The sequence below is a fragment of the Pectinophora gossypiella genome, chromosome 22 (genome assembly GCF_024362695.1).
Source record: "Pectinophora gossypiella chromosome 22, ilPecGoss1.1, whole genome shotgun sequence".
Lineage (NCBI taxonomy): Eukaryota > Metazoa > Arthropoda > Insecta > Lepidoptera > Gelechiidae > Pectinophora > Pectinophora gossypiella.
Window position 1 is genome coordinate 6,160,206 of NC_065425.1, and position 243,793 is coordinate 6,403,998.

Below are 243,793 nucleotides of genomic sequence, written 5' to 3' on the forward strand. Positions count from 1 at the left end.
GGCATTGGCGTCACAATAATAACCCTGACACCAGAGTTGATGAGGTTGGTCATCCACCTCACAACCCGATAGAAGATAGCAAGATAGGAAAGGATGATAGCAAGTGGAAACCTCTGGTATTTCATAAACGGGTATACTGTGCAACTCCTTAAAGTCATAGTCAAGATGTAGACATTGTTATTTTTTTAATTAAAAAATATCAGTAGTATTTTCCATTAAAAAATACAGTTCAATAACATACGCAGCCTGAATATTTATTACTAACATTTATAACTCTACAACACTATTTTTGTGCAATAATGCATTTATTATTTATTTCTACATATTATACGCGTATATAAAATATTAACAACTAAAAAAATAAGACTTATATATATGCCAATTACAGTATAGGTAGGTACATAGCAGCCACAAATTAATAATTTAAGTAATTTTATATATAAATAACAAAGCAGTCTCTATTTACCCTTAACAAACAAATATGAATATCAAATGAAATTAAAATAGAATATTGTCTTTCATGTTTATGTCATTTGTAACCGACTTTTTTACTCGCGGACTTAAGTCAACGAAGACTTTATAAAAGACGGTTTTAAAAGAAATGTTTCTTTAATTTTGTTGCCGCGATAGTGGAAATGTCTTTAAGTGCTCTCAAAGGGAAAACTTAAAAACAAGTTGCACTTTTCAGAAGGCGTCGGTAAACATTTTATGAGTTGGAAAGCTTACGAACTACGAAGGCAAGAAGATCTTCTAAATTAATGTTAGTAAAATATTTATTAACATACGTGTAACACAAAAAACAAAAGAAATATACTTGCTATGTCATTGGCCAGCATGAATAATTTTAATTTCTGCTAATTTAATTTTGATTGTATGTTTTCAGACAATAAACAGAGTTCACATTCCCCTAAGCAATTTTGGGTAAACATACTTAGTTTGTGTAAAGACACAATCAAAATAAATTTAAAAGAAATATCAAATAAATTTAGAAGAAAAGCCCAAGCCCTCGCGGCACGGTAATCACACCGCTCGGCGGTAAGATTTATATCGCGGGATTTAACCAATAGGAGGACGTCTATCCACCTAAAAAAAGATAGCATTTAGATAGCATTCGGATTCTGCTTGTCATCGTGCTCTAGAAATCACGTTGCAGCCGAGTTGTTTTGAATCTTTGGTTTATTCCTCTGATTGTTACAAAATTATTCAGTTATAGTATTTATATAGGTGGTGGTATATATTTGTGTTTACGTGGTAAGTGTTTTGTGTATGTAATTTCGCATTTGCCCTTAAAATGGGGGACGATCCTCCTCCGGGAGGAGGTGGTATTCCACCTGACTTAGAGATGACTCCTCAGACTTTCGTACAAAGTCAAGGGGAGCTTTCTGGTTCTCAGAGATCCATGAAACGCCATGCGGAATCGGAAATCGGTAATCCTACGCCCAAGAAAAATATTTCTCCGTCTGCCTCTGTTCAGGACGTTTATACTGTTCCGGAATTTGCTGGCGAGAAACTTAAATACACGGATGCTGACCAGGGGCCCTTCTCTGTGCATGTCACCAGGATGGAAAGCGATCCTTCAGCGGGACTTACTATTAGGGTTCTTAAATTTGCCCAACTTATTCACAGAAATAACATACCAGGTATAGTCAATGGAGGAGTAAACTCTGTGGGACGCAACCGCGTCTCGGTTGAATTTGCTTCTTCCTCAGCTGCTAACAACTTCGTAACCAACCCTTTGCTTGCGGAGAACAAGTTATGTGCCACCATTCCACAATTCCAAGTCTCCAGAATGGGAGTTGTCAGGAACATACCGATAGACTGGACTCTGGAGGAGCTTGTTTCAGGTCTTCAGTACCCCTCCAATTGTGGCCAAGTTATTAAAGCTAGGCGTCTAAACTCCAAGAAAATTATTGATGGATCCGCTACTTGGATTCCTTCTAACACGGTCGTCCTGACGTTTTTAGGACAGTCATTGCCCCAAAAAGTTTATTGCTACCACACGTCCCTTCCCGTTGATGTTTACCATCTGCCCACAATTCAATGCAGAGGTTGCTGCCGATTTGGCCATATCAAAGCTCAATGCCGATCAAAAGCCCGCTGCTTCAAATGCTCACAGCCCCATCTTGGTGAGAGCTGTAATATCCCAGATGAACATGTGACCTGTTTACTCTGCTCTGGTAATCACAAAGCCACAGACCCAAGGTGCCCTGAACACTCCAGGCAAAAGGCGATCAAGATGGTCATGTCTGAGGAAAACATCTCCTACCTAGAAGCCTCCGCCCGGTTTTCCACTGTGAGGAGACCTTTTGCCGAAGTTGCCTCTCAGCAACCTCCTAAACTTTCACAACCAGCTTTCTTCCCTCCCTCTCCGTCTTCTCCATCCTCGAGTCAAAATCCCACCACCTCCTATCGTAAAACCGTATACCGGGAACGCCGACCTCCTCCAGAATTAGGTAGGTCTTATGATGTTCAGGCTCACTCTGACATAACCCGTTCTCCCATATCCTCACAACCTAATGGTTGTGCCTTCCCTCCTCCTCCCGAGTCTACTCCTCTCCTTACTCCCAATGACAACCTCATAGAGCTGTTGGTTTGTTCCTTAATTAATATTATTTCTAAGTTCTCGGACTCCTTACCGAACAATGTCGTATCTCTATTGAAGCAATTCATGTCAATGTTAATAAATAAAAATGGCGGGTCATTGTCTCCTTCAATGGAATTGTAAAAGTATTCGATCCAAAAAACCTGAATTAATATTATTAATTAACAAATTCAAGCCTGTTGTCTGTGCCATCTCTGAGACATGGTTGAGGCCTGGCTCCATTTTTAGGATGCCTGGCTACTCCTGTATTCGGGATGACAGAGATGATGGTTATGCTGGTTCGGCCCTTCTTGTTAATAAAAATATTACCTTCTCTCAAATTCCCATCCCACCGCATGATCGTGACCTACACGTAGTAGCAATTAAAGCTTTAAATTGTACTATTGTTTCAGTTTACTTCCCACACCCCAACCCCTCTCTTATTTCGGAACTGAATAATATCCTCTTTTCTCTCCCTGGACCATTTATAATTCTTGGCGATTTCAATGTCCACCACACTTTTTGGGGCTCCTATAAGTGTGACTCCCTGGCTCCTCATTTATTTGATCTCCTGGACAATATCAACCTGTGCGTGCTGAATGATGGCTCCCCGACGCGTAGGGTTTCACCTCTTGGTGGCTCTAGCGTGGTGGATTTGTCTTTGGTATCGCCTAGCATGGTTTTGACCCTTTCATGGAAGGTGTTACCTAATTGCTACGGTAGCGATCATTTCCCTATTATTATTTCCTTTCTTATCCCTAGCCCTCCGACTAAGAACCCTCCTCCTCTCTTGAAATACCGTCTGGACAGGGCCGATTGGCAAAAGTATGCGGAGCTGGTTAATGGTAAGATCCCGTCCCGTCTCTTTCCCCGATCTCTTCATCTAACTATCTTACTTGCTACGAAGAATTTACATCGTGTATCACTTCATCCGCCGATAGCTCTATCCCTTTGAAAAACTCAGCACGAGGCAAAATATCATCGCCTCCTTGGTGGGACGCGGAATGTACGGAAAGCGTGCGTCAACGGGATGAGGCTGAGAATAGCTTTGCTGGTGATCTATCTTCCATGCAAAAATATCTGTCTTTCCAGAAGGCGTCTGCTCGCTCCAAGAGATTCCTCGCCAAGAAAAAAGTTAATGGATGGCGTAACTTTTGCGAGTCTCTTGCTCCCCGGTCTCCTGCTTCTTTGGTGTGGAAACGTATTAAATCATTCAGAAGGTATCTGTTAGACGACAGTAACTCTATAGCTAACGACACGTCCACTTGGCTGCCGGACTTCTTTGACAAGCTAGCTCCCCCATCTGTTCCTTTCCAGGATTGCTTCCCTTCCTCGTCCTCCTCCTTGTCTTCTTATAATAGTTTTAACGAGCCTTTCTCATATCCTGAACTTTCCTGTGCCCTAGATAACCTTAGAGACACATCTCCTGGCATGGATGGGATCCCTTATTCTCTAATTTATAAATCTCCAATGTCGGCGAAAATGTACTTTCTTTGCATTATCAATGAAGTGTTTATAACAGGGATTGTTCCCGACTCCTGGAAGACTCAAATCATTGTCCCAATTTTAAAACCTGGCAAAGATCCTAGTAAGTCTTCTTCGTACAGACCTATTGCCCTCTCATCCGCTCTGGCTAAGATTCTGGAGCATCTCTTAAAGAACCGCTTGGAGTGGTTATTGGAGAATAAGGGATTATTATCGAAGTTTCAGTTTGGGTTTCGTAGAGGTATGGGCACTTTGGATAGTCTTAGCATCTTGACTACTGACATTAGGAGCGCTTTCAGCTGTGACGAACATGTCATTGGTGTATTCCTTGACATCTCCTCTGCTTATGATAACGTCCTCCTCCCAATACTCAGGCAAAAAATGCAACAGCTGAATATCCCGGAGAGGATGGTACACATCATATGCAACCTTTACATGGCTCGCAGTATCACGGTGAGAGTGCAAGGCTCTCTTTCTCCTCCCAGAACCTTGTGGAAAGGTCTCCCTCAGGGTTCCGTTCTTAGTCCGCTACTTTTCAATGTTTACACCTATGACCTTGATAGAACTGTCCTATGCTTTAGTAGTATCCTGCAATACGCAGATGACATTGCCCTTTACGCCCGCTCCTCCTCGTTTGCGGATGCATGTTCTCGCCTTAATTCTGCACTGTACTATTTAAGCACCTGGCTAAGCGATCACGGCCTCTCACTCTCTGTCCCTAAGTGCAGCGCTGTGGTATTCTCCCGCAAGCGTGTGATCCCAGCTATAGAGCTAGTTATTGATGAACAGCCAGTGTTCGTCTATGACAAAGTGAAATTTTTAGGAGTAATCCTTGACAGCAAAATGTGTGGATTACCTCATCTTGAACACATAGCTAATAAGTGCGAAAAAAATATCAACGTGCTTAGGTCTTTATCAGGGGTTCGTTGGGGCTCCCATCCGTATAGCCAAAAGCTTTTGTACAACGCCATTATACGCAGTCATTTTGATTACGCCAGTTTCATCCTCGAGCCCTGCAACAAAACTGCTCTTAATAAACTTGACAGGATTCAGGCTAAATGTTTACGTATTATTGCAGGTGCGATGAAGTGGTCCCCTACAAATGCGCTCCAAGTGGAATGTGTGGAACCTCCACTCCAATTACGTAGACAGTATCTCTCGGATAGGTATTATTTCAACACCTTACAAACATCATCTCATCCCCTTCATAAGAAACTAAATTCTCTTTGTTTGGTAGCTAATTCTAATTATTGGAGACATAAAGACTTGCCGCCTCTCGTCAAGTCTTCTAATAAAATCAACCCTTCTACAATACATCAGACCCCTAAGGCCACTATTTTTGAATTTCCTTTTGAAAGTTTAATCTTTTGTCCTAAGGTAATACTTAATCTAGGGATAGTCAAGAACTCGCAGGGTGCTGATAAGGAGCTTAATAGCTTAGTGGAAAAAAACTGGAAGGATTGGCTTCAACTCTATACCGATGCCTCTAAATTATCAGATACAAGTCACGTAGGAGCTGCTGTTTGGATTCCTAAATTTAATATCATCCTAAACTATAAATGCCCTGCTAGCTGCTCCATTTTCACAGGTGAGTCCATTGCCCTTCTAGAAGCTGTCTCCTATGTGGAATCTCACAAATTGAATAGATCAATAATTTTCTCGGATTCCCGTAGCTGTTTGCAAGACCTTTTAAAATTGCCTTTTCACTCTAGAGATAATTTTTATCTCACCCTTAAAACTAAGGAAGTTCTTTATAGATGCCAAAAGAGTGGTCTTGAAATTGTCCTGGCTTGGATTCCCAGTCACAGCGGTATTCGTGGCAACGAGAACGCCGACCTATGTGCTAAAGAAGCTGTCCGCTTGGGTACTGAGATCTACAACAAGACTTTCTCCAGAGATATCCGGGCTCTCGCTAAATCACATCTATTCAAAACTTGGGATGAGCTTTGGCAAACATCTAAGCAAGCAAAAGGTAAACTTTACGGACTTATCCAGCCTTCTATACCTATAAGACCTTGGTTTTTTAAATTTAGAAACTTTGATAAGTGGGTTACCTCTGTGATTATCCGTCTCCGTCTGGGTCACGTGTGCTCCCCTGTTTTTCTGGCTAAGTTACGGATCCGAGATCATTCCGTTTGCGAATGTGGTGATGAGGATGGCACTGTTGATCATCTATTTTTCTCCTGTCCTAATTTATGTGTCTCCATGTATGATGTTCTCCCACCTTGTATTCCCCGGCCTGTGAATGTCAACTTTCTCTTAACTTTAGTTTCTACCCCCTTCATCAATATCCTTTGTACGTTTATTAAACGGAATAATCTAAAATTGTAAATATTGTATGCTAATATATGTGCAAGTCCATGTGTAATATAAGTATAAGTATGTATATATAATTTGGTCCAAAACTAAAAAAATAAATAATAATTTGCGAACGAAAAATGGTGGCGGGCTTATACTACGTGTGTTTCTAACCTATATGTCTGTGAAGTTAAATAACAATCGTGTTGTCTTTATTTTTAGGGAACTTCTGGACTACATCATTGGACTTCCCACCGAACAGTCTTCAGTATAATTTAAATTAACCTACCGACTATTTTTTTTATGATTTTTTTTTTCTTCGGTACCTTGACGTTGGCAGAATCATCGTTTCTAAACGATGCAGCCATAAACTTTAAAAAAAAAGTGAAAAGATAGCATTCGCTGCGTCTATTGGTCGAAACCCTCGATAATAGGTCGAGCCGCGTGCGACGCGGTAGCCATGCAGAGCCTGCAGCATGGATATTGAAAACGATATAGACCCCCACAAAGATGGAGCCACGATCATGATGCCAGCAACTCAGCAAGTGGTAGTAATGATTACTAAGTTATCACGGGGACACCTTTTGGAATGGGGTGTTTCACCTGAATATACCTATAATTAAATCAGAACATACCTTTGTAAGCAAACCGGAAATTAAAGATAATAATATAAAGATAATGTAAAGGTGATGAGTACATTATGAGATCACGCCTATTTCCCGGGGCAGGCAGAAGTATTACGTTTTCGAATGCAGAATCCTGTAGAATTTTTGAACTTTTAAAGCATCAATATCGATAAAAACTCCACCAATACCAATCACCATTAAATGAAGTGAGTTCGTTTACCCGGAAACTGTTTCCATTTTACTTTACCCGATACGATATCTTAATCTGACGCCGATCTGATCCGCGTTTGAGATAAAATAACTTCCGTGCCGCGTTTGCTTAGGGTCATTTTTTTTAAATCGAAATAAGATTTCTGTCGGAGAATTTGTGTGATATTAGCGTTAACACATAGCAGAAGTGGTAGGCAGAGTTGTATAGTAAATATACACCTTCTGCTCGCCATTTTTTTTTAACAAAACCTGGAATTCTTTCAATTAATTTCAATCCACTCACCACCACCTATTCCGTTGCTCTGACAGAAAGCTCGGCGAGGAGTGTGTACTTAGTAAATCTTGCAATGGATGTACGTAGTCACGAGCTTATGAATTTGAAATTTCCACCACCATTTAAGAGCCACGGTCTTCTCGGTGTAGCATTCTCCATGCTACTTTTATATGGAAAAATAGTATTTATTTGTAATTTCAATACGGGTAAAATTGAGACCACTCATTTTTGCCCGGATTTTAATTACATAGTTTGTCTACTTCGAAATTCTGTTTACAAAACTCACGTCCGAATAAGATTTTTCAATCAGCGCTTACCTACGTGGTTTAATTATAAGCTCTTAACGCTAAGATTTCTAGACAAATACAATGTACTTATTATATATTGAGACAATGCATAAAAAAAAAAACAGAATGCGTTCAGCTACTATTCATCCCGAGCATGATGTAAAATTATAACCCTAGAGTTCCACGCTAGCAAACATACATATACAGCCTATATACGTCCCACTGCTGGGCACAGGCCTCCCCTCAATTAACCGGAGGGGGTTTGGAGCATACTCCACCACGCTGCTCAACTGCGGGTTGGTGGAGGAATTTTTACGGCTAATAGCCGAGACCAACTGCTAAAGTGATTTAAGTCTGCAATGTCCTTGCCATATAAAGGACAGTCTTAAAAATGATTTCGATGGTCGGGACTCGAACCCGGACCTCCAGATCGTCAGCCTAACGCTCCAACCACTAGACCACGGAGGCTGTTACTACGCTAGCAAGCTAACTTTTATTTTAAGTTTGTAAAGTATTGCGATAGGACACCAGTGTGCTTAACGTAATGGGGAAGGTAAGTGGTGCGGTAATGGTAGCAACTAGGAAGCTCTCCACACTTTACAAACGACCCAAGTGGAGCTAAATGTCGCTTTATTGTTGATGGTACAATACAGTTTTTTTTTTTTGCATTCTCTATTTGTTTTTCAAACGACTTTTGCCGTTTACGTCGAGTTCACACTAATCCGCTAGGTTGAAACACAACTTATCAGAAAGTAGTTGTATTTCTAGAATCATCATCACCACCCATTATCCCATGTAACGACTACTAACTTGCATCACTAGGTAGTAACCGGGACCAACGGCTTAACGTGCCTTCCGTAGCACGGATCATCTTACTTTCGGACAATCTGGTGAGCCATGTCAGGGGCGGCTTTATAGTACCCTGACACCAGGGTTGATGAGGTTGGTAATCCACCTCACAAACCAAACGATAGAAGAAGAAACATTATCCCATTTTTTTCATAGGGTCCGCTTACCTAACCTGAAGATTTGACAGGTGCGGTTCTTTACTATTATTATAAGTATTATTATTTATCTTGCAGTTGGTAACTTCGCAATTACTAAGTTGCAAAGTTTGCAACAAGAATCTCAGTAAGGTCAGAAATAATTTCAATACCAAATATTATATTCTTAGCAAGTCTCTGCTCACCCCAACCTAGCTGCAGCCGTGATGCATAAATAGCAGCGCAAACGAACGCTCGGGCTCACTTTTTTGTCGGCGCTCGTGGAGTACGGACGGTTATAGGATCAATTTATATTGTTCTTGATTGTCATGGGCTATTTTTGTCGGTATTAGTGTTAACTTGATAATTAGGTTGTAAAATCAGTTAAGGAGTATAAAATAATTTGTTTACTGAAATCTTATTTGTTAAATAAAATTATTAGGTCAATTCGTGCGTTATTTTTTTAAAACTTAACCTCACTTCTGGTTCGTAAAAATATAATTATAATTTGTGTTGTATTGTTTATGTGTAATAGTTTATGTAATATGTTTCTTTTGTGTACAATAAAGACCTATTTTATTGTATTGTAATACTTGAAAGCTTTTACTATTATCATATTCAATATATTGATTGTCTTCACAATACACGTATTTGAGTATCTCCCGTATTTATCAGCTCTCAACTCGGCTCTATACTGGATGATTGGCAAACATTTCACGTTCATTGTTCCTTAATCGTATCCTGTGTTATTTCATCTTGATTGACGCTTTGTATAACTTGATAGTCCAGGGTGTAGTAGGGTGTGCGATGTGTTTGCCTTTGCTACCCGGCCAAATAGGAAAGAAGGAAAAGAATCAATGATGTAGAAATAACCTTTACATTGAAAGTCTTTTTCAGTTGCTCTGTGAAGTCACGTAGGTTTTCAAGGCTTAAGCCTTGAAAAAGTTGCAGAAGTATGCTATTTTAAGCGGGTCGTGTTTTTTTTTTCTGTCATTTCGGCCGCTATCTGCAGTGCGGTAGTTTACTACTATGTTTATAGGAGATCCTCTTCAGACTCTTTACCGGGTGAGAGCCCTCAGCGCTCCCCATTTGTCCGGCCAAGTAGTTAATGCCATCTGCGGCAAATCTACAATAGGTCACGTCAAAAAATAAATAAAAAATCTTCCAGCGATATCTACATCCTTCAGTTCATAATTTATAATTGACCTTCAACAAGTTTATCCATGCATTTCGCAAAATCTCGTTTTAGCGACCAAAAATTTAAATTAAATGAAGCCCTATGCAAAATATGAGACCCTAGCACTTGCAGTTCCTGACATTTCGTGATGAGTGAGTCAGTCAGTGACCTTTTGCTTTTATATACAGGATGTTAGTGACATCGTAACGAATACTGTGGGGGATGAGTCAGACCATGATTCTCATATTGGAAAATTCATGAACATTTTAGTGTATTTTAAATTAACATCCATTCCAAACTTTTGCGACGGAAAATCCCACTTGATATCAACTCAGACTCATGGTCTGAGTCATCCCTCAAAGTTTTCGTTACGTTGTCACTAATACCTTATATATAGATTCGTACGAATACACCCCCCTTTTTCCACTGCGACCTAGTTGGTCGGGGTGAAAAAAGGGGATCACACTATTCTACCTATACTCATCACTAATTTAAGAGCCACACTCTTGTCCGTGTAGCATTCTCCATGCTACTTTTTAGGGAAAAATAGGGCAGTAGTTTACACTATACTTTTTTTTTCTTTTATTTGACGTGTCTTATTGTAGATTTGCCGCAGATGGCATTAACTACTTGGCCGGACAAATGGGGAGCGCTGAAGGCTCTCACCCGGTACAAGGTTTAAGACAACAGGCCTGAGGGTGCCCAGTTGGGCGCGAACCTCGGCTCAGGGCGTCGTCTGAGAGGAAAAATATTTGAAAGAATTAATCGACCCTAGTGGGTCGCTGATTGAGGGAAATCGTCGACCACGCCGGCGCGGCGGGGTCGGTATCGGGGCCCTGAAGTGTTTGGTGTCGCGAGCTGTTTGGCTGTTTCTATGGCTAGAGCTCTCGGGTTTACACTATACTAACTTGTTAACTTACCATTCGGCGTTATAATTCATCCACGACACAAACGCAGTCGTCACAAGTCCCTACAAAGCACCATTTTAAATACATTATGCAAATAAAAATACGTCGTCTCTTGTCATGTGCCGAGGTACAAAGGTTTTATGCAAACAGACTCTCATCAACGAAGAGAATCGCGTTTCATATTCCAGATCTTTCAGCATGACAATTTTTTTAGCGTTCTGTAGCTCGAATGGGTAATATTTCGGTTGTTAGAGGAAAAACAGAAAATAATGAGGCAGATTATCCTGGGAACGCAGACATGTCTAGTATACATCCTGTCCTATTCTTATCCTATACCATCCTTATGATAATTTCAACAAACATTCGTCTTGATTTTTTTGTAATTGTTTAGTGGAAATGTGATATGATGTTATTGTCTTTTTTTGTGTGTGGTGCCCTTTTATTATCAACTATTTCTATTCTATTCTACATACTCACTCCTCGCCAGCTATTTCTAAGTCCCATATAATAGAGGGCGAGCCTATTGACAGTATATCATATCATATTTTTTGTGACGAGTCTATATATATGTCTATATATCTATAACCTAAATTGAATACCAGTGTCGTGGCTCGCGCCGCGGCCTATGCTGAGTGAGGCCCTTTATAAAGGACACCACCACCATCGTTTCGACCAGTCCATACACTCGATTGTTTATGTTTCTCGTGTATGTTGTTGTTTTTTTTTATTATTATTTTTTATTATGTGTTTGATTGTAAGTTATGTGTTACTACGTGTTTTTTATTGTATATTTGTTGTTTCTTTTATATTTGTTGCTGTGGTATCCCTTTATAATAAACGTTTCTTTCTTTCTTTCTTAAATTAATTATGTGTATATTCAGAAAAATAAAAGCCGTGGTATCTTGTTTGAAAAACGCTTGACTCTTGTGAGGTCGCAGGTTCCAATCCCATCACGGGCCTAAACCAATGTTCGAATTTGTTTTCGAATTCATGTTTGGATCATCAATGCACGTGTGCTCAGCGGTGAAGGAAAACCCACAAGAAATGCGTTTCGGAGGTATGTGACTTAACCTGTAGCTGATTTTCCTTTCGCGGGTTGGAAGGTCAGACAGGCAGTCACTTCTGTAAAAAACCAGACCAGTGAAAACTTCAGGTTCGGTAAGCAGACCCCGTGCAAAAATGAGAAAACGGTAGGGAGAAAAAATAAACGAAACGCTTTCTGTTTCCATCTTTATTGATTTGTTTTACCATATACTTATTTGGTAGCTAATATAACCAGCGGATATTGTGTTGAAGATCGTGTTATTATAAATAAAACCCACACTAACATCGAGCTCGGTCTAATATCCGGATTACGGCAGATTATTCCGGAATAATCCGGATTATCGACGTGGATACGAAATGTGGAAGCGATCACATCCGTTGCTGGACGCCTTTTCCGTTTAGAGAGAAAAATGAGGATTATTCTTTACTGGGGTTATAGGTAAGGTCTGATGGTGTTTGACAGGTATACCCTAGGAATTATCTAGCCATGGAGGCGGCCAATCAGCTCGTGACAACAAACATGAATGCCGTAAGTAGTATGCTGCCTTAAAGCAGCGGAAGTCGAGTTGCTCTATGCCTTAAAGTGAACACCTGGTAAACGACTTTTTGACTTGGTACTTGAAAACTTCGATTTCTTTCTTTCAATCCGAGTAAAAAATGAGACCACAATTTTTTATCTGTATCGAAACTGGCTTGTCTATTCATTCATATTCTGTCATTTTTAAAAACACGCTATAAGTCGACGACACAAGAAGAGCTCACGACTACATCCCAATTGGGGTAGTCAGAGAAGAATCCATCGCAAGATGAACGAAGTACCCACACATCACCGAACTTTCCAACAAACAAGCAGTTTACAAGCAAGTGGTAAACTGCTACTACAGTTTATACGATTTTTACTTTCAATGCCATAAAAGAAACCGTTATCCGTAACGTTGGAAAATGAAATATAATATGACCGTTTTGGGAGTAGTCCGTTTGGTGTCGTAATATATTCAAGTGAACATTCGTAAAGTCGTTATTTGAATAACAATATGGAGGCAGCCGGTGATAGTGATGGACTGTGTAGATTCTATTCTCTCGAGTATCTCGAATGCAACAGGTTGACAACTCGAGTCAAAATAAGTTTTTTTTCTTAAAAAAAAGCTCTTGAAAAAAAATACTATATTTTCTGTTCAATGAGGTTAACCAAAGTAACAAATATATTTCTCCCAATCTCATGTGGCTTTGTTAAAATAATTTTTTGAATATAATACTAGAGGTATTTATTTTTATTGCCAATGTCACTTCTATCATAAAAGCACCCAAAAATCATTGAATATTACTTTTATTTATTGGAAGACTTTTAATTCCTTTTGTTATTCCGTTTTTGTCCTTTAACTACCTATTTCAAAATTCTACATGCATGTTAATTACACAAGTTGTGCACGTCTGTAATTGGTGCAAGCACTAAGCGTCACTAGCGTATAAGAAAGTTATATTAACTGTTGTGTGTTTGTACTGTTGATGTGCCTATATAATAAATAAATAAAATAAATCATCATCATCATCATCAGCCATAGGACGCCCACTGCTGGGCATAGGCCTCCCCCGCCAAAACTGTTATGTTTTTGAGTAATAAAACACTAAAATTAATTAATTTAGGTTTATTTAGCACGAGCGTATATGCACACAGTAAATGCCAAAGTTCAAGAGATCGGATACACGACATCTCTTCACCCCCTTAATGAGTAATTAAAAATAAATATTGAACCTGAAAATTGGAACACGAATAAATTAGCCCATAGTTTTATATTATCAGTGATATTATCACTGACCAGAGAATACGTTTTACTCACTGACTTTGAATAACACTTTAATGTATTCTCATCTTCATGGAACAAGGCTTGCAATCACAAAATACTTTCCCAGATAAACCGACGGTAAAAATCAGTAAGAATCGAGTACACAGACTAATAACTACGTATCAGACACAGAACAGAAAATAAAGGTACCAGACGACCGACTTCCATAGATATTTTTGTAGGGATATAGACGGGGAATAGTTGAATTTGGCATTTAACAGTTTTTGGTTAAATTTTGAGCCTTTGACCAAATGCCACAAGTTAATACAGCTAATTTCACGCTGTGGATCCGCTTTATAAGGGAAAATAACTTTCCGTAACTGTAAAGTGCTTCGATTTACGTATTTGGATTGTTAAAGAAAAAAAAAGTATTTAATTTTAACATTTACATATTTTTGAATTTTATAATGGTGCACCTATTATTTATAGCAAATCTTATACGTAAATCAAAATCGTGAGTCTATAGACTACAAAACATATTAAAGCTTCTGGATAATGTCTTTGTATAATCTCGACGCAAAGGCGGAGGAGCAAGGCTTGACTTAACGCAATTATAACGAAGTAGCACAGGAAAATATAACGAAAACTTCACCAACAATGAATCCACGTGTGCGCACTAAAGTCAGCGTCAATGTCACTGAGCTGTCATTGACAAAATGGCGGATCGTGGTTGAAGTTGGGTGCGCGACGGATGCGGTTGATATATTCCCCGTCGCCTATAGGCTAAAATCTTTTTGTATAAGAGTAAACCAGCCGTGATCGAGCAGCCGAATATTCAACAAGTTATCCGAGTTATTTTCGACCAAACACCACTATGAACTAAGGGTAAAAGGTGTAAAAGTTAAGCCTTTTGTACCACTGACGTGATATTTGCTGATAAGGGCACTTACGAATGTTTTGTCCTCAGATGAAAAGGGATTTTTGCTCGGAACTTGCTAAGGCCGACATTGTGAGCTAGTCACTTGAGTTTTCTTTGAGATTTTCGGGTTTTTTCCTGTGATTTACTCATTTGACCCGAGTGTTTGCCATTTGAAGGAATGATTTTGAAAAATGCTCTGTTGGAATTGGCTGCGATTCTTAAGTACAATCTCATGTCGACCATCTTGAAATAAAGCATGGGATTATACTTACGGGGCACATTCTGTCACCACACAGGATTTGAGACTGAAAAGGGATTTTGTCATTGTTTTTAAAATTTCACTGTTTAAACCAGTAAGCTAATAGCCTAATATTTTTTATTTAATTCGGGAACGTACAAATATATCTAAAAAATAAAATGATTTGTTTCGTTTTTTGTGGATTTTCTTAATGTTTACCATACTTCTGTTCCAAACTGTGCCTTTAAATAAACACACCAGAAATATTAAAACTAGTTTTCCATTGAGTGCTTGGTGGCAACACTATTGGTAACTCCAGTTACTTAGGCACCTAAAGGAATGTTATCAGACTCCAAAATAAAAAGGCAAAAATATAACAAAACAATTTATCGTAATACACAATATAAAAATCTCACTTACATTGCCATTAATTGTATATATTTTTGTATTTAATTATATTTTGCCGAGTTTAGACCGGACTTCATAATTTAATTGTCATATCAATGACACTCAGGTGCAATATTAGTTACATTGACGTAGAATATGGTAGTATATTACCAACAATTAATTACTCGTATACTTATTAGGTAAGCAATTCGACGCGTGAATTACGCATTACTTAGCTTGTTGTTTTCATACAAATGTATGAAATTTGACGGAAGAATCATTGTTTTTAGACATACACTAACGTCCATATAGTTGTAACACGTAACTATTCGACACTGATATGAAGTACACCCATACTGAAACAAAAAATAATTGTTTAAAAGTTCCATCTCAAATGTGGTAATGGATTGGTGACCGTATAGTAGCTTTCTTTTCAGACTTCCCCTTAATTCGAAACGCACGTAAAAGTCAGTTCTCAGAACTTGTGACTAGGGGACTCGTGTGTTCTTTTTTGGGAACTGAGTTCTGATACAGATTGTAAAATGATATACAGTCTCAGCTCTTGAACACGTGTTTATTCTCCAACGGTTGTCACAAGAATGTGGTTGCACCAATAATACATTATTTTAAAATCAATTCGTTAACCGACCAATCAGTGTGCTGCCATTTTAAAACTCCACTTTACCAAATAACAACTTGTCTGACGTTCAACCGTCAATCACACAACCGACCATGCAACTGACAGCAGAGCAGTCGACATGTAACCTACACGTTTACAAAATTGGCAACACTAATCATAAATGTCAGAGTAAAAGTTTAAGTCAGTTTTAGAACACAAATAACAAATGTCATTACATTAACAAATTGTAAGTATGCGACAATCTATCTAATAAGATAAATCAAATTGATAATTTTTTGGGCGGTCTAAATATCTAGCAACTCGCACGAGAGACGAGGTAAAAAGTATTTAGAATGTTCAGTACCCTTCAAGTTGATTCAGGGAAAGTTTATAGACAGGGATCAACATAACATAACCTGTATTCGCCGAATGAGTAGGTGTATAGTATATACAATACACTCACTCTTCGCAAGCAATGTTTAAGGGTGGTATTAATAAACTAATCTCAGCTGGGACTGCCCTCAAGACCATGCTCGAGTCCCTGTTTTTATATAAGAACTGTCACATTGACATGATTTTGAGAACAGTCTTAAAGCTAAGATTAGTTTATTAATACCACCCTAAGTAGAGGGACGAAAAAAGTTTATGATTTTTTTATAGCACTCAAGCTGCTTATCTTGATGGCTGTTATTCTGTCACTGTGGTGGATAGTGCTGGAAAGAGTTAAAGAAAAGAGAACCATATTGAAGACTATAGAGAACCGGAGAGGAAATATGATTGGCCACCTGATACGACACGATTCATTTATAACAAACATTATAGAAGGAAAAATTGAAGGGAAGAGAGGAAGGGATAGACCTAGGATAACATTTATGAAACAAATAAAACAGAAGGTGCAGGTCGTGTCGTATCGGGAGGTGAAGGTTTTGGCGGGAAGAAGAGAGGAATGGCGATTACTCCACCGACAAGAGCGCAGCTCTTAAATAGAGAGAGAAAGCTGCTTAGGGAAACTCACAATGAGAAAATTAAATCGAAAAAACAAGACAAGACAACAACTGCTGGCAAGACAAGAGCTGCGGGTTCAAGTCCCGTCCGCGACAGATATTTTTTCAAATTAATTTTCTCTTTGGGAAAATAGATTGTTTCATGACCCACATTACTTTTACTATATATACATACATATTTCTCTAGAATCTACACTTCTCATAGAAGATCCTAACAAAAATTACTCCCAAACACTCCTGGATTCCACACATTTATTTACCAGATAATTTATTTTGATATGAAACAGGAGGAGAATGCACAAGTTTAAAGTTTCCCAGACGAAGGGTCGTTCGGAATTCAGCAGATTTAATGGCAAAGTTTGCACTGAGCTAGGACGACTTTGAACCAGTAGCGTAGCTAGGGGGACAGATGGTGTGGATTTCAGGGTGTCACCCCGAGAATGAAGATCCAGTTACTTATTGTGTACAATAATAAAATCGAGCAGTCTATTGACATTAGACAGTGAAAAGTAAATATTTTGTTTCATTTTTATTCAGTAGCAGATTGTTTATAGTAAACCAATATACTACCTCTGTAATGGCGCCAGTTACATCGTGAAAGGAATTTTGTCGAGTCTTTACTTTCAAAAGTAAGGAGGTATCATCTGCAAATAGCATCACTTCATGTTTTACAAGACTGGGTAGGTCATTTATGTAAACTAGGAATAGGAATCTATCTTTCCTTCTATGATGTTTTTAATAAATTCGTCCACTACATAATACAAAATAGCCTATGACTGATCACAGGTCTCCCTCGGGTTCTGAAGCACGCAATCATCTTACTTTTTCGGACCATCAGGTGATTCAGCCTGCAATGTGCTAGCCGAAGGGTAATTTCACAAAATTTTTCGACAATATTCCCACCAGGAACCCGAACACTGACATGAATCTCTCTCTCTCTCTCTCTCTCTATTTAAGAGCTGCGCTTTTGTCAATCAATCAATCAATAATATGTTATTTCACAACAACATATACAAAGGACATAAACATACGAATAAAACATAAGCACAATAGGCGGCCTTATTGTTAAACAGCAATTTCTGCCAGGCAACCTCGCTTGTCGGTGGAGTAATCGCCATTTCTCTCTTCTTATCGCCAAAACCTTTACCTCCCGATACGACACGACCTGCACCTTCAATTCTATTTGTTTCATAAATGTTATCCTAGGTCTATTCCTTTCTTCCCTTCATTTTTTCCTTCTATAATGTTTGTTATAAATGAATCGTGTCGTATCAGGTGACTGTCATGAATAAAGAAGAGTATTTTAATACTCACAGAACATGTACCCACTGAACATCGTGAGTGACCCGGCAGCGGAGAGCCAGTCCATTCCCTTGAGGAAGCACTTATCACTGCTGGCCATACATTCCACGCCTATAACTATCACCAGCGTCAGACCCAGCACTATGTTAAGGAAGATCGTCCACACGAACACTTGGACGAAACCTTCTTGATCCTGGAAGGGTACGAATTTAATATTAACACACGCCGCGCTGATATCGTACCCACCGCTAGTGCTCATGCCTTTCATGGATTCATGCTCGTACATTGCAAGAACTTGGATATATTTGTTTGGACTGATGTGTAATGAGTGTATCATGTTTTGTCGGTTCTTGATAATAGGACAGTTCCCAACTAGTCAAATCAGTTACTTTGTACTAAACGTCAAAATACCAAATAACTATGGAATTTGTATGAAAAAGTAACCTGTGACGTCATAGAAAAACGTGACGAAATGTCGCGATTTCTTGATTAAAATTCATAAATAAGTTAAATAGAAAACATAAAATGTTTTTTGTCACCTTTAGATCAGTCTTTATTTATTTAGATAATCAGAATTTCATAATTTATCTTTGACTTAGGAAACTACCCAATTGATTTTATTGTCTATAATGGTCGAGACAACTGTGTTAGTGAAAACTGCACTTAAGATGAATTAATAACTCATTTGGTGCAATTCCGTAATCGAGGTTTGAACTGACGCTCGCCGTTTGAGAAACAAGCCACCACAGGACTACAGTGACTATTAAAGTAACCATTATCATCATCAGCCCATTAACGTCCCCACTGCTGGGGCACGGGCCTTCCCTATGGATGGATAGGGAGATCGGACCTTAAACCTTCACGCGGGCCCAGTGCAGATTGATGGTTATTAACGACTGCTAATGCAGCCGGGACCAACAGCTTAACGTGCCTTCCGAAGCACGGAGGAGCTCGAGATGAAAACTTTTTTGTGGTCACCCATCCTATGACCGGCCTTTGCAAAAGTTGCTTAACTTCAACAATCGCAGACCGAGCGCGTTTACCGCTGCGCCACCGAGCTACTCAAAAATTACAAAAATTTAAATTAAAATAACCATAAATGACTTAAACTGACCACTTGTAACATATAACTCACCGTAAGGTTAGCGAAGAGGAGCAATCCCCCGCTGATGATGAAGATGATCGCCATGCCGGTGAGCACCAGCGGGATCATCGTGGGCACTGTGGCCACGGTCAGAGTTATCGCGTCCTTCACGCCCTTGCCGGTCTTCGGGTCAACTGGTTACAACACAACGGGTTGATGAGAACGGTCATCTCTGGCCAAGTAATGCCATTTCAGGCAAATTTCCAATAAGTCACGTCAAAAGAAATGGGCGGTCATTGGTCTCATAACCACAAGGAGAAGGCAGGGATGGCACTAGGAGCCGTTATGTTTAAACTTGTGCAATAATATTCTTTGATTTATAGTCTGTATGCACATAGAAATATGACGGCGGCGTGGCGACCTCGCGGCAATGTTTCTGTAGCAGCGCTTCTCAACGGCCTCCGTGGTCCAGTGGTTGAGCATTGGGCTCACGATCCGGAGGCCACGGTTCGAATCCCGGTGGGGACATATCACAAAAATAACTTTGTGATCCCTAGTTTGTTATCCGAAAGAAAGATGGTCCCAGTTACTACTTACTGATGTAAGTATGTAGTCGTTACATGAGCCATGTCAGAGGCCTTTGGCGGCTCAGTAATAACCCAGACACCAGGGTTGACGAGGTTGGTCCCCCTCACAACCCACACGATAAGAAGAAGAAGCGCTTCTTAAGTCCAATTTACACCTTGAGAAGCGCTGCCCTTAATGTAGATAATGATAGTATTAATTAGGATAATATTTATTTGCTTTAAAGTGGTAATCTATAAGTATGCATTCAACAGTCACCAGCATGCTCTACCTATAACAAAGGAGTGTAAATGTTACAATTTATAGTCATATTTAATCTATTACATAAAATAACACGCTCATGACTATATTTCAATTGAGATTTTCAGAGGTACATCCATCGCATGATGACCTAAGTACCCACGCCTCACTGAGCTTTCTGTTAGACGAACTATAGGTGGTGAGCCGTATCGCCGTCTATAATAGTCGAGCCAACTGAAAACTGTGTTAGTGAAAACTGAAATTAAGATTGAATAACTCATTGGTGCAAGTCCGGTCGCGCTACAATTGAGAAGCAAGCCGGTGAACCACATTCTCAGACGACGCCCTGAGCCGAGGTTCGCGCTCAACTGGGCACCCTCAGGCCTGTCTAGTCAGCGCTCCCCATTTGTCTGGTAGTTAAGGCCATCTGCGGCAAATCTACAATAAGTCATGTCAAAAAAAAAGAAAAAAAATGGTGAACCACAGAACCGCAGGGACAGTCACGTCAATACATATAGGTATAACAACATACTTGTGATGTTCTGATATTTATCAGGAATTGAAGAAGCGTTGATTGCAGAATCTACGGAGACGTTCGTTCTTCTTGAAACTGCAGCCATCATCATCACTCCAGTGCTCTATAAAATATAAGTTCCAAAACTAACACAAAGTCACACCCTAAAAAGTATCAAAGCAGAAAATATTTCTCTGAAATTCTCCCAAATAGTGTTGTTTAGGCACGGAATAAAAGAAAGAGGATGGAAAGACCGCCTGTTCAACCCCGCTCTCTTCTACTACTACTCCTGCAAACAGGTAAACTACGATAGCTTCCATTGCTTCTCAAATTCCATAGCCACTTTGCTGGCAACGAATATCTTATGTGATTGGCAATTTTATCATTAAGTACTTTTCGTAATCTGCATACAAAAGTATTCAATAGTATTTTTTTGATAAATAGCTACCTACCTATACCTACTAAGATTTTTAGCTTTCCTGTGTTACGGAGGGATCTCTTTGCATGATAGTCGATATGAGATTTTCTGCACTGCAGGTTATAATGCAAGACAAACTTTTAATATACTATCGCGGAGCTCCGTGTGTCGTATTTTGCGGACGAGTGGAGTGCAAAGCTGAAGTATGAACTATTTGCTTGTATTGCGCGCGTTTCGCACTCACTTGGCCCTTCCAAAGTCTTTCTTCTATTTCGTGTGTTTAGGAGCCGTGGTCTTAAGCCGTGGTAAGTAAACTCTGGTATTCAAGCACGGCTATCATATATACATAACATTCATTAGCGGTCAAACACAACCCTTCTTTTTGCTTCGTCGCAGTCGGGTAAATAGAATATATCATCACTGCAAAGGCAAAATTACTCGTACCGCGCATTCAAGCTATTGTAATACTTTATCTATATTGGAAAGTAATCACTAATTATACTGAACTAGACGTATCTGTTCAATAGTTAAAATATAAATATAAAGCCTATGTACAGTCACGAGCAATATCATGTACCCACTTTAGTACCCTGTCGCACTATCATATTTGACATTTTGTGAGACTTACAGTTCAATTTGTCAAAAAAGTTAATGTGACATGGTACCAAAGTGTATAGGTACATATTAATGCTCGTGACCGTACGTCCCAATGCTGGGCACAGGCCTCCCTTCAAGCAAGCTTACTCTACAACCAGTGGGGGTTGATATAGGCACTTGGGCTAGTAATCCGGGCCCAACAATTTAACGTGCCTTCTGAAGCACGGAATCACTTTACTTTTGCGAACAATGTGGTGATCCGGGCAAACAAAGGACAGTCTCACAAAGAGATTTTCGACAGTGTTCCTATCAAAAACGAACCTGAACCTTCAGACCGTGAGCCTAATGCTCTAGCGACTTTACTGCTGTTAAATAGTTAGTATGTTACAATCACGTAGGATAAGATTAATGAAACCAGCCGAGGATTCTGATGCAACTTCTAATTTATGTGGGACCCTTACTTAACCTTGTCTAGTGTAATCGGGCCCTAACACTGCTGCTATTATTTATTATATAAGTTAAGCCTTGATGTCATTATTAAGTTGTTTACCTACATACACACTTAAACTCGCGCTTGTAATCCCTAATGGGTTGGGTAGAACCATAAAATGGATATGGTAGTTTACATTCACACATAAAATCACGCCTATAACCACAAAAGGGGTGGGCAGGGCCACCAAGTAATTAGAATACAACTTGTAGCTATCCTATAAGTCCAATATTTAATGTGTTCCTCTAGTTAAATAACTTGTAATGTATAAACTCATTGGTTTTTAAAAGATGTGTTGCTGTTGCAGTTTCTTGTCATTTCTTCTCCTCAGCCATAACATCTTGCGAAATGACGTAAATTCAAAAATGTTACATTGACCTTCAAAAAGTTTATCCATGATAATTTACGTTGAATAAATGATTCTGAGTTTATCCATGATAATTACGTTAAATAAATGATTCTGATTTCTTATTTCTGATGATAATGATCAGTGATGTGCGGTTCCCGGGAATATTTGCAAAATGGGAATGGTCCACTTTTAAAAACCCGCTGCTTTCTTTTTCAAATTGTTCTTTTTTGTACTCTAATCCTACTTGCCTAAATACTGAGAGGCGTGATTCAGCTCATTATTCTGAGTTAATATCAAGTGGGATTTTCCGTCGCAAAAGTGTAAAATTGAAATTTGGAATGATTCAGACCATGATTCTGAGTTATGTCATATCAACTCAGAATCATGGTCTGAATCATTGCTCAAAGTTTTCGTTACGATGTCACTAACACCCTGTAAAATAATACTGTTAATGGGCTCCCTGTCTAGCATCTAAATGATTTAGGTAAACTGACGTAAAATCCGACAGAGGACACAGACCTAACAAGATAAACAAACTTCTTCTATCGTGTGAATTGTGAGGTGAATTACCAACCTCATCAACCCTGGTGTCAGGGTTATTATTAAGCCGCCAAAGGCCCCTGACATGGCTCATGTAACGACTACTTACTTACATCAGTAAGTAGTAACCAGGACCAACGGCTTAACGTGCCTTCCGAAGCACGGATCATCTTAATTTTTGGTCAATCAGGTGATCAGCCTGTCATGTCCTAAGCAAACTAGGAATCACAAAGTGAATTTTGTGATATGTCCCCACCGGGATTCGAACCCGGGCCCTCCGGATCGTGAGCCCAACCACGGAGGCCGTTAACCGTTAATATAAGCAATTGTTAGGGGCAACAGGCTGCTTGTCATCAGCAGGTTCATATCCATCTTAAGATTTCGTATCAAGAGCAGCTGCAAGTGTTTTGACTACTTGTGGTTCTGCCCACCCCATTAGGCATTATGGGCGTGGGTTTGTGTATGTAGGTAATTTAAAACGTAATTTTTTACCAGAAACTTCTCCGACGCGTATTAAACAACAATTGCAGCAAAAAATTGTAGATAAGTCGATAACATTGAACTATTAAATAAACAATCATTATTTAAATTTAGAAACGAATTTACATTTTGAAAATGTGTTTTGCGGCCCGAAATCACGACTTCATAATATTTTAAATGTAAAAGAATTAACGACACAAGTTCACAATATGTCTAAAATGTCTTACAATGGACAGAATGCATATAAAGAGCATGCCGACTCTAATAGAACAGCACAAACAGCAGTTATCGACCTCTGGAAATATTTCGCACATTTTAAGAAATATTTATATAACGATAAAAATGAAAAATAGCTCTACAAAAAATAATATGACATATATATCGCAAACAAAACATTAAAAAAGTTATAGAAAAATGACAGCGCAACTTTGACACACTTTTATCTCATATTTAAAAAGGTTTTATTGATTTTATATTATGAAGATAACGAAAGTGAAATGATGATCGGATTATTGAAGTCCTAACTATTTTACGGTCCTAATTACAAACTTAAAATTATTTGGCGCGTCCTAAGTCCTAACACGTATTTCAGTCGGCCGCGTCCATAGACTTAGAACAACACGGAAGCGGCCATAGATTTAAGTATAAGCGAGAAACATTTCTATGACCTTTCGGTCATGGGTGGAAGATGTGTTGTGCCTGGGTGTAATAACGGGTTATCATTAAAATTTATATCAAAAATCAAAGATATAACAAAGTATATGTCCATGAAATTAGAAGATTAAACGAAGCTAACTCTGTACAGTACCATCTATAAATATGTTTTTTACGGAACATGCTCTGGAAAGTAGCTCATTGAAAACACGTAAAATGACACTAATAGTTGTTGTTGTTTAAATTCGCCTTATATAAGACAGGCAAAGATCTGAGGACCATACAGCCTTGACTTTAGTAATTTAATATTCGAAAATCACGATCAAAATAGGCCTAAGCCTTGTCTTCAGTTTTCAATATCCACTAATAGTAGAGTGACATCTGTGAGGTGTCTGGCAGCAGTTGGAGGAACAAAGGCCAGGACGGAGCTCAGTGTCATACTCAAGAGAGGCTTATGTCCTGTAGATGAGGGTGGTATGTTGATTTGTTTCTTGCCAACAATGATGATGATGAAAAAGTCATTAGTATTAAACATGACATCTTCTTCAGTAAAATTAGTGATTATATTTCAATATACCTACAGTAAGGCCAGCCAGACGAGATAAAAAACGTAAACAAGCGGACCATTACTGAGTTACATTGCGATAGCCAGATTCAAAAGATAGCAATAGCAATAGATAATGTTTTACAATAGCTTGTCAAATATGTCGAAATAAAGAAGCAAGTGTTGTGACGTTCATTGGCATAGTGATGTATCAGTCGAGATTAGGTCGATAACAATAGTATGATAAAATATAAAACAGAAAGGTTACTTACTCTAAAACCCCATGTCTTTTCCAGCAATGCTTCATCTATTTTTGCAATACATAACTACGTCACATCCACAATGACATTCTATAACTGTTAACTAGAAGCATACAGTAGACAATAACTGAAATGAAGGATTTGAAAATGGAAAAGTCTTCAACGTTTCATAACTGGATACAGAACGTAACATAAACAGCCAGTATATGTATGTCCCATTGCTGGGCACAAGTCTCCCCTCACTCAATTAACCGGAATACAACCATCTATGGAATAGTGCAAAAAAACTTTTTTTTGTTAACAATTATGAAACTCCAGTTACGAATGTGGCTCAAGGGATTTTAATGACTTTTTAAAATTATGAAATAAAGAAAACATAATTATATTGTAATTTGTTTTGATTCTGTAAAAAAAAACATTGTTTTTAGATGAAACGTATTAACAGCAAAAAAGAAAAAATATATAAATACTTATACAAATACTTACAGTCTCCAATCAATGCAAATGCTGCAAAGTGAATAATCGCAGCCCATAAGCACTTAGCGTAACAAAATATCATCAAAACCACGCAGAAAAAGAAATGTATGACCATTGCGGCTACAAAAAACCAAAAATAGACTTGCAAGATGATGTCACGTGCGTCTTCATGCTGAAAATAAACATACATACATAAAAGCACACTGGGGTGGATAGAGAAAAAGAAGCCATTTATTTGTAGCCTATGGTAGGTACCAACATATTTGAATACTCACAAATGTTACAGGCTATTTAATTGGTCCAGGAAGCCCAGAAGTAATCAGAAGAAAACTTGGAGGTGTTGATACGAAGTCATAAGATGGATATGTCTGGTGTAACGATTAACGGAGCGTTGCCCATAAATAATGCTCCAACATGTTAAAAAAGACATGTCTTCAATCTGATATGATTTTCCGGAACAAAACGGCACGCAATTTTTACTTAAATTGAAACTATTCATGCACTGTCGTGTTTATTGCAAAGTTTCGATGACGAAAATCACACGAGAATGTGATTTTTCATAAAGGTACTTACGAGGTTTTTGATAACACGACGGTACTCCTTACGATATGCCCGGGAAGATAAGCAGTTGAACGTATCTAAGTTTTTGTTCATAAAAACACATTTCCTACAGAATATTTTTCATAATAAACACTCTATTGTACAACAATACACTATTCACCTTTATAGTTTCGGTCCAGACCAGAATCGCCATGATATTGGCGACTATTGTGATGCAGGGGCCGACCATAAACCACGCGAGGAAGCAAATTCTCGAAGAGTCAGAAATGTCTTTGAGGCCAAATGGGTATGCTGCGAATGTTATTATGACAAGAAGTAGTACTAAAATCTGTGGAACAAAATAGTCTCAGTCAAGACTAAAAATAGTCACATATACAAACTCACGTATGTCTTTGTTGGGGTAGAAAGATCAGAACACTAATAAATTGAATATGATGAACCATTCGAGGGAGATAGGTGATCTCTCATCATCATCAGCTCATCGCCCATACATAGATTCTTAAACAATTCCTCTATGGGATTCTGTTCTCATTGACCATTTGAGGGATGGATCTTTGCATCAAGTTGAAAAGGACGCAAGTTGGTTTTCCGACGTACCCAGAAAGATAAGCAGCTGACTCCCACTCCAGCATAAAATAAAATTCAATAAAAGAAATAAGAAATACTTACTATTTGACTTATTGTTATGATCATAGTTGTTACATGAAGACTTATACCACATCCACATTCTCTATAATACGGAAGACAATTTAGACACATTTTTGTAAAAAAATCCACAAGAGACGTTCACATAGTTTAAATTTTGGGTGTTTTGTTTAATGAACCCAAAAAATGTACAATTTGCGTATTATTCGATGCATGGTCAACAATATTTACAAACATACTTTGAAATTTTCAAGACGGAGGATAGTGTCATTCAGGTGTCACTGTTATCATAATACTATCTTAACTATTATGATCGTTGTCTGTGGAATTACATTAACTTAGTTATGGTCACAGAGCTCAGAACAATAACTAAAGAGTCACAGAGGGTCACAGGGTTGTCACAGAGAAGTTCTTTTTTGTTGAATGAGAGCATTTTTATAGCCTTTCATCTTATCCATCAGACAAAATTGACGCGCAAATCGCGGAATATGTCAGTTGGTTCAGAGTTTTTCGAATTTAGATTGTAACTGTGGACGCTAAGGTGGTCCATTATGTATTGTGTCCTGCCATTAAAAATCCACCAATAAAAACGAAAATTTTATTCATAAAAATAAATAGCACAGAAAACACAAAATAGTACAAATTCTAAATATCGATATGGCTGGAGGCTGCCAGATAATTCATCGTCATACGCAAGCTGTTCACTACAATGATGAAATATGCCGTCACTGAAACAAAAAACATCAGGTAGTTATAATATACTGGTAAATAGGGGAATGTTTCAGCCTTTATTCAGAGAGCAAAAATGAAATAACGAAACAGAATTCGTGCAGTGAATAATAATAGTCAAGAAGAATAACGTATTTAATGTCATTGGTGAATGGTTGATGATACGACATAATGTTGCTTATGGCAAGCACTTATTTAATAAAGGTCAAAAGTGAAAAGGCAATGATTAAACAGTACGTGTAGAAACTCTAGTATATACCGCCAGGGTTTTTGTCTGACTGAATGGCAGCAAAATGATGCACATGAAAATTACCGCGGTAAGCATGTAACATTTTTTATTTGAATATATTTGTAGTTATTCTTCTTGACTTACCATAATTCACTGGTAAGTTAAGTCAGACACCGACCAAGTTGCTAGCTGCAAAATAGATCATCGAAATTCGTAGACTGTTGACTACGACTATGAAATACGCCGACACTGCAAAACCAAACAGTTTATACTTCAGAAAGCGTGGTCGCAAATGTCGTTTCTATAATTAACTATATATTTATGCGACGGGATTCTTTATCTTGAGATAAATATTAGGAGCATAGGGTTGTGCACGTAAATGTCTATACAAGGTGTTAGTGACATCGTACCGAATACCAAGGGGGGATGATTCAGATTCAGCTCGTTATTCTGAGTTAAATCAAGTAGAATTTTCCGTCGAAAAATTCATGACTTTTTTAAATTATTTCCAGTTATTTTCAGAATCATGGTCTGAATCATCCCTCAAAGTTTTCGTTACGATGTCTCTGTATGATGCTATATCACTTGGAGGAGTTATTATCGGAGGGATTGGCCGGGGATCGTGCATTGGCGTGAGGAGTGGAAAAATCAAGGAGAGGCTCTTCCCAGCAGATTGATTAGGTAAGATAAGATAACATATAATTCTTCCAAAGCACATCCGTTACTTGGCATATTGCCAATACAAAATTTTGTGCTATCTCTCGATCAACGAGCAAGTAAGTTGTATGGATACGTATTTATCTACTTGTCAAATCTTCTGATTAATACCCTTCGAGGTTTCAGTCAGAATACTTCACAATAAACTTGTTGGAAGCCATTTAGTGCGTTATCGCGATTTCTCCTTTCCTTTATTGTCAGTTCTTGTAGAGGTTTTGTACGTCAAAAAGTTCTTGATTCAGAGAATTGCAATGATACAAAGCAGCCAAAACAAAGCCACTTGTTTAACTTTAAGAATGATTAGAAATGTTCAAAACATTTTCGTTATTGACGTATCGAATGTAGTTGACTATGATCATGAAGTGACTATTCTGGATAATTGTGAATTGGATTTTCAATTCAGAATTAGGGTTTCCACACATATCGGATACGGATCCAGCAGCATTACAGCCAGAAAGTCGGACTTGACTAAAACTGTGTCGAATCGCATTAAATTTTGATAAGGATGTGAACTTTACAAAAGAAACCCGGCCCAAGATAGTTCCTAGCACTGCCTCTACGTTGAATTTAACTGTTGCTATTACTAAATAAAGAAGATGACTTACAAAGAACATTGACAATCATCATGACAAGGAGAGTGCTTCCAGCTACAAGGCAGTTGCCATGGACAGCGAAGCAGTAGGTCGATAGGATAAAGAATATGACGACCGTGGTGGCACTGTAGCCTAGAGCTCCCCATTGGTAAATCTCGAGCATCTTCGGTAAATTCTGTGGATGTACAATATAACAAGCAATTTTTTGTAATGAGTTCAGAATATAACATAGAATGAAGATAGAAGGCATAAAATCAATGAAAATAATCAATATCACGTATTTGATATTTAACTTGTAAGCTCTTACCATAAATGTACAAGTATGAATATGCAAAATTTCGAAATATAATAATCAATAGAATTAACAGGACTAAAATATTTGGATACTGGAGATCCTTACTTTGAAAGTTTATTTTGATGAAATATCATTGGAATGCCATTTAACATATTGGTAAATGAATTAATAAGCTACAAACAAAATATAATTATAAATAAAATAATATGACCGAAAGTTTAGAAAGTTAATTTTTTGGCCATCATTAACAAAGGTTTTTTTTAAACAGAATTTGTTTTTAAACAGATACTTACGCACAAAGAACCAACGAGGAGGAAGATGCTAACAACGCAGAGGAATATAGAAGCGAAGCCCAGGATGACCTGAGCAGCAGTCTCCACTGGTGTCGCTGATGACGTCACGAAACCGTGCAGGTCCCAGAAGCCGTGAGTGTGGCTCACGTTTGGAGCCAGCATCAAACCTGCAAACTATGAAGAAGATAAAGAATTTAACAGTTGTTGACTTTTGTACCGTATGTTAGGTATTTCTTCGTACAATCGCTTTACTATAATTGATAATTATGACCCAAAGTCGCTATACGTATACATACACATTGTATACGTACGTACGGTAACGAGCACTAATACGTATACACTTTGAAACCATGTTACATTAACTTTTTTTGACAAATTAAACCGTAAGTCTCATGAAATGTCAAATATGATAGTGCGACAGGGTTCTAAAGTGTGTATATGATATTGCTCATGACTGTACACACGTTGTTTACACGCTGGAAATATTAATGTGAATTCTAATTTAAAATTTTGAAGAGAAGATCTACATAAGGTATAGTTTTGTCCCCTTTTGGCTTGATACTCCCGTTCCGTTACAACCTGTATGTATATAAGCATACGTAGATATATTATTGATTACATGGTTTATTATTAGTAAAGTATTTATAAATAACTAACAAAAACACATTTCTCTCAAATTTTAGTAGGGAATTATGGTGTTTTTGTGTTTTGTGTCTAAATTAATATGTATTACCTTTATCCTGTTCTGATATTTTGTACTTACGAATGATACGATAGCGATCAATACAGAGCCAGCTCTGAGGAAACAGCAAAAACAGCAACTGATTACAGTTGGCAACTTGTCGAAGTGTTTCGCCATGTCTTATGTTATTGATTTCACTCTACTCACAATTTTTATTTACTTAATATACATACATGAACCTTTAATTTTTCATTGTTAACATACAAAACTTTAAAAGATAGTTATGTATATTCTCGTTATACGAAACGAAATATTTTGGTGTTTTTACGTTTAATTTTGACGTTTTGAACGTGTTTAACAGCGTCTTATTTTTCTTCTTTAAAGAAGACGGTATACAAATGCGGCGTAGTTTCAAATCTATATGACAAGATAACTCATATAGATACTCAAACTACACCTACTTTGTACTTTTATTTGCACTTATTTTGACAGTTTTCTTATAATTCATTAGAGGACATAAGCTCGTGATCATATTCCAGTTGGGGTAGTCACAGATTCGTCCATCCCAAGATGAACTAAGTATTCACACCTCACCGAGCTCCCTGTTAGACCAACGTGATAGGTAACCGTATCATCGTCTATGCATCTATCAAAAAAATGCCAATACATACATTAAAAGTTGGCTCATTAGTACGCAGAGTGCGAGGGAGCACGAACAGCGTCCTTAGGATGGTGGGAGACCGGCTGGACTCCGCGCTGCTGGGCCGGTTCACCCATCTGCTTATTATCTGCATTACTTGTTACTAACATAGCATGTAAGTTAGTCATACTAACATATCTATGGACTGTAGTCTGAAAATAAATGTTTTTTTTTATAATCATCCTCCTGTCATTTTCCCACTATAGGTGGGGTTGGCACAACATGTATTCTTCTTGCATTCATTTCTATCAGTCATCATCTCGGTACTCACACCTTTCACACACATATCCATTTTTACACAGTCCATCCACACTTTCTTGGGTCGTCCCCTACCCCTATATGCATTTTTTTTTAAATATAATAGTCTCGCGTTTGACCACAGTCTCACCAGGGGCCTGTTTAATAAAACTTACAATTGTAAATTACAACGACAATTTGATGTTCATTACGTAGCTAATATGAATCTGCAAAATATTCGTGATCACACACTTCGCAATGCACATCAAATTGTCATTGTAATTTACAATTGTAAGTTTTTTTAAACAGGCCCCTGATGTTAAGTGACGATGTGGTCTAGGGTGGATCACGCTTACCTAGCAAATGCCTTTTCACACTAGCCTTGAAGACTCCCAGATTATAACGAGTCGGAAAAACAGACAACGGCATGATCTACATTCATACTCATAATTTTCCTCGTTTTATGCCTTTCATACCTTCTTATTACATGCCCATACCATGCTAACCTGTTGCACCTCAATTTCTCAGTGACCGGCGCTACTTTCAGACTCTTGTATATTCATTCCTAATCTTGTCTATTACATAATACATAAAGCCTATATACGTCACACTGCTGGGCACAGGCCTCCCCCCTATCACTCGGAGGGGGTATAGAACATACTCGACCACGCTGCTCCACTGCGGGTTGGTGGAGGTATTTTACGGCTAATAGCCGAGACCAACGGCTTAACGTGCCCTCCAAAGCGCGGAATCATCTTAATTTTTCAGACAATCAGGTGATTCAAGCCTGTAAAGTTCTTACCAAACAAAGGACAGTCTCTCAAAGTGATATCGACAATGTCCCCATCGGGAATCGAACCCGGACTTCCAGATCGTAAGCTCAACGCTCTAACCACTAGACCATATTGTTACATAATATAATATAATAAATCAGTAAAACATACAACAAATGGGTTTCCTTATCCATTTAATACCCCACATGCTGCAAACGACTAGACCTTATAAACTTCACATTCACCCGTGAGAAAGTAAATTTCCCTTGAAAAAGTTTCCGCCTTAGGTTCTCAAATAAAATTTTCACATTACGGCTTCAAAGCAAATGCTGACTTTTTACCTTGGCCCACGGTTAAATTTCCGCCGCAATAAGTAGTGCTACTTTGCAAAGGTGCGGTTTCCTGAAATAAATTACAAGGCAACATAGATGTAGTGACCATATGTCTCACTTGGAGAAATTAAGTGCTTGACTTTTGTATACCTCTCTACGAGAAGGAAGAGAATTTATATAATACACAGGGTGTTAGTGACATCATAACGAAAACTTTGAGGGATGAAACAGGCCATGATTCAGAGTTGATGATATCAAGGGGAATTTTCGGTCGCAAAATTCATGATTATTTTTTAGTTTTTTTAAATTATTTTCAATTCTATACTTTTGCGATGGAAAATTCCACTTAATATTAATTCAGAATAATGAGCTGAATCATCCCTCTCAGTTTTCGTTACGATGTCACTTACACCCTGTACAGGTAGCCATACAAGTAGGTATGACTGTTAGTGACACCGTAACGAACACTGGTGGGGATGATTCAGACCATGATTCTGAGTTGATATCAAGTGGATTTTCATGTCGGAAAATTCATGAAAATTTTAGGGATTTTATAATAACTTTCGGTTCCATACTTTTGCGACGGAAAATTTCACTTGATATTAATTCAGAATAATCAGCTGAATCATCCCCCCAGTATTCGTTACGATGTCACTTTTTTTTTTGTCGTGACTTATTGTAGATTTGCCGCAGATGGCATTAACTTCTTGGTCGGACAAATGGGGAGCGCTGAAGGCTCTCACCCGAGCGATGTCTCGCGGCTGGGCACAGGAAGGGAGTACTTATAGTACTTATTGTACTATACGATTAGTACTTACGACCATCGGCTTAATGTGCCTTCCGAAGCGCAGAGTCATCTCATATCATAATAATAAAATACTATTTAAAATGATTTATTTCGAGGACAGGAGAGTTTAGTATCAAAAGTCTTAAATCTAGTCTTAGTATATACGTAGATGAATTGCATAAACGTGGCATTTTAGACTCCCAGTTATATATTAAAAAATATATATTATCTGTTATGAAAAACTTAGTTACACTTCATAATTATTGGTCACCCTACATAGTTATTGCTTCTTACGGCATCAGAAAGGATTTATCGTGGAAATAACGGTGCATGCAATATAAATAGAACGTTTGATGTTCCAGTGTCATTGAAGAGAAGTCTTCTGAGTGAAAATATAAAATATTTCTACAAGTCTCTGGTGTAAATTAATCCGTTTGCGGAGAAAACCTTTCTTTCTATAAACGTCACAAGGTGAGGCAAAAATAACGTTTCTGCTAACTTTTCCTGACTGAAATCCTTGGAAAATGGCAGAGTGTAATGTGGAGGAAAATGGATAGATAATGTGATAAATGAGAAAACAAAAATGAATTGAGTACTTTCTAAAGTGATACACAGAAAAAACAATACAAATACAATAAGTTCACGACATCACGATATTTTAAATTAGTAGAGGTTAGAGTGTAGAGGTTCATTCATCGCATAATGAACTATGTACCCATGCGTCATCGGTGTACTCAACACTTGAATCATCATCATCAGCCCATTAACGTCCCCACTGCTGGGGCACGGGCCTTCCCTATGGATGGATAGGGAGATCGGGCCTTAAACCATCACGCGGGCCCAGTGCGGATTGATGGTTATTAACGACTGCTAATGCAGCCGGGACCAACGGCTTAACGTGCCTTCCGAAGCACGGAGGAGCTCGAGATGAAAACTTTTTTTTTTTTTTGTGGTCACCCATCCTATATGCCTTTGCGAAAGTTGCTTTACGTCAACAATCGCAGACCGAGCGCGTTAACCGCTGCGCCACCGAGCTCCTCAATACTTGAATACTAAATTATAAATATTATTACGATGATAACACAAGGGGCGGCAGAAAGAGACCTGGCCAACCTTGGTTAACCGAGACCTTAAAACTCTCGGCTTGTCATGGGAGTGAGCTATAGAGGTTGCAAAATATCGCGAGGAGTGGAAATCTGTTATTCGTATCAAATCTGGCTTACCTCGACTAACTGAGGCCTTAAAATTCTCGACACCACAGCAGGGATTAAAAAATAGAGACGGAATTTAAACCTGACATTCTGGGTTGGTCAAGAATCTATGCTTTACATATCCCTATCTGGCTTATTGAAAAGGTTTACTCAGAGGATTTTAAGGAGAACTCAGAGAGGAAAACACATCACAAGTAATTAAAATATCAGGATCAAGATACATACAAAATAATTACCTCCGCAAGTGATACCAAAGTTACTTAATACCGAGTTGATTTTGAAGCTTTGATCACGAATTATGTTTACATTTTGCGGAATCATAGATATTAGATACTCGTTACATGTACATTGGTATTCATCATGTTATTCGCCGTTTTACGTTATAGGGCGGTTCATGTACTACGCAGACTTGCGACTTGCGTCCCATTTGATAAGGCTTGTTTTAGACCAAATTTCAACACACGTTAAGGGCTTATTACGCGATCCAATCTGTCTGGACGCGTCGAGATCGGGTAGTGTAATGGCTTAACGATGAGCGGGCCACGATTTCGCCAAACATTTATACTTACACCCGATGCATCAGGCCTGATGGATTGGCCCTTTAGTTAGGGATCACCAATTATTATCAGGGTTCGTTTTAGTAAATAATTTAGCTGTCGTGGTCCGTTTAGTACAGCGATTTTGGGCTACAATTACGAGCATACAATGAGTAGCATGCATATACGTCTCACTGCTGGGCTTATTCCTAGTTGTACGTGTCGGTGGGTGTTTTGTGCTAGTAACCAGCAACAATTATAATATGCGTAGGTATAGGTTTTTGTACAAGCATTCGGCCGACCCTTCTAATCAAACCACACATAAGTAATCATTACCCTGAACAGTCTCAATTTTAACAGCACTAAGTTTATAGTTTACGCTGTTGCCAAGACATATATCACAGGAGAAATAATTAATTTCTATGTTGACATTTCAACTCTAATTAGTAATATTGGAAATGCTTTGGGATGGAAATGATGTCCAATAACATTTCACCATTATGACCACGCTTCCTTCTCTATATATTTTAGTTTGTAAATGTGTTCGTAAATACCAAGATTTTTTTAAACGCCGCGAAGATATCTCTGTAAAATACAGATTGCGTCATGGAAAAAGATTAAATTTACCTATATCTAGACTGGTCCTAAATTCTTCTAGCCCATATGTGATGTCCATCAAAACTCATAATGAACTGGCTAACATATTAAAAGAAGAAAAATGTGACCAAATCTTTATTGAAAAATAGAAAGTTGCCTAATCTGTAGATACTTATGTTTCTTAAGTCTACGTACTTATTATATGAATCATTCACGGCGCATTGGCACTGCACTGTAATGTTGTGAAAGGGATTCTCTTAAAATGCATAAATGGTTTTGTCATAATTTTAATTATCATAATCCTTTTTGCATAACGTTTTTCAGCATAATAGCACTTTCCCATAATCACATCTAAGAATACTGGTTTGTTAGGTATAACTTATTTTTGGACTAATATTTGTTGGCATAAATTTGATTCGCATATAAATAGGTATCCATAATTATTATTCTTTTTTAGAATAATAGTGTTTTGTTATAATTTTTACAAGGCATAACAGTAGGTTAGGGTGCGGCGGGGGTGGCCCTTGGGCCACCCCTACGCCACCAGCATGTTTATCTTACACACGAAAAGTATACTGAATGATGACCAACAGCATGAAATAGAGTCAAAAAATATAAAAAGTGACAATCATGAACCAAATGCAGCCAAGGAAAAAGTAAGTTTCGGAAATGTTCAAAGTTGTGCCAAAACTTTTCTTATTCGGAGTATAGTTTTTATGCTTATAATAATTATGCTTATATATCATTATTGTCATTAATTATTATGCTTATCGTAGTTATGAGTTTCAAAATTATGCTTAAAAAGTTATGACAAATTAATACTATGCGTAACTAATAATAGGACAAGTAACATTATGCTATGGTAAATATTATTACATAAAATTTTATGAGTAAAAATAGATAACCGTTGTGAAATGTAAATAAATAAATAAATCTTTGGAGAATACCTAATGTCTCGAAAGGCGCTCAAACATCACACCCTTAAGCAAATACTACACAATATCGAAAGGGTAGGGCTTAAAGTGGATCACAATAGATCTTACAGGACATGAAATATTATAATACAGTATATGAAATAAGGTTTACATAACCCCCATCTTCAAAGAAAAATCAGATCAAGTGAGACATAGACGTCGGCAGGCATTTCATCCTTATGTTGTTGATATACCACCAATCCTCACTAAACGTTTTGCCTTTTCCTTTTTGATGCGAACAGCAAAGGACTGGAACTGTCTGCCGTCGTCTGATTTTCCCACTCGTTATAATCTGGGAGTCTTCAAGGCTGGAGTGAATAAGCATTTGCTAGATAAGCGTAGTCCAACCTGTAATGCCGTATTTTTTTCAGGATACAAATTACTCGAAGAGCTCTGTATTGCTTTTATATTTTGCGACTTATCAAGCAATTATCGATAGATGACGTGTATCTGATCTAGTGGCTACTGAAGGATGGATATTCAAATATATTGTGAATTTTCGAACAGGGGATCTTGTTTGTAAATGGTATTTTCAGTGTGTGAATGCAGCGCCTTAGACCACATCGTCACTTACCATAAGGTGAGATAACGGCATCCGTGGTCCAGTGGTTTGAGCGTTGGGCTCACGATCCGGAGGTCCCGGGTTCGAACCCCGGTGGGGACCTATCACAAAAAATTTGGTTAGGACAATACAGACTGATCACCTGATTGTCCGAAAGTAAGATGATTCGTGCTTAGGAAGGCACGTTAAGCTGTCGGTCCCGATTACTACTTACTGATGTAAGTACGTAGTCGTTACATGAGCCATGTCAGGGGCCTTTGGCGGCTCAATAGTAACCCTGACACCAGGGTTGATGAGGTTGGTAATTCACCTCACAACCCACACGATAGAAGAAATACACGATAGTGAGATTGTGGTCAAACGCGAACCTATATTATTTAAAAAATACATTTTACACAGAATACAAGGCAAACCCACTACCAAGTTCTACAGTATCAAATACCGCGTCAGTATTTATAAACCGCGGTGTAAAGATTCGTGAGTCTACACTCTCCTTTAAATCCCGTTTCCGTCAATTTGCATCCAAATAGGCCGTAACTAACGCTCGGGCATTTAATAATAATCTAAGAGGAAACCTGCGCATTCCCTTCTGTGGTTATTATAACAGGTGAAACGGAAACCTCGTAACCTCACGCAGATACGTGAGAAAGGTGTAGGCGGAAGTTTGTGTTTAATTGATTATACACAACTACATGAATAAACACACACTCTGATTCCTAATGAGTTGGACAGAGCTACAAGTAATTAATAGACGCAGAGTCGCAAGTTCTTCTTCTAACGTGTGGGTTGTGAGGTAGATTACCAACCTCATCAACACTGGTGTCAAGGTTACAATTAAGCCGCCAAAGGCCCCTGACATGACTCATGTAACGACTACGTACTTACAAAAAAAATAGCCGTTGCTCCCGGTTACTTAAATAGTAACCGGGAGCAACGGCTTAACGTGCCTTAGCACGAGTCAGCTTACTTTCAGACAATCAGGTGATCAGCCTGTGATGTCCTTACCAAACTAGGGATCACAAAGTGATTTTTGTGATATGTCCCCACCGAGATTCGAACCCAGGACCTCCGGATCGTGAGCCCAACGCTCAACCACTGGACCACGAAGGCCGGACCACAGAGGTGCAAGTAATTATACATCTAGACTACATGATTGAAAAGATGTTTGTCTTCCCTGGCGTGTCGTATAATAATTATCCGATAGATGCATTGTGTTCTTTCTAAGTTGGACAATTGTCATGAGCTATATTTGCAACTTCTAATCCCTAATGACAGTTTCCTACGTCAAAGATAAATTATGAAATTCTGATTAAGTACTTACTAAATAAAGACGAGTCTAGAGGTGATAAAAATAGTTTCCTTCTTTGCCATTTAACGTATTTATGAATTATAAATAAATATGTAATAATAAGTGCTACATTTTGTCACGCTTTTCTGTTAAGTACGTAACTGGTTACTTTTTCATACAAATTCGATACTTTCTTCCTCTCTTTTTCTTTTTTTCTTCTTTTCTTTCTTTCTTTACTTTTTTTTTTGTTTCTTCGGGTTTTGACGTTTAGTAAAAGTAACTGTTTTGACCAGTTGGAAACTACCCTATACGCAGCTAGCTTTGACTTTTTTGACGTAACTTATTGCAGATTTGCCGCAAGTGAATAACTTGGAGCCTGTGCGAGATTAGGATGGCCCTCAAACAACTCAAAAACAACAAAGCGGCAGGAGATGACGGAATCACAGCAGAACTGCTGAGAGCGGGCGGAACGCCAATACTTAAAGTCCTCCAGAGGCTCTTCAATTCCGTCATATTTCAGGGCAAAACGCCGAGGGCATGGAGCGGAAGCGAGGTGATCTTGTTCTTCAAGAAGGGTGATAAAGCCCTACTGAAGAACTACAGACCTATCTCGCTTTTGAGCCATGTCTACAAGTTGTTTTCGAGGGTCATTACGAATCGTCTCGCTTGCAGGTTTGACGACTTCCAGCCTCCCGAACAAGCCGGTTTCCGAAAAGGCTTTAGCACCATAGACCACATCCATACGCTGCGGCAGGTTATACAGAAGACCGAAGAGTATAATCTGCCACTTTGCTTGGCGTTTGTGGACTATGAGAAAGCCTTTGATTCGATCGAGACCTGGGCGGTGTTACAGTCTCTTCAGAGGTGCCAAGTGGACCATAGGTACATCGAAGTGCTAAGGGACCTCTACCAAAATGCCACTATGTCAGTTCGAGTACAGAACCAGAGCTCTAATCCGATCCAACTGCAGCGAGGAGTGAGACAGGGAGATGTCATCTCTCCGAAACTGTTCACTGCTGCATTGGAGGATATTTTTAAGCTTCTGGACTGGAAAGGATTTGGCATCAACATCAACGGCGAGTACCTGACGCACCTTCGATTTGCCGATGATATAGTCCTAATGGCTGAGACCCTGGAAGACCTGAACACCATGCTCGAGCATCTCAGTAACGCATCCCAACGAGTGGGTCTTAGCATGAACATGGCAAAGACAAAAATTATGTCCAACGACCATGTCGCACCCACTCCAGTTCAGGTTGGGAACGTTACACTCGAAGTTGTAGACCAGTACATTTACCTAGGACAAATAATCCAGTTAGGTAAGTCCAACTTCGAGAAAGAGATCTCTCGTCGGATCCAACTCGGATGGGCAGCGTTCGGGAGGCTGCGGAATATCTTCTCGTCCAAAATACCTCAGTGTCTCAAGACGAAAGTCTTTGACCAGTGCGTGTTGCCAGTGATGACCTACGGCAGTGAGACGTGGCCGCTTACTATGGGTCTCGTGAGGAGGCTCGGTGTCGCTCAGCGGGCAATGGAGAGAGCTATGCTCGGTATTTCCCTGCTCGATCGAATCAGAAATGAGGAGATCCGCAGGAAAACTAAAGTCACCGACATAGCTCGGAGAATTGCAAAGCTGAAGTGGCAGTGGGCAGGACACATAGCGAGGAGAACCGATGGCCGATGGGGCGGAAAGGTTCTGGAATGGCGACCACGCGTAGGACAACGCTCAGTGGGTAGGCCCGCTACAAGGTGGACCGACGATCTGGTGAAGGTCGCGGGAAGCCGCTGGATGCGGGCAGCGCAGGACCGATCGTCGTGGAGATCCTTGGGGGAGGCCTATGCCCAGCAGTGGGCGTCGTACGGCTGATGATGATGAATAACTTGGCCGGGCAAATGGGGAGCGTTGAAGGCCCTCACCCGATAGAAAATTTAACACAACAGGCCTAGGTGCCCAGTGGTGAATGATGAATTCATCCCGCCTGTGTGACGTTTATTCAAATTTTAATTTGAATGCATCTAGGTTAAAATTTTACATTATTAAACAACTCCGCTTCACAAATTATTACTGTTTTACGTAACATAACATAGATGTATAAACAATCTATAGTATACTTCCGCCCGTAGTGGAGCAGCGTGGTGGAGTATACTCCATACCCTCTCCCGATAGATTGAGGGGCGGCCCAGCAGTGGGACGTATATAGGCACATTTCTATTTAAATATATCTACTTCTTTTCAATAGCAGATTGTAGTTAAAGAGTATTTATGTATTTGGCATCGAGTCCCCAAATTCGATTCTCGTTACGTCGAGTGGCTCGTCTGTCATTTGTTTGTAAAGTTTAAATCAGAATTATAATCACGCTATGCATACAGTAAATATATTACTGTGACGAAATAGCGAGTAATAACCGATTTATTTTAGTCTAGAAGATATGAATACATGTTTGGGAACTAATATTAGGCAGCCAAATTACTAAATTGTATAACAGTATTTTATGTTTTTGGTTTTTTGGGTTAAAAAAAGAATCTCCCTTTGCCGAGGTTTTTCTTGCAGCTCCTTTTCCCCGGCTATACAGGTTGTGAGAAGCTGCAGTAGTTTTAGGCGGATGAGACGTTCATTATGTAAAAAATGACGATTCCAAGTGTTATGTATGTAACTATTTAACCCACTGAATAAAGCTATTTTTAAATTTACTTACCTAATATCGTCTTCAAAATCTACCAGCAAAAGCGACAGGGCGTGAAGATAAGATGTAAAGGGCGGAGAAGTTTCATGGAGCATAGAATATTAACGTGTCACGCTCTGAACCACGGGCGCAACGAAACGCAAACGCTCGTTATAATCTGTATTCGAACTACATACGGTTCAGGGGAAAATCAACATTCACACAAATTCATGCCTTATATATTATGTATCTCATTCTTGTATTTTAATTATGTATCTATGGTACATATGTACTTATACATACATAAACAGCCTATATACGTCCCACTGCTGGGCACAGGCCTCCCCTCAATCAGTCGGAGGGGGTATGGAGCATACTCCACCACGCAGCTCCAATGCGGGTTGGTGGAGGTGTTTTTACGGCTAATAGTCGGGACCAACGGCTTAACGTGCCCTCCGAAGCACGGTATCATCATACTTTTTAGACAATCAGGTAGTGTAGTTATATATAGACAAATTGAGAAAATCCTTTTCTTAATGTCGGTTAAAAGTAGATTTAACTAGCAAAGAGAAAATTAAATCGAAAAATATCTGACTCGGACGGAATTTGAATTCTGAACCCGCAGCTCTTGTCGACCCGGGTCGAGCGTATTAACCATTACACCACCGGGTCCTCCTCCTGTCCATGCGAAATTATTCGATCTATCCCGTCCGAGTCAGAATATTTTCGTTTTAATTCTCTCTTTGTGAGTTTCGCTTATCACTGGTGAATGCTATAAAAACAAAAAAGGCTTTACTAGGTTTGCATTTGACGTAAATTTAATGTTACTACTCTATCACTCTCATTATAAAGAAGTCTATACCTGAGTAGTTATGCTTTTTTAATAGTTGACTTTTTGATAAAGCCAGCGTCTGACGAAGCCAACATATTAGGCGTTTTTTTGAATTTATAGAGTTTTTTGTAGTAGAAGGAAGGAAGGAAGAAGAGGGACTTTTGTATGGAAGATCAGACGTGTGACTTAGTAATGTATTACATTCTATCATATTGCTTGAGCATATAATATTATGTATCTTAATAAACTATACTAACATAAAAATAACACAAACAGTCTATATACGTCCCATTGCTAGGCTCAGGCCTCCCCTCAATCAACCGGAAGGGGTATGGAGCATACTCCACCACGCTGCTTCACTGCGGGTTGGTTGAGGTGATTTGGGGACTAACGGCTTAACGTACACTCCGAAGCACGGAATCATCTTACTTTTTCAGACAATCTGGTGATTTAAGCCTGCAAAGTCTTTACGAAACAAAGGACAGTCTTACAAAGTGATTTTGACAATGTCCTCATCGGGAATCGAACCCGGACCTCCAGATCGGGAGCCTAACACTTTAACCACTAGACCACGGAGGCTGTTACTATATCTTAAGGTAAGTGAAGTTTATTTGTTTTTTTTTTTTGCTTGAGGTATTGTCTATCTGTATATATGGCGAACTACAAAAGTTATACCCTCAATTTCACAGACTACCGCTCTCCTAAATCTCTTTTAAGGTGTTTCGGACTTTTTTCCTCAACTATCTTATATAGATTTTTCAAGAAAAGTGGTCGAATTTCTTTGCTCTGACCACGACCCACTTTAGAACCTTGTCTCAATGATGAAATGCTCTTACGAGTCTTCGTATAACTTTAACCCATTCGATTGTTATCAAGTTTATTAGTCTTTTAATATGACAGGGTTTTAAAGTTTTGGGTTTGAATGTGTTGGTTTAGATTTAGGACATAGAGGAATATGTAAAACATTGTAAGAATAAAAAATGTATACCATTGGTGCTTGTAGTTGGATAAAAACTTGTTGGGTTTTTTATCCGGTTGTTAGTCCTATACAGGGTGTTAGCGACATCATAATGAAAACTTTGAGGATTGATTTAGACCATGATTCTTCTTCTTCTATCGTGTGGGTTGTGAGGTGGATTACCAACCTCAGCAACTCTGGTGTCAGGGTTATTATTGAGCCGCCTAAAGCCCCTGACATGGCTCATGTAACGATTGCTCACTTACATCAGTAAGTAGTAAAGTACCATGATTCTGAGTTCATATCAAGTGCAATTTTCCCTCGCAAAAGTATGGAACTGGAAATAATATTAAAAAAAAACTACATTATTTATGAATTTTCCGACAGTTAATTCCAATTCAAATTCAAAAATATATATATTTTTTAAATTCCATTTGATATCAACATAAAATTAATCATGAATTTAGCGACGAAAAGTTTCACTTGATATTAACTCAGAATCATTTTCTGAATCATTCCCCTCAGTATTCATTACGATGTTACTATATGTTGACAGCCGTACGACGCCCACTGCTGGGCATAGGCCTCCCCCAAGGATCTCCACTACGATCGGTCCTCCGCTGCCCGCATCCAGCGGCTTCCCGCGACCTTCACCAGATCGTCGGTCCACCTTGTAGCGGGCCTACCCACTGAGCGTCGTCCGACACGTGGTCGCCATTCTAGAACCTTTCCGCCCCAGCGGCCATCGGTTCTCCTCGCTATGTGTCCTGCCCACTGCCACTTCAGCTTTGACACCTTGCAATAAAAAAGTGTAAATTGAAGCTTCCAATATGGAAGCAAATTATGGGGGTGTTAATCGCTTCCCATTAAAATATTCTATGAATTATATTATTCTTCGTTAAGTTTTACTAACCTTAATATTTAAGTGTTTTTGTTTTACTAACAATTGGGCCGAGTTGCCATAATAAATACATTAAATATTATTATTATTTTTTTTTTTATTCGTTGATAAAATCACACAGCGCATTGGGTTACACTGTAATGTTGTATTTACCTTTATAAATAAAAAAATAAATACTTAAATAAAAAAAATGTTCATTGTTGTAATAAGTAAATCAGTACGTTATATATAAGTTTATCCATCTTCTCGCGGGTTTATGCGCAATAACATAACTTTCTTTAAATATATTTTCAGGTCACCCGGTCACTCAAGGTGGAACTGTGACATTTATACGAACACTATTATTTATTTAAGTATGCTACATTACTTTATATAAACTTTCATGAATAATTTATGTTTAAATGCTTGGAGGACAAAATCTAAAATAAATAACATTGTATTTTTACTAGCAACACTGGCTTCTAAAGTCAAGTCTCGTTCGTCTTAAATTCACTTAAACGGCGATACGGCTCACGTTCGTCTAACAGAAATCTCGGTGAGGCGTGGATACTTATTTAGTTCATCATGCGATGGTTGTACTTCTGGTAGGCTTGCGACGAGCTTGCGACAACAAACACTTTAAAATCCCGATACCGACCCCGCCGGCGTGGTTGATGATTTCCCTCATTCAGCGCTTATCGCTATCGATCCACTAGAGTCGATTTAATTCAAATATTTTCCTCTCAGACGACGCCCTGAGCCGAGGTTCGCATCCAACTGGGCACCCTCAGGCCTGTTCTCTTAAATTTTGAACCGGTGAGAGCCCTCATTTGACCGGCCAAGTAGTTAATGATAAACCTACAATAAGTCACGTAAAAAAAGTATAATAGTCATTAGTTTATATTAGGTATATATTTAGGTAAGTATATTGTTTGCTGTTATTTCATCTGTCATAATAATAAATGATAAAAAAATATCATAATAAATGTTTAAAAATACACATACATTTGATATAAAGTTGATTCGAAAACCCTCTTCAAACTCCGGCTCTTAAATTGAAGGTAGGTACTCATAAAAACCGAAAGTCCATAAACAAATTGTTTTATTTACTTGTACAGGAATTTCAGAATTCATGTTGGAATTTGATATATTTACAAATTTCCATTTCACAGTCATTTTCGCCGATTTTCCACAAATTGATTCCACAAGTTTGTTGTATGCTACGAAAATACGATGTTAAATATTTTCCGATTTATTATTCACGTTTACTTTTGTGAAACGAAAGTCTCTGGAACTTAATATTTACCTAATTTTCTTCTTCATTCCATTCATAAGCCAAAATAAAACAAAAAGTTGAATGAAGTACCTATTCTTCACGCACTTGAGTTACACTTACATCTGAGCGATTACTTATTAAAGAAGATGCAATGTTGTGTCTAATTATGAGTATAGTGATGCCTATAATAACAGTTTTGAGGTTTTGGGAATAATACTCGTGAGTTTATTTTATGTTTGGTTTTCAGTATTCTCCTATTTCCAAAAATCAGTATTATGAAATGTTACGAAAACACTCCGCAAAAAATTCCAGTCAATATCCACTTTTTAAAATAGCAACATATTGGTGCTAATTCCTGCAGATGCCATCTAATTTTATTTTAAGTTATACCTGTCATTTTCTTATCCACCGAAAAGGAAAGGGACGGATGATTGACAGCTCTTCATTTTAGAAAGAATGAGTAAATGAATGGATAACCCGGGCGAATCAAAAAGGTATCTCGCTGGTATGCAAACCGTTTGACGTGTGCTGTCAACATAATTCTGTCGGGTTATTGGCCAGTGTCAAATTTATAGACGGTTGTTTTAGATTTGTGCTTAAAATTGACGTGTGTTCTATAAAGTTTATGCTTGTTTAACCCATCCCTTTCATTTTCGGCGGATAAGAAAATGACATATATAACTTAAAATAAAATTAGATGGTGTTTACAGGAATTTCCACCATTAAATATTCGTTGTATATATATCTCTCGTCTTTTTAAGAAATCTCTTTGTTAGAGATAAGCTTACCTGGGGGGTTAAAATGGCCACATCGAAGCAATTCACCTAAAAACCCCCTGTACTGTTTGTTTTCTTTGCATGTTCCTTTTGTCTGTTTCATAGTGTATAAAAAATAAATAATAAATAAAACAAAGGCTTGTGTTATCCAACAAACAAAACGCATTCGACTTTTTTTATCATTGTAGACTTTGCTTCTATATCAAGATAAACATCAGTCTGTATTTTATGTTCAACCTAGTCGTCTACTGAGCGAGGTGGTTGGGAGCATCGTCCCAACCACTTCGCTCAGGAGCTCCTGCAAATAAACCAAATCCGTCGTCTAAAAAGACGGCCTATCATGGAGACGGAAATGGATTAAAGTTTCTGAATCACCTCATTATTGAAGCAGGTCCCCGCTAATTCTCTGATATATGTCTCTCATAAAGTCAAGTTCCCCTTCAGCTCATCTGCTCATAGTAACACAAACGGACGCTTACTGATTGCAGATATATCTCAAAGAAAAAAAAAGTCGTCTGCCCGATTCTTCAACAAATCTAAAATCGGCGGTGGTTTAGACTTAGCGAGTAAGTGAACTTCCCCACGGGGAGACGCAGTTCGTGCGATATCGAAACAAGTGACGAGTGAAGTGATTTGAATATAGGGAAAACAACCTCAGTATAAACCGACAAGGATGTTTTGGCGTCTGGCCAAAATCAGAACTAACTCTGCACCCATCATCATCAATTTAAGAGCCACGCTCTTGTCGGTGTAGCATTTTCCATTCCAGTCTATCAAAGGCCAATTCCTTGACTTCCCTATAAGACACGACGTTAACCTTTTCTTTAATCTGTTCCATGTAAGCTCTTCTTGGTCTTCCCCTTCCTCTCTTTCCTTCTAGCTTTCCTTCTATGATGTTTTTAATGAATTCGTCGTGTCTTATTAGGTGTCCAATCATCTTGCCTCTTCTGTCCTCAATAATTCTCAGTATTTGTCTCTTTTCCCTTACTCTTACTAGCACTTCCTCATTTGTAACCCTTTCTGTCCAACTTATTCTTTCCATCCTCCTCCAACACCACATTTCAAAGGCTTCGAGTCTCTCTCTGTCCTTCTGTGTCAGTGTCCAAGTTTCACATCCATAGAGGGCTATACTCCATACGAAGGTTTTGACACATCTTTTTCTGATAGATTTGGCAATCTTAGCCTTGAATATGCACCCTTTGTTATGGAAAGCTTGTTTTGCCATTGCTATTCTGGTTTTAACGTCTAAAGTACATCTTGAGTCATTCGTTATTATGCTGCCTAGATACTTAAAGTTCTTTACATTTTCAATCGGGATATTATTTAACTTAATTATTTGGCTGTCTATTTTTGGAGTTTTGGAAATTGTTAGAATTTTGGTTTTACATATATTAATTTTAAGGTCGTATTTTTCAAAAACTGTGTTCATTGTGTTAAGTAGGATTTCTAGGTCTTCTTTATTACTGGCCAGTGCCGCAATATCGTCTGCAAATCTGATACTAATTATATTCTGTCCATTTATTGTTATTCCGTTACTGATTTTAGCTATTTCCTTCATGGCACCCTCTATGAAAATGTTAAATATTAGTGGAGATAAGGAACAGCCCTGTCTTACACCTTGCCGTACTCTAGCTTTTCTCTTCACTTCTCCTATTTCTACGACAGTTTCCTGGTGTTTATATAGTTCGTATATTATCCTTCGGTCTCTATAATCCATTCCTACTTCCTTCAACCCCCTCATCATTTTCCTCCAGTTTACCTTGTCAAAAGCCTTTTCAAGGTCTATAAAAGCCACGCTGGTATCCATGCTTAAATCCAATCTCCTGTCAATTATCAGTCTTAAAGCTAATATTGCTTCTCTTGTACCTTTCTTTTCCCTGAACCCATACTGGTCATCTCCCAGACATCCCTCAGCTTTAGGTCTCAGTCGGTTTTGAATGATTTTAAGTAAAATTTTTGAAGCCTGTGATATTATGCTCAGTGTCCGGTGTTCTTCGCATTTCAAAGTATTTGGTTTTTTTGGTAATGCCAAAGTTTTACTAACTTGAAAGTCTGTTGGTATCTTGCCAGTTGTATACATTAGATTGATTAATTCGTAAATTTCGTTCAAAACTAAGGGGTTTGCAGATTTTAGCAATTCTATAAACAACTTGTCGTCTCCGGCAGCTTTTTTATTTTTTAAACTGTTTAAAGCTTTATCAAATTCCTCTCTCAAGATGTCCGGGCCACGATCATCCTCTTCCACCTCTTGTTCATCCTCTATATCGTCCTCGGTTAGTCCATCTCCCTGATATAATCCTTCTATGTATCTCTTCCATCTGTTAGCTATATCCTCATTATCAATCAAAATCTTTCCATCTTCATCTAGTATTGCTGTACTTCTTGTCTTTTTCTTCCTATTTAAACTTTTTATTATGTTATATGCTAGATCCATTTTACCTGCTTTCATATAATGCTCAACGAGATCACAATCCTTTTCTAAGTCTTTTTCTTTACGGTTCCTACATTGTGTTGTTATTCTGTTAGTAAGTTTTCTATATTCAACAATACTGGCGTCATCCGACTTATTTCTTAACGTTCTCCTTTTTATCATAATATCAATAATATCTTGGCTTAGCCATTTCTTCCTTGGGACTAACTCTGCACCGACAGTTGTTATAAATCTATGTGTCTATGAAAGTATTAAATTATACCGGTCATCAAAAATGTTATAAATGGTCTAAACCACTGACTTCCACTTTATGGATTTGAGAATTGATATCATGTGGTTTTTAAGATGCATGTCCGGTTAATGGCAATAGGCTCGCCCCCTATTGTATGGGACTTAGACGTAGTTGGCGAGAAGTGGTTGCATTACAGGGTGTTAGTGACATCGTAACAAATACTGGGGGATACCATGTTTTAAGCTAATAAATGATTATGATTATGATGATGTAGTCCATGATTCTGAGTTGATATCAAGTGGAATTTCCTGTTTCTGTGATCTAAATAATAATAAAATTATTATTTTCATGGTCTGAATCATTCCTCAAAGTTTTCGTTAAGATGTTACTAACACCTTGTATATACGCCTCTGCTTACCCCTTCGGGGATACAAAAATTATTCATCATCGAAGTTTTTGTTACATGTGGTCTAATACTGGCAAACTTAACCTATAATCTGACATGCATGCTGGGCTCTCTAAAAGCTAAAAGTTTCCGTCATTTTACACTGCCTACAACTGAAACTCATATTTCAAGGTTTCTGTACCTGTAGATATTTTGGTAGAACCATTTCCAAACGTCAAAGCTATATTTACGCGATGTTCAGTCGAACATACACTTGATATCGGATCCACTACGTCGGAGTGAAATCTTTATTGGACGAACGGGATACTCTACGATTAAGTATATTAGATCAGTTTTTGCAGGTACAAATGATGCCTATAATGTGTAGAATCTCAAGTGTAAAGCATTAAAGACAAAAAAGTACCTAGTAACCTCTCATATACTAGTTACGATACGATGAAGTGACAGGTACCACTAAAATGGAAGTGGAAGTACAGAAGAAGCCAGAGTAGAATGGTGTAAGGCCGCCATTTGCCATTTTATGTGTTTTTATTTTGGTGCAATAAAGTATATTTGTTTTATAGAAGATATAGTCCTCCTTGTCGTTTCCGACAACGGCGACCTCAGTCTCTTCTCTCGTGCGCTCGAATGTGACTGGCAAAGCCAAACTTTGTTCTGAAAACCCGGTCACATTGGAGGCAGAATAGCTGTCCATCCGAGTTGAAGGTGTAGCTATAGGTGGGTTTGGGACGATCCTTGCGTGTTTGGCGTTTTTCGTCGAGCTCTTTCAGACGATACACCGAGAGTTGACTTCAGATGGTGGCTCATGTATTCCAGTGAGATTAAGATATAGTTACGATACGATGAAGTGTCAGATACCTCTAAAATGGAAGTAGAAGTACACCACAAGATATTGTTAGGACGCCAATATCGAGAGTTGACTTCAGATAGTGGCTCATGTATTCCAGTAAGATTGAGGTATAATTACTATACGATGAAGTGTCAGATACCTCTACAATGGAAGTGGAAATACAGTTAAGTAGAAGATACTGTTAGGATTAGGACGCCAATATCGAGAGTTGACTTCAGACGGTGGCTCATTTATCCCACTGAGATTAACATGTTCACTGTGTATGAATCACATATGTGGTAATAAATTTAAAAGTCATAAGGGCATGACCCATATGTGGAGCACATTTTTTCTTGCCACAGTGTGTCTATATACATAAATTCCAATGTGTTCATCGAAAAAATAACATAGCACGTGATTGTCAGTAGTTAAGATACGATGAAGTGACACAGAACCAACCGCTCGCCTTTATAAATTTATTCTATCACTTGACTTCACGTTTTTATCATGTCTTTTAATTAACTTATTTTAAACTATAAGTAGCGTAAGGTTCGAATCTATTGAATTATAACGAAATTTTATACGTTCAGCATCATTCATACAGTAAACAAACACACAACACATTTATTTCAATATTTTAATTTACTACCAGCTCTCGGTGACTCGTAGAAAGATCATAATGTTGAGAAAATTGAGATAAAATGATGGCTATTATTTTTCATTATTTATTGTTAAATATGGATTCTAGCTGTCTCACTTCTTCCTGACTCATTTCCATTTAATTAGGACGACCCTACAGTCCCTGTGGTTCTGTGGTTCACCAGTTTGCTTCTCAAACAGGGGAGCACCGGTTCAAACCCCGGTGCATTATTCCTTCCTTATTGTATGCCCCGGTGCCAGACTTGCACCATGGAGTTATTAATTTATCTTAAGATCTAAAGTAACACAGTTGGCTTGACCATTATAGATGGCGATACTGATCACTACATAATTTACACTTTGCCGTTGGTCAAAAAGAAAGTCAGTGAGGTGTGGGTGCTTAGTTCTCCTTACGATGGATGTACGTCTGATTACCACAGTTGGGATATAGTCGAAAGCTTATGTGTGGGACAATCCTAAGTATTAAGTGTAGCCAGATAGTTAAAATATTCTCTTGCATTAACACTACTGAATAGAATGAAAAATTAAATTAAAAATTTAAAAACGCCCGACCAAAAAAAGAGTACTCAATTATTATGACAAAAGGTTAAGAATGCAAATAATACCTTATCCCACATATGCTTGCGAGCAAACTGAGCGTGTACCATTCCTATCACACTTAACAAACGACCTGATGACCTTCAAGACCTGAACCGATTTCCACCAAACATAGCTAAGAACACTTTCGACTTAGCTTGTGTCAATATACCTTTTAAACAAAAAAAAACGCGTTAAAATCGGATCATCCGTTTGGGAGCTACGATGCCACAGACAGATACATACACATTTACACAGACACGTCAAACTTATAACGCCCCGTCGTTTTTGCGTCGGAGGTGAAAAATAGTTGTGATTGACATAAGTGGATTACGTGACATTTCGTTAGCTTGTGTCAATTCTATACATTTTCGCTTTGTTAGCGTTAGAGCACATACCTACCTTTCCATCCACGCCTACAATCAGCCATGGTATAAAAAAACCAGGTATACTCAATCCTATGTCAAGCCGCCATTGCTAGCCCTTTGATGACGTAAGTTCCATTAAATTGGTATCTCCAAAATTCCAAGGAAGTAAATTTTATTATTGAAAATTATGTGAATTTAAATTTTATTAAGAAAAGCAGCCTTCCTTACTATTCAAGAATTTTTGGGAACATCAAGGGAGCGGCACATAACCGCTATAATAATATACTTTTGTTGTTGTAATTGTAAATGTTGTTTAAACCTGTAATTAGCAGCCTCAGTGGTCTAGTGGTTATAGTGTAGGCTCACGATCTGGAGGTCCGGGTTCATTCCCGATGGGGACATTGTCGAAATCACTTTGTGAGTCTGTCCTTTGTTTGGTAAGGACTTTACAGGCTTGAATCACCTGATTATCTGAAAAAAAAAACAATGATTCCACTGGCACTTTAAGCCGTTGCTCCCGGCTGTTAGCCGTAAATACACCTCCACCAACCCACAGTGGAGCAGCGTGGTGGAGTATGCTCCATACTCCCTCCGGTTGATAGAGAGGAGGCCTGTGCCCAGCAGTGGGATGTATATAGGCTGTTTATATTGTGCCCATAACTTGGAATGTGACAGAACTCCCGCCCCGCGAACGTTCTGGTTCTGGGTACCACATCTGTGTGTGAATACCTTAAAGGTATTATGCCTGTCTGCCACGTTAAGAATATTTCACGTTGCAATTCTCCAAGGGAAATATTACAAACAATTTAAGATTTACAGTAATGAAAAATAAAATATTCAAGTCCAGACAGATTTATTTTTAATTTATGTCTTCTTGTCCTTGGGATTACTTTTATTCGTACAAATAGAGGGAAGTCGCAATGCAAATATATTTTTGTATTATTCGCTTTTGTTAGGATAAATTCAAGGAAAATGTTTGCACATTGACGATTCGGTACTTGTATGGCTACCTACACGTTGTAAGTGACATCGTAACGAATAATTAGTGAGGGGGATCTTCTTCTATCGTGTGGGTTGTGAGGTGAATAACCAACTCATTAACCCTGGCGTCAGGGTTATTATTGAGCCGCCAAAGGATCCTGACATGGCTTATGTAACGACTACTTTCTTACATCGGTAAGTAGTAACCGGGACCAACGGCATAACGTGCCTTCCGAAGCACGGATCATCTTATTTTTTGGACAATTAGGTGATCAGCCTGTAATGTCCTAAGCAAACTAGGGATCACAAAGTGATCTTTAGATGTCCTTACCGGGATTCGAACCCAGGACCTACGGATCGTGAGCCCAACGCTCAACCACTGGACCACGGACGATTATAGCTCGTTATTCTGAGTTAATGTTAAGTGAAAGCAAAAGTGTTGAATTTTGCGATGGAAAATTCAAAAGTCATAGTCTGAATCATCCCCCTCAGTATTCAGATTACTGTGATATCGGGGGATGTGAAAACAATTGCGAACAGGGAAACGTGGAAGCCTTCTCATTTAAAGATCTACCACGTTGGTCTAACAGAAAGCTCGGTGAGGTGTGGATACTTAGTTCATCTTTCGACGGATGTACAGTCATGAGTCATGAGCAATATAATGTACCCACTTTAGGACTCTGTCGCACTAACATATTTGACATTTAGTGAGACTTACAGTTCAATTTGTCAAAAAAGTTAATGTGACATGGTACCAAAATGTATACATTAATGCTCGTGACCGTACGATAAGCTGCAAAAGTCCAATCAGTTTCTTGAAAAGTAATAAATTAACTGATTGCACTTAAGACCTCCTGGTTACATGTCGTTTCTGTAATAGACCAAAAACACCTACAAAAAATATTTTATAATTATGACAACTAATGGTTCATAATTTCACCACAAATAATTCGCTGGGCTCAGTGACTGAACTTTTGCTCTTTGATTGTACCTCTGACTACACCAATTGGGATATTATATTAAAAATAACAATTATTTTCCGTCTATTCTGCTAGGAATACCGCACGCTCCTAATAGGTCTGTAAAATACCTAACCTTCGAGGTATCTCGGGTCAGGCATCCTAATGTAATTTCCCCCATACTTGATCGGGCGGGAATGCTGAAACTTTTGACCTTATCTTCTAAGTGTTCGACAAAAATGTGGACGATATTTATTTCGGTTTTTTTTCTATCAATTTAAAAAAGAGTTACTTTATTGTCATTTTATAACCATCACAGTAAGTATATTTGCAGCTTCTTTTTCAGAACCCTGATACCGACCTCGCCGGCGTGGCCGACGATTTCCCTCATTCAGCGCTTATCGCTATCGACCCACTAGGGTCGATTAATCCTTTCAAATATTCTTCCTCTCAGACGACGCCCTGACCCGAGGTTCGCGCCCAACAGGGCACCCTCAGGCCTGTTGTCTTAAACGTACCGGGTGAGAGCCTTCAGCGCTCCCCATTTGTCCGGCCAAGTAGTTAATGCCATCTGCGGCAAATCTACAATAAGTCACGTCAAAAAAAAGCAGCTTCTTTTGATTCAAGTTCTACATTAAAAATAAACTATTTTAGTTTTTTTTTGTGTCCATACTCTAGACATGTCGCTACTCACTAATTAAAGACTTTTGACCAGGAGTGGGATCATAAACAATACACACACATAAGTTCACGCCTGCTATCCCTAATGGAGTCGGCAGAGCCACAAGCAATCAAATGCAACTTGCAGTCACTGTTGATACGAAGTTCTAAGACGGATATGACGTAGCTTATGGTGACATCATCATTGGGCACTACATCTTGACATGTGACGGTAACATTGGCTGTGTTGCTGTCACGTTTTGCTGCAGGATCTCTTGTGACTTATCAAGCCAATAGCAGTACGGCACCTTTTGCCGCATTTCACACAAATAAAACGTGAGTCGGGGAGAGTAACAGTGGTGTGAAGGCAAAGTCTTGACACTCCAGCAGACAAATCGTGGCGCCACTCTGGTCTCATATCAGCGCGAGTCTCCCAACTGCTAATGTCTATGCCAAAACTCTCCATATCTCGCTTCCACGAGTTTGAATCTCAACATATCGATATCCTTGGTCATAACGAGGTCGTTATGACCGGAGGTCCGTGGTCCAGTGGTTGAGCGTTGGGCTCACGATCCGGATGTCCTGGGTTCGATTCCCGTTGGGGACATATCACAAAAATCACTTTGTGATCCCTAGTTTGGTTAGGACATTACAGGCTGATCACCTGACTGTCCGAAAGTAAGATGATCCAGGAAGGCACGGTAAACCGTTGGTCCCGGTTACTACTTACTGATGTAAGTAAATAGTCGTTACATGAGCCATATCAGGGGTCTTTGGCGGCTCAATAGTAACCCTGACAGGGTTAATGAGGTTGGTACTCCACCTCACAACCCACACTATTGAAGAAGATCTCAACATGAGGCGAGCGGCATATCGCCCATAACTTCTTGTCGGTTAATAACCGGAGCGTGGTGATAATTCTATTTCGATTACACGTAGTATTCAGTAATCCGATAAAAAAACAATTTACAATATTGGATGTTGAGATAATCTCACCCGTTCCGATCCTATAAACCTACAGCCTCCCAGATATCGGGCTGTGTAGGTATAATAAAATTAATCTACTTAATGAAATATTCAACATTGTTCTTCTTTGACGTGTGCAGTAACAATCAGACATTTTGAAATTACTTCCATGTATAGAATAAGTGCATACTAAGTAGTTTAGTATTTTTTTCCAGTAGTACTGAGTGATTGTGTCTTTTGTAACATGATGTTGATGACGGACCAAAAGTATTGAGCGATAAATTTAATTTTACTAACACTGTTAAATTTTTTAGAAATATATTTTTACTTTATATATAAATATATTATTATATTCATTATTTTATTATTATATATATTTATATATTCTTTATTTGTGGAGGAAGTAAAAGCAGAGTTTATGTATGTATATAGTTTTAAATATCTATTAACAATATAACAATTGTATTATATTACTAAATATGAACAAATTATGGTCTGGAAGTAAAGTCACTTGAATTTTAACTTTATCTCTTTCCATCATACGTCATATTATCTAACTTATGTCTTCCTATCGAAATTAGCTGCAAGTTGTCTCCTCCTAAATATTTGTAGCTCTTGAGTTTTAATTGAAGCATGTACGATCTCATGGATTTAGCCACAACAACGTTTGTAACACAATGTGACAAGTACTTTATTCCACACACAGAGAATACAAGATAGAAAAACAAAAGAAATGTAAAGAGTAAGTACAGACATGAGTAATATCATGTACTCACTTTAGAACCCTGTCGCACTATCATGTTTGACATTTAATGAGACTTACGGTTTAATCTGTCAAAAAAGTTACTGTCCGTACAATATTACTAAGAAGCAATCTCTTCAAATAGTTCATTATATTCGTTTCTTTTTAAATTGCCGCTCTTATTGCTTTTTTGCTTATAGGTATATTACATATTTCCTCCATAGCAACAAACATGGAAGGAGGAAAATAGTAACGGGAACCGATAAGCCTCTGTTACAGAGATTGGCATTTCACATGTAAAGATTATAATATATGAATGAAGGGAATTTCAAACGAATACTACTGGGCTGGGAGTAGACAGATAAAAGTTATTTCGATAAATACACCACATATATGTACCTCATTTCTGATGAATAAAAAAATATTAATTATATATTAAAAAAGAGAAAACTACTCAGATAGACACGTAGGGTAGTTTCCAACTAGTTAAATCGTCAAAGTTACTTTTTACTTAACGTAAAAACACGGTTGCTTTTTCATACAAGTTCCTATGGAGTTTGCATAAAAAAGCAACCTGTGACGTCATAGAAAAAAAGTGACAAAATGACGCACTTTTTATTACATTTATCTTCATTCAAATTCATAAATACTTATGTTAAATAGAAAAAAGAAAACGTTTTTTGCCTCCTTTAGATCTGTCTTTATTTAGTAATCAGAATTTCATAATTTATCTGTGACCTAGAAAACTCACCAATTCTGTAAGTAAATCTGTATTTTAAAGGTCACATCGCATCACAAAAACAGTTTCATATAGCTACCAAGGCATGTAGACAGAAGCATTGACAAAAATGTATACAAAAACGTTCTGTTTGCTTGTACCGATGTCGAATGAACGCCCGTGCAAGCATTGTTCAACGTTTCACGCGGCGCTACGCTTGCTAGCGAACGAAATATTAAATGAGCGTTTTGTTACCCAAAAACAAACACGACTCCATTTCAATTTTTGGTTGTATCGACTGAAAAGTGTGTATGGACTGAATAATTTTAAATTTTTGTTTTATTTCGTCTTGTTTATCAATCGAGAAGATACGGAGTCATACAGTGCGAGATATTGCGAAGCGAAATTCTGTTTTGGGTTATAATATAGGTACTTTACCTTTTATACCTCTATGTAAGTATCTCAAATGGGTTCTGAGGACGAAATCATCAATCAGTCCAGCCCATAGACTAAGAATTTATTTGTGTATAAGCCCAATACAGATTTAAGTGTAAGTTTTGTATAATATATTATAGTGACGTTTTTCACCAGTGCGTACGTTTTACACCTATAGAAACATATTCGCATAACTATAACAATTGGATCTTGTACTAGATTCAAGATAAATTATTAAATTCTGATTACTAAATAAAGACACATCTAACACTAACGGATAATATTTTATTTTTTCTATTTAACTCATCAATTAATTTTAATCAAGAAAAATATAACAATAAGACGTGACTTATTGTAGATTTGCCGCACTTGGCCGGAGATTAACTACTTGGCCGGATTTTCTATGACGGCACGGTATATTTATTATACAATTTCCATAGTAAATTCGTGTTTTGATGGTTAGTAAAAAGTAACTGACTTGACTAACCTATTATACTTATACAGTGCCAAACACAAGTATACAAAGTTATTAGGACACTAGTATTAAACAATTAGTTCCGCGCATATCACATAGATGGCGTTCATCGATGCCTGAAACGCGCTAACGACGTTATCACAGTGCGACACACGCGAAGGCGAAATGGTATGAATCGGTACAATTTATGCTAGTACAGTAGTTATTACAAATCATGCATTTTGGCTAACAAACAACTGTTATTAATGATACTGTGTCAAACTCGGGGGGATTTATGGTAGTACAGTCATGAGCAATATAATGTACCCACTTTAGGACTCTGTCGCACTAACATATTTGACATTTAGTGAGACTTACAGTTCAATTTGTCTTAAAAGTTAATGTGACATGGTACCAAAGTGTATACATATTAATGCTCGTGACCGTACAGTACCTAGTTATTACAAATCATGCATTTTTGCTCATTAACAGCCGTAGTTATGACGCCGCGCAATGTAAAACTCGGGTGGATGCACAGATGGACAAATAAACTAGACGATTATTGTTTTAACTGTCGTGATTTATACTCATTCCACCAGAGAACAGGTAAATTCGATTTCAGCAGCAGTCAGCCATTATTTCAAAACGAACTTACTTTTCCCTTAGTTGTCTGACTACGGATCCCTGATAATGTACAAAGTAAACAACAGGCAAAATGTATTTTTATTCAAATACTTTGTGTTTTCGAAGTATTTTTTATTTTTATTTCGTAGAAAGGTATGTGTATTAATTCAACCAACGTTCAATATCGCACGGTTCAATCCATTTTCCAATACATTAGCTCTAAAAACATTTTTATGTTCACTCAGATATTCCTGTAAATTCAATGAAAGTCCATTATGAAGTCGAGACTTGTATTGTATGTGCATGACATTGACACTGAACATATTATTATAATAATATGTATATATCATTTGATGGTGGAAGTGGGTTAGTTGATTAAAAGGAAACACACACAGTCTAAAAGATAATGGGATTTTATTCAAAACACTCGCGATACAGTTTTCGCGGTGCCAGCTATAACGTCAATTCGTAACGGGATAAAAACACTTGTAAGTTTTTATCCCCATGCATAAACTTAACGCCCGTGATGCTTAAGGAGTTGACAGAGCTACAACTTTTTACCCTCTGTTGATACGAAGTCTATTCATTAGTACTAACGTATATTGTACGTATAAAGCTATTTAAAGTGTACATGAAAAGGTCGCCACAACAAAGCTAAAGTAGTTAAGCTTGAATGTATGTTACGAAATTAATACCGAAATGTGATGACTTGTGGTTTTGTTTAACCTAACAGGGATTGCGTCCGTGTTGATACAATATTATGTATGTATTATGTACGGTTAAGTCTCAGTTTACCTTATAGTAAGGGCTGAGGTATAAGCATATACACGGTATTAATGAGATTGTTCACAGGGACTGTAACCTGGAACCTGACAGAGGGCAGCAGTAGCTTTCATGCATTCAAAGGCGGAGGACAGGAGTCTTAGTAAGGCTCTGAAATAAACTAATCTGGGCATCATCCCACTCGCGTCAGACTGAGTACTGCGGGGCGAAAGGCAAGAGAGAAACCACTGCTCTATGTTTCCCTAGAAAAGTAGCATGGAGAATGCTACACCGACAAGAGCGTGGCTCTTAAATTAGTGATGATGATCAGATTTTTATATGTGAAATCCTATCAAATGTTCAGGTTAGGTAAACGGACCCTGTGAAAAACGGGATAATGCTAGTGATAAGATTTTTATATGGAGTGTCTGGGGTGTGGGGTGTGGTCTACAAACGTCAGATAAACAACTCATCCCCGTAAGTACTTCTATTTTCGTTGTATCGATGTGGCACTTTTTCGCTCGCTGGTAGCACTAAGTCACCAGACGATAGTTTTTTTTTTTCATTATAACCTTAATCTAAATACATGGATTGAATGATGCCGTTAAACGACAGAGGTTTGTCTCTTTAACACACTTAAAGAAAGAAAGAAGAAATAAATAGACTATTTATTATTATAGGACGCACAGTAACAATATAAAAACATAAGGAAAAAAAATACTCACACAAAATTACATACTTACCCAATAGAAACGTATGTACAAAAGAAAAATAAATAGTAAATGTTGACTTGACATTGAACGCATGGAATTGTAATGGGAGACAATGCAATGGGGGATGTTTTTATTCGTATGTTTATGTCCTTTGTATATGTCGTTGTGCAATAAAGTATTATTGATTGATTGATTGAGGGACTTTACAAACTACGTTCCCTAAAAACAATACAGATGGCGTTGTACGAGATAATTGAGTCATGTACTCATCATCTCAGGCCTTTACATCTTTATCAGATGATTCAAACAGCGTTAGGTTCAAGATAAATTATGAAATTCTGGTTAAGTACTAAATAAAGACACATCTAAAACTAACAAAAAACATATTATTTTTCCTATTTAACTTATTTACGAATTTTAATAATGAAAAACGTAATAAGTCGGACATTATATCACGTTTTCTATGACGTCACAGTGTGCTTTTTCATACAAATTCCATAGTATTCCATGAATTTAGATATTTGACATTTAATGAGAATTACGGTTTAATTGAACTATAAATACTGAAGAAATAAGAAAGGTATAATGTATTGTGTGTACAAACACACGCACACATTTATTTTTCTTCAGTAAGTATTTATAGCTTAAGCGCGTTTCTTATTTATATAAAATCACCCGCACTTTATATTTTTAATAGATATAGAAGAGCGAGGCCACCTGACATACCTACTAGGTAGGTCTTAGCCCTAGTCGATATAGATTACTGTGTAAGTTACTGAAATAAATATATATTTTAATTTGTCAAAAAAGTGAATGTGACATGGTTTCAAAGTGTATACATATTAGTACTTGTGACCGTACAATCATGTACCCACTTTAGAACCCCGTCGCACTATCATAATATCTGACATTTAACGAGACTTACGGTTTAATTTGTCAAAGAAGTTAATGTGACATGGTTTCAAAGTGTACATACATATTGGTACTTTTGACCGTACCTCTGATTAGCCCAATTACGATTTTTTATAATCATGAGCTTAAACCACCTACTTTTAGGGTTATAATTTGCATAGTTTAAGGTTCTTTAGTTGAAAAGTCATTCTCTTACTATTATAAAGTTTCCGATTCAATTAAAACTTGTTAGTTCAGAGTTTAGTTTGAAGTTTGTCATATGGAAACAATCACCCAAGTTAAGCAACTTACGGTCATCTCGTGGATGGATCTATAATTATAGGGCCACTCCTCAAATAGTGGAGGAAGTTTAAGGTTCCCCTGAGGAACGTCATCGTCAAATATCAACCTCGTCAATGCTTGTTTGTCAAGATACTGTCCACTTTATTAGGTATTTCAGCACCTGGCGACTAAAATTCACCGAGTCGCCATGACCACGTCACCGGTTACGGTTCCTAAACATTTCCTATTGAAATCTATGGCAGGTTCGGGCAATTCACTTGGCGACGCTTTAGCAACGAAGCGATTTCAATTTAAATAGTTTGGCGACATTGTCGACGACGTGGCCTTGGCAACTCGGTGAGTTATTGCCCTTAGAATCAGAATCAGAATTATTTATTCAACGTAATTATCATGGTTAAACTTGTTGAAGGTCAATGTAACATTTTGAATTTACGTCATTTCGCAAGGTGTTATGGCTGAGGAGAAGAAATGACAAGAAACTGCAACAGCCTTATATTGTCACACCTGGAAGTATTTTCACTTGTTTTATTTAATACTTACTGTTGCATGCATTTATTAGTAAGTTGTACTTATAGTTTGTACCCGCAATCCTTCATTTTTTTACATTTTTCCTCACCTTATGGTTGTCTGGAAGAAATCGCTTTATGCGATAAGGCCGCCATTTGCCATTCACTTAGTTAAGAGTCTTTTTGTAATTATTGCTTTTTATTTTGGTGCAATAAAGTGTATTTGTATTGTATTGTTAATCATATTATTTTATGAAGTGTATTTTTCTGTTTCTCTTCTACCGACTTTAAATTAGGTTCTCAATTCGACTCATTATTATGATTTTTAATCGAGTTTCGTGTTCTACTTTTCTAATCTAGCTTTTTAATAAGATTGCTGATTATAATTCGAGATTGAGAGCGTCCTAGCAAACATCTAAAGATCTAGGTCCCTATTCAATCCAGGCTGTCTGAATGGCACCGAAATAGCACTAGACGTGTAGGCTATATCAAATCTAAATCTAGGCTTAGATGTAGGTCCAACAATAGACGGAAGCATCCAGCTGCATTATAGAATACTCGTGCCAACGTCGGAACAATTTTAGAGTCCATTTAATAGGATGTTCAGTATATTTACTTATTTCTGTGAACTGGGGGGGTTAAAATGAACACATCGAACCAATTCATCTAAGAAAGCAATATTGCTATTTAACATTAGTTTGCATTGCGCACTTATTTTTTATATGCGCAAATGTCAAATTGCAATATTGGACTCTAAAAGGGCCACATGGTGGCAACTCATAATTAGAAAAACGTATATTTTACCCTAGTAACCAAATTTCGATCGTTTTTTTTTTAAACTCACGACAATTTCCCAGCGGAGGACACAGAGACTATGGAATTCCATTTGCTTCGATCCTCATATACTTCTCTTGCTTCCTCCGAACACACGCGCGCCGCTTCAGAGTAGATTGCACTAAACCGTTTTGAAGGATATCTCCAATTACTTACCTTACATAAACTGCCTATATACGTCCCACTGCTGGGCACAGGCCTCCCCTCAATCAACCGGAGGGGGTATGGAGCATACTCCACCACGCTGCTCCACTGCGGGTTGGTGGAGGTGTTTTTACGGCTAATAGCCGGGACCAACGGCTTAACGTGCCCTCCGAAGCACGGAATCATCTTACTTTTTCGGACAATCAGGTGATTCAAGCCTGAAAAGTCCTTACCAAACAAAGGACAGTCTCACAAAGTGATTTCGACAATGTCCCCATCGGGAATCGAACCCGGACCTCCAGATCGTGAGCCTAACGCTCTAACCACTAGACCACGGAGGCTGTTAATTACTTACCTTAGACGTTCTTAAATACTAGTAATAAAATGCACTATTAACTCTGACCACTCCTTTAGGGATCACGGGCGTGAGTCTATGTCTGTAGTATGTTGTTCTAACAACTTTACAATTTTCAAATGTGCCGTTAATCGTCACGAGAAGGATCAGAGTCAATATTTGGAATTACTGAACTAACAACCGTTTTGACGCTCGCTCTCCGTCGCAATTGAAGAGATGGAGTAGCTCTCGACTCAATAGTACTTGTGTGAGACCTGTACCTGAACGTTGAGCCTGGGTAGCTGAAATTTAATAACGTCATACTTTGCAGGGGCCCTGGGGGTAAGAAGGCCACATCGAAGAAATTCATCTAAAAAAACAATATTGCAATTTGATATTTGCGCATATAAAAGTAAGTGTCTCAGTAGGTTTCCATGGTTGTGCCACCAGCGGTTAATCGGGAGTCTGTTGCCGGCAACAAATTGATTGCAACCACTACATTCGATTGCTTCTATGCTGTTTATTTATTTATTTATTTTTTACTTAAACAATATCTTTACAGGTATACCCAATGCGATATCGATACATAAATGCGATTAAATATTTTATAAAACAAAGTATGAACACACACACAACATAACATCTAGTACCCACTGAAATAATTTAGAGACCGTTCTGTGAATTTCACCACCGAACAAGTAAATAAGTCAACCTCGTAGTTACGTTCCGCTATATCATTAATGTTTCGCAAGGCCCTAGTGACAGGAGCACAGTCCCCCATGTTCGTTCTCGAGGGCTGCACCCGAAACATTTGCGGTCTCCGCCTTGGTTCTCTCGCGTCTCTGGGCACTCTCAAGTGTAACGATTCCAGTATCTGAGGGTTATGAATCATTCTGTTCTGGGAGCATATAAAAAACATAGAACACGTTCAGCTGCTTCTCTTCCCGGGTATGTCGTAAAAACCGACAGAGGGATTGTGTCCTCTAACATGATGGACTAATGTTATGGGCGATAGGCTGATCCCTTATCACCATAAGGTTCATCATATCCATCTTTGGACTTCGTATCAACAGTGGCTGCAAGTTGTCTTTGATTACTTGTGGCTCTGCCCACCCCATTAGGGATTACGGGCGTGAGTTTATGTAGGTATGTATGTATGTACTACATTCGACTTTCATCAAAATTGAAGAAAGTCGAATGTAGTGAAGATTAAACTGAAGAACTGATTGGTTGAAGATTTGACTGGTCTGGTTTTTTACAGAAGCGACTGCTTGTCTGACCTTTCAACCCGCGAAGTGAAAACCAGCATAATACAGGTTATAAATAAATCAGGACATTAAATCATAACATAATCCTATATGTACTATACGAGCTCCGTACAGTTCATTCATCTTCAATGTCGATCAGTTATTGTCGATAAAAGTACTTTCCCCTTTCCAAATACTTCATCTAATTTTCCTCATAATGGTTGGGTTAAAATTTCGCAATCAAAATTGGATGTAAATATCAAACTTGCTGAGAGAGGCGATGAGGCCACGAAAATATAATAAAATCCTTTTTAATCTATCATCATCATTATCAGCCGTACGACGCCCACTGCTGGGCATAGGCCTCTCCCAAGGATCTCCACGACGACGATCGGACCTAGGCGTATTTATATTATTTATTAACAAGAAAATTTTATGTTTTATAATGCCTTACTTATTACATAATACATAACTTTTTGCTATTTTTAATGTGTGCGGATTGTTTTTAAAATTTTGCAACTTTTCTGTGACAGACAGACAGACATACAGCGCCACTGAAGGCTTAGTAATACGGATTACGGACTCCTAAAAAAGTAGATAGGCGTTAAAATTCGTATTTACTTTTCCCCGTTCACACCAATGCAGTTTGCTCGAAGGAGATAGAGTAAACATTAACTGCATATTGCAAGTAATATTGACTAAGTCCTGATGTGAAGCAACATTTAGTTCGATAAAGTTATCCAAGGGAGTTTCCAAGTTGCGTCGAACTTATCCGGTCTTATCTTATTTAACTTCATCTGAGGAAAACATGAGTATCAGTGATGTGCCGTTCAGGGGAATTTTCCCAAAGTGGGAATGTTCCTGTTGTAAAAACTCTTGAATGTGGTGTGTGTCTTGTGTGGTGTGTGTGTGTGTGTGTGTGTGTGTGTGTGTGTGTTTTATGTGGCTGTTTCTTTTTTCAAAATGTTCTTTCTTGTACTCTCATGTTATCTGTCTAGGTAATAAGCACTTTTTACATAACTCTTAGGAATTTATACTGGCGGAAAGCCCTGAGCCGAGGTTCGCGCTCAACTCGGCACCCTCAAGCCTGTTGTCTTAAATTTTGTACCGGGTGAGAGCCCTCAGCGCTCCTCATTTGTCCGGCCAAGTAGTTGATTCCATCTGCGGCAAATCTACAATAAGTCACGTCAAAAAAAAACTGGCGGAAATGTTCCCACTTTGGGAACGACACTTCACCGATCAGGATTTTATTTCAAGTTTTTACTATCTTGATATGAGTATGTCGGGACCCTTTCAGTCGTGTTTTCCTTTAAAGGTTCGTTTTATCTTAGGAGTGGCTGACTACGTGCAAGCAAGCTGCAAGTTGTCTTTGAATAGTTGTGGCTTTGCCCATCCTATTTAGGATTACAAGCGTGAGTTTATGTCTTTCTCTCTTTATTTAAGAGCTGCGCTCTTGTCGGTGGAGTAATCGCCATTACTTCATAGATAGGGCGTGTAGAACGGTGGTTGCCCCAATCGCCTTCCGTTCCGCAGTACACCGACCAATTTCTCAATCGGTGATATTCTAGCTAGAGCCCTACCAGAATCCATTTCCTCGGCCTCCAACCAGTACTGATACCACTGCTGCCCGGAATCAGGGGTGAGCTTTTGAAGTAGCGGCGCCTACTCGCTACGTCACAAGATCGTCGTAGAACCTAAGTAGCATTTCATAGGTTAGCCCGTCCCAGTGAGCTACCCACTACGTTCTGCTAATCCTGCCGCTGTTTGGTCGGGGACTGCTTATTCTTATATTCGTAGCTAACCATCATATCTGATGGCCGTTCCACTATTCGCCACCTGTGGACCCCGTAGATGGCCTACAGCTTAGCCTACTAGAGTTTATGTATGTGTCGAAAATTTTCGTGACATTTTTCTATTTGCGATGCAATAACATCACATAATTTCGCGGCTATGTTCCTAATTAGGCTAGTCAGATGAAAGTAGATACAGTCATGAGCAATATAATGTACCCACTTTAGGACTCTGTCGCACTAACATATTTGACATTTAGTGAGACTTACAGTTCAATTTGTCAAAAAAGTTAATGTGACATGATACCAAAGTGTATACATATTAATGCTCGTGACCGTACTCGTACGTACGAATTTAAAAATACTCGTAATTACTAATAATAATTACATACACACATACATAGCGATCAAACACATAATCCTCCTTTTTGCTTCGCAGCAGTCGGGTAAAAATCGGAGCTGATTTTCACCAGAAACCGTAACTATCTTTCACAAGAAAATATTTATGATTTCCGCTTATTCTATGGCCAAAGAGAACATCCCTTATTGCACATTTTAGAAGCAATAAGATACTTAATGGATTTTTGTTTGCTGTTATATTAGTAATTAACTTAATACTCTGCTTCATTATACGGATTAACAACATTATGTCACAAATTGCGTTATGTAGTTATTTGAATAAGCCGATTATAATGATTATATTAGGGTCTGTATTACCGGGGCTAATTAATTTATATCATGTGGTTTCATTGATATCTGCCCGGTTAATGGGAAATAGAACAATTATTGAAAACAAATTCGTACTTTTACCATAGAATAAAGAATAATACTACGTATAGAACGGCAACTCTCCGCTCCCCACCAGCGGCTGAGCTAGGTTTCCTTCACCCCCGTCGGTCTTGCTTTAGTCTTCATTCGTATGGGGTCAGACGTCACACACACAGATGCGCGTGTACGATAACGTCAATGTGTAGTATCTGTGTAAAACGAGATCTTTTGTATGAAGTGTCCGGGTCGTGATTTTACCACCATCAATTGATTTACTGTTCTTCGGGCTTCTACAGTAACATAATTATATACTTTAGTACCACCTCTGCCTACACCTCGGGGGTACAGGTGTGATGCCAGGACCCCGATACCGACCCCGCCGGCGTGGTCGACGATTTCCCTCATTCAGCGCTTATCGCTATCGACCCACTAGGGTCGATTAATTCTTTCAAATATTTTTCCTCTCAGACGACGCCATGAGCCGAGGTTCGCGCCCAACTGGGCACCCTCAGGCCTGTTGTCTTAAACGTTGTACCGGGTGAGAGCCTTCAGCGCTCTCCATTTGTCCGGCCAAGTAGTTAATGCCATCTGCGGCAAATCTACAATGAGTCACGTCAAGAAGGGTGTGATGCTATAACCATGAATCCGTCGTGAGTAAATGATTGAGTTGATTTTTGATTTGATTTGGCTTTGAGCCGTATCGCCATTTTCAAACCCCCAAACAAATTAATACTACCAACCCCATCAACCCGCTAAAGGCCTCTGACATCGATAATATATTTACAAGAGGAACATATCAAATATGTGTATAGTTATTTATAATAAACTTCCCACCGTATTTAAGAACATGACCAAAGCTGCTTTTAAAGTTAATTTGACAAAATGGTTGCAACAACATTGCTTTTATAGTATTAAGGAATTTCTAGATTATAAAAACTAAATTTTGACATTGTTAATTAGAGTTTTATTATTATTTTATTTTATGATTGATTTGTATTATATAATTATTATTTAATTGTAGATGCATGTGTAGCAACAACATAAATTTGCATGCTTACTTGTAAGCTGAAAACACGGACTACTTTATACAATTACATCTGTAAATACTGTTTTCTGGCAAATAAATTATTCTTATTCTTATTCTTATTCTTATGGTTCAAGTAACGACTACTTACTTACGTCAGTAAGTGCGTGCGTGAGGTTGGTAATCCCCCTCACAACCCACACGATAGAAGGAGATTAGTTCTTAGTCACTTCACAAAGGTACCTAAGTGTCTAACTAAATCTAGAATAGGGCCAACATTTGAGAAACTGTATTAAAATCTCAGAGTTCAACTGAAATATTAAATTCACGGCACTTGTCCCAAGACTTGTTGGAAAGGGTCAGAATCTAATCAGACGGGATCAAGTTGCAGGCGGTAAACAAAACATTACATTACTACAAATTTAATAGGAACTATGTTACCTTGTACCTAAATACAGAAAGGACACTCCGCCCTTCTTCTTCATTTCGAGTCGATGGCAGACTTATATAGTACCATCCCAGTATTTTGGTAACCAAATACTGTTTCCGTAGGGAAATAGCATTGTCAGTAGCCAGCATCAAAGACCCCCCCTCCCAACAATGATTAAAAAATATGCCCCCTGCTTTTTGTTTATGTTTTTTTACACTTTTGTATTTTGTTAATTTTGTTGCTGTAGGTATATTTTTCTCTTCCTGTCAGCGGCTTAGGTTTGATTTCTCCAATTTTATAAAAAAACCATCGAAAGAGCCTTGTTTATATCTACCACGTGTGGAAAGCCAGCAAACCACAGACCCAGGATTACCACATTTTGTGGTACACGCTGTCATAACTGACGATGGTAAAGTGTCCACAACCACAGGTACATTAATTGAAATTGAATTAATTGGTTTTGTTTGAAACACTGTTACGTTTGACCTTTTGAGCTAAATGGAAGGTTAGGGTGTATCATAAATAAGTAACTAGGCATGTTGTAATAAAGAGGAAAATTGAGTGAGCGTATTGCTCTGAATGATTAAATGATTTCAAAAGAGGCGTAAAACAGTACCTAATTAATAAAAGCTTTTATATTTATAATCTACAAGCTTAAAGTTTTTAATTGTCTGTAGTACCTCATCACCAGCCCATTAACGTCCCCACTGCTGGGGCACGGGCCTTCCCTATGTATGGATAGGGAGATCGGGCCTTAAACCACCACGCGGGCCCAGTGCGGATTGGTGGTTATTAACGACTGCTAATGCAGCCGGGACCAACGGCTTAACGTGCCTTCCGAAGCACGGAGGAGCTCTAGATGAAAACTTTTTTTTTTGTGGTCACCCATCCTATGACCGGCCTTTGCGAAAGTTGCTTAACTTCAACAATCGCAGACCGAGCGCGTTAACCGCTGCGCCACCGAGCTCCTCACTCGCTGTAGTACCTACTTATACTTATTTATACTTTTTTAAGGCTAAGAAAGTATAAACTCTTTTTAAATTGCTGTGCCCAATCTCGAGAATACAGGGTGTTAGTAACATCGTAACGAAAACGTTGAGGGATGACTGAGGGGGATGATTCACACTATGATTCTAAGTTGATATCAGGTGGAATTTCCTGCCGGAAAATTTATGAAAATATTAGTGCTTTTTTATATTATTTTCCATTCCATACTTTTGCGACGGAAAATCCCACTTAATATTAACTCAGAATCATGATCTGAATCGTCCCCCTGAGTATTCGTTACGATGTCACTAACATCCTGTATGTGTTACTCACCTTATGTTACCAACCTTCTACCATATGGGACGCAATAAATAATATATAATAATTAAAAAAAAAACCGTCCGGATGATTGAGGGGAGGCCTATGCCCAGCAGCGGGACGAACATAGGTTGTTTGTGTTACGTTATGCGTAACTTTTAAATTATGATAATCAGAAAGTAAAAAGTCAGTAATATTATTTATTACTTAATTTGTTTTGATAATTTAAAAAATCTAAATAAGACAGCGATATTTTTTACATTTTATTGAATTTATTTCGTATTTTCTTTACTTACTTACGTGAAAAATTAAAAACAATTTGTAAAAAATGATTCTTGTTTAAGTTAAGTTATTAATAAAACAAGTAAGTAAAATAATATTGTATCATTATTGTAGAGAATCTGGAATTAAATACGTAGCACGAAGGTCGTCCTTGACAAGCTATTAAATTATAATAAGATGAAGTCTGCAAACAACGAAACCAAAATGGAAACAATTATATTTGTCCGCGTCCTACGATCTCATTAGTCTCAGAATATTTTAAACATTCTTTTGAGGATAATTTTATTCTCGTCAATAAAAATTGCGCTTCTGAAAAAATTCAAATTGATTTTATATTTTATCTCCTTACTTATTCGAGGCACTTTTTTATGTAATTTCAAACAATGACAATTTTATTTTTGTAAATGTCATTTGTGTGGTGTTTACTTTTGGTATTTTTCCTTATTCTCTTGGGAATGGGAATGATAAGAATAATAGATAAGATAGGAACAAACCACATTTTTTCCGCACCTCTTAAGAATGAAACGTAATTTTAATAATGATAATATTAACAACTTCTTTGAAGCTTTAAGCTCCTGATTAATTGCCTCCGTGGTCAATTTTAGGCGGTTACAGCTACTTAATTATTTAACTACTCAGTCCTTACATGAGCCATGTCAAAGGCCTCTGATAGCTCAATAGCAACCCTAACATTAGTTATGTCACCTTATGTCAAAAATGTCATCATCATCATCAATTTAAGAGCCACGCTCTTGTCGGTGTAGCATTTTCTATTCCAGTTTATCAAAGGCCAATTCCTTGACTTCCCTATAAGACACGACGTTAACCTTTTCTTTAATCTGTTCCATGTAAGCTCTAAAAAAACTCTCTGTCTGTAAAATGTCAAACAATGTATTTCCTGCAGATATTAAGTATATTAAAAACGTGCACCCAAAATTTTTGACGTTTTGCAAAAATAATACACCAAAATATTATTTTTCATCGGAAGTAAGAAAGTAGTAAGTAGGTAAAGTAGTTTTTAACCCAATATTCCTCTATCCTTTTCCTGTAGCATTGTTTCTACTTTTGTAAGGAAAACGGATCACCTTAACAGAAACACTCTAATAACAATCTACATATCGCATTGCAAGCGACGCGACAATAAAAATAATCACATCGTACGATATGATAACAAGTTTGCCAATTTCTGGGGCGACGTATCTGTGTGTATCTGCATGTGTGTGTATGCGTATTCGTATTTGTATTCGTGAACGATACAAATACAGGTATCTGGCGGCAAGGTATTAAATTATTTGGCACATATATACTTTCATGTCTTTGGGAGACTTTGGTCAAAACTAAGTCATAAGCTTGAAGCGAATTTTGAAAGTACACACTGTTCATTCGTTTCAGTCTTTCAATCAATACTTTCAAGTATTAATAAAAGGCGAACGCTATTATACAAAAGCAAAAACTATGTCGGTAGTCGAAAATGAGCTTCATGGATTCGGACGTGTATTTATTGTCGCTCTCAAATATTGCATCATCTGTTTGGCATTCTGATCAATGTGACCTTCAGAGATATGCCTACGTACCTAAGGACCTGCTGATATTATATTATATATATATTGTGAAACATTCAGTTTTAAGAATTACTAATTCGCAGGGCTAACACAAGCACACCCATGCACACGCACACACACACACACACACACACACACACACACACACACACACACACACACACACACACACACACACACACACACACACATACACACACACGCACACACACGCACGCACGCACACACACGCGCACACACACACACACACGCAAGCACGCGCGTACCACTGATATACGTGCACTCGTCTGCCCCTACTACTTTATTTAATATGTGGTTAACTGTATTTAGCTTCACTAGCTTATAACATAATATTGTAAATGAGCTATTGTTAAATAAAAATAAATAATAAATATTAATAATAGTATTGTGGCACTATACTTGTAGCGCCAGTTAAAAACTCCTTCAACTCTCTCTAACTTGTTCCCTACACCAATATAATAGAGTTACGTCGGTTCGGTGGCGCCCGGTGGCACACCAATCCGACCTCCGGTGTACCTCCGTAAAAATATACATCCCAATCCGACCCCCGGTGATTCAGTCTAACAATATACTTACACCCATCTCTTCCTCAAACGCAAATCAAGGTCTCGCAGAGGCATTGGGTTCCGGAAGCGGTAATTTAAATGACCACCCGAATTTGCACATACAAATAATACTCAATTTACATTTTGTGTTAGTTTACTTTAGTCACAATATCACAGTTTGTCACATTTTTTCAAAATACCCGTACGTCACGAATATAATAAAATAGATATCTATTTGTCATGGTAACTAAAATACAGCTAAGACAAAATTTTTAATTTCAGAAAAGAGTCAAAATAATACTCTTAAAATTGCGACGAAAGTGTTGCTTTGAGCTTGTATAAAAATGAAACGAATTGGAACGGATTTTGTGTGACAAACGGATACGAAACTGTGACCAAAGTGGACTAACTCAAGTCCACTCCACAGTCCACAGTGGACTTGAGTTAGTCCACTTTTACATCACGTCACATAGTACTAGACTATATACCTGAGTGAGTCCACTTTGGTCACATACATAACATACATAACATAAATAGCCTATATACGTCCCACTGCTGAGCACAGGCCTCCTCTCAATCAACCGGAGAGGGTATGGAGCATACTCCACCACGCTGCTCCACTGCGGGTTGTTGGAGGTGTTTTTACGGCTAATAGCCGGGACCAACGGCTTAAACGTGCCCTCCGAAGCACGGAATCAACTTACTTTTTCGGACAATCAGGTGATTCAAGCCTGAAAAGTCCTTACCAAACAAAGGACAGTCTCACAAAGTGATTTCGACAATGTCCCCATCGGGAATCGAACCCGGACCTCCAGATCGTGAGCCTAACGCTCTTACCACTAGACCACGGAGGCTGCTTTGGTCGCAGTATCCGTATATTTCGCATACATAAAAAAATAACGGTAAGCTCGTGATAACGTCTCTGTGTATCTTGTCCTTTAGAATCAAGAAACATGGAAAGTGTTAGAAAGAAGTTGCTGGGAATGATTTTAACCCCCCAGGTGTCGCTACTGCTGAATGTTCTTAAATTTTGACAGTTTCCCATATTATTTGATTAAAAAAACATATTGTTTTGGTTATATTTTTACACTGTAACCCTTTGCGCAGCGTTTAACTGCGAAATCAGTGTCATATTTAGTCCCTAAAGATCGGAAAGAAGAAACTTAGAAAAACTTATTTTGAATCTAAACTGTTTTATTTAGCTTAGGAGCACTCAACAGTGCTACTGCCTACATTTGAGCTTCTAGTTTTTAACTGACTTAAAAAATAAGTGATATTTCAATAGTTAAAGATGTCTTTATAAAAGCATTAGATTTTAAGTTGTTAATATTTAAATAGTAATAATGTCGTTGTTAAATTATTACGTATTAAGTTGTCAATATTTAAATAATTATAGATAGAAAAGTAAATTAATTACGTTATTTATCACCTTTTAGTTATGTAGATAATGTTTACTCGATTGTTTTTTTTTTTTGAAGTCGGTTTAATTTCGGACATCATCTCAATAAGTCATTAAATAAGCTGCCCCTCACTGTTCCCGGAGCAAAGGTGCCCATTTTAATAATAAAAATAATAAAAATTCTTTATTACTCAAACAAGGTACAATTTAAACATTTTAACAGCGAGCCCTGTACTAGGGATCACCCTGTATCGCGGTGGCTCAATGAGATACAATTTTCGCTTAATATTAATAAAATTATACATCAAGTCCGGTGGAAACTTAACTTAACTGAATAATACAGTTAAAAAATATATTAAGAAAGATAGGACATAACAAATCTTAGAATCTAAAACATTTAGAACGATCTTAAAAGATGTTGAGATCAAGATGAAAATATAACAAAATTGTAACTTATAAAGAGGACATGTAACAATAGAAGTATTAGGTATGTAGTGAGTAATATGTGTATGTATGTGTAAGGGGATATTGTGTGTGTAGTGTGTGAGTGTGTGTGAGTGTGTGTGTGTGGTGTGTGTGTGTGTGTGTTTTGCCGGTTGAATTTAAAAAAATGACACTTTATTATATCCTCATTACCTACTTGTGGCTCTGTCTTTCCCGATAAGGATTACAAACGTCAAAAAAATATTTTTCTGGATTCGTCTTTACTGCACAAAATGGCAACGTCGTAAAATGTCGGGAATTAAAATTAATAAATTTTAATTGTCAGTCTTGCTTCCAATGCCACAATTATTATTCAGTCGGAAATGAACGGGACACCAATTTGTCATGATCGTGAAATATTGAGGTACTTAACTAAAACTCAATTTTTTTCGTTATTGTTGCGTAATATAATAATTTAGACTATTATATATTAAATAAAAACACATAATAACTGGTTCTTACCGCGTTTAAATTAGGGATATGAGACTTCCGATATTCATAGTCATCCCGTGATCATGGCACTTGCAACAGTGTCGATATATCAGGAGGAAATATCAGGATTAATTATGATAATAATCGCGTAAACTTAAAACAATGTATGATATAAGTATATCAAGTTTTACAATTCAAAACAAGTTTCTAAACTATATCCCGATGGAGGTAGTCAGAGGCACATCCTTCGCAAGATGAACTGAGTATCCACGCCGACCTTTTTGTTAGGTGGTGGGGAGCCCGTCGAGACGACTGTGTTTGTAAAAATTGCACTAAATATAAATTAATAACTCATTGGTGAAAGTCCAGTAGCGGGGATCGAACCGGCGCTTCCCGTTTGAGAAGCAAGCCAATGAACCACTGGAGCAGAGTGTCTAAGCGCACGGACAAAGAAATCAGTCGGCGAGGTGTTGAAAAAAAGTAAATTCTCTAGTTAAATTCTATTCTATGAAGCATTGCCTTCATAATACTTATTGGTAAAAATAATTCAAAATCTGTTCAACACCTACTAACAGAGATTACTTTCCACAAACAAACTTAAAAATACCTATTTATAACATTCTTAATATACTGTTGACGACAGGTCGACATGGCAATCGGGGCATGAGGTGAGCCGCGGAGGCGGGGTCGCCCCGCACACCCGCACAGTCCCCGCGGCGTCTTAGTCTTAGTGTCGCACGAGTCCGTAGCGACCGCGTTTATCGATTATAATCTCGCTCACGTCACTAGAGAATTGCCATGTCGACCTGTCGTCTACATTAGATTGGCGAGTGTACTAATGGGGACCTTTGCACCTGTATTGTTGAAGACTAGACGCATGTGGTCTGGAATTGTTTGTTAATTTTACATAATTATATTTGTATTTATTTTTTTGTATAGAATTGTAATAATTATAAAAAATATATATTATAATATTATGCGTGTCTTAACTTTCACAGGCAATCTGATATTTATCTTTAAACAACCATTTATTAAAATGCGCTACTAAAATAAAACATTCGTAATTACGTAATAATAAATAATCAAAGATAAAATAGTACTGGTACTTAAAAATGGAGAAACCGTTCAGTCCGAAAGACAGGACGCAAACATAATGTTTTATCAGAACTTAATAATAAAATATTACTTATGACACCCCAAACCTATGTCCAGTGGCATAATTTGATTAATTAAATTAACATATCGATATTATAAATTACTCCTTTGGGGCTAAATCCCATTTTAAGTAAAATTTATGTGCTGGAAAATAATTTTACACTGGAAATTTATTAAGTAAGACAAATAAGACCCTTTTAAATAAGGTTGTGTTACGATGAAAACCCGTGCTCTGTTCGGAGAATTCTAAACCACTGAATTCTATGAGTTTGAATTCATGTATGGGTCTTAGATGGATTCCAGAAATTGTGCTCGATTGATGGCAATCACCGCCACAACTTATCACGTACTCCGTCCGTACAATACTCCGTCCGTCACGCCCAAGTCTTCTTGAGAGAGGAAGGGAAGAAGAAAGGGAGAGAGATTGGTAATCCTACCAACCTCATCAACCCTGGTATCAGGGTTTTTATTGAACCGCCAAATGCCCCTGACATGACTCATGTAACAACTAGTAACTTACACCAGTAAGTATTAACCGGGACCAACGGCTTAACGTGCCTTCATAATTATGAATCATCTTACTTTCGGACAAATCAAGTGTTTATTTCTTTCTTTTCTTTCTAAATCGGAATAGCCTGTAATGTCCTAACCAAACTAGTGATCATCACAAAGTGTTTTTTGTAATATTTCTCCATCGGGATTCGAACCCGGGATTTCCGGATCGTGAGCCTAACGCTCAACCACTGGACCGCGTACGTCCAAGTGGACTCACAGATTTATTCTTGGAGAATTTCGTGCGCAAAAGTTAGAATAATATAGAGAGCCGAAAAGTTTTAATGGGAAGGTCAAGTAACTCTTCTATTAGAAGGGGCCGACGAATCTTCACTTGTTGATCTTTGTAAAGGGAAAAACGTACTACGTCGAAGAATTGTATTGGGGAATTAATTGAGTTGCCATCTAATCGAGTTGACAATAAAACTTTACGATTAACAATCTCAATCTGACGTAAAAGTGGTTTAATGGAAAACCAACAAAGACTTTTTTCAGGTTCACGCCAAAAATTTAAAAACAAAAATCCGAATCTTCATAAAAGTTCATGACACCCATAATATAGTTCTTATTAAAGTATAAAGAGATGACTCGGGAGCGCAGCCGGTGGAACGGAAATGTGCACAAAATGAGCATATTATATTAGGCAACGATCGTAAAGGTTATAATAGGTATGTACCTATGTAGGTATAGTATATTATGTATGTGTATATACTTATAGAGACTTAGGTATATATTTGCGTTCCCATAGTCTGTTTTTTATATAGTTATTATTATTTTAAACGGTTTTATATGTACTTAGATATAATTATTATAATGTATTTCATATATTGCACCTCTTTTTATTCTCCCGCAGATATTCTTCTACTACCTCTGTGTTGGCTGGAAGAGATCTCTCTTAGAGATAACTCCTCCCTTGTAAACGTCCATTTCATGTTTGTGATGTAACTAGTTGTTAAGTGCAATAAAGTATATAAAAAGTTTTCACATCAATAATGGCTTCTTTGGTACAACAGCGCAACCACAAACACGGCGGGTGAATCGATACAGCGGTCCAGCCAGAGATGTTTAGGTGTGACCACTTCACACGGCGACGTGAGTAAACAAGCCACATGGGGACTCATGTAAGTTGGTACAGTCATGAGCATTATCATGTACCCACTTTAGAACCCTGTCATACTATCATATTTGTCATTTAATGAGACTTCCGGTTTAATTTATCAAAAAAGTTAATGTGACATGGTCTCAAAGTGTATACATATTAGTACTCGTGATTTACTGAGGGCATATCTCCCTTGTTTTTATAATCTGTGAATGCACCGTTACTGTGAGAACATCTTTGCAATCATCCATATACAGGTTGTTAGTGACATGACGTAACGAATACGATTCAGACCATGATTCTGAGTTAATTTCAAGAGGAATTTTCCGTCGCAAAATCCGTGTTTTTTATATAAGTAGTTTTTTAAATGATTTTCAATTACTTTCTTTTGCGATGAAATTCCACTTGATATTAACTCAGAATAATCAACCCCCTTAGTATTCGTTACGATGTCACTTACACCCCGTGCCAGTACATACGGGTAGCCATACAAGTAGGTATGGGTGTTAGTGACACCGTAACGAATACTGAGAGTGATGATTCAGACCATGATTCTGAATTGATACTCGTATAAAGTGGAATTTCCTGTCGGAAAATTTATGAAAATATTGAATAGTGTTTTTTAAAATTATTTTCCGTTCCTTTTGCGACGGAAAATTCCACTTGATATCAACTCAGAATTATGGTCTGAATCATCCCTCAAAGTTTTCGTTACGATGTCACTAACACCCTGTATTTTCTTTATAACCAATAAGAGTGCGCTACGTTCTCCATTTGCGTCGTGAGAAAGCAGCCTTATACTTTACACGCGTAAGGAGATTACATATTCTACACGAACCATTATCACAATGATAAAGCATGTAACGAATATAATGACATTAAATAAATAATCAGATTCATCTGCGTGTATCTTCTCATTTAGAAAGCACTCCATAAAATTGCCAAGACTACATTCTCGTATGTTACGTAAGTATTATCGTGAACGCCGGCAACTTTCTTGACAGAGAAATAACATCACATAATCTCACGAGTACATCCCCCAATTGATATATTCTTCGTTCGTCCTGAACTTTGTCCCACATTTCAAAAAAAATCTTAGTTTGTCCCATAACACTATTGAAGTTGTGCTTCGTCCCAAATCACATGTACCTTTACTTTTAGTTACCTTATATTGTTTCTTACTTTCTATGAGACAAACTTTGACGTTGGTTTAATTACTTAGTTATTTGATGATTGTACAAAATGGTAAGTATGACCAAAGCAAATATTAAGCTTTGGCATATAAAAAGGTATGAGCCGGAGAAGGAATATAAAATAGGACGAAGCAGAAACAAAATGATTTAAATTATATTTTGGGACGAAGGATGTATATTATTTGGGAAGACTTATGATTTTTTAATGCGGGACAAAACTGAGTGAGACAAACGAAGAATAAATACAGAGAAGTAGTCAGACAGAGAAATAGAACTTATCTTCGTTACAAATTCTAATAAAAAATACACCCATACACATAGCGTGCATGGTGGTTTATATACACCTGTAGGTAAATTATATAAGTCATAAATGTTTTCTGACGAATTTTAGTGTAGGTTTTTAATTTGTATAAAACTATGTTAAGTATATATTTTATTAACATTGTAACTATTAGTGAGTAAGTAACAAGTTGATGCATAAATACTATACCAAATTTCATAGAGAAATATTAAAAAAGTCATAAATATCCGGATAAAACCATTTGGTTTCTAAAAAAATATTTTTAACTTTAAATATACCGAAAATTATACATAAAAAAGTTATTGATATCCAATTTTACTATCGGAATTTTTTATCATAAACTTGCCTCGTAAAAATTGATTACCTAGTCATTTATCTTAATTTTAAAACTCATGGCACTTTTATTTTTAAACCATGATTGATAGTCACATTTTTACGTTTTAAAACGTTTAATAAAATCTATATGTAGACTAAGTAGAGTACCTTTTAAACTACATTATTAGACGTCGAAATTTATATTTGAAACTTTATAATTACAATAATGGTATACCTATTTAAATATTATTATTTTTCTTGTGCGTGGCTAATATCTGTATCGCTAAAATTTAAATTGTTTCACAATAAGTTTCATACCGATACTAATGGCCATAGTCACTTGGGCATTGTCCTTTAAATTATTTTCAGATTCGTGTATGTGTATGAATAAAAACCACTCACTTCACACATGCGTTTCAGGATAGCTCATAAACGAGTGGTGTGGGAGCAATCAGGGCGGGAGGACCGACCGTTTCGCATTTCTCATGACCAAATTAATTTGTCATAACGTAGTAGGTACAATCTGCTGCGGAAATGGCCATTTTTATTTGCCAATTCTTTTTTTTTCTTCTTAGGTAGATGACCGACCTCACTCATCTCCGGTTTCATTAATCACAACAAACTATGCAGTAATGCTACCTCACAGTAGTTGCTGAGACCGCAGCGTGGTGACATAGAATAAGGAATTATACTACGTCTAGAACGGCAACTCTCCGCTCCCCACCAGCGGCTGAGCTAGGATTACCTCACCCCCTCTCCGACATAGTTTAGTCTTCAATCGTATGATAACAAACGTCACCCACACAGATGCGCGTGTACGATAACGTCAATGTGTAGTGTCTGTGTAAATTGAGGTGTTTTGTATGAAGTGTCCGGGTGTGGTGGTAGCGTCACCATTGTGGTTCGAAATACTGAGACGTAGAACCTAAGAAAATCATTATAAAATCTACCTTAAAGTTATTATTGTAAGAATATGTGGAAATAAATACATTTTATTATTATTATTAAAATTACAAAAAAGTCGATTAAGTGACAGGTATATATCGTCACTGAAAAGGCAAAAATACGTAAGCGCCAAAATGTAATTTCAAGAAAAAGCCGTTTAAAGTAGCTTTCTCGTTTTTTTATCATAACTTTTTACCAATTTATTCAATTTAGATGACGTCAACGTTTTACCGAGATTACACGGTTTTTCATTTTCTATATCTAGCAATACATATTATAAAATGGACTGCTATTTTAGGATATTTTGGCGCTTATGTAATTTTGCCTTTCAAGTGACGATATGATAAGCAGTAAGTAGATGTATCGGGAACCAAACAATTTTCTCCGACTCAAGTGATTCAATGACGATAGGACTGTAGAATAGGTAGGTACCGGTACTTACAACAAACCTAAGTAATAAATTATTAATGATATTGAATTAAAATGTAAATAAAGATTATAAGTTATGTATTTGTGTTTTATACCATATAAAACGCAACAAGTTTAAAGTGAAATATCTCTTGTCTCTTTCCTACAAAAATGTATATATTAAGTGAGAAAGGGACGAGAGATATGTCTCTTTCACGCTAGGTGATGTACTTATTGTCAAGTTTTTACAAGTACTAATGTATATCTCGTTATACTACTAAATATAAGACTGAAGAGATCTTAAAGTGTACACTGCACAGCTGAAAGTAAAATCCTTTACCATAGGACATTAAGCACTCTACCACTCACCATAATAAGGATTGATGGAGACCCAAAGTAGTAAGTCTTCCTCAGTCGCCTAGGGCTTTTAAGGCAGCTGACAGACTAATGTTTCTAAAGCGTTCTCTAATGATTCTACATAGAAACTAAACAATTTTAATTTTTTGGACTTCGTTTAGTGCGAATATTGGATACTTAATATTGGAATGCCAACCTCATCAACCCTGGTGTCAGAGTTATGATTGACCCGCCAAAAGCCCCTGACATGGCTCATGTAACGATTACTCACCTACATCAGTAAATAGTAACCGGGACCAACGGCTTAACGTACCTTCCGAAGCACGGATCATCTTACTTTCGAACAATTGGGTAATCAGCCTGTAATGTCCTAAGCAAACCAGGGATCACAAAGTGATTTTTTTTATATGTCCCCACCGGGTTTCGAACCCGGGGCCTCTGGATCATGATTCCAACGCTCAACCACTGGACCACAGAGGCCGTTAGTAAGTGAAGTAAGTAAAATCACCACCACCACTGATAACCAGTCCATACACTCAATTACAAGTTGCCTTAATGTCTACTGTCTATTTATTTGTAAGTACTCTCTTGTGTAAGTTGCTTTTATTCCGTGTTTAGTTTCATATTATGTTACTGTGAAACAAGAAACAAGAAACATTTATTGAGAAGCTGTGTGGGTACATACATGCAGGTGTCAAACATTATGAAATTGTCTCAACAGCATGTCCATGTCGAACGTACAATATTACAAATTATGTCATTATTAAGCATCAAGGAATTAAGTAAGTACCTAATAATTAGTCACATTATAAACATGGTCGGTATGGTGTCCAAATAAACGCTTCTTTCTTTCTAAAATGATTATTTCCTCTACAAAAATACATGGTAATATTTGTAGAGGCTAAAGGCTAAACTTCTAGTACTCCTAGTATGGCTTTGTAATAGACTACTCTGGGCGCTATCGCACTTGCGTCAGACAGAGTACTGCGGGGCGGAAGGCAAGAGGGAAACCACTGCCCTATTTTTCCCTAAAAAGTAGCAATCATGCTACACCGACAAGAGCGTGGCTCTTAAATTAGTGATGATGAGAGGCTAAACTAAGAAACCTTGTGCTTTAGGACTCCAGGCCTGCTTTTCCAAAAAGTCATGAAGAAAATAACAAGATAAAAAATGCTAACCTACTTGGTACAGTAATGTCCGTAACTTTACCTAATTTCATGCCGATCGCCCGCTATTACTATCTTTAAGACAAAATATATTTAATATGTATAAAAGGTAACTGTACAAATACATGTTGCAGTCATAGTTGAAAATTACGTTTCCTTTGCAGGCATACACATATCACACAGGAAATTTAATAACATTAAATACACAAGTAACATAAAAATAACTTGTTTTTATAAACTTTCTGCACGTAAAATAATTTAAACAGCCTAGTTCTACCGCATTCCAAGACCCAAGAACGTTGGAATACAAAACAAAATATTCTTAATTCACTCGATTGTCTCCCGCGGATGCTAATATTTTCGGAGTGGACTGTATAAAATATCCCGTTATTCCCGGGTGGCAAGTGAATCCCGAATATAAATCCCGTGTATAATGTATTTAGTACCGAAAATAAACCGGCACTGGTTTCACGTTAGGGACGGAACGGACGTCATTATTCTGAAATTAAAATTCGAACGCCACGTTCTAAAATGAAAACAAAAATCAGTTTTGTTTGTTTTTCGGTCAAAGATTGATAAAAAATTTAAGTTTTGGTTTTACGATGCGCGTTTTTTACCTTTGGGTGCATGTATCAATAGGGTAGTTTCCAACTAGTCAAATCAGTTACATAAATAAGTTAAATAGAAATGTTATTTGTTAATTTTAGATCTGTCTTTATTTAGTAATCAGAATTTCATAATTTATCTTGAACCTAGTACACGACCCAATTATACGTGTCATTGTATCTGATATTGTATTTAATTTCTTTATTAACGTTCCTTTAATTTTAAATAAATTACTCGCTTAAGGAATCTTATTAAATTACGCTTTTCTTGTCGATAATACAGCAACTACATTACTCGTATACATAGAGTTCAATCTCACGTACAATATAATTGCACAATAAATGACAAAATCATGTTCATATCTACAACTTCATTACACATGACATGTCATATCACCGTATCTCTCGTTGACAGTAATCGGTTTAAGTAGTCAACTAACTTAATCTGTCGGCTCTGCGCTTTGCTAATCTATGACACCTGTTCCAAATTCGAATGTAGATCTCATTTGACTTTGTTTGTATTGAATTAAATATAGCTGTCCAATCTGTGATAAAAACGATAATTTGAATAAAGAACGAGATTTGAAATAATAATAACGATTTGTTTATTTTCAGAGAGAAATGAATTCACTGTGAAAACAGATTGTCTATTCTAGATTGTTCTATGTTGTACCTATATTTTTTCCGTAAACTGGTTAGGTAAGGTTAGGGTAGTGTCACGGGGTTTAAAAAGGCCACATTAAAGAAATTCATTAAAAAAGCAATATTGCAACATGACAATTAAGAGCCGTGGTAGCCCAATTAGTAAAACGCTTGACTGTCAATTTGGGGTCGCAGGTTCGAATCCTAGCATAGGCCCAAACCAATGATTTTCGAATTTGTTTTCGAATTCATGTTTGAATCATAATAAATGATTATCAAGTGCTCAGCGGTGAAGGAAAACATCGTGAGGAAACTCACATTCCCGAGAAATGCATTTCGGAACTATGTGACCTAACCTATACTGGGTTGATTTTCCCTTCGCGGATTGGAAGGTCAGACAGGCAGTCGCTTCTGTAAAAAACCGGACCTGTCAAATCTTCAGGTTAGGTAAGCGGACCCCGTGAAAAACGGTATGAATGATTGCAATAATTATGACATTTGCGCGTATGAAATGTACGCAATGCCAACAAGTTTAATGTCAATGTGGCTTTATTAGGCCGTTGACCTTACAAACGATAAGAAGAGGAAGGAAATGTATAAAGCTGTGTTAATAGTACAACTCTAAGATAACGGTAACACGGAACTTTATACGGAGATGAACGTTCATTAGTCACTGTAGGTACAGGCTTATCGCGACGGATTGCTGTAAATATCAAGTTTCAAAATTATACGGCCGCTACCCTCTCTTCTAATGAAGGTAACATTCAACTACTCACACCGAAGCGTACATTTAAAGTTTCATAGATCATCGATATCTCGTGGTTTGGTGGAGGAGCTCGATGGCGCAGCGGTAAACGCGCTCGGTCTGCGATTGTTGAAGATGGGAGTTAAACATAGCTGGCGAAGAGTTTACCGTATATAATTATCAGACCATGCGCAATTTCTAATAATTTATTCGTCAGAAATAATATTTGTTTGTTTGTTTGTATACTCTTTATTGCTTTAAAATACAAAGAAAATTTAATTTAATTTATCGTTACATAAAGCATAGGCGAGCTTATCCCTAATTGGGATTTTTTCCAGCTAACCTTGGACAGCCTGAAAGAAACTCAGTGGGCCGGTGTTATCACGCAATAAATTAGTTAATATCTATGAATAGCAAGTAAACTAAATGTATACTTATTACTAATATTACTAAATACGTATATAGACTACTTATTGATAATTACATAAATAAGTATATTACAAGATAAGTATATACATATATAAAACAGATATAATATAATATATAGTATAGTTTAGCTCAAAGTCAATGTTCAAGAAAATACTTCTTCAATAGAGCTTTAAAGGCAGTAATTGAGGGTGCCTGCCGCACAGTGTCAGCCAGCAAATTCCAGCTACGAGCAGCCATGACCGCGAACGATTTGTCATACGACCTGGAGCTACGTGATGGAACGTGCAGATCCAGCTCATTTCGTGGCCGCAGCCGAGCATCAGCCACCACACACAGATATTGTAATATTTCATTATAATTATTATTAATTATGCCTCAGTAGGATTTTACGACATCCCTGGTAAGTAAAAGAGCTGAACGCGTTTTAAGTTTTTTATTCGCTTTCAGGCAAGCAAACCTTTTAGTAACTTATCATAATTTATAAATTTAGCTAAATTAATAGAAAACGTTTTTATTTAAAAATACAAACACCTACATCAGAAATGTATCTTTACGCCACACAGTCACCTTAATTCATTACGAGGACGGACTCGGAATGTGATAAAAAATAAATTAAAAATTTAAAAACCGACTATTAAGTATTGTGCTAAAAAGTGATGAAACAACAAAATTATGTCTCCTACATTTGAATTAAATAGATAGGTATTAGATATAGCAATATACTTAAGATTTTCTTCGCTCTTACGCGGAGTATATAGTGTTGTTTAGAAGATAACGACATAAACATAACATGAGCTCACGACTATATCCCAATAGAGGTAGAGGTACATCCATCGCAAGATGAACTAAATACCCACACCTCACCGAGCTTTCTGTTAGACCAACGTGCTAGGTAAGACACACACACACACACACACACACACACACACGCGCACGCACGCACGCACGCACGCACGCACGCACGCCCGCCCGCCCGCCCGCCCCAACACACGTATGTGTTACGAGTATCTATCAATATGTCTAATAAATCTGTCAGTCACACAATCTGTCCTAAAAGCTCGCTTACTACGGCATACGACTCCATATTCCGTTAAAATTTTAATATTCGATGTCTTACTTATCTACATATTGGTCACTTAATACTGCCCTGACCTGTCATCGCGGACAATACGCCTATTTTTTGCGGGCAAACAATTTTCTTTACGTGTCTCGTATGTACAATAAAGTATGCCGCTGAATAAACAAAAAAAATGAAATATTCCAAAACATATGAAGGTTTCAATGAGGGCTTCTGTTTTTATTCTCCTTTCGGTACACATCTGTTACTTGATTTTTGCAAACATTGGGATTTGTGGGTTGGCATTCATTGGTTTTTGATAAATGTATGATGAAAGCGTAGAGATTTTGCAGTTTTCACTAGCACAGTTGACTCGACCATTATAGACGGCGATACGGCGCACCACCTACCACGTTGATCTAACAGAAAGTCCAAAAAACCAAAAGCCGGAAGCCTAGTAGAAGGTGTGGGTACTTACTTCATCTTACCATGGGTGTACCTCTGATTACCCCATTTGGGATATAGTTGACAGATTCTATGTTTGAGATTTGCTGTATTCAGTTGTAAGTTGAAAGTAAAACAATTAAAAGCTTTGGAGACAACTGTGGATCGTTTGAAGATACTAAATTAGTGCACAATGTAGTATCGAATTAAACATTTTATCCAAGGTGTGCAGTGCAGCAGCGAGGTGGACTATGCCCCATACCCCCTTCGGTTGATTGAGAGAAGGCCTATGCCCAGCAGTGGGTCATATATAGGCTATTTATGTTATGTTATGCAAGGTGCTATATAATAAGTGTACTTTAAATTCCGTTTTTCTTAATACAGAAATGCTTTGTTTGTTTATACTATTTATTTATTTTTTGTTATGGCAATGGGTCGCTTAGGAATACGACCATTCTGCCAATTTATACTATTATATTTTTATAAAAAATCTTTTGACATAACAAGTTTTCACATTTGTCCGGCCAAATATTGAATGCCGTATATACGAGCAACAAGCAAGCCAGAAATAATTTTATTTAAGTAGATTCTATTTCTTTCTGATAAAAAAAACAAAGGTACCTAAACATAATATTACGGTAAATCTATTTATTTCCCCATAATAATTATGTACAGTAATAATTATTTTTTGTGTGAACGCTAATGTAAGTAGTAATTGATGGATGTGGGTACGTTAACGTATTTTGATGTTTTCCTTAGCTCAAGCAAAGATAAGCTAAAAGTCCGACCTATACGGATTTTTTTTACACTTCTACATCCATAACGACAGTTTTTTTTTCATTCCTAAGACGCTTCGAATGAGATATGTCTGAAATCTGATGGAGGGGGCCGTTTTGACTCATCGTCTATAATGAGAACGTGTGATTCTCTTGGGTAGCTAGGCTTGTTATCAGAAATATAAAAGAGAGAGCTAGTGGCTCAAACATCATCCCGCACATTTGTTTCACGATATATCTATAGAAGAGTAACTTACTTACCTTGGTATAAGAAGACCAGGTATGCTCAATAGTGACAGCTAACATTTCAAGGTTAGCCCAACTGACATCATCCCACCCTGCGTCGCCATTTTGTAAAAAATAAATTACCCACGACCAATGTTTTTACATTTACTTTGCAAGGAAATTTTGATCTTTTAATAAAATATTTACTTACAGTTTTTAATGATTTTTTATTTATGTGCCAAGTAATTAAATACATTAGTCAGTAATTAACTTAATTTTCAATAATAAAATTTACGTCCTTGGAATGTTGGAGATACCAATTAAATGGTAACGCAGTGGTAACGCTTACGTCATCAAAGGGCTGGCAATGGCGGCTTGTCATAAGTCATAATGTCATAATTTTTTTTTATTTTGGGCGCCTCCATTGTGTATTTAATGTCTGTATTATTTGTCTTTTTGTCTTTGTTTTTTTTTCTATTTTTTTTTTATTTCTGTAATGTAAGTTTGTAAATGTGGCGTCCAATATGGAAATAAATATTTTCTTTCTTTCTTTCTTTCTTATAAGATTGAGCATACCCGGTCTTCTTAAACCGTGCTTACGGCATGGTGTGAAGTCTGTCTCGTAATCTGTCTCGCTTACCCGTCCCTCGCTATCCGCATCGCCGGCGGCCGTGATGGTCCGATGTCTAAACTAACATGGATATACTATACATAATTTAATATACATGAAGGATAGAAGGTAATTTACGTACAACAAGCCCACGAATATTTTCCGTTTAGGCAAAGATAAGGAATTCCTTTCAACGATCGTGACTTTCAGCTTCTTCAACTCTCATTATCGTCTCCATGTATGCTCCATATCAACAGGCAGTCGTTTCTAAAAAACCGACGGAAATGTTCAGGTTATGTATCCGACATTTTATCACGTTTTTCTATGAAATTGCTTTTTCATATAATTTCGTGTTTTAGCGTTTATTAAAAAGTAACTGAATTCACTAGTTGGAAACTATTCTACAAAATTCCTACCCAAAAGTAGCATTGCTACTACGACGGCGGTGCGTGATTGCTACGCACATGTTTAACGTAGCGCCGTAGCGGGCGGTGTAGCAAGCTACGCAGATATTCATGTCCTCTCAGTTATTTTTATGATACTAATGAGTATTATATCATATTATTTTAAATACTTTCAATAAAATATATATATTCAGAAAGCACAGCGCTTTTAAGAAAGAAAAAAAATCAATTATTTATTTCTTAGAACTTTTCTCATTTTAGAAACTTTAGAACTTTTCTGTAAGATTAACTTGGTTAGTACAATAACTTGGAAATTGTTATGATTCCTGTGACCGGTTATTAAACTTTGTTAACAAATAAATTGGTGTTGATCTGAAGATGAGATGAAGTGTTTAATCAATCTTATTTACAAGAAGTTACGTATGGTGTCGAATCAATTATACAATTAATCAAAAGCTGAACTTTGTATAATATGATTAAAAGTTACTGTTACTACGATCCAAACACGACCAAATGGAATTCCGTTGTATCTCCTTACTACGGTGGGAAATAGGCGTGAGTTTATATACGTATATAATATATATATTTACGTATTTTTGTCATAGTGTGTTTGTGCAAAACTGATAAATATAGAAAAGCAATTTTGCTATTTTTGATGGATTGCTTTGATGTGGCCTTTTTATACTTCCTGGCCTTTTTTAGAATGTTCCAAAATTCTCCGCGGTATGTTCGCCTAGACATTTATCTTATGACTTTACCTAAATTAGACAATTAAACCTTCGTCTCCTGACTGCAAAATTAATGAGTAAAATTATATAATATCGGGTAAAAGCCAAATATTAAAGCAAATTCTTCCCGAATGCCCTTTTGGCGTGATAGTTATCAGTATTCCACTCGAGACGTGGGGGAGGGGACAGCAATCCTCCCTTATTGTCCTTCCTAAGTTCCGTATTGGAATCATGTCGGAGTCACTGTCCACTTCGATTTCCCAAGGGAGCGGATAAGACGTAGTTTATACACTATGGAAGATTTTTTTGTTATTTATAAAAGGAAAAAACATGTTAATATAAGTCCTTTTGCGTATGTTACTTTCAAGGACAGTACGTCTATAACTGCGGTCCCGATCCCAAGTAGAATACTACTATGAATAAAAGGCCAATGACCTGTGTCCATGTTTACGGTAGATTTTTAAACCGATGTTCTGAATTTCTTAGTTTTGAGCCCTTTGCACTTTGAGGTCGCAGATTCAAATCCAGCACAGGTTTAAGTATATTGCAATCTACAACACACCTGTGCTTTCTTTAACCAATCTACACTAAACATAACGTAATACATAGTTACAGTAAGTATATTTTCTTTTAGCTGTCAAAGCCAGAGTGAACAGGCACCTTCTGGGCGAGCTCGCTCCATCTCAGGTCTTGTCAATGCCTTCGGGCAAGTCTAGGGCCAAGAGCAAACCCATCAAAAGGAAAAAAATATATTTTAACTCTGGTCTGGTGGATAGAATGCGACCTTCGACTTTGAAGGTCACGGGTTCCAATACCTACAGTATTCCACTTATTCCACTGACTACGAATGTGTTTTCTGACATATTGATTATCACGGGTTTAACGATGAAGGCAAACATCGCTACGTAACACGACGTAACCGACAAAATTTATTTTCGGAAGCATAATTTAACCAATAAATATTTAAGCCGGTTTCCCTTTCCAATTCCACCTAAGCCGGCTCAACAATTCAATAAACCAGTACTGACACACATATTAAAACTCACGCCTGTTATCCCTAATGGGGTGGGCAGACACACGAGTAATAAAAAACAACTGTCACTATTAAAATGAAGAATGAAGTCTTAATATGGATACGATGGACGTTATTGTGACAAAGGATCAGCCTGTTGCCCATAAGGAAGGAAATATGGAAATGCGAGACAGGGATCGTGTAAATAAAGTGAAAGGTAAAATATATTCAGACCGGAAGAGAAAAGCAGAAAGATATACTTTATCACATGAATGTACTCGGAATGCCTCACAAAGGCTGTTTTTATTTAAACAACTAAAAATTAGGAGTCAGAATAGTGATATAGGTATCTTGGAGGCCTTTTTATCAGAACCTACGAGCAGAAAATCATATTTGATTTATGCTTTCATTCACAACAGCATCACATCTTAGGCTGTTGTGGCCCCCACCCACATGAATTAAATATGTTTTTTTTTATCATTTTATCAGTTTTACTCAGTCTTGATCGATGGGGCAGGCATACAAATTTTGTTAAAAGCCCTTAAGTAAATAAAAACCCAAAAAAAAGAAATTGTCATGTTAGGAAGGATACAATCCCGCTGTCGGATTTTACGACATACCCGGGGAAACAAGTAGTAGATAAACGTATTCTAAAAATAGAGAGCGAGCGTAAAAGAAAAAGCTTTCTACTCTATCTATTTCTCTTTTGTTGTATATTTTGTATTTCCTGTTTGTGAAGTTATGTTATATTTCACAAGACGTTATTACTCATATTCCAACTTGTTCTTCATCATCATAAATCATAAACAGCCTATATACGTCCCACTGCTGGGCACAGGCCTCCCGTCAATCAACCGGTGGAGTAGGGAGCATACTCCACCCTGCTGCTCCACTGCGGGTGGGCGACTTGTTTGTTTTTTTTTACATTTGATGGGTTTGCTCTTGGCCCCAGACTTGCCCGAAGGTACTGACGAGACCTAAGATGAAGCGAGCTCGCCCAGAAGGTGCCTGTTCACTCTGGCTTTGAAAGCATCCGGGTTATATGCATTCGGAAATACAGAAGACGGCAGATAATTCCACATCCTTGTTATTACTTTTCTAAAAAGCTTTCCCGTAGAACACGAACCATCCCTATTAAGTTATCGAAGTCGATTTCTCCGCCAATTGTCTTACGAAGGTAGTTAAAACTTAGCCAACAGTAGCCAAGGTTCAGGGTCGAGAAAACATAACATATTTACTGCTAAACCGCGTCGTATTCTCACAGAGAAAAGTAGTAAAAACAAAATTAAATTTTAATGGTTTGAACTGAAGAAATAAAAAGAAGAGTTTTAAAGATAAATATGCCGTAAAAACTTTAGGAAACGTGGTGTGAATAGTGTACGCGTAGATAGTATGATACTTTAACATAACATATGCTCACAATTATATCCAAATTGGGGTAGTCAGAGGTACATCCATCACAAGATGAACTAAGCACTCATGCCTCACTTTACTTATTCCCTTACTTTGATATTTTTATCTATACGTACATAAATAGCCTATATACATCCCACTGCTAGGCACAGGCCTCCCTTTAATCAACAGAAATGGATATGGAGCATACTTCGCCACGCTGCTCCAGTTTAAGTTAGTGCACGCTTTTGGACTAATACCCCGGGACCAACGGTTTAACGAGCCTTCCTAAGCACGGAATCATCTTACTTTTTCGGACAACCAAGTGATTCCTTTTATGTTCTAGCCAAGCTAAAGACCGTCTCACAAAGTGGTTTCGATAGTGTCCCCACCGGAACACACCGGTTATGACAAACCGTGTCATAACCACTAGACGCTGTTACTTTAGCTATGTGGAGTAAATAAATTCCTACGTAAACTGTGAGGCTAACCTTTTTTGAAAAGTGACAAGCCGTATGAAACTTTGCAACTCTTCTTCTCTTTTAGGAGCTTTCGATAATGACTAGTTTCATATTTGCTAACTGTTTACTATTAACTAAATTAAATAATATAATTCGCAAAAACCGCCCACTAAAGAAACTGTCTAGCATAATCTTCAAGGGATTTTTACAGCTCGATAATAACCCCGACAACAAGGTGGTAAGGTCGGTTATCAACCACATGACTTGCACAATAGAAGAAGATTGATAGGGATAGTGACACTTTAATATTTGCTGCACATTGAGTTGAAAAAACGGGACAAGAGGCATGTAACACATAACGTAACCTCACGACTATATACCAATTAGAGTAGTCAGAGGTACATCCAATGCAAAATGAATTATGTACAACTTCACCGAGCTCTCTGTAAGACCAGCGTGATAGGTATCCCCGTATCGCCGTCTATAATGGCCTCGACTATTAAACCACCAACTGTGTTAGTGAAAACTGCACTTAAAAAAGCAAGAGGTATGTGTAAACGCAATAAAACGCGCCCGCACCTCGGTCCGCTTCCTCGTCTTTGTAAGCATCAAACTCAAAGTCAAATAGAAACATTTCGAGACATGTGCCCCGCACGCAGATCGTTGCACGCTTTGCTTTATTTTTGCTAGAAAAGTATGAGGACACGTTTAAGGATGCAAACATTGCAAGGCATGTGCCCAACACGCCAATCGTTGCACGCTTTGCTATATTTGCTAAAAAGTATGAGGACACTTTTAAGGATACAAACATTGCAAGGCATGTGCCCCGCACGCCAATCGTTGCAAAGTATGAGGACACTTTTAAGGATACAAACATTGCAAGGCATGTGCCCCGCACGCCAATCGTTGCAAAGTATGAGGACACTTTAAGGATACAAACATTGCAATGCATGTACCCCGTACGCCATGCTCCGCACAACTCGCAATGTGGGTACCTTCATATTTGTTGTGAGGCATTATGTTAAACACGTATAACATAGCAAAGCGTGCAACGATTGGCGTGCGGGACACATGCTTCGCAATGTCTGTATTCTTAAACGTGTCCTCATACTTTTCTAGCATAAAAAATAATAAAACCGAATAATTTTGTGACTATAAGTATTTTCTGTCTGTCAACCATAGCCGTATCCTCTCACTCCAGATAACACAGGCTATTAAATTTCAAACTGTCTAGGTATAAATAAATGAAATGAGACTTTTTATGGTGAACGATCACAAACAAATTACTTGAAGTGTAATATTACAATTACATCGTAGGAATTTTATTGCCACAGGAGAAAAAAGTTGTGCTATTATTATTTTTTATTTATAAGTAAATATTTTACGCCTCGTGGAAGAAGTCGACTTTTTGCTTCGTCAGACATAAAAAATAGAATGTCTCGTCGAATCTAGCGCACAACTTTATCGCCACTTCCTTCGACACACAAATGTGAAATATTATGTAAAAAAAAGAAAAATAAAAAACTCAGCTTTTGGTGAAAATGGTATCTGGATCTATAAGGTAAACACAACACATGATATATGCTCACAACTATAACCCAATTTGTCAGTAAAAACTGCGCTTAAGATAAGTTAATAACATATTGGTGCAAGTCCGGTACCGCAGAATGATATCATCATCACCAGCCCATTAACATCCCCACTGCTGGGGCACGGGCATTCCCTATGGATGGATAGGGAGAATGAATGGGATAGCGGAATGATATAAAAGAATTTATTATCTGTAGAAAGACGGCAGGGTCACTTGTTTGCAACAGTAGTTTTAATAATAATACTTTTACTTTATTATTATAAAAATAGATCTATAGGAAAGGTATTATTAATCATTAATCGCCTGATTGTCCGAAAAAGTAAGATAATACCATGTTTCGGAGGGTACGTTAAACCGTTGGTCCTTGCTGTTAGCTGCGATGTCCGTGTCCTCAGTCGGCAGGGCCCGCAGAATACCAGCGTCGTGGCTCAGGCCGCGAGATATGCTGAGCGAGGTCCTTTTATTCCGGACGCCACCGCAGATGATCGGGCCGTCAGTGCGTTGCATTTAGGATTACTTTTCTTATTAATATTTTTATGATTTTGGTTTGTTTTTCTTTTTTCTGTGTAATGATTTCCGTGTGGTTTCTGTCCTGTGTTGAATGTAATGTAACTATCTGTCTGTGTATGTGGTGACCGGAAGTAATATTTCTTTCTTTCTTTCTTCAAAAACCGCCATCAACCAGCAGTGGAACAGCATGGTGTAGTATGCTCCATACCCCCTCCGGTTGGTTGAGAGGAGGCCTGTGCTCTGGAGGGACGTATATAGGCTGATTATGTAGGTAAGTATGTTATTATTATTCATGGTATAGATCGCCAAGAAGGCCGTTTATTCGTATGTCGAATTGTAATTCCAAACTTGAATCCAATATACGAATGGAATTTCTATACCCACCTTTGGAATATATAACAGTGATGGATTTGGACTAAGAAAGATCTGCCAGACTCCAAAATACTTTAACGGTATTTTTTTCCTGTTTTTCTACTTTCAAAACGGCGGACATAATCGGATACAATTAATCATTGATCAAATTTTCTTTATTATTTTATTTAATGATCAAATCTTTAGTGCACAGAACTTAATTTTAACAAGCAGATATAATACAGGGTGTTAGTGACATCGTAACGAATGCTGAGGGGAACCAGATTCAGACCATGATTCTGAGTTATTATCAAGTGGAATTTTCCGTCGCAAAATTCTTAATTTTTTTAGCTTTTTAAAATTATTTTCTATTCTACACTTTAGCGACGGAAAATTTGTCTTGATATTAACTCAGAATCATGGTTTGAATCATCCCTCTCAGTATTCTTTACGATGCCTGTATATAGATACTTACAGTAGAATTGTGCGGCCTATTTGCTCCAGAGCATTTTTTTCCAGGCAACCACTATCAGGAAACAACCACGGTCAAAGATAAATTATTGATGAAAGTCTGATTACTCAATGAACACAGATCTAAAGGCGACAAACGACGTTTTCTTTTTTCTATTTAACTTGTTTATGATGATTAATGAAGAAAAATGTCATAATAAGTGCGACATTTTGTCACGTTTTTCTATGACGTCACAGGTTGATTTTTCATACAAATTCCGTAGTAATTTCGTCTTTTGATGTTTAGCAAAAAGTAACGGATTTGACTAGTTGGAAACTACTTTATTATTAACTGCTTTTTAACAATAAGGCCGCCTATAGGCTAGTTTCCAACTAATCAAATCAGTTACTTTTTACTAAACGTCAAAACACGAAATTACTATGGAGTTTCTATGAAAAAAGCACACTGTGACGTCATAGAAAAACGTGATAAAATGTCGGACTTATTATTACGTTTTTCTTGATTAAAATTTGTAAATTTATAAGTTAAATAGAAAAAAGAAAAGGTTTTTCATTAGTTTTAGATCTGTCTTTATTTAGTAATCGGAATTTCATAATTTACCTTGAATCTAGTACACGACCCAATTGTACCTACTCCTTTTGTCCTATTTGTGATTGCTATTTTCCTGGTGTTTATTTTTGCATAAAAGGGTTATTGTATTGTCTCAATACTTACCGAAAGTGATCCTAGCTACTCAGATAGAGGGTGTAAGTTTCTGTGACTTAATCCGACCCTGCAAATGGTAAAATTCACGGCATACCCGTACCCAATGCAGGTCGTAAAAATGGAAAGTAGTATCAAATTGCTGCAAACACTCACAAGGTACGGTAACTGAATATATGTATTCGCTTTTACACCTGCTGGAACCAATAGGACATTCTAGAACGTATTTACATTCTAGAGCGGATCTTTTGATGTAGCCAGTGAGGTCGATTTCAAAAATCCTAGCATCTGTATCATCATTGACTTGGTAAAGGCCTCTGAAATCGCTTACATCGCTAACTGACGTATGTAAAATTCTTAGCGGTTCTGATTTACACCTTTTGTTATTGTCAAAAAGACACAAAATATTTTACCGGAAAATTGCAGATACGTCAGTTTGCAAAGTCAGACGCGATGTATTGCCTACGTACTTACTTAAGTAGATACTAACCTTCAGGAAGTAATAATTGCTTAAGTACAAATAGGAACTTACATAAACCTAGAGCCCAGGTAGCCCATCTGACATAACGCTTGACTGTGACGTTACAAGTCTAAACAAATGATTTTCGTTATTGTTTTCAAACACATGTTTGTATCATAAATCATTATCACGAGCTCAGCGGTGAAGTAAAACATCATGAGGAAACCCACATTCCCGAGAAATGCGATTCGGAGGTATGTGACCTAACCTGTATTGGACTGGTTTTCCCTTCGCGGGTTGGAAGGCCAGACAGTCGCTTCTTAAAAAACCGGACCTATCAAATCTTCAGATTAGGTAAGTGGACTCTGTGAAAAATCGGGATAATGCTAGGAGGATGTGTGCATTTTCATTTAATTCTATTTTTGAAACTTTCTTACCTAACCGCAAAGACTCGCCGCGCCGTAGCGGAAATCGCCATGCGGGGAGTTGCTGTCAATGCCATAATTCAAAATGACATTACTTTTTTTATTCTTAATCGAATCCGGGGCCGCCATCAGTTTCTTATCAAGATGTCTAGCCTTTCCACCACAGAGGTCGTCTGAATCGTTACTCTTCTTCACGAACCGCAAAAACTACTCATCGGTATTAAGACGCGAAATATTTAATAAACACCGCAATATTACGAGCCTACTTACACTCATTAATCACAGGTTCATGTTATACCTATCTTAGTAATAGTCTTCTCTCGTTTATATAGTAACTAGCGACCCGCCCCGGCTTCGCTCGGGAGCAACGCTGAAGAAAAAATTAAATTATTTACGACATCACATGAAATCCTCAAAAATAACAGTATTTCTCCAATATTTAATAATAATAATAATAGATATTATTATAAATATAAACCTCTTGAATCACTCTATCTATAAAAAAAACACATAAAAGTCTGTTGAACAGTTTTGAAGATTTAAACGTACATAGGGATATAGATGATGGACAGGAAAAGCGACTTTGTTTTTATGTAGTGATATTTCTCTTGTTATTTATTTTATCTACTTATATAGAGATATGCGCTGTGTTTTTCTAAGGCAATGACGCATGGCAATACTGCAGTCGACAGTGATAAACGTCATTTCACATACACATACATAACATACATACATAAACAGCCTATATACGTCCCACTGCAGGGCACAGGCCTCCCCTCAATCAACCGGAGGGGGTATGGAGCATACTGCACCACGCTGCTCCAATGCGGGTTGGTGGAGATGTTTTTACGGCTAATAGCCGGGACCAACGGCTTAACGTACCCTCCGAAGCACGGAATCATCTTACTTTTACGGACAATCAGGTGATTCAAGCCTGAAAAGTCCTTACCAAACAAAGGACAGTCTCACAAAGTGAATCGAACTCGGACCTCCAGATCGTGAGCCTAACGCTCTAACCACTAGACCACGGAGGCTGTTGCTGTTACATACACATAAGCTTACGACTATGTACCAATGAGCGTAGTCAGAGGGACATCCATCACATGATAAACTAAGTTCCCACGCGTCACGGAGCTTTCTGTTAGACCAACGTGATAGGTAAGTAAGTAAAAAATGATTATTTTTCATAAAAAATACAGAAAATGTTGGTACAATAAAAACCCCACAAAACCAATTTCTCGGTTTGTCTGTGGGAGTGGAGTTCGCTTAATGTTATTATGTTTTACAATACAGTTAATAACTTACAGATAAGAGATTGCATAAGAAGATTGCTGAAAATCAGCGTTTTGTTCGTGAGAGCAAAAACTTGCGCTGAGCTATGACCGATTTGCGCTGCTACAGCACACATACATACCTGGCGTGTTTAATACAGAGCTTCGTCTGTTGATTGGCTGTCTGTATCTAATCTTTTTCTTTTTGTATGCATGTGTGTCTGTAGACCAAATAAATGTTTTTATCTATCTATCTATCTAAGATAATTAAATAAATATTTACTTAATTATTTATATTGCACTCCTGACATATGTCGACCGGCAGCATGTTGTACAGATACGGTATTCGAGGTGGTGAGCCGTATTGCCGTCTATAATGATCGTGCCAACTGTGTTAGTGAAAACTGGACTTAAGAAAAATAAAAACTCATTTTTGCAAGTCCGGTACCGGGGTTCGAATTGGCGCTCCCCGTTTAAGAAGCAAGCCGGTGGACCTTATAACCACGGTGACTTATATAGTTTTATTTACTTATCAGTAATGGGTACCTTACTTGTTTTTTCTTCTTCTATCGTGTGGGTTGTGAGGTGGAGTACCAACCTATTGAGTCGCCAAAGGCCCCTGACGTGGCTCATGTAACGACTACTTACTTGCATCAGTAAGTAGTAACCAGGACCAACGGCTTAACGTGCCTTTCGAACGCACGGATCTTCTTACTTTCAGACTATCTGGTGATCAGCCAGTAATGTCTTAACCAAACTAGGGACCACAAAGTTATTTTTGTGATATGTCCCAACCGGGAATCGAACCCGGGACCCCCGGATCGTGAGCCCAGTGCTCAACCTCTGCACCAAAGACGTCGTTACCGTTAAGGTACTCTACTCGTCCGCTTCCCGCTTCTCTTGGTCAGGCAGACATGTATCTTATGGAAGAAATTCAATCAGAACTCTTCACTTGAACGGGTGAAATTAAGGGTTCGCTTGATGGACAAGTGCAAATGGGTTCTGGTTTCTGAAGGGTTCTATAAAAACCCTTGACTGACGTGTAAGATCAAGTAGGTCTTGAGGAAATAGGTATTCCATCTACACGATGGTCTAACCTTAACTTATTACTGATCCCAATATAGGGTGATAGAGACACCCGTAACGAATACTGAGGGGGAGGATTATGGCTCCTGATTCTGAGTCAATACAGAGTTAAATTTTCCGATGCAAAATTCACGTTTTATTTGTGTTTTTTTTTTAGATTACTTCCAATTCTATACTAAACAATGTAATTCTATACTTTCATCATCAGCATGCACCTTGGTATCAGGGTTACTATTGAGCCGCCATAGCCGTCAATTTGTCAAAAAAGTTAATGTCACGTGGTACCAAAGTGTATACATATTAATGCTCGGGACCGTACATAAAATACCCGACACATCACTTTCACTTCTTCCACTCTCATTAAAGACTATTGCACTATAGCATGGCTCCATCACAGCACAAGCTGAGCCATTAGCTTTTGCCCTTATTCGTAACATTCATAATTACCTAGTTCTTCCTAGTTAGTTAGTAGATCCGTGCTTCGGAAGCCACGTTAAACCGTTGGTCTCGGTTACTACTTACTGATGTATGTAATCGTTACATGAGCCATGTCAGGGGCCTTTGGCGGTTCTGTAATAACCTTGACACCAGGGTTGATGAGGTTGTTATTCCATTTCACAACCCACACGATAAGAAGACCTAGTTCTTATAGAAAAATGTAAATTGTTACTGGCAATAAGTTTATTTTATTCTTATTTTTATTCTATTGTTCTATTAAGTAACGGAACCAAATCATAAATAAACTCTAACATAGAAATATAAACTTTTATACAATGCGTAGTCAATGCAGTCATTCAAATTATATCTGACAATGTAAGTATTTAATTGTTAGGAAAAATGTCGTAATAAGCATATCATTAACTAAAACATTTATAAGCTCGATATCGATAAGAATCTAACTTTATCTACACTGGAATATAGTTCAAAACTTACTAAATCATAATTGGACAAGTGTAACGCTAATACAGTCGCGAGGAAAAGTCTTTGAAAGTAGTTTTGTAAAGCATACTTCACGATTCATGAGTTAATTCCACCCACCCAATTCCATCTACGAACAACTAGACGTCGTCAAATCGCTTACTTTGTACTAAATGTCAAAACAAGAATATATAGTAATACTTACAAATTCCATGGAAATACGTGATAAAATTTCGAATTTTTTGTTTCGGTGTTTTAAATAAGTAAGTAAATAAATTAAATAGAAAAAGAAAACATTTTCTATTAGTTTAAAATTTTTGGTAATTGAAAAATTAACATTTCATAACGTTTTTATATCCAATCATTTTGTCAGCGCAGTTTTGTCAATAAGTCTTACGAAATCACATTACCTAAATTTTTAATAACTTATGTCACTGACTGTACAATCAGAGGTAACCAGGTTTTTAACATCGTTAAACATAGGTTAGCCGTAATTTAGGGTTGTCACGCCATATGTCGTGGGCAGAAATTCATTAAATGCGAAAGCAGCACAGTGCCATAATAGATTTTTTTTTATTTTTATCCGCTTACGCCTTTAATTGCAGTAGTTTTGTGGGACTTTTCATTTACGACTACTATTACTGACGCCTATTGCTTTTAGTAACAGTCCTTATTTTGTAAATGTGCGTGTAAAAATATCTAATATATACATACATACATACATACATAAACTCACGCCCGTAATCCCTAATGGGGTGGGCAGAGCCACAAGTAATCAAAGACAACTTGCAGCCACTGTTGATACGAAGTCCAAAGATGGATATGATGAACCTTATCTAATATATATTCCGTTATAATATCAAAACTATCTTGCGAATATGTGTATAAATTATACCTAATAAATATATTTAACATATAAATTATAAAAATATATTACTACACGTAAACTTATTTAAAAGATATTTTACTAAATATGCGCACCTTTCTAATTTTTAAAGACTGTAATATAAAAACAAAGTCTGAAAATTTCACAGAATAATTTACTGCGCAAAAATCCAAGTGTCATCGCCAGAAAATGGTAGATATACTTTTCATTGGGTACTTACTTCATTATCGGAAAAAACACAGGATACTAAATTAATAGCTACTAATGAAAGAGCATTAGCTTTCAAACGTTAATTACTTTATTAAATTCAGAGTCTAGTCTTTAAACAAACTTAGGTGTAACAAACAGGTACATAAATTACGTTCTTTGAGAAATTTAAATACATTTCGTAATGTTTATTTTCTAATAATATTTAAAATTCTAATTTAAAATTAATTCGTCTATTAATATGATTTCTGAATATTCTTTTACATGATAATATTTATTTACAATCAAATTATCTATCTTTATTATTTACAAATTCAAAATTACCCGTGCAATTTTCAAAATACATTTTATATTTTTTATTTATATCATAATATTTTCTGTAATATAAACACTCTGTACACGTTTCACAAAATAGGGTTTATTATTTAATACCTTTAATTATTTTAGGTTTTATTTACAAGGGACATTCACGAATTGCACTAAATAATGTTTTTTGGCACATATAATTGCCACTTGACTAAATCACGGATATGTAAACGTTTAATAAATTCACATTTTTATTAAATCTACAATTATACATCACAATCAATTATTATATTTTCTTTTACGATAATATTGTTTTATTAAATACTTAAATTATTACATTTATATTTACAAAGCGTTTCTTAGTTATAATATTTTCATTAGCTTTTTCAACAATTACTACTTACATGTTTTTCAGCTAACGATTTGAAATAAAATAGTTGTATTTTAACATTATTCTACTTGTTAAATGGATAATATTTTCTTTAAATATTGTCAATATTTGTTGTACTTCGAAATTTGTGTGATTTTTTCTTGATATAAATAAGAATGCCTTTAATTTCATGATTAATACTAAGTAGATACGTTATCAAATATAAAACAACAAATTGTGTAATAATAATTCCCTACAGTTGCATTTATCAGCAAATATATAACATTTTTGAACTAAATAGCACGTTTTAAGTTAATGGCTTTTTACTACGATTATAAGTATAAAAATAAAAATTTATTATCTACACCTAGTAGTTAAGACTAACTGTACACGCTAAATGAGTATTAAAGTGATCACTAAAATAAAAACAAAACTATAAAGAAAAAGAAGAGGATGTTACTTAAAAGAACATGCAATTGGTGGGGTACGGCCGCGAATGAGTTAAATTCAATAAAGTTTATTTTATACTGCGTCAAATATTTTATTATAAATAACACCAGAAACACACAACAAAAACACAGCAGAACACACGCTCGGTGAAGTGTGGGTACTTAGTTCATCTTGCGATGGGACCCCAATTGAAACATACTCGTGAGCTTATGTTATTATGTACTTATGTTAAATATGTATACTACTTACTATACCAAGTCACTGAACGATGTACGTAAATGTCGGTCTCAGCGAACCCCATTTGTTCATCCAAGCGGTAAATGACATTCATTCGAAGTAAAAAAATATGTAAGAACCCAAGTAAAAGTTACGCAGACATTTTTTCTATCAAAAGCTTCTGAGAAGCCATACTTATAGGCTCTATCAAAAAGGATATCGATAATGACTTTCAAATTTTCAATAGAAGTTCTATTACTGATCGTATTTTGGAAACGGTTGAGCGTTTCAGTTATTTTAAAAGGACTAGGAAACCATGATTGCACCACCAGTGAGAAATTATTCAGGATTCGGTTGCCGGTAACAAATTGGTTACGCAACCAAGTGGGATAGCCTTTATACAACCTGTATACATATTGCACGGTTATGGCGCGACCATCCTACTGAGTTAGGCTCTTAAGAAGGTATTTAATACCGTAAATGTATGAAGGTATAAATAAAAGCAATTATACAGGATGTTGCTGACATCGTAACAAAACCTTTGAGGGATGATTCAGACCATCATTTTGAGTGATCAAGTGGAATTTTCCGTCGAAAAAAAAACAAAAAAAAACACATTTTTTTTATGATTTTTCCGACAGGAAATTCTACTTGATAGCAACTCAATATCATGGCTGAATCATCCCACGCAGTATTTGTTACGGTGTCACTTACACCCATACGCACTTGTATGGCTACCTGTACGTTCTTGTTCGGGGTGTAAGTGACGTCGTAAGAAATACTGAGGAGGTGAAACACCCTCCTCAGTATTTTGAGGATCGTAAAAGTATAGAACTGAAAATAATTAAAGAAACATGAATTTTGCGACAGAAAATTCCGCTCGGTATTAAGTCAGAATCATGGTCTGAATCATCGCCCTCAGTTTTCGTTACGATGTCACTAACACCCTATATAATGATATCATTCCAAGTCGTTAAACCTTAAAAGGATTCAATAATAATAATATTATATCTCTGCGAAATTACGTTACTTATAATTCTCATTTCCACATACTGTCGCCGCCAAAATACACAAAAAATAATAATATGAAGCACGATATTAAAGTCTTGGGAAATATTTTGAAATTGTACATGAAAATTGTACCTACTATTTTGTATCACTTTTAGACTCAGCAAAAGATTATACGAATTTCAGAAATTAAACCGTTTCCATTTTTAAAATGAAATCTTTTCCATTTTTAAAATGAAATCTTTTCCATTTTTAAAATTAAATATTTTCCATTTTTAAAATTAAACATAACTTTCAGCAGCTTGTCTTCCCGGGCATGTCGTAATTTAGGCATTTCTTGCCTTTCTTACACGTTGTTACCTTGCCATTAATTGGTAATAAGTTGATCACCTGTTACTATGGGGTCTTTTTTGATTTTCCTTAGACCCCTATGTCGACCCCGCGGGTGTGGTCGACAATTTCTTTCATCGCTTATCGCTATCGTCCCACTAAAGCCGATTAATTCTTTTTAATAATCCCCTCTTACGACGCCCTGAGCCGAGGTTCGCGCCCTATAACTGGGCACCTTGTTGTCTTAAATTTTGTACCGAATGAGAGCCCTCGGCGCTCCAAATTTGGTCCGGACAAGTAGCTAATCCAATACATGGAAAATCTCCAATAAATCAAGGTAAAAAATATTGCTTTTCCCGTAGATTCCTCATATCTATCTTGGACTTTGTGTCATAGAAAAATTGTCTTTCGACTCCATTAGGGATGGCGAGCGTACACGTACATATGTACCTACTATGTATGTATGTTTTTTATTATAATATAGTCACTGTGGGCCTGTTGTGCACTGGCTTGCTTCTCAAACGGGGAGCGCCGGTACCAGCCTTACGCCAGCGGTACACCAATGAGTTATTAATTTATCTAACACATTTGGCTCGACCATTACGTATATACGGAGATACGGCTCACCTTGAGGAGCTCGGTGGCGCAGCGGTAAACGCGCTCGGTCTGCGATTGTTGAAGTTTCACAAAGCAACTTTCGCAAAGGCCGGTCATAGGATGGGTGACCACAAAAAAAAGTTTTCATCTCGAGCTCCTTCGTGCATCGGAACATTAAGCCCGATGCACGTTACGCCGTTGGTCCCGACTGCATTAGCAGTCGTTAATAACCATCAATCCGCACTGGGCCCGCGTGATGGTTTAAGGCCCGATCTCCCAATCCATCCATAGGGAAGGCCCGTGCCCCAGCAGTGGGGACGTTAATGTGCTGATGATGATGACGGCTCACCACCTTTCGCGTTGGTCTAACAAAGAGCTCGGTGAGACGTGGGTACTCAATTCAACTTGCAATAGATGTACCTCTGGCATTGGATTATAGTCGTGAAGTTATGTTATGTTATAATATCGCCGTCCCCGGAGAATAAAATGACAAACGCATATATCGTTTTTTTAATGTTTTTTGATATTCTGTTTCTATGAGTTGAAATACACCTTGTCAATTTTTTCCACATTTTTCTAGTGATTATTTACGGAGATACTGAAGATTATTATTTTATTCTTTTTAATTTTAAATTACAGCATTAACCAGAAGATTACGATATGAACACATTAGAAAAAACTTTCAGTTTACTTTAATTTGGTTATAGCACGTGTATTATTGTTCCCTTAGATTTATCCAGTTACTCAAATAGCTAAGAGCGCTTGTCATTTTATTCTGTTAAACTAGAAAGCAACTACATTCACTAATTTCCCTTAATAAAATTTACTTCACTGATTACTTTGATAATGTCTATTGGTGAAATTCGTTTATCTGCAATCATTTTTAAGACATTTTGTAACTATGTTCTTGTAACCAAATAATAATAAAATTTAATCAATATCTTCTTATCACATTGATACATTCATTCTTTAAATACTAATGAATGATAAGCAAAATAAAATAAAGAAACCTTCCACCATAACAATACGTTATCGGAGTCAAAGGTAACACGAACTTGATTTCAAGCAATGTTTAGTCGTCTCAAATCATGCGTTAATCAGGATTATTAGTATTGTCTTATCCTATTATATAATAAAATGTTTGGAATAGGAAGTAAGGTAACGATATCGTTCATTTGCTCATCCTCGTCCAGGTCAATTTTGTTTGTTTTATTTTTTAGTATGGCCAGTGCACCGGTTGGCGGCCCCTCTCCGATTTGCGGCCTTTTGAAGGATGTGACGAAGAAAAACTTAAATTTTAGGCGTTTTATCACACTCTTACACACGAAATTACGATTTTGGAAAAGTAGAATAGTACTATTTACTTACTTACTACAATTGAAGGCTATTTAATTGGCAGGATAATATCAACCATACGGCGACAAACTTTTGTTAAATTCGTCACCCATACGAACCTTAAGCAAAATCTCGCAATGTTACAAAAAATAAGTAAATACGTGTCTTTTCCGAAGCAAATAATTAAGTCTTCTATTTTAGTTCTACAGTTCCGATGTGTTTTTATAGTAGCAGTATTAGTTAACTAACGTAATTTCAAATCTATTTGGTTAAAAATATCAAAAATACATGTACGTATAAATCAGAAAGGCCGCATACTAATATATAGGTTTTACAGGTTTACGGCTGAGTGGCAGGTGACTGACGTACTGAATCGTATAAGTTTTCTTGCCTTCTGGTTCATGTGATAAGTTAAGTTAGGTTACGATTATTATTTTAATATTATTGCGCGTAAGGAACATTTCGATTAGTTTACGGTCGCTGTTATGCTTAAATGTTTTAAAAATGTTGTTTACCTAAGGAATGTATAAGATTTACATGGCCGCAATCTAGCCCTATGACATTAGTTTGCGGCCACTTAAACTATGTGGTTAGATTCACACGATGTCAAAGAACATTCTGAAAGCACAGACATCTGTTGTGTTTTCTCGTGCACTGAACAAGTATTTATCTGTTACTGTTATATCGTCTGCATAGCCATAGATACTAGGCGTCAACAACAGATCTTTAATATGAAGAGGGAGAAAACAGGCATTAAAACCAAGTAGATCGGACAAACAGACATCAAGGGTTCAGTCACTGAAATCGGGGGCGTTGCACACACCAGAAGATCGCCAGTAGATGGAGGATTTGATTCGCCATTTGCCTTTTTTTCGGAAACAGGCTACAACTTGACAACCTTTCAAGATTTTGAGACACGTACTGTCCTCACAGATAGACAACAGAGGCGCATCAGCCATGGAACGAAATAATTCAGGCACACGGTTATAGGGGACAAATGCCGGAATACCACCTGAAACATTTTCCTTGTGATGAGATTGACCAGATGTTCACTTTCACCAGATGGTAACCAAAATGTACTACCAGAAGAGTACTTTACCAAATTTCCATTCCGATTGTTAATGAATAGTTAAAACGAGCCCTGCACGTCGACCCCTTGGAAAACTTGTCAGCTTTGGAGATATGACTATCGGTCTGCGCTTAATTGTTATGCCAATTGCTTTGGTGCCTCGGTCCTGGTAACTTCCGCATTGCATGAAGAACGGGCGTCAGATGATACGATAAAATATTCCATCGTCTGACATATAGCACCCGATTACGCTAGAAAAACTCCAGAAAAAAGCGGCCCATGAGGATATGGTTACTGAGTTAATTCTCCTGTATCGGAGCTAGCTGAAGCGTCTGGCGATCTCAGCATTATTGCTGTACTAGTATAGATACAGGCTTAAATTTTCTAATGTCAGTATCCACTAGAGTTCACAGAATAGACAGATTTTGAGCTATATGGACCCTGTCCACGAGGTTTAGAAGACGTCTACAGCTGTAGTTGTGTTTCAGGATGTATACGTAGTAGGTAATTTGTGCAAGTAGGTAGCGTCAGTTGAAAATGTGGTTTGCAACTGCCTCTTGAAGAAAATCAGTAGTCTGTCAATATTGGTGTGATAGTAGCCCAGATTGAATTTTCAAATAAACTTCATGTCCATCGAATACCATACCTTAGTGCTCTCGTGTTCTCACCCTTAAAGGTGTTTGTTACGCTTACTATCTTTTGTATACGAACTGATTGCAAATGAAATAACAAAAGTTCCCAATTAGTGAAGGTCAGCTAGCTTCCACAGAAGGTACTCTGCAATGGAGCACATTCAAGTAATAGGTGAAGTACCACTTCAGAGTATAAAAATCAGCCCAGTGTTTCACTTTTTGGTGATAAGACTTGCAACAGTCGAACATTGAGCTGTCCCATGCCTTTATCAATGCAGGATTAAGCAATTAAGAAATGTGTGAATTGTGGACACTGTCCATGAGAACTACACAGTTTTGCCAAAAGCAGTTCTCATTATTATGTGTTTCATCCATTAAAGATATAAGAATACTATAAAAATATCAAAACTAATAGAAATAATTGCTTAAATTGCCATACGTTGAAATACAGGACTGTCCCCTGAGCAGCTGAGAGATGTATGCATTTATTATAAATGCGAAAGTAACTTCTCTTCAATATGAAGGAAAAGAAATGAATCAGTCTGGTTTTTACAATACTACAGAACTAGTAACACATACAGGAAGTAACTGGACAAAAGACGAAAGTGGACAAAAAATACAATCGTCAAAAATTATAGAGGTTTGCACCTGTCATACTTACCAAAACGTCTTATATTTTTTAATGATTTTACAAAAAATATTCCGAATAGCATACAATAAATGTGTATAGAAAGATAAAACGCCGACGAACAGTGACAACCACTGCTACTAACTAGATTTAAGGAGTTAAATCAAGCACAAGTTAATTAAACTGTATTTATCTATTATGTTCACTTTTGTTGTCACCTCCTACAGTGGCATCATCAAAGGTAAGTGATTGATAGAATGTAGGATAGTGGGCAGGTATGGCCTCTGAATTGCACATACTGATCAAATTATTACACACAGCTTAACTTATAGAATAACGTTCATAATATGTTTACTTTAACTTGATTTAAGCAGCAGTGGTTGTCACTGTTCGTCGGCGTCTCATCGTTCTAGACACATTTAATTAATTGTATGCAATATAGAATATTCTTTGTATAAATTACATTAAAAATATAAGCCATTTAGGTGAGTATGACAAGCGCAAACCTCCATAATTTTTGATGATTTTATTTTTTGTCCACTTTGTCTTTTGTCTAGTTACTTCCTGTATCTGTTACTAGTTCTTTAATATTGAAAAAATAAGACTGATTCATTTCTTTTACTTCATCGCATTTATGATGATTCCATACATCTGCTCAGGGGTGAAGGCAGTCCTATGTTTCAACGTATGGCACTTTGAGCAATATTTTCTATTAGTTTTTTTGATGGATAAAACATAAAGTTTTAATTATAACATAATAAATTATTCTGAATATTGCCTTCCTTTAATTATAAATTAAATATTATTGCAAAAGTAGGTGAAATGCTAGTTTATCAAAATTGTTTTCACTTTACTGTTTAAAATTTTATTAAATTAATTATACTCTATCAAAAAAAGTTAATCTCATGAAAATAATATTTCCTAATTAATATACTTATATAACATTAACATAATTTTGTTTTATATTAAGTACTAGAACAAAGTTATATTTGACTTTGCCAACCTGAACAATAACTCAAATAACCAGAAAAAAAATACTACTGTCTATAATCGGCAAGCTTTCACTCTAATATTTCCAACGAATAAAATGATATTGATTCCTTTTTTTATGTTGCATAATAAAATTTACGAGAATAAAATGACAAGTGACTATTAAAAAAATATTAATTATTTGTTCTTTTGCTAAAGTAAAAAAAATACATTATCTCCCAAACTGTAAACTTAAAAGCAAATTAATAATAAATAAGCGTTAGTGTAAAAAATTAGCTATTTAATTCAGTCTTTGATGTTTGACATAGTTTATTTGTTACAAAGTTATGACGATATTTCAGTTTTTTATTTTTCCTGAAAAGTTGACTTTTTGCACTTATACTTTTATTCTCCGGGGACGGCGATATAGCTATTTTCACTACAGTACATTGTGCATCGGGGCGTTGGATCGAGCGTGCACGCTTGGGTTAGGTCAGAAATACCTTAGCGCACAATCCATTGATAAAATTGCACGCAAACATTTATTTACTGCATAAAAACAAGCTGATATTATGTTTAGTTATTGTGCTTTTTTTACAGACTTAATACTAAATAAGAGAATGATTATACTACTTTCGTCATAAGTATTATACAGGGTGGCCCAGAAGTTCACGTTCAAAATGAAAAAATAGATAGAGGGACTCATTAGGTACCAAAAACACCCCCATGTATGTTCAGCGATTATTTACGGTTTAGGTTGATATTTGACATTTAGTGAGATTTACAGTTCAATTTGTCAAAAAAGTTAATGTGACATGGTACCAAAGTGTATACATATTAATGCTCGTGACCGTACCTAGCAGTGAGACGCGTATGTAGATAGGATATTTATGTTTTGTGTAATATAACTCTTCTATGTTTCCTATCCACTGGTTGCCTGGAAGAAATTGCTGCTTAGCAATAAGGCCGCCAGATTGTACTGTATCTATCTTCATCTGTGTGAATCTGTTCTGTATGTTGTGTGCAATAAAGTATATTTGATTTGATTTGATTTTGATTTGATTTGATTCTATAAGTTCGTTCCATTCTCAACGCTCGCAACCACAAAAAAAAACAATTTAAAAAACCAAATCTAAAAATGTAGGTCAAATTCGAGGCACGTAACGAGTGTGGTAACCCAATTATCCCTCATTTACCATCTGTCATGCCTTCCATCTGGACCTAATAATAATCAGTTTACGCGTGTGGTTAAACTTTGTTAGGGTTCGACCTTGCTGTGGGTTTTGATAAATACGCATCACGGCTTTTTTCTGACTCTTATGATACAGGTTCTTACCTGGTATAAGAGGCAGGGTATTTTATTGTTATATGTACTGTCCCCAGCATCTCAAATAACGACTACTTACTTCTTATGATACAGGTTCTTGCCTAGTATAAGAGGCAGGGTATTTTATTGTTATACGTACCAATATATTTTCTGTGTTTTTTTGCTGAAAGTTTCAATGTTTGTTTTGAGTCAATATTTTTTTTTACGTGATTTATTGTAAATTTACCGCAGATGGAAGTAACTACTTGGCCGGACAAGTCTGGAGCGCTAAGGGCTCTCACCCAGCACAAAATTTAAGACAACAGGCCTGAGACCAATTGGGTGCGAACCTCGGCTCAGGGCGTCTCGCCTGAGAGAATTATATTTGAAATAATTAATCGACCCTAGTAGGTCGATAGCGGTAGCGGTACAGTTTCAACAAAAATCGGCCAAGTACGAGTCGGACTCGCGAACGAAAGGTTCCGTACCATTGACTAAGTAAACAAATAGTAGTACATAAATTTCATATCGCATACCTGTTGTTATAAGTGATATCGGAAAGGGCAAAATAATCGCGTTTGTTATATGGGAGCCCCTTCAATATTTATCTTATTTTGTTTTAATATGTGTTGTTATAGCGGCAACAGATATACATAATTTGTAAAGTTTCAACTGTCTAGGTATCGTGTTGAGATACAGCCTGATGACAGACAGACAGACAGCGAAGTCTCAGTAATAGGGTCCCATTTTTACCCTTCGGGTACGGAACCCTAAAGAGGAACTAAATATTTTGACAAAATAACTTTGTAACATTCAGCACAGTTTTCCGCGTTTCCCTTTTATGAGGAAAAACCAGCAATATATTCACGTAACGTTGAAATATGCAAATATTCGCACCAAAAACCGCACCTTTCTCGCTATATCATACACCTATACAATCTATTATACAAAGTCAGCCAGCAGGAAAGTTAAAAATATATAATCGATACCACGGGCGCGATACATCTGCTAATGTAGGGACCCATTCGCTACGTACACTGGTTCGAAGTGGATATAAAATATCCATGATAGACAATTGCGCATGTCCTTAAAATAGATTTAGTATGATCTACTCTGAACCAGCGAGCGGGACGTGTATGAAACGATTGAAGAATGTGGAAAAAGCACTAGAAGTACGTCAGGATCGAAGCAAATGGAGTTCCATAGTCTCTGCTTACCCCGGTGGGACATAGGCGTAAGTTTTTGTATGTATGGACCATTATTATGGGTGATGGGCTGTTCACTGCTTACCAGTTCATCGTAATATTCCTATCACAAGAACCTAAAAAATTCAGACTGAAACTATGATTAAAATAAAAAATGATTGTTTGATTTCTAGCCAATCAACAGGCGGTGAGCCGTATCGCCGTCAATAATGTGCAACTGTGCAGTTGCAAACGATTTCGAAAAACGACAGTGTTTCGAACAAAATGTTTGGAATTAAATATCCTGTTACACTGTCATGTTCCGTAATCTTACAACTTGGCTAAGGCCCCAGCAATAAGCTCACAACTGACAGAAGAATTTCTATAAGCGCTTTCAATCCAACTAGAATTAATATTAAATCTCTATTAGAGAGATATTAAAAATTCTTCGAATGAAACGCATAGTATTATTCGAATGCAATTTATGGCTCGAGCAACCATGACCTACAGATAATTGAATGTTACGAGACTTATTACATTTTTTCGTATTTTATAGATGGCTCTGGAATTGTACTTGGAATCGCGCTTGTAATTCTAAGGGTAAGCAGAGCTACGGACAACAGGCAGCAGGTAGTATAAATATATTGAGCGTTCTAACCATCGAAAATAATACAAGCGGTAAACGTGTGTATACAATCAAGTAAAATTGAATCCATTTATCAAATAATTCACCAATCCGCACTGGGCCCGCGTGGTGGTTTAAGGCCCGATCTCCCTATCCATCCATAGGGAAGGCCCGTGCCCCAGCTGTGGGGACGTTAATGGGCTGATGATGATGATGATGATCAAATAATTCGATTGAAATTTGCTTGTTTGACAAATTTGTACTACACGTTATTACACTTACACGTTCACCGCTTATCTATTTTTTATTATAAGTAAATTAATTTATTAATTAAGGTGTCAAGTCCGTGAGAGGAGACAACTTCTTGATTCTATTTAAAATAAATCTAAACACCATCAAAAACGGAACAGATGCGGATATAAAAAGATGTAAAAACATGTTTATCACAGAACCTGTCTTCCTAAAGGCTACACGTGGCTTTATAATAAATCAATTGGAAATTAAAAAAACATGATGAAAAGAAGTGAGCTTGACAAACAAGAAAATTCTGAACTAAGGAAAAGGTCCAATATTAACTCATTGTCAAAATTTGAAATGGAAACGAGCCAACCACCATTCAAGAAAAGAATAAATTGACTTAAAAATGATTGCTTAGAATCGCCCACCTGGCAAAGAGAGGAATTACCACAGACCGTTTACTCCATGCAAAAATCCACCTTGCTCCAAGCTCGTGTCAATGCTGGGTGGAGTGGCTCTTCTACTTGTAAGTAGTATTTTACCCGACTACGATGGTGCTAAAGGAGGGTTAAGTATTTGACCGCTATATACAGGTTGTTAGTGACATCATAACGAAAACTTTCTCGAATAATTCATGATTTTTTTGTGCTTTTTTTAAATTATTTTCACTTCCATACTTTTGCGACGGAAAATTTCACTTGATATCAACTCAGAATCATGGGCTCAGTCATCTCTCAAAGTTTTCATTACGATGTCACTAACAGCCTATATGTATGTATAAGTATATTAAGTATGTCTGTTCCCACCTAACTTCGAAACCACCAATCGGTAGAACACGGCTATCTCCTAAACTTCACTATTTATCCGAAAGAAGTTCAGAGAAATATTTTCTTGTTTCATACTTTTTGAAGCGCGATTCTTTCGTAATCGGGTTTTATTTTTTAAACTTATATCTTTTTTATTCTATGGTGTTGCTAAGAGGCCATTACGTAGCATTATGTTCTAAACTGCTGTTTAACTACCCTGATGATAATGAGGTTTCGTCACTGACTGATAAAATGTCTTTGGTGTGATCAATATTTAGGGTTCATAATTTAAAACGTGATACTGAAGTGTGTTTACAATTCACTAGGTTAGTCTTATCGGGTTTACGTTTGAGAATGGTACATTGTTCTAAGCCAGAATAATCAGGAATAGTCGCCATTATCAGTGATGAGCTTGTCCTGGGAATGTTCCTAAAGCGGCAACAAAAGTGGGTTACTACTCATATAAACGCAGAAGAGACACAATTGAAAGAGACTGAATGAAGCGTTAAACGACCCCATAATATACTTATAACTAGTACCTATAGAGATTAGGTTTTAATTCTAATGTATTATAATCCTAATTAATAAAATGTCTCTTTTAACTCAAATAATTAAGCTTTGCCCTAAACATCAACCCTGTTTTTATTATTTGCTTAATATTAATAAATCTTCTTTAATTTCCTCTTTCCAAAAATGATCAAACGTTCCATTATGAGTTACTTACGCTTATTTCTGGTAAGTACATAGATGTTATATTTTTACAAGGTGTCCGAATGGGCATATTGGAGCAATTTATATGAAACAACAATATCGTAATTTGACAAGTATGCGTATTTACAAGTAAGAGCGGAATTTCAACAAAATGTTAAATGGCAATATTGCTTTTTTTAGATGAATTGCTTCAACGTGTTGTTTTTAACGCCCAAGTAAATTATACACATGTATGCCAAAGTAAAAATATTAGTACCCAAATGTGAAAAGCTAATATTCAATTTCCTTTTTGTAACTTAAGTTACTACCTGTGCAATTTCCTCCTCATAAGATCTTTGAAGTGTAACAGATGAGGAAACGAATTAAGAAGTCGCTTAATGTAAGGGCCAGAGCTGTAGTTACCTACAATTACACTCTACCTTCAGTTGTAGTTATAGGAGTTGATCGTTAACTCAAGGATTCGTTTAAGTAGGCTAATTTTTTTATTAGCGCTCGTGGCTAGTACGTATCGTTTACGTTGAGTGACCGTTTCTCACTGACACACTAATTATAATCGAGTGTAATTATAATAGTAGTTGAAGACCGTACATTTAACTTAAATTTACGCTCAGAATAATTAAATACCTAAGTACTGAACTAATAAATATAACTTAAAATCAACAGCGATATAAGCAGGTATATCTATGACTTACGCTAATTAAATTAATTTTAGCGCTACAAAAAATAAAAGCGCAAGATATAATGCAAAATACCTAATTAAGAATACACAGCTTAAATTTTACTTAAGTACCTATACTTATAAGCGTTTTGCTTTTCCTTATTAACTATTAGAGAATATAATTTTAAAACACCTATTTTGTAATGTATATCTATGATGACAAAATTAAATTCGAAAAAAGTCTGACTCGAACGGGACTTGAAACCGCAGCTCCTGTTAAGCCGGGACGAGCGTGTTAGCACGAGGAAGTGCTATAAAAGGATAAATTCGACCCCGATTCCTGCAGACACCTAATTTTATTTTAAGTAATACCCGTAATTTTCTTATCCGCCGAAAAGGAATACGATTGATGAATGTGGAGGAAGCTAGAAAAGCAAATGTAATTCCATAGTCTCAGCTTACCCCGGTGGGAAATAGGAGTTTATGTATCTTTTGTAATCTTATGTATTGAAATACTTTCTTTCATTCATACCTTGACATAAACTATTCAAAATACGAACTCGCGTGTGCGAGAATTTCTTAATCAAAATAGCTACAGGCGTTTATAAATTTCGAATCGAAAAATTATAACCTTTCTGTCCAGTTCAATACAAACGAAGCATTAAGATGCCTTAATAATAAAACTCACTTAAATTAATTTCGAAATCAATTAGCACAGCAATAAATTCCAACTGTCACGGTTTCGACAATCCTTGCCTTGTTCACAAACAAAAACGGAACCTGGTGGAATGAAAATACGAGTGATTTTCGTTTAACCACCGTGAGTCATTAAAAACCTTCTAGTTTCTGTAGATGTTCAACGACGAAGAATAGATCATTTGTGTGACAAAGATCGAGATGAAATGCACGGACACTTTAGCTGGCTATTGAATGAAGATTTGAAGACCCTTCTTCTAATTAGTAGGTCTATTTACCTACTGCAGGGAGATAAATCCATATGAAACTATCGATGCTTTTAGTTAATAATATGGCTACGAAAATACATAAATCACTCATTGGGTATTATCCCTAACATCTCAAATAACGACTACTTACTTCATCTTCTTCTATCGAGTGGGTTGTGAGGTGGAGTATCAACCTCATAAACCCTGGTGTTAGGGTTACTATTAAGCCGCCAAAGGTTCCTGACGTGACTCATGTAACGACTACTTACTTACATCAATAAGTAGTAACCGGGACCAATAGCTTAACGTGCCTTCCGAAGCACGGATCATCTTACTTTTTCGGAAATTCAAACCTGCAATGTCCTTACCAAACAAAGGACAGTGTGTGTGTCACAAAGTGTGTGTGTGTGTGTGTGTGTGTGTGTGTGTGTGTGTGTGTGTGTGTGTGTATAACATAAACAATATAACCAATGTTATATAACATACTACATAATATCATATATTAGTGTTATTAATAGTGAGATTTTAGCTGTTGAGAAGTTAGTCTCAACAGACTAGATGTTGTTTTCTTTTTATGGTGAATGTTGTGTTCACTTGTAATAGACTTACACATAAGTACTGTTTTACTTTGTTTAATTATGTTCTAACTAAATGTTATAATGTGCATAGCTGTAAGTGATCCATAAATAAATAAATAAACATACGTCTGCCCTCAATCAACCGGAAGGGGTATGGAGCATATTACCCCACACTAGTACTATTGCTGAATATTCTCCATACCCCCTCCGGTTGATAGAGGGGAAGCATGTGCCAAGCAGTGGGACGTGTATAGGCAGTTAATGTTTATGTTATGTTATATAAGTAAATAGTAGTGAAATATATATATATATATATAATACGCCCATCATGTTATGAACAACATGCGGTCGACGTTGAAATCCCTCAATTTAAACTTCAGCACAGATTTATGTCAATATGAAACTATGCAGAAGAAGCTCTCAGAAACCCATCACAGTTTGGCTAACAATCCAAACTTTGAAGGTCCCATGCATGACCCGATGTCCAGTAATCACTTACGGCGGTTGTACACTCTCGAGCGAGTGCTCTCGTGAAGACTCGTCGAGAGCTCGTGGCCGATAGGGCTGTCCTCGAGGATTTTAGCGAGAATTAAAATTTACACTCTCGTACTCAGCTCGCCTCGGAGGGTCTCGCCGAATGTGTGCTGCCGCCATTACGAACTGACGCACCCAGTCAACAAGTTACACAGTTTACGAGACCCCCGCTAGTTGCGAACTTGTCACGCTGTTGACAAAGTTCGGATTTCGCAACGCACTTTCCGTGTAAATTATGTAACAAAGTCAACATCGTTAGAGAAACTGTCTGTAGTGTGTGTTATGATACGGTGTTTGGAGGGAATCAAACGAAGAAATTGATATAGAGCGCCGAACCCCTTGTTCCCGCTTATTATGTATGAGTAAGTTTTTATGTTTTGTATTAATTACAGTGAGTGTTTGCGCGGAAGGCAAGAGGGAAACCACTGCCCTATTTTTCCCTAAAAAAGTAGCATGGAGAACACACCGACAAGAGTGTGACTTAAATTAATGATGACGATGATTAATTACAGTATTACAGTAAAGGAAAACTTATTGAGGAAACCCACATTCCCGAGAAATGCTTTTCGGAGGTATTTGACCTAACCTGTACCGGGTTTTTCCTTCGCGGGTGGGAAGGTCAGACAGGCAGTAGCTTCTGTAAAAAACCGGACCTGTCAAATCTTCAGGTTGGGTAAGCGGACCCTTATTAGCGGACCGGTATTATTTTTTATAAAAGGTTTTTTAAAGTAATTACACAAAATATAAATCAATGTAAAAACGTAAGGGCCATAGCTCCCTAGGACACCATAGTGGGCACATTCTTGGTTGCGCAACCAGCAAGACACCTGGTGAAGAAGCGTTTATAAAACCACATATGTACATTTTAGGGTGGCGCGACGATGGTTGTACCACCAAGGTCTTCTTCTTCTATCGTGTGGGTTGTGAGGTGGAGAACCAACCTCATCAACGTAAGGTTACTATTGAGCCGCCAAAGGCTCTTGACATGACCCATGTAACGACTACTTACAGTAAGTAATAACCGGGACCAACGGCTTAACGTGCCTTCCAAAGCACAGATCATTTTACTTTCGGACAATCAGGTGATCAGCCTTTTCTAATCAAACTATGGACCACAAAGTAATTTATGTGATATTGTCCCCACCAGAAATCGAACTGGACCACGGAGGTTGTTGATGTGCTAGTGAGATGGTCCGATGTATCAATTTACTCCGTACGTACAATGCGATTGTAAAGCGTAATTTGTTTTCTTAGCGGGGAAAATAAGTGCTGACTTATTTATGTACCTTACCACCTTATTTGTTCACATTCAAAGCACTCCCTAACCTGACAGCATTTGATTTCAATATTATTATTTTTTGGCGTGATTTATTGTAGATTTTCCGGATAATATTTTGATTTCAAAAGGTCTCGAAACATAAATATACTTAAAGACAATAAATTAATATTTCACCACAATGTCCCACTATTAAACTTGGGAACTTTCTGAATTTTGTCTGAGGCGTCTCCTTAAACGTTCAAAAGACCTCTGGCTGATAGATTTAATAAATTATGAAGCTCGAGTTTTCTTGGAAACGTTCAACTAAGGCCAAGTCTTAAAATGTTTATTTTGTAGGTAGTCTAGAAACTAGATTTTATAAAATAAACATTTTTGTAGAAAGAGAAATTCTTATTTTCACAAGAAAATTATATTTATTTTTATCTGATTGAAACGTAAATTTCGAAGAATGTGTATCATCCTCGCCTTCATATCCACAGCTAGGCGTGTGCTATGCACGAATAACACAAATAGCAAGGCGTGGGGCGTATAGCATGAAGTTCGCAATGTTCACACTTTTTAAAGTTTATGGCTGCATCGTTAAGAAACGATGATTCTGCCAACGTCAAGGTACCGAAGAAAAAAAAATCATAAAAAAATAGTCGGTGTCTCCGCCCTAACATGATTATTCAACAAAAAATGCTCTCCAGTCACTTTTTATATAATTTACCTTACTATATTTTTAGTATTTCATCATCCCCTGGTGACTTGCAATATTTTAAAAGCTTGAAGTTGGAAATAGTATTAAAACTAAGCGACATGGCGCTAATCATGTAACAAGAGAGTTTTTTAACGTGACTTTTGGCAATAACTACTTGTCCGGGCAAATAGGGAGCGCTGAAGGCTCTCAAAGGAGAGTACAGTAAATATCACTCATAATTTCGTAAGTAAACTCTTGACAGTGAAATAGATCCTCTATCGAGCGTGCGCATCTTTTATTCATCAACAGTAAGTAGATACCGTACTGGCATTATCCTCGTAGGGTGTCACTTTCGAGTGACATACCTTCCGAGAAAGAATTAGCTGGTTTATTTTTTAAATAAGTACGATTCGTCTTATCTTCCTCTGATGCGGTTTAGCATTAAAATATAAGTACCGTAGATTTATCTTTGGCGCTTTAAATAGCGCGTCATACAAAAATACGACGAAAACTTGACGCTAACTGTGCTATACATTTATACATAGCGGTAAATATGTAGATTCAATAAAATTGACAAAAATTACGTACCTAAGTACGGTCGTCGTGTTAGCATCTATAGCGCGTGGTGATTCATAACGCGGTCGGGTTATACAAATCCGCATACTCAAGTTGCTAGTTCGTCGCCTAATCGCGTACTACAAAAATAAATATCAGAGCCATTGCTCAAATCAAATCATAATCGGCAAATTTTCCTGTACCCAAAGGTTGCCTGGAAGAAATTGCTGCATGAGCAATAAGGCCGCCTGTTGTGCTTTTCTGTATTATGCTGTCCTTATATCTGTATTTTGTGTCCATTGTGCTCAATAAAGTATATTTTATCTATCTATCTATCTATCACTGTTTTCGTCGCACTTTTTGAGCACTCATGGTCAATCTACGGTTCTTATATATCAACGTGTTGCAGTGATGACTTCAAGTAATTAAAATGTAGTCATACCACAGGACAGGACAGAGAAGATTCGGTCTTCCAACTGGTCAGTTTTGGAAAGCTACAAAGAATCGTTATTATGACTTGGTATAACATTAAGGGAAGTGGCATGAAAAGGATAGCTTCAGTGAGTTGAAATGAGATGAAAGTTATAGATAACATAAAAATACGCGTGCTGTACCAATACCAGAAGTTGTTCGTAACCGGTTTTCAGAAAGTTAATATATAAATAAATATCTGTCTATTGTCTATAACATTTTATCTTTGATTTTCTAATATCCGTGGCTTAATTATCAAAACCAATTGCACTGTTGCGAAACAACAAAACATACAAACATTTACATTTACATTGTTTGTGTGCAATAAAGTATATATTTGATTTGATTAGATCAAACATCATCACAACCTACGACCATAACGACCTCTATTTACAATTCGCGCAAAAAGATTTCCCAACCGTCTCAGAACTTTGACATTATAAATATCACATATTATAATCCAAAAATATGATAGTTTAAAAAAATGATTTTTCTTCTGTTGTGAATGGTACCTAATCATACAAAATTAGAAATAGGTGATCTTTCTCTGCAATCTAGTAGGAACCAGTATTGCTTATTGATAGATTATCGATAGGCTATTGATAGTTAGTCACTATCGATCGTTCAAAACTATCGATAATATCAATAGTATTGCTTCTGGCTATTGCAAGATAAGCAAGAAACTATCGATAAGTTTGACTATAGCAACTATTATTTTTTGTTTGACTATTAGTTCAGCAAAGCTAGTAGGAACCGTAATATTTCTTGGTGCAACATAAAAATAATTAAGCGCTTAGAACACTCCAAAGATTCCGTATAAGACTTTCAAACTGAATAGCGCTAAGAGAATATTTTTTTAGATCCCATGTGCGAAACCTATTGAGTTGTTTGTCTCTCTTGTACAAATATCACAGCAAGAAACACGACGAGCAATAAAACAGATCACAGCTAATAAAATACCGCGTGTGCTAAAGCCAAACTGTCGCGTAAAATAATTCAAGGCGCCTAATGTTTTGTTAGCCTTTGTGACGCCAATAGCACGTGCAGTATAAGAAGTTCATCAGCCAATATAAAATATTAAATTGATTGCTTTAACTTTCTAGTATGACATGGTTCTAGAGATGGTTAAGAATCGATTTCCACTTTATAAACAGTACGAACAGTCCGATTTTTTTACACACATTTGAAAGAAAGAAACAAGAATTTCTTTCTACTTTGTTTCTTCTTTCAATATGCATGTCATGAAAGTATTTTTTGACAAATACGTTTTTCTTTTACTTCCAGAGAGACATAAACTTAAATAAAGAACTAAGTTGATACGTGAGACAAATCGGATAGCCACGAACTGTCATACTGCTTATTAATATTCATTAGCATTACATTCATACAACTTTATGTTTCGAAGACGATCTCCTCAGGCCTCGAGCAAGATGCCTGATGTGCCCTGAGGACATCAGCTGATGTGGACTTGATGCAGTTGTTCATGTGGATGTCTGATGATGCGTTGGAGTGATGGTGTTCGCGGCGTTGGCGCTGGCAGCAGTGTCGGCGGGCGAAGTCCCCACAGATAGTTCTGGTGGCAAACATGACTTTATTAGTGGGTAAATTTTGGACCTGCACCGCCATTAAAGCTGTGCTAAGCGGTGGTAAATGGAGTGGAGGGTGCGGAGACGAGCGCAGATTAACAACGACGATTTGAAAGTAAGAAAAACTATTTATTTGCCAAAATAAATCAACATTACTTAGAAGTAATTCAGGATATGTGCAAGTATTGACCAATCAGCGAGCGGAAAAGGAATAAAGCGTCTTCATTTTCATGCTCGCTACGATTGGCAGTATCGGCATATTCCACACGACTGTGCTTATCTTCGCTCGCCTTAACGTTAGTAGGAGCGCACCCTTAAAGGACTTTTGGCTGTCGAGAAATTGGGCCTTTGTCTTTTTAATGTCGACAAAAAGCTAAGTATGAAATAAAGGTTCTTTATGTCGGATCAAATCTGGAGCTTATAATGAAATCTGGCGTGAACTAGACTTTGTAAAAAGGACTTTATTTTCAAGGTCATACGATGTTATTGAAATTTCCGTGAATGAGAGAGATCGGACAAAGATGCTATGGTAACCTATTGTTGGATATGCAAAGTAGCAAGGACAAAATGTTACAAAAAGGTTTTATAAAAGAGATTTTAATATATTTTGAGGGCATTGAAGCTTTTCCTCGGAGCAAACATGATAGCTACTTGAGACTTAGTAACAAAGGGCTGATAAAATGATAAAATAATGGACGTGGCATAAATATATTATATATTTGATAAAATATTGCGCAGGTTTTTCTATCAAACAGGCATTGAGTGCTACTGGGTATCGTAACAATTTGATATTAGGTCTTGTTAGGTTTGCTGAACTTACATTCAACAAATTATTCAAACAGAGACCTCCAGATGCTCAGAATTCTGTTGGCTGCTTCGACAAAACGTATGCCTGTCGAGTGAGAGGGGCTGAATTTAAGAAGTAATACGATTATAATGGCCCCGATTCCTGCAGATACCTCCTAATTTTATTTTAAGTTATACCCGTCATTTTCTTATCCGCCGGGATGGATTATTGTCAACAAGTTAATTTTAAAATGAATGAATAACCCGCGTGCAAATAAAATAGGCATCTCGCTGGTATGCAGTTCGTTTGACGTGCTGTCTACTTAATTCTGTCGGGTTATTGGCCGATGTAAAATCTTTAGACGGTTGTTTTAAATTTCTGCTTAAAATTTACGTGTATTCCATAATTTTTTGCAATTTTATGCCTGTCGGTTACCCGTCCCTTTCTTTTTCAACGGATAAGAAAATGGCAGGTATAACTTAAAATAAAATTAGATGGCGTCTGCAGGAATTAGCACCAATATCCCTCCTCATCCATAAATTTGACGATTCGATGGTGAAATATTGATGAGAAGAATATTAACGTACTTTTAATGTGCAGTACAATTCTATAAAGAACATGACAAACACATTACTCGTTGTGTACATAACTAATCTAGAAATGTAGCTAGCTAATATTTCGGACATTTAGATGAAAGCTTTTAGCATATGTTGAAAATGTTTTAATTTTATATTTCTAAATGAGCATTTTCGTAAATTATAACAAAATATATGGACGTAATTTAACATAATCTGGTTGTTACAACTTCGTTAACACTACACACTATGTGACTGCTTGTAGCTACAAGCTTATTGTATTAACTCAAATTGAATTTCCGGTTCGAAGTCCGGTATCTCGACCATTATAGACGGCGATACGGCTCACCACATATCACGTTGGTCTAACAAAAAGCTCGATGACGGGTAGGCACTTAGTCCATCTTGCGATGGATGTACCTCTGACTACCCTATTGGGATATAATTGTAAGTTTATGTTATGTTGAAATTGAATTTTAAACGTTCCGTAAAGAAATTACGTCATTTTATTACGTCGCATATTTGCAAAATTATTCAATAATATTTTGACTATTCGCAACTATCATCCAAATAAAAAGAATTAATTACAAAAGACTCTTAACTAGGTATGTACCTAGTGTAATTATTTCTTTTTATTTTAGTGCAATAAAGTATATTTGTATTGTATTGTATTGTAATAATCTTGGTACGGAACCTATCCTCCCTAAGTAGTTAACAGCCATCTAAGGCAATTCTACAAATCAAAACAAAACAAAAGTTTGGTTCCCTAGCAGTTCGACCCTGATTAGAGCTTAGCCATTTTCCTTACCTGCAGCAGCTGTCGAGTGTTTTCCTGAAAGCAGCTCGGAAGTCCCGGTTGAAGTAGGCATAGATGAGTGGATTGAGGGCTGAGTTGAAGTACCCTACCCAGAAGACCGCAGCCACTACTGGCGGCGGCGACGGGCACGCGTCGCCGCACAGAGCTGTTATGATGTACCTGGTGATGGAAGAACATGATACATGGCTCTCTTGCATATTAGGACAAAGGGATGCATCATAATATTCTTAAAAAAAAGGATAGTTTATTTTCCAGATCAACATAACAATTGTGAATAAAGGCCCGTGTCCACTACAGCGTATCATACTAGGACCGTGCTTCTTCTTCTATCGTATGGATTGTGAGGTGGAATACCAACCTCATCAACCCTGGTGTCACGATGATCATCTCATGCTTCGGAAGGCAAGTTGGTCCCGGTTACTACATCAAGACCGGATTCTTAAAGCTTAATCTATAAATAAATGTCAACAAGCCAAGGAAGTGATCAGACGCGGTTGATCTGCAGATTCTTGTTCAAGAAATCAATAGTCACCAGAGAAAGAAGGGCAGCCAGCAGGCGAGGAAGGCAGACATGATGATGCCAAGTGTGCGCGCTGCCTTCCTCTCACGCTTCATCTTGCTGCTGGCCATGGGTTGCATCTGTATGCTGTGCCGCTCCCTCATCGCCTCGCCCATCGAGATGCCGTTGATCTGAAGGTGCTTGTCCAGTAACAGGGCTGCTACTTTACTCCTGTTGAAAATATTTAAAGCTGTTAGGACTACAGTGAATAGACATTTACTAGGTAGGTAAGTGTCTTCCATGAGTCTTCAAAGTGTGTTACTTCTAATCTGTGGGTTGTGAGGTGGAATACCAACCCCATCAACCCTAGTGTCAGGGTTACTATTGAGCCGCCAAAAGTCCCTGACATGGCTCATGTAACGACTACTAACTTACATCAGTAAGTAACCGGGGCCAGCGGCTTAACGTGTCTACATCTACTTAGAATGCATCTTCATTTGTCATCAGGTTGCCATAAACAAACTAGGGGTCACAAAATTATTTTTGTGATATGTCCCCACCGGAACTCAAACGCGGGACCTACGGATCATGAGCTCAATGCTCAAACCACTGGACCACAGAGGCCGTTTGGAATGCTGGAAATGTTGTATTTTTGATCAATTTTTATTACTATGATTTTAGTAGCCTTTAAAGGCTTACACTATCCCGTAGGATGGATGGGTCCCATAATATTATGTGATTCTTTTTAAGCCTTGAAAAGATCTTTGAAATCTTCTCTGATAGGCAGGTTTCATCAAAAGATTTTCTCCTTCGGTTAAGCATAATACATCAATCTTTTTTATCATTCTTTTCCAAAGGAAACTTAGAGCCGAAATAAATTTATTTGTCCTACTAAAATAAATATATAATGTAAGTAATGAAATGACTATGTTGTTTACAAAAGCAATTATAATTTTACGTTCCCATTAGGCGTTAAGCCGGAATATTGTTGTTTGTTTTAATTTTTTAGGTACCTATAAGTGTCTACTTTTACAAACCAGAGGATGGATTTACAATAATTTAAGAAGTTTTACTAAAAATAGTCGCAATCATAAACCCAAAATTCTACTTAATCCTTGAATGTAAGTACGTGTAATTTATCAAATTGTAAACGTTTTTTGTAAAAGTTATGGCGTCAACAACCTTTGCCAGGTACTTATGTCACATATAGTCATAGTTAGTAACTAGCCAATGTGAAATAAATCTTCTTTGATTTATTAGACTTTATTTATTTTGAGAGCAAAAATAAAATAATAAAAGCTAAATCAGCTTAACATATTTTTTCATGAGAAATTCGAGTATAAAATATTACCAACGCTAGCTTACTTCTTCACAACTTCCTCCCACGCAAGAATTATAAGATGTTGTGAATGAAATACGCCCACTCATAGAAGTTCTCTGAATATAGAACATTGTGTTGATATTTTAATCGAATTTACTTTCCTCGACAAAATTATTTTTATAATAAAGCAAGAAATTAATTTATTGTCAATAATAATTTACTGATTAAGAAAGGGAAAAAGAAAAGAAGAAAATATTTGATATCACTAATACCTAACTAAAATAATAATAAATATCTAAATATAATAATCAAAAAATCAATTAACAAGTCAAAATAATCTTAATTGCATATTCTGTTATTTTTATAAACTGGTATCATTTAAGAACTCTGACACCCTAAAGAAAGGTACTTACACTTTTTCTTATAAATAATTTCGCCAAACCGATTACAGTTTGTTGGCGTGCGCACGCGCACGCCACGCACAAAAAATAAATCGAACACAAAAAATACTCAAAGAGCCAATTTATGGAAGCGAATAAACTAACCTTTTGGCTACAAGACGACCGTCTTGGGATCGATCAAATCACATTAGTTATTCATTCAACCAGCCACAGAGGAGTGTTTCTATGGCAGACTAATCACCTCCGACTGTTCACGAATATACACAACGATATGCCCTTGGGAGTGGAATATAAAAATAAAACTAATCAAGATAGATAATTCATGGTCCTCCAGTTATTAACTAACTTGGTGCAATATACAACAGCCTCAGCGGTCTAGTGGTTAGAGCGTTAGGTTCTCGATTATTCTAACACAAAGCCCCCCTTGTGTTAGAATAAGATTGGCCCCAAGGCCCCCCTTGTGTAAGAAGACTTAATGAGATTTTAATATTTTGGTATAGATATAGAACTAAGAACTCTAAAAAGGGGAAAAACTCTTTTATTGATTTATTTTCTATAAGTGATGAAGGATAATAGGATTACAAAAGCAGTATATAAACCGAAGGTTGGTGGTACAGCTGGCAAAGGATGACTTAAAAAAACGTACATTGACCAAATTGGACATGTCCTTGGAAAAGGTTCAGTACGATCTTACTCAGAACCAGCGCGCGTGTATTAAATGATTAATGAATGTAGAGGAATCAAGAGAAGTATGTCAGGAAATACCCGGTAGGAAATAGGCGTGAGTTTATGTATGTATGTAATAGTTCCGTCATACACAACAACGTTTCACAGTATTATTATTGATGTCGAAGGCAGCTTAGGTTAGCGGAAATTGCGCCTGTCCACTGGGTCACTAGTGGATTGATGTCTCTAATGCGGCATTGTGTCACGTACAGAGATGTAAGATGAACTATGACATTATCAGATGTACCACCACACCATAGAATATGGAATAATACGACGTATAGAACGGCAACCTCCCCCCCCCCCCCCACACACACACACAAACCCCCCCCCCCCCCTCCCCCCCCCCTCGGACATAGTTTACACTTGAACCACGTGGGCGTCAGATGTCACACACGCACATGCGCGTGTACGATAATGTCAATGTGTAGCGTCTGTGTAAAACGAGGTTGTTTGTATGAAGTGTGCGGGGTGCGACCACACTAACACCACATCATTCAAACAGTCCATTAATCAATAATTCTTTATTGCCCTAAGACATAAACTTAGGACATGTACAAACGAATAAAACACATAAGTTACAAGTTCTATAAGTTACACAGTTTATTGTCAGCTAACAAAAGAGTGTAAGTATAAAGGCTTTCCTTACTCAGTAATCGCTTCAGGAAATGCTTAGCTTTTACGATGTTTCCAATCAACAAATAGCTACCAAGGGTATTTCTAAGCAACGCTGCCAAAAATACTTTAATATCAAGAGCCTTCTAACATACATAAGCCGCCTACACACACGCATACGCCCCACTCGATTCTGTTAATGAGTTCTTATAGTCGTAACCTCAATTAACCAAAGGGTTATGGAGCATACGCCATCAAGCTGCTTCCGCATAGGTTTGTCGTCAAGACTGAAAACTTAATGAAATGTATAATTTCTTACTTATAAATATGCCTTTGGTTTTAGTTTCATACAGGACCATTTACCCAGCCCCAGGGGGACAGAGTCACCTTGTCTGCTCTCCACTGGGGCAGTTCCTGTTCGGTGCGTCCTTGCCGCGGGCGCATCTAACTTCAGTAGGCCGAGGTGAGATGGTGGCTGAATTCGGATACGGACCCAAACCTACGGGTATAACGTAGAACCCTTGCCCAGGGATATGGGTGAAGACCTCAACGATTGCAGAGGCGGAGATGGGAGTCATCGGTACGGCAATACAGAACGGAAGGGGCGCGTCACTGGGATTGTAACCTGGAATCTGACAGAGAGCAGTAACTGTCAGTACTATTCAGAGGCGGAGGACAGGAGTCCTAGTACGGCTTTGAAATAGACTACTCTGGGCGCCATCCGACTCGCGTCAGACAGAGTACTGCGGGGCGGAAGACAAGAGGGAAACCACTGCCCTATTTTTCCCTAAAAAGTGGCATGAAGAATCCTACACCGTCAAGAGCGTGGCTCTTAAATTTGTGCTGATGAAATATACTCTATGCTTAGGGTGAAGACCAGTGAAACTGAAACCAACATCCAGATTACAGATTTTCACTCTAATCAAGAATATTATTTTTAAAAGTAGGTATCGTTAATAGTGTCCTCGCCTCCCCTTTATCGGCTGAAACGAGGGGCTATAATTTGGTTGACGTAGGTTTGGGTCGTAGAATATAATGTATAAGTTTAATTATATGTATTTTGTATAATTTGTGAGTATACCTATGAGGGTTAGGGAGGGATATTCTACTTCGAAAACGATCCAAAAAAAATAAGAATAAAAACCTAAAATCCGTAGGGCGCTTCTGAGCCCGATCATATGTACTGTGTGCTTAAAAATGAGCATGAGCAAACATTTTCTTGAACTTCAAGATTTAAGTTTCCTCAAAACCTAAGAATACCTTTCAAAACGTTCGTCCCAACAAGATAAATCGCCCTTCTCTGTTCTGTGCCCCAACCACACCTAAAGCACCCCAGACATTGTTTAACTTTGACGGTAATATCCAATCTACAAGCAGTTTAAGTCCGCTTTTGTAAATAACACTGCATCATTTTAATAGCCAACTTATCACTCTTCTTTATTAGTTCAAGTAATCGATACGAGAGTTCGCTTACATAAATATTCATTAGTTAATTAACCGGTCTTCCCTCAATAGCCTATTTCGCAGAGAAAGAACAAGAGGGGTCTTAATATTATGTAAATCTTGCACCTTTAAACGTCCGTGGGATGGGCAAAGCCGAAATCAGCATAATGTGGCCGTAGTGGGCTTAAATGAGGAAAGTTTGCGAGGGAAATAAAAACATAGTGGCTCGTTCGGGGTGCTTCTCGTTAATGTCGATCACCTGACATTTGTATCAGTTTTTGGTTTGTTCAGATTGAAATTGGGGTAGTGATTTCAAAAGCATCAGTTCATCATATCCCTAGCGTTATACCCTTTTTCACCTGAAAATTTGACTGGTCCGGTTTTTTACAGAAGCGACTACCTGTCTGACCGTCCAACTGAAAACCAGTCCAATATAGGCTAGATCACATACCTCCGAAATGCATTTCTCGCAGGTTACCTCACGATGTTTTCCTTCACCGCTGAGCACGTGATAATCATTTATGATTCAAATATGAATTCCAAAACAAATTTGAAATCATTAGTTTTTACTTTTTACCGACTTCAAAAAAGGAGGAGGTTTTCAATTCGACCGTATATTTTTTTATACATAAAAAAGGGATGACCATTTTTAGAGTCGAAAAAAACACTGTGCGGCGGTAAGAATGAGATTTTTACATATATACTGAGGGGGTGCTAGGAATAGGCTACTTTCCAACTAATCATATCAGTTACTTTTACTAAACATCAAAACACGAAATTACTATGGAATTTGTATGAAATGCAACGTGTGACGTCATAGAAAAACATGACAAAATGTCGCACTTATTATTACATTTTTCTTTATTAAAATTTTGACCAACCCGCAGTGCAGCAGAGTGGTAGAGTTTGCTCCATACCCTCGGTTGATTGAGAGAAGGCCTGTGCATGTGGGATGTTATCGGCTGTTTATGATTTGTTTTATGAAATTTTCAAATAAATTAAACAGAAAAAAGAAAACTTTTTTCGGTAGCATATCAGTTAGGTATAATGACGGGGACAAATCTGGTATTTACGTCTGTTCTAGATTACGGTATAATAAACTAAGCGAACAATTTAGTTACTTTTGTTTACGTACCTACTTAGTTCTTTTTTCTTAATGTTTTTCTAATTTGAAAACTTCCACAAGCGAAGGTTGTTGGTAGGGCTGGCAGAAAATTAATCGACCCTAGTGGGTCGATAGCGATAAGCGCTGAAATAGGTAGAAAATTGTTACTTAGTTCATATAGTCATTTCAGTAGGTCATTTGGGTGTCGAAAAATCAAGCAATCGGCAATATAAGCTTTCGATATTCTAAATTGCGATGTTATAATCGTTCGATATTTTGAGTTTCCACGTTTTAAGCATCGACAATTATTTAAGCATAGGTATTTTAAGTTTCGATGTCGTAATATGTAACCATGTCTACAGTTAAGCCCAAAAGGTAACTACAATAGTAACTTATCCAATTTAGTGCCTAACGCATCGGATTCAATTTGACGTCACGAGATTGAATTTAGGATTGCGACAAATCACATCTGTAATTGAATTCCTTAGAGGATCACCGGGTATAACCCTTTTAGGGTATACATAATTAAATTATCATATCGTATTTCTAAATGTTAGCTTGTATGCTAATAAAAAAACATAAAACACGTTTTGCTGGTTGTCTTTCCGGGCATGTCGTGAAAACCGACAGATGGATGTTGTTACGGGTGATAGACTAATCCTTTCATAGGGTTAATCATTTCCATCTTAAAAATACTACACCGAATCTGTGTCTCTTATCACACTGCTTCTCAATCTATCACTCAATTTACCACCTAAGATGCTACGAAATTTCATTTCTACGGCATAATACGTGGATAATGTGGTTGATTGTACATGTACTTATGTGAAAAAATCATACACCTGTTGTTAATATATCATGTATAATTGTTTATTATCCCATGAAAATAAATAAATAAATAAATTCTACTTTTATCCTTCTTCTGCCATACCCAATATTCACTACCGTACTTCAGCGTAGGGACAAATAGGTACTGCATTGTGAACTGCCATCCTCGCATCTTGCAAGATACATTGGCTACTAACAACTGCATGCATTGCCCCATTCATAATCAGCCGTACGACGCCCACTGCTGGGCATAGGCCTCCCCCAAGGATCTCCACGACGATCGGTCCTGCGCTACCCGCATCCAGCGGCTTCCCGCGACCTTCACCAGATCGTCGGACCACCTTGTAGCGGGCCTACCCACTGAGCGTCGTCCGACACATGGTTGCCATTCGAGAACCTTTCCGCCCCAGCGACTGAATTACCCAATTTAACAGAAACAGAAATCCTCCCAAATCCTGGAAACCACGTGATTTCAAATATAACATAGCACCACGCCTGTATTCCCGAAGGGGTAGGCAGAGGGGTATAGTGTATACACCCAATCCCCAGCTATGTTTAAGGCCTCAAACTGAATGACAGCTTTTAAGAGTCTTTTTGTAATTATTTCTTTTTATTTTGGTGCAATAAAGTATATTTGTATTGTATTGTATACTCGTTTCGCTCTTGTCGGTATAGCATTCTCCATGCTACTACTTTTTTTGGGGAAAAAATAGGGCAATGGTTTTCCTCTTGTCTTCCGCCCCGCAATACTCTGTCTGACGCGAGTGAGATGGCGCCCAGAGTAGTCTACTAGTATTTCAAAGCCGTACTGGAACTCCTGTTCTCCGCCTCTGAATAGTACTGACAGTTACTGCTGCTCTCTGTCAGGCTGCATTTCCGTACCGACGTCCTATCCCTGCCTCTGCAACTGTTCACTGTTACTGCTATTTAAAAAAATATGTTTTTTTTATACAGGGATTATTTATTTGTCTAACACCTATACGTATACAAAATAGAATTAATTCATAACGGAAAATCATTAGCAAATGCATCAAAGTGGACGTAAATTATTAAATTTAATCACTACAATGCGTCGTCCATTTTAATCCATCATCACTGAATTCAATTATCAAATATCATACACTGCCATTACTAATTGGCATAATTTATAACAGTAACTACGCATTTTTAATGAAAGTAACATAATATAACAACAACCTCCGTGGTCTAGTAGTTAGAGCGTTAGGCTCACGATCTGGAGGTCCGGGTTCGATTTCCGATGGGGACATTATCGAAATCACTTTATGAGACTGTCCTTTGTTTGGTAAGGACTTTTCAGGCTTGAATCACCTGATTGTATGAATAAGTAAGATGATTCCGTGCTTCGGAGGGCACGTTAAGCCGTTGGTCCCGGCTATTAGCCGTAAAAACACTTCCACCAACCCGCAGTAGAGCAGCGTGGTGGAATATGCTCCATACCCCCTCCGGTTGATTGAGGGGAGGCCTGTGCCCAGCAGTGGGACGTATGTAGGCTGTTTATGTAACGTACATACATAAAATCACGCCTATTTTCCACCGCGGTAAGCAGAGAGATGGAATCCCATTTGCTTCGATCTGACATGTTGCTCTTGCTTCCTTCACATTTATCAATCGATTCATACACGCGCGCCCGTTCATCTGGTTTGTTGATGTATCTAATTTAACTTTTAGAAATTAGTATTTCTTTAAATTAGAGACGTCCGTAGAAAAGGTTTAGTACGATATACTCTGAGCCGGTCTGCGTGTATAAAACGATTGACGAATGTGTAGGAAGCAAGAGAAGTGTCGAATCAAATGGAATTTTATAGGCTCTGCTTACCCCGGTGGGAAATAAGCGTGAATTTACGTATGTATGTATCGTTTGGCTCATTATTTCGAAGCATGATGTCTCACTATTCCGGGATGTATGTGCATGCCGCCTTTACCCACGTGCATTTTTGTTTAGTTTTAATAACATATTACATTTTATAAGCTCACAAAAGCGTATATTTTACATTTTAATCCACTCAAATACCAAGACTTTAAGTATGTACATAGTCCCAACCAATTAGTAGCGCCGCGAAATCTTTGATTATAATTTGTGTTCAATTTGAGTTGGTCGGTTTAGATGGATTGCTGAGCAAGCCTTAAACTAATTACTCAGATATTGCTTAATTAGACTCATTAAGCTTATGACTTGAAAAACTTTCTCTGTGAATTCATAACATAAGCGAAGCCTTAAGTATCAGACGTTGATCTCGGTTGCTACCTACTGATGTCAGTAAGTATTCGTTACATGAGCTATGTCAGGCATCTTTGGCGGCTTAATAGTAACCCTGACACCAAGGTTGATGAGGTTGGTAATCCACCCACCCACACGATAGATAGAAGAAGAGAAGATAAGCTCAATTATGTCCCTATGTTTCAAAAGAATATGTCCCAATTGGGGTAGACATCTATCGCAAGACGAACTGAGTACCCACAGTTCACCGAGCTTTCGGTTAGACCAACCTGGTAGGTCTCTTCTTCTGTCGTGTGGGTAGTGAGGTGGAATACCAACCCCATCAACGTGGTGGTGAGCCGTATCGCCGTATACGTAACTTCGTCAAATCCATCTAATTTGGGTGGTCATATTTTTACACTTATTAAGTGCGCTAAAACATATTCATAGTATAGTCATCAACTCTGAAGGATATTGGTTTCAATATTATGTAGTAGGTAATAGCTCAAGCGAAGCTTGTAACTCGAGCTCTAAATCTAATAGTGGAACTTGTAAGTTAATTTCCGATATTTCCTCTAGTATACATAGTACATACATAAACTCGTGCAAGAAACCCTTGAGGGGGAGGATGTCAGCTACAAGTAATCAGAATACATCTTGCAGCCATTTAATACGAAGTCCCAAGATGAATATGAAGGGATTTAGCAAAGTTCAAACATTTTACCCCTCTGTTTTTTTAAGTAATCTTCTCTTATCTTTTGTACTATTTTTAAAGGTTCTTCATTTGTTTTCTTACTTATTTTTTTCTTTCGTCTCCAGCACCACTTCAGAAATTCAAAATCATTTATTTAAAGTTATTATCATAAACTTGTTGAAGGTAAATTTAAAAGTATCGAATCTACGTCACTTCGCAAGGTATTATGGCTGAGGAGAAGAAATGACAAGGAACAACAGCAACATATTTTAAATCAATGGTATACATAACAAATTATTTAATAACTAGAGAGACATTTAAAAGCTTCCAGATGTTGCTTAGTGATTAGATGTAGATTGAGTAAAACGATATTGTAGGAATGTTTCATTACATTGTTAAGTATTAAACTATTACATTAAGTACGTAAAACTATTTTGTAAACTTGAAAGTTTCTCTCATGCCGTAAATTTGGAGCTAAAAATAGCACCTGGTTGGAAGGATCGAATGCTCGACACCCAGAACTTGCTTTTCATTGCCACAAATTATAACGCCTCTTCTATAGACAGATAAGATACCTTCGTAAGTTAATTAATTACTTTGTTTTCAAGGGACGTGAGAAATAGTTCCGTTTTAACCAAATAGCAAAAAGGACTCTAGTGATCCCTTCAAACAAAACAACACCTTTAAAATAACGTGGCCAGGAGAAAAGAGAATGTTACGTTTCGTAATTCAGAAAGTTTATATAAGTGTACATGTAAATACACAAAATAATTAGTAAAAGTATATAACACCTAATAATAACATTCAGCATAACAAAAAATAAATAAATAGAAACTCATTTAACAAAAACTTAACACGTAATTGAAAAGATAAATTTAAGGAGAAAGTTAAGGCTACACAGGTATGTAGCTTTAAGTTTCTTTTTCTAGTGACTTATTGTAAATTTGCCGTATAATAATATTATGGTATTAACTACCAGGCGGAACAAATGGGGAGTGCTGAGGGTTCTCACTCGGGAATAACTTTAAGTAACCAATATCTTGTTTTCACATACATAAACTCACGCCTATTTCCCACCGGGGTAAGCATGCTTCGATCCTAACATACTTATCTGGCTTTCTCCACAGTCATCAATCGTTTCATACACGCATGCCCCGGTTGCACGCCGGAGAGTAGATCGTAGTGAACCTTTTCTAAGGCCATCTCCAATTTGGTCAATGTAGGTCCTTCTAGGTCACCCTATGCCAGCCCTACAACCAACCTTCGCTTGACCTTCAACAAGTTTATCCATGATAATTACGTTGAATAAATGATTCTGATTCTGATTCTTTATATATTATTTTCGTAACCCTACATCTGCTCTATGTGCCCAAACAAATCTTGTTTTTAATAGAGTATCAAACTTAATACGCATAGAGACGGCAGCCGACGAATTCAGTAATTTAGGTATTGTTCGAAGCAAATAGAATTCGCCGGTTTGTTTACCCCGGTGGGAAATAGGCGTGAGTTTATGTATACTGTATGCGGTTATTTACTAATTTCAATATCTCGCTACAACGCTATAGTTGGTTGTACTTTGATGGAAAAACAAATGAAAAACATGCACGCTGACTTTGGGGCCGCACAGTAAATTTTAAACCGCCGCCCCTATATTACCATAGTTGTGAAACTTTCTATCATCCGAACAAAGACCAATAGTAACGGTCTATGTTTGACTATATGCATAATGCTAATAGATTCATCCAACTTTTAATTAAAATTATACTTGCTACGGGATTTGATACCGCTTAGCTTAGAGTAATCATCATCCCCCTAGCGTTATCCCGTTTTTCACAGGGCCCTGAATATTTGACGGGTCCAGTTTTTTACAGAAGCGGCTGCCTGTCTGACCTTCTAACCCGCAAAGGGAAAACCGTCCCAATACGGGTTAGGTCACACCCCTCCGAACATGCATTTCTCGAGAATGTGGGTTTCCTCACGTTGTTTTCCTTCACCGCTGAGCACGTGATATTCATTTATAATCCTAACATAAATTCGAAAACCAGACTATGGAATTCGAAGGCCTGTGCTGGATTCGAACCTGCGACCTCATTGTGAGAGGCAAGCGTTCTACCAACTGAGCTAGCACAGCACAGCTTAGAAAAATAAATTAAGTATATAATAGACTTATCGATCTAAGAAATATTAGTACTCAATATTCTAGATAGATGGCGTCTGCGTCGTCTTAGGCCTCAAACTGGATGACTGCGGCGCGGCGGCCGCTGTTCCGTTCTCGATGCCAGCGGCCAAATCGCGCGGTGTTGCGGCGGTATAGAGTTGTGTCTCAAATGAACGCGATGTTGAAACAGCGACAACGCATTTTCGATTGTAGTTCTTTTGTTTCGTACGATTTATTATGGACAAAAGAAGATCTGAATCCCTATAATGTACAAAGGAAACAAAAAGGCGAGTTTCAAACGCAGAGACACCGCTCGACTAGAGCGCACCGCTCGTACCCCGCCCCCCGCGCCGCTGCCATCGAGAACACTTCAATATAAGTCTTAGCATTTGAACGCGCCGCTCCCAACATCGCCGCCGCCGCCGCGCCGCTGCCGCTGTCATCCAGTTTGAGGCCTTAATGACGATACATAGATCGAACGATTTCGCATCGACAGGAGGAAGTCCCTATAATGTACGTAATGGTTAACACGCTCGTCACGGCTTGACAAGAACTGTGGGTTTAAGTCCCGTCCGAATATTTTTTTGATTTAAATTTTCTGTTTATGAGTAAGCAAGGGTAAGTGCTATAAAAACAAAAAGAAAACAGTATATTAGTTAAGCTTCAATCATATACATTGGTAGGTGGACAGTTCCATATAAAAATCGAAAATATATATCGTCCCTCCGTCAATTCTGATGTATACCACTTCAAGCACATGTTGCACCATCCCGCGCTCCAATACATCAACGTCCTTCACCCTAAGGTTGCCTTGAGAAATTGCTGTTTAGCAATAAGGCCGCCTATTGTGCTTGTTTTATTCGTTTGTACATGTCCTAAGTTTATGTCTTAGTGCAATAAATAATAATTCATTGATTGACTGATTGAAAGATCATATTGTGGTATTTTAATGTGGAAAATGCTGTCCGAGGGGCAAAATACTGGGCTGAAAAAATCTGAATGCGATCGAAACGACAAGAAGGAGAAGTGTGGTCACACCCACTTCAGACAAACAAATGAAATAATAAAATAACGTAGCAACAAGCCTGTATGTCCGAAAGGGTACGTAGAGGCGTATCATCATCATCAGCCCATTAACGTCCCCAATGCTGGGGCACGGGCCTTCCTTATGGATGGATAGAAAGATCGGGCCTTAAACCATCACGCGGGCCCAGTGCGGATTGATGGTTATTAACGACTGCTAATGCAGCGTATAGACTAATGCAGCATAGAGGCGTATAGTAGACCTATTTCTCGCCAGCTACGTTTTAGTCCTAAGTAATAGGACTAACGAAATATAACAAATTTTTATACTTATTTTCATAAAACGCCGCCCCCTCGCTCTCACATTTACTGTACTTAACAAAAATAACATCTTCAACGTTTCTTTTCAAGATAACTTTTTAAGTGGTCACGTAAAAATAAAAAGATAAGTGTGTTGCTCATCTCGAGAAAAAGCTAAAGCATTTTGACAAATACGTGGGAGTGCTTTATCTACAGTGAAATAATATTAATGAACCAACTTTACTAAAATGCTTCATATTTATTTTACGTTGCTTCTATCACAGGCCGTTCAGGAGTAAGGGAACGCGCACGAACTGTCTGTCTCCCTCACACGCACAATGTATACAGGGTGTAAGTGACATCGTAACGAATACTCAGGGGTATGATTCAGACCATGATTCTGAGTTAATATCAAGTGGAATTTTCCGTCGCTACTTCATGTATTTTTTTTGTTTTTTTTATTATTTTCAATTCTATACTTTTGGGATAGAAACGTGAATCTACTCAGAAACGTGGTCTGAATCATCCTTCAAAGTTTTCGTTACGATGTCACTTACACCCTGTATACGTCCCACTGCTAAGCACAAGCCTCCCCTACTCGAGCATACTCCATCACGGTCTACGAAAAAAAATATTAAGTATATAAAAAACTCACCTATACAACATCCTCTCCTGTCGATCAGCTTCCATATAAATCCTATAGTACATATACAACATGATCACTCCGGGGATCCAGAAACTAACACTACTCGATATCACTGCGTACACTTTATTCACGGTAAAACTGCACACTTTTGGATGTCTTCTCCTGAACTCTAAGTGATCGTCCGTGGTATACCACCCCATGAAGATTGGAAGGAAAGAGACTAGAGCGGGGCTGCACCATACTACTGCTAGCATGATCCCGAGTTTCGCCGTTGTCATTATAAGAGGATAGTCTAAAGGTTGAACTATCGCGTAATACCGGTCCACTGATATACAGCACAAATGTAATATCGATGCCGATGAAAAGTACACGTCTAAAGAGTTCCACACGTCACACATGAAGTACCCAAACAACCACTCCCCATTCGTTATTTCAACACTAAAGTTAAAACACATCGCCCATATGGCTACGAGCATGTCCGCGAACGCGAGCGACACGACAAAGTAATTCGTGATCACACGCAACTTTCTATGTCTCATCACTGATACAATTACGAGTAAGTTTCCAAATATGGCTGCCAGTATAATAAACACCATGATAAGACATTTAAGTGTGACAAGAAAAACGATAAACGGGTCATCTTGGAATTGATTTGAGTATACTAGATCATTCGTGGTGATGTTGAGTTCTAGGGTTTTATTGACGTAGGAGTCGGTTAGATACATTGATGTCGAGAGGTCTAACAGGTCCAAGGTATAGTTTTCTGGCGTGTCACTTAATACGAGATCCACTTTCATGGTTCACATGTCTTCTTCAATGGTTCATCTCTTTGTCATGACGTCGTGAGCAAAGCTGTCGACGGTTCCATTGTGTGGTTTCAGCTCGGCTACCTGTGAAAAGAAAGAAAGGCGGTGAAACAGCGAATCTTTTGTGCTCGAAACTGTTGACGTTACAGCCTCGTTTGTAAGTAGGGGATTGAGACGACGGTTTTAAACGTTTAAGCTTTTGTTTGGCAATTTTACTTAAAATAAAAAGACCACAAGATTCCTTTGGCGATGTAAACTACGCCATTTCAGTGGTAGTAGATTGGTTGACTATAAACAATCTGCTACTAAATGACAATGAAACAAAATGTTTCCTTTTCACTGTCTAAAGTTAGTAGGCCGCTCGATTCTATTATTGTAAAAAATAAGGAACTGGATGTCACGGATATTGCTGTTTTTTTGGGAATTACTTCGGACGCTAAGCTACAATGGAGTCTTTATATTGATAAGTTGCCCAAAGGCTCAGCGCAGCAGCATTCGCGGTCAAAAATCCGTTTAATACCCGATGTAGAAACCGCGCGATTAATTTAACTTTGTTTACTTACTTGTTTTGCAAAAGCGAGCCATTCAAACGATTTACAAATTGGGACCCAAGACGTCACTTTGAAATAAATTTAAAGAAATTAGTATTTTAACTTTGGCATCATAATATATCTATGAAAACGAATATATGTAAAAAAACATAATATGATTGTTTTAAGAAAAATAGTGATTGTTAATACCCGGAACAAAATTAAACATGCTACATATCAGTCAAAATCAAATCAAAATAACAATTATTTATCAGTCGATTGCATAAAATCACAAAATCTTTTAAGGGGCAATGTATACGTTTTTACAACAAGAACCCATTGACATACAGAAGTTACCAGGTATTAGAAGGTTCATAAAGAAGGTTATTATAAGGTTAGCGATTTACTTACTTTATTTACATCAGTAAGTAGTAACTGGGACCAACGTCTTAACGTGCCTTCCAAAGCACGGATCTTACTTTCGGATAATCAGGTGATCAACCTATAATGTCCTTACCAAACCAGGGACCACAAAGTACTTTTTTGTGATATGTCCCCACCGGGAATCGAACCCGGAACCTCCGTATCGTGAGCCCAACGCTCAACCACTGGACCACGGAGGTTATATTACAGTGACAAAGTATCAATACAGATAAGCCCTTAAGCGACAAGTTTTATTCCAGCATACGGCCTAGAGAATAAAATATGTATTCTAAGTTCCCGGCCTTGATAGGTCCGAGCACACATTATGCTATTTATAACAATTGCGTAGCACCGCGCCCCAACGCTCACTGCCTGCATATTAAATCTTAAATGCTACACTGCTTTAGGAGTTGACTAGGAAAGGGTGTTCCACGTTAAGACTATTATAAAATTAACCTTCAACAAGTTTACCCTTGATAATACCTTAATATATGATAATACCTTATATTAAGAGGAGCTCGGTGGCGCAGCGGCTAACGCGCTCGGTCTGCGATTGTTGAAGTAAAGCAACTTTCGCAAAGGCCGGTCATTGGATGGGTGACCACAAAAAAAAAGTTTTCAGCGAGTAGAGCTTCGCGCCCACCTGAGCTGTTGACTTAAATTTTGTACCGAGTGAAAGCCATCAGCGCTCCCCATTTGTCCAGCCAAATAGTTAACGACATATGCCGCAAAAATAATATAATGTTAGCATTTTCTTGCACCCGTTAAAACAGAAATCAAAGCGCGAAATACTGTGTGGGTTGAGCTTTAAACAATATAATCAAATAGTAGAGTAAAAATGCGATTTCACAATGGAAACATAACAACTGCCCAACTTTCTACTCGTTTGCAAGTTTAGTGAAAACTTTCCCTAACCGATAGTTTCCGACACTTTATTCACGCTCATATTGATTTTTCCTTTCCTATTGAACAAAATTGTACATTTTCACGTACAATCAAAGAGCAAAAGTACAGTCACTGAGCCCAGCGAATTATTTATAAACAGTGCTGAAATTATGAATCATTAGTTGTCATAATTATAAAATTTATGTTTTTGGTCTATTACAGAAACGACATGTAACCAGGAGGTCTTAAGTGCAACCTATCGTATCGACTTTTGCAAGTTATCGTACCTACACGTTAGATAGACGAGGTTTGTGCCAAATGTTTGTATTTATCTGTTGTGAAAACCTCGAAAACGCCGTTTTGAAAAATCACATTCTGTTATAATTTTCACGAAACCCCCAGGCAATAAAAATACACTTAGTTTAAAAACTAAAACGCGACTACGGAAAACTAACGCTCTATAATGTATGAAGCAAGAAATATCTCTGAAATTCTTCCGAATAATAATGTTTAGGAGATCGCCGTGTTCGCATGCCGTGATAAACAAACTCTTAGGACAGATTGGCATACGACCACGGCTATCTTCTAAATAATACAGTAGCACCACCAAAAAGACATTAAATAAATATAGGTACTCTATAAATACAGACTAATAGTACATATTTCATTGTTAACTAAAGGGAGAAAGATCAAAAAGCTTTTACTATCTATTCTAACAGAGTACAATGCCTGCAAACTACGTTCTTCAGCCCGTCGCCATTTAAATCCACATTTTTCTCTACACGTGAACCACCAACAAAGCATTTCAAGGCTAATCCCCATAAAGAAAGGCTGCCAAACTTCGCCTCTATGTAAACACTCAGTAACATTGTTTGCACGTAAAATAAGGATGTACCTAAAATGAGTGACGCGTAAATGAATCAGTTCAGTGACCGATGTCATTTTATATGATATGAAAGATTATTCTCATGGTTCTATATGTTATTCTTCTTCTATATGTCATTGTTGGGTTGCCAACCCAACAAAATTTGCTTTTTTGTTATATTTTAATATGGCAATTCTGTTCTCTCCCTCTGCTACCAACTCTTAGAACAACGACATTGTGCTCCTCAATTTAATAATAAATTAAAAATTATCAGTAACCAGTGCGTGTCATTGAAGTAGTGTATTAGTGGACCCACAACAGTGCTACAATCCTATAGAATTATACAAGTTCGGTACACCTAGTACCGTACACTATATACTTACTTACCTAAGATATGTGTTTGAGTAATATATTTTACAACAATATCTGCGTCACGACAACTTAATCAAATATATAATTATAGGTTTTATGTTGTAAAATTAACAGAGATAAAACATAAGCGAAACCAGGAAATATACGTAAAATATTTTTCATGATAATGTTGTAACGCAATGAGGGACTTTCTATGCAGCGTTCCCAAAAAAAAAATAGAAGGCGCTGTACAATGGTTATTAAAACTATAGAACACAATCCATAAACTTAAGTAAGTATAAAGTATTTAAAATGAAATAAAACGCGGTCAAAGTGAATCAACTCGTTTTAATATGGCAATTGGAGGCAGTTCGTGGGAGGTGTACAATTTTGATTCAGTTCACTGATTCAGTGGTTCCCTTCACTAACGCGGCTTCCTCTTCGCAAAGCTGTGTTGGTTGAAAAGGAAACTAGATTTAAAAGCCTGTGTATGGCTCCGGTGGCTTCCTAAAAGTGCTTTCAGATGAAAACTGGAAGCACGCCCTGCATTTCAGCTTTGTATACTTTATGTACGCTAGAAAAATACTGTATTGTACTCGTATTGTATACAGACTATGAGATTTGCTTTGCTTTATAATGTCTTATGTGTCTATATTTAAAAAAAGCTTTCTGCAGGCTACTTTGTAGATACGGCTCACCACCAACCACCTCCACCACGACCACGTTGGTCCAATAGAATGCTCGAATGCGTGGCTGCTTAGTTCATTTATTTATTTAATAATTAATTTTACACAGGACAACATGAGAAGAGACAAAAGGCACAACTTATTTCTAACAGAAATTTCTTCCAGTAGGCCTGTGAGAGTGAAATATTAACGAGGAGATGTCAGATAGCGTGTACAAGCATACACAATAATATATACATAACATCAATCGCACATAATAAACATAAACATACATCGCAACAATTAATATAATAGACTTACTTACTTATATCTACAACTAAATATAAAATATACAAACATATATACATACAAATAAATGTAATAATAATAGGTATTTACATCTTGCGATTGATATAATAAAAAGATAATCATCATCAGCCCATTAACGTCCCCACTGCTGGGGCACGGGCCTTCCCTATGGATGGGTAGGGAGATCGGGCCTTAAACCATCACGCGAGCCCAGTGCGGATTGATGGTTATTAACGACTTCTAATGCAGCCGGGACCAACGGCTTAACGTGCCTTCCGAAGCACAGAGGAGCTCGAGATGAAAACTTTTTTTTTTGTGGTCACCCATCCAATGACCGGCCTTTGCGAAAGTTGCTTTACTTCAACAATCGCAGACCAAGCGCGTTAACCGCTGCGCCACCGAGCTCCTCAATCAGAGAGTAATAATAATAATAAATAAACTTATTTTTCTCCAGTATTTTATAATAAACAAAATTGTGGACTTCCCAATAAACAATTCGGTGTGCTCGTGTTGGGAGTGACTACGCTGCTTCCAAGGGTTACAATTTAAACAAAAACTTATTACAAAAGTAAAAAGTTAAACATAAAGTGATAAGGTGTTGTGTGTGCGAGGGTGTGTGTATGAGTGTGTGTGATATACCTTTGACCACCTGATTTGGAAATATAGCCCTGAGCTTATGTTGTGGTCCGCAGACTTCTACATTTAGACGCAATATCAAAATTCGTAAGGAGCAAACCGAAATCATTATACAGGGTGTTAGTGACATCGTAACGAATACTGAGGGAGATGATTCAGGCCGTGATTTAGAGTTAATATCAAGTGGAATTTTCGATCGCAAAAGTATGGAACGGAAAATAATTAAAAAGAACACTAAAATTTTCATGAATTTTCCGACAGGAAATTCCACTTGATATCAACTCAGAATTATAGTTTGAATCATCCCCTTCAGTATTCGTTACGGTGTTATTAACACCCATACCTACTTGTATGGCTACCGTATGTACTTGTATGGGGTGTAAGTGTCATCGTAACGAATACTGAGTGGGATGATTCAGCTGATTATTCTGAGTTAATATCAAGTGGAATTTTCCATCGCAAAAGTATAAAATTGAAAATAATTTAAAAAAACTAAAAAAAAATCGTGAATTTTGCGACGGAAAATTCCACTTAATATTAACTCAGAATCATGGTCTGAATCATCCCCCTCAGTATTCGTTACGATGTCACTAACACCCTGTATAATTTGTTCAGTTTTTCGACTTGTTCAGGATGAAAGGTGCCTTAAAGGTCATCTGGGTCGTATACTCTCTGATAAGTTAAACCTTATGTCACTAGGACACCTTTCCGGCCAAGTAGTTATGCTATAAGTCACATAAAAAAAATAGGACACCATAGTCGAGCCAGAAACAAACAGTTGGCACCTGACTCAACCAATAAGACACCAGAGGCCTGTTTAATAAAACTTACAATTGTAAATTACAACGACAATTTGATGTTCATTACGTAGCTAATATGAAATTGCAAAATAATCGTGATCACACACTCCGCAATGTACATCAAATTGTCATTGTAATTTACAATTGTACGTTTTATTAAATAGGCCCCAGGTGAGATAGCGTTTATACATTTTGTTGCGCGACTGTGGTTGCGCTACCTTTGTTTCCTGTGAGATTAGGACCCCGATACCGACCCCGCCGGCGTGGTCGACGATTTCCCTCAATCAGCGCTTATCGCTATCGACTCACTAAGGTCAATTAATTCTTTCAAATGTTTTTCCTCTCAGACGACGCCCTGAGCCGAGGTTCGCGCCCAACTGGGTAGCCTCAGGCCTGTTGTCTTAAACGTTGTACCGGGTGAGAGCCTTCAGCGCTCCCTATTTGTCCGGCCAAGTAGTTAATGCCATCTGCGGCAAATCTACAATAAGTCACGTCAAAAATAATGTCCTGTGAGACAGGGCCCTTATAGTCCAACCAATCTGAGTTGTGCGAACTCAAACAGTTTAGTCAAAGTTAAACTATTAGTTCAGGTGTTTGAAACGAGGTCGATTGACTAATTACTAAAGCTGACTAGTTTGTGGAATGTTGGTGGAATATATCATACATTCATATATACATCACGCCTGTATTCAGATTTTAAATCAAATCCAAAAATCAAAAACATCTTTATTTGATGTTCCTCAAAATCAATGTAGATGGGGCTGTAAAGTTTTTTCTTCTAATTTCATGGATAACAGACATATCCACCTTCCATCTTTGTTTTTGGGTGTAAATTATGACCCTTTTTATTACACCCAGGCACAATTACATTTTCCACCCATATAATTCTGATCCAATTAAAGAGAAGCAATATAGGTAGCAACATAGTTCTATACATAATTTGATCCATAATGTGAAATATTAAGCAACAATTATTTTTACATATGCTACTGATACTACATTGTATTTTGGAATAATTATGTACCCGAATAATGAAAAAATAGGTAATTATCACGATTAAACTGAACAACGCTATCTATTTTGTTTTTGGTGAACTTACGTACTTCGTTCCGAATTCAAATTCTGATAAACGGTAAATCTAATAATTGATGGACCTAAAAAATTGAATTTGTATGTATTCGGGAATACGATGATTGTCGAGGTAAGTTAAGATAAGATAAGATAAGATATTTATTGCATTCCTGATGTTTTACAAAGGTCTTAAAAATAAAAGAAAGTACAAACAGGAACCCTGTAAGGGCACTACAACAGCTTAAAATTTAAAGAAAAAATAGTAAAGATCATGTTAAAAAATAAAATAAGAATAAAAGATAGCTACATTTACAATTATCAGTACTTCATAGATTCGTTAAAAAACTCATGCAGCGTATAGAATGCTTTTTCAGTTAAGTATTTTTTTAACGACAATTTAAAGAGATGTATTTGGTCTATTTCAGTTATGAATTTAGGTAATTTATTATATATTCTAACGGACATTGAGTGAGGGCCGGAGTCTACAAATTTTAGATGGGAAGGGAGTTTGGCCAGTGCCTTGCGAGGTCTTAAATTATTTGGTCGAGTATATTCATGTAACGGTACATTAAGAAACAAGGAGAAAGTAATTTCGGAAACTGTCGAAGGCAGTCAAAAATATCCACGATTGCGTAGCGACGGTAAACACGTACCCTTTTATAACCATCCAATGACACCAAAACAAATAAGAAACTGTTAGCACAAACTTACGTGTAAAATATAAATAGAAACGATCCCTTCGCCCTCTGGCTGTAAACGTCTAATCCTTATAATAACAAACCCAACAGTGGGAGTCGGAATGTGTAATACTGTTGCCGATAGATATCGATTTCCATATTAAAATTATAATATAACGATAGGTAGGTAGCTCTTCTTCTTATCGTGTGGGTTGTGAGGTGGAATACCAGGGTCATCAACCCTGGTGTCAGGGTTATCATTGAGCTATCCAAAGGCCCCTGACATGACTCATGTAACGATTACTCATTTACATCAGTAAATAGTAACCGGGGCTTAACTTGCCTGCCGAAGCACGGATCATCTTACTTTCGGATAATTAGGTGATCAGCCTGTAATGTCCTAACCAAACTTGGGATCACAAAATATTTTTTGTGATATATCCCCACCGGGATTCGAACCCGGGGCCTCCGGATCGTGAGTCCAACGCTCAACCACTGGACCACAGAGGCCGTTAGGCAGGACCGACAGTAGGATCGACAGTATTGTTTCTGACTTTTGTAAGGACTATCGACACTATTAATAGTACCGATAGTATAATAATATGTTCCTAAGGTATTGCTATATCGATATGTTATTGATATTATTTCTTTTATTTAAACTATAGATAAAGACTACCGATAGTGGCCTAGCAATATGTATTTACATACACCCTTCGAAACAGCGCCTGAAATGTCCCTCAAGACTTATTTAGCCCGCCCTTCGGTAAAAAAAATAAAAAATTATCCTCCTTTTTCATGAATTACATCAAAGGGATCACTCAAAATAAATTTACACAAAGAAAATGTTTACTTAATTACGATAAAAGTACAGAGGATTCAATAAAGAACGGATTCGGTGTTTAAATTGAGGATTAATTAGGTTATGTCTAAAAATAGGAACGTTTGAACATGTATTAATTAAACTGAAAGTTATGAGAATGATTCTCTACAAGTAAATTATTTTATAACTAAAGTTTGGTCTACATTCTATATTTAAAAACTTTTGTAATGTTTGAGTAAACTTTAAGGTACTTACTAGGTAAAATGTAGGACATAGGTACGTAAAATCACTTTTTCTTATCTTTTAAAGCTAAGCAAAGAACACGGATTTCCAACTTTCAAATCATAACAGCCTCCGTGGTCTAGTGGTTAGAGCGTTAAGCTCACGGTCTGGAGATCCAGGTTCGATTCCCGATGGGGACATTGTCGAAATCACTTTGTGAGACTGTCCTTTGTTTGGTAAGAACATTTCAGGCTTGAATCACCTGATTTTACGAAAAAGTAACATGATTCCATGCTTCGGAGGGCACGTTAAGCCGTTGGTCCCGGCTATTAGCCGTAAAAACACCTCCACCAACCTGCAGTGGAGCAGCGTGGTGGAGTATGCTCCATACCCCAGTGGGACGTATATAGGCTGTTTATGTTATGTTAGGTTATCTTGCACGCCGTTTAGCTGCGTAGATAGCATACGCTTCGTCTATTGGTCATAATCTATTATTACGTGTAGAGCACGAACTTAGGGTTTATACTGGGTGTTAGTGACATCGTAACGAATACTGAGGGGGTTGATTCAGACCATGATTCTGAGTTAAAATCAAGTGAAATTTTCCGTCGCAAAATTCATGTTTTTTTTTTTAGTTTTTTTTAAATATTTTCAATTCTATACTTTTGCGATGGAAAATTCCACTTGATATTAACTCAGAATAATCAGCTGAATCATCCCTCTCAGTATTCGTTACGATGACACTTACACCCCGTAGAAGTACATACGGTAGCCATATAAGTAGGTATGGGTGTTAGTGACACCGTAACGACTACTGAGGGGGATGGTTCAGACCATGATTCTGAGTTGATATCAAGTGGAATTTCGTGTCAAAAAATTCATGAAAATTTTTCTTTTCTTTTTAATTATTTTCCAATCCATACTTTTGCGACGGAAATTTCTACTTGATATCAACTCAGAATCGTGGCCTGAACCACCCCTCAAAGTTTTCGTTACGATGTCACTAACACCCTGTATAGTTAGGGCGTGTAGAGTTAGAAGCTTGGCTCTTCATGAGATCTGATAGCTTTTTGACTTTGCGATCGATATGATTTTGTCTTGGCACCGTTTTACATGAAAATGTTTTTGTTGGTATTATTATTATTATCAAGTATTATAAGTAACAAAACTCGCACAGAATACCGCAGCTAGATTATAATTTACTTCGCGTTTAATCTGTCACTCAGTTTGCTCACAAACCTTCCTTGTGACAGGAACAGGCGCTAGGCGTGTTACAGGTAACTTGATTTATACATTTCACTCGGCTTATTTGTACAACCATGGCTTGTCAATTTGTCAAGCTATTTTTAGCCCTTATAACATATATTATAACTGTAACGGCCCACGTTTCTGCAGACATTTTCTAATTTTAAGTTAAGTTTGACATGTTGCCTGAATGCCCGATGACCTCTGGCCCAAAAAAGCTACAGAGTGGATTCCTGCAAATGCCGTCAGACGTCGGGGAAGGCCACGAAAAAGGTGGCGCGACGAGTTAGACCGCTTCTTGAAACGGTGGCACGAACAAGCTGGGGACAGGGAGGAGTGGAAGAAGGGAAGAGAGGCCTTTGCCCTGCAGTGGGACATTGAGGGCTATTAATAATAATAATAAGTTAAGTTTACCAGTAGTAATAGCATAGAATAAGGTGCAGAACGGCAACCTTCCCCCCAACCCTCGGTCTTCTTTAGTCTTCCATCGTATGGGCGCCAGACACCACACACACAGATGCACGTGTACGATAACGTCAATGTGTAGTGTCTGTGTAAAACGAGGTGTTTAAGGATCTTTTCTTCTCGGGGAATTTAAAGTTGAATTTAAGATACTGATCACAAATATATTTTTTTAAATTATTAGGTAATGTTCTAAACCGAATAAAATGTCATGAAGACATTAATGAAGAAGTAAATCAGGTGAAAATGGTGCAACAAGATAGTAGAAAGTGGAAATCCGTGTTCTTTGTTTAGCCTTAAAAGAAAAGGAAAAGTGATTTTATGTATCTCCTACATTTTACTGCTTAGATACCTAATACTTTAAAGGTCACCTAACCATTACAAAAGCTTTTAAATATAAAATGTAGACCAATTTTCAGTGAAGTGTCCGGTGTGTGGTAATAATGAATCAGTGGTTTAAAAAAATATGTTTATTTCAGCAGCTTACAAAGTAATTTATAGACTAGGGCTAAGACCTAACTAGTAGGTATGCAAGATACCTGTGTCCTCGCTTTTCTATATCTATTAACAATATAAATAAACTTATTTTTTTTTAGTATATGTATTAGTGCTACAGAGTCCTAAAGTGGGTACATTATATTGCTCATGACTGTACGTATACCTCTAGAGTTTTATTATAATAAGTTTAGTTTCCTTTTAGGTATTTATTTCTTGTTGCACCATCCCGCATCCAAGTTGTTTGTAAATGTTAAGAAATTGCTCTAGAGCAATAAGGCCGCCGAAATTGTACTGTATTCACGTGTTATGTCTGATTGTTGAAATTTAGTTCTGTGCAATACAGTTGATTTGATTTGATAAACAATATAAAGTGCGGGCGATCTTATGTTAACAAGAAAGGCGCTTCAACTATAAATACTGATTGATAATGGTAGGTATTATAGATATAAGTATACTTTAAATGCCGTTCCTAATGTGAATTTGTCTATATTTGTCCAGTTCCGAATCGATATCTGATAAAGACTTCATTGCAATCGATTTACACGTGTTTCAACAGACAGGAAGGTCACGAATTGCTAAACTATAGCAGGTACCGTTAGCAATATAAGCTATCTTTAGAACGGTTCCGAAAACAACATAGAATAGGTATCTCTCTCTCTCTTTCTCTCTCTCTCTTTCTCTCTCTCTCTCTCTTTATTTAAGAGCTGCGCTCTTGTCGGTCGGTTGTGTGTCTTGCAGGTCGTGTCGTATCAGGAGGTGAAGGTTTTGGCGGGAAGAAGAGAGGAATGGCGATAGAATAGGTATCCAACGGGAATTCTTTTCTTTTGTACACGCGGCTAATAACTTCTGTGGAACAACTACTATGTAGACCTGGGGGGTTAAAATGGCCACATCAAAGCAATTCATCTAAGAAAGCAATATTGCAATTTGACATTTGCGCATATAAAAGTAAGTGCGCAATGCAAACAAATGTCAAATAGCAATATTGCTTTGGGTCATAATATGACCCTATGCTAGCCACCAGCCTGCTCTCAGTCAACCGAAGGGTGTATAAAGCGAAATCCAGTTTCATAAAACACCGTTATAAATATTGCCAATATCACCTACTAACATATTCCTTATCCTTTACGACGTAAAGAAATCAATATTGTACACAGATTTATATTTCAATACCTCGGAGGGTGTCGGTGTTATGAAATATGTCATCACATATTGCACGAATAACACCTTTATATCGCCGGTTTATAGCGATAACCACGTAAGTGCTTTATTGAAAAATCACATTCTGATGTCATTTTCTTCAACAAAACTACGATTTCTTTCAATTAGTTTCTAGTCAGATACAAATTGAGACCACAATTTTTATCTAGTTTGAAACTAACTTGGCTATTGCGATATTTTGTTAACAAAAATCAGATCCGATGTGATTTTCCAAAAAGACGCTTACGTGATTTTCGCTTTAAGGCGACGATGTTGAAATTATATGAATTGTGACAGTTTCTTCTTTACTTCGGTCTCTCGTGGAAAACTTTGTGAATTCTATATAAAGTCGATATGGATTATAATCAATACACACAATCAGTACCGGGAGCGTTGCGGTCATTAGGAACCGAGAATTTGTATGTTTTGTAGCTAAAACAACAATAATAGAAGAAAAAAGTTCAAAACCTACGCGACCTTTCGGCTGATAAGCAAATACAATACGGTCTCCGTGTCCCAGTGGTCCCAGTGCGGATTGATGGTTATTAACGACTGCTAATGCAGCCGGGACCAACAGCTTAACGTGCCTTCCGAAGCACGGAAGAGCTCAAGAGGAAAACTTTTTTTTTGGTCACCCATCTTATGACCGGCTTTGCGAAAGTTGCTTAACTTCAACAATCGCAGACCGAGTGCGTTTACCGCTGCGCCACCGAGCTCCTACCTACAACACTCATTACCTACTTACTAATTGTTCGTCACATTTAAACCCACCCTTGATTTATTTAATTTAAGGCGAGGCCCGAAGCGACATGTTTTAATATCTCCGAGTGGAGAAAGCGATTCCCGGATAACGTTGCAAGTTTTAGGTCATTAATCAGGGAGATGACCCAGTTACAGCGATTATACCTACAGGTTTCGTTCAATCTATAAAGCGGTAAATCGGACGTTCCGATGTATTTTTTTCTTTTTGAGTGTATTTTTCAATACAATTTTTTAATAACTCCGTGTCGCGTGAAGAAAATTTCCGGATAATGTAATAAGTTTTAGGTCATTACGGTTTATTTGACGGCAGTACGACTCTTGGTCTAACAGAAAGCTCGGTGAAGTGTGGGTAATTAGTTCATCTTGCGGTGGGTGTACCTCCAACTTCCCCAATCGGGATTCAGTCGTGAACTTATGTTATGTCATTTAGGTCATTTATCAGGGAGATGGCCCAATTTTAGTCATTAAGCCTTCAGGTTTCCATTTTATGAAGTCAAAAAGAAGGTACAATGAGTTGTGCCTTTTTTCCTTCTTATTTATCCTGTGTTTAAAAATAAATAATTGAAATATAATATTTTTATACTATAAGTCATAATATCACCAGGTTGCGCAGCCAATTTGTTTCCAGCAACCGAATCCTAAATAATTTCTTGCTGGTGATACAACTATAATGTACTAGTGAGATAGATCCTTTACGGACGTTGGAATTGTTTTTTATTTGCAATCAGCAAGTCAGACAGGCAGTCGTTTCTGTAAAAACCGGACCTGTCAAATCTTCAGGTTAGGTATACGCTTCCCCTGAGAAACCTGTCATTACCTAGCTCTATAAATAAAGGTGTTTCTCGAGCAACCGATCAGAAATTGTTACATAAGTTATAGCGGGTGTTGCTTTCTCTGTAAGTAACCGTTATCTTAATGTTTCTTTTATGTTCAGTAAAATATAGTTATTGGCATTGTAATACACTATTGTCTGACTTCATAAACGAACAGTTTCTTGTAGATAAATATCAAAAATAGCACAGTATTTGGTTCATTTTACAAGCTATTTATTTTTACGAGTGATTTCTGCATTGTTAGTTCACTATCAAAAATGATATCCAACTTACAAATACAATATTTACATATCCCCGTAGTTCATATACCCACTCCTTGCCAGATATGTAAAAGTCCCCTGTAATAGGGGGAGAGCCTGCCATCAACTGGGCAGAAATCTACTAAACTGGGCAAATCACATGGTATTAAAATCTAAGACCCACACCTCACTGAGCATTCTGTTAGACCAACGTTATACGTGGTAAGCCGGATCGTCGCCTGTAATAGTCGATCCGTGTTAGTCTTCTTCTTATCGAGTTGGTTGTGAGGTGGAATACCAACCTCTACAACCCTGGTGTCGAGGGTATTTTTGAGCCGCCAAAGGCCCCCTGACATGACTCATGTAACGACTACATACTTACATCAGTAAGTAGTGACCGGGACCAACGGCTTAACGTGCCTTCTAAAGCACGGATCATCTTACTTTCGGACAATCAGGTGATCAGCCTGTAATGTCCTAACCAAACTAGGGATCACAAATTTTTGTGACATGTCCCCACCGGGATTCGAATCCGGGGCCTCCGGATCGTGAGCCCAACGCTCAACCGCTAGATCACGGAGGCCGTTAACTGTGTTAGTGAAAACTGCTTATACATGATTAATAATGTAAATGTATGTATGAAATGTAATAATGTTAATATGTGTTCATGTTTGCGTGCTGTCTATACGTAAACCCGCAAACTCGCCGACAATGAGACATCCATCCAACCGGGCATCTGCGCCCAGATCATTACTTTTAATAAAACCTGCTCAGGAGACAAGCAGAAAGAACCTTTCTAATTCAACAGCTCACTTCCCGCTGACTACAGAAGGCTTTGACTACTTAGATGGGAAATTCTTTCTTTTAATTCTTCAGTCAGTGGATTAATTTCGAATTTCTTGAAGTGCCTTTGTCGTGTAAGCGAGTGGAAAAACTTAAAGACGGTAAAATTAATATTTAAATGTACATTTATTAAGTAAGGTAAGTCTGTGTGTTTTAGATTAAGTATTTTAGCTAATGAATTGAAAATTCTGAAATTTAAAAGGAACCTTTTTCCGTTTCGTCTACTTATCGCTTTTTAAATACCACAAGAGCTATTCAAATAATTAAAACGGTACATATTGGGTACTTATATTTAGCTAATTTCAATATTAATTTTAGTGTTAGTGACATCGTAACGAAAACTATTTCATGTAATTAGTCAAAGCCAAAGAAAAGTCAACCTTGAAGAATCCACTTAGTTCGAATAAGTCGTACCCGAAAATACTAAATATTAAATTCCACTTAACAAAGTAGCACTCAATTAGGTACCGAATAATCGTATTTTCATCGCACAACCTTGAGATGCGCTCGTACTAATGAACAAGATGCATAACTAAAATTAATTACCAACTGAAAACGGAATGGAAGTGGTAATAACATTAGTGATATTTTCTTGCTCAAAGTTATGTAACTTTACGACACGACTGCCATGTCACCTACCTAGTACCTACCTACATGTATCTATCTGCCTACACATACCTACTACAACCTACCTCGGACTGGACTTAATACAAGATATTAGTGACACCGTAACGAAAACTCTAAGGGATGATTCAGACCATTATTCTAACACAGGAAATTCCATTTCATGTCAGAAAATTCATGTTTTTATGTCTAAATTCAATTAATACGTACATGCATAAACTGTCAACCAATCTACGGCGTGACAAACGATTACTATACGATTTGTTTGAAACTGGACCGCATTAATAAATTTGCCTTTGTTTGAAAAAGCGCCCTGCCCTTGCTTATCAAAGCAAGACGAGATTGTAGCATATATCCCACCGGGGTAAATAGAGACTATGGCATTTCATTTGCTTCGATCCTGACACACTTCTCTTGCTTCCTCCACATTCATCAATCGTTTCATACACGCACGCCGGTTTAAAGTAGATCGTACTGAACCTTTTCCAAGGAGATCTCCAATTTGGTCAATGTACTTATATTTTCCTCTGCCAGCCCTACCACCAAATTTAACAACTTTATATACCACTTTCGTAATCCCATTATCCTTCATCCGCTCTACGTGTCCAAACCCACTTAACATTCCCTTCTCAATCGTAGTTACTATATCTTGTTTTACACTACATTTCCCTCGATCACACTGTTTCTCACTCTATCACTCAATTTAAGACCTCAGATGTTCCGCAATGACTTCATTTCTACGGCATTAATCCTACTTTCATGCTTTCTTTGCCATACCCAACATTCACTACCGTACTTCAGTGTAGGGACAAGTACTGCATTGTGAACAGCCAACCTCGCATTTTGTGAGATACATTGGCTACTAACAACTGCATGCTTAAAATAATAATGACAAATTACTATCTACCCTTAATTATTAAACAGCCTCCGTGGTCTAGTGGTTAAAACGTTAGGCTCACGATTTGGAGGTCCAGGTTTGATTCCCGATGGGGACATTATCGAAATCACTTTGTGAGACTGTCCTTTATTTGGTAAGAACTTTGCAGGCTTGAATCACCTAAAATGATTCCGTGCTTCGGAGGGCACGTTAAGTCGTTCAGTCCCGGCTATTAGCCTAAAACCATCTCTACCAGCCCGCAGTGGAGCAGCGTGGTGGAGTATGCTCCATACCCCTTCCAGTTGATTGAGGAGCTCAGAGGCTTGTGCTGTGCCTAGCAGTGGAACGTATATAGGCTATTTTATATATGTTTGCTATGTATTACAACCATAAATATACTACAACATTGCATAGGTAGGATGAGTAACAAACCAGAGGTATATCCATCACATGACGACTTAAGTACCAACGTTTGACCAAGTTTTTTTGTTAAGCGTGAACTTATGCTGCTTTCTTATTATTTTTTCAGAAACAAATATTTTTTTTATGTAATAACAGAAAAACATACACCTCTACCTATAAAGGTCACGGAATGTTACAACTTCATCACTAATTAACAAGATGCTAGACTTTAAATTAAGTATAGCGAACTTTTAACTATCAAAATTCGTTACGGGTATTCATTAGTTTTGCTAACTAGTTCTGTCGTTTCTTTCGCGCGTTGGCGCGTTAATTATAAGTTTGGTACGCCTAAACAGGCGTACCAAACTTATAATTAACGCGCCAACGCGCGAAAGAAACGATTAAACAGTCATGTTATGATTCTGCAAGTTACGAACTTTTCCTTCGTAGGTTGGTAGCCATGAAGTTTGTACGCGAAGTACAAAATTACTACCACATATGCCGTCATAATCATAATCAATAATTTATTTGCAAGAACGCAGAGTTAAAGATCTTCAATCAATCAATCAATAATATTTTATTGCACAAGATCTTATTCTGGCAATAAATTTATTTTATTCTTATTCTTATTCTAAGTAAAATAGTGCATGTATTCAACCTGCAAGCAGGTGTGCAAATATTTATATTATTATATTATTATTAATACATATGCATGTGTTATTTAAAGAACCAAATATTATATTGAGAAAATAGGAGATTTTCTTAAAAAATGTTTAGTACGACCCAAGAATTGTTAAATGTGGAAGAAGCAAGAGAAGTGTGTCGGGATCGAAGCAAATTGAATTCCAAAGTTTCTGCTTACTGCGGTAGGAAATACACCGGGTGAGAGCCTTCAGCGCTCCCCATTTGTCCGGCCAAGTAGTTAATGCCGTCTGCGGCAAATCTACAATAAGTCACGTCAAAAAAAAAGTAGGAAATACGCGTGAGTTTATATATGTGCTACATATGCCTGAATCTGTACAGGGAATAAATCTATTTCTTTTTGTCGAGGCTTATAGTAGATATGCCTCAGATGGCGTTCGCTACTTGTTTGGACAAATGGGGTGCGCAGGAGTTCTCAACCGGTAAAAAATACAACGTAGCTGGTCTTCCATTTATTACAGTTACAATCGTCGTAATGAAGATAATAAACGAATTCTTTATGGATCTCCAGATAATATGCAAAAGGTAGAACAAACATAAAGTTACTTTTATAATTACCCCAGTGTTACAAGAAACGTAACAGGAATACCTCGTTGCTAATTAAAAAAATGTAAATGTCACCCTTTCACTGAACCCTGAAAAGTGTTTCAACGCGGAAAGTTTTAATGAACAAAAGATAATGGTGAAAACAAAAGGCATTTATTTCAATGAAACAAAATGCTGATTTACTTCAAGGGAGACTATTGTGGGAGAAAAAATAATTATTGTTTTTAAAGTTTTCTGGTATTTGAAATTGGAATGTTTAAAAGGTCAAAGCGCACTGCATTCTTCCGCTCAGCGTGCGCTTTTAAAATTGTTATTTTTTTTATAGAATTCTTTTTATGGAATACATATTGTGTGTATAGTGAGATAAGACCAGGGGGATGAAATTGATTCTTAATTTAAAAATATATTTTATTAATATTTTTTACTGTTTGTTTTTTTTTATGGAAGAAGAATATTATGCCGACCGTAGAATAAGGGCAGAAGGAAGACGAATGATGGAGTTGATTATTATTTCACAGGTGAGGTATTTTTTTGTTTTGTTTAATTAATAATCGCATAATACTCAGTGTGTGTTTGACAATACGCGTAGAAACCCTCATAGCCCACAACAGCTTTGAGGTTGTATTTGCCGAAATAACCTACCACCGCCATTATTCTTCCTGAAAAAGTGTTTGTGGTCTGGATCAGGATTGCAGCCATCTATTACGTGGCTCCGAGATTTTTTATCAGTTAAAGGCCTTTAGAAAAAGGTTACCAATTTCTTTTTGGAGGAAAACATGTGACTGGTGTTAAAAATTATAAATTATTTCGCTTATTTATTCCCTAAAAAACAGCTTACTAAACACCAGGGTGTACATGAATTGTAATCCACACTTTATTGACACAGCTAATTAATTTTAATTTGTTTGATTATTGTTTAGATTAAAGCTTTTTATTTTTTAGTATTTTTAATATTGTCGAAGTGTCACAACATTTTGCTGAGCAGACGTCTCTTTTTAGAAATAAAAATTTAATTATCATGTTCATTCCTACTGTGTACCTATACCTACTATTATCTGAAATAAATAATTTCTATTTTATTCTACCTTACCTACAAAACCCCGCTGTTGGGTATAGGCGTTCACTTTTTCTTTTATATTTCAAAACATACCGGCCTTATCACAAAACAAAGACTAAAGATAATAAATATGAAGTCTAAAATAAGGTGTGTGGTACGAAAGAAGTCTACAGATTTTAATGGAACTAATTGACAAGTCATAATAATTCTAGGCAGAATATGCCACACTAGCGCCGCCGCGGCGGCCGCGGGACCTTCTTTGTAGCGCAGACTAAGTATATTTTAAATCTGATCTATCTGAGTTGATAACAAGTGGAATTTCCTCTCGGATAATTCATAATGTTTTTGTATACACCTATTGTTTCTATACAACACTATATAATATATGTCTGTCTGTGTTCATAAACCAACCCTTATGCTTTTTAAATTATTTTCAGTTCCATACTTTTGCGACGGAAAATTCGCTTGATATCAACTCGGAATCATGGTCTGAATCACCCATCAAAGTTTTCGTTAAGATACCACTAACACATTGTATACCAATAGGTGAAGATATAACAACATTCTTGTCGATGAGCTCTGTGGTTTGGGCACGACTCGACCACAACTACCAAGAGGTCCAAGATTCGATTGTCGATTGGGTTATTTGTGCTCCGCCAAACCACAGATTAGATAATAATTGCTACCTAAGCAACACACGCGTACTTTTAGACAAAAATTTTGTTGTTCGACCTCCCACGGCATTCAACATTGAAGTTCGCAAGCTTGTGATGGAAAAAGATTAAAAACAAACTTTCCTTAACTGTCCCTTGAGTTAAGAATTTTGTGAATAAAATTGTTTTTGCGCGAAACAAGAACAACCCGATCTATTTTTGGAGTAAACTCAGTAAAAGTTGATATAGACATAGAAGATATTAAAAAGATGCCAAAAGATGTTTATTTTTTGTTACAAGGTAAAGTATTTAGTCCGGTATAAAATAAATAACTGAAAACAGATTTAAAACAAATGATCACCTTGTAAAAAGAGAAGTTTGTCAGGATGGAACCAAATGGAATTCCATAGTCACTGCTTACCCCGGTGGGAAATAGGCGTGGGTTTATGTAAATTAAGTCTCTTTGTTATAAGTATAACAGTAATGTCTTCAAATTCTCTTAAGAAATAGTTTTGACTTCAGAGCATTGCAATGAACTCTATATTTAGTAGAACAAAGTTCAGTTCAAGTCTGGCCAGAACACTGAAGTGTTGTTTAAACTTTATCTCGGTTAATTACCAAGGTAATTAGTTGCACGTAGCGCCAACTACATAAATTATATTTTATCTGGTTTCCTGGTAATGATAATTAATTGAAAATATCGTTCCAAAAATGTTTCTGTTTCATCTTATTTGGTAAGACACCATTTTGAATACTCAGAGAGATGATGCAGCCCATAATTCTGATTTAATAACAAGAATATTTTCCACTATGTCACTAATAATACCCTGTATTATAATGAGGAAGGGGAGGCCTTTGCCCAGCAGTGGGATCTTGTACGCTAGATAAGATTAGATTATAATGCTCACGCGTAACCATTAGAACGTCTTTACTGATATCAATCATTTCTATTTTTTACTTAAGTATCTAACTTTTTGTGGAAAGTTCTTGGGGAAAAAAACAAAATTGCACAGTAAATAGGAAACACAAAATTCAACGGGATTATTATAAAAAGTGATAACCACTTAAAGCCACCACTCACATTATCTGTTTTGTATGTTGTGTGCAATAAAGTATATTTGATTTGATTATCGGCTGGAAGAGATTTCTTTCAGAGATAAGCCCAGCTATTGTAACATTTTTTTCTTGTTGTTGAAGCATATATAACCTGTAGACCTAGTAATAGATCAGGTAAACACCGGATATTTCTGAATCATCCATCTAATGATATTTACATAACTCCCGAAACTTAATAAATAGGTATACGTTATTTTGACAGTTCAGTGAAACTTGGCAGAAGTTGTATGTCAAACTGTCCAATTTCACATAAAGTTGGAAGAAACTCGTAGCTTGAACTTGATTTGGAATCTATTTTGAGAAATGTGTTACCTACTTACTTAAATATTATTGATTTGTTACAGAATATCACTAATCGACAAATGTAGATAAAATGTTAATTTACAAAGGGTAAGCCATGACGAAGAAGCCCTATTGCTTTCTTCTTGTCGATTCACTCTAAAATACTAGAGCAAATTAAATATTTACTAGGTTTTGTAGCTATTGTAGTGAATTTACGAGGTGTAAAAAAAATCGTAAAGTGCTACGTCGTAGACATTAGCTACGACGGGCGCCGTAGCCGCTCGTAGCACATCGTAGCATTCATGTACATGTAAGATTTTAATTTAAACTTGCATTAGAAAGAAATAGACAGTTATATTATAGAAATATACTAATCTTTAAAAAATAATAAAGAATTAAAAACAAAACAAATAAAATGAAATACAAATGGTATGATATTAAAACTATTGGACCGGCTTGGTTTCGCCTTATGAGGTGGTTTTATTTCAAGTTGTTTTTATTACTGTGACAACCATAACAGCCTCCGTGGTCTAGTGGTTAGAGCGTTAGGCTCACGATCTGGAGGTCCGGGTTCGATTCCCGATGGGGACATTGTCGAATCGAGACTGTCCTTTGTTTGGTAAGGACTTTTCAGGCTTGAATCACCTGATTGTCCGAAAAAGTAAGATGATTCCGTGCTTCGGAGGGCACGTTAAGCCGTTGGTCCCGGCTATTAGCCGTAAAAAACACCTCCACCAACCCGCAGTGGAGCAGCGTGATGGAGTTTGCTCCATACCCCCTCCGGTTGATTGAGGGGAGGCCTGTGCCCAGCAGTGGGACGTTTATAGGCAGTTTATGATTATGATTATGACAACCATAACCGTGACCAACAAAGACTACCAACTACCTATCTACCTTGAACATACCCCCTAACTCCTTTTCTTGACTAGTAAAGACCCCTCCCCCCCTCCTAGACCCCCTCCCACTAGACCCCCCAATAGACCCCCACTAGATCCCGACTAGACCCCCCCTCCCTGACTAGTAAAGACCCTCGTAAGCTGGACGCGGTATCAGTGCGGCGTGTAACCGTCCCGGGACAGGCAGTAAAGCGAGACATTACACGCGGATTATTTAATTGTGAAGACGACTCAAGTTACGAGATTAAAGAGGACAGAATGGCATAGATGATTGTCTTATTAAAAAAAAATCGAGCATCTTGGCTTGGCTTGGATTTTTTTATTAAGGGTATGACGGAGCGCTCCCTGAAGCAAAGTGTATCGATGATTTATTTCTTCGCTGTAACGTGCATAGCAGTGATGAATATTCGCACTGAAGATCATCGCAGTTTTGTATATCGCCTTTACGTATTACTTATAAGTCTCCGTATAACTAAACCATATTTTGGAGTCGGTTGACGAAAATTATCTGGTATCGTAACATTTCCGTGATAAAGGGGTTTGTGATTACAGATTCGAAATCTCTATTTATCTAACAATTCGTTGTATCATGTTTTCGGCGAACCGTGCTGCCGGTAGTATTTTTTTTAATCATCGCCCTTAGTATTCGTTACGATCTCATAACATACATAACCTGTAGATAGATTCTTGATCAAAGTCGTCCCAAATCATACTTTACAAAAAACAAGAGACTGTTGTTAACCTGCGCGCAACACAATTTTTTTTTTTCTCAAATTTCATCGCTTGCTTTCACATTTTACACCAAGTTGCAGTAAAAAAGTTTATCCCTATTACGACGCTTATTATTTTGACTGAGGCTCGCCGGCACCCGGCCGCGTTATAAAAAGATATCGCCGACATTAACATGGGAATATCCGGAGAAATTGTTTGATAAATTATGTTGTACAAGAAACAAGCAAGCTTTTGGATAATTGGACTGCTGGTGACAGTTTTATTAAAGATAAGTAATTACTTAAAGATTGGAATGTTAACTAATGTTGGTCGATCGTTATAGACGGCTTTACGGCTCACCACCTATCACGTTGGTCTAACAGAAATGTCGACAGGTTGTATGTACTTAGTTTATGAATTAGAATGTACGTCTGACTACCCCAATTGGGATATAGTCGTGAGTTTATAATATATATATATATATATTATATTTGTTAACCGTTTAGTTTTATAGTTCGATCTAATTATAACTTAGACGCCTTATACACAAGCGTTACGTTGCCGTAGACAGACAGCCGAAAAAAAAAATTTACAAAAAAAATGCAAAAAGTGCAAATGCGTGTTGTGTGTATGCCATCTTATCTGGCAAATTTTGAAGCATTCCATGTTACAGCATAGGAAAAAAAATTAAAGATTTTTTAATAAGAAAAAGAAATAGAATGTTAATGAATAAAAATATAGAGAGTTAAATTGGGATCCCTTTCAAACGTTAAAATCTTTAATAATAAATTAATGGAAATTAAAAATCTTTTACAGCTTAATTTATTGCTAGCAGAGAGTTCTTTGGCGATTTTTTCCATCTCCCATGGCCCTTTGAATTCGTAATCTTAATAAAAAATCAGCAAAGCGCCTTCGGGTTTCAATCTATATTCAAACCGTTTAGGAGCACAAATTAGATTCCATATAATCTACTTTCTTTCCGAACTATTGCTCATTTTCGAGTACTTTGATCCGTTTTACGCATGACTTGGTTCTCAATCGAGCTGCAAATATCCGCGTTGATGGGAAAAAGGCGAAGTATTCTTAATAAAGAAGTAAATTTAAAGATTTTACGTTTATAGATTCAGTTTATCGAAGATTTCAAATTGTTTACTTAATGTTTATATTTCCCTCCGGTTCATTGAGGAGAGACCCGTGCCCGGAAGTGGGACGCATATGACTATTTATGTTATGCTGAAATATAGCTATATAACATAACCATACCATACATTTAACATAACCAGCTTATATACGTCCCACGGCTGGGCACAGGCCTCTCCTCAATCAACCGGAGGGGGTATGGAGCATACTCCACCGCGCTGCTCCAATGCGGGTTGGTGGAGGTGTTTTTACGGATAATAGCCGGGACCAACGGCTTAACGTGCCCTCCGAAGCACGGAATTATCTTTTTCGGACAATCAGGTGATTCAAGCCTGAAAAGTCCTTACCAAACAAAGGACAGTCTCAGAAAGTGATTTCGACAATGTCCCCATCGGGAATCGAACCCGGACCTCCAGATCGTGAGCCTAACGCTCTAACCACTAGACCACGGAGGCTGTTAGCACTTATTTATTTGTTTCTATTCATGACAACTCACATGTGCAAGGACAATGACGTGAATTTATCTTTTCTGTGTCGTAAATGTGAAGAAATTGAAAGGCAACTGTGTACAGGGTTAAAATGGTCTGTCCATCTTATTAGGGAGAATGAACGCGAGTATATACGTACATAAACATATGTATATGTATTTCTACTCGTGCCTATTTACTGTTATGTGTATATTGATCTAGTTTCACTTTGGGAGTAGCATATGGGGGGTTAAAATTACTATCGATGATATTCATCTAAGAAAGCAATATTGCAGTTTGACATTTGCGCATATAAAAGTTATAATAGCATATTTTATAAACGCATATTTTACTATAACTGTACTGAGGGAAAATAAGGCCACTCTCCGTAGCGAGGGTCGACGTTCGGAGAGACGTTGTCAACGCTACAATTCGGTTACATAATTACACTTTAAATCGTCATTTTTTACATAACGAACGTCTCATCCGCCTAAAACTACTACAGCTTTTCACAACCCATATAGCCGGCGAAAAGAAGCTGCAAGAAAAGCTTTGACAACCCTAGAAGTTACTTAAAAAAAACATAAATAAAAAAAAACAGAATGCAACTCTTACTTATTGACTTGATACAGTATGGGTATGATCAACCGAATGGTTATCAGTCCGTCGCCTAAATAATGAATCACTTATCATGTTTGAAAGGCCACAGTCTACCTGTGGGTTTTTACGACATACTTACTTAGAAATATTATTGCCTTATTGCTCTAGAGAAATTTTTTTCACTCCCATTTCAGCGTGCATAACACTACCTACATACACGTACATTTACGAAAATATTTAACAAAAATTCGCTTTCAACGTAACAGAGGAATATCAGGTAAAATTTTTCGCATAAAAAGAGCGGAGTATAATCGAGTGATCGGTTTATGGAACGATCGGTTCGCGTCAGCTTAAGGCATTGTCGCTTCAATGAACACCGTTCTTTTTTTAGGGATCCCTCATTAAATGGAACACAGAAAGACAGGGAGAAACTCGAGGCCTACGAAATGTGGTACTGAAGGAGGATGGAAAGAATAGGTCCGACTGAAAGAGTTACTGCTTCCGCTGGATACACCGGCAACGGACTGACACACGACAGAGACGTCAGGGTTAGAACTCCAATTGTGGTTGCAAGTTTCCAACTAGTCAAATCAGTTACTTTTTACTAAATGTCAAAATACGAAATTACTATGGAATTTTTATGAAAAAGCAACCTGTGACGTCATAAAAAAACGTGGCAAAATGTCGTACTTATTATTACATTTTTCTTTATTAAATTTCTACTTTCTACTCCTCAGGGTCCGCTTACCTAACCTGAAGATTTGACTGTCTGACCTACCAACCCGCGAAGGAAAACCAGCCCAATACAGGTTAGGTCACATACCTCAGAAAATACATTTGCCGGGAATGTAGGTTTAATCACGATGTTTTTCTTCACCGCTGATAATCATTTATGACATGAATTCGAAAATATCGACAATAATTGGTTTAGAGCTTGTCCACAAAGGGCGAATTCGCCGCGAAACCATTCGCGCGAAATGATTCGCGCGTTAGTGAGATACTAGACAGCAATACATCGCGTCCACAAGCATCGCGCGAATTCAAAATACGCGCGTAAATCGCGTGCACTACGCCAGACTCTCGACTCGCGCTTGATTCGCGCGTACGTCGCGCGAGTTGAGATACTAGGGACGCCTTGTTGCGTCCAGTTAACGCGCGAACTTTAGAGCGAGTGCACGTATCGAGGGCAATGGAGCGCCAAAATTTTCCCAAATGCTCGCGCGTTGGCACGTACCTTGTGGACGCAACGGTCGCGCGTAAAACGCGCGAGAGAATCGCGGCGAATTCGCCCTTTCTGGACCAGCTCTTAGGCCTGTGTGGTCGAACCTGCGACCTCATAGTGAGAGGCAAGCGTTCTACCAACTGGGCTACCACGGGTCAGATTCGTTATTCTATGCTGCTGTATAAAAAGCCGCATTGCGTTTAGTTACAAATCTCAGTACGGGACCGATTGTACGTAATTTACGTAGTCACAGGTGCAAAGACGTTTTATTCTAACCGTGACCGGATTCCACAAAAGAAAAAGGATATTTATTTTCCGTTTTATCTTAGAAACCTTAGGCTACATTCCTAAACGTCCCTCACTTGAAATCATTCTTGTAATATTGTAAGGTAATAATTATAATATTACAAGAATGGTATATAATAAATATCTACGGAACCATAGAACCATAAACAGCATTAATATTCCCTCTTAACATCGCAATACGCAGTTCTCTCTCATTTCAACAAAAACGGTTATTTGGACTGCATAGATGGTTTCATTGCCGATAATAAAGGTGGTATGAAATTCTGAATTTCATATTCTTTTCGGGAAAATAGGTCACGAAAGATATATTTAGAAAAATGAGGAAGACGACGGTTATAAAAAAATATACAAGCAGCTCCGGCTGGCTTTTTCCTGCCCGATGGCTGAGCCACTTTAGGCAGCGTTTCCCCTATAATATGAGAGAAGATGCGAGGAATGTATTTGCTAAGAACCCACCGATTCATAAGACCTGCGTTGAGGGAGGTTAGGTTAAGGAAGCCATTCTATTGGTTCTTAGCACAACCCACGTTACGCAGCCTAGCAGATCTTTGATAAAAATGTCTTAGGGTCCACAAACACACACACACACACACACACACACACACACACAAATCATCAAAATTAGTAGAGTTATTTTCTAAATTATGGGAGAAGTTAAATCTTTATACTTATGACAATGACTGTATAGTTATTTCACTATTTAGTTATTTCAATTACATTTAAATCTAATTAAAATATACTATATTAAAAGTAGAATTCAGAATTTGAATATTTCATCAATCTAAGTGCACAAAAATGACTCGATACTGTCTTGGGCGGAAGAGAACCGTACTTAACGCGTGTTTTATCTTATATAAAATACACTTCTAATACTTATGACAAAAATGTGTTAATATTGTAATATAATAATATTAAAAAAAGGAAAATAATTATCACCAAAAATTTGACATGACACAATCTTGCGGAGACTGCAGCCTTAAGGTACACACGAGTGAGGGAGAAAGCATATAGTTTTTGTCACTCGTTCTAACGCGTAATTTTAATAAAAATAAACATGTGAAAAACAAACAGGTAAAGGGTAGGCAGATGACTATAGTATATAATCCAGTTCTTCGCTATCTATGTTTTATAAATCTCATGTAATAAGGCGAGCATATTGCCATTAGGGTGCCTTTCCACCAGAGATGTGCTATGCAGCTATGCTGCGAAGATGTATAAGCTGCGCTACGAAGCTATGTGACCATTCCACCAATACTAAGCTATGTAGCTGTGCGAGGAAGATGCGCTGCGAAGATGCGCCTCCGCAAAGTATACTGTAGGTACTCTGCTCAGAACATAGGTAAAGTACGCATCCACAGCACGCATCCATAGCACGCATTCATAGCACGCATCCTTTCATATAAAAAACATCTTAATTGAATCCGTTTCCACCGATGCTATGCTATGTGCACCAATGAATATGATTGGTGGATATCAAACGAATCAGTAGCATCGTAGCATAGCACATCTCTGGTAGAAAGGCACCTTTAACCGGGCACAAATCTTTATTTCGTTCTGGTCTTGAGATATATGGCCCATCTGTAATCGGCCCAGGCAGCAAAAAAATACGTGAAAATCAATACGAAAACAACCATTCATCAATTTATTAACGCTTGTGTAAAATATATAAAATCAGTCCAATAAGCTTAATTACTTAACAAACTTCGCTTTTAGTTTTTTTTAATTAGAACTGGTGAAAATTTCACAGGGAACAACGTTAATTAGTGGAAACCCACGCGGTACCATTTGCGTGAAACTCTTTATATGTTCCAGCGAATTTTAAAAACCGCTGAATGTTCATTTTTGTGCTCAACTGGCTGTAAATTTGGTTTCACTGTTCCTGAAATAATTATTTTTATGTTTATTTTCGTTTAAAAAGAAACTATCACTGTATCAGACGAAACTTGAACACAGTAGAGCGCTTATTACACTACCCGATTCATCGAGCCCGATGAGTCAAGGATGCAAGTCACATCGGCGCTATTAATACGATGAAAACGTAGCTATTACCGATCTACTAAACTAAACTGACCGATCCTGATGTCCAAGCCCGCTACTTTGACAGATAGGGCTTATTACACTATCCAATCCATCGGACCGGATCCCTCAGGCTCAAACAGTGTGTGTGTGTGGGGGGGGGGTGTGAGGCCCTAAAGGATGTTACCAAACGATCGATAAGTTGATCTGGTAACACCCTAAACTAGCCTGATGCACGGGCTTTTGCCGCTACGTCATCGGAAGGACCTGAGATTATGTATTACGGCGCAACGGGGCGGCAACGCATCGTGTGGTACATCGTTGTAATTTATATTATATTATTAGGTACTTATGTTAAATCCCTTAGCAGTGACGCTCCTACGTCGCAATGAACCACAACGCATTCACTTTTAACCCTTTAGGTATACACCTACAAGGTCGTGAAGCCCTGATACCTTTTAAAATCCAAATCACGTTGTGTAAGGTGGTTATCATAAGACACGGTCGACCGCGCGGTGCGGCAGTGGTTGTGTGTTAAGAATCGACGATTTACATATAATTCAATACAACTTTGCCGACCGCTTTATTGCCGTCGTATGATAACCTGTAATGCTGTCTGTACACCGGAGCGGAACGAGGTAGCGAAGCGAGGCAACGAAGCGAGGCAGCAGCGGAGCGAAGCAGCGGAGCGAGGCAGCGGAGCGAAGCAACGGAGCGAGGCAGCGGAGCGGAGAAACAGAGAAATATTAACCAATAGGATCGCACAAACTATTTCACAACTCCCTGCACTGGTTAATATTTCTCCGTTCTTCCGCTCCGGTGTCTCGCTCCGCTCCGCTGGACAGGCAGCCTTACAATATCAAACGCTAAATCTCTAGACAATCCACTACACTATCCCTCTAAATTTCCTATCCCCCAGGAAGTAACATAACGTGATAATTATGTATAATTCACAGGCAACTTCCTCCGCGCTAATTCTCATCTATTATTCAGTTACATTAAGGAACATAAAGCTCTTATCTTCGTATATGTCTCAGTAATTGGTATGTAAGACATGAATTTGCATACAACACGTAGGTTATAAAACAAAGCATACCGCCTATTGCCATTAACCGGGCACAAATCCTGAAAACCACGTGATATCAATTAAATATCTATGATCCAAACATGAATTCGAACTCAGAAAGCCCCAGGACAATAGATTACATTCCAGTAATTTAGTAACACGGTTTGCTTTCATTCAAGTATCGGTTTTATCTACTACTAAGTTTTAGTTCCTTTATAAGATACATCGGGATTTATGAGAATATGATTTAACCGTGATATTTAAAGAAAAGAAAAATTATATTATTACTATCGTTATTCAATATTATTTTTGGAACAAATGGAGTGAGGCCTGCGCCCAGCAGTAGGACACTTTAGGTTAGATAAGATAAGATTTAAAGGAAAAGGTAATCATCATCCATCATATACAGGCCATCAAAATCTAATGCTGGACAAAAATAAATAATTATAAGTCATCAGTATATAATTAAAGAATACCCTCGAATTTACAAGGAAAAATAGATACCTAAACGAACTTTGTAAAAACCGACAAATGGTACCATCTGAGACCATTCGTGACCCAGCGCCCTGAATCTGTTGATAAGGGAAGACCGTCGCAAAAGTTAACAAGTAAATTACGAAATCAATTTGACTCCTGACCACAAAGTACACGCGTAATGTAAGTTAAAAGGGTATAGGATTTTATTCCGCACGGAATTTTAAGGCCAGTGAATTTGTTTAGTCAAATATATAGTTATGAATTCTCCCCTCCGATTGATTGAGGGGAGGTCTGTGCCCAGCAGGTATACAGGCAGTTTATGTTATCTTATAGTTATGAATGAAGATACCAGTCGTCCATTTCGTTTGACAGTTGTGCAGTTTGCTATGTTAAAGATAAATACAAAATAAATTTATACTCATAATCACTTATAATAAAAATAATAAATAATTCTAAATAATTCCCAAACACTAAACAATACAATTATTAAATGTTAAAATGTTATTATGAAATGCTAAATTGTAGAATTACTTAATGAAGACGAGTCTAAAACCAATGATAATGTTTTTCCTTTTAACTTATTTAAGTACGTATTTAATCACGAAAACCGCGAACGAAACGTTCGATAGAGGAGTGCAGAAAACCGAAAGTGGCACGATCACAGAAAGTGTAATTTCTGCTAATCTAATGGGAAGTATGCAGTTACATTACATAAATAGGTACACATATGTGTAGCCCAGTATATACTGGACTGATAAGAAATGCAGTCGAATATGGAGTAGTTTATAAATGGTTGTTGAATAGTGGTGTCAAGCTTTACTGGGGGCGAATAAATAGCTTTCCCAAGTGAAGTACTATTATTATAATATCTCGGTTACGTCCGGTCTAAGCAATCTAAGATAACATCCTACGTAGATTGATGATTCTTTTACTTAGGATTCCTAAGGAGGCGAACAGACTGCGTGGTTCGAACCAAATCCGACCAAACAGCCCACGTGACAGGTCCGGCCGTTTACAATAGGTTCCCGCCAGATATATCTATACAGGGTGTTAGTGACATCGTAACGAATACTCAGGGGGATGATTCAGACCATGATTCTGAGTTAATATCAGGTGGAATTTTTCGTCGCAAAATTCATGATTTTTTTTTAGTTTTTTAAAATTATTTTCAATTCTACATTTTTGCGATGGAAAATTCCACTTGACATTAACTCAAAATAATCAGCTGAATCATCCCCCTCAGTATTCGTTACGATGTCACTTACACCCCGCACAAGTACATACGGTAGCCATACAAGTAGGTATGGGTGTTAGTGACACCGTAACGAATACTGAGGGGGTTGGTTCAGACCATGATTCTGAGTTGATATCAAGTGGAATTTTCAGTCTAAATATTCATGAAAATTTTTGTGTTTTTTTTTATTATTTTCAGTTCCATACTTTTGCGACGGAAAATTCCACTTGATATCGTCTCAGAATCATGGCCTCAATCAGCCCTCAAAGTTTTCGTTACGATGTCACTAACACCCTGTATATCTCCCTAGCGTTATCCCGTTTTTCACAGGGTCCACTTACCTAACCGGAAGATTTGACAGGTCCGGCTTTTTACAGAAGCGACTGCCTGTCTGACCTTCCAACCCGCGTAGGGTAATCCGGACCAATACAAGTTAGGCCACATACCTCCGAAAATGCATTTCTCGGGAATGTGGGTTAAAAAAGTGACTTGTTGAGAGAGCCTTGCGATTTACACTTTACTAGAATTTTTAAATCAATAAATTACTTCTTCACTTTTTATTTTTCTACATTTTTACGCTACGTTTTTTACATTTGATTTTTTACAATCAATGATGTGTATGTTTATAATTTATTATATTATCAGGTAAAGTGTGGGTACTCAGTTCAGCTTACGATGGATGTACCTCTGACTAACCCAAAAACGGATATAGTTATAACCTTATGTATGTATGTAAAAGATTTTATACTACCTGTAGTACCTCCTTCTAAACCGTGTTTAAGAAAAATTACAAAATGAAATGGCGTCACGGCACGGGTTGTAATTATACTTCTTACATTTTCTTATCCGCCGAAAAGGAAAGGGACGGGTAATCGACAGGCATAAAATTTGTGTATAACACCTTAGCCAGAAATTTAAAAACATACATACATAAACTCACGCCTATTTCCCATTGGGGTAAGCAGAGACTATGGAATCCCATTTGCTTCGATCCTGCCACACTTCTTTTGCTTCCTCCACATTCATCAATCGCTTCATACACGCACGCCGGTTCAGAGTAGATCGTACCCTTTTCTAAGGACATCTCCAATTTAGTCAATGTAAGTCCTTCTAGGTCTTTCTCTGCCAGCCCTACCAAACTAAAAAACCTTTCCGAAATTTTATATTGGATAATAACCTGACAGAATTAAGTTGGCAGAATCATCGTTTCTAAACGATGTAGACATAAACATTAAAAAGTGAAGAGAAGTGATTGCTTTTTAGATTAATTGCGTTGATGTGGACTTCGTGTTTTTCTTTGGAAATATAAATCCAAAATTTTGAAATGTAGAAAAAAATGTTTAGATACTCTTTGCCTACTCTTTGACTTCTAACTTAATATTCTGAAAAGTTTAAAACTTTTTGTTAAGTCAATGGAATTTTCAGCCAGTGTTGACTTATAATTATCACATTTAACTTTAGTTTAATAAAAGCAGACAATCTAAGTAGAATAGAAATAGCCAAAATGTAAGAATTGCTTTTCTGACCGAAAAATATTCAGAATTTTGTTCTAGTATCGCATCTTTTTTGACGTGACTTATTGTGGATTTACTGCAAATGGCATTAACTACTTGGCCGGACAAACGGGGAGCGCTGAGGGCTTACATCCGTTACAAAATTTAAGACAATAGGCCTGAAGGTCCCCAGCGTAATACCGCATCGCAACGCGCTACGCTATTGGCTGTAACAAACACCTCCACCAACCCACAGTGGAGCAGCGTGGTGGAGTATTATTATTCTGTTTGTTTATGTATACTAGTAGCTCACAGCTGATGCGTGTACTTCACTGCACTGTGTTTATGATTGTTATTTTTTATTATCAATGTTCATTGTTCATGTAGTAAATGTCTAGTCTGTTTAGAGGAGTTCACTGATGGTGCACTAATTATTGTTTCTGGGAGCTTATTCCAATAGTCGACAACGCTATTTGGCAGGAAATTATGTTTTGGATTACTAGCACACGAAGGATAGCACAGCTTTAAGGAATGTCCTCGCAGATTCACATTTTTGCTGAGTTTAAAGATAAACATTAATTGTTGCACATCGTAATGGTCATGTAATATTTTATATGTCTCTATAAGATCGCCTCGATTACTGCGTTGCTCAAGTGTAGTAAGGTTTAGAAGTGAGAGTCTTGTTCCATACCCCTTCCGGTTGATTGAGGAGAGGCCTTGTGCCCAGCAATGGGACGTATATTTATTTGTATACTGGCTGTTTATGTTCAACAGATGAATACTACAGAAGGTTCCTTTTATACATATAATCGCTCATTAGTTCCTTTCAGACGCACCCAGAAGGCAAGGAATTAACGGCATTAACTCTAACTAGGACAGACATATTGCGCTGGAGCTCTGCACTTTACATCGCTATTTACTTAGTTGCATTCTCTTGAACGGTATTAAGAACGCGTTTATAGTCTGGTAAGTAAAATGTACTTTGTTTTAAGTTTACGCGGTTATTATCGTAGTTAAAACACATAATAACGGGTAACCGGGGGGAAATATCGGGAGTCTCATATTCCTACTTTAAACGCGGTAAGAACCCGTTATTATGTGTTTTAATTAAAATGTACTTAATGAACTTCTAAGATATTTTTCTTTTTTTAAGTAAACTACCTTAGATAAATTTAAATGGAAGTAGTATCCTAACGACATAGGTACAAATTTAAGTTACAGATCACATTATTGATAATTATAATTAATTAAGGTAACTATAGGTCTAAGCTAATAACCATAACTTGTTTTTGATAACTGTTGGTTCTCCTAGAATAAAAAAAAATTAATAATAAATAAATAAAATAATGTACCTAACACTTTCATGTAAATGACCGCTTCTTTCTTGAACATAAAAAAAGGATTTGTAGCCTTAATAGCCTAATTGGAAAAACGTTTAACTATCACTGTGAGGTCTCAGGTTCGAATTTCAGCAGCGGCCTAAACCAATGATTTTCGATATCGCAGATTTTCGAATTCATGTTTGGATCATAAATGATGAACACAGTAAAAAAAACTAAGTCGCTGTGTCCCCTGGTTCTCTTGCACCTATGAGTTATTAATTTATCATAAGTGCCGTTTTCACTAAGTTACATAATTGGCTCGACCATTATAGATTAGACGGCTCACCACCTATCACGTTGGTCTATCAGAAATCTCGCTGAGGTGTGGATACTTAGTTCATCTTGCAAAAGAGGTATGATAAGCTGCAAAAGTCCAATCAGTTTCTTACAAAGTAATATCACATTCTAACATTTCTAACTTTATTTATTTGTTTATTTTATCGTTTTATATGTATTGTTTTGTAAGTATTCTTGTATTTCTTTCATGTTTTTGTAGATACACTGCACACACACACGCTTTTAATATATGTTTTTGTAAACTACTTTGTTTTCATAGTATAAGTAAATATTATTATGTATTCATTCAAGTTCATTCAGTTGTATAAGTTGTTGGGAGACACGGCTTCCGTGCCTCACTTAGCAGGGTCCACAGAATACCAGCGTCGTGGCTCGCGCCGCGGCTTATGCTGAGTGATGCCCTTTTATAAAGGACACCACCACCATCGTTGACTAGTCCATACACTCAATTATTTGTATTTCTCGTGTATGTTGTTTTTATTGTGTTTTGTTTGATTGTAAGTTGTGTGTTACTCCGTGTTTTAAATTATATATTTGTTTTGTATTTGTTACTGTGGTGTCCCTTTATAATAAACGTTTCTTTCTTTCTTTCTTTAATAAATTAACTGGTTGCACTTAAGACCTCCTGGTTAAATGACGTTTATGTAATAGACCAAAAACACCTACAAAAACATAAATTTTATAATTATAACAACTTATGGTTTATAATTTCATCAATGTTTATAAATAATTCGCTAGGCTCAGGGACTGAACTTTTGATCTTTGATTGTACCTCTGACGATCCAAATGGGACAATACATAGTCGTAAGCTTTGGTCTACGTTAAAACATAAGTAAGTATTAATCAAAAAGTGAATAGTTATAGGACTTATAGGTAAGTAATAGGTAATAACAACAGGTAAAACTAAAATAAAATCAACTATTACGCAATAAAGCAGCAGAAGTATTAGCAGAACATTCAAACCACCTCCATCTAACGTTTTTACGCCATGTGTCGAGAACATAACGCCCCCAGCTGCCCCAAGAAAGGTTTTCACGCGTCGATTCATTCCACCCATCAACGGTACTACCAAATATACACCTAACGTTATTTTTTTCTGAATTTATTTTTTCATTTGTACGCTTAACTCTCACTGTGAGGTAAACCAATAATTTTGGAATTTATGAAAATAAATTCATTTACATAACATAAACAGCCTATATACGTCCCACTGGGCACATACCTCCCCTCAATCAACCTAAGGGGGTATGGAGCATACTCCATCACGCTGCTCCAATGCGGGTTAGTGGAGGTGTTTTAAGGCTAATAGCCGGGACCAACGGCTTAACGTGCCCTCCGAAGCACGGAATCATCTTACTTTTTCGGACAATCAGGTGATTCAAGCCTGAAAAGTCCTTACCAAACAAAGGACAGTCTCACAAAGTGATTCCGACAATGTCCCCATCGGGAATCGAACCGGACCTCCAGATCGAGCCTAACGTTCTAACCACTAGACCATCCGGAGGCTGTGAAATAAATTAATTTATCCGAAATAAATGATTATCACATACTCAGCTGAAGCATAACATCGTGAGTAACCCACATTCCCAAGAAATGAGTTTCGGAGGTATGTGACTTAACCTGTATTGGACTGGTTTTCACTTTGCGGGTTGCCCTACCCGTCAGCCAGGCAGTCGCTTCTGTAAGAAACCGGACCTGTAAAATCTTCAGATAGACGGACAACAGAATAACGGTACGGAGATGATTCTGTTAATTAAGTCAACGAAGCGGGGTGCTGCCTTCCCATTGGCTCATTCAAGATTTAAATACGTCACAGAAGTGATCGTAATTGGTCGAATGTTATTATTATTGCGTATGGCAAACAAAAATAAATTATCCTGCGTGGATCATATATCCAGCTTAAGCTCCCTTAACCAAGTCTCTCCCGCATCCGTCACACAATGCAGCTCGGCTATGCCACCTGGGAACCGGTGTAGAGGGCACTCGTTCACTATGTGAGATAGGATTTGAGCCGGGTGACCACATTCAGAGTATGGCGATTGCTTTAAACCCCATTTATGTAAGTGATTCGACCATTCATCGCCATTCATTTGACCATTTATGTAAGTGGTGGAACGTTATCGGAGCGGCATCTTACATCTGACCTATTCGTCAGATGTGTTGACAAAACCCCTTCGTCTATTAGGGGTCTAGATATTGTCACGTCGATTCATTCCACTCTGGGCTACCCTCGTATAATTTAAAAAGAAAATTAATCTGTCCACCAGCCCACACGTTCGGGCAAACCAAACAAATGTGGGGAAGATATGGGGGAAAATTAATGGCAATCCGTTTATCTTGGGATGAAAGAGTGAATTAAAATTAAGTGATTCAAATCATGAGGGATTTAATCTCATATTTCTTCCGTGCCGTTGGAGAGATTCCTCTTCCATGGTGTGAGTTGTGTGGTGGGTTACCATCCGCAGCAACCCTGGTCATGGTTATTATTGAGCTACCAAACGCCCCTGACATGACTCAAGTGGTTACCATGGTGGTTGTAGGTTATCATAATGTCACCCATAGATATATTCCATCATCTGTCGCATCGTAGGGCTAACACACATACACACATTTAATCGTTGTTTCATTTAATTTCTCTTTTATTTAATCGTTGAAATAAATAGATATTATGTACTATCAAAGTTGTAATAGCAATTAGGAGGAGCGGGGCTTCCTGACACAGGTCTTTACATGAGGCTTACTAGGAAGTCCCAATAACGCGGTGTTATGTATGATGTACTGTAGCAGAGTACAAACTCTGCACATACTGGCCTTTTGTTCGGACCATCATCATTTTAAATTACGAAATTCTCATTCCATTCCATTCGCATTTCCTTTCATTTTACTCACTTTTGACTCACTGCATCCCCGACCTTCATTAAAACAACAAGTATATTATACTGTTTAGGGCCGTGCCCTCTAATTCCTAAGTCTTGATTCTTTTGTGAAATGTGTATATTGTGAACTATTATGTTTGTGACTATGTTACTAAGTTTTGTGAAGTGTTTTAGTAAACTACATATATTCCCGCTTGCTGTTGCTTCTACTTTATCATTGTCATCACTAATCATTCCCCTACTCTGCCGGCACGTCGGGATACCATATCCTCACCTCTCAGCGTGCCGCAGTTCTTACTATTTAAAGCAAATAAACTATTTTAATTTTAATGATCATGTTTTAGTGGCTTGACGTAATCCGTTAATCAGTTTTTACGATAACTGAAAGATGATTAGCAACGGAACGCTTTATTGGGAGTTAAAATGGCCACATCGAAGCAATTCATCTAAAACAGCAATATTGCAATGTGACATTTGCGCATATAGAAGTTAGTGCGCAATGCAAACAAATGCATTTTTAGATGGATTGCTTCAATGTGGCCTTATTAACCCCCTTTACTCTCAGTAAATCATAAAAGTATTGATCGTATGGTATATCTTGTTCACGTTTTTCCTTTACCAAACAAAATAAATGTACTTAACTCAATATTTAAAAGTGGCTAGGTTTGTCTTTTCAGTAGACACCAGCCGTCTTTCTAGACAGCAACAAAATACCTGCTAGTAACAAGTAAGGTACACACTATAAATAAATTATCGAGGCACTACAATACTTGGAAGAATAAAGAACTTTGTACAAACGCCTGCCAATAACATCTGTGGAGTTCTTTTGATCTTTTCGTACAAAACAAAGGAGGAAGGAAGTAGTCGTTACGTAAAAAACTAGAGGAACAGTGTGATCAAAAGTTAGAGATATTCAATATTAGTTGTTGCCCGTGACCTCGTTCGCGTGAAACCCGACTATTAAAACTATACTTACAAATAAAAATTCCATCCTTATTTCAAGATTATACTAGGAATACTTAAACCTGGTATAAGCCGATAATAAGGAGGTAATTTAAAAAATCCGAGAAGAAACCAACAAATCACCAATAAAATCACATCTGTCAATGTCAGTCACTTTTAGGTTATTCCGAACTTAAACTAGGATGAGGGTTGGTTTAGCGATAGTATGAGACATTACACCAAGGTACAAGTTATTCCGAGTTTATTTGTAGATTGTGCTTATTCTTAGGTTATAATCGGGATAAAAAGTTACACCAGGTTTTTTTGTAAGGCCGTAGAAGTTTCATACAAACTTGCCCCCTTAGGAGTTGAATTTCACAAAATCCCATCTTAGTGAGCACCTAAGTCCTAAAAGGAACCGTCATGTAAAATTTCAAACTCCTGGGATGGTATTAATAAACTAATCTCAGCTGGGCCGCAACAGTCAAGATCATGTCAATGTGACAGTTTTTATATAAAAAGAAGGACTTGAGCAAAGTCTTGAGGGCGGTCTCAGCTGAGATTAGTTTATTAGTACCACCCCTAGCACTTGATGAGTGAGTCAATCAGTCAGCCTCCTTACACTTCTACATATTCAATAATTACTATTTATGTTGTTATTTTTTTGATTATTTATGAACGAATGCCTATACAAAAAGCTGAAGCCAGCGCAAATAGAAATACGGTAGAACTGCATGTTTCACCCATTGTTACCACATTTTCACCACATTTTGTAACCACAATTAAAATCAAACCTTCAACCATCAATCTGATGATTTTCAACATTATTTCCCAAGAACCCGTATAATCAAATCATCAAAACTTGCAGCTAACTTCTAATCTGATTTGTGCCCTTATATTATACTTAATAAGTATTTTTTTTCAACACGTTTTTCTGTCGATAAATTAGCCAATAATGTCGCACCTTTAAAATAAGCAGCATAAGCAGGAACCTAGTCAAAGGTCACGAAGGCATGCGTGCCAAAACTCACAAGTAATAAGTTATGATTTTATCGTGAACAAAACACTATAATCAAGCTGCTTGGAGTTAGTTTAAAAAATGACCTTGGGTTGATGGGTACAGTTCGAGGGCACAAATTCAATTCTTATTTTCATGGCCACTCGCAGTCATTTGTTAAAGTAAATTGAGTTTCTTTTTTCGTTTTTAACATGACTTATTATAGCCTTTCACCTCCAACCTATAGGACAAAGTGCGGGAACTTTATTAATCTTACTCGTAGTTATGTATCGAATGAGTATTTAAGTTATTTTCTAATTACTCTGCCCACCCCTTTAGGACGTGAGCTTATGTATGTACCTGAATCTGCAAACGAAATCTTTTTAAATTGACTAGGGTATAAGTGTTTGTAAACTCGCAATTTAGTGGTATAGAAATCAAGTACCTATCCTCCTTGAGAGGGTACCTCTTCAGTTGACGATGGGAGACCTATTCCCAATGTAGTGAAACAAATTTTCTTTTATTACAGACTCCTCGATCATAGAAGGGAAGCCACAAGGAAAGAGAGGAAGGGGAAGACCAAAAAGAGCTTACGTGGAACAGATTAAAGAGAAGGCGAACGTCGTGTCTTATAAAGAAGTGAAGGAATTGGCCTTTGATAGATAAGAATGGCGAATGCTACACCGACAAGTGCGTGGCCCTTAAATTAGTGATGATAAACTCCTCTCAGGTTGAATTCACTATACCTATGGTTGAATATTTTGAAAGTAAATAAAGCTGGGTCACAACGTGTACCTATTTCTCTAGGGTCCTAGGTGCTTGTCAGGAAAGGATTTTTCAATTTTCAACCCTTAGTGTACGAAGGTCAAAAAGGGTGAAAACCGTTGGTATGGAAATAACAACGAAAGGTCGATTCGGGGTGCTACAATCAAGTATTCAAATAGCAATAAAAATTAACTGTTTAAACGGTTGATTGTATTTAGGCAGTCCCGAACGAAGTCGCGAGCGTTTGATTTTTTTGGCATGATCTATTAGATTATAGTTGTAGATTTGCCTTGGATTTCATTTACTATTTAGCCGAAAGTCGCTAAACACCGCCGACTGATCTATAAAATTACATTCCCAAAAGTGACTTTAGTAAAACATTATAAGTAAGTAAGTACGAAAAAATGAAAGAATATAATAAAATATTGGGTCAATTTTATCTTCTCCTCTCTTCTATCGTGTGGGTTGTGAGGTGGAGTACCAACCTCATCAACCCCGGTGTCAGGTAATTTTTTATGATCTGACATGATACTAAAAATTGGACTTGCGAATTTCCCATTGACGCCACTACATGGCAAAACATGTTAAAATAAGTCCGCTTAACTAACCCCAAGATTTGACAGGTCCGGTTTTTTTACAGAAGCAAACTGCCAATCTGACCGTTCAACCTGCGAAGTGAAAACCAGCCCAATACAGGTTAGGCCACATACCTCCGAAATGCATTTATCGGGAATGTGGATTTCCTCGCTATGTTTTTCTGCACCGTTGAACACGTAATAACCATTATGATCACAACATGAATTTGAAAATCATTGGTTTTAGGCGTTTGTTATTGTTATTGGTGCTGGGAATGGAACCTGCGACCTGTCAGTGTGAGACTAGTGTTATTTTTTTTGTTTATTTATAAACAAAATTACATACATGTACTCTTTAATACTATCGCCAAAGTTGGCGTCGCGCTCATTATCTAATTTTGTCTACCCGCATTTCCAAAATACCTTCCACCCACTAAAATACAAAAAAAAAATACACACACATACGCACGCACCCACAAACACTACTGTTTATTCATTTTTTATTCCATCTATTCTAATATATAATGATTATGCATGTATGTGTGTTCTTCCAACTGGTATATCACGACTCAAATTGCTTTATTAAAATTACTTATTGGCCCCGATTCCTGCAGACACATTCTTATTTTACTTTAAGTTATACCTGTCATTTTCTTATCCACCGAAAAGAACGGTATCTCGCTGGTATGCAAACCGTTTGACGTGTGCTGTCAACATAATTCTGTTGGCTTATTGGCCAATGTAAAATTTTTAGACGGTTGTTTTAGATTTGTGCTTAAAATTGACGTGTGTTTCATAAATTTTATGCTTGTCGATTACCCGTCCCTTTCCTTTTCGGCGGATAAGAAAATTACAGATATAACTTAAAATAAAATTAGATGGTGTTTACAGGAATTAGCAACATTGTATTTTGAAAATTAAACTATTAACCTTACTTCTCAGACAAATACCAGTAAGAGTACACTTTAGTGACATGATACGAGTAATCGAGTTATATTATTCCCGCCCGCAGAATCTCGATTCACTCACTTTAAAAGTAAACTAGGCTAAGAGGTGTCCCAGTCTTGAAGTGGCCCTTCTAGTAATGGCACGAATAAGTTCTTTTTTGCTCTGTGGCAAACATACAATAAGTCACATCAAACACATAAGCACAACTATGTCCCAATTGGGGTAGTCAGAACCATCCATCGCAAGATGAACTAACCACCCACACTTCATTAAGATCGACATTTCAGGCCGATCACCAGATTGTCAAAAAGTAAGATGATCCGTGCTTCGGAAGGCACGTTAGCCGTTGGTCCCGGTTACCATTTACTGATGTAAGTGAGTAATCGTTACGTGAGCCATGTCAGAGGCCTTTGGCGGCTCAATCATAACCCTGACACCAGGGTTGATGAGGCTGGTATTCCACCTCACAACCCACACGATAAGCAGTTAAGCAAGCATTGACGTTATCGTACAAGCGCATATGTGTATGTGACGTCTGGCGCCCATACCTCATTATGATTAAAGACCTCACCCCCGTCGGTCTTACTTTATAGTATAGGGTGAGGTCTTTAATCGGGGGTGAGGTAAACCCAACTCAACCGCTGGCGGAGAGCGGAGAGTTGCTGTTCTATACGTAGTATTATTCCTTATTCGATGCTATTGCCTCGGCGTAGATCATCAAAGACGTAGACAAATATTACTGTGTTGTTTCGAACAATATTTCCAAATCAAACAAGCCAATCCGTATAATACTGTGTACTTATATACTTATAATTATAGATACGACAAAATATATCCCTTCAAAAAGTTACTGAAAGGATTTTAGATGAGATAAATACTTAAATACAAATAAATACTTCTGAATAAATTCCAATACCTCGAAAAGGTAACGGAGGGTATGATATTATAATAATTTTCCAAATCCTCTCACATTGAACAATCCCCACTGGTCCTCAAACAACCTCAACGAAAATTTATTACAATTGTTCATTTTATTAGAGGAGAGTTTGCAAACGCCAATACAAAAGAATAATGAGAGACCGTCCTTTGCACGCCTGAAACTTTTGCATACCCCGGACACTTCGTACAAAATAGCCCGTTTTACACAGATACTACACATTGATGTTATCGTACACGCGCATCTGTGTGTGTGACGTCTGACGCCCATACAAATTAACTGGCGAGGGGTGGGGGGAAGAGTTGCCGTTTTTTTTATTCCTAATAAAACCTTCCATAAAATATTATGGAAGGTTTTATTCTATACAAAATATATTATAGGTTTAACCTACGTTTTTCCGCTACATTAAATACCTTGTAAAGTGCCTTAGCATCCCGTCCCGCAGTAGGGGAGGCCAAGACACTATTACATTTAACTACTTCGCAGTTGGAATTGATCAACATAAAAAAGTGATATCTCTCAGCCTCATTCCGAACGCACTCCATTACGACATGATAAGCACCTTCTACGGCATCATATTCGCTACAGATAGGTGATGGTACCTTCTAAAGAAAGCGAAAGAGTTGCCGTTCTATACGTAGTATTATTCCTTATTCTATGACAGAAGTTTACAAATGCCAATACAAATTTCGAATAATGATGGCCGTCCTTTTCACGCTGAAACTTTTTGTCCAAAGCCGGTGGTGGTGGCATAAATTATTTCAATTTCTCTGAGGATTATTATAAACAAGCAAATTACATGAGCCATGAAAATATATTAGGTATTTAAATGTGCTTTCAAAAAGAAAGATATTTAGATGTCTGACCTAATGACTTTCGGTGGTTCAACCTCGTACACCCATACATGATGTTCACTTATGTCATCATTTCCCTAGCATTATTTAACGTACAAGTATTCCCATGCTGCACTACATAATACATAATATCCGCTATAATACATAATATTCAATATCTCCTATACTTAAAGGTTGCCTGGAAGAGATTGCTACTTAGCAATAAGGCCACCTATTGTACTCATTCTATTTCTCTTTTGTTTTGTATTTTGTTTTTTCCTGTTTGTGCAATAAAATATTTATTATGTTATGTTATCCCGTTTTTCACAGGGTCCGCTTACCTAACATGAAGATTTGACAGGTCCGGTTTTTTACAGATGTGACTGCATGTCTGACCTTCCAACCCACGAAGGGAAATCCAGCCCAATACAGGTTAGATCACATACCTCTATAATAATATTTATTTATAAAGCGAAAATGACACATAAATCACAAATACAACTCCCTTCCCAATGGTTTCCTTAGCAATAGTGCGCGGTAACGCGGCCAGTATAATGGGCACCTTTGAACCAGGTACGAGAGGAGGCGGTATTTTAGACTGACTTGCTGTGTTGGTGCAATCATTTAAAATGTTTTAATGATTAATCGTAATTTTAATCCTTCCTTAGGGAGCTAGCTCTTTCTAGCATTTTCTCATAAGTAATCCTGTTTCATACGCAGAATATTCCTTGCAGATTCAAGGAATGTTCAGAGTCGCCTCAATATGGTAGTTTCCAACTAGTCAAATCAGTTACTTTTTAACGTAAAAACACGAAATTACTATGGCATTTGTTTGAAAAAGCAACCTGGGACGTCATAGAAAAACGTGACAAAACGTCGCACTTATAATTACAGAATCAAAATCATTTATTCAACGTAATTATCATGGATTAACTTGTTGAAGGTCAATGTAATATTTTTTAATTTACATCATTCCGCAAGGTGTTATAGCTGAGGAGAAGAAATGACAAGAAACTGCAACAACAACACATCTTTTAAATCAAATACATCTTTCTTCTTTAAATTTCATAAATAAGTTAGATAGAAAAATGAAAACGTTTTTTGTCACCTTTAGATCTGTCTTTATTTAGTAATCAGAATCCCACAATTTAGCTTTATTCTTTATTTATCTTTGACCTTGGAAACTACCCAATTGTAAAAAAAAACAGATGACATTACAAAAAGAAAATATAATTATATAAAAAATGGTTTTGTTTATTGAACAAATCCTTTATGTACAACCAACACTAAAACTTTTTGAACCTTAATTGATAGACTTAAAATACACCATTGGAAAGCATTACTTATGGTTTTGCAGATTTTAAGTAACTACACGCTGTCACATAAGATAAAAGATCTACAAAGTGACCTCTATCCTGAACAAATATAATCTTTAATACAACAAGGGCGCAGTAGCAACCTTGGGTTCCGGTAATCTTGAGTACGGCGAAGTGATTCTAACACAGTGGGGTGCCAACAAACAGAGCCTTGCACACCCAGAGTTGCCATCAAAGCTTTAATAAATACAAATGTACAGAGTTATCCAGAACAACATAACAAACACACACAGGAAATACAAAACAAAAGAGAAATGAAAAGAGACCAAACAGATAGAATTGGATTCGATTTTTTGAGACTTGAATGAATACCTACTTTAATACACCAAACGAAAAAACTAATTATTATAAAAAACCCGACTGCACACTAAAAAGAGGAAAACATGCTTTACAAGAATATAGTTTCAACAATATAAAGGCACTACGAAATGTATTCGTAATCCCACCCGATTAGGGATTACGGGCGCGTCTTAATGTATGTAAAAATACAGAAAAAAGATAGCCTTTTTCAAGTACATAACAATTAACAATCAACAATATAAATTGCAGGGGATTCAATAGATGAAACCTTTAAAAACCAACGGCTTCTGTGGTCCAGTGGTTGAGCGTTGATTCACGATCCGGAGGCCCCGGGTTTGCATCCCGGTGGGGACATATCACAAAAATCCCTAGTTTGGTTAGGACGTTACAGGCTGATCACCTGATTGTCCGAAAGTAAGATGATCCGTGCTTCGGAAGGCGCATTTAGCCGTTGGTCCCGGTTACTACTTACTGATGTAAGTAAGTAGTCGTTACATGAGTCATGTCAGAGGCCTTTGGCCGCTCAATATTAACCTATATAAGAGGCCTTTACCTATATAACTAACCAAATGAAGACGATTTCCCAGGGATATATTATAAAGATTTTGTGATATATTTTACCCCCGGACGTAATATGATTTCTTATTCTATGCCGCAAAGAGAGATTTCTTCAAGCATGTGGTTAAATAGCCACATCGAAGCAATTCATCTAAAAAAGCAATATTGCAATTTGACTTTTGCGCATATAAGAGTAAGTGCGCAATGCAAACCAATGTCAAATAGCAATATTGTTTTTTTTTATAAGAATCGATTTGACGTCGCAATTTGATCCCCCTGTACACATAATTCAACAGCTAACACAAAAATCCCTAATTTATAATTCACAATACACCATATTTATGTACATGTTATAGTAGCTAAGAATAACTTGACCGCACCATTCGGTCTTTATGGATGGGCGGCTAAAATAAATGGCCGGTGGCTGGGTGGCTAAAAGGGTTACGATGGATGACCTCGGGTGAATGAGCTTTGTTTTTTTTTAACTTAAACACGTGAACGGCGTGAGAAACATGAACCAGAACCTTTTTTTGTTTTCTTTGGGACTTGTCTGGTCGTCAGCACTCTCTAGGTAAGCATGACCTATCTTCGGCGTCATCGTCACTTACCATCAGGGGGGTTAAACGGCCACATTGAAGCAATTCGTCTAAAAAAGCAACATTGCCTTTGACATTAGTTTTTATTGGGCACTAATTTTCATATGCGCAAATGTCAAATTGTAATATTGTTTTTTTAGATGAATTGCTTCGATGTGGCTTTTTTAACCACATGCTTGAAGAATTCTCTCTCTGGGGCATAGAATAAGAAATAATATTACATCTGGGGTAAAATACATCGTAAAATCTTTATAATATCTCCCTGTGAAATCGTTTTCACTTGGTTAGTTATATAGGTAGGTTGGTTAGGTAGGTAGGTGAGTTAAAGATATAGGTAGGTAGGTTGGTTAGGTAGGTAGGTTGGTTAGGTAGGTAGGTGAGTTAAAGATATAGGTAGGTGGGTAGGTTGGTAGGAGATATGCGCAAATGTCAAATTGCAATATTGCTTTTTTAGACGAATTGCTTCAATGTGGCCTTTTTAATCCCCCAGGTGAGACTGTGGTGAAATGCTTACCCATCTTTAGATGGGTACTTTTTACTAAAGTAAAAAGTACATTTTTACTAAATGTACTTTTTACTAAAGTAAAAAGTACATTTTTACACCTTACGTAACTGACTACAAATAACGTATGATGTTATCATTAATTTAAGAGCCACGCTCTTGTCGGTGTAGCACTCGCCACTCTTGTCTATCAAAGGCCAACTTTTTTTTACATATGTAGGTAAATTATTCAATAGAATAATCTTTTTTTTTACGAAAGTTAAGACATAGAATAACAACACAACAGGACCTCACGATTATCAACCAATTGGGGTAGTAAGAGATAGTAGTTAATAGAGTAGTAGTTCACTGTAAAGATGGCTACATAAGCCATCTTCGGGCGCATCAGAGTCGCCGCGTCGTGCCGACTAGGAGTCGAAATGGTCGCCATGGCCGAAATCGGGTTAAGCGGTACTTCTCACCTGGACAACTTTTGACCTTATATAAAGCACAAGTCCGTTCTTGCATGGAGTACTGTTCTCACCTTTGGGATGGCTCAGCTAAGTACCAACTTGCTGCGTTGGATTCTGTTGAGCGACGTGCTAAGAGGTTGATCGGCGACAAGAAGCTGGTGGAAGTCAAACTGCATAGCCTAGACCACCGCCGTAAAGTCGCCTGTCTGTCGGTTTTTTACAGATTGTACTTCGGGGAGTGTGCACAGGAGCTCCATCGGCTCATTCCACCAAGTCCATTCCATCTGAGGACATCCAGACGTACGGCGGGTTACCATCCTTACTTGGTTGACATACCACTAATCCGCACCAAGCGCTTCGCTTCATCCTTCATAATGCGCACAGCCAAGGAATGGAATGGGCTGCCGGCGTCGGTGTTTCCTGACTCTTATAACCTGGGGTCCTTTAAATCACGGGTGAATAGGCATTTTCTGGGTAAGCTCGTTCCAACGTCGATCTCTTCTTCTTGTAGAAGAACGAAGTCAAGAGCAAACCCATCTTAATTAAAAAAAAAAAAAAAATCGGTCGGAGAGATCAATAGTAAGAGATACAATCAAAAAGCAAAAGTTCAGTCACTGAGCCCAGCGAATTATTTGGAAACAGTGGTGAAAGTATGAACCATTAGTTGTCATAGTTATAAAATTTATGCTTTTCTAGGTATTTTTGGTCTATTACAGAAACGACATGTAACCAGGAGGTCTTAAGTGCAACCAGTTGATTTATTACTTTGCAAGAAACTAATTGGACTTTTGCAGCTTATCGTACATTCACCGCAAGATGAACTAAGTACTAACACCTCAAGAGCGGAAGCTATATTTGCACATATTTAACTTGCGCTAGGTATAACAGGAATGTTATACCTAGTGCAAGTTAAATATGTGCAAATATTGGCCCCGATTCCTGAGACACCTCCTAATTTTGTTTTAAGTTACACCCGTCATTTTCTTGACGGATGATTGTCAACAAGTCAATGTTAAAATGAATGAATAACCCGTGTGAATAAAATAGGCATGCAATCCGTTTGACGTGCTGTCTACTTAATTCTGTTGGGTTACAGGCCGATGTAAATTTTTAAACGGTTGTTTTAGATTTCTGCTTAAAATTGACGTGTATTCCATAAATTTTATGGCTGTCGATTACCCGTCCCTTTCTGTTTCAACGGATAAGAAAATGACGAGTATAACTTAAAATAAAATTAGATGACGTCTGCAGGAATTAGCACAATTATCTAATAAAATCTGCGCTTTCCAGTTCAAAGCCAAACACACTCGACATACAGCCAACTGCGCTCACAGTTTTAAGTATGATGAATATTTCAAAGTCTTAACTCGCAAAGATCTTGTTTGGCAGTAAATAAGTAACAGCCTTCGAAGTTCAAACTTGGAACTGAACTCCTATATCCAATTATATCATCATCATCTGCTTAGCGTTTTCCGTATCCAAGTGTATTCCGTAAGCTTCTTCTATCGTGTAAGTATGAGGTAGATTACCAACCTCATCAATCCTGGTGTCAGGGTTATTATAGAGCCGCCAAAGGCCCCTAACATGGCTCATGTAACAACTACTTGCTTACATCAATAAGTAGTAGATAACCGGGAAGAACAGCTTAACGTGTCTTCCCAAGCACGGATCATCTTACTTTCGGACAATCGGGTGACCAGGCTGTAATGTCCTAATCAAACTAGGGATCACAAAGTAATACGTGGTATGTTCTAACCGAGATTCAAACGTGGAACTCGAGATCGTGAGCCCAACGGTCAACCACTGGACTACGGAGGTCGTAATGAAAAAAATAAATAAAAAAAAGATGTCGAACGGATGTAGAAGCCCAGGGAGCTATCACGGTTGTATCAAGGACCTTAGTCCAGTTGCAAACAATTATGAAAATGTGATTGACATAAGATGTATATTACACTGTATTTTTTATAGTCGCGGTAACTAGCCATTGCCTTTGCTGCCTGAAATAAATGTCTTTATTACTTACGTCCCACCGCTGGGCCTTTACTTGTCAGAGGCATTATTACGTAGGCGTTATTAAGTACCTCAACCTTCAAACAGGCGTTATTAGGTGGGCGTTACGTTACTCTATAAAGCACCTACACACTACCAAGCTACATCTGGTTGTGGGCGGCGGAGCTAGAATTGTCAAGGACTACGAGGTCCAATATCGAACTTTGCAACAATAACATATCACATAACATACATAAACAGCCTATATATGTATACGTCCCACTGCTGGGCACAGGCCTCCCCTCAATCAACCGGAGGGGGTACGGAGCATACTTCACCACGCTGCTCAACTGCGGGTTGGTGAAGGTGTTTTAACGGCTAATAGCCGGGACCAACGGCTTAATGTGCCCTCCGAAGTACGGAATCATCTTTTTTATTAGACAATCTGATGATTCGAGCCTGTAATGTCCTTACTAAACAAAGGACAGTCTCACAAAGTGATTTCGACAATGTTCCCATCGGGAATCGAACCCAGACCTCCATAGCGTGAGCCCTACGCTCTAACCACTAGACAACTGAGGCTGTTCTGTGTAAAGATACATACATAACATAAATAGCCTATATACGTCCCACTGCTGGGCACAGGCCTCCTCTCAATCAACCGGAGAGGGTAAAGATACTCGTACATAGCGTCACTGAAAAATGACGTAAGTGCCAAAATATACTAAAATAGCTGTCCATGTTATGAATGATCCGTATTGTTAGACATAGAAAATTAAAAAATAATGTGATCTTATGCTGAAGTCATCTAAATTGGATAAAGGAGTTATGATAAAATACGAAAAAACATCACACGGCATTTTCTGGAAATGCTTTTTGGCGTTTTCGTAATTTTGACAGTATGGAGAACTTTCAACATTTAGGATCACTCAACAGTGCTACAGTGCTACAGTGCTTCCTACATTTGAGATCCTTGTTCTAGTGTTTATCCTTATTACTATTACTCTTTTTGCAGCACTAGTGATTTTTAATTCGTTTTTTTTTTAATATCACCATGGAGTTCGTACGTGCGCGCCAGTCTCGACGTACGCGACATGTCCGAAAAGCCCAAAAGAGAGCAGGCTCCGTTGGTTTGGGCACGTAAAAAGAAGACCTCCAGATTTCATAATCTGTAATTTATTGTACGTTACCTACATGGGTAACGTTACAGCCAATCTAAACATACCAGGGCTTAGACCGAGAGGACGACCACAAACAAGATGGGCGGATGTGGTCAAAAAGGACCTGTGCATGTGCAATGTCTCCGAGAACGACACGTCCGATAGAGCGAAGTGGAAGAGAAGTACGAAGAAGGCAGACCACACCATCAGATGGGTATAATAAATGCCAAGGAGAGAGAGAGAGAGAGATCACCATGGAGTTCTTACGTCCAAAAATTTAAACAAGGAATGAAAACAGTAAGTAGTTCTGTGATTAAATAAAAAATGATATAATTAAAAAATGGTAATACTATTATAAAGATTCTTCGCCCCAGACAAAAACTAAACGCAGTAAAACACCTCACCCTTAATCTTTATAAATACACTACATTTCTTCTAGCCCAATGCTTTATTTAACAGATGGCACCTATTTACTTCCACGACAATGACTGAATCTACGCAGTATGGACTAGTACAGTTTGATAACCTCAAAAAAGTAATGGATAAAATACGAAAAACTTCACACGGCTTTTTCTCGAAACGCTGCTTTTTGGCGTTTACGTAATTTTGACAGTATCCATACTGTCAACATTTAGGACCACTCACCAGTGCTACCGCCTACATACTCTTTTGGCGGGCTCTTTTTACAGTTTGATAACCTCAAAAATGGAGTAATGGGATAGTTAGAGGTGCATCCATCGCAAGAAGAAACAAGTAAGTACAGTCATGAGCAATATAATGTACCCACTTTAGGACTCTGTCGCACTAACATATTTGATATTTAGTGAGACTTACAGTTCAATTTGTCAAAAAACTTAATGTGACATGGTACCAAAGTGTATACATATTAATGCTCGTGACCGTACACACACCCCAAGCCTTCTGTTAGACCAACTTGATAGCCGTAAAGCTGTCAATAATGGTCGAGCCAAATGTGTTAATAAAAACTGCTAATAAGCCGTAACGCCAACCTATGTACGCACAAACACAAACCCTTCACTATGCATGAAGCAAGTCAAACAGTTTGATAACCTATTTATTTATTTAGGTACATATACAGCAATACATATGAAACTTTTACAGACAGTATTATAAATAGAAAGACTTGGTATATATGCTTGTCAATTACATGCGTACACAGCATTTGCCGTAAATGAAAACATAAAAACTATATTAATACTCACTAAATAATAATCACTTTGTGATCCCTAATTTGGTTAGGACATTGCAGACAGATCACCTAATAGTTCGAAAGTAAGATGATCCATTCTTTGGAAGTCACGTTAAGCCGTTGGTCCCGGTGACTATTTACTGATGTAAGTGAGTAATCGTTATATGAGCCATGTCAGGGGCCTCAATCATAACCCTGACACCAGGGTTGATGAGCCTGGTATTCCACCTCACAACCCACACGCTACGAAGGAGATATTTATACTAAACTGTATAAATTATAAACTACCTCTATATTAAGGATAACTTCATAAATTAGTTCGAGAAGTAGTAAGATAAATAGTTTTCAAATACTTTTTTGTTGGTAAGTATCTTGTAACCTTATCCGATGGTAAGAAAAGAGTACTTAGATACCATCTATATCCTAGGTGCGTACCACACTTAACCCAACGCATTGTAAATACCTAATCTACGCACCACAATTTGCTGAATCCTTTCACTATTAATGATGCCATGCCGTCGCCAGGTCAAACGATTCATCGGATGATCAATCATCTGAGTAAAAGGATCAAATGCAAGGAGGCGTACACAAGTTATACGCCCAACTCCAAAGTCAAATATTGTAAAACATTTCGGCAATTCCGTTAACTTCAATCAAATTCGAGAAACTTCTAAACGAGCTTTGCCACAACTGCGCAGTATAGAAGACGAAGTTTTCTTTAAATTTACCTTACTGTTTCAGAAAGAAGTAAGTATGTATAATCTTGGTTAGGACATAGAAATAATTTCTATGCAATGCAATTATTGCATTCTTCTTCTCTTCGTGTGGGTTTTCAGGGAGAAGACTGACCTGGTAAACTTGGTGCTAGATTATTAAATATTTCAGACGATATTCCTCCATATTGTGTTAGTTACATTTATCTTATTAGCTAGTGTTATTATTATTATTGAGCCATCAAACGCCCCTGGCATAGACATTTAGTGATTGTACGCAGAAAATTACTTGAAGTTTGGGAACCTCTCTTCATTTGGTTATATTTTAATATAAGTACCCATCCTTTTTTATGTGCCTCATTGAATTGTTTTCTGGTAATAAAAACATTTTTCATTTCATTAATTTTCATCAATTCCACCGTTGTGCCGTTTCATCTTAGTCTGATCAGGCGTCGGCGGGAACTTCATCCTTTTATTGTGGATATTCCACCAATCCGAATGCTTCGCTTTTTCTTTTTTAATGCAAACAGCGAAGGACTGGGACACCATGGCGCAGTCTGCCTTCAAAAATTATGAATATATAAAAGAGTTTGGATAAAAAATATGACGATATGTTGATAACCTTCTGTCGTGTGGGTTGCGCGGTCAATAACCGACCTCAACAACCCTGGTGTCAGGATTTCTTTAGACCTGAAGGTCTGACTCATGTAACAACAACCTACATAATAAATAGGAACCGGGACCGACTGCTCAAAATTGCCCTCTGGAGCACAGATCATCTTACTTTCGGGACAATCGGGTGATCAGCCAGTAATACCCTAACCAAAGTAAGGTCACAAAGTGATTTTGTGATATATCCCGCACGGGATTTGAACCCGGGACCGCCGGTTCGTGAGCCCAAATCTCAACCACTGGGCCACGGAGGCCGTCACGCTAATGATGATCTCTCACACACACAGACACACATAGTCATATTGATCTCAAGATACATAACAGTGACTTGCAAATATTTCAGATCAGATGAGTCGTGACTTTACCTACCCCAATAACGATTATGGGTACGTATACAGCTAAGCTAGTTAAAGCACCGATTTAATACAAAGCTTTATATACTTTGCCGTTTATCCGTTCATCCATTGTTTTCCTATACATCTGTCGAACAACACAAAGGACCTTCATTTGTAACTGTCAAGAACGAGAGGCAGCTACATAAAGCCAATGAGTGTGACGGAGGCAGCAATACGACTGAAAGGGATGACTCTGGGAAAAATGGCGTTAGCAAAATAGCTACAAACTGGCAAGGAAATTATTTTCATGGAACTGAAAGAAGAGTTTTGACTGTGTGCGCGTCCTGTAGACATGTACACTAGGACAATATTTCAGTCAACAAGGGCTGAGAATTTTAAGTAAGCATAACATAACATAACCTCATGGTTATATTCGTAGTTGGGGCGCGACACTCATAACCACACCTGCGGGCTTAGCACGGTAAGCGAGCGACTCTTTCTCGCCTCGACATACGTCACCCGTCACTCTCTCACAGTACTGCACAGAAAGAGACAGATGATCTCTCTCGCGGCGAGTAAGAGTCGCGTGCTTACGGTGCTAAGCCGGCAGGTTTGACACACTGGCGAACAGGAGAATAAAACGCCATCAAACCGACAACAATCCACCATTTGGAGACTTCTCCTGAATGTGCGGTAAAGTTTGCCGCTCTAGGATTGGCTTGCACAGCCGTGAAATAAAGTGCATTTCTTCGAGGCAATGACGTCATAAATCATCTGGAACAGACGTATAAGGCCAATGACAGTCAATTGTACAGTTATCGCATGATGAACTAAAAACCGGCCTGGAGGTGCCAAGTTGGCCGCGAACCTTGGCTTAGAGCGACGTCTAAAAGAATTATATTTAAAAAATAACGATCCCGACGAATTCTAATCTAATGTACTTATAAAATATTAATCTGAAATAAATAATTTGAATTGAATTTGAATTGAGAACCTCCTCCTTTTTTTGAAGTCGGATAAAAAAATAATCAGTCCTAGTGGGCCGCTATAATCGCCGAATGAGAAAGAAAATCGTCAACCAGACAGGCAGAGTTGGTATTGGGGTCCTGAAGGCTAGAGATTGGGGCACCTGCAATTTTGTGTACATATTAATGTCACAGGTTCCAATCCCGGATCAGGCTCATTACCACTGGATTCTTTGGACTTTGTGACTATGAATTCATGTTTGGATAGATGATTGATATCACGTAGTTTCCAGGATTTTTCCCCGTTAATGGCAATAGACTCACCCTTATATGAGACTTAAAACAGCTGGCGAGGTGTATATAGAGGTATTATACGCCTCTGCCTGCGCCTTCGAAGATACAGGCGTTGATGTTGTATGTAAAACCAGCATGTGTGCTGGTGAACAAAACTACCCTATTGGGTTGTCAAAGGTACATCCATCGCAAGATGATCTAAGTACCCACACCTTGCGGAGCTTTCTGTTAGACCAACGTGATAGGTGGTGAGCCGTCTCGCCGATTACAACGGTCGAGCCGACTGTGTTAGTGAAAAGTGCACTTAAAGTAATAACTTATTGGTGCAAATCCGGTACCGGGGTTCGAACTGGCGCTGCCCGTTTGAGAGGCAAGCCGATGTACAGTCATGAGCAATATAATGTACCCACTTTAGGACTCTGTCGCACTGACATATTTGACATTTAGTGAGACTTCAGTTCAATTTGTCAAAAAAGTTAATGTGACATGGTACCAAAGTGTATACATATTAATGCTCATGACCGTACCACAGGACCGATGCATATACGACCTCTGTGGTCCAGTGGTTGAGCGTTTGGCTCACGATCCGGAGGTCCCGGGTTCGAATCCTGGTGGGGACATATCATAAAAATCACTTTGTGATCCCTACTTTGGTTAGGACATTACAAGCTGATCACCTGAATATCCGAAAGTAAGATAAGCCGTTGGTCCCGGTTACTACTTTATGATGTAAGTACGTAACCGTTACGTAAGCTATGTCAGGGGCCTTTGGTGGCTCAATAATAACCCTGACACTAGGATTGATGAGGTTGGTATTCACCTCACAACCCATATGATACAAGAAGAGACAATGAATATATGTTCTGGTGAACGAACAGCGTTCAATACTGTTATACCGAGTTTATATCTAAAGACTGTTCGTATTGTTTCTATCTTGTTAGTGTCAAAAACAGCCCGTGTTCGTAATTATTTTGCAGACGCCATTAAAAATAACCGGCGGCGTTGAATAATGAAGATGTTTCATTGTTCGACTCCACAATTGTTTATGAATTGTTTATTTTTATTTGCACGTATTTAACAACGTTGCACAACAGCGCGAGATGTTGCCAGCTAAATAAAATAGCTGCAACTATTATCTGTAACTGTACCTAAATTTATGCACAATAAATATCTTTATCTTTTTATCTTTATAGCACCAATATGTACCATTAAAGAAAACATAACTAATACTTCATTGCACACACAGGAAATATAAAAATTACAAAAAAAAAGAAAATAAGAAGAATAGAACATCTACTTTTAAGTTATATAACTATTCACATTAGCAACTTTCATACATAATTTCGTATGATACCATTTACCATTCCAATCTCTTTGGTGAATGACACCTTGAGAATACTTGAGAATTTCGGGACCTTTGAAAATGTTTTCCAAGGACTAGAATCGCCACGGTTACCTATACGTCACCTAATTATAGAATATGCATAAGGTAATTGAATATTAATTTTCGATGCAAACATAGCGAAATTTAATGTTCAGCTATACCGCCAGTTTCCATCAAACAACGTGCTTTCATACATAAAGGAAAATCAGTTTTATATTAATTAATGACTTCACAGTACTCTGACCGGATGTTACCCGTTCATCCCGGCAACTATATACCTATTCTAAATTGTAAGTACCTACATCATCATCATCATCATCAGCCCATTAACGTCCCCACTGCTGGGGCACGGGCCTTCCCTATGGATGGATAGGGAGATCGGGCCTTAAACCACCACGCGGGCCCAGTGCGGATTGGTGGTTATTAACGACTGCTAATGCAGCCGGGACTAACGGCTTAACATGCCTTCCGAAGCACGGAGGAGCTCGAGGTGAAACCTTTTTTTTGTGGTCACCTATCCTGTGATCGGCCTTTGCGAAAGTTGCTTAACTTCAACAATCGCAGACCGAGCGCGTTTACCGCTGCGCCACCGAGCTCTTCCATAGTGCCTACATAGTCTTTATTTATATAGAGACTTGTTTATTAGGTGGATTATTTATTTAAAAAAATAAAAGGTCGACATCTCGTCATACTAGGAAATCAAGAAACTTGCAAAGGATTGACAAGTATGGAAAAAGCTCCACCGACAAGAGAGTTTCCAAATACTCAAATCAGTTACATTCTACTAAAAGTGAAAAACAAAACTACTATGGTATTTGGTGGGAATTTGTATGAAAACGCACGCTGCGACTTCATAGTCAAACTTGGTAAAATGTCGGACATATTAATACGTTTTTCTTAACTTCAAAAACAAGTTGAATAGAACACACACAAAATGAATTTTGGCAGTTTTAAATCTGTCTTTATGTAGTAAGAAATCATAATTTCATATTTTATCTTTGACTAGGATACTATCCAATTTAAGACTATGTCAGTCAAAAAGCTTTTAATAGAGAATTTAATTCTGAGTTTAAATTCTTTTTCATCAACCAAGTTTGAAGAATAAAATTTTAACATCACACTTCACTGCGGGTTATTGAAGTCAGTTCTTAACCCTTTACAAAAGGTCATTTTCTAGCCTGATCCTTGAATTAGCCGAAGAGATTATCTTAATCTAAAAGCTATTTTAACCTAATCTAATCCACAGTATACCTTATCCACGTAACCTTAACCACAGACACCCAAAGAGCTATTTTAACCTGAGTAACCTGACCTAGGGGTTAGTCAAGATGCACTTGATTTCGAAAAGCGAATAACAGTGATATAAAGCAATATACAGGGTGTTAGTGACATCGTAACGAAAACTTTGAGAGCTGATTCAGACCATGATTCTGAATAGTTATCAAATGGAAATTTTCGTCGCAAAAGTATGGAACTTAAAATAATAAAAAAACACAATAAATGTTATGAATAACTCAGCGGCAAATTCCACTTGATATTAACTCAGAATCATGGTATGTATTCGTTACGATGTCACTAACACTGTATTCTTATGTCACTGACGTTTTTCATAATCGTTCGCAACCTGGCTAAGGCCCCAGAGGACGTAAGGTGGATTTTCGCACTCGGTTTATCAGTTTAAGGTCCAATTTGCGTTTCATACCTGGCGTGACAATCTTCGCGCCTGCCAGACAGATTGGTGACAGTTTACCGAAAATCGTGAAGAGTGAAAAGATAATGCATAAGACTGGTAGAAATGGAGCATCAAAAATGGCGCGTGGCAGGACGAATTCCGTAATATTTATAATAATAATAGTGCATACAGGGATAACCGCCGGTTGGTGTCACACCACATTTAGATTAAATTATCTTACGGGGCCTCTACGTGTTGGCGTCGGCCCCACACACGCCTTCCAAAAGTCAGGGACTCCATAGGCCCGAGATATGGAAATCACAAACATAATAATACATTTTATTTTCCACACAAAGCCATTTAACAACAATTTTAAAGTTACAAAATTATTAAGAAGCAAGTTACAAAATAATCATTTCAGCTGATGCCTAAAATAGACTCAAGCCTGTGCTATCTACCCCAATTGGAAATAAGCGTCATCTAATGTATGTATGTATAGTGTATATACCTATGTGTGTGAAAAGATGAAGAAGCCTTTGTCCAGCGGTGGGATAACATAGGCTAAAGAAAACTAGAACCTAGCCTAAAACCTAACTTAGCCTGGTCTATTCATACAAACCAAATGCATTTTATAACTTCAAATACAATGCCATCACTTTACTTACACGCCCACTTAAACATATTTACTCAAGTAAATTAATCAGATGTGTGCAAATTATTTATAAACCAGTAACCGTTGCACGAATCCCGCATGTCGTGCGCGATGCGATAAGAGAATAAGCCGATAGGATTGGTTTATTTATCGCGCAACCAATTGCGTTATCGCGTTCCATGCGAGCAGCATCCGTAAAATGGCAATTGGGTATCGCATAAGCATAAAACATAGAATTACGCCTATATCCCTGAAGGGGTAGACACAGGTGTATAGTACACCCACACCCCGCCAGCTCTGATAAAGTACCATGTAATAGGGGGCGAATCCATTGCCATTAACCGGGCACAAATCGTGGAATTCGCGTGATATCAATTACATAAACTGCCTATATACGTCCCAATGCTGGGCACAGGCCTCCCCTTTAACCGGAGGGGGTATGGAGCATACTCCACCACGCTGCTCCCCTGCGGGTTGGTGGAGGTGTTTTTACGGCTAATAGCCGGGACCAACGGCTTAACGTGCCCTCCGAAGCACGGAATCATCTTACTTTTTCGGACAATCAGGTGATTCAAGCCTGAAAAGTCCTTACCAAAGAAAGGACAGTCTCACAAAGTGATTTCGACAATGTCCCCATCGGGAATCGAACCCGGACCTCCAGATAGTGAGCCTAACGCTCTAACCACTAGACCACGGAGGCTGTTGATATCAATTATCTAAGTCGAATTCAGTAGCTTAGAGCCCGAGCCGGGGTTCGAACCAGGGACACGATGTATTTCACGCATTCTCACGCATTACACAGATATCGCATGAATTAATTAATTCAACAGATGATTCATTTATCGCATGCCAGGCGTTATGCGAGAGCTGTGCTGCGGCTGCGGGTTTGAAGTATTTTGCAGGAAATTTTTCACAGCGACTCATTAAACGTGGGCTCGCACCCACGTCGTAATTTTTGATGTCAAATTAATGACAAAACGGTAGAAAATAAATTACTGGAGAACATTAAAATGTACGCGTATATTTACGTTACGAGTTACAATTACGTATAACGTGTTACGTGAAGTCTTATAATTAAATTACGTTCGAGATTTTTCTTTATTATTAGACAACTTTTATGTTATTACATACATAAATAAAAGCCTTATACGTGTCCCATTGGTGGGCACAGATCTCCCCTCTATCGACCGGAGCAACACACTGCTCCACTGCTGGTTGGTGGAAGTGTTTGGGGTAGTACACCAACGGCTTAACGGCCCTCACGATGCGGAATCTTTTTCCTTTCTCTAACAATAAGGTTATTCAATTTACAATGTCCTACCCAAACAAAGGACACCCCGATACCGACCCCGCCGGCGTGGTCGACGATTTCCCTCATTCAGCGCTTATATCGCTATCGACCCACTAGGGTCGATTAATTCTTTCAAATATTTTTCCTCTCAGACGACGCCCTGAGCCGAGGTTCGCGCCCAACTGGGCACCCTCAGGCCTATTGTCTTAAACGTTGTACCGGGTGAGAGCCTTCAGCGCTCCCTATTTGTCCGGCCAAGTAGTTAATGCCATCTGCGGCAAATCTACAATAAGTCACGTGATATATATAAAAAAAAACAAAGGACAATCGCACAAAGTCCAGCGTTATTAACATATGAAAAAAATCCTTGTGTGTCAGGATCGAAGGAAATGAAATTCCATAGTCTCTGTTTACCCCGGTCGGTAATAGGTGTGTTAGACAGAAGAGAATCGATTGACCTAATATCGATTGATACATCACAAGTCACAACACTAGTTTTCGTTCCTTAACAGATCTTATCTTACCGCGACTTAAACATACCCGGCGAGAAGAGGGTGTGTTGTATATATTTTACACCTCTACCTGCCCAGTCACTATCACAGTTCGTTTTTTTTTAAATAATATAGGCTCCCGTTTGACCACAATCTCACCTAATGTATTTTACTTACTCTGCTCAACGGAGAAGAAAAACATCGTAAGAAAGCCCACATACCCCGAAATGCATTTCGGAGGTAGGAGACCGGACCTGTCAAATCTTCAGGTTAGGTAACTGGACCTTGTGAAAACGGGATAACGCTAGAGAGATGTTGTGAGAATAAGGGCTTTCGTTTAGGGTCAGAACTTGAAAGTGCGTAGTATAAATTGAGGTTGAACCACACCCGGACACTTCATACAAACAACCTCGTTTTACACATACACCACACATTGACTTTATCGTACACGCGAGTCTGTGTGTGTGACGTCTGACGCCACATGATTCAAGTCTAAACTATGTTCGAGGGAGGGGTGAGGTAAACCTAGCTCAGCCGCTGGTGGGGAGTGGAGAGTTGTCGTTCTATACGTAGTATTAGTCCTTATTATATGCTGATGGTAAGTGACAATGTGGTCTAGGGTCGATTACGCTTACCTAGCAAATGCTTATTCATGTTTACCATTACTGACGACGATACGACGATATGACGTAAATTCAAAAAATGTTACATTGGCCTTCAACAAGTTTATCCATGATAATTACGTTGAATAAATGATTCTGATTCTGATTCTGATACAGCTCACCACCTATCACGTTGGTCTAATCTTGCTGGTCTAATGGATGTACCTCTGACTACCCCAATTGGATCGTGTATTAGGTTCAAGATAAATTAGGAAATTCCGATTACTAAATAAAGACAGATCTAGAACTAAGGCCAATTATTTTCTTTTTTTCTATTTAACTTATTTATGAATTTTAATCCAGAAAAACGCAATAATAAGTCCGACATTTTATAACGTTTTTCTATGACGTCACAGTGTGCTCTTTCATACAAATTCCATAGTAGTTTCGTGTTTTGACGTTTAGTAAAAAGTAACTAATTTGACTAGTTGGTAACTACCGTATCTAAATATATAAAAGGAGAAACTGACTGACTCACTGACTGACATATCAACGCACAGCCTAAAAGGCTAAACGTATGCACTTGAAATTTGGAAGGGACGTAGCTTAGGTACCGTAGAGGTGCACTAAGAAAGGAATTCCCGAAATTCCCACGGGAACGGGAATTAGCGGGAAAATCCTTTTGTAAGAAAAATCTAAACCACTTAAGTTAGACGCTTGAAATTTGGCATGCAGGTACCTTAGTTAACTTAAAGCTTAGTTGCAACAGGATATTGCAAAATTCCCACGGGATGGGATATAGTTGTGAGCCTATGCAATGTTACGTTCTACCTACCCCCTCGGAGATACAGGCGTGATGAAATGTAATATTGTGGAATGTAATACTCAAACGAAGCCTATAATATACACAGATTCGAAATTCATTACCGGAATGTCATCAAGGCTCTTTCACCGCCTATCACCTGATCAAATGAAAATCCCCAATCTCCACCCGTGTGGGATTATCAAAACAAAAGAAGCAGTCGACAGCTGATTGGCAGAGGGGTCCCGTACATACGAGTCGCAGGTCGATCGGAATGACGGACTTTCCAAGCTTCGTTCACCAAAAGCAATGTAGATGGCGTTGTTCAGCTTTAACGAGATAATTACATATTTTCTCATTACTCGGGTACTTACATGATACAAAATACAATGTAATAGCGGCAGCATGTATGAAAATAATTGATGCTTTGCATCTTAAAAAAAAAACATCATCAGCATCAGCCCATTAACGTCCCCACTATGGATGGATAGGGAGATCGGGCCTTAAACCATCACGCGGGCCCAGTGCGGATTGATGGTTATTAACGACTGCTAATGCAGCCGGGACCGACGGCTTAACGTGCCTTCCGAAGCACGGAGGAGCTCGAGATGAAAACTTTTTTTTTTGTAGTCACCCATCTAATGACCGGCATTTGCGAAAGTTGCTTAACTTCAACAATCGCAGACCGAGCGCCATCGAGCTCCTCAAATAAAAAAAAAACATAATAACATACAATTAGTCAAATAAGAATAATAATAAAAACAGTAAATACATATTATACATAGTTAATTAAACATTATAGCAGGGAACCCTACTTAGTCAAACAGCTCCCCCTCGCCCCTTGCCTCATCCGGCGCAAAGGTCCCCATGACACCCGCGTTGCCACGTTGAATGGCGATGAACAGCCTCTGCATCAGGTAGGACCCGGAGCAAGCATCACATCCCCTCATTGATATTTAGATCACATTACGTATAGGATTACGTTGCTACCTATATTGTTTTTCTTTATTTTGATCAGAATAATAATGGGTGGGAAATGTAATTGTGCCTGGGTGCGACAAAATAGAGTCATCATTTATACCCAAAAACAAAGATAAAACGTGTATGTCTGTTATCCATGATATTAGAAGGTTAGCAATATAATTCTATACATAATGTGTTACCAATATCAAGCAATAATTATTTTTATATTATGCTTCTGCCATTACATTCTATTTTTAAATAATTATGTACTCGAGTAATGAGAAAATAGGTAATTATCACGATAAATCTCGACAGTGTATTTTTGAGAATTATGAAGTAAGTATATTATTTACGTATTATTTGTTAATAATCTCAGATCTCCTTATATTGTGCGAGGTGGATTACCCTCATCATCCCTGGTGTTATTATTGAGCCCCCAAGGACCCGACATTGCTCATGTTACAACTACTTACATCACTAGGTATAGGTAGTAACTGAGACCAACGACTTAACGTGCCTTGCGAAACACGGATCATATTACATTCTGACACTCAAGTGATCGTCCTGTAATGTCCTAACCAAACTAAAGATCACAAAGGGATTTTTGTGATATTATTATCTCCCTACCGGGATCCGAACCCTGGAACTCTGGATCGTGAGCTCAACGCTGAACTACTGGACCAAAGAGGCCGTTAATCTCAGATTATAGTCTTATATTATAGCATTTCAATAAGTTTTTTATAGGTACAAAAAAAGCTAGCTAATATCCCTGTTATGTACTAATGAAAGGCGCACGTCCAGTTCGTAAATCGTTTATTGCGAGACTGAGGATGACAAAGAGAAATATAAAAAACTATGAAGGTAAACTTAAATACATCACACTACTCTCTTCCTTATTTATAGCATGCAAGAAACAATTCATGTTACACACAGATCATGCACAACATACAATATCACTATAATAAGTTTAAACAAACTAAAAGGTATCTGACTCCTTGATCTCCGCTAGATTACCATTAAACTAATATCTAAAACTAAAATAATATCTAATCGGATCTATTTATTACAAACAAAAAAAAAGAAAGCGCTACTTATATACTATACATTTCAAAAACTCCTATCTCTTCCTTTAAAAGGAAACCACAATACCTATGTAGTATCAATTGGGAATACTGTCGTGAGCCATTGCTGTGGTTATCTATATTTTGGAGGATTTCTGAGCCGACATTGTCTTACAGGACGGGAAGATTCACGGGGTGGGGTGGCAACGATAGGTTGTATCGGTGACTTAACAGGGTTGGCAGTGGACTCCGGTGTTCTATCGTACACGGTCAGTTCGCTATTAGATGGTGGATCTGTCTCGCTCGCTGCATCCGTCGCAATTGAGACTGGGCTTGCCAGTCCTGATTCTGGCCTTATATCTAAGGTTATCGGTGATTGCAAAGCTGACGGGTCTGTTGGACAGACTAAGGAACTCGACCTTCGCCTTAACTGATCGATATGCCTATGTGATTCCCTACCTGTGTGATCTGACACTGTATAATTAGTAGATCCTGACTTGTATACAACTTGACCAGGTATCCACTTTCTGTTTCCCTGATAATGACGTAACCAAACCCTATCGCCTGGTTCTAAAGTACGGTTAGTACCCCGCGCGTAGTCCCTCTGCTTCTCCTGTGCTCGGTGCACTTTATTTTCACAATCAGGTCTAAGGGCATCTAACTTAGTCTTAACTTGTCTACCTATCATCAACGCCGCAGGACTCTCGCCAGTGGTACAGTGCGGTGTGTTCCGATAATGCAATAAAAATGTATTAAGTGATGATGCTATGTCTTGTTTTTGCCGCACTGCCTTTTTAATTACTTTTTTAATTGTACGCACAGCATTTTCTGCGGCACCATTTGACGCAGGATGGTATGGAGCAGAGTACAAATGTTCTATACCATTGAATTTAAGAAAAGATGATAATTCTGAACTGGTAAAAGGCGGACCATTATCGGAAACTATCTGTTTTGGTAATCCCCACCGGGCACAAACTTCGCTTAATATATTTATAGTGGTATTTGCCGCCGTACTTGCCACTGGGAAAACCTCTAACCACTTAGTTCTCGCGTCCACAATGACTAGGTACAATTTCCCATATATAGGGCCTAAAAAATCTAAATGTATCCGCGACCACGGCTTGGCGGGCCATGGCCATGGACAGAGCGTATGCCGCGCCGGCGCCGTCGCCTCTTCTGCGCACACCACACACGCTCGGCACATAGCCTCCACTGCCTCGTCTATGCCCGGCCACCACACGTAGCTCCTAGAGAATGCTTTGGTCTTAACTATTCCCATGTGGCCCTCGTGTATTTCGCGTAAAACCCTATCCTTGCACCCCTCCGGAACAACTACCCGATGTCCCCACATCACGCAACCCAATTCCTCATACAGTTCTAGCTTGCGATTGAAATAAGGTTGTAAGTTCCTTATTTCACTATCACTAGGCCAACCGCATCGTATATAACCAAGTACGCGACTTAATAACGGATCTCGCTGCGTAAAAATCTTAATATCGTTATAATCAAGCAATAACTCGTTCTGTGCGAAGTGTAAATACGTTTGTTCGGGCGCATCGTGTGACTCAGCGTTGCTAGCAGGCGGCGGCAATGGCAAGCGAGACAGACTATCCGCGCCATTATCTTCGGTGCGCACGTACTCAATATCATATGTGTAAGCAGATAACTTAATGGCCCACCGCTGCAGTCTACTCGCCACCATTGGAGGTATGCCCTGTTTGTGCCCAAAGATGCTTACTAACGGTTTATGATCCGTTCTTAAAGTGAATCGTCTTCCATATAAAAATTGATGTAATTTTTCCAAACAAAACACTATAGCTAATGCCTCCTTATCTATTTGTGAATAATTTCTCTCGGCTTCATTCAATGACCGGGAGACGTAAGCGACGGGGCGCTCGCGTAACCCGACCCCCGCCGTCTCCGCGCCGCCGCCGCCGCCGCCAGCGCCCGCGCACGGTTGAGTCAACACGCCGCCTATACCTCGCGCGCTTGCATCGCAAGTTAATATCAAGCATTTGTTTTGATCATAATGCATGAGTACTTCTGCACTAGTTAAAATATTTTTAATGTTTTTAAATGCGTTTTCACATTTATGAGTCCATTTCCACGCAATGTTTTTTCTCAACAAGTCGTATAAAGGCGTTAAAATAGTACTCATATTTTGGACAAATTTTGCATAAAAATTTACAAGGCCTAAAAATGACCTTAATTCTGTAACATTTTGCGGTCGCGGTATTTTTGTGATCGCTTCAATTTTGTTCGAATCCACCTTTATACCATCTTTAGAAATTATATAGCCCAAATACTGTACTTCGTCCACAAAAAATGAACATTTATTCTTCTTAAGCTTCATCCCATGACTATGTAATCTATGTAAAACTTTCTCTAATATGATCATGTGGGATTGTTCATCCACCGAACCTATTATAATGTCATCTAGAAAAACTTCTACCTGAGGAATATCACTCAGTAGCGTGGCCATAATCCGTTGGAAAATGCCCGGACTTGATGACAGTCCATAAACTAATCGATTATACCTGAATAAACCCCTATGTGTATTTATCACTGTAAATGCATTTGAGTCATCTAGTTCTACCTGATTATAGGCTTGCGATAAATCTATCTTAGAGAATACTTTAGCACCATTTAGACCCACTAGCAGATCATCAATCTTAGGCAAAGGATACCTATCAATCAGTAAGGCGGGGTTCAAGGTCACTTTATAATCTGCACAAATGCGTAATCCACCATCAGCTTTACGTACCGGAACCAGCGGCGTGGCCCACTCGGAGGTGTCCACCGGTTCTATGACACCTTCCCGCAGCATTGCATCCAGCTCCGCGTCTACTCGCGCCTTCAGGGCGTAGGGCAAAGGCCGTGCTCGACAGAACACCGGCGCCGCCCCCTCACGTACACGCAGCTTCGCCTTACCACCCGTGAACCTCCCCAATCCTTCGCTGAACAACTCCTTATACCTGCCAAGTAATTCACCAAGTTTACTATTGGCACTAGTATGACTATGGAATACCGGAATTTGTATGCCTAATTCAGATAACCATTGCCTGCCGAGCAGGGAAGTGGTCCCCCTGTCAATAACAAATAATTCTAGGGTTTTTATTTTACCCTCATAATTAACATCAGGTTTAATTATCCCTAGAGGCCGTATTTTACTCCCATCATAAAACTTAAACACTAAGTCAAATGGTTCGATGGGTCTATGCTTAAAATGTTCTTCGTACGTTTCCCTACTGATGCACGATACTGCCGAACCCGTGTCTATTTCCATCTTCAAATTAATGTTATCAATACATATTGATACGCTTACCGGTCTATAGCCGTTTAAACAGAGGTGATTCATTTCTTCTTCAATCTCCGAAGTGCTATCGTCGCCGTCCTCTGGAGTCTCGCAGTTTTCCGCCTGGACGTGATGCAGCGCCCGCCGGGAACCGCCGCCGCCGGAGCCACCATGTTGGTTGCTCAGAGCTCTCGCTGGGCATACCCGTCTTAAATGCCCAACTTGCCCGCATTTGCTGCATGTAAACTTCTTGTAGCGACACTCTTCACCTCGATGCCCGCCCCCGCAAGATTTACACGCCATAGTATTATAATGCGAACGTGATGTGTTTCCGCCACCTTTGTTCCGTAATCCTCGACGCGCCAAAGTCGTAGTGAATGAATGAATCGGTATACCCGCCGCCGCTGCTTGCCCTGCGCCCGCGCCCTCCCTACCGATGACATTCGTGTCACTCACACTCGACCGATGCACCATCGCTGCATCCCGCTCTGCCGCCTCTAATGAAAATGCCAAGCTTACCGCTTTTTTATATGTCAGGTTTTCTTCCGCAAATAATCGTTGCCGTATTATTTCATTTTGTAAACAACAGGTAAATTGATCCCTGAGATTATCTTCCAACGTTTCACCAAAATCGCAAAACTTCGCTAACTTTTTTAACTCCGTGAGGTAGTGTGTAATACTTTCCCCTTCCTGTTGCCTTCGTTGGCGAAACCGGTAACGTTCGGCCATAAATGATGGTTTTGGTTCGAGATGGTTCTTCATAATCTCAGTAACTTGGTCGTAGCTCAGCTCCTTAGGTTTCTTAGGGCTTGCTAAACTGCTTAATAAATCGTATGCCTCCTCTCCTATGACTGCAATCAGAGTAGGTAGACGCATCTCGTCGTCGATACTGTTAGCTTGGAAATACATCTCCATCCGCTCGAGATACAAGGTCCAATTCCCCACTGCCACATTAAATTCGCTTACTCTTCCGACTGACATTACACAATCTATCCTTCAACACACGCGTAAAAAAAATAATCCTCGTTTGCCAGTTGTTATGTACTAATGAAAGGCGCACGTCCAGTTCGTAAATCGTTTATTGCGAGACTGAGGATGACAAAGAGAAATATAAAAAACTATGAAGGTAAACTTAAATACATCACAATCCCAAGAATATTATTAGGCATGCGTGGGCAAGTGTAATATGATTGTGAGAGTGACTTGGTCCTAATTTGCTCACATCAATCATTTTGGCCACTGCTAATGCTTTTATGACCACCACTCCACTTTGAGAGACTTTGTAATTTACTCTATATCGTAGCTTTATATATACGACGCAAGCGCCTATTTGAAACATCACATTCTGCGCGACGCGTCACGCATTCTGCGTGGTATTGTCACCACGCGTCGGCGCTTTACGTAAAATTGTATTGTACATACTTAATTATAATTCTGTGTCCGGCCAAATAGTTAATGCCATCTGCGGCAAATATACAATAAGTCACGTCAAAAAAAATCATAATTTATCTCTTTTTTGTATTCCATTTACGTTTGATGGTAACGTGACCTAAAATTTTTGCGCTAAGTACTTATTTTGTGACTTTTTTAGTATATTTTTTAGTATTTTAAATTTTTACCATACTTAATTAACAAATATTTACATAATAATTATGTTAAATGGGCTATTATTTTATTTTGGGTCCCATAACCTGTCTCTCACGTTCAAACACGATTTTTATTAAAGCAAACAATTATTTTTTAAATAATTACACTATTGGTACATTTCTGATGTTATACTCGTGCTTTTATGTTCCACGTTTTTATCAAAATTATTTGAATTTAACCAAAAACACGGTAACTAAGTTGTACTTTTGAGTAACGCAGTTGTTTCCCTACAAAATTCCACTGTCCCTCTCATATATTTACTCCATATAAACATACATTACTTAAAAACTCTTCAAGACGCTATTAAAATGTAATATTTGCGGTAATAACACGTAATTTAATCTTTACTTTAACAATAATAAATATTATTTTCCTTTATCAGTTTTTAATTATTCCAAAATATTTATTGTGTCCCCGCGGCAAATCGAAAAATTACGAACACTATGTTACCATACGAAACTGAGTCTTAAAATTAGAATTTTGTATGCATTTGCGACAAAAGTCGTATAACATATAATCAAATATTATTGGGGCGCGGGGGGAGTGCGTGGCTTTGAAATTCGCCGAGTCAGTCACGAGGACGCCGGCGGGATAGGTGCGTGTATTAATTGGGAGACCGCTGAGTGACCGCTGTGATAGGTGAGTTTTTTGAATATTGAATAATCTTTTACGTTATATCTTAAAAAAAAGGAGCAAATATTTATTGTACACGATCTGTTTTATAAAATGAATTACCATATGAGTGCTATTTTAGAATACACGTGGTTTCTACAACTGAGTTACCGATGCACTGCGTTACTGCGAAATGTAACGCAGTTGTAGCAATCGTAACGCAGTGGAAATACTCAAAGTTTTTGCTCAATATTTACAAATTTAATGGTTTTAATAATTTAATTTATAATTATTTCGTTACAGAGTGTCGAGTTTATCGTCCACAAGTCCCTAGTCAACAACGTGTTGACCATCGGTAGTGTTTCGAGCAGGGTAGCGTGCCTGATACTCAGAATATCATCTCGATATTCGCTGACTGTCATCCAGGCATACGCTCCGACCTCGGGACACCACGATGACGAAGTGGAGACTATGTATGAGGAGATTTCTAAAGCCATGCATAGCCATAAAAGCCACTACACGATTGTGATAGGGGACTTTAATGCACAGTTGGGGAAGCGTTGCGGTAACGAGCTGAGAGTGGGGCAATTTGGATTTGGGGTCCGGAACACCAGAGGCCGGATGCTGGCGGACTTTATGGAGAAGGATAACCTCTATATGATGAACTCCTTCTTCAGAAAGCCCGCACCCGCAAATGGACCTGGATAAGTCCCAGTGGAAATTATAAAAACGAGATCGATTTTATCATGTCGACAAAAAAGCACATATTCAATGATGTCTCTGTGATCAATGCCGTTAAGACGGGAAGTGATCACCGCATGGTAAGAGGCACATTGAATATCAATATCAAGCTAGAAAGATCACGAGTGATAAAATCCACGCTCCGACCGGCGCCAGCCCAGATCCAAAAACCCGAGCGCTTTCAGCTCGAGCTTCAAAACCGCTTCGAGTACCTTGATAACTGCGCAGAAGTGGACGATATAAACGACCTGATGGTGGATGCTGTCCGTACGGTAGGTTCTAAACACTTTAGAACCCGCCGTACCAAAACGCAGAAACTCTCGCACACACACTCGAACTCATGGATAAGAGACACGAAATGAGGCTGCAGGACTCAGCGGATGTCTTACATTATAGACAACTTAATAGACAGATCTCGAAGTCTTTGACGAGCGACCTTCGCCAATTTAATACTACACGTATTAAAGTGGCTATAGAGCGGAACAAGGGCTCCAAGGTGTTCGCAAAAGATCTGTCTATTGGGCAAAGTCAACTAACGAGACTGAAAACTGAGGACGGCAGAGTCATTTCGTCGACTCCCGAAATCCTGAGGGAGATTGAGATTGGAGTACCTGACGCACCTTCGATTTGCCGATGATATAGTCCTAATGGCTGAGACCCTGGAAGACCAGAACACCATGCTCGAGCATCTCAGTAACGCATCCCAACGAGTGGGTCTTAGCACGAACATTTGTGTCCAACGACCATGTCGCACCCACTCCAGTTCAGGTTGGGAACGTTACACTCGAAGTTGTAGACCAGTACATTTACCTAGGACAAATAATCCAGTTAGGTAAGTCCAACTTCGAGAAAGAGATCTCTCGTCGGATCCAACACGGATGGGCAGCGTTCGGGAAGCTGCGAATATCTTCTCGTTCAAAATACCTCAGTGTCTCAAGAGGAAAGTCTTTGACCAGTGCGTGTTGCCAGTGATGACCTACGGCAGTGAGACGTGGCCGCTTACTATGGATCCCGTGAGGAGGCTCGGTGTCGCTCAGCGGGCAATGGAGAGAGCTATGCTCGGTATTTCCCTGCTCGATCAAATCAGAAATGAGGAGATCCGCAGGAGAACTAAAGTCACCGACATAGCTCGGCGAATTGCAAAGCTGAAGTGGCAGTGGGCAGGACACATAGCGAGGAGAACCGATGGCCGCTGGGGCGGAAAGGTTCTAGAATGGCGACCACGTGTCGGACGACGCTCAGTATAGGCCCGCTACAAAGTAGACCAACGATTTGGTGAAGGTCGCGGGAAGCCGCTGGATGCGGGCAGCGCAGGACCGATCGTCGTGGAGATCCTTGGGGGAGGCCTATGCCCAGCAGTGGGCGTCGTAAGGCTGATGACGATGATGACATACATACATACATAAACTCATGCCTATTTCCCACCGGGGTAAGCAGAGACTATAGAATTCCATTTGCTGAAAACGTATTGAATGAATTTGATGTCCCATTAAATATATTTGAAAAATAAGACTGAAGAGAGACTCAGACAGAAACTAATGTATGTTTAATACTGTTTTTTTGAGAAGTTTTGATTTTATTTTATTCTAAGAGAGTTTTGTTTAATTTGTTATGGTTTCAGTTTAATTGTATTCTGTTTTTAATTGTTTTCAGTAAGTTAAACACCATAGATGCGGAAAGTTTACCATTATGTTACTTACTAAACTACTGCGTTACTTTTTTGTCCCCCATTTTTATGGAGACATTTTCAGAATTATAGCTAAAACTACCTAAGTATGTTTTAAAATTTTTGACTTTTTTTGATTATTTTTAATATATAAATGGCCTCCATAAATAAAATGCTTGAACTGCTATTGTTTTCTATTTTATTAAAAAAGTTTATCTCATAAAATCAAAATTAGGTAACGAAGTGGTAAACCTAACCATAAAAAGATGTATTAGACTGAAATGTTTCGTTATTTAATAATATAAGTTCAAAAATCTTTTATCTTAATTTAAAAAAAAAAGGTTTGAATTTAATGTGAACGTTCCCAATAATAAAACTACATAATGTAACAAAGTAACACAGTTGTTGTTTTTCTGCACCCTCCCTAGTATAAATATAAAAATAAGTGAAAAATAATTGGTAAACATCGCTGCAAAGTCCTGTAAAATGTGATTTAAATATTATTATTGTTATAATAGTAAGAAATATTAACAAACAATAGCATAAATAAAAAAAAATTTTTTTGGCGAATAAGTTAACCATGGGACCCAGAATAAAATAATAGCCCAAATGTCGTTTAATAGTGAGTAATATGAGCTTATCAAATCTTAATGTTAATGTTCTTAATTTTAATTAAAATTCATAAATAACTATAAAAACTTAGTCTAATTACACATAGATAAAAAATGATAATTAAATGAATTTTAAATTAATCCAACATCAGTGAATTAACGTCTATGTGCACGTGCGTCATGTTCAAATAATCCACCTCGTGTCATTCCCGGCGCAAAGGTGCCCATCAAACTAGCCGCGTTTCCACGCTGGATAGCGATGGACAAACGTTGCACAAGGTACGAACCGGAGCGGGCGTCATAACCACGTTCTCTCAATCGCCGGCCCACCTCAGCCACAAATGCCTTCGCCTCCACACACCAGGAGCCCGCAGCTTCCACCGCGAACGGCACTAAAATATATTGCTGGGCGAGGGCTGAGTATTTTTCCCGCTTTTTCACCGCTGCGCATTCCGCTGCAGCCCCGGGTTTTCTAACCGTCCGACTTAGGTGACTAGCGGCAAAGGTGCTGACGCAAGTAGCGTCCCAGATCAAGCACCTACCGTTCTTCCAAGGCACCAAAGTCAGTCCGTCTGGCCTCTTTCCATCTGAGCGACTAAGCCCAGGAGGCTCGAGGACACACGGTATTTGGGCGGACACCAGGGCACGCCGGAGCAAATCGTTCAGGGCGTGGTGACGCGGGAACCTCCCCGAGCAGCGACAACAACTTAAGGCGTGATGTCCATCGGCCTCCACCATAGAGCCACAAACGCATAAATGACGTTCGCAAACGTTGCAGCCCAGGCGAAGAGCAACCGCCACCCGCACGGAGTCATTATCCAGGAGAGTCCCCATGTGCGGAGAAGGTATTGCATGCAGCCACGCACCTGCTTCCGGCTGTGACACCGCACGTAGCCTGGCCAAATCCACCCCTGAGGCATTTTCCACCAAACGCTGAAGAACAGCCGTCGCCTGAGTATCGTCCCACCCTCGCTGAGAACACACAGCCTCGGGTACCGTGGAAGCAGGATTGAGACCCCGCCATACAGTCAACGCGCCGTCAGCGAAGGGTATACTCACTCTACCAGTAGCGGGTGACAATATAGATGACACCAGGTCTGAGACCCCATGTGCTGATGCCAAGAATGCAGGCACTCCTATATCCCCCATACACCTTATTCCTAGACCGCCCAGCCGTATAGGCAGGGACGTCTGAGTCCACTGGGTACTGTCGAGCGAGACATTAAGAATGCCCTCCACAGAAAGCTTGGTAACCGCGTCGAAGGATGCCACTTCCGTTGGGAACAGCCAAGTCGGAGACGTCCGCACCAAATAGGTTACCCTCGGAACCGCAAAGCAAACCCGCAATAACAACAAGGCCACGTGTGCAGGGAGAGAACTGAGGCGCTCCTGGGCCCTCTCTAGTAATTCCTTTTTCTGGCGTATGGCCCCTGGGACTCCTGTAGGAAAAATGGGAGCCCCAAGTAGGCAAAAATTTGCTGAATTCAGTTCCCTCAAGCCCGGGATCAGAGAGCCAAACCGTTGAAACCTATTCTCCGCTGCCGGACCGCAAGCGAAAAATTCACATTTTGCGGAGCCCACCTCCAGCCCCAGCTCCCTCAGCCGTGGTGTAAGGAAAAACATATCTCTTTCCACAACCTCAGGCTTCCCCCCGATAGTTCCGTCATCGAGGTACCAAACATTAAGTGGGGATTCGAGCTGAGATATTATTTTATGAATGGCCAGGCTAAAGATAAGGGGGCCAAGTGGGTCCCCCTGTTGGGCCCCAACCTGAGATTGGATAAGAGATTCTCCGTAAAAGAGACTCGAGGGTGAGCGGTACATCTGAAGGAGAAATCGGTACAGGCAGGGAATGTTCTCTTTTGCTTCCGCTAACAAAACGTCTCTTTCTAGAGAATTAAAAGCATTGCGTATGTCCAGCTTCAATATTACGCAGTCAGCGTTAATCGGATCGACAGCAAAAGCGCGTGTGGCGTGGATCGCCGCTTCACACCCTAAAGGTGTTCCGAATCCGAGTTGGTGCGGCTGAAGATAAGTAGCAACTTCAGCTCTCACTGCCTGACACCCCAGTTTTGCCACCAAACGTCTGAAGATACTACCGATAGCGATCGGTCGTATTCCTCCATCCTTTTTGCTCAAAGCACACAGAGAAGCTCCATAAAGGTAAGGGCATACAGCAGGGTTTAGCTGACCTTCTAAAAGAAAATTGCAGAGGTTGGTAAGTTGTTCTAATAGCTTGAGGCCCTCATCCCCTGCTGAAGATGATGTCAATTCCTTGAGATGAGCCGGACGAATGCCAATAATTATGTTGAATTCATTATTCTATAATACAGGTTTGCTTTATTAAACTTATTGTTTTTACTAACTTATTGTTTCTTTCAGTGCCGATTTCGAACACAATTCCTGTAATTGTTATGCGAATAAATACTCATTCATTCTCATTAATTATCGACCCAATGCGGCTTGGGTAGTCTTCCAAACCACGTGCTCCAAAAATAATTACATATTTTCTCATTACTCAGGTAAATAAAATACAATGTAGTGGCAGAAACATAATTATATAAAAATAATTGCTACCTATATTGCTTCTTTTTATTTTGATCAGAACAATAATGGGTGGAAGATGTAATTATGCCTGGGTGTAATGAAAAGGGTCACCATTTATGCCCTAAACAAAAATGCATATGCAAACATACATACATAACATACACAGCCTATATACGTCCCACTGCTGGGCACAGGCCTCCCCTCAATCAACCGGAGGGGGTATGGAGCATACTCCACCACGCTACTCCACTGCGGGTTGGTGGAGGTGTTTTTACGGCTAACAGCCGGGACCAACGGCTTAACGTGCCCTCCGAAACACGGAGGGAGTTACTTTTTCGGACAATCAGGTGATTCAAGCCTGAAAAGTCCTTACCAAACAAAGGACAGTCTCACAAAGTGATTTCGACAATGTCCCCATCGGGAATCGAACCCGGACCTCCAGATCGTGAGCCTAATGCTCTAACCACTAGACCACGGAGGCTGTTACATATGCAAAGATGAAAATATACATAATTATGTCTTTTATCGTTGAAATTAGAAGGTTAAACGAAGGACAATCTGTACAGCGCCATCTATATTATTTATGAAAAACGTAGCCTGGAAAGTCCCCCATTAAATTTATTTCTTGTCATTTTCTTATTGTTTCTTTATGTAATTATTTATTGTACGCAGGATAACATAGAAACACGATATAACAACAAGAAGGAAGACAAAACCAACAAAACCTTGATTTCTTGGATTTCCATTAAAGGGTAAAAATTGAGGTCACAAATTTTAACCTGAATTGAAGCTATAGTCTATTCCAAGGTTGTGTTAACAAACCTCACGTTTGAATGTGAGTTTTCATAAAGGCCCTTACGTTGTTTTCATAATAAAGCAACGTTATATTTTTTATTAAGTAAGTAAAATGTTTATTTTTCATAAATATATTTTAAGGTTTATTTTGTTTTTCGTTTGTTTGTGTTTATTGTTTTTACTGTTGTGTTTATATGTGCAATAAAGCGTTTTTGTATTGTATTGTAAGAACACAAAAATTATTGATACAACAAAAACCCCACAATTCCTCGGGTTGTTTTGGGGAGAGGAGTTTGCTTAAAATTATTATGTATTAAAATACAGTTAACTTATAGCTAAGAGATCTTTTGCACAAGATGTTTAAATAAAGATTTACAGAATTTACTTCTATTGCACTTAGGGCTAACATGCGTAACTTGATAAAATTTTGTCACGGTCATTTTATCGATTCTAGGTTTAAAGAAATCTTTATTCTCAATAAGGATACAAATTCACTTACTTGAGAACTTAAAAACTAAGTATACGTACAAAAGCATTTTGAGGGTATATGATAAATAAGAGCTACAATAACAACTTTTTTTTTATTCGATTATGGCATAGCTTGCTTCACCAGTGTATTCTGAGTTAAGACATTGCGTTCGCAGCATATTAAATCACGCGAACACATTCCATGATTCTGACGATGTAATTATGTCGATTGGTGCTAATATGTGAATCCAATTAAGTCATGTCATTCTGTCAAAATACGAACAAAATCACGTGTCACGCATGTTAGAGAAGAACAAACCCACAGTCAGCCAGAGTCTCTTGTCACGTAGGTCAGCTGGAAGAAATCTCTTTGTTTAGAGATAAGCTTGCCTGTACTATCTGTTTTCTTTGTATGTTTCTTGTGTCTGTTTTATTGTGTAGAAATAAATAAATAAATAAACTTAACTATTTCGACAAAATGTATTGAATCGACTGATAATTTTATTACGATGCGCATGTTAGCGATAAGGCCGCCATTTGCCATGTTCTTAGTTAAGAGACTTTTTGTAATTATTTCTTTTTATTTTGGTGCAATAAAGTGTATTTGTATTGTATTGTATTGATAGCCTTACTGACGTATGACGTATATCCATTGTTATATCTCTCCTGTGATATAAAGAAGCGTGGTATAAAGATCGTATTGTATACAAATGTAAGCAGAACCCTCCTGCTATCCTGATCCAGTATTATTCAGAATGACATCGTCGCCATTACAGAGGTACGAAGGCCGAAGCCGGGACCCGAGGAACATTAGCTGAGGTCACGCATGATTGATGCGCCCAGAACAATCCAGGAGACATTTCTACGTATCTACACGATGCTGTTTATAACGGAAGTATGACGGGCCACTGTATGTGCGTACGGTCACAAGTACTGATAGTTATACACTTTGAAACCATCTCACATTAACTTTTTTAACAAATTAAACCTTTTTTTTGACGTGCCTTATTGTAGATTTGCCACAGACGGCATTAACTACTTGGCCGGACAAATGGGGAGGGCTGAAGGTCACCCGGTACAACGATTAAGACAACAGGCCTGAGCCCAGTTGGGCGCGCACCTCGTCTCAGGGCGTCGTCTGAGAGGAAGTAGGTCTCATTAAATGTCCAATGTGATTGTGCGACAGGGTTCTAAAGTGGGTACATGATATTGCTTATAAGTGTACTTACATTACATAGGTATTTAATATTTCTGACAGCAGCCGCCGTGGTCTAGTGGTTAGAGCATTCGGCTCACGATCTGGAAGTCCGGGTTCGATTCCCGATGGGGACATTGTCGAAATCACTTCTACTATCTAAGTATTCTTTGTTTGGTAAAGACATTGCAGGCTGGAATCACCTGATTGTCCGAAAATTTAAGATGATTCCGTGCAGCAGAGGGTACGTTAAGTCGATGGTCCCGGCTATTAGCCGTTAAACATCTCCACCGACCCGCTGTGGAACAGCGTGGTAGAGTAAGCACGGTATATAATGGACTACCTTAGAGTCTAAATGTGTAAAATTGGACCCACTAATATACCATAAGATGGATATGTAAAGTATTTATTTTATAACGCCATTTTTATTTCAGTTTTATCATATTACTGGATCTGGTAAACGCAAAAGGAGGCGGCCCTAGACTTGGCGACGCTAGGTTGATCGACAGTTGAAAACTCTCGGCTTGTCATGGAAGCAAGCTTTAGAGGCTGCCGAGGATCGCGAGGAATGGAAACCTGTTATTCGAGCCCTACATCCTAATAGGGGATAAAAGGAAAGAACGACCTCCGTGGTCCAGTGGTTGAGCATTGGGTTCACGATCTGGAGGTCCCGGGTTCGATTCCCGGTGGGGACATATCACAAAAATTACTTTGTGGTCCCTAGCTTGGTTAGGACATTACTGGCTGATCACCAGATTGCCCAAAAGTAATATGGTCCGTGCTTCGGAAGGCACGTTAAGCCGTTGGTCCCGGTTACTACTTACTGATGTAAGTAAGTAGTCGTTACATGAGCCATGTCAGGGGCCTTTGGCGGCTCAATAGTAACCCTGACACCAGGGTTTGTGAGCTTGGTACTCCAACCTTACAACCCACACGATAGAAGAAGAAGAAGAAAGGAAAGAAGAAGATATTAGTAGTTTGTGTATCGCAACCTCATCGCTACGAAACTAGCGGAGAACGCAAACACACACCCATCTTCCTAACGTTATTCAATTTTTCACAAGCCACGCTTATTTAAAAAAATAGGTAAGGTAGCAGAAATAGGTCATATTGCTGAATATTAGCGTGGGACAACACCCACACTACTTCACCTACGCACACCAACTTCCAGCAAAAGTTTGGAGCTATTTTCAGGTACGAACATAATTCGCTTTCTCGCACGGTTTTAGCCATTTTAGTTAGAGCGCTGGATTTCATAGTAGGTAAATTAATTAAGGTGTTTGCATAGATGTAGGTAAATTATTTTGAATATTACATGTTCGTCTAAAGGATTTTAGTAAATAGATTGCACACATTGTCGATTTGGATTATCTGTAATGACTATGTAAGTATATCTGAAATAAATAATATTAAGATTTCCAGTGATTTTCGAATTCATGTTTATTAATGTTTGGTGTTTTTGTCTGTTTGTATGTGTTTCATGTTTATTCGGTTTCTTATTTTTTTGGACCATTTGCGGTTGAAACGATGGGTCCTTGGGGTCCAGAAGCGAAACTATTTGTTAAGGATCTTTCAATGCGTCTCACCGGGGCTTCGGGAGATGCAAGGCCTGGTAGTTTTTTGTCAAAGAGTAAGTCTGGCAATTCAGAGAGGCAATGTTGCCAGCTTGTGGGCACCTAGCCTCGATGTGACGCATTGGAGGTGTTTTATTTATAAGTTATGTGTTTGTTTTGTTTTTAATTAGTTGCAATAAATTTTACGATTACCTAGACATATACCTACCTAGATAGATTATTATCACATGCTCAGCGGATAAGGAAAACATCGTTAACCCACAACACACCCAAGAAATGTATTTCAGAGGTATGTGACCTGAATGCAATTAATTAGTTCAGTGATTTTTTTCAAGTCAAGTCCTATTTATTTATATTGCTAACCTTCATTGTTTAAAACTTCTTGTTTGTGTTTTGTGTGGTAAATAAGTAAAGAAATATTATACGATTATTATAAAAGTATCTTTCGTAAGTAATACCGGTTAAATTAGGTATTGTACTGGGTCAAAGATAAATTATAAAATGCTAATCTAAAAATAGAAGCCAGTCTAAAATGATCATAGATAGATAGATAGATAAAATACTTTATTGAGCACAATGGACATAAAATACAGAGGTAAGGACAACATATACAGAAAAGCACAACAGGCGGCCTTATTGCTCATGCAGCAATTTCTTAATTTCTTTTTTTATTTCATAAACCAATCTCATTTTATTTTTCCACTTATTTTCGAATTTTATTCATGAATTTAGTAACAATGAGTACGACGTTTGGCCGCTTTTATTGATGACGTCACAGGACAGTATTTCCATACAAACTCCAAAGAAAATATTCGTATTGACATTTTGTAAAAAGTATCTCATTTGACTAGGTTGTCAAGTAGCCTATTGGCAGCCCTCAGACGTCACACACACAGTTGCACGTGTTGATAATGTCAATGTGTAGTGTCTGTGGAATACGAGGTTGTTTGTATGAAGTGTCCGGGGTGTGCCCTCAACACCAGGCATTAAATTAGTTTATAGAGTACTTATACTCAATTAATAACCGCAATCCATTACCGATATGGGCCTAAAAGGCAGTGGTACCGATGCAAAACCAATACGTGTGGTTGAAACGCAACGTCATGTGTTTCACCTGTGTTCGTGTCCAACCCACCTAATTAACTAACAATGGAATACGTGAACCACAAATTATTGCAGAATCCAATGTTGTGGAAGATTAATAATAATAATATTAAAAATATTTATTTCCTTCACAACATGATACAAAGTGTACATATACATCTTAGACAATAGGATTAAACACAACGGGTGATCATGTGTAAAGGCTGGAACCTAAACTAGGATACCCTGTATTATAGGATTCCAGGCCTCCACCTCCAGATCAGCAGTCTTAATGGGTAGCCATAATTACAACTTTGAAAGAAACAAACGACTACAAAAATAAAAGAAACAAGGATAAAAATTAAAAAAAAAACTAATCAATAGGGAATTATGCAGCAGTTAACTATTTGTGACAAAATATGTGATGGTGTGATTAGGTGTGCATGGTGTGCAAATGAAAGTAATGTGTGTGTTTGTGTGTGTGTGTGTGTGTATGTGTATGTGTATGTGTATGTGTATGTGTGTGTGTGTGTGTGTGTGTGTGTGTGTGTGTGTGTGTGTGTGTGTGTGTGTGTGTGTGTGTGTGTGTGTGAGTACATTATAAAGGTAGGTAGTAGGTACATTATAAACGCGAAAGTTAGTGAGGATGTAGTTATGAATGGATTTTAATGAAACTTTATAACGGCCTCCTTGGTCCTGTGGTTTGAGCGTTGGGCTCACGATTCGGAGGTCCCGGGTTCAAATCCTAGTCGGGACATTGTCGAGTTCACTTTGTGATCCCTAGTTTGGATAGGACATTACAGGCTGATCATCTGATTGTCCGAAAGTAACATGATCCGTGCTTTGGAAGACAATATAAACCGTTGGTCCCGGTTACTATTGACTGATGTAAGTTAGTAGTCGTTACATGAGCCATGTCAGGGGCCTTTGGCAGCTCAATAGTAAACCTGACACCAGGGTTGATGGGGTTGGTAATCCACCTCATAACCCACACGACAGAAGAAGAAGAATGAAACTTTATTAGTACTTAAAAATCTTTAACTATTCTGTCTGGAAATCTTGGCCGCAAGTGGTTAGTTATACATCAGAATAATCCATTCTAATATTATAAATGGGAAAGTGTGTGTGAGTGTGTGTGTCTGTCTGTTGGTTTATCCATCTCTCACAACAAACGAATTGTTGAAGAGATGAAGAATAACATAGGCTATGTTTTGTCTCTTTCTAACCCGTCACTTCCCTAAAATAGGGGGTGGAAATTTGTATGCAACATTCCGCAATTTTCATTGTAGAAAACAAAAAATGTTATGCAGATTATTTGTGACTAACAAATACATATTTTTTTAAGTGGAAATCTGCTCCCAACCCCTTCAAATAGGGGGTGAAATTTTATATGGGACTTTTCGCAGTTTTCAAGGTTGGAAGCTAAATTTTGGTACATTAGGAAAGGGGAACCGTGTTACCCCGAATTTTACGCGATTATATTAACGTAACATAGCATAATGTCTGTGCCCCCAAAGGGGCCTACCCCTTACCCCTTAGGGGTACGTAGAAGAGGGGTATACATACACCCACTTCTCTAACTTTATACATTATGTAATACTTACTTAATAATAAACACTTAACACGAAGTCTTGTAACTATCGGATGCCTTAATTACCTAATATCCCATTAAAGTAAGTATAAACTTCAGATTTGTATATACGAAATATGAATTTTAAAATAATGATTGTTCTCAAAATGGTTCGGTTATTAATTGATTACTTTTTAACAGGTTTTTATGAGATTACTACCTACTGAGACTTCAAAACATTTTTGTAAACTTTCTTTTTGAATAAAGATTATTATTATTATTATTTGTATGTCGTTTCCATATCTCTTTTGGAAGGCGTGCGTGGGGCCGAAGCCAACACGTAGAGGCCCCTTAAGACAGTTTAATCTAAATATGGTGTGACACCAACCGGCGATTATCCCTGTATGCACTATGGGAGTGCACCCAAAGACAATCCCCGGTTCGTGTAGGAATATTGCAGATTATGGAAACAATATTATTATTATTACCAAAGTGGTTTCATAATGTAGAGCATGAGTAGGATATCCTTTATTAAAATGTGATGCTACCCACAGAAACCTAACCTTTCCAGACAGAAACCTAAAAATGTGCTGCATATGCAGCAGATGGTAGAATCTGTGGCACAGTTTCTGAACGGATGCTCGGAATTTTAAATCAAGTACTTTTTCATTCAAGAAAAATATCGTTCTGAAAACTTTTGTAGCGCACAATGTGGATTCGCGCCATTTTCTCCTCCGCTACCATAAAACGTCGTAAAAATTGTAAGACTTTCTTGAATACGTGCTACGGAGGTTAGCAATAAAACTATGGCTCGACCATTACCTTACCTACCTACCAAGTACCGACGTACATTACGGCGATACGGCAAACTATCTATCACACGCGTTGGTCTAATAGAAAGTTCGATGAGGCGTAGCGTACCTATGTGCTTAGTTCATCTTGCGATGGACGTACTTCTGACTACCCTAATTGGGAATATAATCGTGAGCTTGTGTTATGTTCATCTATGACTGGTTTAAAAAAAATAGGTGTCCAATGTTTCTTTTTTGTTATTTGTGTAGTCAAACTCACAAAGAGAAAACTAAATCGAAAAAATCTGACTCGGACGGCGGCGGTGTTATAACTTTCAGAGTTATCGTTTAATCAAAGAAATTTCAGTAGTGAATGTTGATTGTGTTGATAATATTTATCGAATGGCATCGGTAAAAACTTCTAAATCCCCTAAGGTCCTATTTTCGAAATCCGGCCCATTGTGCGGCGTCAGCTTAATGCCGATACATAGATCGACAACTTTCGTATGGACAGAAGGAGGACCCGGTGGTGTAATGGTTAACACGCTCATCCCGCTTGACAAAAGCTGCGGGTACAAGTACCATCTGAGTTAGATTTTTTTTTTATTTCATTTTCTAAGAATTCATTTTCTCTTTCTAAGAAATTATTGGCCGTACTTAGTACACCAAAATATGAAAGTGCCAAATAAAACACCCACGTAACCCTCCTAATATTGCCTAAGAAAGGATACCCAAATAAGGATAAGTAAATACAGGGCAAATTCCACTTGATATTAACTCAGAATAATGAGCTAAATCAGTCCCCTCAGTATTCGTTACGATGTCACTTACACCCCGTACCAGTACATACAGGTAGCCATACAAGTAGGTATGGGTGTTAGTGACACCGTAACGAATACTGAGGGGGATGATTCAGACCATGATTCTGAGTTGATATTAAGTGGAATTTTCTGTCGGAAAATTCATGAAAATTTTTGTGTTTTTTTTTATTACTTTCCATTCCATACTTTTGCGACGAAAAATTCCACTTGATATCAACTCAGAATCATGGCTTGAATCACGCGTTACCATGTCACTAACACCCTGTATATTATAAGGCTTTACGGACGTTTAAAAACACACTAACAGCATAGGGATAACAAGGGATAGATAGAGATGTATAGCGTGTTCATCCGCTCTTCGCCAGCTATATTTAAGTCCTATTTTATTATTTAGATAGGGATACCAACAGTACACATATTGTAAAGTTATAAAATACAAGTCTTAAATTAGTTTTTGTATATATGCACCAATTACAGGTACATACTGCATTCACGATTACAACAACAAAACGTATATATATCTAGGTGTATGCATATAATTATACCGGTATAAAACTTAAGTCTTAAACATGTATATAATAAACTTAAAACTTAAACGTCTCATGTAATGGCGGCGAAACTATTGCCACACCACGTGGCACAAATTATATAATATGATCCAAATATAAATTCAAACACATAAAGTCGAATTTAGTGGCTTAAATCCCGAGCCGGGAATCGAAACTGTGACACTGCGATGTAAGAAAGAAAGCAAGAAAGAAAGAAAGAAAAAAAAATATTTATTCGACATACTTTTTGTTTTAAGATACACCTATTGCTACCAGGCAACCTTTAGATGAAACAAGATAGCTGTAACAATACACTAGTATTAGTTAAGTGCATTCGCTAATTGCCAAATCCCCGATACCGACCCCGCCGCCGTGGTCGATGACTTCCCTCAATCAGCGCTTATCGCTATCGACCCATCAATTAATTCTTTCAAATATTTTTCCTCTCACATGACGACCTGGGCCGAGGGTCGCGCCCAACTGGGCACCCTCAGGCCTGTTGTCTTAAACCTTGTACCGGGTGAGAGCCTTTAGCGCTCCCCATTTGTCCGGCCAAGTAGTTAATGCCATCTGCGGCAGAACTACAATAAGTCAGGTAAAAAAACCACTAGCCACTACGAAGCAATTAATCTAAGAAAGCAATTTGACATTTGTTTGCATTGCGCACTTGCTTTTATATGCGCAAATGTCAAATTGCAATATTGCTTTCTTAGATGTGGTAATTTTTAAACAAATTGCTTTATATTCTAAAATTTTCTCGGACTAAGTCCCGGCCCCATCTGTTACGAGGTTCAATAAAGGAGCTGAACTTTCACACTTTTTGTTCCCGGTGATATATTGTTTAACTGTTGCATGCGCTGGAGGAGGATGGCTCTTGCATGCAATTTGTGTTCAATTTCTATTAGAGTTTCATCAGAGTCAGGAATAAGTTGTTAAGTTTTATCTTCTTCTATCGTGTGGGTTGTGAGGTGAATTACCAACCTCATCAACACTGGTGTCAGGGTTATTATTGAGCCGCCAAAGGCTCATGGAGCCATGTCAGGCGTCTCAGACGATGCCCTAGCTGTGTCTCGCGCACAACTGGGCACCCTCAGGCTTGTTGTCTTAAATTTTCCACCGGTTGGAGTTCTCAGCGCGCCCCATTGTCCGGCAAAGTAGTTAATTCCATATGCGGCAAATCTACAATAAGTTACGTTAAAAAAACAAATTCACATAAAAGGAAAGGTCTTTTAACATCGAGTTATAGTTTCACTATTATTTAAATTGATTTATTATTGACTCGTGTAATCAGCCCACATATTATTGTAATTAATAAATGTAAATAAATAAATAAATTATTATAATGTGTATTAGTATAATTTATGCCGAATCTCAATCTATATAATAAGCACGCATAAGTTCTGACAACTAAAGCTCTTATTCTCTCAACATCTCCGTTTATCTTTATCCCGTTTCACGTGGTCCGCTTACCTAACCTGAAGATTTGACAGGTCCGGTCTTTTGCAGAAGCGACTTCGTGTCTGACCTTCCAACCCACGGAGGGAACAGGCTAAGTCACATACCTCCGAAATGCATTTCGGGGAATGTGGGCATCCTCACGATGTTTTTCTTCTCCTCTGAGCAGAGTAATCGTTTAAGATGTAAACGCTAAACGTGAATTCGAAAACCATTTTGAAATTCGAAATTTGAAATTGTTTAGGCTCGTGCTGTGACTTCAAAGTGAGAGTCAAGCGTTCTTCCAACGTATGATTCTAATAATAAGGAAGAGCAAAAAATACGCATTTCTTTCTAAAAATTCATTTCGAAAATAATGTTAAATTCCATGATAATGTGAAATATTACCCGTGCTTTGTAAACGTACATTTTTAAAGCTAAATGTAAATTGAATATTAATTTAAGTGCCTATTCATAATTTCTTTTCAAAAAATTCAACAGCTTAGAAAATATTTGTTTTCGTTTTGGCACGTTACGTTATAATTATGCCGTCCTATCCAAATCCGGCGGGCGTTATAATCTCCTTATCTTGTTATTTCAAACATTCTATCTGTCCTAAATTTTAACAGAACGCAAATGATACAAACTATACTATAGATTATATATTTGTCATTTTACACATCACATAACACAGCATGATGCCTTCTTCCCCGAAGGGGTAGGCAGAAGTGCACTATCTATGACTAAAGTAAGACCCAGAGTAGGTGATGACGGAGCCCGATGCATTTTAGTTTGGGGCAGTGAGTTACCGTTATATATATGTAAGTTGTAGTTGTTGTTGATGTATGTTGTTTTTGTTGTTGTATGTATGTATGTGTAGTGTGTGTGTGTGTGTGTGTGTGTGTGTGTGTGTGTGTTATATGCAGAGTGTGTAGTGTATTCTACGCCAAAATAAAATTTTCAAAAAAGAACTTTCTTATTGCTTGCATAAATTCAAATACAAGATGCGTGCAAAATCTTTCTAGTCCTCGTGATTGTAACTGAGCGCTGATTAGGTACGTCAGTCGTCAGTCATATTCTGCTTTTACAAATTTAGAAAAAGATATACCGAATAACATGTCACACCTAAGCCCTCGGTAAATGTTCAAGACCGTAGTGATTATATTCTCTTTGTTCAAGACATGACCCGGGTGATAAGCTGGACATTCTTAATTCTGAACTATACTTAAGTATGCCTAGATAATTTATATGTAACTCGTGCTATTTTGCAATGAAGAATTATGACGCGGATGTAGGTAAGTAGTAGAGTTGGAAGAGGAAGACGTAGGCGTACATACCGCGACCTGATCCCGGATGTTTTAAGGAAAGGTCAAGAGTACTCTAAAGCGGTAAAACGGGAAATAGGCGTGATATTATGTTGTGCAAATGGTAGTAACATTAATATAATACATTTTATAATAAAATTTATTATAACATTAAAATAATTTAATTTAATAATAAAATTTATTATATTAAGGTTTAAATTAATATAATATAATAATAAATTAGCAACATTAATAATTTTATTGATAAATTGTATATTCAATATTAAATAGTAACATTAAGTAATAAATATGTATTAATTTTTTGTCGCGAAGAAATCTTTTTTTTTTCTTATAAAAACAATGTTACAAACACTGGTATACAGACATCGGTAACTAAAACATGTAAAAGATGGTACTTGGCAAGACGGGAAGACAACAGATGGACTAAGACTGTTACTGAATAGTGGCCAAGGAATGGTATGCGATATCGAGGTAGACCACCAGCCCGATGGTCGGATGACATTGTGAGGTACGCCGGAAAGTAATGGATGAGATTGGCACAGGACCGGAATGGACGGCGTGAAAGAGAGGAGGCATATACGTAGCAGTGGGTGGACACAGGCTGAGTAGATAGAAGTGAAAAATAAACAAAAAGTTATAAATGGTTTCTATTTTAAAATACATACTTATGTTGAAAAATAATAACGGATAATTGTCAACGGACAATGTTCCATTTCTACGGGTTGTTGTATAAGCTATAATTACACAACCACAAATAGATTTAAATCAACCGAAACGTTTGAATGACAAACTAAGTGTCGCGTTATCTGTAATAAATCTCAAAACACAATAGCAGGACTCCAGTCAGTCTCGTAATACAATAGAAATCGTTTACACACAAATTGATAAGAAAAATAAACGGAAGTAGGTACCTACGATGAACATAAAATATTACGACTTCATAAGGCAAGAAATACTTGAACAAAAAGTGCATTTTATTAACCAAAACAGTCTTCTTCTTATCGTGTGGGTTGTGAGGTGGTATACCAACCTCATCAGCCCTGGTGTCAGGGTTATTATTGAGCCGCCAAAGGCTTCTGACATGACTCATGTAACGACTACGTACATACATCAGTAAGTAGTAACCGGGACCAAAGTCTTAATGTGCCTTCCGAAGCACGGATCATCTTACTTTTGGACAATCAGGTGATCAGCCTGCAATGTCCTAACCAAACTAGGGATCACAAATTGATTTATCCCCGCCGGGATTCGAACCCAGGACCTCCGGATCGCGAGCAGAACGCTCAACCGCTGGAACACAGAGGCCGTAGGCAATAAACTGCCGATAAAGGCACAACCCTGTTTGATACAGGCTTCCCCTCAATAAACTGGAAAGCATATACCACTCCGTGTATCAAATTACATTATTACTTTAATTAATTACTTAATATTAATATTTTTTAATAGAAATTAATAATAGGGTTGTTTACAACTTGTCAAATCAGTTACGTACTTTTTCCTAAATCTCAAAACACGAAATTACTATGCTATTTCTATGAGAAAGCAACCTGTGACGTCATAGAAAAACATGATAAAATGTCGCACTTATTATAAAATTTTTCACTATTAAAATTAATAAATAAGTTCAATAAAAAAAAGGTAAACGTTTTTGTCGCATTTAGATCTGTCTTTATTTAGTAATCAGAATTTCATAATTTATCTTTGATTTAGGAAACTACCCAATTAGTTTATCTCCAACTTACACACACTGGTGCTAATTCCTGTAAACACCATCTAATTTTATTTTAGGTTATATCTGTCATTTTCTTATCCGCCGAAAAGGAAAGGGACGGGTAATCGACAAGCATAAAATTTATGGAACACACGTCAATTTTAAGCACAAATCTAAAACAACCGTCTAAAAATTCGCCCGGGTTATTCATTTATTTACTCATTCTTCCTAAAATTAAGAGCTGTCAATCATCCGTCCCTTTCCTTTTCGGCGGATAAGAAAATGACAGGTATAACTTAAAGTAAAATTAAGAAATGTCTGCAGGAATCGGGGCCACTGCCTAATCTATTTTAGTATTCTATGTAATGTAATAAGTTTTAACTGTGTGTGTGCGTGTGTATGTGTGTGTACTCTGTTATAACGATTTAACACGGTACGAGCTGTGATAACGATAATCCTGAAATAAACGAACAAAAAAATAGTTTGTTAAAACGTTTCAACACTGTAATAATCTTTAATGATAGTTAACATTCTTTACCAACGGACTGTGTAGAGCAAAGTATTAAATAGAGTAGGTATGCTCTTTATCTCAATCTATCTCGTCATCTTGTTATATTTTATAAACTGAAAGTATCTATAAAAAAAAATACAGTTTTTAAAACATCCTGGGCGTTGCCATACGTACGATACCCCTAATTTCAAAATAATTTTATTGTCCCATAAACTGATAAAATTATGCCTATTACCCGGAGGGATTTACGACCAAATTATAATAATATTTTTAATGGTTTATTTGAATTGGCTAGGTTACCCAAGCGGCTATTAAAACTTCCCAAATTTTCTGCAAAATGTTTTATAATTTCGTGTATTACAGATAAACGATTTATGTTGTGGAGTCTTAATAGGTTCAAGTAGCTAACCGACGTATAAGTAATAAAGAGTATTGTAATTTAAATGCCATACATGTACCGTTGCCTTATAGAAAGGTGACAATATCAATGGAGTAGAGTAGTCGAATATGCCCCATATCTCTTTTGGTCAACGAGCCTACCCAGGAAGCCTACCCAGCAATGGGACGTAAAAAGGCTATCTATGTTTGATGAGAATGTCTGTATATCAATTGTTTTTAAAAACATATTATATACCTTCTATAAATAGGCCTAATAATACCTAATAGGGGAGTTTCCAACTAGTCAATTCAGTTACTTTTCCCTAAACGTCAAAACACGAAATTACTATCAAATTTGTATGAAAAAGCAACCTGTAACGTCCTATAAAAACTTAACAAAACGTCGCACTTATTATTACATTTTTCTTTATTAAAATCCATAAATAAGATACTTAATTAGAAAAAGAAAAGGTTTTTTCTCACCTTTAGATCTGTCTTTATTTAGTACGGGTACTTAATCAGAATTTCATACCACACAGAAGCCATTCATCAAGAATTGAATTGAATCAGAATTTCATAATTTATCTTTGACCTAGGAAACTACCCAATTCTAATTAAATAGGCGTAATAAATCGATGATTTTAATCACCTAATAAAACCATAACAAAAATGTTTCTCTTAGCAAAACTTAAAAGTATTAAATAAGTACTTCTGAAATAGTCTAAACAAACTTACCACGGGACAAATCCACTTGAACATAAAAACAAAAACAAACTGGCTGAATAAATTTGTTTACTTGCACTGTTTACTTTTAAAAACACTTTTCACTGACAGAAAGAGCACTATTTTCAATTTTATTTTTTAAATATTTGCGCGGGAAGCGGCGGCTGAGCGGGCGTTCAGCCCGAATCGCGATCGCTTACTGAAGTCTTGCTGCAGTGTGCCTTGTGGATATGGCTCGTAGACTTCATATCGCGCAGGTTCAAATACTCAGAGTATATCTCCGGTTTTACAGTGCAGTAATGTCTAATGTCCTATTGAGAATTCTTCAGTAAGGAATCCAGATTCTTGTGTTTAATGGGTTTGTACTTTCTATTTAGATGTAGAACCACTTGAAGATAATAAACTAAATGAAACGGGCAGTTTATAACGTTATGTCGTAACTAATCAACGTAGGAATGATAAACGAATTTTTAAGATTATAAGACGATAACGCTTAACCTTAGTAGGTACTACTACAGCCCATTAAATACGCCATGTACCTACCGTAGATTACGGAAGTGACGAAACATGCTTATGGTTTGTATTCTTTTCTTTCCGAGTTTTACACTATTAATTATGATTACAAAATGTTTTTTTTATTATTATTATTACGAGTAAATACTAAGGTCAGATTGAAAATATGGGTATCAAGAGTAGCAAAAAGTATTTTCATCAAAATCTTCATGCATAATGCCTGTCGATCTAGACTGTAAACCTTAGAGAACCTGGTCTCTCTTGAATATCCCTTATTCCTATTTTCGTTAATGCTCCGACTCTAACATTTCCAATTTCGTTTAAGTAATATTCATTCATTAAAAATTCTCACTAACGTTCTCAATTCCAGTCATTACGACGAAAAACGAATTGAGAACATTATTCTCTTTGACTACAACACGACTTTATAACAATTAACTTAAATAACTAAGCAAGTTTTGTATTTATTTAGGCATTATTTCTTTAGAAGTAGGTGGAGGCCTAATGCAGGTAGGGCAAGGCGTCACCTATAGGCCATTTAACCTGCAGTTTAGTAAACGAATAGCCTCCTAACATGAAAGGGGTCGAGGCAATGAATAACGGAACTGTCTCGAGGAACTTTCTTTCCTCATGCCGTGCACTCACATTGATGAACGGAGCAATTCAATTAAAACTAATTGTAAAGTCAAAGTTACCTTACATTTGTTTCGAAGTAGATTCTTTAGGTGAACTTAGCTACGTTCTACAGTATCGGTTGGTTTAATCCTGAAAACGTGTTATAATGAAATAAGTTCTAATTATTTTGTCTCTTTTTGTTATTTCGTATAAATATAAAAATAACAATTTTCTTCCTTTCTTTCAAATATGTATAGGGTTGGTGAAATCGGTCATCGATCACAACCCACATGCCACACAAGAGGCAAGTCTACCTACATAAACTATTAGAATAGAATAGAAATTGTTTATTATAAAAGGACGCCACACACAAAAAACAAGACCATAACATCACTTGAAATTTTCACAGATTTAAACTAGTGAATCATATACAGGGTGTTAGTGACATCGTAACGAATACTGAGGGGGATGATTCAGACCATGATTCTGAGTTAATATCAAGTGGAATTTTCCGTCGCAAAATTCATGTTTTTTTTTAGTTTTTTTAATTATTTTTAATTCTATACTTTTGCGATCGAAAATTCCACTTGATATTAACTCAGAATACTGAGCTAAATCAGCCCCCTCAGTATTCGTTACGATGTCACTTACACCCCTTACCAGTACTACAGGTAGCCATACAAGTAGGTATGGGTGTTAGTGACACCGTAACGAATACTAAGGGGGAAGATTCAGACCATGATTCTGTGTTGATAATAAGTGGAATTTCCTGTCGGAAAATTTATGATTTTTTTTATGTTTTTTTAAATTATTTTCCGTTCCATACTTTTGCGACGGAAAAATCCACTTGATATCAACTCAGAATCATGGCCTGAATCATCCCTCAAAGTTTTTGTTACGATGTCACTAACACCCTGTATTATAGTGTTAAAAAAAGTCTTTAGGAAGGAAGGAAATTTCAAGAACAGTTTTTTACTGTTCTGCGTTCTCTAAGAATAAGATGGTACCTCAAAATTCTCTACATATTTCTCATTCTACGCACTCTAATATCGATAAGAAAAAAATGATAATATGTAAACCGTGTAAGTATAAGGATTGAGAATGAAAAAGTACTTGTTACTGTATTTTTGTATAGCCGGCGGCGGACGTCCTACGCCGAGTTATTCGAAACTGTTTACAAGATCCCTTTATACGAGCTCGAACAAAGAGTAAAACTAACATTAAACTCTATATCACTCTGGCTGTAATAAGAGTTCATACGTTTATTTTCTATTGACTATTTTGTACATTTAAATACGTAGTATTGTAGCTATCGTGTGGGTCCTCACTGCTCCCCATTTCACCGGCCATGTTGCAAATGCCAATGCAATAGGCCACGCTAAAAAGAATAAAAATAAATGTAGATATTGTAAATAAGATATGCTCGATACTATAAGGGGGAGTCAGATTTTATGCTATAGAGTTTGATATATATGAAAATTGACAGGCCTGGCAACCTACTAGCTATTGTAGATATGTTAAGTAGTTGTGTTTTTTTATGCAATGGTAACCACGGCATACCTCTCACTTTGAGGTCGCAGGTTCCAATCCAGTACAGGCCTAAACCAATGTTTGTCAAATTTCTTTTAGAATACGTTTGGATCATAAATGATTACCACGTGCTCAGCAGTAAAGGAAAACATCTTGAGGACACCCACATTCCCTAAAAAGGCATTTTCAGAGATATGTGACTTAATCTGTATTGGGCTGGTTTTCCCTTCGCAGGTTGGAAGGTCAGACAGGCAGTCGCTTCTATAAAAAAACCGGACCTGTCAAATCTTCAGGTTAGGTAAGCGGACCCTGTGAACGGGATAATACTAGGGAGATGATGATGATGACATAACATACTCTGCAATATGTCATACTCGTAGACCGTTTGCGCTGCACTATTCGAAATATACGGAAGTCTGTACTAGACAGTGGTAGTGTAGATATCCGAGATAGAAAGATGTCACTTTCACAGAGACACTAGAGGCGAGGGCCCTTGACCCCTATCTGCAGGCGGCTAGGGCTGTGACCCGTAAAACAGAACCGTGCCAACTTCTCAACTATTGACTTGCCCCTACTGAATGCCGGCTCGAAATTTACACTTACGTAATATGTATAAAGTCTCTCAACCACTAAATTCGACTTAACGAGTTTAAATTAATTTTTGGTTCATATACAATTTATACCATGTGGTTTCCAGGATTTGTGCCCGATTAATGGCTATGGGAACTTAAACATAGCTGTCGAGGTGTGGGTGTACTAGACACCTCTGCCTACCCCTTTGGTGATACAGCCATGACGCAATGGTATGTTGTTGTTATAAAACGTTTCCTCGGTCAGGGATGAAGTGAAAACTTGGAATGTTCCTTTTAATGTAAACAAATAAAAGAAAAGGCGAAAGTCTCGGCTTCTGATAGACAAGAATGGAGAATACTACACTACAACTTGGTTCTTAAATTAATGATCATGAGAACTCTTTCTAAGCATCCCTAGAACAGAGAAGTTTTCTGTGTGGAAAGTCGAGAGGGTCGCAGTCAGTTCCGCTTTGTTTTCTTTGGTCGCAACCGTATAAATAGAAACACTCCAACACCGCTGTATTGGCCTCTCTTATTGTCACACTTTTGGCTTCATAGCTTCATACCCTATTGTTTTCAAATTCTTCTCTATCATGTGGATTGTAAGGTGAATTACCAACCTCATCAACCCTGGCTCATGTAACGACTACTTACTTACATCAGTAAGTAGTGACCGGGACCAACGACTTAACGTGCCTTCCGAAGCACGGATCATCTTACTTTTTGGACAATCAGGTGAACAGCCCGTAACGTCCTAACCAAACTAGGGACCACAAAGTGATTTTTGTGATATGTCCCCACCGGGATTCGAACCCGGGACCTCCGGATCGTGATTCAAATTTATATTATTATGCTATTAGTGGGGTGTTAAAAAGGCCACATCGAAGCAATACATCTAAAAAAGCAATATTCTAATTTCTCATTTGCTCATATAACAGTAGTGCGCAAATAGCATTAATATTGTTTTTTTTTTTTAGATGAACTGCTTCGGTGTGGCCATTTTTAAATCCCCTGCTCTCTCATTCTTATCTATCTATATTTAATACAGCGTAGCTAAACTCGTTCAGGAAGGGGTCGACGTTTGAACAGTACCCTTCTATAGGTACGGTCGCGAGTATGTATACACTTTGAAACCATGTCATATTAACTTTCTTGACAAATTAAACAGTAAGTCTCATTTAATTTCAAATATGATAATGCGACAGGGTTTTAAAGTGGGTACATGATATTGCTCATGACTGTACTTCTCTTCTTCTATCGTGTGGGTTGTGAGATGGATCATCAGCCCTGGTATCAGGGTTATTATTGAGCCACCAAAGGCCCCTAACATGACTCACGTAACCCATGTCATGTGTATAGGTACTAAAATGAAATTAATGCTCGTAATTTTAAGACCACGTTGTTTAACCATACGAAACCACTCACACGATAGGATAAGACCATATTTTAATATCAATGTGTTACTTTGTGATCCCTAGTTTGGTTAAAACTTTACAGGCTGATCACCGGATTGTCCGAAAGTAAGATGATCCGTGATTCCGTGGAAAACGTTAAGCCATTGGTCTCAGTTACTACTTACTGATTTAAGTAAGTAGTCGTTACATGAGTCATGTCAGTGGTCGTTGGGGGCTCAATAATAACACCAGGGTTCATGAGGTTGGTAATCCAACTCACAACCGACACGATATAAAAAGATCTGAGTGAAACTTCCATATCGTCACCGTCATGTCAGGGGCCTTTGGCGATTCAATTAACACTAGACCAGGGTTGATGAGGTTAGTAATTCACCTCACGACCCACACGATAGAAGAAGAATATCAATGTGGTACAGAATACAACAATATTTCGATGGAACACTGGTCAACAGAGAAAGAGCGTTATCCAAGGATTCATTTTTAATTTATTTCTGTTTTTATAATATTTCGCGTTTGTTCTGCACATAAAATATATTCATTTATTTTTGATAATGTTCTTTTTAATAAAATTCTTCTTATAACAATTCTCTTGTTTTTGGTATTCTTGTGTCGTCTTCTTTTGTGGTTTTGAGGTTATGGTAATCTAATATATTTCGTCATGTTGACAATTTATCATTCGTATAGGTAAAGATTGTATTTATCGCTAAATTTCAACACTCAACTGTATTATTCCACAATTCGTACAATGAAGTCAAAAGGAGAACTACAATTCTTAAAACTGAGTGAATTATGTAAACTATACACATCATGATGGTTATAAAAATACAAAACAGTTCCCACAACAACCCCATCTCGTGGCTTTTTGGGGTTGTGTGGTGAAAATGGAAAAAACAGCTTCCAATGCGGGGGGAGGAGTCTTGCATCCACCCATGCGTAAGATAACTATGTACAGTCATGAGCAATATAATGTACCCACTATAGGACTCTGTCGCAATAACATATTATGTGACATTTAGTGAGACTTACAGTTCAATTTGTCAAAAAAGTTAAAGTGACACGGTACCAAAGTGTATACATATTAATGCTCGTGACCGTACAGGCTGTTAGTGACATCGTAACGAATACTGAGGGGAATGACTTAGATCATGATTCTGAACTGATATCAAGTGGAATTTCCTGTCGGAAAATTCAAGAATTTTTGTTTTTTTTTATTATTTTCAGTTCCATACTTTTGCGACGAAAAATTCCACTTGATATCAACTTAGAATCATGGCCTGCATCATCTCTCAAAGTTTTCGATACGATGTCACTAACACCCTGTATAACCAAGGGTACCAGTAAGTCGGTAATAAATTAACTGATCCTGATCACGTGGAAATTCTGACATTGATGTTTCCTGTTTGAAATTGACTTGAGCCCAGGATTAGGGTTCGATCCCCTGTGCGTAACAAAGAGTTTTACACACAGATTTATATTTATAGACAGATTTATACATTGATGTATAATATAATTATGTTACTATATTGGATTTATAGTACCATCAGCTTCCTTAGTGGAAGTAAACATTGAATAATCTTTCATACATAAATACATCATTACATCACACACACACACACTCAAACATATACATATAGCAAGAAATACAGGGTGTTAGTGACATCGTAACGAAAACTATGAGGGATGATTCAGGTCATAATTCTGAGTTAATATCAAATGGAACTTTCCATCGCAAAAGTATAGAATTGAAAATAATTTAAAAAACTCAAATTTAAAATTCCAATTGATATTAACTCTGAATCATGGTCTGAATCATCCCCCTCAATATTCGTTACGTTGTCACTAACGCAATTCAGTATTTTATTCGCCCCGGGATATTAATTCAGACAGTTTCAGTCTCCCGTCCCTTTACTTTTCGGCGAATAAGAAAATGAGGGGTGTAACTTAAAATAAAATTAGGAGGTGTCTGTAGGCATCGGGGTCTATGTTATGTTGAGTTGAGAATGCTTTGGCTGAGTCAATCCTGTAGTCTGCGGGCCTAGCACCGTAAGCACGCGACTCTTTCTCGCCGCGACAGAGATCGTCTGTCTTTTTCTGTGCAGTACTGTGAAAGCGTGACGGGTGACGTATGTCGAGGCCAGAAAGAGTCGCACGCTTACGGTGCTAAGCCCGCTGGTAGTGGTAATCGTTTTTCCTTGTAGCTTGTGAAGTTTCAGAGAACACGTCACACAAAGTGAAACTGCTGTTAAGTTTCAGCGAACTGTCGTGAAGAATCGAAAGAAATGTTCGACTGAAAAAGCTTTAGTACAGTGCCAATATGAATCATTGCTACTTTTCCAAGAATACTGGATCTGTTTCTTTTGAAAACAGAAGAACTAAAGGCTTCACATCAAAAGTGATGCAGTTTGAGAGCGGAACACTGCGAACACGCATTCTGTTCGCAGACACTACACATCATAATACACGACATCCACCTCCACCTTACGAACATCCGTTTTGCTTTTTTTGTAATTGTTTTGTGAAAATTTCAAATGCAATTAAAACATAAATGTGAAATGAGAGCCAAGTTCAATATTATGATAAATGCCTTGGTTGTTGACTTCAACGACAAAAGAAGTGAGATCTAAATGGGTGCCAAGTTCAATGGTCAGTCCTGAAATTTATTTATAAGTAACAGTATAATTATCAAATCTTCTTTTAACATAAGATAATGTGTTGTATAGCCTAAGGTCTGTCTTAGATAGTTTTTATAAAACTACCAACAAATTATTATGTTAGATCGCTAGTTTCTACCAACAATACAAATTTTCGGAATTATAAAATAAGAACCGACAAATACTTGTAGGTTTAGAACTTGCGAAGGCTATAATTCATATATGAAAACATAGGTAGTCAAAAGTACATCCATTGCAAGATGAACAAAGTATCCACACCTCACCGATCTTTCTAGACCAACGTGATAGGTAGTGAGCCGCATCGCGTTCTATAATGGTAGAGCCAGTGTGTTAGTCCAAACGAGGATTGCGGTGGGGAAGAAGGGGGATGAAATAAAAATACCCGCACTTGATGCAGTTAGCAGTAAAGTTGTCGCGTTGAGATGAGAATGAGATCTCTTGACCTGCTTGTGGCGTTGGTGTGCTACCTTTGAACTTTGGTTATGAATATGCCTAGAAAAACATGCATATTTACGAATTTAAATATCATAAAAACGTTCAGGACACTGACCTCGTATATAAACAGATAGACTACCTTAATTCTTTCAAATATTCTTCCTCTCAGACGACGCCCTGAGCCGAGGCTCGCGCCCAACTGAGCACCCTCAGGCCTGTTGTCTTAAATTTTGTACCGAGTGAGAGTCCTCAGCGCTCCCCATTTGTCCGGCCCAGAGATTAATGCCATCCGCGGCAAATCTACAATAAGTCACGTCCTCTGTGAAGCAGTCGGACATATACAGGATGTTAGTGACATCGTAACAAAATCTTTGAGGGATAATTCTGACTATGATTCTAAGTTGATATCAAGTAGAATTTTCCGTCACAAAAGTATGGTAAAACTATAAAAGTTTCATTAATTTTTCGTCAGATAATTCCTCTGTAAAAAAGTGATCGCGCCGCATCTTGAGACTATCTTACGACGGTGTGTCAAGATCGAATTTAGTCGCAATGGGCGTACCGACGACCGATATTGTTCTTTATTTTACAACTATAACGTCATAATTTGAGGGAACGAGCTTAAACTACATATATAACTTAATGTATACGTATTTACAACACGGGTTGGACGCTTTTTTAGTAAAAATCTTAGCGACTGTACGTAAGTCTATTTTTTTTATAGTAAGTCGGGTCTGTGCCGAGGATATTCTTGCAGCGCCTTCTCCTCGGCTATACGGGTTATGATAAGCGAAAATATAAATTATTCTTCCAAATTAATTTTACACAATATTTTCCATTGAAGTATAAGTAAAACTTAATAATTAGACTTTTATGAGTTTGAATTAATGTTTGGATCATAGATAATTGATATCACGTGGTTTCTATAGACTCCTTTTACATGGAAATTAAACATAGCTGTCAAGAAGTGCGTGTGCGTATACTATTCACCTCTGTCTACCCGTTCGGGGTTACAGGCGTGATTATATTTTGTTGTGTTATTGTATAATGTTACTATAAGTACTTTCAGATCGACCGGAGTCCATCAGCCAAGTTAATTAAATTACCTACAATTATGATTCATGGAACGTTTATTGAAAGTTTAATATCTAACTAATAGAATTTTCGATGCGAACCAGAATCTATTATCTTTAATAAACCAAAGGATTTCTTTGAAAAACCTATTAAGTAACTATCGACCGTCTTGCCTGTACAATTTCAGAAACACTCCCCACATCGAGGCTCATAATTCCGGCAGTCGAAAGTGTGTAATTAGGCGCACAACCCAAGTTTTCCAAGCTGTAAAGCTAGTAAGACGCCGGCGATAGAGGTAAGTTTGCCGTGAAATACAAACGCGAACATAAGTTTTGTAATAAGTATTCCAGGGAATAATAAAGTGAATGGGAGAATAGATGAGGCATTGTTTTACAGGCACACCTCACGTCAGATGCTATCAGAACCACAACATACCAGAGTATTTATAAACAAACTACGTAAGAAAGGCGCGTGTAAAGTAAATATTATATACACCCACTCCCAAGTCCCATGTAACAGAGAGTGACTCCATTACCATTAACCAGGCACAAATCCTGGGAACCACGTAATATCAGTTATAATATGATCCACACAACGACAATTTTATAGATTGAGAATTATTTTATTAATACAAACACGAATTCAGACTAATATAGTCGAATTCAATAGTTTAAAGACCGAGCTGGGATTCGAAACTGTGACCTTACGATATAAGTCAGCGTTTTCTGAAAAGGACTAAGTGTCACAGATTAATCGTTTTCTTTTCTCTTCGGAAGTTACAAATATACGTAATTAGGTATTACTAAAAGAGACAGTACTATCAAATACAATATTAGTATAATTGGGATCTTTAGTAGGCCTGTTTGCTTTATATACAAGCGTGAAGCGTGCTTAATTTGCCTTGGAATACAAGCCTTATTTCCTGAAAATACATACCACATCGTCGGCGTTATAACTCCCGGTTCCGGTTTCCGTGTCAATGAAGTTTTAATACGCGGCCGGTGTGTGCCACCTTCATGTATTACAAGCTCTGAGCGGGGCCACGAAGGCAGAGCATAGTTCAACTTGGAACGAAAACGTGCATGAATTGAGATGATTTTATGAATGTTTACTCTGAGTTTTTAAAATAATTAGTTTACAATGCTGTTACTAACTTTAGCATTATTTACTAACTAAGTACATAATCTTAAATTAACTACTCATCATCATCACCAGCCCATTAACGTCCCCACTGCTGGGGCACGGGCCTTCCCTATGGATGGATAGGGAGATCGGGCCTTAAACCACCACGCGGGCCCAGTGCGGATTGGTGGTTATATTAACGACTGCTAATGCAGCCGGGACCAACGGCTTAACGTGCCTTCCGAAGCACGGAGGAGCTCGAGATGAAAACTTTTTTTTTGTGGTCACCCATCCTATGACCGGCCTTTGCGAAAGTTGCTTAACTTCAACAATCGCAGACCGAGCGCGTTTACCGCTGCGCCACCGAGCTCCTCAATCAACTACTAATCCTACTAAATTAACTACTAATCCTTTAATATCTATTTTAATTATTTTGTATTAACATTACGCCGCGCTGTCCACCTACGGTATATTTAGTTCATTGTTTTAAGACGAAATTAATAGCTAACCCTATCAAAGGCTTCGGTTTTTTGGGTTGCTACTGTAGCAATGCTTATCGGAAGGATTGGCCGGAGATTGCGGAAAGTCGAGAGGAGTGGAAAATCAAGGGGAGGCCTTTGCCCAGCAGTGGGATCAAATAGGCTAAATAAGATAAGATCTTCTTCTATCGTGTGGGTTGTGAGGTGAATTACCAACCTCATCAACCCTGGTGTCAGGGTTACTATTGAGCCGCCAAAGGCCCCTGACATGACTCATATAACGACTACGTACTTACATTAGTAAGTAGTAACCGGGACCAACGGCTTAACGTGCCTTCCGAAGCACGGATCGTCTTACTTTCGGACAATCAGGTGATTAGCCTGTAATGTCCTAACCAAACTAGGGACCACAAAGTAATTTTTGTGATATGTCCCCACCGGGAATCGAACCCAGGACCTCCGGATCGTGAGCCCAACGCTCAACCACTGGACCACGGAGGCCGTTATAAGATAAGATAAGACTGTAGCACTGCATTAAAAACAATTTATCGCGCTAAGACGCTCTCTTGGATCCGTTTTAGATAGTGGTGTAAATTAGCTATAAGAACTTGTAATAATAAATAAATAAATAAAATTACAAAGTTATTGAGAAAACCTATGGAGAAATTGACTATAATATATTTTTTAATTTTGTAAACTAGATTACTTACGTAACTATAAACCACAGAGTTTACCGTACTCGATGCTATCAAGTATGACATACATTATCATAAACCCACGCCCAAGATCGTCAGAACCCCGCCAGGGTGGTCGACGTTTTCCCTGATCCAGTGCCGATAGCTCCTCTAATTGAGGCGTATTCTCTGCAGCAAGCAGCTAATCGCATTTTATATTTTTTCTTCACTCCTATTCCAACTTTACGTAAGCAAAACGCGGCGCGGGTTTGCGGCGTGTAGCTAAAACTCTGCTCATAATGGCAATGAGCTACCTTTCTATCTGTATAATAACGGCCTCAGTGATCCAGTGGTTGAGCGTTAGGCTCACGATCCGGAGGTCCCGGGTTCGAATCCCGATGGTGACATATCACAGAAATTACTTTGTGATCCCTGGTTTGGTTAGGACATTACAGGCGGATCACCTGATTGTCTAAAAGTAAGATGATCCGTGCTTCGGAAGCCGTTGGTCCTGGTTACTACTTACTGATGTAAGTAGTCGTTACGTAAGCCATTTTAGGGGCCCTTGGCGGCTCAATAATAACCCTGACACTAGTTGATGAGGTTGGTAATTCACCTCACAACCCACACGATAGAAGAAGAAGATCTATATAACTATCTAAGGTAACGTTTAAGGCGATATATGAAGAGAAACTGTCAACACGGTAGAATCGGTAGTACTCCGCCCTGAACGTATTTGAGTCAAACGCCCAAGGTCATTCGCTTTGTATATCGCCTTAAGTAGCTTAAGTTGGTTTGTTAAACACTTTGTTAACTCTGTTTTGTAAGCTACTGGTTTTGTAAATAAATAAAGTCGTCCGCTCACTTAGTAGCCACGACCTTACCGCCCTTCCAGACACGCTCCAATACATATATCGCTACAACGACACGTTTGATAAACAATTTACGAAACATTTACTCCGTTTGATTAGCAAACATTTGGCTGGTTTTCATTAAATGTTTGTTTAATTGGTAAAGTTATTTGCGCCTCGGCTGAAATCGAATAGAGCAATTTTATAACATGAACACACACACACATTTTTTTTCTGTATTGCTTATACTAACCCAATGAGTCCTGTTACTTGAATAAATAAATAAATATTATAACGTAAAGGTACGTAGGTTCATCATATCCAGCTTACGACATCGTATCAACAGTGGCTGCAAGTTGTCTTTGATTACTTGTGGCTCTGCCCACCCCATTAGGGATTACGGGCGTGCGTTTATGTTTATGTATGTATTATAACGTACATTCATCGCATAATGAACTAAGTTCCCACACTTAAACGAATTTGAACAATTTTATTACATAACAAGACCACACCACGTCTGTATTAAGGGGTAGTAAGGGGTAGACAGAGGTGTATTAAGTAGTTAGTTATTTTTTTATATTTTATTTCATTACAAAACGTCATTAGTAGAATATAAATAAGATGGAACGGAAATACATAAACAATTAAGACGTAGTATACAAACAAACAAACGCAGAAGTAAGGCCGCCTGATATACTTAACTAATTATAATGTCTTTTTTAAGTGCAATAAAGATTTTTGTAAGGGGCAAGTCACAAGGACTGTAACCTGGAATCTGAGAGAAGGCAGCAGTAACTGTCAGTACTATTCAGAGGCGGAGGACAAGAGTCCTAGTTCGGCTTTGAAATAAACTACTCTGGGTGCCATCCCACTCGCGTCAGACAGAGAACAGCGGGGCGGAAGGCAAGAGGGAAACCATACTGCCCTGTTTTTCCCTAAAAAAGTAGCATGGATAATGCTACACTGACAAGAGCGTGGCTTTTAAATTAGTGAAAGATTTTTGTACTGTAGATAGACGTAGAAATTTCCACGCACTGATTCTCATTCAAGGAATACCTTCAAGTAATAATCCTACAAAGACTCTGCTCTTTGAAAGACGCCTAGAAACTCAACTCCATTACCATATTAATGTCTTCTAAACCTCTCACACGTGTGTCCTCGTTCAGAACTCAGTTTGAAGAGCTTAAAGGGTATAGAGTTCTGTAAATTTATGAGTAAGTATTATGTTTTTGTTTTAAATGTCATCGGCTTGCTTATCAAACGGGTAGCGACTGTTCGAACCCCGGTACTTGCACCAATGAGTTACATAAAAACAAACATAAACAGCCTATATACATCCCACTACTTGGTACAGGCCTCCCTTCAATCAACCGGTGGGGGTATGGAGCATACTCCACCACCCTGCTCCACTGCAGGTAGGTGGTGTTTTTACGGCTAATAGCCGGGACTAACGGCTTAACGTGCCCTCCGAAACACAGAATCATCTTACTTTTTCAGACAATCAGGTGATCCAAGCCTGAAAATCCTTACCAAATAAAGGACCGTCTCATAAAGTGATTTCGATAATCGCCCATTGGGAATCGAAACCAGACATGCAGGTCGTGAGCCTAACGGTCTAACCACTAGACTACGGAGGCTGTTTGTGTGTGTTGAGGCAATGACTTATTAGTTAAAGAAAAAAACTTATACGAATAGAATGGCTGACGGCGCCTGCTAAAGTGTAAGTATTTGACAATTATAAAAATGTAAATAAATAGTGACAAGGAACAAACTGGTGTTTTGCACTTGGAAGTAGAACCTTCGACCTCTCACCATCTACTACACCTACAGTCCACACATCAAGAGCCGAACAGATAGCACAGATAATATAATTTCATTTCGAAACAGTAGATTGTCGACGCGATTGTAATGACGAAGCGAACGTTCATTAGAACGAAATTGTTCGACAAGGCAGTATTCTGCGCACTGTCTAATTTTGCTTCGGGATGAATAATTATTTTCAGATAGACGGAATGAGGCTGTTATTTTTATCCTTTTATGACTTGCCAGAAACGAGTGATCGCCAGATGCCACATTGAATATTCATTAATAAACGTCTCTGCAACAGATTGCAAATATTGTAATTAATCTTTTACAAAGCTTATTATTTTTATATGCGTCATTTTAAGCCCAATTTTATGGCGTCTTAGTGTCATTATTATCATTATTAAATTACTTGAGAGGAATAAGGCCGCCCATTTGCACTGTTGTTTGTTTGATAAATGTTTCTATGTTCTGTTTGTTTGCCACAAAGTAGATTTGATTTGAGAACTACATTGCTGTCTTTGGATGAGAAATGTATTAACCCTTTCACGTGCAGAGACCATGGGTCATTGATGGTTCATAACAGATAGTATGACACCTTGGAATCGGAACGTCATTAGACGTTCTGCCCTTGAAAGCTTTAATTACTTCTTATGTTACGAACTGCTACGAGCGTAGTAATTGCTACGCCGTAGACATTAGGCTTCAACGCGTTCTGTTTGTCAATAAGGTTCGTTACTATATTTGTTATATGTATGTATATACATAGTAGACTGTTAGGTCGATGACCAATTTCACCAATTAGGTAACTAGGTAAATTGTAAATATACAATACTTAAATACTGGTTTATTTACATTATTTTAGACAAAACTTTGTAAGCTTATTTCCATCATACAGTAACCTGTACTGACATCTCGTTTATTAAACCATCCTTGGAACATAAATCGCCACCCAACTTATATCTATAGAACACCTGCCCGCACTGAGTTCAGAGTAAAATGGGACAAGTTCCAATGATCCCTGTAAGCTTTATTTTAGCCCTCAACGCTCCCCATCTGTCCGGCCAAGTATTTAATGCCGTTTGCGGCAAATCTACAGTAAGTCTTATAATATTATTACAAATATTTTTTACTAAGCCTTGACATAATTATTTTTATAGTCTAGATAGTTTAAAAATAAAATAAAATAAAAATACAACATGGCTTAGAGTACGATATTACATAAATTAAAACTTTATAACCTACACAGGGTGTTAGTGACATCGTAACGAATACTGAGAGGGGTGATTGAGACCATGATTCTGAATTGATATCAAGTGGAAACTTTTATAGTTTTACCACACTTTTGCGACGGAAAATATTCTACTTGATATCAACTTAGAATCATAGTCTGAATTATAAGTAAGTACCTCAAAGTTTTTGTTACGATGTCACTAACACCCTGTATATGTTCGACTGCTTCACAGAGGACCAGAAAATATATTTGGTCTCTGGCCTAATTTTCCCATGACTCTAGTTTTTTTTTTTTTTTTTTGACGTGACTTATTGTAGATATGCCGCAGATGACATTAACTACGGGGAGCGCTGAAGGCTCTCACCCGGTACAACGTTTACCATGACTCTAGTCAAACCAGGACAAAGGTAAAGACAAGCGAAAACAGGTAAGGTAGGTAAGAGTCGTCATTTAAATTAAATTGTCTTATCGATTCTGCTTTTATCTACTGGTACACGTTTATGTAAAAAAATATCTCTTATAGTATTTTGATTTAATTTGATGTCCAAAGAAGTTCGAAAAACACGTCAACAAAATCTAATTTTCTATGAATTTCATGTTTGGTGAAGCCACAATGAAATTTACCTACCTACTAATTACTTCCTTTCTGAATGCGAGTTTTCCAATTTTCATTTATTCGAGAGGCCTCTCTGGTGTTCAACAAAGACACAGTCTTTTCCTGGTAAAACTTTTAGAAACTCGTAATTATGATTACGTTTATGCTAATGAAGTCTCCTTTGTAATATTAAGGTAAATAAGTAATTTTATTGTTTTTTGTGAGTTGGAGGAGGGGAGGTCTTTTCTAAACAGTGGGCACTACAGACTGAACAAGACAAGATTAGAAGAAAAGACAAGATAAAAACGTGACACGTTCTAGTTACGTGCATCTAAAAACACGTGAAATAAACAATGCGTACTTACTACAAATTCAAATTTAAAAATATCTTTATTCAGTAGGTAACATAGTTACAGTTTGAATCGTTATTTTTTACATAAGGAACGTCTCATTCGCCTAAAACTACTGCAGCTTCTCATAACCTGTATAGCCGGGGAAAAGAAGCTGCAAGAAAAATCTCGGAACAGGGCTGGTCGTTCTTTAAAAAAAATAAAGTTAAAATATTGTTATACAATTGAGTAATTTTGCTGCCTAATATCAGTTCTTTGACAGATAATCCCATGCATTCATAATCTTCTCAATAATCAATAACTTTATAATAACCTTGTTTTAGAAGTTTCTGTTTAACTACTGTCTTAAAACAGTTGAAACAGTTGAGTTACATTTTTAACGCACTAATATAATAAACTTAAAAAAACTCTCACATTCCTAGGAAGAGTTAATTAAGTAAGTCAACAAATCTAAATTATAGTAAGAACTTGCCTGTCCCGCTACCGTGCCCCGTTTCGTGGAAAGCAGCCATAAAACACATCTGGGCAAGACAGACGCCTCAATCTACGCTAACTTGGGCACCCTAAGTGCCTTACGATAGACCCGGTGGGTTTTTTTTGGTTGGCCCATCGAGATATTAATCTTATGCGTGCGTCTCTTATGGAAAAAGGAAATAAAGCAGATTTTTTATGGATAAAATATAGATACTTGGACGGTGTATGACAACCAATAAATACAAAACCCTCGATATTGAACATCTTTTGTAGAAAAATGATAAGATTTATGACTGTAAGCTATTTGTTATATAATTTGCAGAGAGCAACACACGAGGCCTGTGTTTGCTGGACGATAAAAACTAGGCGGCAGCAGTGTTACCTATGTGTTACTAAATTTTGACTGTTCTCCATACTGGCTCCGATTCCTGCAGACATCTTCTAATTTTATTTTAAGTTATACCCGTCATTTTCTTATCAGCCGAAAAGGAAAGGGACGAATGATTGTCAACAAGTTAATTTTAAAACGAATGAATAACCCAGGCGAATAAAATAGGCATCTCGCTGGTATGTAATCCGCTTGACGTGCGTGACTTAACTCTGTCGGGTAATTGGCTGATGTAAAATTTTTAGACGTCTGTTTTAGATTTCTGCTTAAAATTGTATTCCATAAATTTTATGACTATCGATTACCTGTCCCTTTCTTTTTCAACGGATACGAAAAGGACAGGTACTTACTTATAACTTAAAATTAAATTAGATGGCGTCTGCAGGAATTAGCACCACTGTCCAGCTATAGAGCAACACGGACCTCCGCAGACCGGGTCCAGCTAAAATTCGTTATAAATTGTTATAAAATGTGTGAAACATCGAGTGTATCCCGTCTGAAGGATGAGTTATAAAAAAGGAAAGCCATCAGTTGGAAACAGGCTGTTTTGATTGAAAATAAGTTTTCTTCTTTCCAATCTAACGAAATAAATTTAACTCTAAGATTTTGCAGTTAAACGCTGCGCAAAGGGTTATTGTGTAAAAGTCATAGACCAACACGGGCTTCCGTATGTAAATTTGTTTCTATGGTCAAATAGTACAGGGAAACAGTAGCGACAGCTGATGGGAGAAATAGGCAGTTTTTATCCTCAAATTCAGTAAAATGACTAGGTAGGTACATCAACATGACAAGTTTCATATTGTGTCCATTGTGTCACACAATAATCGAAATTTTATAATCTATCTTCGAATATTACTATTTTTAATCTTGTCAAACATAAAATATTGTAATATGTAATGGGAGTGCTCGAGTTTATCCACAAAGATGGTCTGACGACGTTATACGACTTTATAGACAAGTCCGACAAAGGTCGGCCGGCTTACCACTTCAGTCTGCGGAATGGTTCCTTATTCTTCGCTATTTGTGGCGTGGTGAGTTAATTTTACTGTGGTCCTGTGGTAAACAGTTTCACTTTTGACGGTGGGCGCCTCTTCGAACCCCGGTACCTTGCACCAAATCTTCTATCGTGTGGGTTCTGAGGTGGATTACCAACCTCATCACCCTGATGTCAAAATTATTGAGCCGCCAATGGCTCCTGACATGACTCATGTAACGACTACTCACTTACAGCAGTAAGTAGTAACCGGGACCAACAACAGCTTAACGGGCCTTCCGAAATACAGATCATCTTACTTTAGACAATCAGGTGAACAGCCTGTAATGTGCTATAGTCTTAACCAAACTAGGGGTCACATACTGATTTTTGTGATATATGGACTTTTCAGGCTTAAATCACCTGATTGTCCCAAAAAGTAAGATGATTCCGTGCTTCTGAGGGCACGTTAAGCCGTTGGTCCCGGCTATTAGCCGTAAAAACACCTCCACCAACCCGCATTGGAGCAGCGTGGTGGAGTATGCTCCATACCCCCTCCGGTTGATTGAAGGGAGGCCTGTGCCCAGCAGTGGGACGTATTTAGGCTGTTTATGTTATGTATGGACATATAATCACAAAAATCATCGGGATTCGAACCCGAGACCTCCGGATCGTTGACCCAACACTCAACCGCTGGCCCACAGTGGCCTTCGCTTGCACCAATGAGTTATTAATTTATCTTAAGTGCAGTTTTCACCGACACGGTAGACCATTATAACAGCGATACAGCTATTACGCTGGTCTAACGAAAAGCTCGATGTGGGTACTTAGTTCATCTTGTGAGGGATGTCTTGGGGTGACCTTTAACTACCTCAATTGAGATTTCCTCGTGAGTTTATTTGTTATGTAATCTAAAGAAATGTGTGTTTATTGCCCT

General features: G+C 37.9%; 2 protein-coding genes across 2 annotated transcripts; both read right to left on the reverse strand.

The window, feature by feature from the left end:
• Positions 1-27,209: 27,209 nt before the first annotated feature.
• LOC126376958 (uncharacterized) lies at positions 27,210-30,279 on the reverse strand. The gene is made up of 4 exons (XM_050024511.1): positions 30,184-30,279; positions 29,421-29,594; positions 28,845-29,007; positions 27,210-27,292 (listed from the first exon to the last, which is right to left on the reverse strand). The coding sequence occupies exons 1-4, from the start codon at positions 30,277-30,279 to the stop codon at positions 27,210-27,212; spliced, it is 516 nt and encodes a 171-aa protein (XP_049880468.1).
• Positions 30,280-119,070: 88,791 nt separating this feature from the next.
• LOC126377117 (octopamine receptor beta-1R-like) lies at positions 119,071-225,252 on the reverse strand. The gene is made up of 5 exons (XM_050024790.1): positions 225,100-225,252; positions 135,430-136,310; positions 121,976-122,173; positions 121,435-121,602; positions 119,071-119,251 (listed from the first exon to the last, which is right to left on the reverse strand). Exons 2-5 carry the CDS (start codon positions 136,215-136,217, stop codon positions 119,071-119,073), a joined length of 1,335 nt encoding a protein of 444 aa, XP_049880747.1. The 5' UTR covers positions 136,218-136,310; positions 225,100-225,252.
• Positions 225,253-243,793: the final 18,541 nt, after the last annotated feature.

Excerpts from the sequence above, each read along its gene's own strand:
- LOC126376958 (XM_050024511.1), bottom strand. The coding sequence starts at position 30,279 with ATGGCGAAACACTTCGACAAGTTGCCAACTGTAATCAGTTGCTGTTTT. Across the intron at positions 29,595-30,183 it reads TGATCGCTATCGTATCATTC|TTTGCAGGTTTGATGCTGGC; the intron begins GTAAGTACAAAA and ends TCTTCTTCATAG. Across the intron at positions 27,293-28,844 it reads GATGATTGTCAATGTTCTTT|TGACGGCATATTTCATCATT; the intron begins GTAAGTCATCTT and ends TTTTTGTTTCAG.
- LOC126377117 (XM_050024790.1), bottom strand. The coding sequence starts at position 136,217 with ATGAAAGTGGATCTCGTATTAAGTGACACGCCAGAAAACTATACCTTG. Across the intron at positions 121,603-121,975 it reads TGGCTGCCCTTCTTTCTCTG|GTACATCATAACAGCTCTGT; the intron begins GTGACTATTGAT and ends TTCCATCACCAG. Across the intron at positions 119,252-121,434 it reads ACACTCGACAGCTGCTGCAG|AACTATCTGTGGGGACTTCG; the intron begins GTAAGGAAAATG and ends GTTTGCCACCAG.